This window comes from Heptranchias perlo, chromosome 34 (genome assembly GCF_035084215.1).
Source record: "Heptranchias perlo isolate sHepPer1 chromosome 34, sHepPer1.hap1, whole genome shotgun sequence".
Lineage (NCBI taxonomy): Eukaryota > Metazoa > Chordata > Chondrichthyes > Hexanchiformes > Hexanchidae > Heptranchias > Heptranchias perlo.
In genome coordinates, this window is record NC_090358.1 from 1,304,216 (window position 1) to 1,519,706 (window position 215,491).

At 49.6% G+C, this 215,491-nt stretch overlaps 6 protein-coding genes across 15 annotated transcripts; 2 read left to right on the plus strand and 4 right to left on the minus strand.

Moving 5' to 3' along the window:
• Positions 1 to 26,107: 26,107 nt before the first annotated feature.
• On the minus strand, positions 26,108 to 57,270 carry LOC137301679 (fibronectin type III and SPRY domain-containing protein 2). Of its 3 annotated transcripts, none has more exons than XM_067971241.1 (13): positions 57,061 to 57,270; positions 52,354 to 53,159; positions 51,133 to 51,228; positions 48,888 to 49,121; positions 47,958 to 47,980; positions 45,403 to 45,524; positions 43,526 to 43,687; positions 41,907 to 42,041; positions 34,182 to 34,338; positions 33,461 to 33,594; positions 33,093 to 33,222; positions 28,054 to 28,230; positions 26,108 to 26,372 (listed from the first exon to the last, which is right to left on the minus strand). In XM_067971241.1, exons 2-13 carry the CDS (start codon positions 53,107 to 53,109, stop codon positions 26,120 to 26,122), a joined length of 2,379 nt encoding a protein of 792 aa, XP_067827342.1. In that variant the 5' UTR covers positions 53,110 to 53,159; positions 57,061 to 57,270; the 3' UTR covers positions 26,108 to 26,119. The 3 variants fall into 3 exon arrangements, with proteins under 3 accessions (XP_067827342.1, XP_067827341.1, XP_067827343.1); XM_067971240.1 differs by lacking the exon at positions 57,061 to 57,270 and adding an exon at positions 55,107 to 55,218; XM_067971242.1 differs by lacking the exons at positions 28,054 to 28,230; positions 57,061 to 57,270 and adding an exon at positions 55,107 to 55,218.
• Positions 57,271 to 57,348: 78 nt separating this feature from the next.
• LOC137301677 (WASP homolog-associated protein with actin, membranes and microtubules) lies at positions 57,349 to 74,553 on the plus strand. The gene is made up of 10 exons (XM_067971239.1): positions 57,349 to 57,978; positions 63,684 to 63,857; positions 64,478 to 64,628; positions 65,353 to 65,522; positions 65,607 to 65,769; positions 69,506 to 69,699; positions 71,434 to 71,520; positions 71,607 to 71,702; positions 73,119 to 73,587; positions 73,864 to 74,553. Exons 1-10 carry the CDS (start codon positions 57,406 to 57,408, stop codon positions 74,163 to 74,165), a joined length of 2,379 nt encoding a protein of 792 aa, XP_067827340.1. The 5' UTR covers positions 57,349 to 57,405; the 3' UTR covers positions 74,166 to 74,553.
• A 26,022-nt stretch (positions 74,554 to 100,575) lies between these two features.
• homer2 (homer scaffold protein 2) lies at positions 100,576 to 149,299 on the minus strand. 3 transcript variants are annotated; one of them, XM_067971246.1, is made up of 9 exons: positions 148,962 to 149,299; positions 136,310 to 136,466; positions 123,833 to 123,964; positions 119,934 to 120,026; positions 118,279 to 118,418; positions 111,885 to 112,041; positions 110,746 to 110,856; positions 107,269 to 107,349; positions 100,576 to 100,970 (listed from the first exon to the last, which is right to left on the minus strand). In XM_067971246.1, the coding sequence occupies exons 1-9, from the start codon at positions 148,964 to 148,966 to the stop codon at positions 100,782 to 100,784; spliced, it is 1,065 nt and encodes a 354-aa protein (XP_067827347.1). In that variant the 5' UTR covers positions 148,967 to 149,299; the 3' UTR covers positions 100,576 to 100,781. The 3 variants fall into 3 exon arrangements, with proteins under 3 accessions (XP_067827347.1, XP_067827345.1, XP_067827346.1); XM_067971244.1 differs by lacking the exon at positions 148,962 to 149,299 and adding an exon at positions 140,498 to 140,734; XM_067971245.1 differs by lacking the exons at positions 110,746 to 110,856; positions 148,962 to 149,299 and adding an exon at positions 140,498 to 140,754.
• An 11,006-nt stretch (positions 149,300 to 160,305) lies between these two features.
• LOC137301684 (RNA guanine-N7 methyltransferase activating subunit-like) lies at positions 160,306 to 185,332 on the plus strand. Of its 4 annotated transcripts, none has more exons than XM_067971252.1 (3): positions 160,306 to 160,409; positions 161,974 to 162,129; positions 166,854 to 169,384. In XM_067971252.1, exons 2-3 carry the CDS (start codon positions 161,975 to 161,977, stop codon positions 167,029 to 167,031), a joined length of 333 nt encoding a protein of 110 aa, XP_067827353.1. In that variant the 5' UTR covers positions 160,306 to 160,409; position 161,974; the 3' UTR covers positions 167,032 to 169,384. The 4 variants fall into 4 exon arrangements, with proteins under 4 accessions (XP_067827353.1, XP_067827352.1, XP_067827350.1 ...); XM_067971251.1 differs by lacking the exon at positions 160,306 to 160,409 and adding an exon at positions 160,416 to 160,711; XM_067971249.1 differs by lacking the exon at positions 160,306 to 160,409 and adding an exon at positions 184,443 to 185,332 and having other exon boundaries at positions 166,854 to 167,057.
• On the minus strand, positions 183,174 to 190,835 carry c34h15orf40 (chromosome 34 C15orf40 homolog). Of its 3 annotated transcripts, XR_010958334.1 has the most exons (5): positions 190,503 to 190,833; positions 187,689 to 187,818; positions 187,104 to 187,231; positions 184,761 to 185,040; positions 183,305 to 183,806 (listed from the first exon to the last, which is right to left on the minus strand). XR_010958334.1 is itself a non-coding variant. In XM_067971247.1 (4 exons), exons 1-4 carry the CDS (start codon positions 190,692 to 190,694, stop codon positions 183,252 to 183,254), a joined length of 594 nt encoding a protein of 197 aa, XP_067827348.1. In that variant the 5' UTR covers positions 190,695 to 190,835; the 3' UTR covers positions 183,174 to 183,251. The 3 variants fall into 3 exon arrangements, 2 of the variants coding, with proteins under 2 accessions (XP_067827348.1, XP_067827349.1); XM_067971247.1 differs by lacking the exon at positions 184,761 to 185,040 and having other exon boundaries at positions 183,174 to 183,395; positions 190,503 to 190,835; XM_067971248.1 differs by lacking the exon at positions 183,305 to 183,806 and having other exon boundaries at positions 183,861 to 185,040.
• A 1,032-nt stretch (positions 190,836 to 191,867) lies between these two features.
• Positions 191,868 to 207,551, minus strand: LOC137301680 (BTB/POZ domain-containing protein 1-like). The gene is made up of 8 exons (XM_067971243.1): positions 206,965 to 207,551; positions 201,580 to 201,736; positions 200,946 to 201,051; positions 200,052 to 200,249; positions 198,694 to 198,886; positions 197,505 to 197,592; positions 196,420 to 196,566; positions 191,868 to 195,424 (listed from the first exon to the last, which is right to left on the minus strand). Exons 1-8 carry the CDS (start codon positions 207,495 to 207,497, stop codon positions 195,263 to 195,265), a joined length of 1,584 nt encoding a protein of 527 aa, XP_067827344.1. The 5' UTR covers positions 207,498 to 207,551; the 3' UTR covers positions 191,868 to 195,262.
• Positions 207,552 to 215,491: the final 7,940 nt, after the last annotated feature.

Below are 215,491 nucleotides of genomic sequence, written 5' to 3' on the forward strand. Positions count from 1 at the left end.
ACAGGTAGATTGGTGAGGACGAGGTCAAGTAAGTTTTTCCCTCGTGTTGGTTCATTCACCACCTGCCGCAGGCCTAGTCTGACAGCTATGTGCTTCAGGACTCTGCCAGCTTGGTCAGTAGTGGTGGTACCGAGCCACTCTTGGTGATGGACATTGAAGTCCCCCACCCAGAGTACATTCTGTGCCCTTGCTACCCTCAGTGCTTCCTCCAAGTGGTGTTCAACATGGAGGAGGACTGATTCATCAGCTGAGGGAGGGCGGTAGGTGGTAATCAGCAGGAGGTTTCCTTGCCCATGTTTGACCTGATAACCATGAGATTTCATGAGGTCCAGAGTCAATGTTGAGGACTCCCAGGGCCACTCCCTCCTGACTGTATATCTCAGTGGGACAGGACATACCCAGGGATGTTGATGGAAGAGTCTGGGACATTAGAGGCACCTCACCTGATGCTGTCACTTTAAACCCCTGACACCAGCTTAAGATTTTAACTCTGCTTCCCATAGCCTTGGTCTGAGCCTGGGTCGTTATGTAACCATGGGTTTCTGAAACTCTTGGCTCGTGTCTTTTACTTGTTCAATGAACTTAAAGCTGCTCTAGTGAATTGGCCGTGCATTCAGCTCTCAGATCAACCCTTTTCTGGGGCAGATCTAGAATTATTTCTCTTCCAAGAGAATGTTGTCAGTTTTTTTTTCTACTATTGCATTTTGGAAATCATTGAATTCTTGTGTTTAGACTCTCCACAGCAGTGGGGTTGAAGGTTTATACAACCCACATTTATTTTGATAACTTTCAGATATGCTCACTTCTACACACCATAATACACATTCCACAAACCACAAAGTATTAGCATAATTGGGTGAAGATCGTGCAACTCAAAGCTACAGTGAGCAAAACCAGCTGAAGAGGGAGTGCCAAAGTACATAACTCCCCCTCCAGACACACAGTCCTGATGCCTGTGGAACATAAACCACCCTCTCGAGAGGAGGGTTATACACAGCATATCTCACTGCCCCATTATTGACTGATTGGGTAAGGACTAACATTGGTAACAGTTCCACTGATATCTCGTTCAGCGGTTTCTATCTGGAGCCGACCTGCCGAAATCCAGCTCTATATTTTATCACCTTTATGTTTCTATGGGGCCACTCCCTTGTCTGCAGAACCAGTTTTGCTGGGTCCCTAACCTGGCTGATTAGCAGCAGTTCATAGACAAATCTGGGGTGTGAATTAAATCTTGCTGCACACATTGTGACCCTAATGGATGCCCCTCACCTCACCACAGCTCGGTGCTTTTGAAAAACAAATCATTTTTTGGATGCTGTGATTGCTGGATCAGTAACCTGTATTATCAACTCATCCTAAAATCAATACATTGGTCATCAGATGAAGGGAGTAGAAACTGTTCATCAAAAAGTTAAATGTTTATCTCCTGTTAATGTTGCAACTGCTTCTTGACCAGGTTTGTTTGCTTGTTCTCGTTCTCTTTCTCACACTCGCTCGCTCGCTCGCTCTCTCTCTCTGTTTGCCTGTGTCTTTGTCTGTTTAGAGAGAGTTTTTTATTTTTACTCATCCATTTTGTTTCTTTAGTTGGACCAATGGGAGTATTGTACCAACAAATTGAGCCTGGAAAGGACCGTGTTCTGCCAGTTTCCGTTCAACAGTTGGCCTGTTCCCCATGTCTGGGCCTGAGTGTGGACGGATTCTTGAAGTCCTGAGTCCTGTTCAGTAATCAATCTCATTCTACAAGCCACTTGTTAACCAGCTGATTATTGACTGGAACTGTAAGCACATAAACCCTGGAATGAAAAAAGACTTCCAACATACTGCGTACAATTCGCATTGTGGGCTAAGTTAACCCCTTGACAGCTGCCAGTGCTGGGGGAACACTGGCATCTACCTGACAATGTGGAAAATTGCCCAGGTATGTCCTGTCCACAAAAAGCAGGACAAATCCAATCCGGCCAATTACCGCCCCATCAGCCTACTCTCAATCATCAGCAAAGTGATGGAAGGTGTCGTCGACAGTGCTATCAAGCGGCACTTACTCACCAATAACCTGCTCACCGATGCTCAGTTTGGGTTCCGCCAGGACCACTCAGCTCCAGACCTCATTACAGCCTTGGCTGGAGTCATACCTAGCACAAAGGAAGATGGTAGTGGTTGTTGGAGGCCAATCATCTCAACCCCAGGACATTGCTGCAGGAGTTCCTCAGGGTAGTATCCTAGGCCCAACCATCTTCAGCTGCTTCATCAATGACCTTCCCTCCATCATAAGGTCAGAAATGGGGATGTTCACTGATGATTGCAGTGTGTTCAGTTCCATTCGCAACCCCTCAGATAATGAAGCAGTCCATGCCTGCATGCAGCAAGACCTGGACAACATCCAGGCTTGGGCTGATAAGTGGCAAGTAACATTCGTGCCAGACAAGTGCCAGGCAATGACCATCTCCAACAAGAGAGAGTCTAACCACCTCCCCTTGACATTCAATAGCATTACCATCGCCGAATCCCCCACTATCAACATCCTGGGGGTCGCCATTGACCAGAAACTTAACTAGACCAGCCACATAACTACTGTGGCTACAAGAGCAGGTCAGGGGCTGGGTATTCTGCGGTGAGTGACTCACCTCCTGACTCCCCAAAGCCTTTCCACCTTCTACAGGCACAAGTCAGGAGTGTGATGGAATACTCTCCACTTGCCTGAATAAGTGCAGCTCCAACAACACTCAAGAAGCTCGACACCATCCAGGACAAAGCAGCCCGCTCGATTGGCACCCCATCCACCACCCTAAACATTCACTCTCTTCACCACTGGTGCACAGTGGCTGCAGCGTGTACCATCCACAGGATGCACTGCAGCAACTCGCCAAGGCTTCTTTGACAGCACCTCCCAAACCCACGATCTCTACCACAAAGGGCAGCAGGGACATGGGAACAACACCACCTTCTCAAGGGCAATTAGGGATGGGCAATAAATGCTGGCCTTGCCAGCGACACCCACATCCCATGAACGAATAAAAAAAACACTCTCCCTGGGCTGACCAGTTCCAGGCGTTCAGCCAGAGACTGACACTGAAACCACAGCAATGGTATGGTGGCTAAAACATGAATAGTTTTATGGATATAAAAACCCTAAACTAAAGTACTAACACGTTAACACTTCATCTGTAACCCCTTGTTCCTCTTTCTCTCCTCTCCATTGCGTGTGTGTAAATCATTGCTGTCCCGTCAAACACAGGAGGCTGTTGACAGGGACTCAGTGCAGCCCTGAGATAGCAAACTGTCGCCAGCAGGTGATGTGCACGGCCACGCACGTACAGCGATGTGCACAATGATGTACACCAAGAAAATCGAAATGTTTGACCAGCAAAGTATAGACTTTAAAAACTTTGTAGGAGAGGTGATGACGAGGTCAGCAGGGTTTCGTCCTTCAGATTGAGGTCATGTGCCTGTGTACAGGGACAGCTGTCAGAGGACTGCAGTGTCCAGCTTCTGCTACTTGGTTTAAGAGAAGGTTTGTTGAAGCCTTGGGAGCTCCTCGGCCTCAGGAATGAAGAGTTGACGATGAGCGATCTTCTGCAAACGGGTTAATCAAAGGTTAATGAAGGCCGAGTGTTAACTAGTTTCACTGGCCAGGTTTTCTCCTCTATTCTAACTAGAATTTCAGCAACTCTGAGCAAATGTATAAAAAACATAGAATAAAAAGAACTAAAGGTCACATTTTTTTAAAAGAGGGATATAGTGGTTAGTAAATTAACCTTTGGTTAAAACAGCCAGGAGTCCTGGGGGGATTAGTGACCATTTGAATCTCTCCTGAATTCTGAGCAAAGACACTGCTGTTTGATACTGAAAAACAAACAATCACGGAATAGAATCCCCAAAACACCAGTAAAATGGAATGAGACTGAATCAGTAACCATAAGCCAGTGGTACTGGTTACAGGGAGCAGCAACCCCTTCTTGTCTTAGAGGCAAGTTCACTGGTTTAACATTTTGATGAGGAAATAGATGGAGAATCAGAATGCAACCTCCAAAACCCCAGTAAAAATCTTTGAATCCCATGTCATGAAATTGGAATCAGACTTAATCACTCCCCCAATTATCAGGCATTCAATGGACAGACAGGTCCTAAGGAATGCACATGGCTAGGGATATGAGAACTAACCAGCCTGACACGTGGAACTGAAAGACATACTGACCACTCACAGAGCACAGGCCACACTTGCTGAAATAGCCTCTGCATCACAGTGTTATGAGGAAGGTGGGGCCCAGTTTTATTTGTGGAGCAGATGTTTCAAGGGACGCTGACTGGTGAACTGAACTCTGCAAATCGAGAGCACAAACCCACTGCTTTGATTTCAGACACTTTATTTTACAGGAGCAGATGCAAAGGGAGATTTTCCATTCGGGTGAGTGAGTGTGTAGCCGTCTCCCCGTGTTATATGCAAGAAACTGTACAATAACCAAAAGCAATTTGAGGGGTTGAAGAAATTAGAGAGGTCTGGGTTTATAACCTAGGCAACCACACTGTACCTGCCCTGACCGTGAATGCAAAGATCATCAAATTCTAAAATTCATCCAAAGGTACCAAGAAATTAACCCAGAGATGGGGAAAAGAGGTGGTTCATTACACGAGGGAAAAAATCTGCCCCAGGATAAGGCTTGAGTGTATAGTGTAGGACCTTTCAGTACACTGTGTAACTCCGCAGTAAATGTTTTGAAGTGTAAGGGAGCTATTTACTGGCTTAGTTCAGGTTAAAGAGGACCTGCAGCCTGTGCTCTGGAGAGATTTCTCATTTCCCATCAGAGGTAAAGTCCCTAGGTGTGGTAAGTACAGTACACCTGTTCAGCACCAGTTGATTGTTAGTTTAATGAGGCTATTATTGTTCACTCGAGGGTATCGAATGTGTGGTTTATAGCATTTATTTATCTAACAATTGGTGCCTGTTTCAGATTTCACAAGGCAGGTTATTGGCCCAGGGACGGATTCCAGAGCAGATTTCAGCCAGTCGAGTAGCGATTTCTTCAAATGATAACACCTGTCTTTTTTTCAACAATTACATTTTGATCTGATTGCCACAACAATTTTAGAGAGTGGATTAAAAGATGTAAATTACTCTTTGCCTTCCTCCCTCTTCCCCAGCTCACCACAGTCTGAGCCTAATGAGGCCACTTAATAGTAATTAACCAACCATGAGATCTGTCACTTGCCCAGAACTATTTCACCAATAATGGATGAATGAACTTGGGCCTAGGTGTGCTGTAACAATAGAGGGATGAGGCTGGCAGTGGTTTTGAGAGCAGTCCCAGCTCCATACTGCTGTGGTTTGTTGATTGTAATCCTATAACGAGGCTGCAATCTAACGATTATAACAGCAAAGACCCAGTGGCTCCACCAGATGCTGTGATTTCTCTCTCCACCATTGTAGGATAAGGAGATGTAAACTTCCCCATAGGAAACCTCCATCAGTATCACCATGCACAGCTGAAGTAATATCACATTGCTCTTTGTCTGTACACCTACATACATCTTGTATTTATTTTAAAAAGCTTTGTGCAACCTGAGGCTATGCCAGGTTATCTACACACTCCTGGAACTTGGCAACAATTTAAATGACTGAGATGCAGTGTTGGACCTGGCATTATCAGTAAACACACAAGGACCAATCGACATTCTCCAAATTGGTGTAATACAGATCTCGCATGATGAGTGCCAATAATGTATTTAATAACAGGACATAAACTGTATCTTCCACTGTCAGCCTGGCTATTGGTAACATTCCTCGTAAAGGTTTTGGGCTCAGGAGGCGTGCATATAATCGAGGATAAAGCTAGTCCTTCACTGACAGAATTGCAAATGTTACCCCCTTGTTCAAAAAGGGTCCAAGGATAAACCCAGCAACTACAGGCCGGTCAGTTTAACCTCGGTGGTGGGGAAACTTTTGGAAATGATACTCCGGGACAGAATTAACAGTCACTTGGATGAGTGTGGATTTGATTAGGAAAAGCCAGCACAGCTTTGTTAAAGGCAAATCGTGTTTAACTAACTTGATAGAGTTTTTTGGTGAGGTAACAGAGAGGGTAGATGAGGGCAATGCGGTTGATGTGGTGTATATGGACTTTCAAAAGGTGTTTGATAAAGTGCCGCACGGTAGGCTTATCAAGATTGCGGCCCATGGCTCCATAAAGGGGGCAGTAGCAACATGGATACGGAATTGGCTAAATGACAGGAAACAGAGAGTTGTGGTGAACGGTTGTTTTTCGGACTGGAGGGAGGTGTACAGTGGTGTTCCCCAGGGGTCAGTGCTGGGACCACTGCTTTTTTTGATATATATTAATCAGTTAGACTTGGGTGTACAGGGCACAATCTCCAAATTTGCAGATGACACAAAACTTGGAAGTGTAGTGAACAGTGAGGAGGATAGTGATAGACTTCAAGAGGATATAGACAGGCTGGTGGAATGGGCGGACACGTGGCAGATGAAATTTAACGCAGAAAAATGCAAAGTGATACATTTTGGTAGGAAGAACGAGGCGAGGCAATATAAACTACGGGTACGGTAGCTTAGTGGTTATGTTACTGGACTAGTAATCCAGAGGCCTGGACTAATAATCCAGGGTCATGAGTTCAAATCCCGCCACGGCAGGTGGGGAATTTAAATTCAATTAATTAAATAAAATCTGGAATTAAAATACTAGTATCAGTAATGATGGCCATGAAACTACCGGATTGTCGTAAAAACCCATCTGGTTCACTAATGTCCTTTAGGGAAGGAAACCTGCCGTCCTTACCCGGTCTGGCCTATATGTGACTCCAGACCCACAGCAATGTGGTTGATTCTTAATTGCCCTCTGAAATGGCCGAGCAAGCCACTCAGTTGTAAAATCTCGCTAAAAAAAGTCATAAGAATAAAACCGGACGGACCACCCGGCATCGGACCACTAGGCACCCGACACGACAAAGGCAAACCAAGCCCAGTCGACCCTGCAAAGTCCTCCTCACTAACATCTGGGGACTTGTGCCAAAATTGGGAGAGCTGTCCCACAGACTAGTCAAGCAACAGCCTGACATAGCCATACTCACAGAATCATACCTTTCAGCCAACATCCCAGACTCTTCCATCACCATCCCTGGGTATGTCCTGTCCCACCAGCAGGACAAACCCACCAGAGGTGGCGGAACAGTGATATACGGTCAGGAGGGAGTGGCCCTGGGAGTCCTCAACATTGACTCTGGACCCCATGAAATCTCATGGCATCAGGTTGTTTCTGTCTACTTAAAAGTCACTGGATGTCAAAGTATTAATTCTAAGTGAAGTGCTTTAGCTGTGATGAGGTGCTACACGGGTAAAGTTTTTTATAAAGCGGTCCTGTGAGAGAATAATCCTTCCTGTCCTGATTTTTGTTGGGTCAGGGTATTAAGGGATTATGGAGCTCAGGTGGATAAATGGAGTTCAGATACAGATCAGCAATGATCTAATTGAATGGCAGAATAGGCTCGAGGGGCTGAATGGCCTCCTCCTGTTCTTGTGTCTCAATTTTGTTCTTCACCTTGACTTTTAGAACACCTGTTGGACTTTAGGAAATTGAGAATGAGTCTTGGGAACATAGGAACAGGAGTAGGCCATTCAGCCCCTCGTGCCTGCTCCGCCATTTGATAAGATCATGGCTGATCTGTGATCTAACTCCATATACCTGCCTTTGGCCCATATCCCTTAATACCTTTGGTTGCCAAAAAGCTATCTATCTCAGATTTAAATTTAGCAATTGAGCTAGTATCAATTGCCGTTTGCGGAAGAGAGTTTCAAACTTCTACCACCCTTTGTGTGTAGAAATGTTTTCTAATCTCACTCCTTAAAGGTCTGCCTCTAATTTTTAGACTGTGCCCCCTACTCCTAGAATCCCCAACCAGTGGAAATAGTTTCTCCCTATCCACCCTTCGAAACTCCAGAGAATACAACCCCAGTTTGTGTAATCTTTCCTCGTAACTTAACCCTTGAAGTCCGGGTATCATTCTAGTAAACCTACGCTGCACTCCCTCCAAGGCCAATATGTCCTTCCGAAGGTGCGGTGCCCAGAACTGCTCACAGTACTCCAGGTGCGGTCTAACCAGGGTTTTGTATAGCTGCAGCATAACTTCTGCCCCCTTCTACTCCAGTCCTCTAGATATAAAGGCCAGCATTCCATTAGCCTTATTGATTATTTTCTGCACCTGTTCATGACACTTCAATGATCTATGTACCTGAACCCCTAAGTCCCTTTGGACATCCACTGTTTTTAACTTTTTACCATTTAAAAAGTCTTGAGTGAGTTCCTAGTTTCAGAACCCTAGATCTTATAGCTATCGGCACCATTGGAATCAAACGGAATCTCAGTTACAGATCCGAAATCTTACATATTGATTTTGGAATTAAAGGCTGTTGCTATCTCACCAAATGATCCAATCCATTGCTTCTATTGAATCCAGAACAGGCCTCAGCTGTTGTTAAACTCCTCTGCAGCCGCCGTGGTCTCCTTATCACAGTTACAAGCAGTTGGAGAGGCTTCGCAGCAATACAACCAAGTAAGGCCCCCACTCCCACCTGACAAAGAGTCAGATAATATGGACTCCAGAGGACAAGATAAATTGTACTGCCCACATACAAGGAGTGTTTTGGGCCAGCTTTATCTGCCAATGCACCAGCTGGATAATATAACTTAGCAACTCCAGTCAAATAAGGCCCCACACAAGGCTGCCTGGAAGGACTCCACTCAACAAGATTATTGCAGGAGGTCAGGGAGAGGAGATTTTCACCTTGTAACTTTTAAAAATAATTCACCAGCAGCAGGACTATTTTGCCTCGTGACTGAATTCCAACCCAACTTCAGAATGGTTCGTTTGATGATGAGTGTTTAAGATGATTAAAGGATTTGATAGGGTAGAGAGAGTGAAACTATTTCCTCTGGTGGGGGGAGTCCAGAACAAGGGGGCAGAACCTTAAAATTAGAGCCAGGCCGTTCAGGGGTGATGTCAGGAAGCACTTCTTCACACAAAGGGGAGTGGAAATCTGGAACTCTCTCCCCCAAAAAGCTGTTGAGGCCGGGGGTCAATTGAAAATTTAAAATCTGAAAGTAATAGATTTTTTTTTGGTAAGGATTTTAAGGATTACGGAACCAAGGCGGGTAAATGGAGTTAAGATACAAATCAGCCATGATCTAAGTGAATTGCGGAACAGCCTCGAGGGGCTGAATGGCCTCCTCCTGTTCCTATGATTTGCATGAATTGTGGGCGTGAAGGAGTCACATTCCGACTTTGAAATGATCCTGACGGGTTTTGTGGCCGTTGCTCGCTCCAGCCTTTCGTGTTTTTACAGGTTCCTTTCCCTCAGATTGCACCATCTTTTTCATTCCCAACCCCTCCATCCTTCTCGTCTCTCCAATGTTAGTATCAATTATACTGAATTTTAAGTTATCTAACCGAGAACTGAGGACCAGAAGCAGCCTGACTCCTCGGGCCCAAACCCCTTTCTCTGCAATATCAGTAATCAGAGGGGAAAACAAAATACCCACATCTGGTATATGCCCAGGTGTCAACCATAGGACAGCCGGAGGCCCCCCTCCCGGCCCGGGGACAGCCGGAGGCCCCCCTCCCGGCCCGGGGACAGCCGGAGGCCCCCTCTGACCTGATATTATTCCAGTTTTGCCTCTATATATAAACAACGCATTGCCGAAATATTCTTCCACAGATACTGACTTCCACACCAGCCTGCCAACTGTCTGCTTTGCTCTGGGACTGTTTTCATTGCCTCCTGATTTAGGGCTCCTGTCTGTGGTAACATCAGCTTCATGCAGTTGTAGCATTCGAGGAACACAGTGTTCAGCCAGAGCGGAGGCAAGCTCGTGTCTGTCGGGGTCTCAGTGACATCTCCGAGTGCATTGTTAGTTAAATTCATTACTTATTGCTGAGGTGTTTGCCCTAATGTGAAGAGCCAAGGACATTTTAATGTCCCCCCCCCCGGCCCCCAATCCTGAAGGTGCAGACTCTCTCTGGGGTTCAGTGGCACTGCCTGGAATCGTGCTAATGTCTGTGTGTGAGGTGGACAGCGAGAGTCAGCAACAACAACAACTTGCACTGATATTACACCTTTAACATAGAACAATCCCAAAGTGCTTCACAGAGATGTAACCATGATGAACTCGATTCTTTCCCCTCAGTCTGGTTCAGCAAACACTGAGTCGAATACACGGTTGCGGTTCAACAATAACTTTATTAGAGTCGAACTTGGAACTTGGTCTGCAGCATTGATCTGGACTCCCGATAGAGTCCCACCTATGCTGGCAAAGCAAGACAAAGAACATACAGAAAATACACACGTTTATACAGTTCAATAGGGGTTGGAACATTGTTAGCATGAGGGTCAATACCAATCATAAGCCTGGCATAGGTTGGCCATGAGGGGTTACCTCACTACAGGCCAATCATGGACAATACAGTTAGCTGATCACGCCGCAGTGACAGACATGGATGAATGTCTCTTCATCTCCGAGCTTGGAATGTTTTCCCCCAATCATCCCACATCCTTATCAGCTAACGTGGAATGGTCTCTGGCTTCACTAAGCTCATTATTTCTATTGATCACCCAGCTGCACAGAGACACCGACACCAAACTCCCTACTCCCTAATGGCAACATGTCAATGATGAGCATAAGCAGACCCCAACATCTAACGAGTTACTCATCTCACTATTAGCCTTGAAGGGGCCCATTGTTCTAACCCAGGCAGCTTCTAATTAACCCTTGCTTGTCCTATTACTACTTTTCTACTTTGCCACTTAGACATTCTCATTCTATACTTTGCCACTTAGACATTCTCATTCGTTAGACATTCTCAACCAGGGAATGGACCTGGGAGTCCTCAACACTGACTCCGGACCACATGAAATCTCATGGTCATCAGGTCAAACATGGGCAAGGAAACTTGCTGATTACCACCTACCGTCCTCCCTCAGCTGATGAATCAGTCCTCCTCCATGTTGAGCACCACTTGGAGGAAGCACTGAGGGTAGCAAGGGCACAAAATGTACTCTGGGTGGGGGACTTCAATGACCATCACCAAGAGTGGCTCGGTACCACCACTACTGACCGAGCTGGCCGAGTCCTGAAGAACATAACTGCCAGATTGGGCCTGTGGCAGGTGGTGAGTGAACCAACACCGGGGAAAAACTTACTTGACCTCGTCCTCACCAATCTACCTGTCGCAAATGCATCGGTCCATGACAGTATTGGTAGGAGTGACCACCGCACAGTCCTCGTGGAGACAAAGTCCCGTCTTCGCACTGAGGACACCATCCAACGTGCTGTGTGGCACTATCACCGTGCTAAATGGGATAGATTCAGAACAGATTTAGCAGCTCAAAACTGGGCATCCATGAGGCGCTGTGGGCCATCAGCAGCAGCAGAATTGTATTCCAGCACAATCTGTAACCTCATGGCCCGGCATATTCCTCATTCTACCATTACCAACAAGCCAGGGGATCAACCCTGGTTCAATGAGGAGTGTAGAAGAGCATGCCAGGAGCAGCACCAGGCGTACCTAAAAATGAGGTGCCAACCTGGTAAAGCTACAACTCAGGACTACATGCATGCTAAACAGCGGAAGCAACATGCTATAGACAGAGCTAAGCGATTCCACAACCAACGGATCAGATCAAAGCTCTGCAGTCCTGCCACATCCAGTCGTGAATCGTGGTGGACAATTAAACAACTAACAGGAGGAGGAGGGTCTGCAAACATCCCCATCCTCAATGATGGCAGAATTCAGCATGTGAGTGCAAAAGACAAGGCTGAAGCGTTTGCAACCATCTTCAGCCAGAAGTGCCAAGTGGATGATCCATCTCGGCCTCCTCCCGATATCCCCACCATCACAGAAGCCAGTCTTCAGCCAATTCGATTCACTCCACGTGATATCAAGAAACGGCTGAGTGCACTGGATACAGCAAAGGCTATGGGCCCCTACAACATCCCGACTGTAGTGCTGACGACTTGTGCTCCAGAACTAGCTGCCCCTCTAGCCAAGCTGTTCCAGTACAGCTACAACACTGGCATCTACCCGACAATGTGGAAAATTGCCCAGATTTGTCCTGTCCACAAAAAGCAGGATAAATCCAATCCGGCCAATTACTGCCCCATCAGTCTACTCTCAATCATCAGCAAAGTGATGGAAGGTGTCGTCGACAGTGCTATCAAGCGGCACTTACTCACCAATAACCTGCTCACCGATGCTCAGTTTGGGTTCCGCCAGGACCACTTGGCTCCAGACCTCATTACAGCCTTGGTCCAAACATGGACAAAAGAGCTGAATTCCAGAGGTGAGGTGAGAGTGACTGCCCTTGACATAAGGCAGCATTTGACCGAGTGTGGCACCAAGGCGCCCGAGTAAAATTGAAGTCAATGGGAATCGGGGAAAACTCTCCAGTGGCTGGAATCATACCTAGCACAAAGGAAGATGGTAGTGGTTGTTGGAGGCCAATCATCTCAGCCCCAGGACATTGCTGCAGGAGTTCCTCAGGGCAGTGTCCTAGGCCCAACCATCTTCAGCTGATTCATCAATGACCTTCCCTCCATCATAAGGTCAGAAATGGGGATGTGCGCTGATGATTGAACAGTCTTCAGTTCCATTCACAACCCCCCCGATAATGAAGCAGTCCGAGCCCGCATGCAGCAAGACCTGGACAACATCCAGGCTTGGGCTGATAAGTGGCAAGTAACATTCGCGCCAGACAAGTGCCAGGTAATGACCATCTCCCCTTGACATTCAATGGCATTACCATCACCGAATCCCCCACCATCAACATCCTGGGAGTCACCATTGACCAGAAATTTAACTGGACCAGCCACATAAATACTGTGGCTACAAGAGCAGGTCAGAGGCTGGGTATTCTGCGGCGAGTCACTCACCTCCTGACTCCCCAGAGCCTTTCCACCATCTACAAGGCACAGTTCAGGAGTGTGATGGAATACTCTCCACTTGCCTGGATGAGTGCAGCTCCAACAACACTCAAGAAGCTCAACACCATCCAGGAAAAAGCAGCCTGCTTGATTGGCACCCCATCCACCACCCTAAACATTCACTCCCTTCACCACCGGCGCACCGTGGCTGCAGTGTGTACCATCCACAGGATGCACTGCAGCAACTCGCCAAGGCTTCTTCGACAGCACCTCCCAAACCCGCGACCTCTACCACCTAGAAGGACAAGAGCAGCAGGCGCATGGGAACAACACCACCTGCACGTTCCCCTCCAGGTCACACACCATCCCGACTTGGAAATATATCGCCGTTCCTTCATCGTCGCTGGGTCAAAATCCTGGAACTCCCTTCCTAACAGCACTGTGGGAGAACCTTCACCACACAGACTGCAGCGGTTCAAGAAGGCGGCTCACCACCACCTTCTCAAGGGCAATTAGGGATGGGCAATAAATGCCGGCCTCGCCAGTGACGCCCACATCCCATGAACGAATAAAAAAAAACGTGGACACTGAGCCAAAGGAGGTGACAACGGTTAAAGAGTTGGGTTTTAAGGACCACCTTGAAGAAAAGAGAGGTAGAAAAGGCGAGAGGTTTAGGGATGGAATTCCGGAACGTTGGGTCTCGGCGGCTGAAGGCACGGCCGCCAATGGTGGAGTGAACGGAAGGAATGCACAAAGGCCAGAGTCAGAGGAATGAAGATCACAGATCTGTTCAGATGGTGGAGCTGGAGGGGGTGACAAGGGACAGGGAGCGGGGAGGCCATGGAGCGATTTAAAGGCAAGATGAGAATTTTAAATTTGAGGTGTTGGGGACCAGGTGTTTAATGTTTTGGGAGGAGAGTCTGAGCCCTGAGTGCACAGCGAAGGGGTTTAGTAATTCTGTGTCGCAGGGCCCGTGTGTTGCAGGGCCCGTGTTGATTGGTGTGTAAAATCTCTATACTGATGTTTCCACTCAGCCCAGAAACATTACAAGGCAGGAATCCACTGTTAATGTCATAAACTGCGGGAGTGAAGGTCAAACCAAAGCTGTCGTCTGATTACCAAGGATGCGGTCAATTCTTGTTAAAGCATTTCATGCACTCCCAGACTGTTCATCTTTTATAATCTTAGAACGGGGTATCCAAGTGTTTGTCTCTGGTTGTATAGTCAGTACCCTGGACCCTCTGGGTAGAAAGTTTAATCCCTGCTCCCAATGGTTCCCTGATACTCACAGATCTCGGTCTTCTGATTTAGGCAACATCCCTTACCAATCCTCCGGGTTCAGGAAATTCAAACAAGACAAACCAGCGAGTAAGAAGTTTAAACATAAAAAGCACTAGAATCCTGGGACGCGGGGCCGGGGTATCGGGATATGGGGTTGTTGTCCTAGGGCTTGTGGGGCTGCCTGGAAGGTTCTGTAATGGTCAGATGCTCTGTTCTGCCTGATTACGGCCCAGGAGGTGAAGATGAAAATTTACCATGTGTTGTTCAGAATGGACAAGGTCTCATCCTGAGCACTGACCATTCTCACCCTGATGAACCCAAATCAGGTGATCCCTTCCAGAGAGAGGAAATGTCAAAACAATGACTGACCCACTGAATGTTCGTCACATCCACCGCTTCAGAGAGGAAACACATGTGTTCCTGTTACCTCTTTGAATTTGGATCATTCACAAGGACAGCCGGAGTGGATGATGCTTTGTTTCAGATCTGACCCGTGATATAGCTGACTCTATATCACTCTGTCCCGCTCCTGGCCTAAGACCGGATTCGCTGAAAGACTGGGAACAAATCTCCCTATCGTCACTATCCATCGGGAACGGGACATTACACAAGGAGGCACAAATAATGGACTTTGTGAAAGAAATAGACACTAAGAATATGGATGGATGGCGGAAGGCCGGGTCCTTTGTTGGACTCGCTGAATGGGGGCAGTTTGCTTTCTCCTTTGATACAACACAGCTTAAAATATTCTTTAGACTTCACTTTGACACATACAAGTTGACTGAATACGGTTCCCAGGCCTTACGTGTGAGGAGAGGGGAGAAATGCTCCGACTTTCAATTTATCGTCTTGGCTCCAAGACTGACAGCACCAACAGAGCCAGCTCCCATCACCACTGCCCTGAGAATGATGTGAAATTTCACTCCAGGCTGGGAATTGAGTGTTGCAAAGTTGTACAAGGATGAAGTCATTTACAACAATGTAGTTATTTGTTTGGAGTCCTATCTCTAATAATACTGACCCAGGGACACTTACTGTAGTCACTGCCTACAACTCAATGATCTGACACCTCCCTCTGGAACAGACTCTCTTTATTCCCCAATGTTTTATTGTGAGCTCCTATTTAAACTGTTTCCTTCCCTTCCTTGGCCTGTGCAGGGTGCAGGCACTATTCCCTGGACAAGAGGATGGGCACAGGGAATCTCTCTCTCCCCCCGCATCAGGCCCAGGTCTTGTGCACCCTACCCCCTAAAGTTACCGCACCAATTGTTGTAAGGGGCCCCAGGATGGCACTCAAATGGAGACCTGCGACTTCTACTCTCTCCACTTACCTTAATTCCGCTGCATCTCCGATCAAGGCCTCGGGTCAGAGAGCCACGATTCTCATTGCTAAAAGGGAGAATCTGACACCGAGCCTTTAGTTTTAATTGGAGACCCGACAGCAGCTGGTGAGACCCATGGGAATGTTGGGTTTCATGGCGATTGGACATTATATCAGTGACACTGAATGGCCGTTCCCTGTTGGCATTTGCTCCTTCAGTGTAAAACTGTCTCAAACAAAGTAACATGGGACAAAAATAACACTATTGACAAAGGTGCAATTCACTCCAGCTTACAAATTCAATCTGATTTTGTACAACTAACTAACTAACTCACTCTTCCACTGCAGTTTGTGGTTGTTTCACGTACAACAACAATAACAACAACAACTTGCATTTATATTGCGCCTTTAGTGTAGTAAAACGTCCCAAGGCGCTTCACAGGAGCGATTATCAACCAAAATTTGACACCGAGCCACATAAGGAGATATTAGGTCAGGTGACCAAAAGCTCGGTCAAAGAGGCAGGATTTAAGAAGTATCTTAAAGGAGGAGAGAGAGGCGGAGAGAGAGGGGTCCTGGGGACTAGACCCCCCCTTAATGAGGGGTCCTGGGGACTAGACCCCCCTTAGGGAGGGAATTCCAGAGCTTAGGGCCCAGGCAGCTGAAGGCACGGCCGCCAATGGTGGAGCGATGGAAACCGGGGATGGGCAAGAGGCCAGATTGGAGGAACGCAGAGATCTCGGAGGTTGTAGGGGCTGGAGGAGGTTACAGAGATAGGGAGGAGTGAGGCCATGGAGGGATTTGAAAACAAGGATGAGAGTTTTAAAATCGAGGTGTTCCCGGACCGGGAGCCAATGTAGGTCAGCGAGCACAGGGGGTGATGGGTGAACGGGACTTGGTGCGAGTTAGGATACGGGCAGCTGCCTCACCCTTCCCCCTCCTTTTGTAAGGTGCCAATTTCAGCATAAAATATTTGTGAATAAATTGGGGAAAGGTGTTTTCCAACCGTGTGATGTGATGAGGAACCGTATAGAAAGACCTCACTGACCAAGCGATGGACAGGTCTCGAGCTCTGCTCCTCCTCCCCCCAAAATAACATTGGCTAAATACTTTTCCATGAATGCAGCACCCCTTTAAATTAGAATTTAACCTTTCATAAAGAAATTTTCACCCACAAACTCCTATAAACATGAACTTTGTTCAATGCTCTGCTCCTTTTACAAAAAAATCTTAATTGATCAACTCTAAAGGCAAAATTGCACAAGTTGGCAGTATTAAAGGTCAAAGGGGGGGTCAAAGGTTACATAGGATCAGGGTCCATGCCCCTTCTTAACAAATTCCATTTTAACGACCGACCAGCTCACTCGCTGGGGAAAGCCCAATTCGCTCTGTGTGGCCCGTCTTCATTCTTACATAATTCAGCAAATACTGACCTTTAGATCACCTTTGCTGCGTCAATTTTACAGCAATCACAGATTGTGGACAACAGCAAGAGAAAAATACTGGAACCATTCCACCTACAGTTCATGGCCTGCACAGAGTGACCCGTCTTCTTAGAGCATTCCTGGGGACTAGACCCTCCCCGCCTAAAGAGGGGTCCTGGGGACTAGACCCCCCTTAAAGAGGGATCCTGGGGACTAGACCCCCCTTAAAGAGGGATCCTGGGGACTAGACCCCCCTTAAAGAGGGATCCTGGGGACTAGACCCCCCTTAAAGAGGGATCCTGGGGACTAGACCCCCCTTAAAGAGGGATCCTGGGGACTAGACCCCCCTTAATGAGGGGCCCTGGGGATTAGACCCTCCCTAAAGAGGGGAACTGGGGACCAGACCCTCCCTACAGAGGGGTCCTGGGGACCGGACCCTCCCTAAAGAGGGGTCCTGGGGACCGGACCCTCCCTACAGAGAGGTCCTGGGGACTAGACCCCCCTAAAGAGGGGTCCTGGGGACTAGACCCTCCCTAAAGAGAGGTCCTGGGGACTAGACCCCCCCTAAAGAGGGCTCTGGATGATGATGTTCTTACAGTACATCTGCATATCTGCGGCATGCAGCGTTGTCTGGCCAAGCGGTTCGGCAGGTAAGCTGTTCCAGGCCTGTCCTAGTACCGTGGTCTAACCTGCTGCAAAGAGGTGAGTGAGACTGGGCCTGGTGCATTTTGCCTCCCTCTTTATAGGGTAATGACTCATCTCCACTCATGACAATTGACTGACCATTGTTTGAGGTAACGATGCAGAAAATCTACAGCTCCAGTGTGGGGAAAAGGCCCTCCCTTTTGGGAGAGTCAATTACATTACGTCAAACTCACCTCAGGTTCTTTTAAATGTAACTGCAAGCAGATCACTTACACTCTTGTACCAGTTTTAAATCTCACTCACCTAGCTGTGAACCACATTGTGGACCCAGGCCAGTGGTAATGGTATTCGAAGGGGGACGAGGATCTTGTGTCTGCCCCGGCGGGGAGATGGTAGTGTGGTGACCAATGGAAACAGGTCTGTCTCTCTCCCCGCTCCCTCTCCCACTGTAGTGGAGTCGGTCACGTTGCAGGAGTTCTCTCCAGCAGTGGCCCACCAGCATCAGTGAACCTGATAAAAATGGCACCATTCATCTAATTTAAGAGGGTAATATATGAAAGCCGTTTGTGCTTTTCTAAGTTCTGACCTTTGAGAAATGCACTGTCCCTCTGCTTTTGCCAGTCTGGTCTGTACAAAGAGATCAAGGTGTGCCCATGGCAGAGGAACATCCAGACACAAGATCCTCGTCCCCCTTCGAATACCATTACCACTGGCCTGGGTCCACAATGTGGTTCACAGCTAGGTGAGTGAGGTTTAAAACTGGTACGTGATCTGTGTAAGTGATCTGCTTGCAGTTACATTTAAAAGAACCTGAGGTGAGTTTGACATAATGTAATTGACTCTCCCAAAAGGGAGGGCCTTTTCCCCACACTGGAGCTGTAGATTTTATGTATCGTTACCTCAAACAATATTTTACAGTCCCTGAATTTTATTTGGGCTATAAATTGATACAAAACCTTAAACACTCTGCGTGTGTTTTTGCCAACGTGTTTCTTACAATTGGAACAATTTCCCGAGGAATACAAATCAGACAGCTGTTCAGACTGTTGGAGTGAAGGGATTTAGGTGTCCAGGTACACAAATCACTAAAAGCTCGTGCACAGGTACAAAAAATAATCAAAAAGTCTCATGGAATGTTGGCCTTCATCGTAAGAGGATTGGAATACAAAGAGCAGCAAGTGAAGCTTCATTTATATAAAGCTGTGGTCAGACTCCATCTGGACACTGGGTTCAGTTCTGGGCATTGCCCGTCAGAAAAGGATATATTGGCCTTGGAGGGGGTTCAGTGCAGATCCACCAGAATGATACCGAGGCTAAGAGGGTTAAATCATGAGGAAAGGTTTCATAAACTTGGCTTGTATTCCCTTGAGTTTAGAAGGTTGAGGGGTGATTGAGGAATAATAAAGGGATTCGATAGGGTAGATACAGAGAAACTATTTCCTCTGGTGGGAGAATCTAGAACAAAAGGGCACAATCTTAAAATTAGACTGAGACCATTTAGGAGTGAAATCAGGAAGCACTTCATACAAAGGGTAGTGGAAATCTGGAACTCTCTCCCCCAATAGACTGCGGAGGCCGGGAGTCAATTGAAATTTCCCAGATTAAGATTGATTTTTGTTGGGTAAGGGAATCAAGGGATATGGATCAAAGGCAGGTGAATGGAGTTGAGGTACAGATCAGCCATGATCTAATGGTTTGGGGGAGCTGGATCGAGGGGCTGAATGGCCTCTTCCTGTTCCTCTGGCCCCAATTTTAATTTCCCCCTCTGACGACATGTCTGTCAGGCTTGTTGACCGAGTAGCCTAAAGTCCAAGTCCAGCTGTGACACTGACCGTCTCAATGGTCAGAGGGAGCATTGAACCAGTTAGCAGAATTAGTGAGGGAACCTTTAAAACATCTCTGAACATTCACCTCCATTTTCAATAAACTCGATTCGCCTCATTCCTTGGTTTGCTGATTTATTTTGTATCAAACAGGTTTGTCACAACTCATAAACTTGGCTTCAAAATCTGTGAATTCTCAGTAAATGTGCTGTGTTGGATATCCCACGTCGCCGCCTAGAGAGATAGCACAAATCCCAGCCAGAATGGGTAATTCCCCCGTCAGTCGCACCTGGAGACCGCACTGCTGGAGGGAACTGGGATTTTACCCACATAACTTGTATTATGTAACTTTGTATTATGCGTCGCCAGTTTCCATTTCTCTCCTCTGTCGGCCGCACTGATTGACGCTGAGGTTTGAGTTTTATTGGATTTATTGCCCGGGTTATTGAGCGACACCTCACCCTCAGGCTGCCGTTTATTTGTGAGGCTCGATAATATCAGTAAATTATTCACACATGTCTGGTCCGCCCAACATCTTCACATTGGAGTTTTCCCAGGAGGATTAACCGGCTGGTGATCGGAGCCGGTGAGGCCATTTGTTGCTCCACTGAGACCAGGGACTGAAACTGTGGCATTCTGTCTGTGTGATATTTAAGGTGCTTTACCCACTAACCCAGTGGGGTAATGAGTTGCCTTACTTCGAGCTGGACTGTGGGTGCAAACTGTCATTGAATTTACAACGTGTAAGATGCAAATTGTTCCAAAAACTGGATTTCTCACCTCAAGAGAGAGAGCGTGAGAGGAGCAGCTTGTGTCACAGCGGAGAATTCAGATAAAGAATGTGCCTCAACACCTATGATGCATCACACGGGGCAGTAAACACGTCTGGCTTGTTCGTTTACACTGTGAAACAGCCTGGACTGGTTTCTGATCATTTATTGTCAGTGTCCCATTATTCCAGACAAAGACCAGACATTGTTAAAATGGGCTGACCCCCCATTGCCTGTAGGGAGGGAGACAGGTGCTGGGAGGATCTGCTCAGCACCGTCTTTCACTGGCAGAGAACGGAGGTACCTGATCCTTAAAGGAGCCTCGCCAACGTTTGGGGGAGGAAACGGAGCCGAGACGCGCTCATTGTGATGGCATCCTGGCGGTCTTCAATTGGAACTTTTGTAAACAATTTTACAACACCAAGTTATAGTCCAACAAATTTATTTTAAATTCCACAAGCTTTCGGAGGCTTCCTCCTTCCTCAGGTGAATGGTATGGACCTCCGAAAGCTTGTGGAATTTAAAATAAATTTGTTGGACTATAACTTGGTGTTGTAAAATTGTTTACAATTGTTAACCCCAGTCCATCACCGGCATCTCCACATCATTCAATTGGAATGTTATCCTTTCATCTTCAGTTGATAAAAAGAAAAAAACATTCCTGCCAATTTCACAGGACTGACGAGGTCCCAGTGACATGGAGAGCTGTTATTCTAATTTATCAGCTGTGATCTTTCTCCAATTAATTAGTGAAGTTGATGGTTTTAGCAGCACCTCCTTCTCACACGGCACAGTGCGACCAGGTGTGAAGTTACCCAAACTAAATTTATCCCATGAGGTGTGAGAGTTCACCTCACCTTTACACCCAACACTGTAACTGTGATCAATGGTTCGAGGGCTCTCGTACTGCAGAGTAGACCCCGGGTGTGTGGTCAAGGGACACGGTCAGTCTCCCTGTGAACCACCAGCAAGGGATCAGCATGCCCAGAACATCTGTGAGATTGGCCACTGCGCTGGTGCAGTGTAACCGTGCTCTGTCGTCAGTCTGTTGCATCAAGTGTGCCCATGGTGATGTGGGATAACAACTTGGTGTCAGTGGGGGCGGGGATTAAAATCTGTAGTGAACACTGCCCCCCAGTGTTGTGCTTTACTTGGATCAGTGCAAGTGATAAGACCCAGGAAAGATTGGCTCTCCCAAATCTAACAAGCCGACTGATGAAGATCCAAGTTACGACAGCCAGTGATCAATATAATGGCAGCTGGTATTAGATTATCTAATTGATCGAGCTAATTGGATCAATATACCACCACGATCGGACTGGGGACATTCCTGGCTCCGCCCCTGAGCCATACAGATCAGGAAATTTCCAATTCGTGCCAGGTCAGTGGATGGCTTGTTACCATTGGTCAGTGGATGGCTTCCCTACAGCCCACTCCGCCCCCCCCTCCCCACGGCCCACTCCGCCCCCCCCCTCCCCACGGCCCACTCCGCCCCCCCCCCCCACACGGCCCACTCCGCCCCCCCCCTCCCCACGGCCCACTCCGCCCCCCCCCTCCCCACGGCCCACTCCGCCCCCCCCCCCCACACGGCCCACTCCGCCCCCCCCCTCCCCACGGCCCACTCCGCCCCCCCCCCCCACACGGCCCACTCCGCCCCCCCCCCCCTCCCCACGGCCCACTCCGCCCCCCCCCCCCCACACGGCCCACTCCGCCCCCCCCCTCCCCACGGCCCACTCCGCCCCCCCCCCCCACACGGCCCACTCCGCCCCCCCCCCCCTCCCCACGGCCCACTCCGCCCCCCCCCCCCCCACGGCCCACTCCGCCCCCCCCCCTCCCCACGGCCCACTCCGCCCCCCCCCCCCCCCACGGCCCACTCCGCCCCCCCCCTCCCCACGGCCCACTCCGCCCCCCCCCTCCCCACGGCCCACTCCGCCCCCCCCCTCCCCACGGCCCACTCCGCCCCCCCCCTCCCCACGGCCCACTCCGCCCCCCCCCCCCCCACGGCCCACTCCGCCCCCCCCCCCCCCACGGCCCACTCCGCCCCCCCCTCCCCACGGCCCACTCCGCCCCCCCCTCCCCACGGCCCACTCCGCCCCCCCCTCCCCACGGCCCACTCCGCCCCACCCCCCCCACGGCCCACTCCGCCCCCCCCCCCCCCCACGGCCCACTCCGCCCCCCCCTCCCCACGGCCCACTCCGCCCCCCCCTCCCCACGGCCCACTCCGCCCCACCCCCCCCACACGGCCCACTCCGCCCCCCCCTCCCCACGGCCCACTCCGCCCCCCCCCTCCCCACGGCCCACTCCGCCCCACCCCCCCCACGGCCCACTCCGCCCCACCCCCCCCACGGCCCACTCCGCCCCCCCCCCCCACACGGCCCACTCCGCCCCCCCCCCCACACGGCCCACTCCGCCCCCCCCCCCACACGGCCCACTCCGCCCCCCCCCCCCTACGGCCCACTCCGCCCCCCCCCCCACACGGCCCACTCCGCCCCCCCCCCCACACGGCCCACTCCGCCCCACCCCCCCCACGGCCCACTCCGCCCCACCCCCCCACACGGCCCACTCCGCCCCCCCCCCCCCACACGGCCCACTCCGCCCCCCCCTCCCCACGGCCCACTCCGCCCCCCCCCCCACACGGCCCACTCCGCCCCCCCCCCCACACGGCCCACTCCGCCCCCCCTCCCCACGGCCCACTCCGCCCCACCCCCCCCACGGCCCACTCCGCCCCACCCCCCCCACGGCCCACTCCGCCCCACCCCCCCCACGGCCCACTCCGCCCCACCCCCCCCACGGCCCACTCCGCCCCACCCCCCCCACGGCCCACTCCGCCCCACCCCCCCCTACGGCCCACTCCGCCCCCCCCCCCCACACGGCCCACTCCGCCCCCCCCCCCCACACGGCCCACTCCGCCCCCCCCCCCCACACGGCCCACTCCGCCCCCCCCCCCACACGGCCCACTCCGCCCCACCCCCCCCACGGCCCACTCCGCCCCCCCCCTCCCCACGGCCCACTCCGCCCCCCTCCCCACGGCCCACTCCGCCCCCCCCCCCACACGGCCCACTCCGCCCCCCCCCCCCACACGGCCCACTCCGCCCCCCCCCTCCCCACGGCCCACTCCGCCCCCCCCCTCCCCACGGCCCACTCCGCCCCCCCCCCCCCACACGGCCCACTCCGCCCCCCCCCTCCCCACGGCCCACTCCGCCCCCCCCCCCCCACACGGCCCACTCCGCCCCCCCCCCCTCCCCACGGCCCACTCCGCCCCCCCCCCCCACACGGCCCACTCCGCCCCCCCCCTCCCCACGGCCCACTCCGCCCCCCCCCCCCCACACGGCCCACTCCGCCCCCCCCCCCTCCCCACGGCCCACTCCGCCCCCCCCCCCCCCACGGCCCACTCCGCCCCCCCCCCCCCCCACGGCCCACTCCGCCCCCCCCCCTCCCCACGGCCCACTCCGCCCCCCCCCCTCCCCACGGCCCACTCCGCCCCCCCCCTCCCCACGGCCCACTCCGCCCCCCCCCTCCCCACGGCCCACTCCGCCCCCCCCCCCCCCACGGCCCACTCCGCCCCCCCCCCCCCCCACGGCCCACTCCGCCCCCCCCTCCCCACGGCCCACTCCGCCCCCCCCTCCCCACGGCCCACTCCGCCCCCCCCTCCCCACGGCCCACTCCGCCCCACCCCCCCCACGGCCCACTCCGCCCCCCCCCCCCCCACGGCCCACTCCGCCCCCCCCTCCCCACGGCCCACTCCGCCCCCCCCCTCCCCACGGCCCACTCCGCCCCACCCCCCCCACACGGCCCACTCCGCCCCCCCCCTCCCCACGGCCCACTCCGCCCCCCCCTCCCCACGGCCCACTCCGCCCCACCCCCCCCCACGGCCCACTCCGCCCCACCCCCCCCACGGCCCACTCCGCCCCCCCCCCCCACACGGCCCACTCCGCCCCCCCCCCCCACACGGCCCACTCCGCCCCCCCCCCCCACACGGCCCACTCCGCCCCCCCCCCCTACGGCCCACTCCGCCCCCCCCCCCACACGGCCCACTCCGCCCCCCCCCCCACACGGCCCACTCCGCCCCACCCCCCCCACGGCCCACTCCGCCCCACCCCCCCACACGGCCCACTCCGCCCCCCCCCCCCACACGGCCCACTCCGCCCCCCCCTCCCCACGGCCCACTCCGCCCCCCCCCCCACACGGCCCACTCCGCCCCCCCCCCCCACACGGCCCACTCCGCCCCCCCTCCCCACGGCCCACTCCGCCCCACCCCCCCCACGGCCCACTCCGCCCCACCCCCCCCACGGCCCACTCCGCCCCACCCCCCCCACGGCCCACTCCGCCCCACCCCCCCCACGGCCCACTCCGCCCCACCCCCCCCACGGCCCACTCCGCCCCACCCCCCCCTACGGCCCACTCCTCCCCCCCCCCCACACGGCCCACTCCGCCCCCCCCCCCACACGGCCCACTCCGCCCCCCCCCCCCACACGGCCCACTCCGCCCCCCCCCCCACACGGCCCACTCCGCCCCACCCCCCCCACGGCCCACTCCGCCCCCCCCCTCCCCACGGCCCACTCCGCCCCCCTCCCCACGGCCCACTCCGCCCCCCCCTCCCCACGGCCCACTCCGCCCCCCCCTCCCCACGGCCCACTCCGCCCCCCCCTCCCCACGGCCCACTCCGCCCCACCCCCCCCCACGGCCCACACCCACCTCCTTCTGCTCCGGGGTGAATCAGTGGGTGAAGATTCTCACACGAGGTTTGTGAGATCGGAACCCCAGGAATTTTCATTCACATCATCACTTCACCTCTGGAGGGATTGGCACAGCGTGGCAGCAGGAACTGAGGGCGAGGTGTGGTTAAGAGTTGATGCAGGAAATGAGGGGGGAAATGGGGGTGTTAAAAGGTCTCATTGATCTGATGGGGAGAAGAGGGTAAAGGGAAAGGGGAGTCTCTGTGAAGGGGGAGAGTGACTGCAGACTGTCCCCTGGGGGAGCGATGGTCTGTGAAATATGGATATTACTTCCCTAATTGTTTAGATTAAATTCTGAAGTAAAAAGTGTTTAAATGATCGCTGGATCCCCTAGAACTGTGTGCACCGGGGAGAGGGGCATGTGTACAGACGGTGGATGTGGAAGGGTGTGTGTATGGGGAGGGTATCTGTAGGGATGTGTGGGGGGGAATGTATAAAGGGGGTTTTGTGTGTCTGTGTGTGCGCGCATGGCTGGGTGGGCGAGCGGCCCGGTGGGAGAGCGGCCCGGTGGGCGAGCGGCTCGGTGGGAGAGCGGCCCGGTGGGCGAGCGGCCCGGTGGGAGAGCGGCCCGGTGGGCGAGCGGCCCGGTGGGAGAGCGGCCCGGTGGGCGAGCGGCCCGGTGGGAGAGCGGCCCGGTGGGCGAGCGGCCCGGTGGGCGAGCGGCCCGGTGGGAGAGCGGCCCGGTGGGAGAGCGGCCCGGTGGGCGAGCGGCCCGGTGGGCGAGGGTGTGATCCGAGGGCAGTAGTCGGGAGCACCAAAATTGGCCTCAGCACCCTGGGTGAAAGAGGTGAAAAGCTGCCCCAGTTCCAATGACTCCGGTTGTGTGTGAACGTTTGGCGGGGCCAGGATTGGGATTGGGCATCGACTCCGTCAACATTCAGGAAGGTTCCAGAGGGTGGGGGGAGGTCAGGTGGTCAGGTGGGGAGGTCAGCAGGAGGTCAGCGGGTCAATGACAGGGCTGCAGTACCAGTTTGCGCCACTAGGGACGCCCTAGTCCCGCAGTGCACTGGCGCCCTCTGGTGGTGGCCCCGCGGTACTGCCTCCTGTGGACCCTCTCAAACCATCCGCTCATTTCACACCTCGACCGCCAACCGTGACAAGCAATTTCACATTTGAAGGATGTTTTCCTTTTAACTAAAACCCAAAACCCAATCCCACACAACGTTTGCTGCAGCTAAAACTGAAGGAAAATCTTACTGTAATTTTGCAAACTCAGGGATGGGAATTCTGTGACAGATTTTTAAAATGCCGGATCTTTCTAAAGCAAAACAGGGATTGACAAGATTCTGAAACTGCTGTGAGAAGGTGAAGAGGTGCTGAGGGACGTCAGAATTAAAGAAGGAAAGTTTCCCCATGTCGTAGTCCAGGAGAATTCCAATCCTTTTGGGGGGGATGGTGAACCTCAGGTCTGGGGTGATCCCATTGTGCAGGAATTCAAACTTACTCCTGCAGGTTTAAAACAAGAAAAAAAATGCAAGCAATGAGTGAATGTCTCCACCAGGAGTAGCTCACACTCGCAGCTCACACTCGCAGCCATGCTCACAGCTCACATACATGCTCGCAGTTCACACACATGCTCGCAGTTCACACTCGCAGCTCACATACATGCTCGCAGTTCACACTCACAGCTCACACACACAGCTCACAGCTCACAGCTCACATACATGCTCGCAGTTCACACACATGCTCGCAGTTCACACTCGCAGCTCACATACATGCTCGCAGTTCACACTCACAGCTCACACACACAGCTCACAGCTCACAGTCACATACATGCTCGCAATTCACACTCGCAGCTCACACTCGCAGTTCAGCTCACACACACAGCTCACACTCGCTATTTCATTTCCTAGAATTAGAAAATGTTCCAGTACAGATTTTAGGAGCCTGAAATGCATCAAAGTACCAAACCAGTCCCACCACATTGTTTAAGCTAAAATATAGCTCATTGTTCATGATTTATGGCTTCACCCTCTAGGTCCCAGTAACGTAGGAGTGAGAGGGTGAGGATGGGGGGAGGTGGAGGGTGGCTGAAGTTACTGCTAGAGAAGGGGCCCGCCATTCCCCCCAGTGTGAGGGGAGAGGGTGAGGGGGCCCGCCATTCCCCCCCGTGTGAGGGGAGAGGGTGAGGGGGCCCCGCCATTCCCCCCCAGTGTGAGGGGAGAGGGTGAGGGGGCCCCGCCATTCCCCCCCGTGTGAGGGGAGAGGGTGAGGGGGCCCCGCCATTCCCCCCCGTGTGAGGGGAGAGGGTGAGGGGGCCCCGCCATTCCCCCCCGTGTGAGGGGAGAGGGTGAGGGGGCCCCGCCATTCCCCCCCGTGTGAGGGGAGAGGGTGAGGGGGCCCCGCCATTCCCCCCCGTGTGAGGGGAGAGGGTGAGGGGGCCCCGCCATTCCCCCCCAGTGTGAGGTGAGAGGGTGAGGGGGCCCCGCCATTCCCCCCAGTGTGAGGGGTCCCCCATTTCCCCGCAATGTGTGGGGGAGGGCGAGGGCGAGGGGATGGGGAGGCCCCATTCCCCCCTGTGTGAGAGGCCCCCCCATTCCCTGCAGGGTGCAATTACTGAGAGCCGCGCCCCTGACGTTACGACACTATGTCAATGATCAGCAATGAGGGGTGTGGCACAGTACGACAGGGCCTGAGCACGGAATAGGTTGTAACCGGCCGCAGGGGGAGTAAGTTTAACAGAGAACCCACGGTCAGTTGGTCCCTGAAGATCCACAGCAAAGGAGGAGAAAACAAGATCGAGACACAGGTGGAGGGAGTTGGAAAGGATCTAAGTGGATGCTGTAAAGGGCCTTAATGAAGGAACAATCTGGAATAAAAGAGTTTCTCAAACTTACCTCCTTCAATGTCATTTATTCCTCACAGATACTGTGTGAAGAAGCTAAACTTACAACAGCACAGATTCATTAACCAGGGCTGTCAGGAATCGTTTGGCCGCAACACAATTCCCACAGTCGAGGCTTCATTACTCACTATTTAAACCATTTATATATCAAATAAATCACAGAGAACCAGAGTACAAAAAGGCTGTTAAAGTTCACTGTGATTCTTGTGAAGGATTGGTTGTTGGGGTTTGCTGACAGTGAGTCGAGCCGCAGGAATGGATTTGATTGTGTTCACGACGTACCTGGATGGTGTGAGAGTGCGCTTCATGCACCATGATGTGATGTTTGAGCCGAGGTAACTGTCCCGTGGGGTGTTGCTGGAGGCCACGCCAACCCTGTACTCAGTATCTTCAGCCACTTCCACCTCCCAGTAATGTTTCCCACGGACCGGCACTAACTGGCCCATGACAGCAGCACAGCTGTGAGTGAAAATGTGTCTCAATATTAACGAGTCTCAGTGTTAACGAGTCTCAATATTAACGAGTCTCAATATTAACGAGTCTGTGTTAACGAGTCTCAGTGTTAACGAGTAATAATTGCAAGGATCGGGCGAGTGATCCGTTAGCTGTGGAGAGACTGGTGCATCTGGAACTCAGTGTTGGCCAATTGAAATTGCTGATTAGCCACAGATGTGACTATGGAGAAACCGTTCAGCCTCATGCACTGATTTTAGTAGAAAAAACCTCACAAAATACGAGTAAATCTACTTCACGCAGATATTCACTTAACAAACATTTCCCATCGTTCAGCTCCAAAATTTCCAATCTTTCTCTTTCACCGAAGTTTGGAATTCTGCCATCAGTTTATCAGACTCGGTCCGTCCGAGAGCAGCTTTCAGGTTTCTGTCTAGCAGTTGTGAACAGGACGTACACTCCCTCACACTCGCTCCCTCACTCGCGCTCCCTCACACTCGCTCCCTCACTCGCGCTCCCTCACACTCGCTCCCTCACTCGCAATCTCTCACACTCGCTCCCTCACTCGCGCTCCCTCACACTCGCTCCCTCACTCGCAATCTCTCACACTCGCTCCCTCACTCGCACTCCCTCACACTCGCTCCCGCACTCGCAATCTCTCACACTCGCTCCCTCACTCGCAATCTCTCACACTCGCTCCCTCACTCGCGCTCCCTCACACTCGCTCCCTCACTCGCAATCTCTCACACTCGCTCCCTCACTCGCACTCCCTCACACTCGCTCCCGCACTCGCAATCTCTCACACTCGCTCCCTCACTCGCAATCTCTCACACTCGCTCCCTCACTCGCACTCCCTCACACTCGCTCCCTCACTCGCAATCTCTCACAGGCACTCCCTCACTCGCAATCTCTCACAGGCACTCCCTCACTCGCACTCCCTCACACTCGCAATCTCTCACATGCACTCCCTCACTCGCACTCCCTCACACTCGCTCCCTCACTCGCGCTCCCTCACACTCGCTCCCTCACTCGCACTCCCTCACACTCGCTCCCTCACTCGCAATCTCTCACAGGCACTCCCTCACTCGCACTCCCTCACACTCGCTCCCTCACTCGCAATCTCTCACAGGCACGCCCTCACTCGCACTCCCTCACACTCGCTCCCTCACTCGCGCTCCCTCACACTCGCTCCCTCACACGCGCTCCCTCACTCGGGCTCCCTCACTCGGGCTCCCTCACACGCGCTCCCTCACACGCGCTCCCTCACTCGGTCTCCCTCACACGCGCTCCCTCACACGGGCTCCCTCACTCGGGCTCCCTCACACGCGCTCCCTCACTCGGGCTCCCTCACACGCGCTCCCTCACTCGGGCTCCCTCACTCGGGCTCCCTCACACGTGCTCCCTCACTCGCGCTCCCTCACTCGGGCTCCCTCACACGCGCTCCCTCTCTCGCGCTCCCTCACTCGGGCTCCCTCACTCGCGCTCCCTCACTCGCGCTCCCACACTCGCGCTCCCTCACTCGCACTCCCTCACACTCGCTCCCTCACTCGCAATCTCTCACAGGCACTCCCTCACTCGCACTCCCTCACACTCGCTCCCTCACTCGCGCTCCCTCACACTCGCTCCCTCACACGCGCTCCCTCACTCGCGCTCCCTCACACGCGCTCCCTCACTCGGGCTCCCTCACTCGGGCTCCCTCACACGCGCTCCCTCACTCGCGCTCCCTCACTCGGTCTCCCTCACACGCGCTCCCTCACTCGGGCTCCCTCACTCGGGCTCCCTCACACGCGCTCCCTCACTCGGGCTCCCTCACTCGGGCTCCCTCACTCGGGCTCCCTCACTCGGGCTCCCTCACACGCGCTCCCTCACTCGGGCTCCCTCACTCGCGCTCCCTCACTCGCGCTCCCTCACTCGGGCTCCCTCACACGCGCTCCATCACTCGGGCTCCCTCACTCGCGCTCCCTCACTCGCGCTCCATCACTCGGGCTCCCTCTCTCGCGCTCCCTCACACGCGCTCCATCACTCGGGCTCCCTCACACGCGCTCCCTCACTCGGGCTCCCTCACTCGCGCTCCATCACTCGGGCTCCCTCTCTCGCGCTCCCTCACTCGGGCTCCCTCACACGCGCTCCCTCACTCGGGCTCCCTCACACGCGCTCCCTCACTCGCGCTCCCTCACTCCGGCTCCCTCACTCGCGCTCCCTCACTCGCGCTCCCTCACTCGCGCTCCATCACTCGGGCTCCCTCTCTCGCGCTCCCTCACTCGGGCTCCCTCACACGCGCTCCCTCACTCGGGCTCCCTCACACGCGCTCCCTCACTCGCGCTCCATCACTCGGGCTCCCTCTCTCGCGCTCCCTCACACGCGCTCCCTCACTCGCGCTCCATCACTCGGGCTCCCTCTCTCGCGCTCCCTCACACGCGCTCCCTCTCTCGCGCTCCCTCACTCGCGCTCCCTCACTCGCGCTCCATCACTCGGGCTCCCTCTCTCGCGCTCCCTCACACGCGCTCCATCACTCGGGCTCCCTCACTCGCGCTCCCTCACTCGCGCTCCATCACTCGGGCTCCCTCTCTCGCGCTCCCTCACACGCGCTCCATCACTCGGGCTCCCTCACTCGCGCTCCCTCACTCGCGCTCCATCACTCGGGCTCCCTCTCTCGCGCTCCCTCACTCGCGCTCCATCACTCGGGCTCCCTCTCTCGCGCTCCCTCACACGCGCTCCATCACTCGGGCTCCCTCACTCGCGCTCCCTCACTCGCGCTCCATCACTCGGGCTCCCTCTCTCGCGCTCCCTCACACGCGCTCCCTCACTCGCGCTCCATCACTCGGGCTCCCTCTCTCGCGCTCCCTCACACGCGCTCCATCACTCGGGCTCCCTCACTCGCGCTCCCTCACTCGCGCTCCATCACTCGGGCTCCCTCTCTCGCGCTCCCTCACACGCGCTCCATCACTCGGGCTCCCTCACTCACGCTCCCTCACACGCGCTCCATCACTCGGGCTCCCTCACTCGCGCTCCCTCACTCGCGCTCCATCACTCGGGCTCCCTCACTCACGCTCCCTCACACGCGCTCCATCACTCGGGCTCCCTCACTCGCGCTCCCTCACTCGCGCTCCATCACTCGGGCTCCCTCTCTCGCGCTCCCTCACACGCGCTCCATCACTCGGGCTCCCTCACACGCGCTCCCTCACACGCGCTCCATCACTCGGGCTCCCTCTCTCGCGCTCCCTCACTCGGGCTCCATCACTCGGGCTCCATCACTCGGGCTCCATCACTCGGGCTCCCTCACTCGCGCTCCCTCATTCGCGCTCCCTCACTCGGGTTCCCTCACTCGGGCTCCCTCACTCGGGTTCCCTCACTCGGGCTCCCTCACTCGGGTTCCCTCACTCGGGCTCCCTCACACGCGCTCCATCACTCGGGCTCCCTCTCTCGCGCTCCCTCACTCGGGCTCCATCACTCGGGCTCCATCACTCGGGCTCCATCACTCGGGCTCCCTCACTCGCGCTCCCTCATTCGCGCTCCCTCACTCGGGTTCCCTCACTCGGGCTCCCTCACTCGGGTTCCCTCACTCGGGCTCCCTCACACACGCTCCCTCACTCGGGCTCCCTCACACGCGCTCCCTCACTCAGGCTCCGTCACACACGCTCCCTCACACGCGCTCCTTCACTCGCGCTCCCTCACTCGCGCTCCCTCACTCGCGCTCCCTCACTCGCGCTCCTTCACTCGCGCTCCCTCACTCGCGCTCCCTCACAATCGCTCCCTCACAATCGCTCCCCCACACACGCTCCCTCACTCGGGCTCCCTCACTCGCTCCCTCATTCACACTCCCTCAGAGTGATCGCTGAGAACATTGACTCACACGAGACTCGCCAGATCCGCACCCTCCCCGCTCCCCGTCCAGATTATGGAGGGATGCTGCTGCCCTTTGCCCTGTTGGAGCTGCCCGTTATTGGTTGACTTTGCTTTCTTCTGCTGGCCTGGAGCAATTATTCCGATTGGTTGAGCTGACCGTGATGACGGCTCCACTCTCCGTACAATGTTGCTGGTGTTGCCGTGGTGCTGAGGTTTGGTGTTGCCGTGGTGCTGAGGTTTGGTGTTGCCGTGGTGCTGAGGTTTGGTGTTGCCGTGGTGCTGAGGTTTGGTGTTGCCGTGGTGCTGAGGTTTGGTGTTGCCGTGGTGCTGAGGTTTGGTGTTGCCGTGGAGCTGAGGTTTGGTGTTGCCGTGGTGCTGAGGCCTGGTGTTGCCGTGGTGCTGAGGCCTGGTGTTGCCATGGTCCTGAGGCCTGGTGTTGCCATGGTCCTGAGGCCTGGTGTTGCCATGGTCCTGAGGCCTGGTGTTGCCATGGTCCTGAGGCCTGGTGTTGCCCTGGTGCTGAGGCCTGGTGTTGCCATGGTCCTGAGGCCTGGTGTTGCCATGGTGCTGAGGTCTGGTGTTTTCACCAGTGTTACACACCATTTCAGCAGATCACCAATGACCAGTTGTTGTAAAACACACATGACAAACACACACTCACATCTGCTTTTCATTTCACCATTTTACCAACAAACGCACCAAATAGTTAAAGTTCACGTGCACAGGCCGTGCAAATGAGAATCAAAAACGTAATTAGGCACATCTGGATTCCCAATTAGCCGCGTGTGGCTGGAGGTGAACCTACTGGATCTCACTGATCCCGAGACTGTACCACTCCTCTCCCAGGCTGCTACAACACCCACTGTCAAAGCTTAAACCCAAATCATAGCCACTCAGGCCAAGGTGACACAGCACCTGATACCTGTGAGTCATGACCTGCCCCAGTGACCAATCAATGGCTGCAGCGCAGGAACCTGGAACAACATTGGAGGCAGAAATGTTCTTTATCTTCACTAACTCACCGCGTAAACCTGTCGTCATAGGTCAGAGAATCAGTGAGAGCATCTTCCTCATTAGAAACTATCGTCAGGCCGTCCTCCAGGATGGAGAGTGAATAATGTGCAGTCTGCTCCTTCAGGTAAAGCTGGGTGCCTGTGATGGACAAAGAGCTGGTCAGAGCAGATTCCAAACTCCACCCAAAGGGGACGCAGTTCATCACCGCACATTGCTCACATCAAAGTAATAGAAAAATAACGTGATATTGGAAAAGGCTGCATTTTATATAATGTTGTAGAGCTCCAGCCAGTTATAATTCTCGATGTAATCCTTGGTGTGTGACAACGCTGCCCATCGATGGTCACGGTGAGGCAGGATCTGTCGATTTACTCACCTGTGGTCCGAACAGTTATGGGGTCACTCCTCTCACTGGAACCTCCTTTATTCAGCGCCCTGACGTAGAAGAGATAACTCTCACTTGGCTCCAGCTCTATTAATGTTTTACATGAAGTAATCCCAGTGAGAGACCTAGAAATAAAAACAACTCTTTACTGCTGAGTGTAAAACAACGAGCAGAAATAACACCCGGTGACCCAGGGCCGGACTCAGGGGTCACTCTGACTGACCAGCGATGGGCCGGACTCAAGGTCACTCTGACTGACCAGCGATGGGCTGGACTCGGGGTCACTCTGACTGACCAGCGATGGGCCGGACTCAAGGTCACTCTGACTGACCAGCGATGGGCTGGACTCGGGGGTCACTCTGATTGACCAGCGATGGGCCGGACTCAGGGGTCACTCTGACTGACCAGCGATGGGCCGGACTCAAGGTCACTCTGACTGACCAGCAATGGGCTGGACTCGGGGTCACTCTGACTGACCAGCGATGGGCCGGACTCAAGGTCACTCTGACTGACCAGCGATGGGCTGGACTCGGGGGTCACTCTGACTGACCAGCGATGGGCTGGACTCGGGGTCACTCTGACCAGCGGTGGGTCGGACGTGGGGCCCCCCCGATTCTGCCGGGTGTGAGGGTTGAAAGGTCAGCCCTGTGACGGGCAGTGTTTACTTTACCGAGAGTTTATTTTTATTTATGATTTTTGCCTCACTACTCACTCTGTGAGGGACTCCGTCCAATCACAGCTGCTGCAGACTTGACAGAATTCCAGAGTGTAGGAATCTGCGGGGTTCCGGTTCCCGGATCGCCACTCGATGTAGGCCGCGTCCCTGCCACTCGCCACCGCTCGACTGTTGAAACTTGGCGCTAAAGGGACTGAAACACGGAACCAAGGTCAGCAGCTGATCGACGGAGATCAGTGACGTCTCAGAGCCAAATACAGCAGAGGCAGAACCTGCTGGGTCCACTGCCCTCACTCGCTTCTGGGAGTTTGTGAAGTCTCCTCCCGCCCTTTACAAAGGCCTTTAGCGGGGTGGGAGTGAAGGGTCTTCCCATGCTGAGGGTCCTGGGGGCCAGGTGGGAAGGGGAGCGGGGAGGGAGGGGGATAGGGAAGGGGAGGGGAGGGATGGGAGAGGTGAGGTGAGGGGGTCGAGTACCAAAACCCCACCTGACCTCAGCACCGTGAGGCCTGAGCGATTTTAACTCCTGGGCCTCATCCACACGTTCCCCGTTCAGCTGCTCCCCAAAAACTGGCGGGAGGCGGCTGATAACCAGCAGGTGGGAGCGGAATTTCAAGAAGCCGGAGACCGTGGACCAGGTTGCCGGGTGTCTCCCAGTGAATTTACCTGTTGCCATGTGTCTCCCAGTGAATTTACCTGTTGCCAGGTGTCTCCCAGTGAATTTACCTGTTGCCAGGTGTCTCCCAGTGAATTTACCTGTTGCCAGGTGTCTCCCAGTGAATTTACCTGTTGCCGGGTGTCTCCCAGTGAATTTACCTGTTGCCAGGTGTCTCCCAGTGAATTTACCTGTTGCCAGGTGTCTCCCAGTGAATTTACCTGTTGCCAGGTGTCTCCCAGTGAATTTACCTGTTGCCGGGTGTCTCCCGGTATATTTACCTGTTCCCGGGTGTCTCCCGGTGTATTTACCTGTTGCCAGGTGTCTCCCGGTGTATCTACCTGTTGCCGGGTGTCTCACAGTATATTTACCTGTTGCCGGGTGTCTCCCGGTGTATTTACCTGTTGCCGGGTGTCTCCTGGTGTATCTACCTGTTGCCGGGTGTCTCCCGGTGTATTTACCTGTTGCCGGGTGTCTCCCGGTGTATTTGCCTGTTGCCGGGTGTCTCGCGGTGTATTTACCTGTTGCCGGGTGTCTCGCGGTGAATTTACCTGTCACCGGGTGCCTCCCGGTATATTTAATTGTTGCCATAGAACCATAGAAAAGATACAGCACAGAAGGGGGCCATTCGGCCCATTGTGTCTGCGCCGGCTCGAAGAACAACCAGGTGCCCATTCTAATCCCACCTTCCAGCACCCGGTCCGTAGCCCTGCAGCTTACAGCACTTTAGGTGCAGGTCCAGGTACTTTTTAAAAGAGTTGAGGGTCCCTGCCTCTCCCACCAATTCGGGCAGCGAATTCCATACACCCACCACCCTCTGGGTAAAAAAGTTTTTCCTCATGTCCCCTCTAATTCTTCCGCCAATCAGCTTAAATCTATGTCCTCTAGTTCTTGAACTCTCCGCTAGGGGAAACAGGTACTTCCTGTCTGCTCTATCTGGGCCCCTCATAATTTTGTACACCTCAATCAAGTCTCCCCTCAGCCTCCTCTGCTCCAAGGAAAACAACCCCAGCCTATCCAATCTCTCCTTGTAGCTGCAATTTTCAAGCCCTGGCAACATTCTTGTAAATCTTCTCTGCACTCTCTCCAGAGCAATTACATCCTTCCTGTAATGCGGTGACCAGAACTGCGCACAATACTCCAACTGTGGCCTTACCAGCGTTTTATACAGTTCCATCATTACATCCCTGCTTTTGTATTCTATACCTCGGCTAATAACGGAGAGCATTCCGTATGCCTTCTTCACAACCTTATCTACCTGTACTGCCACCTTCAGGGACCTGTTTACATGCACTCCAAGGTCTCACTTCCTCTACCCCTCTATATATTCCCATTTACTGCGTATTCCCTTTTACTGTTTGCCCTCCCTAAATCCATTACCTCACACTTCTCCGGGTTGAACTCCATTTGCCACTTTTCCACCCACTCCACCAACCCATTGATGTCTTCTTGGAGTCTACAGCTATCCTCTTCACTATCAACTACACGGCCAATTTTTGTGTCGTCTGCAAATTTGCCAATCATGCCCCCTACATTCAAGTCCAAATCATTAATATATACCACAAACAGCAAGGGACCCAACACTGAGCCCTGTGGCACACCACTGGAAACGGATTTCCATTCGCAAAGACATCCATCGACTTTTACTCTTTGTTTCCTGTTACTGAGCCAATTTTGGATCCAATTCGCCACATTTCCCTGCATCCCATGGACTTTTACCTTTCTGACCAGTCTGCCATGTGGGACCTTGTCAAATGCCTTACTAAAATCCATGTAGACAACATCCACTGCACCACCCTCATCAATCCTCCTTGTCACTGCCTCAAAGAATTCAATCAGATTTGTAAGGCATGACCTTCCCTGAACAAATCCGTGCTGACTATCCCAGATTAAACCATGCCCTTCCAAGTGACAGTTTATCCTATCTCTCAGTATTGATTCTAATAGTTTGCCCACCACCGAGGTAAGACTGACCGGCCTATAATTGATTGGCCTTTCCCTCGTACCCTTTTTGCACAATGGTACTACGTTTGCAGTCTTCCAGTCCTCCGGTACCTCCCCCGTATCTAGTGAGGATTGGAAAATGATCCTCGGAGCATCCGCTATTTCCTCCCTGGCTTCCTTCAATAGCCCAGGAAACAATCCATCCGGCCCTGGTGACTTATCAACTTTCAAGGATTCCAGTCCCTCTAATACTTCCTCTCTCGTTATGTTTACCTTATCCAATATTTCACACCTCTCCTCTTTAACTACCACGTCTGGATCATCCCTTTCCTTTGTGAATACGAGACAAAATATTTATTTAAAACCCTACCCACATCCTCTGCTTCTACACACAAGTTAACCTTATCATCCCTGATAGGTCCCACCTTTTCCTTAGCTATCCTCTTGTTCTTAATGATAAAACATCTTTGGGTTTTCTTTAATCTTACTAGCTAATATTTTTTCATGCCCTCTCTTTGCTTTCCTTATTTCCTTTTTTATGTCATCCCTGTACTTTCTATACTCCCCTAGGCTTTCTGCAGTATTTAGTTTTCTGTGACAGTCATAAGCTTTCTTTTTCTGCTTTATCTTGCCCCGTATACTTCTAGACAATCGGGGGGCTCTAAGTTTGGCAGTGCCACCCCTTTTCTTTGAGGGAATGTGTCTGCATTGTACCCGTAGAATTTCACTTTTTAGTGCCTCCCACTGACTTGCCACTGATTTCTCCTCAAGTAGTTGTGTCCAGTCCATTTCTGCCAAATCACCTCTTAGTTCTGCAAAATTTGCCTTCCCCCAATTTAAAACATTTACTCCTGATTTAACTCTGTCCTTTTCCAAAATAATGCTAAAACTAACTGAATTGTGGTCACTATCCCCAATATGGTCACCCACTGTCACTTCACCCACTTGCCCATCTTCATTTCCCAGGACTAAATCTAGAATTGCATCCCCTCTTGTTGGGCTCGTCACGTACTGGCTAAAAAAGTTCTCCTGGACACCGATCAAGAATTTTGCGCCCTCTGTGCCCCTCACACTGTTTGAATCCCAGTTGATGTTAGGGTAGTTGAAGTCCCCTACTATTATTGCCCTCTTATTTTTGCACTCAGAAATTTGCCTACATATTTGTTCTTCTATCTCCCTTTCACTATTCGGGGGTCTATAGTTCACTCCTAGTAGTGTGACTGCCCCTTTTTTATTTCTTAGCTCAACCCATATGGCCTTGATTGATGATCCATTTAGCATATCATCCCTTCTCACAACTGGAATTGATTCTTTAACCAATAATGCTACCCCCCCTCCTTTTTTATCACCCACTCTATCCTGCCTGAAAACTCTATATCCAGGGATACTGAGCTGCCAATTATCCCCCTCTTTAAGCCAGGTTTCCATTATAGCAATGATATCATGCTGCCATGTGTCTATCTGTGCCCTTAGCTCATCTGCTTTGTTTGTAATACTCCTTGCATTGAAGTATATACCCTTTAACCCCATCAAATTCCTGTGCTGAACACTATTTAACCTTTGCTACTTTTGCCTTTCTGAGTTGCTAACTACGTCACTAACTGCTTTTCTACTTCCCGTTTCCTGGTCTGAATTTGTCCTATCTGTACCTGCCCTTTGGTTCCCATCCCCCTGCCATACTAGTTTAAACCCTTCCCAACAGAACTAGCAAATGCCCCCGCGAGGATATTGGTCCCAGTTCTGCTTGGGTGCAGCCCGTCCAGCTTGTACAGGTCCCGCCTTTCCCAGAATCGGTCCCAATGCCTCAGGAATTTAAACCCCTCCCTCCTACACCATCTCTCAAGCCACACATTCATCTGGTCTATTCTCCTATTTCTGCTCTCACTAGCACGTGGCACTGGGAGTAATCCTGAGATTACTCCCTTCGAGGTCCTGCTTTTTAATTTATTTCCTAACTCCCTATATTCTGCTTTCAGGACCTCATCCCTTTTTTTTAACCGATGTCATTGGTACCAATATGGACCATGACCTCTGGCTGTTCACCCTCCCCCTTCAGAATGTCCTGCAGCCGCTCCGTGACATCCTTGACCCTAGCACCAGGGAGGCAACATACCATCCTGGAGTCACGTCTACAGCCGCAGAAACACCTATCTGTTCCCCTTACGATGGAATCCCCTATCACTATTGCTCTCCCATTCTTTTTCCTCCACTCCTGTGCAGCTGAGTCACTCGTGGTGCCACGGTCTTGGCTCTTGCTGCTTTCCCCTGATAAGCCATCTCCCCCAACAATATCCAAAGCGGAATATCTGTTTGAGAGGGAGATGGCCCCATGGGACTCCTGCTCTACCTGCCTAGTCCTTTTACTCTGCCTGGCAGTCACCCATTTCCTTTCTGCCTGCGTAATCTTTACCTGCGGTGTGACCACTTCACTGAACGTGCTATCCATGATAATCTCAGTATTGCGGATTCTCCACAGTGAATCCTCCCGCAGCTCCAGCTCCGAAATGCGGTTAACCAGTAGCTGCAGCTGGACACACTTCCTGCACACATGGTCGCCAGGGACACCTGTAGTGTCCATGACTTCCCACATAGTGCAGGAGGAGCATATCACGGGTGTGAGCTCTGCTGCCATGACTTGCCTTAGATTAAGCTCATTAGTTACTCCCTTTAAGGAGTTTACTCCTTTAAATTACTCTTAATTTAGAGAATGTTAACTACACTAGGGACCTTGATTCACTAAAAAACGCTACTTGCTATAACTAAATTAAGTTTAGTTTTTTTATATGAAAAAAATTTAGTTTTATGCTATAAATTACTGAGCCCACAGTCCTAAGAAAGAAGAAAACAGAAGAGATACTCACCACCAACCACCTACCTGCCTTACCTGTGACGTCACACCGCAGTTTTGTTTTGTTGTTGCTGTGACCCGCTCTCGGTACGCCCCTCTCCGCTCTCGGTGCGCCCCTCTCCGCTCTCGGTGCGCCCCTCTCCGCTCTCGGTGCGCCCCTCTCCGCTCTCGGTGCGCCCCTCTCCGCTCTCGGTGCGCCCCTCTCCGCTCTCGGTGCGCCCCTCTCCGCTCTCGGTGCGCCCCTCTCCGCTCTCGGTGCGCCCCTCTCCGCTCTCGGTGCGCCCCTCTCCGCTCTCGGTGCGCCCCTCTCCGCTCTACTGGCTAAACAAATGCACCTCACCCCTTACTGCACCGAATCCCCTCACTCACCAAATTCCCAATTATAGACTCTATTGAAACCAGACTCCGTCGAAAGCTGCTACCCCGTGCTCCCTCACTCCATGTCTCACTGTGTATTTACCTGTTGCCCGGTGTCTTGCAGTGTATTTACCTGTTGCCGGGTGTCTCGTGGTGTATTTACCTGTTGCCGGGTGTCTCGCGGTGTATTTACCCGTTGCTGGGTGTCTCCTGGTGTATTTACCTGTTGCCGGGTGTCTCACGGTGTATTTACCTGTTGCCGGGTGTCTCACGGTGTATCTACCTGTTGCTGGGTGTCTCCCAGTGTATTTACCTGTTGCCGGGTGTCTCGTGGTGTATTTACCTGTTGCCGGGTGTTTCGCGGTGTATTTACCTGTTGCCGGGTGTCTCGCAGTGTATTTACCTGTTGCCGGGTGTTTCGCGGTGTATTTACCTGTTGCCCGGTGTTTCGCGGTGTATTTACCTGTTGCCGGGTGTTTCGCGGTGTATTTACCTGTCGCCCGGTGTTTCGCGGTGTATTTACCTGTTGCCGGGTGTTTCGCGGTGTATTTACCTGTTGCCGGGTGTTTCGCGGTGTATTTACCTGTTGCCCGGTGTTTCGCGGTGTATTTACCTGTTGCCGGATGTCTCGCGGTGTATTTACCTGTTTCCGGGTGTTTCGCGGTGTATTTACCTGTTGCCCGGTGTTTCGCGGTGTATTTACCTGTTGCCGGGTGTTTCGCGGTGTATTTACCTGTTGCCGGATGTCTCGCGGTGTATTTACCTGTTGCCCGGTGTCTCGCGGTGTATTTACCTGTTGCCGGGTGTCTCGCGGTGTATTTACCTGTTGCTGGGTGTCTCGCGGTGTATTTACCTGTTGTCGGGTGTCTCCTGGTGTATTTACCTGTTGCCGGGTGTGTCTTGGTGTATTTACCTGTTGCTGGGTATCTCCAGGTGTATTTACCTGTTGCCCGGTGTTTCGTGGTGTATTTATCTGTTGCCGGGTGTCTCCTGGTGTATTTACCTGTTGCCCAGTGTTCGCGGTGTATTTACCTGTTGCCCGGTGTTTCACGGTGTATTTACCTGTTGCCCGGTGTCTCGCGGTGTATTTACCTGTTGCCCGGTGTTTCGCGGTGTATTTACCTGTTGCCGGGTGTCTCGCGGTGTATTTACCTGTTGTCGGGTGTCTCCTGGTGTATTTACCTGTTGCTGGGTGTGTCTTGGTGTATTTACCTGTTGCTGGGTATCTCCAGGTGTATTTACCTGTTGCCCGGTGTTTCGTGGTGTATTTATCTGTTGCCGGGTGTCTCGCGGTGTATTTACCTGTTGCCTGGTGTCTCCTGGTGTATTTACCTGTTGCCCAGTGTTCGCGGTGTATTTACCTGTTGCCCGGTGTTTCACGGTGTATTTACCTGTTGCCCGGTGTCTCGCGGTGTATTTACCTGTTGCCCGGTGTTTTGCGGTGTATTTACCTGTTGCCCGGTGTCTCGCGGTGTATTTACCTGTTGCCCGGTGTTTTGCGGTGTATTTACCTGTTGCCCGGTGTTTTGCGGTGTATTTACCTGTTGCCCGGTGTTTTGCGGTGTATTTACCTGTTGCCCGGTGTTTCGCGGTGTATTTACCTGTTGCCCGGTGTTTCGCGGTGTATTTACCTATAGCCCAGTGTTCGCGGTGTATTTACCTGTTGCCCGGTGTCTCGCAGTGTATTTACCTGTTGCCCGGTGTCTCGCGGTGTATTTACCTGTTGCCCGGTGTCTCGCGGTGTATTTATCTGTTGCCCGGTGTCTCGCGGTGTATTTACCTGTTGCCCGGTGTCTCGCGGTGTATTTACCTGTTGCCCGGTGTCTCGCGGTGTATTTACCTGTTGCCCAGTGTCTCGCGGTGTATTTACCTGTTGCCCGGTGTCTCGCGGTGTATTTACCTGTTGCCCGGTGTATCGCGGTGTATTTACCTGTTGCCCGGTGTCTCGCGGTGTATTTACCTGTTGTGTGCTCGGCCCGGTCACTGGCAGGACTTGTCCCGGTGGAGTTCGAGGCCGTGACCCAGAATTGATAGGCCGTGTTTGGCTGCAGGTTCCTGACGGTACAATACATTTCCTTCACCTTCACCGATGAGTCTGCGGAGCAACGAGGCGAATGGGCAGCAATTATTTGGAGGAATCGGTATCAGTGCTGCGGCTGGTACACCAGGGTCACACAGCCCTTCTCATCCTCACCCACACACTGAGATTCAGGGTTATGTGTGAGCTCCGGGCGTCTCCCGGGAGAGGGGAGCGGGAGGGGAGGGGTTTCTAGCATTTGCTGTTTGCTCATATTCACGGGAGCAGCTCCCAGCATCCTCCACATTCTCCTGCATTATTTCCCATGAGGAACGAACCAAATCTCAGCAACGGTGGAGAAACAGATGAATCTTATTGGGGACCAATGCAGATTGTTGCACTGTGAATTAAATATTGTGCATATTAATTACAGAACGATTTTAATTGAATGAGCCGGGGGTAACACTGACTGATTCAGGACATTGCAGTGAGGTGATTTCAGGCTGTGATCTCGAGACAAGTCTGAGGAACTGGACCTGAGCAAAACACTGGTCAGTCCAAACACAGAGACCTGTGTGGAGAACGGAGGAGAGTGTGGGGGTTGACGAGGGCACAGGGAAGAGCAGCAGGAATTACTCCAAGTGATAGAGAGTTGGGCCACGAGGAAAGATTAAACAAGCTCAGTCTCCACAGGAGTATCTGGGCTCATGGTCGCATGGGCGCCTTAACAAGGAACATTATCGGCCCCCCGCACTCACATCTCAAGTTACTGACACCAACAGATCTCGGAGATCTGATTGAGGATTTATCCACCAATGAGGTAACAGCCCTTCCCCAATCTCCAGGCCCAGGAGATTCCGTCAGGACTGCATTGATGGGATTCTCGGGCTGAGTCTCCTGGACTAGAGAATCAACACTCAGTGTGTCAGACAGTAAGTATCTTAGATAAATGCTGAACATCCCTGTAAAATCGCAGGACCTGGAGTCATTAATGTAAAGCAGTGAAACACCGCTGGGAGTAAACAGCCAGGCAGGTGAAGCAGGGTTCGGAGCCCAGGATGGGGACAGTTGGATTATTGCACCAGCTGGAATGTGGGACCAGATGCCAGGATTCCGGTCGGTTTCTCTATCGTCACCAGTTTCCTCTGCCCGTCTCCCCGTGTCAAGTGGGCAGTTCCTGGGCCTCTGCCTCTCACCAATTCCCTCTCACAAGGCCTCATTGGAACTCTCGCCATCTGAGAGCAGGTGTCAGTATCACCGGGCGCCAGATCTCACCCAGAAAAGGCTGGGGGCGGGAGCAGATGTGAGTCGCTCGGCCTTGTAAGGGCGCATCGAGGCAGGGGCTGTCAGCAAGCCCACCCTGCCATTCTGATCACCCCGTCCCCGGGATTTGGCAGAGTGGAACTCCCAGACTCTGGGGGGCGCAGGAGCGTTAGAACACACGAAGGGTCAAAGGCCAGTGATGGGCCTTGAGCTTCCTGTTCTAATTACTCGGGTGTGAGACCTCACTTCACCATCTGAATTCAGTTATCAGATCTCAGATCTACCCCTCAGTCACAAACCTGCTGACTCCTCGTGTTGCTGTGCACTGTCTCCTGGCTGTTGTCTGTAGTACAGCTGATAATGTTCCACAGTATCATCTGCTGAAAGGCTCCAGCGGACCCACACTGAGGTGGCTGTTGCTGTATCACGAGCCTGAGGGCACATCGAAGGGGCAGAAGGTGCTGCACAGAGACCAAATACAGAAAGACAGAGACCCAATTACAGCTCTACACCTTCACAATTAAACTATCGACCCATCAAACGATGGGGAGACTCTTCCTGTAACTCATTAACCTAGTGATGGGGAGACTCTCCCTGTACCTCATTAACCCAGTGATGGGGAGACTCTCCCTGTAACTCATTAACCCAGTGATGGGGGAGACTCTCCCTGTACCTCATTAACCCAGTAATGGGGAGACTCTCCCTGTAACTCATTAACCCGGTGATGGGAGACTCTCCCTGTACCTCATTAACCCAGTAATGGGGAGACTCTCCCTGTAACTCATTAACCCGGTGATGGGGAGACTCTCCCTGTAACTCATTAACCCAGTGATGGGGAGACTCTCCCTGTAACTCATTAACCCGGTGATGGGAGACTCTCCCTGTAACTCATTAACCTAGTGATGGGGAGACTCTCCCTATAACTCATTAACCCAGTAATGGGGAGACTCTCCCTGTAACTCATTAACCCGGTGATGGGAGACTCTCCCTGTAACTCATTAACCTGGTGATGGGGGAGACTCTCCCTGTAACTCATTAACCTGGTGATGGGGGAGACTCTCCCTGTAACTCATTAACCCGGTGATGGGAGACTCTCCCTGTAACTCATTAACCCGGTGATGGGGAGACTCTCCCTGTAACTCATTAACCTAGTGATGGGGGAGACTCTCCCTGTAACTCATTAACCCGGTGATGGGAGACTCTCCCTGTAACTCATTAACCTAGTGATGGGGAGACTCTCCCTATAACTCATTAACCCAGTAATGGGGAGACTCTCCCTGTAACTCATTAACCCGGTGATGGGAGACTCTCCCTGTAACTCATTAACCTGGTGATGGGGGAGACTCTCCCTGTAACTCATTAACCCGGTGATGGGAGACTCTCCCTGTAACTCATTAACCCAGTGATGGGGAGACTCTCCCTGTAACTCATTAACCTGGTGATGGGGGAGACTCTCCCTGTAACTCATTAACCCGGTGATGGGGAGACTCTCCCTGTAACTCATTAACCCAGTGATGGGAGACTCTCCCTGTAACTCATTAACCTGGTGATGGGGGAGACTCTCCCTGTAACTCATTAACCCAGTGATGGGGGAGACTCTCCCTGTAACTCATTAACCCGGTGATGGGAGACTCTCCCTGTAACTCATTAACCTGGTGATGGGGGAGACTCTCCCTGTAACTCATTAACCCGGTGATGGGAGACTCTCCCTGTAACTCATTAACCTAGTGATGGGGGAGACTCTCCCTGTAACTCATTAACGGGTGACATCATCCCATCCTAACTCCGTGGTTGGACGTGGCCGCCACTCAGAGAGCGGAGACTTCTTCAACGCGCCCTGAAACTGATCGGAAATTATACAGAGGCTTCCCCCGGGGAAACCACGTGTCGATTGGCTCGGTCAGAAATTCCTGGCCCCACAAAGGCAAAAATTGTGTGTGTGTGTGAGTGTGTGAGTGAGTGGGTGTGTTTGTGTGTGTGTGTGTGTGTGGGTGAGTGAGTGGGTGTGTTTGTGTGTGTGTGTGTGTGTGGGTGAGTGAGTGGGTGTGTTTGTGTGTGAGTGTGTGAGTGTGTGGGTGTGTTTGTGTGAGTGAGTGGGTGTGTGTGTGTGAGTGAGTGGGTGTGTTTGTGTGAGTGAGTGGGTGTGAGTGTAAATGAGTGAGTGTTGCTCACATACCTGGGATGCTGCTGATCGAGTCTATTAATCGCTGAACCTCGGACATATCTGTTGGGAACTTCTCAAATTCTATTGTTGTTGGAAGCTCTGGGTTGAAGTCCACTCGGAGAAACTCTTCCAGTCTGTTGGTTAATAGAAAGAGCAGAGTGAGTGAAGGTAACGGAGGGTTTACTGGGACTCAGTTTACAGGTGGGCATCCTCAGGTACTTCACTCAGGTGGGCATCAGGTACCTCACTCAGGTGGGCATCAGGTACCTCACTCAGGTTGGGCATTCAGATACTTCACTCAGGTGGGCATCAGGTACTTCACTCAGGTTGGGCATTCAGGTACTTCACTCAGGTAGGCATTCAGGTACTTCACTCAGGTTGGGCATTCAGGTACCTCACTCAGGTTGGGCATTCAGGTACCTCACTCAGGTTGGGCATTCAGGTACCTCACTCAGGTTGGGCATTCAGATACTTCACTCAGGTTGGGCATTCAGGTACCTCACTCAGGTTGGGCATTCAGATACTTCACTCAGGTTGGGCATTCAGGTACCTCACTCAGGTTGGGCATTCAGGTACTTCACTCAGGTTGGGCATTCAGGTACCTCACTCAGGTTGGGCATTCAGATACTTCACTCAGGTTGGGCATTCAGGTACTTCACTCAGGTAGGCATCCTCAGGTACGAATCTAGGCAGCGAGTGCCACCTGAAGAACTGAACGAGAGCCCTAATCCTGTCCCCGACCCACACCAGGTGTAGAAACCCGGCACAGTTTGCTCCGCCCTAACCCAGGGGTATTGGGCCAATCTGTGGTGCCCTCACTGCCGCCCTGACTCAGCAGACACGGGTCAAACATTTGTCCCTCTCCTGAAGGTGCTGCACGTGTTAGGGTGCTGGTCACCAGTCGGTTCCCAGGCCGTGTGCCCATTCTGAATGTGGCTATTGGACCGTGTGTGAATCACAATAATCCCGGTCCTGTCCTCACCCGACAGGAGCGTTTTCCAGAAGGAGTCACTGAACAGCGGTCAGGATCAGGAGCGTTGGCTGATTTTTTCCCCTTTCTAAGCCAGGAACGCTGTGTCCAATGGTAGCTCCTCCCTCCCTCGCTACAATCCCAGCTCAGACCGCAGTATCAACCTGCTGCCCTCTCGATCTGCCCCACACGATGGGCTGTGTTTAACCAGTAAACCAGTAACACGGCTCTTTCCTGACAATTCCTCCAAAATACAGTCCCAAATATTAAATAAATCCCACCTGGACCTACCCTAGTAAAAATAATAGGATAGATATTACAATTGGTGATTATCTCGCTGGCACCAATCTCCCCTCTGTGTTATTTTAATCCAGTTGCGATATTTAATCCATTTCCCATGTTAGCACAGTGAGGGGAGGAACTCGTTAACACTGAACTGCACCCGTCAGAATTTTCACCCTAATGTTACCGTTTGTTCTCATCAAACTGAGGCATTCAGGAATAGAACAGTTTTTACTTTTTTTGCACCCAGTATCAGTATCGATAGTAAATGCAAAATAATGCTCACACTGCACTGCCCATCGAAAGGACTGAAGTCGCCCTTTCAATGGGAGACGGGAGAATTCCTGTTTTGCGTTAACAAAATCGAGCGAACACGTGGCTTTGCAAAAAGCAATTTCTGAGAATGCAATTTCATTAACAGCCCGTTAATTAGGCTCCAAAATAGCCACAACTCCTATTTTTCCTTCAAGGAGCAATTTCAAGCCCAAGACACCTTGACCCCCAGGGTCAGAGCTGCTGCCCCTCCTGTACCAGTGCGGCTTTTCCATTTCCCTCACCAGCCGCCCTGCCACCTCTCTGAGCAAGATCACCCAGTTAGTGCTGGTCTGTGGACAGTTTTGTGATTGGGTTTATGTCCACCAGGACTGGACTAAGTGCAGGAAATTGGGACTAGCTTAGTGGTATAAACTGGGCGACATGGACATGTTGGGCCGAAGGGCCTGTTTCCATGTTGTAACTTCTATGATTCTATGATTCTATGACTATAAGAAGTGGAAATGTGCTCCAATCAGCTCCCCTCAATGGCCACAAAATTATAATTACAAAAATTAAGAGACATCAGGGAAAATGTAGACAGAATCAAACGGTTGGAATGTTCCAGTACGAGTTCAGTAAGCAGAGATCCCGCATGTGAGGAGCCAGCGGCCTCGTCAGACCAAAGAATTAAGTTTTACTCTGAACTTTCACCGGTAAACTGGATAGTTGAGAAACGGATCCCACAGATACAGTGAGCATTCCAGTGTTACCAGGTACAGTCTGGGCCATGCCAATGTTATCAGATACAGTGAGCCATTCCAGTGTTACCAGATACAGTGAGCCATTCCAGTGTTACCAGATACACTCTGGGCCATTCCAGTGTTACCAGATACAGTGAGCCATTCCAGTGTTACCAGATACAGTGAGCCATTCCAGTGTTACCAGGTAGATTCTGGGCCATTCCAGTGTTACCAGATACAGTGAGCCATTCCAGTGTTACCAGGTAGATTCTGGGCCATTCCAGTGTTACGAGTTACACTCTGGGCTATTCCAGTGTTACCTGGCCAGTGTTGTTTGTCCATTCTATAATTACGCAAAAAGAAAGAAGATTCAGAACTCTTCACAAAATGCCTGACTCTTACTGAACAAAAGCAGCTAAATTATCTTCCAAACAGATAATAGGAATTACATCAAGAAATCAACTGGTGCGTGTACTTTATTCTCCTGAACCCTGACAGGGCATAGAAACTTCTGCCAGAGCACCCCTTAACAGGTCCTGAGGAGATCTTTGAGACAGAGTGAGAATCCCAGAGAGAGTGAGAATCCCAGAGAGTGAGTGAATCCCAGAGAGAGTGAGTCCCAGAGAGTGAGAGAATCCTAGAGTGAGTATCCCAGAGTGTGAGAATCCCAGAGTGAGAGAATCCCAGAGAGAGAGTATCCCAGAGAGTGAGAATCCCAGAGAGTGAGAATCCCAGAGAGTGAGTATCCCAGAGAGTGAGAATCCCAGAGAGTGAGAATCCCAGAGAGTGAGAGTGAGAATCCCAGAGTGAGAGTGAGAATCCCAGAGTGAGAGTGAGAATCCCAGAGAGTGAGAATCCCAGAGTGAGTATCCCAGAGTGAGAATCCCAGAGAGAGTGAGAATCCCAGAGTGAGAGTGAATCCCAGAGTGAGAGTGAATCCCAGAGAGTGAGAATCCCAGAGAGTGAGAATCCCAGAGAGAGTGAATCCCAGAGAGTGAGAATCCCAGAGAGTGAGAATCCCAGAGAGAGTGAATCCCAGAGAGTGAGAATCCCAGAGAGTGAGAATCCCAGAGAGTGAGAATCCCAGAGAGAGTGAATCCCAGAGAGTGAGAATCCCAGAGAGAGTGAATCCCAGAGAGTGAGAATCCCAGAGAGTGAGAATCCCAGAGAGTGAGAATCCCAGAGAGTGAGAATCTGCAATCATCTAACAAGAGTTACAGAAACGTCAGACAACATCGATCTGCATTCACCTTCAGAAAGGTTTGCTTGTCCTCAGTCTTGAACAGCTCGTCAGTGGACTCTATCAGTTCTTTATACAGGTCCATGCTCTGCCCACAGCTCACCAGCTCCCCGTACAACCTCTCCAGTTTCAGTTTCTTCTCCGCCTCCAGTCCCTCGCTCCTGTCTTCATAACGCTGCACTAGAAACTGCATCAAATCATCATACTGCAGCTCTAAGTAATGCTCCTGTTTACCGATGTTCTCCTGTTTGTCCAAACATAATTTGGTATTAAAAATGGTGTTTGAGTCTCAGTGTAGAACTGAGAGTACAGAGCCAGACAGTCCCAAGCTTCACCCCATAGCCCTCGCTGTCTGAGGCAGCTATAAAGGGTCAAAGCCTCAGAACTAGGGAGGGGAAAAATCAGCCAGGATTCCTGTGGGAATGTTGCGTGGGACATGATTGGGCTCAGCTGTGACGCCTTCTATAGTCAAATAGCCTGCTGACAGTCATTTTCTCGACTCATTCATGATGAATGGCCACATGGGTGAGGTATTGGAGGGCAATGTGTGCCCATGGAACTGTACCCCAGCGAGAGTCAGTGCCCATGGAACTGTACCCCAGCGAGAGTCAGTGCCCATGGAACTGTACCCCAGCGAGAGTCAGTGCCCATGGAACTGTACCCCAGCGAGAGTCAGTGCCCATGGAACTTTACCCCAGCGAGAGTCAGTGCCCATGGAACTGTACCCCAGCGAGAGTCAATGCCCATAGAACTGTACCCCAATGAGAGTCACTGCCCATGGAACTGTACCCCAGTGAGAGTCAGTGCCCATGGAACTGTACCCCAGCGAGAGTCAATGCCCATAGAACTGTACCCCAATGAGAGTCACTGCCCATGGAACTGTACCCCAATGAGAGTCAGTGCCCATGGAACTGTACCCCAGTGAGAGTCAGTGCCCATGGAACTGTATCCCAGTGAGAGTCAGTGCCCATGGAACTGTACCCCAGTGAGAGTCAGTGCCTATGGAACTGTACCCCAGTGAGAGTCAGTGCCCATGGAACTGTACCCCAGTGAGAGTCAGTGCCCATGGAACTGTACCCCAGTGAGAGTCAGTGCCCATGGAACTGTATCCCAGCGAGAGTCAGCAACTTCTGAACCGGAGCAGTGGGGAGTAAAGGAAAGGAAATTGGATAAACACTTTGTTGTACACTCAAAACCTCAGCCCGGAATGTACCTGATCCAATGGTGGTACTCAGTGCTTGCTGAGAATGGCCATGGGGTTATAGGGACACAGGAACAGGAGGAGGCCATTCAGCCCCTCGAGCCTGTTCCGCCATTCAATTAAATCATGGCCGATCTGTACCTCAACTCCATTTACCCGCCTTGGTTCCGCAACCCTTAGTCCCCTCACCCAACAAAAATCTATTGATCTCAGTCTTGAAAATTTCAATTGACCCCCAGAATCCGCAGCCTTTTGCAGAGACAGTTTCAGATTTTCACTCCCCTTTGTGAAAAGGAGCTTCCTGACTTCACCCCTGAACGGCCTGGCTTTAATTTTAAGATTATGTCCCTTTTTTTGAACTCTCCTGCCAGAGGAAATAGTTTCTCTCTATCTACACTATCGAAACCTTTTATCATTTTAAACACCTCGATTAGATCACCCCTCAATCTTCTAAACTCAAGGGAATATACAAATCTGGTTTATGCAGCCTGTCCCCATAATTTAATCCTCTCAGCCCCGGGGTATCAGACTGGTGACGTCACCCACTTGGTTATTATGATCCGGGTTATTAAAGAATGAAAACCTTGTATTTACACAGTGACTTTCACCACCTCAGGACGGCCCAAAATGTTTTACAGCCAATGAAGTATTTTTAAAAGTGTGGTCACTGTTGTAATGTAGGAAACACGACAGACAATTTGAGCAAAGCAAGATCCCACAAACAGCAATACGATAACGATCAGATAATGTGTTTTTATATTGATGTTGGTTGAGGGGTAAATATTGTCCCAGGACACCGGGGAGAACTCCGCCCCCACCCCGCGCTCTTCTTCAAAATAGGGGCTTTTATGTTCACCTGAGAGGGCAGGTGAGGCCTTGGTTTAACATCTCATCCGAAAGACGGCACCTCCCTACTGCCAGGTGCAAGTGTTAAAGGAGGGGTGTGGGTCACCTCACTATCACAGTGAGGTGACCCACTTCCAGGTGAAGCAGTAGATGAAGTTTATTCACTGAAGACTGAACGAGGCGGGGGATTGTACAACATTAAACTTACTTCGACAGTGACAAAGATTTCTTCCAGATGATTAGCAAATGTCTCCATCTGAATCAGTTGCTGCTCGAGCTTCTTCACTTTGGTCTGACACTCGAGCTGAAAAACGAGAAACAAAATTCTGAAGTGAGTGGAACACGGGCCCGCTACCACGGTAACCTGTCACTCTAGCGGCTTCAACATTTTTCTATTTCCTTTTTCTCCCTCACCTGCCAAATATTTCCCGTTCCCACCTCTGATGCGTTGGCTGCTCACTGGAGTACAGATCCACAGGTGCCTGACACAGTCCCCGTGCATCAGCCTCAAGTGCTGGCACACTATTCAACCGAGGGGGGATCACAGTGGAGCCTGATCCTCGTGTGAGGTCTGTCCGCATTCACTTCACTAGACAGCGATCTGGAGTGGAAAGCTGGGCAGATTTAACCCTCCCCACCCCAGGGGAACTGAAGCTAGCATCAGTGCCTCTATCTCTGTCCCAGCTGAGATTGACTAACTCAGCACAGACCTGGGATCTTTTTGTCTTTATGACTCAGCTACAAACTGGATAAGCAGGTCAGAGGCTGGGTATTCTATGACGAGTGACTCACCTCCTGACTCCCCAAAGCCTTTCCACCATCTACAAGGCACAAGTCAGGAGTGTGATGGAATACTCTCCACTTGCCTGGATGAGTGCAGCTCCAACAACACTCGAAGCTCGAAACCATCCAGGACAAAGCAGTCCATGTGATCAGCACCCCATCCACCACCCTAAACATTCACTCCCTTCACCACCGGCGCACGGTGGCTGCAGTGTGTACCATCCACAGGATGCACTGCAGCAACTCGCCAAGGCTTCTTCGACAGCACCTCCCAAACCCGCGACCTCTACCACCTAGAAGGACAAGAGCAGCAGGCACATGGGAACAACACCACCTGCACGTTCCCCTCCAAGTCACACACCATCCTGACTTGGAAATATATCGCCGTTCCTTCATCGTCGCTGGGTCAAAATCCTGGAACTCCCTTCCTAACAGCACTGTGGGAGAACCGTCACCACACAGACTGCAGCGGTTCAAGAAGGCGGCTCACCACCACCTTCTCAAGGGCAATTAGGGATGGGCAATAAATGCCGGCCTTGCCAGCAATGCCCACATCACAAGAATGATTTTTTAAAAACTTACTGCGTTATTGGTGGCCCTGTTTAGTTGTTCGCAGCAAGGTGTGAGATTGATTTACTGTCCATACCTGAGCAGCCTCTGCGGCCTCTGCCAGCGGGATCACTCGATGGTGAAAGTGGGAACCAAACAACTTTTCAAAAGCAGGAATTGGAATATTACAAGATTGGCAATAAACATCGGGGTTTGCGTCATCGGAACTCCCCTGGCTTTCCATTTCGCATTCAGTCCCTTTTGAACCATCCTTTCTGAGATGTCCGCGAGTCTCTGAGATCTTCCCCCCATATTCCGCTGTCTCACACTCTTCCAATCCACTTCGGTCCGACACTGGGCTAAAGACCCGATCACTGAGCTGACTCGCACTTTCTGAATACTCTACAATTTGCTGGAAGGGATCGAACTGCTCTTCCAGCGGGAGGATATTGGAAAATTCCATTAAATTCCCACCAGTTCCAAACTCTCCCTCTGGAAATTCCAAATAGATATCTTCGTGTCCATAGATATGGAGGCTCGGTGCCTGGGTGGGTAATTGTCTTGGTTCCTGCTGTTCCCAATTCTCCTCAATGCCTCGAGCCTCTGGCCCTGGATTCACATCTACTGAAGGTTTGTCGGCAAAAATCTCCAACCGTTCCCTGGGTTCATAGAGGTCCATGTGATAGAACTGAAATCCTCCCAGTTCCCTACCTGGTGCATTGCAATCGCCCCCTGACCCCTTGGATGTTGAAGTGTCTTCACTTGCGAGTTGCTCGTTGGGACTCTGAGTGTCCTCGGTGCCCTCAGTTGGCTCCCGTTGGGTGGGTGGGCCTCTTTTATCCGGGTTGTCCATCCTCTCTATGTGTGTAATGGAAACCAGCGGCTTCACCGTGAATTCAGAGCCTTAAGGGAGGACAAGAAATAATTACAGCCGAGCATAAGAAATGGTTCCTCAGCCCATCGGTCTCCGGGATCTCAGCTCCCCATTAAAGTATCTGTCTGTATGAAAGGTGTGTGCTCGTGTGTGTGCTCGTGTGTGTGTGTATTTGGGTGTGTTTGTGTGTGAGGGTGTGCGTTCGGGTGTGTGTGAGGGTGTGTATGTGTGAGGGTGTGAGATGGGTGTGCGTGAGGGTGTGTGTGTTTGAGGGTGTGTGTGTGTGTGTGTGTGTGTATGAGGGTGTCTGTGTGAGAGTGTATGTGTATGAAGGTATGTGTGAGGGTGTGTCTGTGAGGGTGTGTGTATAAGGGTGTGTGTGTATGAGGGTGTATATGAGGGTGTGTCTGTGAGGGTGTGTGTGTGAGGGTGTGTGTATGAGGGTGTGTGTATGAGGGTGTGTGTGAAGGTGTGTGAGTGTGTGTATGAGGGTGTGTGTATGAGGGTGTGTGTGAAGGTGTGTGAGTGTGTGTATGAGGGTGTGTGAGGGTGTGTATGAGTGTGTGTGTATGAGGGTGTGTGTGAGGGTGTGTGCGAGAGTGTGTATGAGGGGGTGTGTGTGAGCGTGTATGAGGGTGCGTGTGAGGGTGTGTATGAGGGTGTGTGTGAGCGTGTGCGAGAGTGTGTATGAGGGTGTGTGTGTGAGCGTGTGTGTGAGCGTGTGTGAGGGTGTGTGCGAGAGTGTGTGTGTTCAGAGGTGTTTCACTCTAGCTCACGGTCTTTATCTCTCTCTCTCTCGGGTATCCATGTTTCGGGAGGTGCCTGTGTGATATTTACCTTCTGTTCCTTTTGAATATTAATGTACCAGCAGTTTGTGACAGACGGTGACAGGGCCGCAGTAAACAGCGACACTGTAACTGATCTCATTTCAGCAACAGCCCCTCCTCACAAACACCTCAAAAAGCTTCGCCAATAAACCTGCAGCATCATTTCAAACTTATCTCAGCAGTTCTCAAGTTGATAAACAGAACACAATCTGTAAGAAATAATTTTACAAATTACCGCTCCTGGTTCCGAGCGTTCCCTGATGGTGTGTGGCGAATTTAGGCCCATTCCCGATATAACCTCCCGCTGTGTGAAGCTCATCACACGGGAGAACGAATTCAGAAAATCTACACCAAATGAATCATCATTTCAGCCTCCGATGAAAGATCCTTCTCTCACCTAGAATTACATTGAATTCACAGCACAGACACAGGCCATTCGGACCAACTGGTCTTTGCTGGCGTTAATACGCCCCAAGAGTCTCCTCTCACTCCAATGACCTCTTCCCACCCTGGCCCTGTATCCCTCCATTCCCTTCTCCCTCATGTATGCGTCTAGTCTCCAATCTCTCTCGGTCCCTACTGTTCTGGTCTCTATATGGTCATTGCTCCACATATTCCAGTCCACTTCCTCCTGGTGTTGAAACCATTAAGCCATTGTCCACTCTAGCTCTTCACCAGGATCTCAAAGCTGTGGAAATTCTCAGCTCCTTCAGGCCTCTCCTTCCTCCTGCAAACTACAAGCTTTTAGAACTGAAACGTGGCATCACATAAACCACTTTGTCTCCTCGAGTTATCGCCTCTCCGACACCTGATGTCTCACACTCACAGCCCATGCCCTGAGCTTCCAAACTTAAAATAATTCATGAAAGGAGACTGTGAGCAGCAAGAATGTTCAGTGGTCTCTTTAAACAAATATTTTCCTTACGTATAAAGAGGTAACATTCTGGAAGCACAAGTGGATCCCCAAGGCCTAAAAATAAATGCAAAGGTGTGACTTATATGCTCAACATTACGGTACATATTTAGGATTCATTCGTGTTCAGACTGCAGTTGTTCATTTGAAATGCAGCTCTGTGCAAAGACTGCCTTCCAGTGATTGAAATTCCGTTTCATTCACGCAGAAATAGAGCAAACAAGCAGCATTCATACCTGGTCAGGAATCAGAATTCCGGGATTTTTCTTTGCACTGTGTCTTGAGCCCCTTCACTTTCTCCCTCTATTCCTTGCTCCCTCCCTCTATTCCTCGCTCCCTCCCTCTCTCTCTCTCACCCAGGTTTTGGGAATCTGCCTGGGGTATATTTAGTCTGGCTCCAATTCCCTTTGAACGTTGATGTGCCAGCAGTTAGTGACAAATAGTGACAGAGACTGACCTTCAGCAAAGCCCCTCCTTATAGGCCAACTTGAGAAAGTGCAAACACCACACAGACCAACAAGGAATCAGCTCAGGGCTTTGTTTACGCTGATTATAAGTTTTTTCTTATGATGTAGACATAACAAAGGGTTTCAGCACAGCAAATCAGTGGCGAGTATTGTAGAGAACCAGGGAATCACTCCTTGTAAAAACAGACCTGCAGGAATTACATTGCAGGTCAGTCAGCACCTGAAAGAGAAAAGGTGTTCATACCTAGAATCATAGAATGGTTACAGCACAGAAGGAGGCCATTTGGCCCATCGTAGCTGTGCCAGCTCTTTGAAAGAGCGATCCAATTGGTCCCTCTCCCCCGCACTTTCCCCATAGCCCTGCAAATTGTTTCCCTTCAAGATATGCAAACATAAAAGGGAATCCAAGAGTCTTCTACAGGCACGTAAACAGTAAACGGGTAGTAAGAGGAGGGGTAGGGCCGATAAGGGACCAAAAAGGAGATCTACTCATGGAGACAGCGGGGATGGCCGAGGTACTAAATGAGTATGTTGCATCTGTCTTTACCAAGGAACAAGGTGCTGCCAGAGTCTCAGTAAAGGAAGATGTAGTTGAGATACTGGATGGGCTAAAAATTGATAATGAGGAGGTACTAGAAAGGCTAGCTGTACTTAAAGTAAATAAGTCATCCAGACCGGATGGGATGCATCCCAGGTTGCCGAGGGAAATAAGGGTGGAAATTGTGGAGGTACTGGCCTTAATCTTCCAAACATCCACCGGGGTGGTGCCAGAAGACTGGAGAATTGCAAATGTTACACTCTTGTTCAAAAAAGGGTGTAAGGATAAACCCAGCAACTATAGGCCAGTCAGTTTAACCTCAGTGGTGGGGAAACTTTTAGAAACGATAATCCGGGACAGAATTAGTAGTCACTTGGACAAGTGTGGATTGATTAGGGAAAGTCAGCACAGATTTGTTAAAGGCAAATCATTTTTGATGAGGTAACAGAGAGTGTAGATGAGGGCAATGTGGTTCATGTGGTGTAAATGGACTTTGATAAAGTGCCTCATAATCGGCTTGTCATCAAGATTGCGGCCCATGGAATAAAGGGGGCAGTAGCAACATGGATACAGAATTGGCTAAGTAACAGGAAGCAGAGAGTAGTGGTGAACAGTTGTTTTTCAGACTGGAGGGAGGTGTACAGTGGTGTTCCCCAGGGGGCCAGTGTTGGGACCACTGCTTTTCTTGATATATATTAATGACTTGGACTTGGGTGTACAGGGCACAATTTCCAAATTTGTAGATAACACAAAACTTGGAAATAGTGAACAATGAGGAGGATAGTGATAGACTTCAAGAGGATATAGACAGGCTGGTGGAATGGGTGGACATGTGGCAGATGAAATTTAACACTGAAAAATGCGAAGTGATACATTTCGGTTAGGATCTGGAATGCACTGCCCGAGGGGGTGGTGGAGGCAGATTTAATCATGGCCTTCCAAAGGGAACTGGATAAGTACTTGAAAGGAAAAAATTTGCAGAGCTACGGGGAAAGGGCGGGGGAGTGGGACTAGCTGGATCGCTCTTGCAGAGAGCCGGCAAGGACTCGATGGGCCAAATGGCCTCCTTCCGTGCTGTAACCATTCTATGATTCTAAGTATTTATCCAATTCCCTTCAGAAAGTTACTATTGAATCTGCTTCCACCGCCCTTTCAGGCAGCGGGTTCCAGATCAGAACAACTCACTGCGGGAAAAAGTGTTTCCTCATCTCGCCTCGGGCTCTTTTGCCGATTGCCTTAAATCCGTGTCCTCCGGTTTCCGACCCTCCTGCCCCTGGAATCAGTTTCTCCTTATTTACTCCATCAAATCCCCTCATGATTTTGATCATCTTTATTAAATCTCCCCTCGACCCCCTCCGCTGTGAGGGGAAGGCCCCGATTCTCCCGCCTCGGCCTCTGAGCCCGTTGGAAAGTGACGTCACGGGCGATGTGACGTGATGGGCGGTATGACGTCACCGCCGATGTGACGTCGCGGCGCGGGGCGGGGTGAAGGGTCAGAGTCGGGCGCAGCGGGCTCGGGGCCTCGGGCCGATGGACGTCGAGCGGCCCGACAGCCTGGAGGGCTGGGTCGCCATCAAACGCAGCGTGTTCGAGGAGGCCGAGCGCTTCCGCCTGACTTTCCTGGTGGCCTGGAACGAGGTGGAGGGAAAGTTCGCCGTCACCTGCCATAACCGCACGCTGCAGCGGCGGAGCGCGGCGCCCGGGCCCGGGGAGCCCGAGGCCGAGGCCCAGACCAGCTGGGCCGCCCTCTACTGCCCCCAGGAGCTGCGCGACATCCACCGGCAGCTGGTGGCAAGCTGCGCCGCCCTGGAGCCCTGCTTCCCGGCGCTGCCTGAGCTGAAGCCGCCCGGCCTGTGGGGCCTCCTGTTCCCGGGCCGCTCTCTGGCCGAGGGTTCGGAGCCTGGCGCCGGCCTGGACAGCGTCTGCCGCCAGCTCGAGTGCTACCTCGGCGCCGCCATCGACCTGTGCGGCCGCCGCATCGCCCTGGACTCGCTCTTCCCCTCGGGCGGGGACACGGCGGCCGAATACTTCGAGAATATGACCGAGTTCCGCAGGAAGAGTCTGAAGGAGCAAGTGAGCCGGGCCAAGGAGGCCCTGCGGCAGGTACAGGCCCGGGGGGGGGGGGGGGAGAGAGAGGGACAGGCCCGGGGGGGGGGGGGGGGAGAGAGAGAGGGACAGGGACAGGCCCGGGGGTGGGGGTGGGGGGGGGGCGGAGAGACAGGGACAGGCCCGGGGGGGGGAGAGAGGGACAGGCCCGGGGGGGGAGAGAGAGACAGGGACAGGCCCGGGGGGGGAGAGAGAGACAGGGACAGGCCCGGGGGGGGAGAGAGGGACAGGCCCGGGGGTGGGGGTGGGGGGGGGGGGCGGAGAGACAGGGACAGGCCCGGGGGGGGGGGGGAGAGGAGAAGGGAAACAGACCCGGGGGGTGGGAACACTGAGGGGATGGAGGGAGGGAGTGGCCGGTGATGACTGATGGTGCGTGGGGTGAGAGCCGAGGGGGCACTGGGGGGAGGGGGTCCCAGTCGGACTGGGGAATTGGCTCTGGTTTGAAGGCCGCCCCCGTCTCTCACGATTCAATGGGGTTACAACCTGTCACTTTTGCCAAACCCCTCTGGCGGTGACAGTTCCACCGCTCGTGATTCTCCCGCCTCAACCAAATCATCCAGAAGATGCCTCGCTGGGGCAAGTAAATCGACCAGTGTCTGGTATAAAGCCAACTGTATCCACTCGCCCCCCACCCCAATACCGTGAGCCTATGGAGCATTTTGAAGAGTGTTAAAAATAGTAATTTTGGATGGAGGTGCTTGTGGGTAACTTTGCGGGCGAGGGATCGGCGTGCCGGCGGGCGGGGGATCGGCGTGCCTGCGGGCGAGGGATCGGCGTGCCTGCGGGCGAGGGATTGGCGTGCCGGCGGGCGAGGGATCGGCGTGCCGGCGGGCGAGGGATCATTGTGCCAGTGACTGTTGGCATGAGTACAGACCCATTGCTGCACGAGGCATCGTTGTGATTAACGAGCCTGGTATTCACTTGCCCTTAGGTTCCTTGTTAGTATCAAATCTGTCAGTTTAATGGAAAACTTGAATATGCAAAGAGACCGTTAGATTGGTTGTTAATGGTGGGGCGAAAGGATGGGGGCCAGAGGGGGCTGCACAAGGGACCGGAGTCTGAGGAACAGGGAGTCGTAGGGCTGGAGGAAGTTAGAGATAGGGAGGGCTGAGGCCATAGAGGGATGTAACCACACAGACGAGAATTGTAATGCTGGGGCCATGTAAGTCAGCGAGGATATGTGACGGGTGAGCGTGACTTGGTGTGGGATCGGACGCGGGCGATGGAGTTTTGGATTAATTGATATTTGTCAGCGGTGGGGGGCAGGTGGTCATTTGTAGTGATGCTCTGGCTGCAATCGAAGAGCTAGAAGTGGAAGCAAGTGAGGGCAGTCCCACTGAGCTGGGCAGTGTAGGAGAGGAATTGGTGGCAGATAGTGTGGTCAACTGTGCCAGAAGCTGCAGAGAGGGCAGGGGGGGGATAATTCACCAGGGTCACAGGGAGAAGCGTTTGTGACTTAGGTTTGGGCCGTTTTGGTGGAAGGGACACGAACCTGATTGGAGAGATTCAAATGGGGAGTTGGGCACGGATCTGTGAGACAAAAGCAAGTTCAGGGACATTGGGGTTGGGGCGACAGTGAAATGATTTGTGTACTTTTTGTGAAGTTAGTAACTTCCTGGAATAAAATCACAGCAGTAATGCCCGTCACTAGTTACTGGTGAGTCTTTTAAATATTAAAAGGCAAAGAAGGTTAATTGGAGTCTGTGACTTGTGTCATTATAAACGTCAGCCTGAGTGCTGGAAACAGTGATGGGGAGGGCTCCCAGGGCTCTGTTCTGAATATTTGCTGTCAGATGGAAATATGATCAGCAGAAATAACTTGCCATATTTGAGTCACAAGTCAGCCCGCGAGCCCAGCTGCTTCGGTCAGCCACTTAATATAGGGAGTGTGGAGCACGAGGGTATGTAGAGGGCTTCACTTGATACTGTAAAACATTCTGCATGCACACGGTGCATGAGCAGTCAGTGAGACTGCAGGAGATAGTCATGAGGACAATTAAATGTGTCTGTTTCAAATAATTCTTGTTCATGTGACCATACAAAAGTACAGACATAAATCCCATCCATAGAGCCCTGAGATCTAGTCCCTGGTCTTTAATTCATTATTGGTGCTGTAATTGATTTGCATGGCATGACTGTTAACATCATGTCAGACTGCTCTGTACCGTCAATAGGAACCTCAGTAAAAGCGAGAGGTGGGGGGGAGTGCAGAGAAGAAGGGGTGAGGGTAAGGGAGGGTGCGAGGGGGGGGGGGGAAGAGAGGGAACTTTGACAATTTATGTGCAGATAAATCTGCCATGTGATTTGACAGGAAGGTGGTGGTGGAATTATTTTGTTCAGTTATGCAGGACTGAAGAGCCCAGAGTAATAAAGGAATTCCTGTTATCCAGCGTTCTGTATACACACACACACACACACACACACACACACACACACACGGATTTATCCCCAACAAATGCACACAGCTGCAATCTGACTCCCAAAACTCACTACCTCCTCTCTGTATAAACTGCCCATGCCAGATGTTGACAGTTCTTCGTTCTTTATTCTGTCGCCATGTTGAGTTGTAAAGCGGGTTTCTTTTTGAAGGAATTCTTGTTCAGTTTGAATCATTAAGAATTTTAATTACAATTTCAATTGAAATTAATTTAGGAACTAAAATCAGGGGTACACAATGGCTGCCGATTGAATGCAATTCACTGGAATGTGCAAAAAGGGAGTAAAGTCTTTTACTTCTAAACTGAAGTTACAGTGGAAATCTGTATTCACAAAAATACAGAGGATGAAGGCCTGTAGCCCAGTGTGTATAATGTCTATTTTTGGCAGGGGAGTGAGTTACAGGCTGTGCTCTAATGGAGGGATTCTGATGGTTTATATATAGCTAGTCTGTCAGTCAGTCACTGCCTTATAGGGAGCAATAGAATGTTTAGATTGAGTCTAAGAGGAAATGTTTAATGGTTTATAAAAAATATATCTGCACACCCCTGAGAGCTCATAGATTATTTTCTATAACGCTTGCTATGTATGGAAGTTTAGACTCTTGGAGTGGTGGACGAGTTCGTGCCTGTCCTTCCCTGATGGGGGAGTTCCAGATATCTGCCACACTGGCAGGGGTGGGCTGGGGGCACAGCCCACGATTATTTCTGGTACACCACTTGCTGATATTGGAGGGTCACTGTCGCCATGCTTACTGTCACTAGCGTCTGATTAGAGTGGGACTGGCAGTAGCCTGCGTGCTGTTTGTCTACTACATGTCTCAGAGATCTGAAGAGGACAAAGTATAAAGTACACGCTGTAAAGGCCAGTTTCACTCTCTATATATGGGACTGTCGGGCCAGACCAGGCCACGGCTGGGAGTTGAGTTTCCTTTTGTTAATTGATTGATTTACTGTTGTGGAGCCCACAGGAAAGAAGCTAAACACAGCCAGTGAGCACAGAGCGTGTTCCCCGTGCACTGGGCTTTGCAGCGAGTTCTTAATCTTGGCTGTTCCATTTGTGGTGCTGCAGAGTGGGGCCAGCCACTTTAACCCTCCTTTTCTCTCTTCTCTTTCTCCCCCCCCCCCCCCCCCCCTCAGAATAGGGGGTGTAATGACTAGCCACTCCCCCCACCCCCCAGGGGGAGGGGCTGAAATGGCTGCCCTGTTCTCATGCTCCTAGCAATTGAAGTGATAGAAACTTGAAAATAGATTGTGTTGGTCATGGGCTAATTCTCCACTTCCTCACACCCACCCACACTTGCCTCCGCACCTGCACTCGCACACCCACTCACACTCTCAAAAAAAAAAAAAAATACTGTATTAGAGCAAATAAGACTTTCAGGTTGTTTCAACCATCTATTTAAAATAGAAAGTATTTTCTTTGATTTAACACCTTCAATTTCAGGATGACTGGGTGTGTGCACTGGTGGACTTTTACCATACTCATTTATCCTGTTGCATTGCCAGTGGGTCACCCCCAGTAGCCCGGGCACTCCTCGATCCTCTTTATAGAAGCTGCTCTGTGCTTGGCTGTTTGCCAAATGTTGCTCTGTCTCAGGCTGAACCAGCATGTTTGCAACCTCAGCGTCTTATTTGACCTTGAGCTGAGCTTCCGACCCCATGTCCTCCTCTTCACCAAGACCGCCTAGTTCCATCTCTAACATCGCCCGTCTCCACCCCTGCCTCAGTTCATCTGCTGCTGAAACCATCATCCATTCTTTTGTTACCTCCAGACTCGGCTATTCCAATGCATTCCTGGCCGGCCTCCCATCTTCCACCCTCCAAAACTCTGCTGCCCGTACCCTAACTCGCACCAAGTCCTGTTCGCCCATCACCCCCGTGCTCGCTGACCTACATTGGCTCCCAGTCCGGGAACACCTCGATTTTAAAATTCTCATCTTTGTTTTCAAATCCCTGCATGGCCCTCGCCCCTCCCTATCTCCTACAACCCTCCGAGATCTCTGCTTCTCCAACCCTGGCCTCTTGCGCATCCCCAGTTTCCTTTGCTCCACCATTGGCGGCCATGCCTTCAGTTGTCTAGGTCCGAAGTTCTGGAATTCCCTCCCTAAACCCCTCTGCCTCTCCACCTCTCTCCTCCTTTAAGACCCTTCTTGAAACATCCCTGTTTGACCAAGCTTTTGGTCACCTGTCCTAATGTCGTTGTCTTTGGCTCCGTGTCAGTTGTTTTGTCTGATTACGCTCCTGTGAAGCACCTTGGGGTATTTTACTACATTAAAGGCGCTATATAAATGCAAGTTGTTGTTGTATAGTGAGCAAAATTAGCAATAAAAAATCAGCACTTTTCTGTCATCCTCACATCTGGATTGGTTGGAAGATTTGGTTGGCGATTTCCTATGCAGCTTGTTCCTGGGCCAGTATTGTGAAAAACCCTTTGCCCTGTCCCTTCTAAATGTGTCCATTGGTTTTAGCGGGGTCATGAGGAGGTGTTTAGCAATGTTCAAACCTGATTCCAGTGGTGCAGTGAGACTGACCCTTGATCCCACCACCTGTCTGAGCAGTACTGTACTGTGGTGATTGGGGCAGGATTGGGGGAGGGGGGGGTTTCAGGACAAGGGGAATGGACCTTTTATATGAAGTCTATCTCTGTATTGTGTGTTAGCGCTGCGTACAGCACTGTGAGGAACTGCCTGACCTCATTCAGTGGCTCTTTTTCACCCCCCTACATTCCCCGAGCTAGATAATAGCAAGGCTTGTGTTCAGATTGTGTGGGGGAGTTTATCTGTCAATGCCAGAAACTGAAGGGCAGTTAGTACTTGAAATTAATACCAGACTGAGAGGTTATCACCAGATTCGAACCATTTACTGTGGACACGATGCTTGGTCTATCGCACTTGAAAATACAGGAAATCCCCCCCCCAATCCTTCATCTATCCTCAGCCTCCACCATTTCCCTGTCTGTGAAAATTCCTCCCTGCTCTCCCCAAAGGCTGCTCTCCAACAAATCACCAGGAGGTGCTCCAGAGCCACCTCTATCCTGGCCTCAGGCACAGTCAGGTTGAGATTGAGAAATCGCTGGCGTGGACCTGAGGTACACGTACCCCTCGGGGACCCCACCTCCCCAAGGGTGCTCCTAGTGTAGGATTTTTAAAACCTTTAATATATAAAATGCTCAGTGAAGTCACGGCCCTTTGGTTTGTGCTGGGGAGCAGTGACATGCTGTGAGTGACTCCCTGTTAACAGGAGTGTGTCTCCTATCCCTTCCAGATCCTGCACCAACACAAAACTGCGAAGGATATGGTCGCCCTTAAAACGATTTACCAAGACGAAGATGAGGGGTACCAGGAGCTAGTGACTGTGGCCACACAATTCTACCAGTACTTGCTGCAGCCATTTCGGGACATGCGAGAGTTTGCCTCACTCTGTAAACAGGAGGTCATGGTAATTCAATCCATTCAACTACAGTTTCTTTACCGTTTACAGTGTAGTCTCTTTAATTATGAATGTAGACTGAGTGGAGCAGGGGCTTTAACTCTCCCTTCCCTGTCATCTCGGGGACCTGGATTGAAATCCTCTCCTCTCCGCTGGCTGTGGTGAGCTTGGGCAGTCTTCACCTGTTACTGCGTATCGTGTGCATGCTCCTCCTTCCACCTGAGTTGACGTTAAATTGCGAGTCTCAGAAGCTGCAAAATGGCTGGTGTTGGAGGTGGATTGATGGCACGCTGAGCAGCAGAAGTTGGAGCTAAAGCATTATATACTGTTCGCAGAGAGTCTGATGCTGACATGTGCTCACAGTGACAACGTCTTCCATTCTTTAATGCCAATATCCTTCCCCAAAAATTCATTTATAAGAACAGACTTATTTAGAGCGCTGTTCTTTCAGCTCTGGGTTTTGAATCCAGCCCAGACTAATGGGATAAAACTCCTGCATTTGAAAACAAACTTCACAGCAGCGGATATCTTTCAATGTTTTAATGAAACTAATGATGTGCTGTTAAACGCAGTGTCCTGAGTGTCCAGGACTTAATCCAAAAGGATAACTTACCCTTCCCAAATTGCAGAAATCCTTGGAGTTCGACGAGTTGGGTCCAAAGAGGATTCAAACCTTGCAGAAAGAGGCCGAGGAATGGTCCAGGCGGATGCAGAACGCAGTCTGCTCAATCCAGGACATAACGCTGGATTACTTTAAAGAGACTGTGAAAGCACTGGCAGGTAAATCGGATCGGTGGACAGGCCGGTTGTGAGGTGCAGCCTCTGATTTACAACATTGGAAAATAAAGGGGTTTGGGTTCACGTGATAGTTTTGGAATAAAATTGGAGGGAGATTCATGTTTGTCCCAGTGAGCTGAGGGTACAGGTGAGGAGGTCATTGCTCATGAGAACAGGGGGGTGGGGGGTTGGGTCTAATGTTGTCTGGAAATGTGATGTGTATATGCAAGTGATGTATTGTTGTGTGCATTTACCATAGGGGAAATAATGTAGTGTGTGTGTTTATACAGAAAATAGATTGTGTGTGCACTGTAATCTGATACACAGCCTGTGATTATTTTCAGTTATTTAAGAATATAACTTGTAAAAATTGTGTTGTTTTATGAGCTCTAACAACACAATCATTTGACCCCAGCAAAGAAGACTATAAAACAAGCACATAACCGTTACATGGCAAGAAATAGATATCCCAGACAGAAAGGAGTAGTAACACTTGGCCCTACTTTACACCTGCTTTAGGATCTCATTCTTATGGGTTTGATGCAGTGGGTGAGACTCAGCTTTGTGAGATAACCTATCCGAGTTCACATCTTGCACACTGGAAGCTCCGAGTTCACATCTTGCACACTGGAAGCACCAAGTGCTAGGGGACTTGTGAATGTGTGCATGATAAAACTCTGTCACGCTGATAGTGAACATTTCTCGCATGCTTCTGTGTACCCTAAAGCCATGCAGAAACAGATGGAGGAAGATCGAAATCATTTTGGCAAAGCTACCTGGGCCAGTGCAGCACCCAGACTGGAGAAACTGAAGTTTATGTTTGCAAAGGAAACCTTGCAACACATGAGGTCGAAGGAGCTGTGCTTCAATCGCAGGAAGGCAGAGATTCGGGACAAGGTAACGGTGCTGCATTTCCAGTTATTTATGTCTCTCTCTGCAGGTGTGAAACACTCCCCGCAAAACACACTCTTTTAATTTTAGATGGAACGTCTCAACGCTGAGGAAACGGTGGAGACAGTGGATGAGTTAGAAATGCAGTATTATGAAACGCAGCTGGAGCTGTACAATATTCAGCTGGAAACGTTAAAGTACGAGGAGCTGCTCCTTGTTGCACAGTTGGACACCATTCGGCGACAGGTCAAAGGTGAGTGCCAGTTCAGTATTCTCGTTTAAGGTGCGATGACGCACGTGTAGGCTTATTCCGACTAACCCACTCTCGCCTGTTAATATAAAATTCGGAAATGTCCCTGAGTCTGATGGCTGCTGCTAATGCTGTGAGGAGTGGGAATGATGTGTCAATAATGTGAAACACACCCTGCAGACATCTGTATTAGAACAGAAGCAATACTTGCATTTATATAATGTTTCAACATCTCTCTGAAATGTCTCAAAGTACTTAATATACACTGAATTGGTTTGAGGTACAGTGACTGCTAAGTAGGAAAACCAGCATCTGTTATTTGCACAGCAGTGAGGCTAATGGCCTGTTCTATATTTGGTGTTGCTTGAAGGAAGACTGTCAGCCAGGACAGCAGGAGAGCTCCCTGCTCTTTGAATAGTGCTATCGGATCGTTAAATTCAACGTTATCCACAAAATGGGTTGACAGGGCCTCCATTCAGCGTCTCATCTGAAGGACGGTATCTGAGAGTATTGGCCTAGATTATCTGCTCTGGCCACAAACTCTCAATTCATTCTCATTCAATGATGCTCACTGGGCTAAGTTGAACTGGAAAAGAGGCAGAGAGAGATTTATGTTACACTGGCGCCTACGTGCGAGCACTAACTAGGTCTCAACCAACCTCCCTCGTCAAACACTGTTAGAATCCTCTGATTATAAGAAGCAAATAGATGTGTGTGCGCAGTGGGAACTCCGAGTATAGCTGTGCCTGCATTTTTGCAAAAATTAGCCAATGGCTGAAAAGATACTTTGGGTTCCTTTTGAAAGTTCACTGAGCCCATTGATTGGGTGACAGCTGTAAGCAGTGGTGTAACTCTACAATATAACTGTGTGGTGGGATGCGACCCTCCTGGTTCTAGTACTGGACTAGTGAGCTGAAGGTCGTCAGTTCAAATCCTGCCGTAGCAAGTTGGGAAACCAAATTTTTTCGAAATTCGCAGTACGATTCCCGTGGGGGATGAAAAGGGAAACAAGCTGCATAAGAACCTTTATGTAAAGAGAAGGCTGGCTTTGCTGGTTAGTAGGAAGATTGCAGTGAGTTCCCCTGATTACTCCCCTAATTAGACACCATTTAGCCTTTCTGTCTGCTCGCGTTGATACAAAAGATCCCATGGCACTACTCGAAGGAGCTGGGGAGTTCTCCCAATATTTATCCCTCAACCAACACACCAAAACGCATGAATTGGTCATTTATCTGATTTGCTGATTGTGAGAGCTTGCTGTGTGCAAATATATTGTCTAATTCATCAACTGTGAAGCATTTTGGGACATCCTGAGGACATGAAAGGTGCTCTATAAATGCATGTTCTTTTTCTTTCTTCCTAATTACTGCTGGAATGAAGTGAGTTGTGGAACACAGACTTTCTCCAGATCACCAGTTACCAAACTTGACTGACTTGTATGGCATCCAGCAAAGCAAGGGGTGAAGTGGAAGATAGTCTTTGTGGGGCATAATGAGTAGGGTTGTCTGAATGCAGGAGGCCCTTTTATTTAAATTCTCTGAGGATTGCCAACTCCGAATGGGAATTCAGCGAATAGTGGGAAGTGTATCTGACTGTGCAGTCAGTGTATCCTGGCTGCATTTCTGCTCGTAGCCATAAGTTTTTCAAGAAGCAAACATTTTGAACCAAATGCATCTTTGTCTAATGTTAGCTTAGTAATGGCTCCTTCAATTCAGTCGAGGTACAAAAAAATACCAGCTTCGTTCCAGAAATCATGGTACCCCCTGCCCCTAACTCCGTAGAATGCTTGTCCAACAAGCAACAGTCCATAAGAGATAGGAGCAGGAGTAGGCCATTCAGCCCCTCGAGCCTGCTCTGCCATTTAATGAGATCATGGCTGATCTGACTTTTACCTCAACTCCACTTTCCCGCCTTTTCCCCATATCCTTTGACTCCCTTGCTGATCAAAAATTTGTCTAACTCAGCCTTGAATGTATTCAATGACTCGGCCTCCACAGCTTTTTGGGGTAAAGAATTCCAAAGATTCACAACCCTCTGGGAGAAGAAATTCCTCCTCATTTCTGTCTTAAACGGACGACTCCTTATTCTAAGACTATGCCCCCTAGTTTTAGATTCCCCCATGAGGGGTAACATCCTCTCAAGTCCTCTCAATCTTATGTTTCAATAAGATCTCCTCTCATTCTTCTAAACTCCAATGAGTATAGACCCAACCTGTTCACTCTTTCCTCATAAGACAACCCTTCCATACCCGGAATCAACCTAGTGAACCTTCTCTGAACTGCCTCCAATGCAAGTATATCCTCCCTTAAATAAGGGCACCAGAACTGTACGCAGTACTCCAGGTGTGGTCTCAACCGCACCCTGTACAGTTGTAGCATGACTTCCCTGCTTTTATACTCCATCCCCCTAGAAATAAAGGCCAATATTCCGTTTGCCTTCCGGATTACCTGTTGCACCTGTATGTTGACTTTTTGTGTTTCATGTACGAGGACACTCAGATCCCTCTGTACCGCAGCATTTTGTAGTGTTCCTCCATTCAAATAATATTTTGCTTTTTTATTTTTCCTCCCAAAGTGGATGACTTCACATTTTCCCACATTATATTCCATCTGCCAAATTTTTGCCCATTCGCTTAACCTGTCACTATCCCTTTGCAGACACTTTGTGTCCTCATCGCAACTTGCTTTTCCACCTATCTTTGTATCATCAGCAAGTTTGGCCACAAGACACTCTGTTCCTTCATCCAAGTCATTAATATATATTGTAAATAGTTGAGGCCCCAGCACTGAGCCCTGTGGCACCCCACTAGTTACAGATTGCCATTTTGAAAATGACCCTTTTATCCTGACTTTGTTTTCTGTTAGTTAGCCAATTTCTATCCATGCCAATATATTACCCCCAACACCATGCGCCCTTGTGCAGTAACCTTTTATGTGGCACCTTATCGAATGCCTTTTGGAAATCCAGAAGTCCCTAAGCCGTTTGCCAATTGGCAGGTGCCAAGACACTCCTTTAAAATATAAACACGCTGTGTCAGTCATTCAGGCATGTGTCGGATTGGCAGCTCCTTTTGAATTTAAGACTTATTTACGTTCTCAAAGTTCCGATAACTCTTCCAAGGTATTTATTAACCTGCACTTTTCAAATCAGTGAGTTTTATCCGGAGCCTTTGAAGCTAGTTTGGGACTTCCGAGGAGTATTAGTTAAGGTAGTTAATGCGAACGGGAAAAGATTCACTACCTAACATTGGTTGCATTTTGTAGTTTAACGCAGAGTTGCAGAATATTAATTCTCTGCCACTGAGGAGTTGGGAAAGTTTTGTAACAACTGAAAATTATTAAGTCTCTGTTATCTATTTGCTTGTACATTTTACTGTTCAATAGATTTGTTTGGTGGTTAAAGCCTAAAACAAGATTCAGTGTAGTGTCATTCTGCTGCTTCTCCAAGCCAGAGAGGATCGTGTGGAGGCGCTGGCCAGGAACGGTAGCTAAAGTAATGTAAAGAAAGGTTCTCTGTTATCCTGGGTATGCAATCAAACATACATAGATATCAGGGCAAGTGTAAACACACTGGAGGACGTAGGGAGCCAGGGTCACCTACAAGAGGAGTGTGAGAAACACCAGTTTAAAAATACCCCAAAATATAACAGCAGCCTAAAAATGTACCCACATTTGGAAAGAAATACTCCCATCTACTTTTTATGCACCTAACAGAAGGTCTTCACTTTTCCCAATTATAGAAAAAGAGGAAGAAGTGGTTTATTACGACGCGTGTGAAGACCCTGGAGAGCTTCAGGCCACTGAAGAAATGGGGCTGGGGCTGGTGCACGACACTCGTCCAGGAGACATTAAAAAATTGTGGCACAAGGCTCACCAGTTGGAGACTAAACGAGGTCGTATCGGCATACGACGATCCTATTTGAGAAATAAGCGGGTAATTCATGAAATTCAGTATAACGGTGCAATGCTACCTCGTAATCTGATTGGTTTCCCCTCTTTTCATTTATGCAACTTCCAGTATTGTAATTTCACAAATCTAATAAGGAAGATTGTTTTCTCACACATGACTCTTGTTCAGCCAATCAATCTTGATTCAGTCCTTAGCTCTAACATGAACCTCGTTAAATGTGTTTGTTTAGAATCATAGAATGGGAAGGCTGCGCTGTTGTTAGTTTTGGCTTAAAAGCCTTTCTAGTGGATCAGCTATTTGTGATTTGGCACTGTGGCCAGATCAGTCCGAGGACTCATCTGGGGGTTTCTTCCCCAGTCAGAACTGGAACATCACCTCCACAATGTAGATGCTGACGGAACTGTAAAACGATGGGTCTCTTACACATAGCAAATGAGGCAGTGTCGATAGTTGGTAGTTCTCTGTGCCGCGAGGACCAGTGACTAAGCAGTGCATCGCCAAGTGGATTGTTCAATCCATCCTAATCTGCTACCGCCTTGCAGGGAAGCAGCCTGGGGCACGTTAGGGCTTTTCATGGTCGAGACCAAGCAAGGAAACAATCCAATTCCTATTGACGTTTTTAAGGCTGCACATGGAGTAATTGTCACACGTTTACTAAAGATTACGATCTAGATTCTACAAGATGATATCTTTTCATACATTGGTCATAACAGCTGGTGTTAATGGCTCCTATGCACAGGCTCCCCTCCTGAATTTGCACTACTTTGGTATTCTCTTATGGTGTGTAGAGGATGTGGAATATAGAAGGATAGATCTAGATCCTAGTGAGGTTTATGTTTTCTGATTGAGAAGCCATCCTCTGCACACCACAGTTCCACCATCCATCCCTGCAGGGTATAGTTGTGGGGTTCTTGTGTTAAGCAGTTAGTTTTATAGAATCATCGAAAGGTTACAGCACGGAAGGAGGCCATTCAGCCCATCGAGTCCGTGCCAACTCTATGCAAGAGCAATCCAGCTAGTCCCGCTCTCCTCCCCCCCCCCCCCCCCCCAATCCCCATAGCCCTGCAAATTTTTTCCTTTCAAGTACTTAATCCAGTTCCCTTTTGAAGGCCATGATTGAATCTGCCTCTACCACCCCCTCGGGCAGTGCATTCCAGATCATAACCACTCACTGTTTTTTAAAAAAAAATGTTTTTCCTCATGTCCCCTTTTGGTTCTTTTTCCAATCACCTTAAATCTATGTCTTCTGGTTCTTGACCCTTCCGCCAATGGGAACAGTTTCTCTCTATCCACTCTTCTAGATCCTTGATGATTTTGAATACCTCGATCAAATCTCCTCGCAACCGTCTCTGTTCCAATGAGAACAATCCCAGTTTCTCCAGTCTATCCACGTTACTGAAGTCCCTAGTCCCTGGAATCGTTCTAGTAAATCTCTTCTGCATCCTCTCTAAGGCCTTCACATCCTTCCTAAAGTTTCAGTTTAGCTGTAGGTCAAAATTAACTAGCACAATGGAGCGATTTGTGGAGCCTTGTACAAGACAGGAGTAGAAGACCACTTACAACTCTACCTATGTACAATATCATGGTGACATGTTCACGTACATGCTCCGCGTGTAGTTTCCCAGAACCTATTAATCTAGGCTGCTTGAGAATTCATATTGAAAGAATGAAGAAGACCCCACAAGACAGATAATCTATCGTTATCTAGAAAGGATGCTGCCTTCACCCACAGGACCTAACCGTACTTTCTGTTAATAGGATCAGTGTGAGGAATCTCAAAAAGCAAAGCAGCAGCGAGAGCAAGGAGATGAGACTCGCTTCCGACAACACCACAGTATCCAGATGGTGAGTGATCACAGCGCCTGGCTTCTACGGGATGTAATCAGGAGATCTTTTGTTCAGACTTGCTCTATGAAATTGTGTTTATACAGAAACACGACAAGAAGAAGGAAGAAAACAAAAGAAGGAGGGAGTGGGTAAACCAGGAACGCCAGAAGACTCTGCAGAGGCTGCGTACATTTAAGGAGGTAAAGATTGCTGCCTGTCATTTTGTTTTTTTTATTCTTAATCCTAGTTTTGAATGCTCGGAGATGCTTTGGGTTACTGTTAGGGCAGTGTGTTTGTGCCTCAACATCACAGTCACAAGTTACGGGCTCCATTCCCCAAACGTTAGGTTCTTGATCTTGGGCATGGTTTTTGGAGAAGAGAGATGGATTGGAGACGCATGTCTCCTCCTACATTCCCCACAGAAGAAGAAACACTGATCCCTGGCATTCCAGCTAGTGACTGGCATACAGGTCATCACCTGCCACCTCCTGGCTGGGGAATGGAATGTGGCTTAGGGGATACCCGAGTGGCAAAAGGAAAGGGGTGAGAACTTAACCAAAAGCTAAAGTCATGCTGTTGGTATCATTTAGAATAAATGATCTTTCAAACAAGCATGTCCCTGGGTTGCAAAGCTCCGCAGGTGGTTTTAATCCAGCGGGGGATGTGTATTTCCCCCTTTATCAATGTTCTAAAATCCTTTCTATAAAGAAGTGCCCAAAATTGGACAGGGAACTCCAACTGTGGCCTAACCAATCATCTTGTACAGATCTTTGTCAGCTTTTGTACTCAACGCCCCATGTATAAAACCCAAAATGCTATTTGTACTTTTTGTCTTTTTCCACCTACAGTTCTGCATCCCTAGGTGTGTGTATCTGTACCCCACATCTCTTGCTTTTCTGTTCTATTCAGAAATTTACCAGTGGGATATATATTTCCATTCACTGTTCTCTTGCCCACAATGTACCATGTAACATTCACATTTAAACAACATTTGCTACATATCTGCCCACTCCCATAGGCTGCTTGCATCTCCCTGTAGTTTCCTGCATTCTTGGCAGTTCGCCATGCCGTGCCCTCTGAATTTGATGGTGATGCAAGTGTTTACTTGTTCCAACAGTGCGGGCTGTTCAACTGCAGCAGCACTGGGTCTCTCCTCCAATAGCGTTCCTGGAGTTTGTCATCTATCTGTATGAGAGCCACTGGTTCATCATCTTTTGTAAACCATTTTTTGCTAAGGCCAAGGGTCCCTTCTTTCGAAGTATTATCTCTCCGTTTCTTCACCTCATGTTACGTGCCATCTGCAGCCCGAGGATGGGGGTGATGATCTACTCTCTGAACCCTGGTGACACTCCGCTGTAATTGCCCACCTGGAGTTGTTCTTCCTCTGACATGTTCCCTCCCTCCAGGTGATGAAATTCCCAGCCTCTGGTTGGCACCCTCCGCTGAGCATGGCAGAGTTGGAAGCCCAATTCCTGGCACCCACGTGCAAGTCCCCCTGATTACCAGCTCTCTCTGCACTTTATACAGACTGTAAATAATGCATTTGGGTTCATCATTTAGTAGCACATTTTGTGAGTTTTGCACGTTTATCATTTTAAAAATTTCTTCTATTCCAGAAATCGTCAGCACATATTGTGTTTAAACCTCCTCGCTGCCAAACTCTTGGGGTGCAGAGACAATTCACATCTTCATTTCAGGCTTCCTCCGTATCTGATCAGCCGGTGTCCCTCCTAGACCATCCTGCCAGCAAACCCAGCAAGAAACAATCGGGAACCAGAACCCCAAAAGCACCCAAGAACAATCTTAAAGCTCCCGTCGATATTCCAGTGCAAATCTTCCACCCGGCAGGTGGTCTGGTATCTCCAGAACAGGCAAAGAACCAAGGGATTTCATCAGTGCCTTCTGCAACGCCCCCACCCCCCCCTCCTCCTCCCCCTCCCCCTCCCCCGCTCCCGCCCCCTCCCCCACCCCCACCCCCTATTACTTTCCTGGGCCGCAAGAGCGCTTCAGCAGACGATGACCAGGGTCAACCGCTCGTCTTCTCCGCAGAGAATTCAGCGAAGAAATCCCTGAAGGAAAATATAGGTAAAAAAAAATCACAATATCCAATCTTTTTAGATGAAAAATATCATGGGTGTTTTATTAAAATGGTAAAACAGACATGTACGGTTTAAAACCCATGCTTGAGTTTTCAGGCTATTGCCTTGTTTAGGGGATTAATCGTATGACACTGTAAATCTTGAGCAAAGCTGCTGCACTGTTTGCTGGGTGATATTTAAGCAACTTGCTAATGATCGCAATTATAACTGACTCTGCACCTCTCCCGGCTGTGGGCCTCCTCCCCCCCCCGGCCCTTTATAGGAACGATGGATGATGTGCTGGCTTCCTTGAAACGTGGTGAAGTCTTCCTTAAAAAAGTAGATCGGACGAAGCAGCAGTCACTGGACAAGTTGGAGGATCTGCGAGGCGGCATGTTAGCTGCAATCCGACAAGGCGTCCAACTGCGGAAAGTCACCGTGGACATTAACCTTCCTATGGACAATGACCCAGCCAATGAGCTGGAGCGTAGCATTAAAGCAGCCATGAAACGGATGAAGAAAGTGTCCCCTGATTCGGATGATGAGGAACAAGATGACGGTCAGTCTGGAGAATGGGACAGCTGACCCCACACTCTGTGTCTCCACACTTCCTGTATGATTAATAACCTCTTGAGCAAACTTTTTTATCCTGTCCAAATTAGTTGACAGGAAAACCTTGTAACAAAATAGAATGAAGGTTTGAGTAGTTTAAACACCAACTAGATTCTCTGCTGAGTGATCTCGGACACGATGGCCCGACTGGCTGCCTCCTGAGCCGTAACTTTCTATGATTCTGTGATCTCACCGTTGTGCTGCTCCACTTCACCAAAGAACTTCACTAACTTTTGAACATCAGATGAAAGAATTTATTTTATAATTTTGCAAAATGTCAGAATTCCGTGATGCACTGGAATATGAAGATTATATACATGCACTGGGCCCGCTGGCAATTGTCAGTGGTTGCTCCAACAAATTGAATTATCCAATAATTTGCATTAAGCACCTTTTGAATTAAGAGTAGACTTTACACATGGGGCGCTGGTCTCCTACAGCGCGCATTTTAACAATTTTCAGGAACCAGCAAAGACCGTTGGGCACTTTCCCAGTCCTCCCCCTGCCCCACAGCCTCTGGTTGTCCCTCGATTCCATGTACACTGACTCCTTTAGTTCCTCCTTACTCACTCCCTAGCTCTCTCTCACCCTTTTTACTGACATTTCTTCTTACTCCTAAATTCCTCATTTTTTAATTTGGATTCCTTTACCATGGGACCTGATTAACGTCGCACTGCAAATCATGTACCTTTTTTAAAAAAAAAAGTTGAGATCATGTGATTTAATCACAGTCATGATGCCATTTGCCAATAACAACAATGTTCATTTATTCCAGTCCTTTAATGAAGAAAAGATCCTGAAGTGCTTCAGGATCATGAGGAAAATGGATTCCAAGTCACATCAGGAGACACAGGATGCAGGAAAGAACTTGTATTTTTATAGCACCTTTCACCACCTCAGGACATCCCAAAGCGCTTTACAGCCAATGAAGTACTTTTATTTTAAAGTGTAGTCACTGTTGTATTGTAGGAAACCTGGCAGCCAATTTGTGCACAGTAAGATCAAGAGGCATTTACTCACCAATAACCTGCTCACCGATGCTCAGTTTGGGTTCCGCCAGGACCACTCGGCTCCAGACCTCATTACAGCCTTGGTCCAAACATGGACAAAAGAGCTGAATTCCAGAGGTGAGGTGAGAGTGACTGCCCTTGACATCAAGGCAGCATTTGACCGAATGTGGCACCAAGGAGCCCTAGTAAAATTAAAGTCAATGGGAATCAGGGGGGCAACTCTCCAGTGGCTGGAGTCATACCTAGCACAAAGGAAGATGGTAGTGGTTGTTGGAGGCCAATCATCTCAGCCCCAGGACATTGCTGCAGGAGTTCCTCAGGGCAGTGTCCTAGGCCCAACCATCTTCAGCTGCTGCTTCAATGACCTTCCCTCCATCATAAGGTCAGAAATGGGGATGTTCACTGATGATTGCACAGTGTTCAGTTCCATTCGCAACCCCTCAAATAATGAAGCAGTCCGAGCCTACATGCAGCAAGACCTGGACAACATCCAGGCTTGGGCTGATAAGTGGCAAGTAACATTTGCGCCAGATAAGTGCCAGGCAGTGACCATCTCCAACAAGAGAGAGTCTAACCACCTCCCCTTGACATTCAACGGCATTACCATCGCCGAATCCCCCACCATCAACATCCTGGAGGTCACAATTGACCAGAAACTTAACTGGACCAGCCATATAAATACTGTGGCTACAAGAGCAGGTCAGAGGCTGGGTATTCTGCGGCGAGTGACTCGCCTCCTGACTCCCCAAAGCCTTTCCACCATCTACAAGGCACAAGTCAGGAGTGTGATGGAATACTCTGCACTTGCCTGGATGAGTGCAGCTCCAACAACACTCAAGAAGCTCGACACCATCCAGGACAAAGCAGCCCGCTTGATTGGCACCCCATCCACCACCCTAAACATTCACTCCCTTCACCACCGGCGCACTGTGGCTGCAGTGTGCACCATCCACAGGATGCACTGAAGCAACTCGCTAAGGCTTCTTCAACAGCACCTCCCAAACCCGCGACCTCTACCACCTAGAAGGACAAGGGCAGCAGGCACATGGGAACAACACCACCTGCACGTTCCCCTCCAAGTCACACACCATCCCGACTTGGAAATATATCGCCGTTCCTTCATCGTCGCTGGGTCAAAATCCTGGAACTCCCTTCCTAACAGCACTGTGGGAGAACCTTCACCACACGGACTGCAGCGGTTCAAGAAGGCGGCTCACCACCACCTTCTCAAGGGCAATTAGGGATGGGCAATAAATGCCGGCCTTGCCAGTGACGCCCACATCCCATGAACGAATAAAAAAAATCGCACAAACAGCAAAACGATAATAACCGGATAATCTGTTTGTGATGTTAGTTGAGGGGTAAATATTGGCCAGGACAGCGGGGAGAACTCCCCTGTCCTTTTTTGAAATAGTGGCTGTGGGATCTTTTGTGCCCACCTGAGGGGGCAGATGGGGCCTCCGTTTAATGTCTCATCTGAAAGATGGCACCCCCCGGGAGTGCCGCGCTCCCCCGGCACGCACCCCCCCCCCGGAGTGCCGCGCTCCCCCGGCACGCCCCCCCGCCGGGAGTGCCGCGCTCCCCCGGCACGCCCCCCCCCCCCCCCCGGAGTGCCGCGCTCCCCCGGCACGCCCCCCCCCCCCCCCCCCCCCCCCCCCGGGAGTGCCGCGCTCCCCCGGCACGCCCCCCCCCCCCCCCCCCCCCCCCGGGAGTGCCGCGCTCCCCCGGCACGCCCCCCCCCCCCCGGGAGTGCCGCGCTCCCCCGGCACGCCCCCCCCCCCCCCCCCCCCCCCGGAGTGCCGCGCTCCCCCGGCATGGGCCCCGTCGGCCTAGATTTTCTGCTCTAGTCTCTTGAGTTGAATTTGAGCCCACAATCTTGACTCGGGCGAGAGAGCCACCCACTGAACCATGGACGACCAAAAGTTTGGTCAAAGAGGTGGGTTTCAAGAAGGAGAGGGAGATGAGATTTTAGGGAAGGAATTCAGGAACATGCGGCATAGAGTCCTGAAGACGCAGCCACCATTGTGGACACAGCGTGGGGTGGGGGAGGAGGGTAATTGTGGAGCTGGAGGAGGTTGCAGGGATATGGGGAGGGATGCAGCCATGAAGGGATTTTAACACAGATGAGAATTTAAAATTTGAGGTGTTGGGGGACCAGGAGCCAGTGTAGGTCTGCGAGGCCAGGTGAGCGTGACTTGGAGTGGGATAGGATACAGGCAGCAGAGTTCAGGATGAGCTGAAGTTTATGCCAACAAAAATAAAATGACAACTGAAACAAAATAAATGTGTCTGCTCACAGACTCCACCTGATTAACCATGTGCAGCACCACAGGCGATGTCAGTATTATACAATGGTACTGGCTGCAGGCTGACTCGGATATAATACATCTCGGGACTGAGTGAGGTAATGATTACCTGTTGTTAAGGTTTGGGACAGGTTCCCATTGCCAAGGTATTAAGCTGTGATGTGTTGTCAGACTCTATTACACAGCCGGCTCCCGTCAGTGTTCTCTTACCTTGAATGCAATGCCAGAGCAGCAGTGTCTCTCCCTCCCTCTCCCTCTCCCCCTCCCCCTCCCCCATGTTTTAATGAGAACTCTTCCCTGATGCAGTGAATCTTCCAGGGAGAGACACTCGGAAAGCAGAGCTGACCCTAAACATTCACTGTACGTTCCTTATTAAAGTCTGCCTCCCCCAAGGGGGCACAATCAGCACAGGCTCCTGCTCCTGACCACTGTCCCTGGGCTAGAGAGAGGGATTGGACTCGCCTGTGATGCCCTCCACGGTTGAATAACGTGCTGGCTTTTGCTGTTCAGACTCGCAAGAAAAGTGGCTACTTTGGTGAGGTACAGGGGGACAGCTTGTGGAGCTCTAGCCCAGTAGATGAGAGAATGCTGAGGGAATGTTCATTAATTAACATTGCATTATGCTTTTTAGTGAATCCTGAATTATTTATTTTAGAACACTGGGCACAGGGTGTGTTGGCAAATAAATCATTGAGATTTACTAATAAATAAGGCACAGTCTGTCTTTAAAAAGAGCTTCTGCAAATATATCCTTAATTATAAATTGTACATTTTTTTGCACAGATCTACAATTTAAATTGATGACCATCTATTTTAATAAGAATATTCCTGGTTATCAGTCTCTAGCACTTTAAGGTGTAATTACAGAGCACCCTGAACATGCTGCGTTTTAGAGGCTGCGTTGATGTCGGAAAAGCTTAAATATTGTAAGCAGTTACTGAATGTTTAATTCCTTTGTTTTTGTTTAAAGCTCCATTCACTTGTGGAATTATTTCCTCTTGTGAAGCTACATATAACTGGAGTTTCTGGTATTGCTCTCTGTAGAAATGAGTGATAATAAAATAAATTATTTTTTTAAACCGTTCCATATTTTCAGCGCTTTCATAATGTAAACAACCTCTGTGTTCAAAACCAGCAATGGAGCCGATCTTCACTCTTGTTTTGTTCCTTCCCCTCCTTTTATAACTCAACTGATATACCTGAGATTTAGTTTGAGAAGTGTATTTGTCTTTGAACTTGTAGGGAATAGAATGCGGTATATATTTCAGGCCCAGGGAGGGAATATTTTTTTTAAGTTGCTGCAGCCTGTAAACCTTGTGAAACCCCATTGTTGCAGTGTTTGAACAGGGGAAAGGCGCCTGTGTCAGTAAATTACTAAGAATGTCAAGGCATAAGTTTATTGGCAAAAGAACCAGGGGGGCGATGAGAATGTTTTTTATGCAGCGAGTTGTTATGACCTGGAATTCACTGCCTGAAAGGGCGGTGGAAACAGATTCAATAATAACTTTTAAAAGAGAATTGGATAAATACTTGAAGGGGAAACAATTGCAGGGCTATGGGGAAAGGGCAGGGGAGTAGGACTAATTGGATCGCTCTTTCAGAGAACCAGCAAAGGCACGATGGGCCGAATGGCTGCCTCGTGTGCTGTATGATTTCTGTGATAAGGGTTATGAGTGTTTGTGTTATGGTGCTTTGATTTAATGTCAAACAGCAGTGAGGTCCTTAGAGTTCATTTGTTTGTGTACTTGAATCCCTTTAGTCTGTCTGTGCCTTCTGACTTCCCCTAACTGTTGTACATTACACACTGAGTATAAATGATACCTCTCCCCCTCCCACCAGCTGAGCCTCTGTCCGTGCAGGGCTGAGATACCTCTCCCCCTCCCACCACCTGATCCTCTGTCCGTGCAGGGCTGTGATACCTCTCCCCCTCCCACCACCTGAGCCTCTGTCCGTGCAGGGCTGTGATACCTCTCCCCCTCCCACCACCTGATCCTCTGTCCGTGCAGGGCTGTGATACCTCTCCCCCTCCCACCACCTGAGCCTCTGTCCGTGCAGGGCTGTGATACCTCTCCCCCTCCCACCACCTGAGCCTCTGTCCGTGCAGGGCTGTGATACCTCTCCCCCTCCCACCACCTGAGCCTCTGTCCGTGCAGGGCTGTGATACCTCTCCCCCTCCCACCACCTGAGCCTCTGTCCGTGCAGGGCTGTGATCAGTCCTATATAAATATGTAAAGGGTGGAGCTGGTATTGGAGAGCAGAGACATCTATCTCCTGTGTTCTTTTAAAACTCAAAGCTGTGTATATCTCCTATGCTTATTCTGACTTTTATTTGGTTTGTATTGTATTCGCTTAAAGAACTAAGATCAAAACAGATCCCTCGACCTGTAAGTAGTTTATTGGAGATTCTCCGCCAGGCTTCTGGAACAGGTCAGGTCTCAACAACCTGGTTGAATTTTTTTCAAAGGTTTAATTACGGTCAGTGAAAGTAACCCGGTCAGTGAAAGTAACCCGGTCAGTGAAAGTAACCCGGTCAGTGAAAGTAACCCGGTCAGTGAAAGTAACCTGGTCAACATATTCTTGGCTTTTTTAAAAATGCCAAGGTGTTACACAATAGATTAATTTCTACGGTAGAGTACTGTGGGATTGGACAGCAGGTCCTGGGGTGGATTAGGAGCTGGTTGCATTCTTGTAGGCCGAGGGCTGTTATTAATGGCAGTGGTTGTGTGTGGGGACTGCTTACTGGTGGAGTCCGGCAGCGACCAGTGTTAGGACTGTTACTGTTCATCTAAATGAAGATGTTGGAGGGACTGTCGGCAAGTTCACGGATTACGCAGATTTCTGCCGTTGTCCAAATCTTGGATGAGAAAGAAAGAATGCAATCGGATTTCGATGTGGTGGGGGAGATGGGCAGGTGACATTTGATATTGATAAATGTGTGCTGGTGGATCGGGCTAACGGCGGGCAGGTGTACACCACGCACAGTTCCAAACTAAAGTCTGTTGAGCAGGAAAGAGAGCTTGGTGTTATTGTGTATGAGCCTCTACAGGTTTCACGATCAGGGTGGTGAGTCTATAGTAAAGACTAACAGTATAGTTGGGACAACCCAATTAAAACAAAAAACAAGACCTCTGCTGCGCCTCCTCTAGAATACTGTCCAGTTCTGGTCCTCTCACATGGTGGGTGATAGAGGCCCAGGAAAAGTTTCAGAGGGGGCCACTGGATTAATAGCTAGTTTAAAAGCCCTTGGTTATATCAATAGGCTCAAAGTTAAGAGTTATTAATCTAAAAAAGTGTAGAATTTGGGGAGATTTGATTGAGGTGTTTAAAATAATAAAGAGACTAAACAGTGATTGTGTGAATAGACTATTTGAGTTAGATGGGTTAGGGGGTAGTAGCGTACGATATGTTCGCACAGAACTCGTTCTTTGTCAGGAGGTCCCTTTCACAGGGTCATTGATCTCTGGAACAAGTTGCTGGTTCGTTCAGTGAGTGAGGATTTGCTGTGAATGTTCCAAAGGGAGCTGGAGTCACTGCGTACTAAAGGTCACTGCGATATTGTGATGTCCCTCACACTGATCTCCTGGAACTCAGTTCGAATATCTTCGGGGGAGTTGGAGAGGAATTTGCCAGAATTCTTTCTTGCCCCTGAATTTTCCTAGGGGTTATTTAATGTCTTGTTTTGCCCCTCCAGGAAATTACATGGGTGAGGATATAAGGGGAGGGGGGGGGGTCACAGTGCTTAATTGCAACACAGATTGTGGGACAGGCTCGATGGCCTAGCGGCTCTTTTCCTGTCCTTCGTTTTTGAATGTCCGTAACCTTTTTGAGGAGTGCACCATGATGGGGAATAAGGCAATAGGACAGTCCCTGTAGCATCAACCAAGACCTGTGTCTGTGCTCAACGTCAGACAGCCCAAAGCCCTTCCCATAGGAGCTGATAACTGCAGACGAGCATTCTTCCATTTTATAGATAGGAGTGGAACGTTTAGTTTGCAGACGTACGGGAATAGAATCTAGCTCAAAACATCCGGGTATTCGCACTAAACCAACACTGAACAGTCAATGGCAAGAACAGGTGAGTCAGTCAATCAAAACCCAATTCTCCCCCATCGTCCAGCTGCATTTAGAAAGCCCTGAATGTTTCTCTTTATTCTTATCTGGCAGCTTATTCCAATTATTTCTCACCCTTTGAGCAAAGAAATATTACCTAATACGTGCCTTAAATTTACTTTTCACTATTTTAAACGTCTAGCCTGAACTTACTTTGAAGTAGGAATAATCCGGGCTTCCTGTCCGATATTTATATAATCTCAATGTGTGATCCCTTAGCTTACCACCTCCTGACTGTAGAAACCAACATTTGTTTAAAAAACAATTATCTGGTCTTTATCACATTGCTGTTTGTGGGATCTTGCTGTGCGCAAATTGGCTGCTGCGTTTCCTACATTACAACAGCGACTACACTTCAAAAGTACTTAATTGGCTGTAAAACACTTTGGAATGTCCTGAGGTTGTGAAAGGCACTGTATAAAGATCAGGAAAGACTGAACAGGCTGGGGCTCTTCTCTCTAGAAAAGAGAAGGCTGAGGGGTGACCTGATAGAGGTCTTTAAAATTAGGAAGGGGGTTTGATAGGGTAGGCGTAGAGAAAATGTTTGCAGTTGTGGGGGAGACCAGAACTAGGGGTCATAAATATAAGAAAGTCACTAATAAATCCGATAAGGCATTCAGGAGAAACTTCTTCACCCAGAGAGTGGTGAGAATGTGGAACTCGCTAACACATGGGGCTCTATTTTAGCACCCGCTACCGGGTGGGTTCCTGGCGGGGGGGCTCCGAAAATCGGAGAATCCTGCCGCGGTACCGGAGCCCGCCCCGAACCCGCGCACTTCCGGGTTCCCCGCTGACGCGCCGGCGTGCGCGCGCAGCCCCCGCTGGTGGGAATCCCGCAGGCAATTAAAGCCAGCGGGGTTCCACTTGACAATATTTAGTTTGGTATTTCAGGTCATTAACTGAACTGATTAAGGGACTATGTGGGATTTTAGAACAAAGTGGGACTGTTCCCCACACTGGGGGAAACACTCCCAGGTCAAATGGACGTGTTGCAGCTGTCAGCCTGTGGCAGCTGCAAAGGTCCATTTGACAGGTGGTGGGGGGAGACCCTCACTCATTGCAGGAGGCCACTCTGTCACTTGGGGCAGAGTTTGGCCTCCACCACCCTCCTCCTGACTGTCAAAGTCACCAACCTGCACACTTACCCCGGGGTCCGGAGACATGTACCTACCTTGCGGACACCCTCAGATGTACATCTTGCGGATGGGGGCCGCCGTAGCTGCAGTCATGACCTAGGAGGGCGAACAGCATCACCAGCCTCGCCATCCACGCCGTCCACCTCTGACACGTGGAGCTCCACAACACAGTGCTGTGACACATCCACCTGCACAGCAGGAGGGAGGGCTACTGCAGAGAGATGCGTCGCAGAGGGCACTACCCTCGCCACAGGGTCTACAGACCGAGGCTCAGCTTCCTGGACCTCTCTGAGCAGCAGTGCACACGGAGGCTCAGAGTCACTTGACATGTAGTCGTGGACATCTGCAGCCTCTTTCATGCCGAGCTGCTCCCGGCTGGCCCGAGCATCATCATCTTGCCTGTCGCTGTCAAAGTCACCACTGCCCTCAACAACTTCTCCTCCGCATCCTTCCAGGGTGCAACCGGGGACATCGCCGATGTCTCTGTCATCTGCGCAAAAGAGCCCTGCAAATACACCTACACCCACTCTGCAGTGACACAATGGGTGGCATCAGTGGTGGGTCCTCATAGTGATCCTCAGGAGCGGGTATTATTGCACAAACCGGACAGGATTCACGAAGACATGGCAGTAGTGGTGCCAATATAATATGTAATGTGAGTTGTTCAGAAATTCAATATAAGTAACACCCATGACAAACCCTCAAACACCCTTGTGCATCCCCTTCATGCTCACGACACGTTTGCCTTACGCTGCCTACTGCACATATGTGATGCATGCCCTGTGGCTGCAGCACAGGTAGTGGCAGGTTGAGTGAGGCTGGCCGTGAGAGAGATGCACGAGAGGGTGAGTATGGGATAGAGCCATGAGATTGTATGAGGATTGGGTTGAGTGGTAGTGGCGGGATGAGTACTGGGGAGGTGAGTAAGTGCAGGTAAGATGAGGATGAGGTTTGAGTGGGTGTGAGGGGTGATGTGACAGAGTAGTGTTGGCAGTGCCGAAGGAGATGTGGGGTGGGGGCAGTGATGTGGCAGACGGAGTGTAGGGGAAAAACTACGTGTACTCACTTTGGTTGACCTACTAAGGTCATTGGAGCGCCTCCTGCACTGTATGCAGGTGGGCGATATGTTGGTGGCGCTGGTGACCCCCTCTGCCACCTCGAGCCAGGCCTTCCTGCCCGCCGGGAGGGAGATCTCTGTCCTCCCCCTCCTCCTCACCCCATCTAATGATACCTGGAGTGAGGCATCATTAAACTGGGAGCAGCCTTCCCCTTGGGCTGCTCCATGCTGTAATTTTTGCTGTTTGTGGCAGCATCTGTCAGTGGAGGACTGCCCCTTTAAATAGAACGCCTCCAGCTGACGGATCTTACTACGCATGCGCAGCCCGCCCGACGCACAGATCAGCAGTGGGGAACCCGGAGGAGCAGGTAAGTGGATCCAATTAGTGGTTTGTCTGCTACGATCGCACGGGAAACTGACTAATTTCACCGGGCGCGTTACCCATGCGCCCGATAGCCCCCCCGCCGAGAACCCGCAGCCCTGCTAACATCGGGCCCATGGAGTGGTTGAGGCAAATAGCATAGATACATTTAATGGGAAGCTGGATAAACACATGAGGGAGAAAGGAATAGAAGGATATGCTGATAGGGTGAGATGAAGAGGGGTGGGAGGAGGCTTGTGTGGAGCATAAACACTGGCATGGACCTGTTGGGCCGAATGGCCTGTTTCTGTGCTGTACATTCTATGTGATAAAAGCAAGTCTTTTTCAAGTTTCTGATGCTGGATAATGGGTTCCTGCCACTAGAGGCCCCCAGAGAGCTGTGCAAATGGCAACTCAGTGCAGAGAAAAGTTCTTTTAAATCAGTTTTACAAAGATTGTTTCTGGAGGGTGAGTGAGGGCAGTATGTTGTCATTAATTCAAAGACTCATAGCCCTTCACCTATCAAAATATTCAGTTGCTAACAGCTAGTAGAATTCCAGAAATTTTGAAACTTATTAATTGTGCAATTTTCAAATGTTGTAACAGAATTGTATAATTTTATTGTATTTTTGATGGTGTAAAAACAATACTGAAAACCACAAGAGATGGAAGAAACTGCTCTGAGAGAATCAATAGAATCCAATTCTGGACCCACCAAGTACTTTGAGGCTCGACAGCACAGAAGGAAATATATCACCGTTCCTTCATCGTCACTGGGTCAAAATCCTGGAACTCCCTTCCTAACAGCACTGTGGGAGAACCTTCACCACATGGACTGCAGCGGTTCAAGAAGGTGGCTCACCACCACCTTCTCAAGGGCAATTAGGGATGGGCAATAAATGCCGGCCTCGCCAGCAACGCCCACGTCCCATGGAACAAATTTTTAAAAAAAATTTAGATGCAGTCTGCAGCTACTGAAGCCCAATTATGTTTTAGGGGAAAAAAGTGCCTGTTATGTTCTATATCCTGTCCAATCCAGGAGTGTTGGGTATAATGTTCCCTGTATCACTGCCCAGGACAGAGCCCCTGCTCAGTGCTGCTGAACCCCGGTAACACTGCTGTTAGTGCCATTCGCTCCTGGAAGGTTTAAATTTGGACGTTACCAAAGCCTCAAAGAGGATTAGCACTCCAATCACACTGCCTAATCTTCCCCTATCTCCACCTCCCGCCCACTCCCTCCGTGATATCCCTCAGTGTTTGAGCTGCTTCCAATTGCTGGTTGTATTGAATTTCTGAGCAGAATTAACAGTACATCCAACATTCCTGGTTACAGGGTTTTCAGACGCGATGGAGGGGGGGTGGCAATATTGCTTAAAGAAACAATTCCAGCTGTGAGGAGGGATGATATGTTAGAAGGATCATCAAGTGAGGCCATGGGGTTGAGCTAAAGAACTAAAAAGGGGCAGTCACACTGCTGGGAGTGTACTAGAGACCCCCAAACAGTCAGAGGGAGATAGAAGAGCAAATATGTGGGCAAAAACAATAGGGCAGTAATAGTCGGGGATTTCAACTACCCTGATATTAACTGGGATACAATCAGTGCAAAAGGTATAGAGGGTGCAGAATTCTTAAATTTCATTCAGGAGAACTTTTTTAATGAGTATGTAGCAAGCCCAACAAGAGGGGGGGCAGTTCTGGATTTAGCTTTAGGGAAAGAAGCTGGGCAGGTGGAAGGAGTATCAGTGGGAGAGCATTTTGGTGGTAGTGATCATAATTCAGTTAGATTTAGCATAGCTATGGAAAAGGACAAAGATAGAACAGGAATAAAAGAGGGTCGATGAGGGTAACGCGTTTGATGTAGTCTACATAGATTTTAGCAAAGTTTTTGACAAGGTCCCACATGGCAGACTTGTCAAAAAAGTAAAAGCCCATTGGATCCAAGGGAAAGTGGCAAGTTGGATCCAAAATTGGCTCAGTGGCAGGAAGCAAAGGGTAATGGTCGACGGGAGTTTTTGCGACTGCAAGGCTGTTTCCAGTGGGGTCCCGCAAGGCTCAGTACTAGGTTCCTGGCTTTTTGTGGTATATATTAATGATTTGGAATTAAACGTAGGGGGCATGATCAAGAAGTTTGCAGCTGATACAAAAATAGGCCGTGTGGTTGATAGTGAGGAGGAAAGCTGTAGACTGCAGGAAGATATCAATGGACTGGTCAGGTGGGCAGAAAAGTGGCAAATGGAATTCAATCCGGAGAAGTGTGAGGTAATGCATTTGGGGAGGGCAAACAAGGCAAGGGAATACACAATAAATGGGAGGAAGTGAGGGACCTTGGAGTGCATGTCCACAGATCCCTGAAGGTAGCAGGACAGGTAGATAAGGTGGTTAAAAAGGCATATGGGATACTTTTCTTTATTAGCCGAGGCATAGAATATAAGAGCAGGGAATGTTATTCTGGAACTGTATAAAACACTAGTTAGGCCACAGCTTGAGTACTCGTAAAGTTCTGGTCACCACATTACAGGAAAGATGTGATTGCACTAGAGAGGGTGCAGAGGAGATTTACGAGGATGTTGCCAGGGCTGGAGAATTTTAGCTATGAGGAAAGATTGGATAGGCTGGGGTTGTTTTCTTTGGAACAAAGGAGGCTGAGGGGAGATTTAATTGTGATATATAAAGTTATGATGGGACTAGATAGAGTGGATAGGGAGGACCTATTTCCCTTAGCAGAGGGGTCAGTGACCAGGGGGCATAGATTTAAAGTAATTGGTAGAAGGATTAGAGGGGAGCTGAGGAGAATTTGTTTCACCCAGAGGGTGGTGGGAGTCTGGAACTCACTGCCTGAAAGGGTGGGAGAGGCAGAAACCCTCAACTCATTTTAAAAAGTACCTGGATGTGCACCTGAAGTGCTGTAACCTACAGGGCTACGGACCAAGTGCTGGAAAGTGGGATTAAGCTGGATAGCTCTTTTTTGGACGGCATGGATACGATGGGCTGAAAGGCCTCCTTCTGTGCCGTAACTTTTTATGATTCTATACTGTATGGAACACGACCGTGCCCTGTGCTACTGGGACTGTGCAGATCTCTCCTGTGGACAGTAATGTGCATCTAAACCGAACTCCTCAAATTCTGCTTCATTGACTTTCAGATCAGAAATTTTACAGAAAATTGCCCTCTGGGAGTAAGTGTATTGTGTGGAGTCCATGATAGGAACCTGTTTCATCGCCTTCCATATTTTAATATTCTGTTAAACTGTCTAAATACAGTTGGCCTGATGTGAAATATCACCGAGAACATTTTATTTTTGTTAGGTGAGGGATCATTTTTATCAGGATATTCAACTGCGGGAAGCATCACGGCCCAGCCCGGCCCGGCCATGCCCCCATACTGGCCCAGTCCCTCCAGCAGGGACGTGGGATGGGGATCACCGAGCCCTGACTCCCTCCTTCCAGTCCAGGAGCACCGAGGCCTGGAGTTCTGACCCACTCCCAGCTGTGTCCCAACACAGCCCAGAAACTGAACCTTGGACCTGCTGTGATGTCCCACCACACAGTCCGTTCACCACTCGGGGCCCGGAGCGAGCGCCACAAGTCCAGTCTACAAGTGCTAATCATACCGATAAATTCTTAGTGTTGTGTTCCCTTCTCCCCACCCCCCCACCCCCCCCTCTTCGAAACACTGTTTTTGGGGTACTGCACTGGGGTACAGTACCAGCTGACCAATACCTCGCCCTTTCTGCTCTGACTTTAGGCAGTGGGTGTTCAACTGTGGAGGGCATCGCCCCCAAACCCAATCTTGCAGCAAATGTTGCCATGGGGTTCGGGGGTGGGGAGCGATGGGGGCACTGGGGATCGGTGGGGGGTAGGTTGGGGGAGTACCGGGGGTGCAATTGGGTCGTGGGGGTAGGGGGAGTGCTGGGGTCCGGGGGTGCTGTCGCTGATTCTCAGACCCCCCCCCCACCATTTTTCCAACAGCCATGAGCTAACTTCAGGCCTAGATTCAAAGCTGAAACCCTCTGATTTGTAAAATGATTTTATTTTTGTTTAAATTGAAAAGATGAACAAGTGATTTAATCTGTTCTGATGTCGACATTGGTTAATTGGCTGATGATAAACTCCAGTTTATAGGATCTTGGGATGGAATAGTTGTAACTTTAATGGATTGAGCTGTGGGGAAGAGCCTGGTCTTCACTTCTCAGAAGGCCTGTGATAGAATATAATCCATATCTGATTACATCGAGTATCCACTTAAACTAAATCACATTAAATACAAGGACTTGGCTTCTAAGGATTCAGTGGCTCCCACTAATTATCAGGCACTGGGGGGTCTGTGTATATACGGATTATTCATCATTTTATATTCCTCTTGGCTCACTCTCTCTGCCCTTTGATATAATTCAGTGTTACTGAAAGGAGAACAAAGTAAATATTAATTTAATTTTAAATGAACGCAGATAACACCTGATGGAGACCACTTCAGGTACCCCTCCCCTGCGCTTGGCCTTCAGAATAGAGCCTGGGACCCACACCAGTGGGAAAATGTGGAAAATACACAAATGAAAAGGTTTCTAATCGTATAAACTGATCATCCGCCTGCACTATCGTGACTCTTTTTGTTTTGGCTGGAGGAGGTTGGGAGATGGAGGTCACTCGGTGTCTGCATCAGCACCCTGGAATTCAGAGTACAGCTCCCCCTGCCCTCACCCCGCATTCCCAGGGAACACCCAGTCTCCCTGTGGCCTCGGAGTGCGATTGACAAATTCTGCTGTTGGTTGGTGCTCAGTAGGACCTGAATTGAGGTCCTCAGGATTACGGTAACCTAGTGGTTCTGGTCCTGGACTAACGTTTCAGAGGTTGAGAGTTCAGATCCTACAAAAGCAAATCAGGAAATTAAATTAATTAAATCTGGTGAGTTGTAGGCTGGCATCAGATAAAATGAAAGCTGCTGCTTTGTCACCAAATCACAACTGGTTCACAAACATCCTTCAGGGAAGGAAACTTGTCCTCACCCAGTCTGGGCCTACTTGTGACTCCAGTCCCACACTTAATGGTTGATTCTTAATGCCCTCAGGACAACTATGGACAGGCAATAAACACGGCCTTGCCATCGACGCCCTCATCCTGAGTAAAAACATATCCCCAAACTAATTTCCCAAAAGACCCTGGACCAGACAGAGGAGACTTTCGTCGCAGGCTGGGCTGGATTTTAATCCAGGTCTTTGAGTGAATCTCAACATCAGGCAGAGGTGGTCGAAAAGGTCACCATCAGTGTAAAAGTATAAATACATTCGGTGTCTGAAGGTGATGAACAAGCAACGACTGTGAGTTTTACACTGAGCAACAGACCAGAGAGACCCAGGTCTCTGCTCGGGGAGCTGATAGTTCAACATGCTAGGGCAGATGGAAGGAATCTGGAATGATACAGCACAGAAGGAGGCCATTCGGCCCATTGTGCCTGTGCTGGCTCTTTGAAAGAGCTATCCAAATAGTCCCACTCCCCTGCTCTTTCCTCATAGTCCTGCAAATTTTCCCCCTTCAAGTATTTATCAAATTCCCTTTTGAAAAGGAGACCGAGAATTGCACAGCACACCGGAGAGGGAGTAACCCGGCTACTCGGAATAGTGTGGGAGGGAAAGGCAGAAATCAATGAAGCAAAATTATTCCTCCCTCCCCCAAAAGAAAAATAATTGTGGAACTGACAGAGACTGGCTGAGAATTCCACTGCTGTGGAGATTGGCTCAATAAAGGCCAAAGGCCTGGTGACAGCTCCCACTCACTGCCGTCATGTGATATTTCCAGTCGAGTGGATTCCTGTCACTAACCAGCTCCTAGGCAGAGAAACCTCAGGCCGTTTCCTCCATCTGACAGTGAGGGGGCAAAGTGCCCAGGGGACGGGGTAAGGGGGGTAGTTTGGGGATGGATAGTCACATTGACCCAAAAGGTTATTGACTTGTCAGCTACATAAACATTGTGAAAGATGCCAGTAAAATCACATCAACCTTGTTTGAAGTGAAAGCATCTTTGGCCATGTGATTCACACATGGTATTAATCTCTCCACTGCCAAACTCTCCAGAATTTTCTTAAAATAACTTGAGCTAAGTGACCTGAATAGCAATCACCCGGTCTGGGGTGAGGGGAGGGTCCACGGCGAGTCCCTGGGTCAGCTCAGGTCCGGTCTGGGGCGAGTGTCCGGTCCAGGCCGAGTCTCCGGTCGGGTCAGTTCTGTTCTGGGGCGAGTGTCCGGTCCAGGCCGAGTCTCCGGTCGGGTCAGTTCTGTTCTGGGGCGAGTGTCCGGTCCAGGGCGAGTCCCCGGTCGGGTCCGGTCCAGGGCGAGTCCCCGGTCAAGTCGGGTCCAGTCCAGTTGGGGTGAGCCCTGGTCTGACTGATGGACGAGTGTTTAGTTCCATGGATACGAGCTCCCTCCATTACCTCTGCCAAGTAGCGTGTTGTTGATATGTGAATGTAGATGATGAGAAGCAGTGGGCTATTTGAACATGACAGCCATGCCCAATTGTGCATCCTCACAGGATGGCCACTGCGAGCGGGAACTCTTCTGACCTTTTCCTCTTTCTCTTTCTCCAATCCCACTTCCCTAATCTTGGTGCTGAGATTATTTGCATTGGCCCAGGTTAGGGAAAGGGGGAAATCAGCAGAGTTTCTGCTCCCAATGACTATCTTGTGGGGGTGGGTGAACATACAGATATCATTTGGCCAGGATATGCCTTGCCTGGGATGCCCCCATGTTGTGGCTGCTCACTGTCTCCGCTGCTCGTCCAGGCTGAGATCGGCCAACTTGGCACCGACTGAGGATCAAACCCAGACCTTGAGGGCCTGTGTAACTCTCACATGGGCTGAGCCACCTGCACCAGTTTTTAAAAAACCATTTAAATCCCAGGGAAAGGAGTGGTTGGAGGTGCAGTCGATGCACTTTGGTCTCGACCTTTCATTCTTTAGTTTTTAATCTTTCCGTTTTTCAGGTCGGTATTTACTTGGTTAGTCAGGTGTCTGAGTGCCACAGGAATGGGTCTGACCTTGGGGTAAAATGAGTAAAAATAAAACCCAAGCAACAACATTGCCCCATTGCTTTGGGAGAAGAAAGTCTGTTCTAGAAACATAGAAAATAGGAGCAGGAGTAGGCCATTCGGCCCTTCGAGCCTGCTCCCCCATTCAATATGATCATGGCTGATCCTCTATCTCAATACCATATTCCCGCTCTCTCCACATTGACCGTTTATGGCTGAGGTTTCAGACACAGTACAGTCTGCGGTACAGGATCGGCTGAGAATTCTGCACAAACGTCACCAAGTTATGGCCACAGAGGAATGTTCACCTCCCTGCAGTCACAAATACAGTGTTTCACATCTAACCCCAGTTTTTTTGTACAAACTATAATAAAAAAAATTCGATATACGTCTCCTCTTTGTACAAACCCCTGGCACAGGCCTTTCACTGGCAGCAGTTCGAGAACCTCAGCCACACATCTGTAATTATTGTAAACAGCGATGTTAAAATGGAGCTGGGTTGAAGAATGGCAGTTTGTTTCTGTACAAATCTCACACAACTGTCAGCTTGGCCTGCGCGAGAGGCATCGAAAATGGCTGGGTTAGCAATGGAGGGAGACGATCACAGGGAGTGACTGAAAGGTCAAAGACAGAAGTCGGGATAATTACACTAATGAGACTATTTATAGGTGGCTTGATGCCGCGGGGAGGTGAAGCAGAGACTAAAACCTGTGCCCACACGATAATATAATTACAGTTCATTACATTCTCACAGCGCAATCAATGCTTAAACACGATGAAAAATAATGAGAGAGGACTCTGGATCCTGAACCTCTTTAAAATAAACCCCACTTTGAAAAGGATTAACTCTAGTTGGGATGTGATTCTGTGTCTGCCAGAGACTCTCTGATCCCTTGCTATGATTAATAAACTCGTACCAGACACCTTCTGTGAGAATATATGGTTCCTCTGTGGCTCAGTTCTGAACAATGAGGAACTCACACCCAATACCAAGAAACCCTGCGTCAGGGAACTTACTTTCAATTTAGCATTTTTAAAGAAAGAACTTGCATTTATTTGGTGCCTTTCACTCCCTCAGGACGTCCCAAAGTGCCTCCCAGCCAATTAAGTACTTTTTAAAGTCTCTTCACTGTTGTAATGTCAGGAAAATGCAGCAGCCAGTTTGTGCACAGCAAGATCCCACAGATAGCAATGAGTTAAATGATTGGATAATCTATTTTACTGATGTTGGTTGAGGGACAAATATTGGCCCCAGGACAAGGGAGGAGAACGTTTTAAAAGAAATATTTATTTTTATTTATTTCTATCACTCAGGATCTGAAATTGAATGTCACAGTCCATGGTGGAGGTCGGTGTCTGCACCCCAGGCCCTGTACCCTGTGCCCCATTCCCCAAGCCCCTTGTCCCAAGCCCTGTGCCCCATTCCCCAAGCCCTATGCCACTAGCCCTGCACCCCAGGCCCTGTACCCTGTGCCCCATGCCCTGCGCCCCAGGCCCTGTGCCCCATGCCCTGTGCCCCAGGCCCTGTACCCTGTGCCCTGTGCCCCAGGCCCTGTACCCTGTGCCCTGTGCTCTCTACTACAAACTTGTCCTGGGATTTTTGTGTGTGAGCTGCAAAGGAGGTGAGTCCCAGGGAAACCTTTGAATGCTATTTTATGTTCTTGTTAAATTCCTCCTCCGATTTCCAATGATCCAGCTCTGAATGGTAAAGGAAAAAGAACCAGATCTATCAAAGTTTAAAGCAGGAACTGGGTGGCACCAACTCTGGGACCTGAGTTCAGAAGCAGCCCAGACTGACGGGATGAAAGTCTCCTGCATTCAGTAGGTTCCCAGAGCTCTCCACCACTCAGGGCTTTCCTCGCCTCATGTCTGGGTCTGTTGGAGACTCATTGATCGAGATTGATTGCTCTGATTAATCAACAACTCCATTATCCTTGTATCATGTGATTACCAGGATGGTAGAAGGTGAACTAGACAGACCCTAGTCTTTCTCATCCAGCAATTCCTGTGTTAGGCCCATTGTTGAGCTGGGTGGAGGGAGCAGTGATCTGTATATTGTTGTGGAGGGCTCCAGGCTGCAGAGTCAAAACAGAGTTCACATCATACGGAAATCGGTGTGTCAACCTTTGTATAATCAGCTTTCTCAATTCCTCGCAGCTCAGCGAGCTTTCTTGCTAAAGTTCTCACAAACTGACAGTTACAACTTTCTAAGACATGTTCATGTAGATGAGTCACACCTTTAGAAAGTGGTTCATGTAAACAAATTGGCCTTTGATTGGTGAACACCCCGAGAGATGTTTTTGATGATGGATTAAGGTCTGACTGACACCTAAATGCCAAAAGCTCATGGAGGTTTAGGAGGTTAAACAATCGTTTTCAGGACAAATAGTGCGGCAGTTTCAGAAGGCCGCAGAAAGTTGAGAAAGGGTTTGAGAGTGCAAAGTGTTGATGGTACAAGTTTCTAAGCTAATTGCAGTGTAACAGTCAACAGAGAAAGTTATAGGATGCAGCAAGTCAGCTGAACTAGGACGAAGAACCATGACTGAAGTTAGCAGACTGTAGAGTTGCCACATGCCTGTCCCAGAGGTGACCCCAGTGTGTCCCTGGGAAGGGGACACAGCTCAAGGGCAGTTTATGAGTTTACGGTCATGTCACTGCGGCCCTCCCAGTGAGACACTAACTATAGACTTTGAACTTAAACTCACAAAGACCATTCTCTAATCTTAAATATCAAACATAACTCTGCTGTACTGTTATTAATTGAAAGCCAATTAATACTGAGAGTATATGAAACTTATCATTCCGATACTGTGGTGATTCAGGTGATTTAGATTCTGTCAATTTATATTAAGAATCATCTTATTAGTTAAATTTTGGTGATTAACCTGTGTGAGGGTGCAGACCGCATACCACAGATTGGGTTAAACAAAGTAATATTTCTGATGCACCGAGTCAGCCTCAGTCTGACATCTCCGGCAAGTGAGAGTTAAGTTGCATCTTACTCGGTGCTGCACTGTGGTTACACGATTGACCAATCCAGTCCAATAACTGATATCTTTTAGACTAGGTTACGTAGGGTTGTTTGGAATATGATCATTTAGACATTGTGTGACAATTTCAATCTAATTCTCAGACGTGCATATATCGAGGTGGGGGTGGGATTTGTCTGATATCGGGATTTGTCTGATATCGGGATTTGTCTGATATCCTATCACTATTAGAAGTTACATATTGGGATTGTTCAATACAATATTTCTGATGCACTGGGGCATTGTGCAGAGTTTAACATTTCTTGACCTTGCGTATGGAATAATAAAGCAGTCTCCTGCTAATAGTCATTTATTTGTGCTATAAAAAATGTGAATTATCCAATAATTTGAATTAAGCAAAGTAAATAACACAGTAAATGGGAATTTAGGGCTCGAAAATTTGAATTATCAGATAATTTGATTAAGCATCTTTGAATTAAGAGGAGTGGACTGTGTTATATTTATCAACACACGGAGAGATGTTAGAGTGAGGCCGAGTTTCGTTTCAAGTGATCCCAGTAATGCTTGCACTGGTCTTTTCATAGAATCATAGAAGGTTACAGCACAGAAATAGGCCATTCGGCCCATTGAGTCCGCACTGGCTCTACGCAAGAGCAATCCAGCCAGTCCCACTCCCCCGCCCTATCCTGTAGCCCTGCACATATTTTTGTTTCAAGTACTTATCCAGTTCCCTTTTGAAGACCATGATTGAATCTGCCTCCACCACCCCCTCGGGCAGCGCATTCCAGATCCCAACCACTCGCTGTGTAAAAAAGTTTTTCCTCATGTCACCTTTGGTTCTTTTGCCAATCACCTTAAATCTGTGCCCTCTGGTTCTTGACCCTTCCACCAATGGGAACAGTTTCTCTCTATCTACTCTGTCCAGACCCTTCATGATTTTGAATACCTCGATCAAATCTCCTCGCAACCGTCTCTGTTCCAAGGAGAACAACCCCAGCTTCTCCAGTCTATCCATGTAACTAAAGTCCCTCATCCCTGGAATCATTCTAGTAAATCTCTTCTGCACCCTCTCTAAGGCCTTCACATTTTTCCTAAAGTGCGGTGCTCAGAGTTGGACACAATACTCCAGTTGAGGTCGAACCAGTGTTTTATAAAGGTTCATCATGACTTCCTTGTTTTTGTACTCTGTGCCTCTATTTATAAAGCCCAGGATCCCATATGCTTTTTTAACCACTTTCTCAACCTGCCCTGCCACCTTCAACGATTTGTGCACATATACCCCCAGATCTCTCTGTTCCTTTACCCTTTTTAGAATTGTGCCCTCTAGTTTATATTGCTTCTCCTCGTTCTTCCTACTGAAATGTATCACTTTGCATTTTTCTGCGTTAAATTTCATCTGCCACGTGTCCGCCCATTCCACCAGCCTGTCTATGTCCTCTTGAAGTCTATCACTATCCTCCTCACTGTTCACTACCCTTCCGAGTTTTGTGTCATCCACAAATTTTGAAATTGTGCCCTGTACACCCAAGTCCAAGTCATTAATATATTTTGTGAAACAGTGCGCGGAGGTGAAGCTTTTGGGGAGAGCGATCTTGTAAATCTCTCTCCCCGAGTCTGAGCTTCTGAATGATTTTTAGAGAGTCATTGGGTCACAAGGTGTCTCCTCTCAGGAACGACCCTGCAGGATATTCCCTTGGACAGGGTGAGGAGTTCAGGGGAGGGAACAGCACTGACCATCTGTTCAAACTCCAGTGACTGCCGGGGTCTAGATCTGGGTATCTTAGTCCACAGACTATGGAGAAGGGCAGTGGGACACAGAGAAAAAACAGCACAGATTGTTACTGATGTTCACCCCCCAGTTCCACATCTGGCACAGTGCAGCCCCTCCGAGATCCCAACACCACGGAGTCACGAGGGAGATTCAAGGTCACGGCTTCTCGCCGGGGTCACCAACCGTCCAGGAATTAAAGGTTATCCCCCCGGGCAATCAGGGAGAAAATTCATATATTTTGTTCATTTTCTTTGAATACTTTTGTTTATTAATCATAAAAATATTGGAGATGGGGGAGAAAAAAGGCTGTTTGACTGGACGGGGAGGTTAGAGGCAGGAGGTCATGTGATGAAACCTCCAGGAATATGTCCAACCAGAGTTGGCGACTCCCCCCACAATGAGGTGCAAGTTGTGCTAAAATCGGGGAGAGGGCAGGACCTGGGATGGCGTCAGCTCCTCGTGATGCAGTCAAAATAACCCATCGTTCAAAGGTGAGGGAAGGGAAGAAAATATATTAAAGTGGGGAAGGGAGAACAAAATAACAGAAAAGATTTATAGCAGGAGATTGTAAGATTTCTATCAGTCATTCCAGAAAACTTAGTTTGCATATGCATTCTTGAAAAGGACATTCACCCCTTTGTACTGAATGCAATACAGCCCTGTAGCATTAAGACAGTCCTGGTGTGTGCTGAGTTAGTGTGTCAGTTGGGGGAAGGCGGGAACTGATAATCGGCATCAGTGTCCCTGGGCTCAGGAGGGGAAAAACTGGTCCTGGGTCCTGGTCCATCTCACCGGAGAGTGCCTGGACCTGCACATCAGGTGAGGCTAGGACTGGGATTGGCCGTGATGCCTCTCATTCTCTCATTCCCTACCTGCTTTCTAGCTTCATGAAGAACGGGCCCTTGGGTCAGGGAGCTTAGTTGCTTCTATCAGTGGGACCGGAACCAGGAGAGGAACAAAAAGTAGAGAATAAATCATTTTAAATTAATTCTCGTAATGTGGGCGTCGCTGGCGAGGCCGGCATTTATTGCCCATCCCTAATTGCCCTCGAGAAGGTGGTGGTGAGCCGCCCCCCTGAACCGCTGCAGTCCGTGTGGTGAAGGTTCTCCCACAGAGCTGTTAGGAAGGGAGTTCCAGGATTTTGACCCAGCGACAATGTAACACTGAGATTGTCCATTGGCCTCTCACAACAGGGAGCATTACCGCGGTGTGCCGACGGGCAAGGGGTTTGGGGCGTGCCGACGGGTGAGGGGTCTGCCGACGGGCAAGGGGTTTGGGGCGTGCCGACGAGCGAGGGGTTTGCCGACGGGCGAGGGGTTTGCCGACGGGCGAGAGGTGTGCTGATGGGGGAGGGGTCTGCCGACGGGCGAGGGGTTTGGGGTCTGCCGACGGGCGAGGGGTCTGCCGACGGGCGAGGGGTCTGCCGACGGGCGAGGGGTCTGCCGACGGGCGAGGGGTCTGCCGACGGGCGAGGGGTCTGCCGACGGTGGTTCTGTGTTTCTGCCACTTCAGGCAGTGCCTTTGCAAAGAGAAACTGAGAAATTAATTCATGCAGTGCAGCCGAAACCCCAGAAACTGCCGTTGCTGTAGCAACAGAATCTCTCACCGAGGTAGCTGGAACGTTTCTCCAATACACATAATTATTTTGAACATCTCTCTCCACCCCCATCCACACTCCCACATCAAATACAATTGGTGCCATAACTCTGATCTACAGACACATTCAAACTGCTCCAATTGCCAAGAGATTTACTGTGTGGGTTCCATCGATTGCAAGGGTGTAGGATTGATGGGATAATTCAGCAACACTCCCCATGGGTCTATCCTGCCCCCAGCTCAGCATCAATCCAATAAAAACTCAAAGATTCTCTCATATTTTGGTATTTTTACCTATTTTGGCCCAGAAGAGATGTTGGTTTTTTATGTTAAGATATTTCTATGAACTTAGATTCAACTTACAAAGGGTTAACTCCTAGCGATACACAAACTATTTAGGACATTGTGTACATTGGGTCCCAGGGAGAGAGGCTCCGAGAGAGGCCGACATTATAGTCATCGTAAAGTATTTACTCTTAATTCAAGGTGGGAACTTCGACTGGCAACTTCGAGGACCAATCCTCATCACAGAGCGGTGAGGAAGAGGGGCAGAGGACAGCCCCCCCCCCTCCGCCCCCTCACCCATCATCCGTCCCTCTCCCTGTCCTCCAACCCCTCAGCGTCCTCCGCCCCCATCATCCGTCCCCCTCACCATCCTCGGCCCCCTCTCTCTTCCTCCATCTCCACCCTATCCTGAGATGAGTTTCCGACCCCATATCCGCTCCATCACCAAGACCGCCTATTTCCACCTCCGTATCATCGCCCGTCTCCGCCCCCTGCCTCAGCCCATCTGCTGCTGAAACCCTCATCCGTGCCTTTGTTACCTCCAGACTTGACTATTCCAATGCTCTCCTGGCCGGCCTCCCATCTTCCACCCTCCATAAACTTGAGCTCATTAAAAACTCTGCTGCCCGTACCCTAACTCGCACCAAGTCCCGTTCACCCATCACCCCCTGTGCTCGCTGACCTACACTGGCTCCCGGTCCAGGGACACTTCAATTTTAAAATTCTCATCCTTGTTTTCAAATCCCCCCATGGTCTCGCCCTCTCCCTATCTCTGAGGCCTCCTCCAACCCTACAACCCTCTGAGATCTCTGCGCTCCTCCATTTCTGGCCTCTTGCGCATCCCCGATTTTAATCACTCCACCATTGGTGGCCGTGCCTTCAGCTGCCGAGTCCCTAAGCTCTGGAATTCCCTCCCTAAACCTCTCCGCCTCTCTCTCCTCCTTTAAGACGCTTCTTTGACCTGTCCTAATACCTCCTTATGTGGCTCGGTGTCAATTTTTGTCCGATTTATGCTCCTGCGAAGCACCTTGGGACCTCTTACTAAGTTAGAGGCGCTATATAAATGCAGGACAATCCTGTTGTTGTTGTTGTCTCTGTCGATCCCGTCTGTGCCGTGGGGGAGGGGCGGTTATGATAGTCCAAAGTCATGTGGCAGAAAGACTGGGAAATACCACCCTGCATTTCCTGGAAATTGCCTTTTTTAGGGATAGATCAGATCAGCGTTCCCAACAGTTACTGGGAACGTTGAGTGAACCCTTGTTCTGTGAGTCACTGCAGGGAATCTCATCACATGCCCATTAGGGGAATATAATTTGCAGGTTCCTCGCAGCCCTCTCCCCTTCTCACTAATACAGAAGTTAGGGTTTCTGTGTCCCAATCGTTGCTGTTCTTGTTCGAATGCTTAATCCACCGGAGAGCTCTCTAAACGCAGTCATTAACCGAGTAAAGCCGCGATCCAGAGTGAGTCAGGTGTCTGCGGGGGATCCAGAGCAGTGGGAAATATAATCCCATCATCAGCCGTCCACTGAAAGTCTGGATATCAAACCGGCCCGTCACAAGTCACACCACACACAGCCTGCGACAAAACAGGCCAATTACACTTTTAAAATATAACCTTAACATTTATTCCATGGCAGTAAGAAAAGAACATTAAAAACGCACTAAAAACTGGGGTGCGATTTATCCCTTTCTCCCACCCCCCCCAAATAAACTCTGGTCCTGGTTTCAATGCCGTTTGTAGAATCCGAAAATGAAAGACTTCCCCTTGGGAAACGACTCCACAAACAGGGAGCCTACGGATCACAAACCTTCCTTCTCACCCTCACTTTGGGGTTGCCAACTCTCCAGGATTGTCCTGGAGTCTCCGGGAATTAAAGATTAACCTCCCCGACTCTGCAAAAACCCGGGAGAAAAATCATCGGGGCGTTCAAATAAATCGTGAGTTTTTCCTTCATTTTCTTTAAACGTTTTTGTTCATTAGTTTATAAAAATATTGGAGATGGGATTAAAAAGGCTGTTTGACCGGGCGGGGTGGGAGGTCAAGTGATGCAACCTCCAGGAGTTGGCGACCCCATCACCTCATTTCTCAACCAATCGCTCACTATCCTTATATACAAACACTTCTCTCATTACTTCATTTACTGGTACAGTTTGGATTGGACAGAATAAAGGAAGAGTTTGTGACAAACCAAAGGTTCCAGGAGCTGAATGCAGAGCCTCGCCCTCAATTCCCAGAAAATTCAGCTGTGCCTCGGCCTTCAGCCGGCTCTTCATCCTGATTAAAGTTGCCTGGAGTCGGTGGGTCCGAGGGGCAGAAGGCCGGCCGATCGGCACGTTCCCATGGTGACAAGGAGATCATTCCCAGCCCGGAGAGAGTGCGCAGGAGCTGCAGAGCTCAGTTTAAGCAAGGCCCAAACTCACTGCCCCCTCAACCACCGCCCCCCCCCGACACAACTACCCCCAAACTGGACTCGCCCCCAAACTGGTCCCCCCGCCACCCCCAAACACCGCCCTCCCCCCTCCTCCCACCCCCAAACACCGCCCTCCCCCCCTCCTCCCACCCCCAAACACTGCCCTCCCCCCTCCTCCCACCCCCACACCGCCCTCCCCCCTCCCTCCCACCCCCACCCCCACACCGCCCTCCCCCCTCCTCCCACCCCTCCCCCCTCCTCCCACCCCTCCCCCCTCCTCCCACCCCCAAACACCGCCCTCCCCCCTCCCCCCTCCCCCCTCCTCCCACCCCCACCCCGCTGTGCCAGCAACAGGAATGACAATCCCTGTGAAAAGGCAGGAAGACAGTGAACGATTCACAGACAGACCGACCTCTGAACCTCACGGACAAGGCGACGCAGCAGCCACATATGGAATATTCTGGTAGGTCACGTGTCACAATTTGTCACAACCTAGTTTGAAAGAGAATCCTCCCTCCCCCCACCCTGACTATTGCCCCCTCAGTTGTCCACCCCCAATTTAGCAAGTCCTTGTCGAAATCCATGAAGATCATCAATTTTCCCATCTAGGACTTCCAGAAATGTCTTCAATTCTTTCTTGAGATTCCCCTGCTTATGTTGCCGTTCCTCAATATCAGTCTTTAGTGATTTTGCTTTGTTTTCCAGCTCCTTGTTTGTATTCTCGGCAGTCTGTAATCAGAGGGAATGGTATCAGGGACGGTGCAATCAGAGGGAACGCTATCAGGGACGGTAAAATCAGGGGGAACGCTATCAGGGACGGTAAAATCATGGGGAACGCTATCAGGGACGGTGTAATCAGGGGGAACGCTATCAGGGACGGTGCAATTAGAGGGAACGCTATCAGGGACGGTACAATCAGAGGGAACGCTATCAGGGACGGTGCAATCAGGGGGAACGCTATCAGGGACGGTACAATCAGAGGGAACGCTATCAGGGACGGTGCAATCAGGGGGAACGCTATCAGGGACGGTACAATCAGGGGGAACGCTATCAGGGACGGTACAATCAGGGGGAACGCTATCAGGGACGGTAAAATCAGGGGGAACGCTATCAGGGACGGTGCAATCAGGGAGAACGCTATCAGGGACGGTACAATCAGGGGGAACGCTATCAGGGACGGTGCAATCAGGGGGAACGCTATCAGGGACGGTGCAATCAGGGGGAACGCTATCAGGGACGGTGCAATCGGAGGGAACGCAATCAGGGACGGTGCAATCAGGGAGAACGCTATCAGGGACGGTACAATCAGGGGGAACGCTATCAGGGACGGTGCAATCAGGGGGAACGCTATCAGGGACGGTGCAATCAGGGGGAACGCTATCAGGGACAGTGCAATCAGAGGGAACGCTATCAGGGACGGTGCAATCGGGGGGAACGCTATCAGGGACGGTGCAATCAGGGGGAACGCTATCAGGGACGGTACAATCAGGGGGAACGCTATCAGGGACGGTGCAATCAGGGGGAACGCTATCAGGGACGGTGCAATCAGAGGGAACGCTATCAGGGACGGTGCAATCAGGGGGAACGCTATCAGGGACGGTGCAATCAGGGGGAACGCTATCAGGGACGGTGCAATCAGGGGGAACGCTATCAGGGACGGTGCAATCAGGGGGAACGCTATCAGGGACGGTGCAATCGGGGGGAACGCTATCAGGGACGGTGCAATCGGGGGGAACGCTATCAGGGACGGTGCAATCGGGGGGAACGCTATCAGGGACGGTGCAATCGGGGGGAACGCACAGCAGCAAGTTTACAACGAGTGTGAACATTAACTGGAACCTGATACCAAGAGTCTGGTTTTTTATGAATGGCGAGGCCGGCATTTCTTGCCCGTCCCTGGTTGCCCCACAGAGGTGATGGTCGGCCATCTTGAACCACTGCTAGTGATTCGATATAACTGAGCATCTTCTGGGCCACTTCAGAGGGCAACTAAATTGTTGAGGGGACTGGAGTCACATTTAGGCCCGGACCGGGTAAGGACGGCAGGTTTCCTTCCCCAAAGGGACATCAGTGAACCAGTTGGGTTTTTACGACAATCCGACAGCTTCACGGTCACTTATCTCTGATGGTCTTATATTTTTGATCAGCGAGGGAGTCAAAGGATATGGGGAAAAGGCGGGAAAGTGGAGTTGAGGTAAAAATCAGATCAGCCATGATCTCAATGAATGGCGGAGCAGGCTCGAGGGGCCGAATGGCCTACTCCTGCTCCTATCTCTTACGGTCACTTTTACTGAGACCAGATTTTTATTTCCAGATTTTTAAACTGAATGTAAATCCTCAAACTGCTCTGGTGGGATTTGAAACCATGTTTTCTGGATTACTGGTCCAGTAACAGAACCACTACACACTGTACCTGTAATTAGGGATATTCTTGTGAATTCTGTGATGTGGAGGCATTCAGATTTTTTTAATGAAGTTTCAACATCAGTGAAGCAGACACGAGGGGGTAGATTTCATGGTCCCAGTGTGGAGTTTGGACCCTGCAGCATGGGGTGGGAATCTGAGAATCTCAGAGTGTTCCACCTGATTTACTGTTTATTAAATCCAATGGATGGGGAATTGTGGGGAAGCTGCTGATTGTCCAACACCTTGTGCACAAAGCTGTGCTGGGACTTCCTAAAACCAGCTCTCAATGGTCAGGATCTCACGGACCTGTCCTGCTCCATCTCCAGATCTGCAGCACAGCGTGGCCTTGCTAGACTGGGCAACGGACAGACAGAGCGGCCGGTCACTGAGAGAGACTGTTAATCCCATGGGTTATTGCTCTTTGAATGTTTTGAAATGGTTCCGTTTTAAGCTCCTGCGCTTCCCCCCCCCCCCGTGGCTTGGTGGGAAAATGACCATATATGGGCAGGATTGGACTCGGGTCTGATCCTTTCCACCAATAGCCGGCCAGCATTGGCCCTCGCTCACTGGTGTGAAGACCTGCAGTGAGAAGATGTTGTCCTTCAGTTACATTCTGATAAATGCTTCACTCGTTTGCCAAGAAATTATTCCAAAGAATAAGATAAAAATAGCCGACCACAGAATCTGTGCCCACGGTTCATCTGATCATTCATTCAGAAAACCAGTGTGAGCGGAGCAGGAGGCACTGGAGATGGATTTTATAATTAGTGAGCTGACTTTGAATTTATGTTATTGGCTCGAAGGGAAATGTGGCAATCAGTTGGAAAATATTTAATTCATCAACCCTTACAATTTGGGTAATGAGAAAACCCATATATTTGGGCCAATAATTCTACACAGCAGTGAATGGGAAGGAGTTTGATCCACTTAATTCGATGCAATAGAGTGGATTGGGGAGGGGAACAGTCTAGTGAATAGCAGAGAATGGGGAAGTATCGGGTTATTGGGATTCAGTGAAGGGGGAGGGGATTTCATCCATCAGATTCTACTTTCATATCCCTCTCCGTCCCGTGGACCCCCTCCCTAACCCTAACTCTTCGTGGCACAGCACCCTGGGCAGGTATCTGGGTTGTGTACACAGCGCTGTGTCTATCCTGGTATCTGGGTTGGGTACACTGCGCTGTGTCTATCCTGGTATCTGGGTTGTGTACACAGGGCTGTGTCTATCCTGGTATCTGGGTTGTGTACACAGGGCTGTGTCTATCCTGGTATCTGGGTTGTGTACACAGGGCTGTGTCTATCCTGGTATCTGGGTTGGGTACACTGCGCTGTGTCTATCCTGGTATCTGGGTTGTGTACACAGGGCTGTGTCTATCCTGGTATCTGGGTTGGGTACACTGCGCTGTGTCTATCCTGGTATCTGGGTTGGGTACACTGCGCTGTGTCTATCCTGGTATCTGGGTTGTGTACACAGCGTTGTCTAATTCTGCAGATGTAAAGAATCTTACAACACCAGGTTATAGTCCAACAATTTTATTTGAAAATCACAAGCTTTCGGAGATTATCTCCTTCGTCAGGTGAATGTGGGACTCCTCGAACGTTTCGCATTTATAGTCAGAGAACAATACCTGGTGATTACAGATAATCTCTCCAACTGCCCATTGTCAAGGCAATCAAAATGTTCAGACAGAGAGGTGTTACCTACAGGACCACCGAATATACAAACGGCCAGAACACAAGACAGAGAGAGAGAGGGAGAAACATCCGAAAGGAAGTTACGGATGTTCTGACAGGCCCTGCGAATACACAGGATCTGCTCAGACGAGGAGGAACGCGATGGACACCTACAGACGCTGAAAGACGCCCTCGTAAGAACGGGATATGATGCTCTACTCGTCGATCGGCAGTTCCGACGGGCCACAGCGAAAAATCGCATAGACCTCCTCAGAAGACTAACACGGGACGCAACCAAGAGAGTACCCTTCGTCGTCCAGTACTTCCCCAGAGCGGAGAAACTACGCCATGTTCTCCGCAGCCTTCAACATGTCATCGATGACGACGAACACCTCGCTATGGCCATCCCCACACCTCCACTACTCGCCTTCAAACAGCCACCCAACCTCAAACAGACCATCGTTCACAGCAAATTACCCAGTTTTCAGGAGAACAGCGTCCACGACACCACACAACCCTGCCACGGTAACCTCTGCAAGACATGCCAGATCATCGACACAGATACCACCATCACACGAGAGGACACCACCCACCAGGTACGTGGTTCATACTCCTGTGACTCGGCCAACATTGTCTACCTCATACGTTGCAGGAAAGGATGCCCCGGAGCATGGTACATTGGCGAGACCATGCAGACGCTGCGACAACGGATGAACGGACACCGCGCAACAATCGCCAGACAGGAGGATTCCCTCCCAGTCGGGGAACACTTCAGCAGTCAAGGACATTCAGCCACCGATCTTCGGGTAAGCGTTCTCCAAAGCGGCCTTCGAGACACACGACAACGCAAAATCGTCGAGCAGAAATTGATAGCCAAGTTCCGCACCCATGAGGACGGCCTCAACCGGGATCTTGGGTTCATGTCACACTACATGTAACCCCACCAGCGAATAAAAGTTATCTGTTTTTAATACAACGGGTCATTCTCTGTCTTTCTCTTCCTTTCAGATGTTTCTCCCTCTCTCTCTCTGTCTTGTATTCTGGCCGTTTGTATATTCGGTGGTCCTGTAGGTAACACCTCTCTGTCTGAACATTTTGATTGCCTTGACAATGGGCAGTTGGAAAGATTATCTGTAATCACCAGGTATTGTTCTCTGACTATAAATGTGAAACGTTCGAGGAGTCCCACATTCACCTGACGAAGGAGATAATCTCCGAAAGCATGTGATTTTCAAATAAAATTGTTGGACAATAACCTGGTGTTGTAAGATTCTTTACATTTGTCCACCCCAGTCCATCACCGGCATCTCCACATCATAATTCTGCAGAGTCCTGAATCCTGCTTTTCTATGGGGGACAGGTGTTGTGAGAAAGATCTCAGATTACAGTCTTGATATAACTGACAAACCATCTGAGATTACCAGAGGGGAATTTAAAACAGGAACTGCAACAAAATCACCGATAATACTTGTTTGCTTTCTAGGTCAGTTGTGTCACATGTGTAATTCGAATTGCAAATAAGTGTTGTGATCACTATTATCCCCACGACACAATAACCCAACGAGGAACCACATCCACCAGAGGCCAGGACTGAAATCTCAATCCCTGGGTCTACTGTAATAGGCAACCTAATCCGTGTGAGTGTCACAAATTTGATAGCTGGTCCCGAGCTCTCGGTTTGCTGAAATTTACAGAATCCACTCCCCTGGAGCAGTGGAGGGAGAGAGAGAGAGAGAGAGAGAGAGAATGCCAGGAGAGAGAGAGAGAGAGAGAGCGCCAGGAGAGAGAGAAAGAGCTGGGAGAGAGAGAGCCAGAAGAGGGGGCGGGGGGGAAGAGAGAGAGAGAGGGAGAGAGTCAGGAGCAAGAGACAGGAGGGAGAGACGAGAGAGAAAGAGAGAGAGAGCTGGAGTGGGGGTGGTGGAAGAGAGGGAGCGAGGGGGGAGAGGGAGAGGGAGCCGGGTTGGGGGGTGGGGGGTGGGGGGAGAGGGAGCTCGGTTGGGGGGGGGGTGGGGGGAGAGGGAGGGCCGGGTTGGGGGGGGTGGGGGGAGAGGGGGAGCCGGGTTGGGGGGTGGGGGGTGGGGGGAGAGGGAGCCGGGTTGGGGGGAGAGGGAGCCGGGTTGGGGGGGGGGTGGGGGGAGAGGGAGAGCCGGGTTGGGGGGGGTGGGAGGAGAGGGAGGGCCGGGTTGGGGGGGGTGGGGGGAGAGGGAGGGCCGGGTTGGGGGGGGTGGGAGGAGAGGGAGGGCCGGGTTGGGGGGGGGTGGGGGGAGATGGGGAGCTCGGTTGGGGAGAGGGGGCCATGGCTGACACTATGAAGATGAACTTCAGAAACTGGGCCCACGTGTCTGCTCCTGATGATATTCCTTAAATATCACGGCTCCCGTTGCTCCCATTCTCACTGTTCCGATCAGCTTGTCCTCCCGATGCTCCTCACCCCACTGGACGTGTGCGGTGAACACTGATGGAGGGAGACAAGATTCCTGCCCGCCCCCCACAACATTAACCAGATGGGTCGTGGATCAAACCTTCACTGAACAATGGGGGTAAGAAATTAGCAGGTGGGCTGGTAATGGAAAGGCTGTTCCCTCCCTCCACCCCCTCCCCTTCACTACCCTCCCCTCCCCCTCTCACCTCCTCCTGAAGTTTGGCAGTGACGGTGATGGAGGGCGAGGGGGATGGAGGGTCAGGAGGACGGAGGGCCGGGGGAGAGGGGGGGGAAAGGAGGGCCGGGGGGAGAAGAGGGCCGGGGGGAGAGGAGGGCCGGGGGGAGAGGAGGGCCGGGGGGAGGGGGGGGCCGGGGGGAGAGGAGGGCCGGGGGAGGTGGGGTCCTGACCATTACCCACGGGCAGGAAGACCACCGTTAGCTGGTGACACCACAACTGTTTCCTGGCACTGCTCCAGTCAGCAACGTTCAGTGTTCTCGCTCCACATAAACCCACTCCTCCCGTACCTGTAAACTTTCCCGTAAAGTCTCGCACTCCTCCGTGAGTTGGGGTATGACCTCGGCCTCTTCCCTCAATCTCTCCAACTCCTGTGCAAAATAAACACAAACGATTAGAAATGGGTTTTGCAAACTCCACCTCACGAAGGTCACGGGCCCAGTCCCTGGGATTAAAGGGACGCCCAGTTTCTCAGAGTGGAAATTTCTAGAATGTAAAGTGGGCGGAATGGGGTTGAGATTGTTCTGTGACATCATCATAATCATCATAGAAACTTTGAGCCAATCAAAAGCACTCTTACATTTGTTAGAAGACATTAGTGTAAAGCTGTTAATTATATTGTGTGATTTATACCAGTTAATGTTCATTGTATCCCGGGGGGGGGTCGGGGACTCTCCGGTCCATGTGAGCGATGGAGGGTGGGGGTTATGTGGAGTTCTGGGAATAAAGGTTTACAAACAACTGAAGACGAAGCTCAGTCTCTCCTTCACCACTTGGATATCCAATTTAGAACAAAAACCGCCTCCAACACATCCCGTTCCCAGGGCAACACAATCCAGCTTCCTCATTCAACTTCCTCATTCAACTTCCTCATTCAACTAACATCTGGCAGCATTTTGTTTGAATGAAATGATTTTTAAACAGTCACATGTGGAGCGAGGCCGCCTGCCAATCACATCAGCCCATTAGGCCCCGCCCCTACGGCCCAAGGGTCCCAACACTCTGGGAACGGGCGGGATGATCCCGGGAACGGGCGGGATGATCCCGGGAACGGGCGGGATGATCCCGGGAACGGGCGGGAGTTTCTGGGAACGGGCGGGATGATCCCGGGAACGGGCGGGAGTTTCCGGGAATGGGCGGGATGATCCCGGGAACGGGCGGGAGTTTCCGGGAACGGGCGGGATGTTCCCGGGAACGGGCGGGAGTTTCTGGGAACGGGCGGGAGGTTCCCGGGAACGGGCGGGATGATCCCGGGAACGGGCGGGAGGTTCCCGGGAACGGGCGGGATGATCCCGGGAACGGGCGGGATGATCCCGGGAACGGGTGGGGGTTTCTGGGAACGGGGGGGAGGTTCCCGGGAACGGGCGGGAGGTTCCCGGGAACGGGTGGGATGATCCCGGGAACGGGCGGGAGTTTCTGGGAACGGGCGGGAGTTTCCCGGGAACGGGCGGGATGATCCCGGGAACGGGTGGGGGTTTCTGGGAACGGGCGGGAGTTTCCCGGGAACGGGCGGGATGTTCCCGGGAACGGGCGGGATGTTCCCGGGAACGGGCGGGAGTTTCTGGGAACGGGCGGGAGTTTCCCGGGAACGGGCGGGATGATCCCGGGAACGGGTGGGGGTTTCTGGGAACGGGCGGGAGGTTCCCGGGAACGGGCGGGATGATCCCGGGAACGGGTGGGGGTTTCTGGGAACGGGCGGGAGGTTCCCGGGAACGGGCGGGAGGTTCCCGGGAACGGGCGGGATGATCCCGGGAACGGGTGGGGGTTTCCGGGAACGGGCGGGATGTTCCCGGGAACGGGCGGGGGTTTCTGGGAACGGGCGGGAGTTCCCGGGAACGGGCGGGAGGTTCCCGGGAGCTGCAGTTGGCGACCCGGGAGAAACGGCCCTGGTCGGCGCAGTTCGCTCCTGTGCAGCTCCCCGGCTGTTCGTGGCCCGCAGCCAAACCGTGTTGTCTCTGCCCGGCCGGTCTCCCGGCTACTCGCAAACTCACCGCTTCCTTAATGGTTATGAGGATAATCCCATCGGGGCCAATGGAAATCGGCAGGAAACTCAGTGAGTCCCGATTACAGAGAGAGAGAGAGAAATCCCAAACACAGGGTGGGTGGGCAGCAGGAGTTCATGTCGGCCTGTGATCTGAACCCTTTTACGATATTTAATTCCGGGACTCAGGCAGCATTGGTGCTGCTCACAGACCGAGCCTCAGCTCCCCAACGCTAGGCTTCGGCTCCGGGAGAAATTTATTTATTATTTTTATAACTTGCTGTGTATTGTAAAAAGTCATAAAATTGTACGAAAGCTTTAGATAGAAGTTACTTCTATCGGTGATGTTTTGTTGAATCTCTGCGATTTACTTGATGTTTCTCATTGTGGTCGATACAGTAGAAACATCACAGAAGTAGTTTTTAATTTAAATGTTACCTATCCTTAAATCTTTCTATTCTTTTGTGTTCTTTCTTTGTTTTATTAATTATGATATTCATCTCACTATAAAACAAAGAGTCAAATATTTTATTTGGGGTTTGGAGATTGAGACACTGAAACTGAAGTGAATAAATTCCACCTCACGCCCTGAACTAACGCCCTCAAATATTGAAATATTGTCCCAGCTCCACAACTCAAACTACCGGAATAATCCACAATAAATCCGAGTGTTCCCCTCCGCCCAGCAGTGGATTAGACCCAAAGTATCGGCAGTCGGTTCCTGTAAATGCTAATAGTTCAAATACACTCTGATGTAGAATCTCGTCTTGTCCATTTCTAAAATTGTTTGTCAATTTTTTAATTACGTCCTGGAGGGAGACACTAGAACGAGTGAGGCTCTCATCAACTCCTCAAATCACAACAGTTTGATATACTTCACTCAAATTAAAGTCAATGTGGTTTCAATATCCCCCCGGAATTCACAAAGCAATATTTTTCCTTAAGAATATCCAGCAGGCTCATTTAATTTTGGTCCCTTGTCGCTGGAGTTTCTTCCCACGGCTGCTGAAAGTAAACGGATTTCTTCCACAGGCAAGTTCCACACATTCCAGTCACGGCTCCCGATTCCCGGGTGTTGGAGCCGGGAATCTTAGATCGGACAGTGTCAGTGCAACACACTCCCCCAAATCAGTTAGTATCTGCAGAGTAAAGCTCCCTCTAACCTCGCCCCAGCATCGTATCCGTGTCCCAAAGATGGAAGAGTTTACACTTTACAGTTTCCACCACCATTCTGCACAACACACAACCAATCTGTGAAATTGCCAATTTAGGGGCAGTTTTGTACGGTGGGCCCAATCCCTAGTGGAGTGAAGCTCGTCACACAGACTCTTACAGACCAGAGACAGGGGACACCGTCCCATCAGTCTGGGCTCCATCTGAATTCAGGTTCTAACAGGAGCGAGACCAACATCTAACCCACTGCCCCCACAGACTGGATTCTTTACCTTGAACTCATTTCATTGTTTCCTGATGCAAGTTTGCACTTTCTCCTCCAACCTCGGAGAATGAGCGAGGAGGCACTGACTGGACCCAGAGACCGATCATTGAAATACCTCACCCCCATCTTCAACAGCCTAAACACTGTGTTACTGGGACTAGGGCCTGGGGCTGGGGTCGGGGCCTGGGGCCCGGTGAGGCCTGGGGCCCGGTGAGGCCTGGGGCCTGGGGCCCGGTGAGGCCTGGGGCCTGGGGCCAGGGTCAGGTTGGGGGAGGGGGGATTAATGCCCTTTGATGAAACCATTTCCATCTCAATGCGCTTTTCCGTTAAGATGAGAAATCCACAAACCTGTTCCTTTTCATTAATTTCAGCCTCGAGCTCCTTCACGGTCAGGCTGAGTCGCACATTCCTTTCCTTCTCCTGATTAAAGTCAGTACATTGTGCCTCGAGAGCTTTAATCTGAGGCAGAGATAGAAAACTCAGTGATCCACTTGTTCTGTCTCCTCATTCAGCCCATTGAAATCAAAGCTTTAACTGAGGGTGAGTTTGAGCCGTGAACCATCGTGTGTTAGAGCAGCAGGTGAGGCATCTCTGGCCCCTCATTCATCTAATCATGGTCACCTGCCATCCAATAATCCCAGGAATGGATTATCGGGTCACCAACCGACCCAACATTGTCTGGGAATTAAAGATTAACCTCCAGGACTCTGCTGTGAGCAACTCAAGAAAAATCATCGGGCTTTTTCCATTTTCTTGAAAGACTCTTGTTTATTGGTTATAAAAATATTGGACGTGGGAAAAAAGGCTGTTTGATTGACAGTGAGAATCATCCAATTGAGTAACAAAGAGTCTGAGCACTTTCCGATTGGCCGTGGGAAGGTGGGGGGGGGCGTGACGGGCGACCAATGGCGGGAGTGTGGAGGTGGGAGGTCATGTGATGAAACCTCCAGGAATACGTCCAGCCAGAGTTGGCAACTCCGATATAGTATCGGGCGAGTGTGGGACAGGAGGAATATCCTCTCGGTCTCAGGCTGTGACGCTGATCAAACCACTGGTGTCAGCTCTCCGTCACCCTCCACATTGCCCCTCAGTTTGGGAACGTCGGCCCCTCCTCCGGATCTTATCTCCACACTCGCGGCATAAAATAAAGCCGCGGAAGGTTCTGGAACAGTGGGAATGGCGGCTGTGTGAGTGTGGGGGTCTCGGGCCGTGCTCCCCCTCCCCCACGGCCAGGCTGAGGTTTGGGGATTTCCGAGTGTAAACCTGCCTCTTCCTGTTCGAGACCCAACTTTGTGCTTTATTTCCAAGTGGGAAGGTTTTGTTAATTTTGCCCCAGGAGCGGCTCAAAGCCCAGAGAGTCCAAGAACCTTCCTCCAGTCTCATTGTCCAGAGGTTCAAACTTCTTTCAAAGATTAACTCAACGAAATATAATCACGTCTACAAATTTTAGGCACAGTGACAGAGCCTGTCCCTCGGTAATCACTTACCTGCTCCCGCAGTCTATCTCCCTCTTCCTTGCACTCCAACAGCTGTTTTTTCCAGTGATCTATGTTGTTTGTTGATTCCTGTAACGCAGCACTCAGGCGATTGTTGCTGTCCCTCAGGGTCTGAAGTTCCTGCTCCCACTTCTTCACAGGGATAGGACTAGGAGGGGAAAAAATCGTCACAGCCTCGCACCCTCCAGCTCACATTTGCTCACTTTCTGTGACCTCACATTTCTTTTCTCTGCACCCGTTTCTCAATAACTCCATAAAATTGCTGTTCTTGAGATCACCCTGTGGGGTACGGAGGTGTCTGAAATAACCGACAAAGGACAGTCCAATGTGTTAAGCTTTTGCCATCGTTACCCCAAGGCTTCATTTCACCTCCTCCGTGTCCGTCTCTCCTTTCAAAACATTCTCCTCAAGGATTCTCTATCCATCTCCCTGAACAGTACTTTAGATAGAAAGAACAACAGCTCACAGATAAAGGAGGAACTCTGTGTAAAGATTGTCGGCCCACAGTTTAAATTCTTCATTCTGTACTAGTTCCCTTAGCATAATAAACCAGCTGATCCCCATGGAAACCACTTGAAGGGTTGGCAGACTAGCAACCAAGGCCCACCCTCCTGCTCGAGACACCACCCCACGAGGGGGGAGAAAGTCCCGAATGCTCACGAGTGACCAATCTGGGCCTGGTACCTACAATGGTCAGGAGTCGGACACTCGATGCGAGGCCTGGTACCTACAATGGTCAGGAGTCGGACACTCGATGTGAGGCCTGGTACCTACAATGGTCAGGAGTCGGACACTCGATGTGAGGCCTGGTACCTACAATGGTCAGGAGTCGGACACTCGATGCGAGGCCTGGTACCTACAATGGTCAGGAGTCGGACACTCGATGCGAGGCCTGGTACCTACAATGGTCAGGAGTCGGACACTCGATGCGAGGCCTGGTACCTACAATGGTCAGAAGTCGGACACTCGATGCGAGGCCTGGTACCTACAAGTGCTCGAGTGCTGGCTGCCCAAGGAGGAAATCCAAATGGTGCAGTCGGCAGTGGCAACACTACAGCATCAGACACTCAGTAAGCCAATTGGAATAGCTTCATGCTAAAGTATGAGATTTTGAAAGAGAAAGTTGATTGGGTGATTGGGTAACTTTAATTATAAAGTGTTGGATTCTCAATTAGGACAGACTGAGAAGGACAGACTGAGTGAGTAGGACAGACTGAGTAGGACAGACTGAGTAGACACAATGCTGGAGCAGCAATCTATCGACCAGAAGTTGTGTGTTTAAATCCTAGTCTCAAGTGACATTCAACCAAACCAACTGTAGAAGGGATGGAAAACTGGATCAGGCAACAGAGTGCAGGCAGCGTCCCAACAACACTAGTGAGGCTGGGAAATGAAGAGAAAGAAGATAATGAAAATCTTCCAAAACAAAGAGCAACATGCTGATGATTATGGGACACAGTATTTTGCGCAAGGTCTGGATATGAGGATCGGGCGGGAAAGTGGAGTTGAGGTAAAAGATCAGCCATGACCTTACTGAATGGCGGAGCAGGCTCGAGGGGCCGAATGGCCTACTCCTGCTCCGATGTCTTATGTTCTTAAGGAAAGAGACGGCATGGAAAAATATTGGCAAGTAAAATCAAGGAAAACCCAAAGATATTTTATAAATACATTAAGAGCAAGAGAGTAACTAGGAAAGAGTAGGACCTATTAGAGATCAAAAAGGTAACCTGTGTGTGCAGGCGGAAGATGTGGGGATGGTTCTTAATGAATACTTTGTGTCTGTCTTCACAAAGGAGAGGATGATGCAGGGATTGAAGTTAAGGAAGAGGAGTGTGAAATATTGGATGGGATAAACATAGTGAGAGAGGAAATATTAAGAGGATTAGCATCTTTGAAAGTAGATAAATCACCAGGCCCGGATGAAATGTATCCCAGGCTGTTAAGAGAAGCCAGGGAGGAAATAGCGGAGGCTCTGACCATCATTTTCCAATCCTCCCTGGATACAGGCGTGGTGCCGGAGAAGACAGAGGGTGGTTGTAGAGGGTTGTTTTTCAAACTGGAGGCCTGTGACCAGCGGTGTGCCTCAGGGATCGGTGCTGGGTCCGCTGTTATTTGTTATTTATATTAATGATTTGGATGAGAATTTAGGAGGCATGGTTAGTAAGTTTGCAGATGACACCAAGATTGGTGGCATTGTGGACAGTGAAGAAGGTTATCTAGGATTGCAACGGGATCTTGATAAATTGGGCCAGTGGGCCGATGAATGGCAGATGGAGTTTAATTTAGATAAATGTGAGGTGATGCATTTTGGTAGATCGAATCGGGCCAGGACCTACTCCGTTAATGGTAGGGCGTTGGGGAGAGTTATAGAACAAAGAGATCTAGGAGTACAGGTTCATAGCTCCTTGAAAGTGGAGTCACAGGTGGATAGGGTGGTGAAGAAGGCATTCGGCATGCTTGGTTTCATTGGTCAGAACATTGAATACAGGAGTTGGGATGTCTTGTTGAAGTTGTACAAGACATTAATAAGGCCACACTTGGAATACTGTGTACAGTTCTGGTCACCCTATTATAGAAAGGATATTATTAAACTAGAAAGAGTGCAGAAAAGATTTACTAGGATGCTACCGGGACTTGATGGTTTGACTTATAGGGAGAGGTTGGATAGACTGAGACTTTTTTCCCTGGAGAGTAGGAGGTTAAGGGGTGATCTTATAGAGGTCTATAAAATAATGAGGGGCATAGATAAGGTAGATAGTCAAAATCTTTTCCCAAAGGTAGGGGAGTCTATAACGAGGGGGCATAGATTTAAGGTGAGAGGGGAGAGATACAAAAGGGTCCAGAGGGGCAATTTTTTCACTCAAAGGGTGGTGAGTGTCTGGAACGAGCTGCCAGAGGCAGTAGTAGAGGCGGGTACAATTTTGTCTTTTAAAAAGCATTTGGACAGTTACATGGGTAAGATGGGTATAGAGGGATATGGGCCAAGTGCAGGCAATTGGGACTAGCTTAGTGGTATAAACTGGGCGACATGGACATGTTGGGCCGAAGGGCCTGTTTCCATGTTGTAAACTTCTATGATTCTATGATTCTATGATTCTATGATTGGAGGACTGCTAACATTGTACCATTGTTTAAAAAGGAAATGAGTAATTACAGGCCAGTCAGTCTAACCTCGGTGATGGGCAAATTATTGGAATCAATTCTGAGGAACAGGATAAACCGTCACTTAGAAAGGCACAGAGTAATCAAGGACAGTCAGCACGGATTTGTTAAGGGAAGATCGTGTCTGACTAACTTGGTGGAATTTTTTGAGGCAGTAACAAGGAGGGTCGATGATGGCAATGCATTTGATGTAGTGTACATGGATTTTAGCAAGGCTTTTGACAACGTCCCACATGGCAGACTGGTCAAAAAAGTACAAGTCCATGGGATCCAAAGGAAAGTGGTTCACTGCAGGAAGATATCAATGGACTGGTCAGATGGGCAGAAAAGTGGCAAATGGAATTCAATCCAGAGAAGTGTGAGGTAATGCATGTGGGGAGAGCAAACAAGGCAAGGGAGTACACAATAAATGGGAGGATACTGAGAGGTGTAGAGGAAGTGAAGGACCTTGGAGTGCATGTCCACAGATCCCTGAAGGTAGCAGGACAGGTCGATAAGGTGGTTAAAAAGGCATATGTGGTACTTTCCTTTATTAGCCGACGCATAGAATATAAGAGCAGGGAGGTTATGCTAGAACTGTATAAAACACTGGCTAGCCCACAGCTTGAGTACTGTGTACAGTTCTGGTCACCACATTACAGGAAAGACGTGATTTCACTAGAGAGGGTACAGAGGAGATTGACGAGGATGTTGCCAGGGCTGGAGAATTTTAGCTATGAGGAAAGTTTCGATAGGCTGGGGTTGTTTTCTTTGGAACAGAGGAGGCTGAGGGGAGATTTAATTGAGGTATACAAAATTATGAGGGGCCTAGATAGAGCGGATAGGGAGGACCTATTTCACTTAGCGGAGTGGTCAGTGACCAGGGGGCATAAATTTAAAGTAATTGGTAGAAGGATTAGAGGGGAGCTGAGGAGAAATGTTTTCACCCAGAGGGTGGTGCGGGTCTGGAACTCACTGCCTGAAAGTGTGGGAGAGGCAGAAACCCTCAAGTCATTTAAAAAGTACTTGGATGTGCACTTGAAGTGCCGAAACCTACAGGGCTACGGACAAAGTGCTGGAAAGTGGGATTAGGCTGGATAGCTCTTTTTTGGCCAGCACGGACACGATGGGCCCAATGGCCTCTTCTGGGCCGTAAATTTTCTATGATTCTATGATTCTGTAAGAACCAGCTGGTTTTCCACAAGCACAAACTATCTGCGGTGAGTGAACCACACACAACAATAATGGTGAAAAACTAATGATGGGTTTATCAACAAACTCTGCTGTTCACTGGTGGCCCTGAGGGTCACACACTGAGAGTCACACACGGAGGGTCACACACCGAGGGTCACACACCGAGGGTCACACACCGAGGGTCACACACCGAGGGTCACACACCGAGGGTCACACACCGAGAGTCACACACCGAGGGTCACACACTGAGAGTCACACACCGAGAGTCACACACCGAGAGTCACACACCGAGGGTCACACACCGAGAGTCACACACCGAGGGTCACACACCGAGAGTCACACACCGAGAGTCACACACCGAGGGTCATACACTGAGAGTCACACACCGAGAGTCACACACCGAGAGTCACACACCGAGAGTCACACACCGAGGGTCACACACCGAGAGTCACACACCGAGAGTCACACACCGAGGGTCACACACCGAGGGTCACACACTGAGAGTCACACACCGAGAGTCACACACCGAGAGTCACACACCGAGGGTCACACACCGAGGGTCACACACCGAGAGTCACACACCGAGGGTCACACACCGAGGGTCACACACCGAGGGTCACACACCGAGAGTCACACACCGAGGGTCACACACCGAGAGTCACACACCGAGAGTCACACACTGAGGGTCACACACTGAGAGTCACACACCGAGGGTCACACACCGAGGGTCACACACCGAGAGTCACACACCGAGAGTCACACACCGAGGGTCACACACTGAGAGTCACACACTGAGAGTCACACACCGAGAGTCACACACCGAGGGTCACACACCGAGAGTCACACACCGAGGGTCACACACCGAGGGTCACACACCGAGGGTCACACACCGAGGGTCACACACCGAGAGTCACACACTGAGGGTCACACACTGAGAGTCACACACGGTGGGTCACACACCGAGAGTCACACACTGAGAGTCACACACTGAGAGTCACACATGGTGGGTCACACACCGAGAGTCACACACTGAGAGTCACACACTGAGAGTCACACACGGTGGGTCACACACGGTGGGTCACACACCGAGAGTCACACACCGAGAGTCACACACCGAGGGTCACACACCGAGAGTCACACACTGAGGGTCACACACTGAGGGTCACACACTGAGAGTCACACACCGAGAGTCACACACGGAGGGTCACACACTGAGGGTCACACACTGAGAGTCACACACTGAGAGTCACACACTGAGAGTCACACACGGTGGGTCACACACGGTGGGTCACACACCGAGAGTCACACACCGAGAGTCACACACCGAGGGTCACACACCGAGAGTCACACACTGAGGGTCACACACTGAGGGTCACACACTGAGAGTCACACACCGAGAGTCACACACCGAGAGTCACACACCGAGAGTCACACACCGAGAGTCACACACGGAGGGTCACACACCGAGAGTCACACACCGAGGGTCACACACCGAGGGTCACACACCGAGAGTCACACACCGAGGGTCACACACCGAGAGTCACACACTGAGGGTCACACACTGAGGGTCACACACTGAGGGTCACACACCGAGAGTCACACACTGAGGGTCACACACTGAGGGTCACACACTGAGGGTCACACACCGAGAGTCACACACTGAGGGTCACACACTGAGGGTCACACACCGAGAGTCACACACTGAGAGTCACACATTGAGGCACCTCCACAATAACCAGGATAAATTGGCAACATTCGCCTCTGAAATCAGTGTGTGAACAGACAACAGATCGCTGAAGGGGATTCGGGGAATGGAGCAGAGATCCAATGGATCACAGACCTACCCAGAATAGACCATCCAGAGTTACACTATCGTGGACAACTAAACCTCTTCAGGTGTAATTACTCTATCAATGACCTCATTAACGCCAGAGTCCATGTACAATTCCTCTAAACCCCCAGCACCGTGTCTCCCGCCCCCTTGGCCCTGCCAGGCTGTCACATCTCTCAGAGTCTCCTGGTCCCCGGTTTATAGAGGAATTATTCTCACCCTTGGGCTGGGCCCATCTTGATCCGGTTGTTGTTATTCTTCAGGAGGGTTTCAATGGAGGGCGGGTGAGTTGCTTTCTCATCATCTGTTCCATTGACACTTGACGCTTGAGTAGAGGGAGGAGTTTCATGGCTGGACTCCTGAAGCAAAAGTTGGAGTGAGGAATTCAGAAAACAAATGTAATCGTTAAACTTCAAGGCTTGGACGAAACTGATACCGTGGGGCTGAGGCACCGAGTGCTGACGTTGGGAACCTCTTTATGGAGAGTGGGGTAGAGGTTGTGTTGCACCCAGTGTGCGGGGAAACCTTCCCCGTGGTCTCGTTATTTGGGCAAAGTGGGGATGTCGGAGGCTGAAATTCCAAGGAGAAGTGACATCGAATGTTTGCCCCCAATTCTGAGGCTCTGAGACCCCACGTAACAGGCCGAGGGTCCTGGGGGGCGCGGAGGGGGGGGGCTGAGCAGGGGGCAGGGAATCTCCTCACAGGGGGGAAGGGGGGCTGAGCGAGGGGAGGAGGGGGGCTGAGCGGGAGAGGGGAAGGGGCTGAGTGGGGGGAAGGGGCTGAGCGGGGTGCAGGGAACCTCCTCACAGGGGGGAAGGGGGGGCTGAGCGAGGGGAGGAGGGGGGCTGAGCAGGGGGAGGGGAAGGGGCTGAGCAGGGGGCAGGGAACCTCCTCACAGGGGGGAGGGGGGCTGAGCAGGGGGGAAGGGGCTGAGTGGGGGGAAGGGGCTGAGCGGGGTGCAGGGAACCTCCTCACAGTGGGGAGGGGGGCTGAGCGAGGGGAGGAGGAGAAAGGAAAGGTAAACATTGGAGGGTCGTTCACTGTGAGACTCTCTGCCGCCTGGTTCTGTCGGATCTGTGCGGAGACCCCTCTGTGTATCCTCCACCCTGAGCTTACTCTGCAGCAGGAGAGGAGAATGGGAGAAAGATATTTTTCTCTCTCTCTCTATAAGCTTCTCTCTGCCATTCTCACCTAAAGGCAGTGACGGTGTGAGCTCAGTCAGTTCCACAGTCTACACCTAGTGTCATGAGACCAGATGTGAACGGCTCGATCTTTAATTAAAGGTCCTGTGTGTAAACCATCACATCTGTTCTTAGCGCAAAATAAATCAGCTCAAGTAACCAATGGAATTCACTGAGATTTATTTGAAGAACAGGTTTACACACAGGACGTTTAATTAGAGGTCTGGACAGATAAGAAGGACAAACTAATGATGTTACTGAACTAATAATCCAGTGAACGTGAAACTGTCGGATTGTCGTAAAAACCCATCTGGTTCACTAATGTCCTTCAGGGAAGGAAACCTGCCGCCCTTACCCGGTCTGGGCCTATAGGTGACTCCAGTCCCACACCAACAAGGTTGACTCTGAACTGCCCTCTGAAGTGGCCGAGCAAACCACACAAGGGCAACTAGGGACCGGCAATGAATGCCGGCATTGCCAGCGATGCCCACATCCCCAGAATGAATTTTAAAAATTGCTTTCTCAACCTTCCCATAAATCACATTTATAACAGAATAAATACATATAATAATTCTTACCAGTTTGTTTCTCCTTTAACCCTTAGACATTCACCAACTCTACTCTCCCCAGGCCTCTCCTTCCTCAGCAGCCTCAGTCTGGCCTCATGCCTCACTCTTTCACACATTCACTTACGTGAGAATGATTGCTGGAGGTCTCGGTTTTCTCCTGCGAGCGGTCTCTGGCCAGTTTCGCTGCCTCCTTTACCTCCTGGAACTTCTCCGCAAACTGCAATATATTAACAGTAGAATTATGGGCTGTTTGGGACCGAGCAATGTTTAGGATAATAGACGCTGTCAGTGGGTTAATGGCCACTAAATCCGGCAAAGGCTTCAGATTACCTCACGAGGATTCTAGGCCCAACAAGCCTGTCTCTGTTGGACTGACCTTCTCCTCACATCCCTCTATTTATTCTCTCTGCGGAAATGCCGTTTGATCCCAATTATACGGTTTATCTGACTGTCCCTGGCAAACTTATTCCATAACTCAATAATCCTCTGGCATAATCTGCTCCACAATCTTGAAAACTTCAATTACATCACCTGCAACTTCCTATATTGTAAAAAAAAAGCCCAACTTTATTTAATAATAACTTAACCTCCCGTCCCCTCTGGATCTTTTTAAAGGTAATAATAGTTCCCCTGTGATTCGATGACCAGAATTGCCCAACATTTTACCCAGCACCAACTTCCCTCTTCTGATTTCCACTCTCTGCTAATACAGCCCAGGCCCAGGAGAAAGGCGTCTGCATCGGCAGGTCTCTGGCGTCTACGTCACGCGGCATCGTGTGAGGACGACACTGCCAGACTCGTCCAACTTACAACACAATGTCAAGCTCAGGGTCACTGCACACTCCACAAATGGGTTTTAACTCCCAGCTTGGAAAGTTCCCGACTGACTGTGTTTCCCATTTCCAGGTCCAGCTGCTTCTTAAGGCCTTCATGAGGATGGTACTTCGGTGCTAAATTATGGGATGGTTTGTGCCATGGATATTTGCCCATTAAGAACAGTCTTCAGACTGTCTCGTCTGGTTCAATGTAGGATGAACACAGCTGACAGAGACAAGGTCTTCATCCTAGGAATGAGGCCGGGTTTGAAGTCAGCTCTGAGAATGAAGGGAGTGAAGGGAGTGAAGAGAATGAAGGGAGTGAAGGGAGTGAAGAGAATGAAGGGAGTGAAGGGAGTGAAGAGAATGAAGGGAGTGAAGGGAGTGAAGAGAATGAAGGGAGTGAAGAGAATGAAGGGAGTGAAGGGAGTGAAGAGAATGAAGGGAGTGAAGGGAGTGAAGAGAGTGAAGGGAGTGAAGAGAATGAAGGGAGTGAAGAGAATGAAGGGAGTGAAGGGAGTGAAGAGAATGAAGGGAGTGAAGGGAATGAAGGGAGTGAAGAGAATGAAGGGAGTTAAGGGAGTGAAGGGAGTGAAGAGAATGAAGGGAGTGAAGGGAGTGAAGAGAATGAAGGGAGTGAAGGGAGTGAAGGGAGTGAAGAGAATGAAGGGAGTGAAGGGAGTGAAGAGAATGAAGGGAGTGAAGGGAATGAAGGGAGTAAAGGGAGTAAAGGGAGTGAAGGGAGTGACGGGAATGAAGGGAGTGACGGGAATGAAGGGAATGAAGGGAGTGAAGGGAATGAAGGGAGTGAAGGGAATGAAGAGAATGAAGGGAGTGAAGGGAATGAAGGGAGTGAAGAGAATGAAGGGAGTGAAGAGAATGAAGGGAGTGAAGAGAATGAAGGGAGTGAAGGGAATGAAGGGAGTTAAGGGAGTGAAGGGAGTGAAGGGAGTAAAGGGAGTGAAGAGAATGAAGGGAATGAAGGGAGTGAAGAGAATGAAGGGAATGAAGGGAGTGAAGAGAATGAAGGGAGTAAAGGGAATGAAGGGAGTGAAGGGAATGAAGGGAGTAAAGGGAATTTTTTTTTTATTCGTTCACGGGAGTGAAGAGAATGAAGGGAGTGAAGAGAGTGAAGGGAGTGAAGGGAGTGAAGAGAATGAAGGGAGTGAAGGGAATGAAGGGAGTGAAGGGAGTGAAGGGAGTGAAGAGAATGAAGGGAATGAAGGGAGTGAAGAGAATGAAGGGAGTGAAGGGAGTGAAGAGAATGAAGGGAATGAAGGGAGTGAAGAGAATGAAGGGAATGAAGGGAGTGAAGAGAATGAAGGGAGTGAAGGGAGTGAAGAGAATGAAGGGAATGAAGGGAGTGAAGAGAATGAAGGGAGTGAAGGGAGTGAAGAGAATGAAGGGAATGAAGGGAGTGAAGGGATTGAAGGGAATGAAGGGAGTGAAGAGAATGAAGGGAGTGATGGGAGTGAAGAGAATGAAGGGAGTGAAGGGAGTGAAGAGAATGAAGGGAGTGAAGGGAGTGAAGAGAATGAAGGGAGTGAAGGGAGTGAAGAGAATGAAGGGAGTGAAGGGAATGAAGGGAGTGAAGAGAATGAAGGGAGTTAAGGGAGTGAAGGGAGTGAAGAGAATGAAGGGAGTGAAGGGAGTGAAGAGAATGAAGGTAGTGAAGGGAATGAAGGGAATGAAGGGAATGAAGGGAGTGAAGGGAGTGAAGAGAATGAAGGGAGTGAAGGGAATGAAGGGAGTGAAGGGAGTGACGGGAATGAAGGGAGTGAAGGGAATGAAGGGAGTGACGGGAATGAAGGGAATGAAGGGAGTGAAGGGAGTGAAGGGAGTGACGGGAATGAAGAGAGAGCCGACAGCACCTTATTCACCCGGGTCCCCTCTCCCTCTCTCACTCCCTCACTCTCTCCATCACACTCACAGTCTCACTCTCTCTCTCACTCTCTCTCATTCTCTCCATCACACTCACACTCTCACTCTCTCTCTCTCACTCTCTCTCACTCTCTCCATCACACTCACACTCTCACTCTCTCTCTCACTCTCTCTCACTCTCTCCATCACACTCACACTCTCACTCGCTCTCTCACTCTCTCTCACTCTCTCCATCACACTCACACTCTCACTCTCACTCTCTCTCTCACTCTCTCACTCTCTCCATCACACTCACACTCTCACTCTCTCTCTCTCACTCTCTCTCACTCTCTCCCTCACACTCTCATTCTCTCCATCACACTCACACTCTCACTCTCTCTCTCTCACTCTCTCCATCACACTCACACTCTCACTCTCTCTCTCTCACTCTCTCTCACTCTCTCCCTCACACTCTCATTCTCTCCATCACACTCACACTCTCACTCACTCTCTCTCTCTCACTCTCTCTCACTCTCTCCCTCACACTCTCATTCTCTCCATCACACTCACACTCTCACTCTCTCTCTCTCACTCTCTCCATCACACTCACACTCTCACTCTCTCTCTCTCACTCTCTCTCACTCTCTCCCTCACACTCTCATTCTCTCCATCACACTCACACTCTCACTCACTCTCTCTCACTCTCTCCCTCACACTTTCATTCTCTCCGTCACACTCACACTCTCTCTCACTCTCACTCTCACTCCCTCACTCTCACTCCCTCACTCTCACTCTCTCTCCCTCACTCTCACTCCCTCACTCACTCTCACTCTCTCACTCTCACTCTCACTCACTCACTCTCACTCTCTCACTCTCACTCTCATGTCACGCTACACGTAACCCCACCAGCAAAAAGGGGGGAAAAATTATATGTTTTTTAAAATTCTCTCTCTCTCTCTCTCTGCCATTTTGAGTTTCTTTCTGCCTGCCTGTGTAATAGACACAATGTATATCGAGTGTACTGGGACGTGCTGTTCTCCGTGACTGGCCTGTTTGAATAACAACGACACCTTTTGATTGGTGTGATGCTGTCCCAACATAGTATAAGATATGCGATTTGAGAACCTTTTCATTCATTCATCTGACGAAGGAGATAATCTCCGAAAGCTTGTGATTTTAAAATAAATTTGTTGGACTATAACCTGGTGTTGTAAGATTCCTTACATTTGTCCACCCCAGTCCATCACCGGCATCTCCACATCTCACTCTCACTCTCTCTCACTCTCACTCTCTCTCTCTCACTCTCACTCTCTCTCACTCTCACTCTCTCTCTCTCACTGTGTCCTACCTTGGTTAACAGTTGCTCTGAGGAGAAGCCCAGACCAAAGACTGTGTTGGCTCGACTGTCTGCCCATTGTCCGAATTTCTGCGAGGTCTTTGTGAAGGCCATGTTTGGGGTGATGGTGCTGTTTATAATCACCTGGGAAACGGGAACGGAGAAATTCCATCAGGTTTGCAAATCTTCATTTAATTTAAACAAAAAAAAAGAATTGTGGGTAGAGAGAGGCTTTCTCAAACGGTTTCTCCTTTTCCCACTGGTTCACGTTGCATTTCTCACCTGTGACTGTCTCCAGCCTTTCACCCGACCTGCACCACTCTCGCTCGGAGTTACAGCCCTCACTCCCTGTCACAATCACCCACTCTTTGTTTAGCATCTTCCACACAGAGATCTCTGTGTGAGACTCATGGACTCAGACCACTGTCCCATTGGGCCAAACTGTGGCATGTGACACTGCTTTGGGCGTCACATTAATTTTAATTTTGAAATCGATGAAGTTTCTGAGCTCCAATGATTTTATTCATCAAGTATTGGGGGGAATGAGTTCCACAGTCTAGACTCAACACTCTCTCAGTGCCCCCCCTCCTCATTTACTAACTTCAGATGCAGTGAATGGACATTCACGGAAACAAAAACAATTTGTTCAGATGCAGCAACAAGTTAGTGAACAATTCGCAGCACAGCAAGGGTTAAATTGAAGATTCATAGACTGAGACATTTCCAAAGGAGGTTAGCATCTCTTGTTCATTCATGTCTTCATCTGTACTCTGTTCAGAATATCACATCATTACATCAATAACAGAATATTCCCCATTGCTAACTGTACAGCTCAAGGGGAGAAGGACAAGTGAGATACAGCTGGGGACCTGAGAGAATGAGAGAGACAGAGAGAGAGACAGAGGGAGTGAGAGAGAGAGAGAGAGAGAGAGAGAGTGAGAGAGAGACACACAGAGACAGAGAGAGAGAGACAGAGGGAGTGAGAGAGAGACAGAGAGACAGAGGGAGTGAGAGAGAGAGACAGAGGGTGTGAGAGACAGAGGAAGTGAGAGAGACAGAGAGAGAGACAGAAAGTGAGAGACAGAGTGAGAGACAGAGAGAGAGACAGAGAGTGAGAGACAGAGAGAGAGAGACAGAGAGTGAGAGACAGAGAGTGAGAGACAGAGAGAGAGAGACAGAGAGACAGAGAGTGAGAGACAGAGAGAGAGAGACAGAGATAGAAAGAGAGAGAAACAGAGAGAGAGAGACATAGGGAGTGAGAGACAGAGGGAGTGAGAGAGAGACACACAGAGAGACAGAGAGAGAGACAGAGGGAGTGAGAGACAGAGGGAGTGAGAGAGAGAGACAGAGAGACAGAGACAGAGAGATAGAGACAGAGAGACAGAGAGTGAGAGACAGAGGGAGTGAGAGAGAGACACACAGAGAGACAGAGAGAGAGACAGAGGGAGTGAGAGACAGAGGGAGTGAGAGAGAGAGACAGAGAGACAGAGACAGAGAGATAGAGACAGAGAGACAGAGAGTGAGAGACAGAGGGAGTGAGAGACAGAGGGAGTGAGAGAGAGACACACAGAGAGACAGAGAGAGAGACAGAGGGAGTGAGAGACAGAGGGAGTGAGAGAGAGAGACAGAGAGACAGAGACAGAAAGATAGAGACAGAGAGACAGAGAGTGAGAGACAGAGAGTAGGAGACAGAGATAGAAAGAGAGAGAGACAGAGAGAGAGAAGAGAGAGAAGAAAGAAATAACTTGCATTTATATAGCGCCTTTCACAACCTCAGGACGTCCCAAAGTGCTTCACTGTCAATGAAATGCTTTTTGAGGTGTGGTCACTGTTGTAATGGAGGAAATGCAGCAGCAAATTTGCACAACAGGATCCCACAAACAGCAATGTGATAAAGACCAGGTCATCTGTTTTAGGTGTTGATTGAGGGATAAATATTGGCCAGGACACCGGGTGGCTGAGGCACCTTTTGGTGTTGGACAATCTTTAAGTTACTGCTTTGGTCCAATAAATAACGGAATAGTTTTCAGCTGTTCTCTTTCCTGTGCACAGAGCTCCGTGTGATGGGAGGAGACGTAACGATTTGCTCACACCTGGACTGACCTGTGCAGTGAGAAACTGCAGCTTCGACTCCAATAAACCTCAGATCTAAAAGCCCATTAAAACTGGAGATGGTGTTGGAGTCCGGACTGAGCTATTTATTGCTACTGACTCCCACACTGCTCTGGGAATAATGTTACCAAACGAGTGGTCCTCCATACCCAGTGTTGCTAGAAATAGGGATGATTCTAACTGGACACTGCACTCCTCATCTTAAAACAAGCCCCAACTATAGACTCCCTCACTCCAAGAGCTCACAGCACTCTCCCCTCCCCCACCCAGAGTAATCCAGTCACTCCCCTCTCCCACCCAGAGTAATCCAGTCACTCCCCTCCCCACCCAGAGTAATCCAGTCACTCCCCTCTCCCACCCAGAGTAATCCAGTCACTCCCCTCCCCACCCAGAGTAGTCCAGTCACTCCCCTCTCCCACCCAGAGTAATCCAGTCACTCCCCTCCCCACTGAGTAATGCAGTCACTCCCCTCTCCCACCCAGAGTAATGCAGTCACTCCCCTCCCTCACCCAAAGTAATCCAATCACTCCCCTCCCTCGCCCAGAGTAATCCAGTCACTCCCCTCTCCTACCCAGAGTAATCCAATCACTCCCCTCTCCCACCCAGAGTAATCCAGTCACTCCCCTCTCCCACCCAGAGCAATCCAGTCTCCTCATTCGCCCCTTTCCTCCTTGATGACTCCCAAACCAATCCCTCGGGTGCTGAACAAAAGTACTTTATTGGCTGTGAAGCACTTTGGGACATCCTGAGGATGTGAAAGGCGCTATATAAATGCTCGTTGTTTCCTCCTCATCAGCAGAGCCTTATATAAAGATGGGAATGTAAACATTTTGTACCTGAGTATTAGTGACCATTAACAGCCCATAAATACACACTCTGTGTCTTTAAACACACTCAACCCTCTCTGTGCACCATCAGCATCTCCCCTTGTTGCCCGGGACGTGTGGGTGAATAATGACAATGTTTGCAGTTTGCCCTCAAAAGGCAGCATTTTCCTGAAGGTCCCGGGAATTAACTTCACGTAGAGTGGCCCTGAGACAAACAGCAGAAACCCAGCTCGAGACAAGGAGCAAGGGCCATAGCAAAACAATTATAGTTTGTGCTGCAGGATTAGACACACGGGACGTGTTAACCTAAAGTGAGATAAAGTAAACTTCACGAGAGAGTGGGCGTGGAACACACAATTAAATTGGACAATTATCACTCGGATCAGACTCTCCAGGAATCAATAAAGAGCTGAGACAAAATGAGAAAGGGGGAAATCGCCTGAGAAACGCTGTTCAACTCTTTACTGCCCAGCGAGAAACTCGGTTTCAAACCACTACCGCAGCCATTCAAGAAGAAGGCCCATCACCACCTTCTCAGAGTGAAGGGACGGGCAATAAATGCCGGCCTTGCGACGCCCACATCCCCAGAATGAATTTTTTAAAAAAGGGAGGGAAAGAAAAAGAGGGAGAGACTCAAAGCTCTGCCTCGGGGCAGCTCACAGGTGTTGGAGGATGTGTTATTTCATAATCACCGGAGTGTTAAATCGGACAGTGAACAATGTATTATTCTGCTGCAAACACCACAATGTCTAACTCCTGTAATTAGGCACATCCTGAGGACTCGAGCGATAAAAGGAGGAGAGAGAGAGGAGAGAGAGAGAGAGAGAGTGGAGCGCGGGATCAACGATAAAAGGAGTGAGAGAGGAGAGAGAGAGAGAGAGAGTGGAGCGCGGGATCAACGATAAAAGGAGGAGAGAGAGAGGAGAGAGAGAGAGAGAGCGGAGCGCGGGATCAACGATAAAAGGAGGAGAGAGAGAGAGAGAGAGAGAGCGGAGCACAGGATCAACGATAAAAGGAGTGAGAGAGAGAGGAGAAAGAGAGAGAGAGAGAGCGAAGCGCGGGATCAACGATAAAAGGAGTGAGAGAGGAGAGAGAGAGAGAGAGAGTGGAGCACGGGATCAACGATAAAAGGAGGAGAGAGAGGTGAAAAAACCCTAAAGTGACGTCGGCACAAGGGAAGGAGCTGATTGGTGAGTGGCTGGTGAGTGTTTTATTTTAAGTCTTTAAGTTTATTTAATAATCTAATAAATCGAGGCATGGCAGGGCACCTCACTCCCGTCCAATGCCCATCCTGTGCCATGTGGGAACTCCAGGACGCTGCCCGTGTCCTGGACAATCGCAGGTGCAGGAAGTGTCGTCGGCTGGAGGAGCTCGAGCTCCGGGTTTCGGAGTTTGAGCAGCGGCTGGAGTCACTGCAGAGCATCCGCGAGGCTGAGAGCTACGTGGACAGCACGTTTCAGGAGGTGGTCACCCCGTAGCTTAAGAGAGTGCAGGCAGAGAGGGACTGGGTGACCGCCAGACAGACAAGGAGGAACAGGCAAGTAGTGCAGGAGTCCCCTGAGGGATCTCACTCTCTAACCAGCATTCAGTTCTGGGTACTGGTGAGGGAGAGGGTTCCTCTGGGGAGTGCAGCCAGAGCCAAGACCACAGCACCATGGGTGGCTCAGCTGTACAGGGGGGAGGAGGAAGGTCAGGAGAGAAATAGTGATGGGGGAGGGTATAGTTAGGGGAGCAGACAGGCATTTCTGCAGTTGCAGACGTGATTCCAGGGTGGTGTGTTGCCTCCCTGGTGCCAGGGTCAAGGATGTCACTGACCGGCTGCAGAATATTCTGGTGGGGGAGGGTGAGCAGCCAGAGGTCGTGGTCCATATCGGTACCAACGACATTGGTAGAAAGAGGGATGAGGTCCTGCAGGCAGATTTTAAGGAGTTACGAAAGAGATTAATAAGCTGGACCTCAAGGGTAGTAATCTCCGGATTACTCCCGGTGCCTCGCGCTGGCAAGTATAGAAATAGGAGGATAGAGCAGATGAATGCGTGGCTGGAGAGATGGTGCAGGAGGGAGGGCTTTAGATTCCTGGGGCATTGGGACTGGTTCTGGGGGAGGTGGGACCTGTACAGGCCCGGACGGGTTGCACCTCAACAGAGCCAGGACCAATATCCTCACGGGGAGGTTCGCTGGTGCTGTGGTGGGAGGGGGGCTAAACTAATTTGGCAGGGGGATGGGCACCAGGATGTAGCATTGGAAAGGAGAAACAAGATGCACGAAGGATACAAAGGATTGGGAGACACAGATAGCACTAGAGTAAGTAATAGTACAGTAATAGGTGGGATCAGACTAGGAGAGAATACAAGAAAGTCTAAGATAGGTATACAGTGCATGTGTGTAAACACACGAGGTGTGGTAAACAAGGTCGGTGAGCTCCAGACGCAAATAGCCACATGGGAATATGATGTCATGGCGATAACAGAGACCTGGCTCAAAAAAGGGCAGGATTGGGTACTAAATATTCCTGGATACAAGGTGTTCAGGAAAGATAGGGAAGGAAAGAAAGGAGTGGGTGGCAGTATTGATTAAGGAGAATATTACAGTGTTGGAGAGAGAGGATGTCCTGGAGGGGTCAAGGACAGAATCTATTTTGTTAGTGTTAAAAAACAATGGAGGTGCCATTACACTACTGGGTGTATTCTATAGGCCACCAACTAGTGGGAAGGATATGGAGAAGCAAATTTGCAGGAAAATTACAGAGAGGTGCAAGAGCCATAGAGTAGTGATAATGGGGGACTTCCACTATCTTAATATAGACTGGGATAGTAATAATATAAGGGGCAAAGAGGGGGAGGAATTTTTGAAGTGTGTTGAGGAGCTCTTTCTTGACCAGTATGTTTCCGGCCCAGCGAGGAAGGAGGCATTGCTGGACCTGGTTCTGGGGAATGAGGCGGGCCAAGTGGAGCAAGTGTCAGTGTGGGAACATTTAGGGAGCAGTGATCATAGTATCATAAGGTTTAGAATAGCCATCGAAAAGGACACGGACCACTCTAAAGTAAAAATACTCAATTGGGGGAGGGCCAATTTCAATGGGATGAGAACAGATCTGGCCCGGGTAAATTGGAATCAAAGATTGGCAGGCAAAACTGTAATTGAACAATGGGCGGCCTTTAAGGAGGAGATGGTTCGGGTACAGTCTAGGCACATTCCCACGAGGGGTAAAGGTAGGGCAACTAAAGCCAGAGCTCCCTGGATCACAAAAGAGATAGAGAGTAAGATGAAGCAGAAAAAAGGGGCGTATGACAGATGTCGGGTTGATAACACAAGTGAGAACCAGGCTGAATATAGAAAGTTCAGAGGGGAAGTGAAAAAGGAAATAAGAGGGACAAAGAGAGAGTGTGAGAATAGACAGGCAGAAAATATAAAAGGGAATCCAAAAGTCTTCTACAGGCAAGTAAACAGTAAACGGGTAGTAAGAGGAGGGGTGGGGCCGATTAGGGACCAAAAAGGAGATCTACTCATAAAGGCAGAGGGGATGGCCGAGGTACTAAATGAGTACTTTGCATCTGTCTTTACCAAGGAAGAAGATGCTGCCAGAGTCTCAGTAAAGGAAGATGTAGTTGAGATACTGGATGGACTAAAAATTGATAAAGAAGAGGTACTAGAAAGGTTGGCTATACTTAAAGTAGATAAGTCATCCGGACCGGATGGGATGCATCCTAGGTTGCTGAGGGAAGTAAGGGTGGAAATTGCGGAGGTACTGGCCATAATCTTCCAAACATCCGTAGTTACGGGGGTGGTGCCAGAAGACCGGAGAATTGCAAATGTTACACCCTTGTTCAAAAAAGGGTGTAAGGATAAACCCAGCAACTACAGGCCAGTCAGTTTAACCTCAGTGGTGGGGAAACTTTTAGAAACAAAAATCCGGGACAGAATTAGTAGTCACGAGTGTGGATTGATTAGGGAAAGTCAGCATGGATTTGTTAAAAGCAAATCGTGTTTAACTAACTTGATTGAGTTTTTTGATGAGCTAACAGAGAGGGTAGATGAGGGCAATATCGTTGATGTGGTGTATATGGACTTTCAAAAGGCGTTTGATAAAGTGCCGCATAATAGGTTTGTCATCAAGATTGAAGCCCATGGAATAAAGGGGGCAGTAGCAACATGGATACAGAATTGGCTAAGTAACAGGAAGCAGAGAGTAATGGTGAACGGTTGTTTTTCGGACTGGAGGGAGGTGTACAGTGGTGTTCCCCAGGGGTCGGTGCTGGGACCACTGCTTTTCTTGATATATATTAATGACTTGGACTTGGGTGTACAGGGCACAATTTCAAAATCTGGAGATGACACAAAATTTGGAAGTGTAGTGAACGGAAAGGAGGATAGTGATAGACTTCAAGAGGATAGAGACAGACTGGTGGAATGGGTGGACATGTGGCAGATGAAATTCAATGCAGAAAAATGTGAAGTGATACATTTCGGTAGGAAGAATGAGGAGAGGCAATATATAAACTAGAGGGCACAATTCTAAAAGGGGTACAGGAACAGAGAGATCTGGGGATATATGTGCACAAATCGTTGAAGGTGGCAGGGCAGGTTGAGAAAGTGGTTAAAAAAGCATACGGGATCCTGGGCTTTATAAATAGAGGCATAGAGTACAAAAACAAGGAAGTCATGATGAACATTTATAAAACACTGATTCGATCACAACTGGAGTATTGTGTCCAATTCTGGGCACCGCACTTTAGGAAAGATGTGAAGGCCTTAGAGAGGGTGCAGAAAAGATTTACTAGAATGATTCCAGGGATGAGGGACTTTAGTTACATGGATAGACTGGAGATGCTGGGGTTGTTCTCCTTGGAATAGAGACGGTTGCGAGGAGATTTGATCGAGGTGTTCAAAATCATGAAGGGTCTGGACAGAGTAGATAGAGAGAAACTGTTCCCATTGGCGGAAGGGTCAAGAACCAGAGGAGATAGATTTAAGGTGATTGGCAAAAGAACCAAAGGTGACATGAGGAAAAACATTTTTACACAGCGAGCGGTTAGGATCTAGAATACACTGCCCGAGGGGGTGGTGGAGGCAGATTCAATCATGGTCTTCAAAAGGGAACTGGATATGTACTTGAAAAGAAAAGATTTGCAGGACTACGGGGAAAGGGCGGGCGGGTGGGACTAGCTGGATTGCTCTTGCATAGAGCCAGCATGGACTCGATGGGGCGAATGGCCTCCTTCCGTGCTGTAACCTTTCTATGATTCTATGACAATCAGAGGCTAACGATAGTTTGCAGATTACAAGATGGATGTGGATGGAAAAGGTCTTTCAATTCGTCCCAACTCATCCATCCAGAAACTCCCACAGGTTCCCGTCCAACTGTTTCTTCAATGGTTCCAGAGTTTCGACTGAATTCCACGACTGACATTCCGTGCCATGTGTTGGTCACTGTTTATGAAGAATTTCCTGACATTTGTCCTGAATTTGCCTTTCCCTAGTTTTACCTTTGCTCCGTTATCTCCAGTCATGGTTTTAATCTGCGTTAATGTTCCACATCAACCTTTCCCATAACACGAGCTGTCTTATATCCCTCTAGAAAGTTCCATCTAGAAAGGTCCCTTTCAGTCATCGTCTTTCAAGGCTGAAAACACCAGATTGATGGCTACTTGGGAACACGTAAGGGATTAAAATAAAATAATAATAAATAACACCCTACGAATTATTAACTAGCATATGAAATGCAAACATGTCCATAGAGTTATGTGCAAAGGATTATCACAGACAGGACGATCAGAGCCAAAGGTTTTCACAGCAGCTGAAGAGAGAGACTGCGTCACTCAGAATGTGTTAATGTGTTATTCTCAGAAGGGAAGGACAGACTGAGCGTCACCTCCGACAGACACCGCCCAGTGAGGGCTCTGCCAGCGATCTGCACCGACACAATCCCCATCAGACCATTTGAACGGCATTATCTACACAACTAGGGATCAGTGAGCCAGCCTGATGATTATGTGTTATTGCACTATTGCACTATTGCACTAGTGTGCTGCGTCAGTGCCCGGCATGAGCGGGAATTTGTCACCTGACAGACGGGGAGAACTCGATGGTCCTTTTCTCTTCCCAATGACGTGTTTGTGTGATTGAAACTTCCTGATCATCTTCACCCAGAACTGACTGAATTGGCAACCCCTTCACCCCAAGAGGGTTCGATTGCTAGTTAGGAACGGGGGGAGTATAACGTTTAAAATTAAACCCATTAGGTGGTGGGTGAGTTACCCCAGTCCGCACTCACCCAGAGGGGCTGGTCTATACCCCACCTGCCAATCAGTGGGAAATCTACAGAAATCAAAAGTAAATCATTAATAAAGATGCTGAAACGATTAATCTAGCTGCATGTCACAGGGAATGTTTTCTGTACTGACCTGGTTCCCCGCTGATAGTTAATTAATGCTCCACTGATATAAAACACAGTCTGGTCAGGCAATGCCCCAATTGGGCAAATGACACGAGATCCTCTCAGTGACCGACCAGTCCCGTCACCCTGAACACAAACCGATCTCTCTCTCCGTAACAAGTCCCACAGACACCTGGGCATGGGGGAGGGGGAGGTTGGGGTACAGTGGGGGAGGGGGAGGTTGGGGTACAGTGGGGGAGGGGGAGGTTGGGGTACAGAGGGGGGATGGACCTGATGTTGGGGTACTGTGGGGGGTTGGGCCTGATGTTGGGGTACTGTGGGGGGTTGGGCCTGATGTTGGGGTACTGTGGGGGGAGGTTGCAGTACAGTGGGAGAAGGAGGGAGACTTTCCTCTATAGGGGCAGTCGCTAATCACCAGACTCCCCTGATATCAGGAGGGAGCCTCACGGGCACAGGAGCAGTCAGCAGTATAACCCCAGTCCGACGTGTTTCTACACAGATTACACCTTGTCATTCGTTAACACTCAACTCGAGACGATTCCTCGGCTTAAAGACTTTTTTTAGCTTAAAGATATCGCACTCCAGTGTTCGCATGTGGCGTGTAATTTAATGTAACCATGACAACACAGCAGGAATTAAATTATTTCCAGGCATCCAGTTTTGGCTGTGAGGTTCCAGCAGGTAAAATCCTCTGTTCTGGTGCATTTCACACTGGTGTTCGAGACGCAGGAACTGACTGTCACTTGACCACATCGCCCAGTTTTACACAAACTTTCTGAGTATTTCTCAATATAAAACTGGAGCAAAAGGCAAATTATTCTTCACTTCTGTGTCAGGGCTCACACTCACACTCACACTCACCATCCAGGCTCACTCTCGCCCTATGACTCACATTTACACTCACCATCCAGGCTCACACTCACACTTGCCTTACGGGTTTACACTCGTCCTACAGGCTCACACTCACACTACGGGCTCACACTCACACTCGTCCTACGGGCTCACACTCACATTCACGCTTGTCCTACGGGCTCACACTCACCATCCAGGCTCACACTCACGCTCGTCCTACAGGCTCACACTCACCATCCAGGCTCACACTCACGCTCGTCCTACAGGCTCACACTCACCATCCAGGCTCACACTCATGCTTGTCCTACAGGCTCACACTCACACTCTTCCTACGGGCTCACACTCACACTATGGGCTCACACTCATGCTCGGCCTATGAGCTCACACTCACACTATGGGCTCACACTCACACTCTTCCTACGGGCTCACACTCACACTATGGGCTCACACTCATGCTCGTCCTACGGGCTCACACTCACACTCTTCCTACGGGCTCACACTCACACTATGGGCTCACACTCACGCTCGTCCTACGGGCTCACACTCACTCTCGTCCTATGGGCTCACACTCACACTCTTCCTACGGGCTCACACTCACACTATGGGCTCACACTCACACTCTTCCTACGGGCTCACACTCACTCTCGTCCTATGGGCTCACACTCACACTATGGGCTCACACTCACACTCTTCCTACGGGCTCACACTCACACTATGGGCTCACACTCACGCTCGTCCTACGGGCTCACACTCACACTCTTCCTACGGGCTCACACTCACACTATGGGCTCACACTCACACTCTTCCTACGGGCTCACACTCACTCTCGTCCTATGGGCTCACACTCACACTATGGGCTCACACTCACACTCTTCCTACGGGCTCACACTCACACTATGGGCTCACACTCACGCTCGTCCTACGGGCTCACACTCACACTCTTCCTACGGGCTCACACTCACACTATGGGCTCACACTCACACTCTTCCTACTGGCTCACTACCCGGCTCTGCCCACTGGCCCGAGAGGAAGGAAACAGCCTCCGTATCGCTGTGACAACCGTATCATCAATTTAACAATCAGATTTAGGACCAGTGCCCGTTACACTCCCACACCGGCCCACGGTCCCTCTGTAAGAAACAACACAAAATCCTTGCACTGTTTGCCCCCTCTCCATTTTCCTCGTGATATCTCGGTGAGTGTAACCCAGAGCTGATTCACTCTCAGCCCAACACCACCTCACTCAGCTTCAGACGGTTTCTCAATTACCAGTCATTTTTTAAAGAGCTGCACCAATTTCTTTTGAAGCTATTGGTCACTTTTTGATAGTTCTCTGGTTTCCGTTCTGTGCAAACAGAGGCTGAGCTCCAAACTCCCCCGAAACCGGTCACCGGGCCCAACTGAGACTGAATAGAATACTGCAATTTCCAAAAATATATTCAATCAGACCGAACGATCACTGGACCGGAGTCACCGTCTAGAGTCTGAGGCAAAAATCCAACCTCTCCTGATGGACTTGGAGCAGTCGGTCTCTCAATCCCTGCCCCCGGCCCCCTGCCCCCATGTCTAAGAACCCAGGCAGAGCTGCGAGCCCACAGCTGGCACACTGTGGGTCCTGGGTACCTCTTGCCCCACACCCACCTGTACCCCAGTTTATTCACACCCCCTCCTCCATAACATGAATCAGGTCAGGGCCCACAGGCTGCCATTCTGACTGAGGCAGGAGGCCCAGGGGAGCACAGACCTCAATCATCTGCTGGTGAAAGGTTGAGATGGACTTTCCCATTTGCTCCCATTCGATGCTCCTTCATTGGGGTGGGGGGGGGAGTGGGGGGGCATTGCCTGCTCTTCACTGGGGGGGGGGGGTGGGGGGCAGGAGGGGCAGTGCCACCCCTTCATTGGGGGGGCGGAGGACATTGCCTGCTCTTCACTGGGGGGGGGGGGGGGGGGTAGGGGGTGGTATCAGCCCTTCATTGGGGGGGTGAGGGCGGGAGGGGCGGGAGGCACCAGCCATTCACCCCTTCGCTGGGTGTGGGCGGGGGGCGGTGCCCCTTCACCCCGTCACCGGGGGGGGGGGGGTGGTGGGTGGATGGGGGGGACAGTGCCAGCTCTTCACTGTGGGGGGCAGGAGGACGGTGCCAGCCCTTCATTGGGGTGGGGGCGGGCAGTGCCCCTTTACCCCTTCACCGGGGGGTGGGTGGACGGAGGGTAGTGCCAGCTCTTCACTCGGTGGGGGTGGGGGGCAGTGCCAGCTCTTCACTGGGGGCAGTGCCCCTTCACCCCTTCACCACGGCTTCTTACCTTGGCTCCGTCCACACTGATGATGCGGTAACTGTTCCTTGTACCATCGTAGAAGTAGGAGACGGTGACAGCCTGTTTGCTCGATGGGACCCAGTTCTTCTTGGTATCTGGGTCGATCTGGAAGACGTGTGCTCTGCTGGTGAAGATGGGCTGTTCCCTGGAACGAAGGAGTGGCAGAGAAGCAGCCATGAGTTGACAATGGTGGAGATGTTGCAGAATGGAGGTGATTATCAGGCATTCTTCACATAACTAGCCCGCCTCCCCGGCAATTGTGGTCAGTTAGCTCTGGGGTCCTGTCGCTACAAAATGCCTGGACTAGACTTGCTGTCTGACTCAGCACTTCAGCATTTAGCTGCAATCTTGGACTATTCCTGTCTGTAGCACGTGACCCAGGACTGCCCCTCAGTTGCGATTTCTGGTCCCAGAAGTGCCCTCATTGCCCATCGTTGCTGCAGCAACTTGACACCATTTCCACCCTCTGAAAGTGGCCCAGAGATCGACAGAGTCTAACAGGATGCCCTCTGGGAATCCCCAATTACCTGACTAATCTCTCACACAAACACTTTCTGCATCCCCTGCTGTTTATCTGATGCTCCTGTTCAAATAAGTGAATAATTCAGATAAGTGATCAGATTATTTTCTGTACTGTTTTAAATATTAATTTCAGCAGGAATCTGATACACACAGAGCGAGAATGATTCTAGATATCGGGTGCACTGGGAGCTGGTGTCTGAGTAACCGCTCCTAGCTGTAAGAGTCTCTCAGAGCACCTGCGTTCCTTGTGGTTACCAACTAAAAGCATCTTACTGTGTCTGGGCAGGGGGCAAAGGGCGAGGACACAGACCATTAATGGGATACTCCCCCCACTGCATGATTCAGCAATTCCCCAACCAGGAAGGAGAAACTTCTTCACACAGAAAGTTGTGGAATTCACTTCCAGGGTTAGTGGTTGAGACAGAAACTCTGTCAACGTTTGAGATTCGATTGGAGAGGTGGAGAAATGAAAAGGGGTTGAAGGGAGATGGGAACAGGGGGGATAAACGTGATTAGAACCATTTGCTCACATGGAAGTAAACGCTGACTCAGACTGGGAACGGGGGGGAGGGGGACAGGGTACGGAGGGGAAGGGGGCACGGAGGGGGTGCGGGGGCGTGGGAGGATGGGAGCATTGGGGGGGGGGGAGGGAGCAAGAAAATTGAGAACAAGAAAAACCTCAGAGTGAGGGAGGGACAAAATGCTCGTCCCAGGATCAGAGTGGCTCCATTTTAATTGGCTCCAAGCTTAACTCAAATTTCACAACAGATGAGCAACACCCATCAATAATCCATTTAATTACATTTAATTTCAGGCCAGGGAGAAGCTCATTCCTGCAGCAGTTGCTACACTAGCTGATTAGACCAGGAAAGGCACAAAAAAATACACTGAAATGTCTTGTACCAATCCCCAGGGCCGATGATTCTCCATGTGCAGCTCTCCCACAGTCGACACCACTGGTGAGCAGAAATTTTCCAGCCCCAGCACCGCCTCATACCAGAACCTGGACCTTCTTTCTCAATGTGCTGAGCCAGTTTCAGCGTGTCAGTTATGTCATGTAACAAACATGCCAACAACATGGGACCATCAGGGCGGTGGCCATCACGCGTGTGCACAGCAAGGAATCCTGGGGCCTCCGTGTGACAGACATGGGCTCCGTCCCTGTGTCATGTTCTAAAATCATTCAATAATATTTATATCTTTTCTAGCCCAAATTTGACAAATTCAGACTGGTTTCTGTTAACTGCTTTCTGCGAGGGTCAGTGTGTCCGTCTGTATGTTGTAAACAATTTTACAACACCAAGTTATAGTCCAACAATTTTTATTTGAAATCTACAAGCTTTCGGAGGCTTCCTCCTTCCTCAGGTAAATGTCGTCTGTATGTGAGGGAACAAATACACAATGTTTCCTGAAACAAACCAAATTATAGATCCTCAAAAGGACAATGTAATGTTCTTTTTTGCAGTTTCCAATCAAACAGATGTAAAGAATACAAAATCACAGATTAGTTGTTGCTTCTAACAGCAAAATCAGACACAATCTTGGCCAGACACAGGGGCTCAATTTTGAAATGGTGGCGGGTTGGCAGCGGGGGGGAGGGGGAGGGGAGGGGGGAGGGGGAGGGGGGAGGGGAGGGGGAGGGGAGGGGAGGGGGAGGGGAAGGGGGAGGGGAGGGGAGGGGGAGGGGAGGGGGAGGGGAGGGGTTAAGGTCCACGTGGCAAACCCGAATTTAAAAAATTATTTTCTCCGACGCAATCGCGATGTAATTGATGGTGATTAAAGTTTTTTCTGAGTTTCGCGCCTGGCAGCCCCTGATTGACAGGCCGACAGGAGCTGCAACACGGAGAGGAAGGAGAGAAAGAGAGAGAGCAAGATGTCATCCAGCTCTGGAAACGAAGATCAGGGGTGGGGGGAGAGGGGAAGATCAGGGGGAGAGGGGAAGATCAGGGGGAGGGGGGAAATCAGGGGGAGAGGGGAAGATTGGGGGAGAGGGGAAGATCAGGGGCGAGAGGGGAAGATTGGGGGAGAGGGGAAGATCAGGGGCGAGAGGGGAAGATCAGGGGGAGGGGGGAAATCAGGGGGAGAGGGGAAGATTGGGGGAGAGGGGAAGATCAGGGGCGAGAGGGGAAGATTGGGGGAGAGGGGAAGATCAGGGGCGAGAGGGGAAGATCAGGGGCGAGAGGGGAAGATCAGGGGGAGGGGGGAAGATCAGGGGGAGGGGGAAGATCAGGGGGAGGGGGAAGATTGGGGAGATATCGGAAGCTGAGAGGGACATCAGAAAGGGACATCGGGGGAAGGAGGGAGATCAGAGAGGGAGACATCGGACACGGTGGAAAGGTAGGTTGATTTTGTGTTTTAACTTTGTGCAATGGTTTTTTATTTAATTTATTTTGTTTATTTTTGCCTGATCCGGCCCTTCACACCTGGTTTCATCCCCAACGTCCCCCCGACCTCCCCCTGGTTTTACCAGGTGTGAATCAGAAGCTGTGGGAAAGCCGCCCAGGTAAGTTAAAAATTGTTCTAACTACCTAATATGTTACAAGTTAAGCACCTCAATGAGGTACATTTGGTTCTTTAACTATCATCCTGCCGGCTTTAATTGCCGGCGGGACTTCTGGATTCGGGCCCCCCGCTGCACACAGAGGCGTCTGTGGGGAACTCCTTAGTTGATGGGTTGGAGCAACTTCTGAACCCACTCTGCATTTTTGCAATTAGGGGCACCCAGGGGTACAGGGCATTAGGGGTACAGGGGCATTAGGGGCAACCAGGGGTACAGGGCATTAGGGGTACAGGGGCATTAGGGGCACCCAGGGGTACAGGGCATTAGGGGTACAGGGGCATTAGGGGCAACCAGGGGTACAGGGCATTAGGGGTACAGGGGCATTAGGGGCACCCAGGGGTACGGGGCATTAGGGGTACAGGGGCATTAGGGGCATTAGGGGAACAGGGACATTAGGGGCACCCAGGGGGCACTGACGCTGTTAACAGTGGAAGGAGTTTAAGGGAATGAATGACGAGGATCACAGGACGTGTGTGGCCCGCCCGGGGGTCCATGGATTGGCGGGTATTCGCTCTGATCCCCGTAGCCCCAGTGTTAAAACTGAGTCACTTCAGTGTTTCACAGGATCTAAGCTCACTAACTGTTCGATTAGACACTTGGTCAGTGTCCCAGGCCAGGGCCGAGAGAAATGGTCAGTTTGCTGGTCCAGCCATGGATTCTGGGAGATGGAGACCCCCCCCCCAATTAGTTGATGCCCCTCTCGGGTAACTTGCGACAGATTTTAAAAATATCTCAGCGCACAAGAGCTGCGAGTGTCACAGCTCCTTATCCAGGAGGTCACTCGGTGTTGGCCCCTGTGCAGGATCCGAGCTGCTGGGTGGGGCAGTTTGGGGGCAGTGAGGTCCCGCTCAGCGAGTCCGCACCCCTCACCGAACAGCTGGAGAGTTTCAAATTGCGATCCCACCGAGAATGATTTGAGTTGGTGCTTTGTCCAGAGGGGGTGGAGAGAGGCCACTGGACAGTGGGACTGGTGACTGGGTTTAACAATCCGTACAAGGGACAGTGTCACCGCACAGCTTGAAATGCTGTCTATAAAGAATTGTTTCCTTTCTCCCGGAATGTTTGGGTGTAAACAGCAAGTTACAAACACTGACCAGCACAACAGTCGAGATGAACGTGCAGAATCTGCGAGCTCGATGTTCCTGACTGGGGAGAGTTGGAGCCTCGGGGATTTTGCTGGGAGCTGTTTTCTGACACAGTCCGGGGGCTGAAAGCGTTTCCATTCTGAATCAGTAATCGGCAGGAGCAGCATCTCTGCCAAGAAAGCCCGAGGCACAGAATCGCTCAGTGGCGCCCACAGACCGAGCTAACTGAGTCTAGGACTGGTTTGTTTGGTTAAAGTGGAGATTCACCATCCGCACTGTTCAAACGAACTGTAACCGACTGCTGTTTCAAACTATTTCTCTTGATTTGATGCATATTTAGTGCAAAATCCGAGTGAGAATGAAAATTGGACTTTCCATCTTTATGGGACCGCGATCACATTCAACTGATTTTTTCTTGGACTTACAACAATGGTCATTTACATTTAGATTTTTCAGTTGCAAACTTACTAAAAGTGTTGGAAGATTAGTTATGATGTGAGCGATCTGAGGAGTATTTCCCTCGGGGAGACCGGCACCGACACATCCCGTATTTAAACTGCAAATCCTGAGATAACTGAGCCCGAGAGTGCTGGGGGAGAGGAACACAGTGAGCGCACTCACACTCACACTCACACTTACACACAGTGAGCACACTCACACTCACACTTACACACAGTGAGCGCACTCACACTCACACTTACACACAGTGAGCGCACTCACACTCACACTTACACACAGTGAGCGCACTCACACTCACACTTACACACAGTGAGCGCACTCACACACACTCACACTTACACACAGTGAGCGCACTCACACTTACACACAGTGAGCGCACTCACACACACACACTTACACACAGTGAGCGCACTCACACACACACTTACACACACACTTACACACAGTGAGCGCACTCACACACACACTCACACTTACACACAGTGAGCGCACTCACACACACACTCACACTTACACACACAGTGAGTGCACTCACACACACACTTACACACACACACACACAGTGAGCGCACTCACACTTACACACACAGTAAGCGCACTCCACACACACACACACACACACAGTGAGCGCACTCACACTTACACACACAGTAAGCGCACTCCACACACACACACACACACACAGTGAGCGCACTCACACTCACACTTACACACACACAGTGAGCGCACTCACACTCACACTTACACACACACAGTGAGCGCACTCACACATATATATATACACACACTTACACACATACACACACACATACATATATATTCACACATATACATACACACACACACTTACACACGCACACGTTTGCACACACATGTATATACAAGCACTTAAAATGAACAGATGCCTGAAGCACATGCAATGGTTTTACTGAGTGCTATATTTAGCACACTCGCTAATGTACTTTTATAAAATGCAGGTAAATGATTTTGTTTAGAGAAATGTTACACTAACCGGTTAACCACTACATTAAAAATAGAACTGAGCCAAGTTTCACCTCTTCCCCCGGGGTTTAATAAGGACCTCAGAGGATTCTCAGTTTTTCTGGGACATTCCCACAATACCCTCAGTGTCTGTGACAGCCACTATTTAAATTAAAATGTTCCCAGGGGCAGTGAGTGGTTTCACAGACTGTCCTGGTAGAAGTGAACAGCTTCTCAGGTCCGTCCAGTCCCAGCGAGGCCGAATCTCCAGCAGATTCTGCAAACAATAATTGACGCTCTGGGTCTGGGACGGTCCCGGGTCTGGGACAGTAAATTCCTTCTGTTTATTATTTCTACCAGATTGTGAATATGTCCCTTTAGATAATTTCACTAAAAATAAAAATATATTTTGAGCACTGGGAATCTCGACATTCGATTGGGGGCGGGGAAAGGAAAATGAAACCATTAAACAGAAATATGATCAACTTTGGAATTCTTTTGAAGTTCCTCTCTGTCTAAACAGTGCGAGTAACAATTCGAGGAAGAGGCAGGAGTTCCTGAGCTGCCCGGACAATGGGGCTGAACTAAGATGAGCTCAGATAAAAGCTCTTAACCATTAACTAGTTGTTAATCTGGAGTCTGGTTACTGCCGCCAGTGACATCAACACAAGTCGATTCAATAAATGATTTTTTAAAACAAAACTAACAACAAGATCCGCTTCTTAAATCAATTTGAAAATGTATCATAATTCCTGAATGAATTATAAATTATATGGTCAGTCCCACGAGATGTTCTGGCGGCCCAGCAACCGGACACACCCAATAAAGGGTTAAACCCTCCAGCTGCCCACACAGGGTTCCTGGGCTCAGTCACTGTGATGGTCGGGAGGGGCCGGAGGGAGGGCTGGAGACAGGAGAACAATTCCCCACAGGGAGGGGGGAATTGGACAAAGAAATCAATCCAAGGGCTGGACTCGTGCCATTCCCAGTGCCCACACACGGGCAGCGACACACCCCTCACCTCACTCCCTCACCCACTCCCTCCCCTCACTCCCTCACCCACTCCCTCCCCTCACTCCCTCACCTCACTCCCTCCCCTCACTCCCTCACCCACTCCCTCACCTCACTCCCTCACCCACTCCCTCACCTCACTCCCTCACCCACTCCCTCAACTCACTCCCACACCCACTCCCTCACCTCACTCCCTCCCCTCACTCCCTCACCTCACTCACCCACTCCCTCACCCACTCCCTCACCTCACTCACCCACTCCCTCACCCACTCCCTCACCTCACTCCCTCACCTCACTCCCTCACCCACTCCCTCACCTCACCCCCTCACCTCACTCCCTCACCCACTCCCTCACCTCACTCACCCACTCCCTCACCTCACTCACCCACTCCCTCACCCACTCCCTCACCTCACTCACCCACTCCCTCACCCCACTCCCTCACCTCACTCCCTCACCCCACTCCCTCCCCTCACTCCCTCACCCCACTCCCTCACCTCACTCCCTCACCTCACTCCCTCACCCCACTCACCCCAGTCCCTCACCCCAGTCCCTCACCTCACTCCCTCACCCCACTCCCTCACTCACCCACTCCCCCACCTCACTCCCTCACCCCACTCCCTCACCTCACTCACCCACTCCCTCACCTCTCTCCCTCACCTCACTCCCTCACCTCACCCACTCCCTCACCTCTCTCCCTCACCTCACCTCACTCACCTCACCCACTCCCTCACCTCACTCCCTCACCTCACTCACCCCACCTCACTCCCTCACCTCACCCCCTCAGCCCACTCCCTCACCCCACTCCCTCATCTCACTCACCCACTCCCTCACCTCACTCACCCACTCCTTCACCCCACTCCCTCACCCCACTCCCTCACCCCAATCACCCCAGTCCCTCACCCCAATCACCCCACTCCCTCACCTCACTCCCTCACCTCACTCACCCACTCGCTCACCTCACTTACCCCACTCGCTCACCTCACTTACCCCACTCACTCACCCCACTCCCTCACCTCTCTCCCTCACCCCACTCCCTCACCTCACTCACCTCACTCCGTTACCTCACCCCCTCACCCCACTCCCTCACTCACCCACTCCCTCACCTCACTCACCCAGTCCCTCACTTCACCCCCTCACCCCACTCCACTCCCTCACCTCACTCACCCACTCCCTCACCCCAGTCCCTCACCTCACTCCCTCACCCCACTCCCTCACCTCACTCACCCACTCCCTCACCTCACTCACCCACTCCCTCACCTCAACCCCTCACCCCACTCCCGCACCTCACTCCCTCACCCCACTCACCTCACTCCCTCACTCCCTCACCTCACCCCCTCCCTCACCTCACTCACCCACTCACTCACCCCACTCCCTCACCTCACCCCACTCCCTCACCTCACTCACCCACTCCCTCACCTCACCCTCTCACCCCACTCCCTCACCTCACTCACCCACTCCCACACCTCACTCACCCACTCCCTCACCCCAGTCCCTCACCTCACTCCCTCACCTCACCTCACTCACCCACCCACTCCCTCACCCCACTCCCACACCTATCTCCCTCACCCACTCCCCCACCTCACACACCCCACTCCCTCACCTCTCTCCCTCACCCACTCCCTCACCTCTCTCCCTCACCCACTCCCTCACCTCACCCCACTCCCTCACCCCTCTCCCTCACCTCACTCCCTCACCTCACTCCCTCACCCCACTCCCTCACCCCTCTCCCTCACCTCTCTCCCTCACCCCACTCCCTCACCTCACTCACCCACTCCCTCACCTCACTCCCTCACCCCACTCCTTCACCCACTCCCTCACCCCAGTCCCTCACCCCAGTCCCTCACCTCACTCCCTCACCTCACTCCATCATTCCCTTGCCTCACTCCCTCATCCCACTCCCTCACCTCACTCCTTCACTCCCTCACCTCACTCCCTCACCCACTCCCAACCAGCCTACATCTAAAATGAGAGTGAGAAATATTTTTAAAACCCTGACACGGAAAAAAAGAGGATTTTGTTTATGTAATAATAATATGAATAGAGGAATTTGTTTGAAATCTATTAGTCACTATTCTGTAACCTTCGCAGTGTAGCTTAAGATGAGATTTTAAAATTCAGCCTGTTCAATGTGAAGTGTTAGTTACCCTACAACAGAGAGAATTCCCCATCATCCCACCCTGGGACAGTGCGAGGGGAGGAGGTAATCGTGTTGGACCCTTCGCTCCCGGTGCGTGTGGGGTTGAACTATTTAAGCCACGGTTTTGCTCACTGCCCGGGTCCAGGGTGGTGATCAGACAGGGTCCAAACTGTCCCGACTTTCTCGGACTGTCTGTTGGTCCTGCCCCGGATTCACTTCCTGATCTCCGGGAGGAGACTCACACCGAAAAGCAGGAATGAAAGTGTCAGTTCGGGGATCAGGTGTGAGGTCGGGCTGCTGTCAGTTCCTCTGCTGATACTGAAATATTTATTTATTTCCAGCAAAACTACTTTAAAAAAATATAATTTCAGGGGATGAGTTTCAATCTTTCACAAACCGCGGACTGGAATTCTCCACTTTCATAATTCTGGTCTGGAAATTACAGCAAACAAAAAAAAATGGAGACAAATCCTGATCAGAGCCTTGTGGATTTTGCAATTTATTTGTGACTTGTTTCCTCCGTCTCATTCTGAAAATTGTAAACTTGTCTGAAAGAAGCTTCAGCCCTGACTTCAAAATAACCTTCATTAAAGTAAAGAGCTGGGGCGGCGGGGGGATATTGGTCAGAGTGGAACCCAACTGGGGGAGGGAGTGAGGAAAAGACAGAACATCTTAAAATGGGAAATGCACAAGACACCAGCGAATAATCTGTGATATGCAAAGTGTAAAAGTCTGTAAATATTAGAAGGAATTGCATTTCTATCGCGCCTTTAACAACCTCGGGTCATTCCAAGGCGTTTTTCAGCCAATGGAGCACTTTTGAAGTGTTTTAATGTCGGAATGGAGGCTTCCAATTTGTGCCCAGCAAGATCCCACAAACAGCAATGTGATAAATGACCTGATAATCTGTTTTAGTGATGTTAGTTGAGGGATAAATATTGGCCCCAGGACACCAGAGAGAACTCCCCTGCTCTTCTTTGAAATAGTGTAATGGGATCTTTTACATCCACCCTCAGTGGGGCAGATAGGGCCTTGGTTTAATATTTCATCCGAAAGACAGCACCTCCGACAGTGCAGCACTCCCTCAGTACTGACCCTCCGACAGTGCAGCGCTCCCTCAGTACTGCCCCTCCGACAGTGCGGCGCTCCCTCAGTACTGACCCTCCGACAGTGCGGCGCTCCCTCAGTACTGACCCTCCGACAGTGCGGCGCTCCCTCAGTACTGACCCTCCGACAGTGCGGCGCTCCCCCAGTACTGACCCTCCGACAGTGCGGCGCTCCCTCAGTACTGACCCTCCGACAGTGCGGCGCTCCCTCAGTACTGACCCTCCGACAGTGCGGCGCTCCCTCAGTACTGACCCTCCGACAGTGCGGCGCTCCCTCAGTACTGACCCTCCGACAGTGCGGCGCTCCCTCAGTACTGACCCTCCGACAGTGCGGCGCTCCCTCAGTATTGCACTGGAGTGTCGGCCTGGATTTTGAGCTCAGATCTCTGAAGTGGGACCTGAACCTACAATCCTCTGACTCAGAGGCAAGACTGCTGCCCACTGAGTCACAGCTGACGCCTTGGACATGTTACAGAGTCTGTATCTTGGTCTGTTACAGTCTGTGTTTGCGTTTTACAGTCTGTGTCAGTCTGTTACAGTCTTTGTCTGTCTATTAGAGTCTGAAACAGTCTATTACAGTCTGTTAAAGTGTATGTTGGTCTAATACAGTTTTTGTCAATCTATTACAGTCTGTGTCAGTCTGTTACAGTCTGTTACAGTCTGTGTCAGTCTATTACAGTTTGTGTGTGTCTGTTACAGTCTGTCTTGGTCTGTTTCAGTTTGTGTCGGTCTGTTACAGTCTGTTACAGTTTGTGTTGGTCTGTTACAGTCTGTCTTGGTCTGTTACAGTCTGTATCGGTCTGTTACAGTCTGTGTCCGTCTATTACAGTCTGTGTCAGTCTGTTACAGTCTGTGTCGGTTTGTTACAGCCTGTGTCGGTCTGTTACAGCCTGTGTCGGTCTGTTACAGTCTGTCTTGGTCTGCTACAGTCTGTCTTGGTCTGTTACAGTTTGTGTCCGTCTATTACAGTCTGTGTCGGTTTGTTACAGCCTGTGTCGGTCTGTTACAGCCTGTGTCGGTCTGTTACAGTCTGTCTTGGTCTGTTACAGTCTGTATCGGTCTGTTACAGTCTGTGTCAGTCTGTTACAGTCTGTGTCGGTTTGTTACAGCCTGTGTCGGTCTGTTACAGCCTGTGTCGGTCTGTTACAGTCTGTGTCGGTCTGTGTCAGTCTGTTACAGTCTGTCTTTGGTCTGTTACAGTCTGTGTCGGTCTGTTACAGTCTGTCTTGGTCTGCTACAGTCTGTCTTGGTCTGTTACAGTTTGTGTCCGTCTATTACAGTCTGTGTCGGTTTGTTACAGCCTGTGTCGGTCTGTTACAGCCTGTGTCGGTCTGTTACAGTCTGTCTTGGTCTGTTACAGTCTGTGTCAGTCTGTTACAGTCTGTGTCGGTTTGTTACAGCCTGTGTCGGTCTGTTACAGCCTGTGTCGGTCTGTGTCAGTCTGTTACAGTCTGTCTTTGGTCTGTTACAGTCTGTGTCGGTCTGTTACAGTTCGTGTCCATCTGTTATAGTCTGTCTTGGTCTGTTACAGTCTGTGTCAGTCTGTTACAGTCTGTCTTGGTCTGTTACAGTCTGTGTCAGTCTGTTACAGTCTGTCTTGGTCTGTTACAGTCTGTGTCCGTCTATTACAGTCTGTCTTGGTCTGTTACAGTCTGTGTCAGTCTGTTACAGTTTGTGTCCGTCTATTACAGTCTGTCTTGGTCTGTTACAGTCTGTGTCGGTCTGTGTCAGTCTGTTACAGTCTATGTCAGTCTGTTACAGTCTGTCTTGGTCTGTTACAGTCTGTGTCAGTCTGTTACAGTTTGTGTCCGTCTATTACAGTCTGTCTTGGTCTGTTACAGTCTGTGTCGGTTTGTTACAGTCTATGTCAGTCTGTTACAGTCTGTCTTGGTCTGTTACAGTCTATGTCGGTCTGTTACAGTCTATGTCAGTCTGTTACAGTCTATGTCAGTCTGTTACAGTCTGTCTTGGTCTGTTACAGTCTGTGTCAGTCTGTTACAGTTTGTGTCCGTCTATTACAGTCTGTCTTGGTCTGTTACAGTCTGTGTCGGTTTGTTACAGTCTATGTCAGTCTGTTACAGTCTGTCTTGGTCTGTTACAGCCTGTGTCGGTCTGTTACAGTCTGTGTCAGTCTGTCTTGGTCTGTTACAGTCTATGTCGGTCTGTTACAGTCTATGTCAGTCTGTTACAGTCTGTCTTGGTCTGTTACAGTCTGTGTCCGTCTATTACAGTCTGTCTTGGTCTGTTACAGTCTGTGTCAGTCTGTTACAGTTTGTGTCCGTCTATTACAGTCTGTCTTGGTCTGTTACAGTCTGTGTCGGTCTGTGTCAGTCTGTTACAGTCTATGTCAGTCTGTTACAGTCTGTCTTGGTCTGTTACAGTCTGTGTCAGTCTGTTACAGTTTGTGTCCGTCTATTACAGTCTGTCTTGGTCTGTTACAGTCTGTGTCGGTTTGTTACAGTCTATGTCAGTCTGTTACAGTCTGTCTTGGTCTGTTACAGTCTATGTCGGTCTGTTACAGTCTATGTCAGTCTGTTACAGTCTATGTCAGTCTGTTACAGTCTGTCTTGGTCTGTTACAGTCTGTGTCAGTCTGTTACAGTTTGTGTCAGTCTGTTACAGTCTGTCTTGGTCTGTTACAGTCTGTGTCGGTTTGTTACAGTCTATGTCAGTCTGTTACAGTCTGTCTTGGTCTGTTACAGCCTGTGTCGGTCTGTTACAGTCTGTGTCAGTCTGTCTTGGTCTGTTACAGTCTGTTACCCGGTGACCCCGGTACTCACCCCATTTCCGAGCGGTCTCCGGTTCTCCTCTTTGGAAGTTGTTCTGATCGGTTGTTTTTTGCCGGGTCCTCAGTTGTTCCGGTCCATCCCGAGCCCGAGTGCCGGGACTGAGTGAGCTGACGGCGGGCAGGGAGCTGCTTCTCCCGGCGGCTCCCTCTCCCCGGCGGAGGACAGCTCCCGCCGGTTGCTCTCACTCCATGCACCGGCCCGGCTCGGGCTGTGGGTGCGGACAGCTTGCGGTGGCGATGCCGCTGTTCGGAGTCTCAGTCCCGGCTGCAGCCGCCGCGTCTCTCGGTCTCTCGCGGACTGGGCTCCGGCAGCAGGCGGTGATTGACAGGAGCGGCACGGCGCCCTCGGGTGGCAGCTCAACTAACCAATACAACCCAACTAACTAACACTGCACCTCACTAACTGATAGAACACAACTAACTAACACTGAACCTCACTGATACAACCCAACTAACTAACACTGCACCTCACTAACCAATACAACCCAACTAACTAACACTGTACCTCACTAACTGATACAACCCAACTAACTAACACTGCACCTCACTAACTGATACAACACAATTAACTAAGACTGCACCTCACTGATACAACCCAACTAACTAACACTGCACCTCACTAACTGATACAACCCAACTAACACTGCACCTCACTAACTGATACAACCCAACTAACTAACACTGCACCTCACTAACTGATACAACCCAACTAACACTGCACCTCACTGACTGAATCAACCCAACTAACTAACACTGCACCTCACTAACTGATACAACACAACTAACTAACACTGAACCTCACTGATACAACCCAACTAACTAACACTGCACCTCACTAACTGATACAACCCAACTAACTAACACTGCACCTCACTAACTGATACAACCCAACTAACTAACACTGCACCTAACTGATACAACCCAACTAACTAACACTGTACCTAACTGATACAACCCAACTAACTAACACTGCATCTCACTAACTGATACAACCCAACTAACTAACACTGCACCTCACTAACTGATACAACCCAACTAACTAACACTGCACCTCACTAACTGATACAACCCAACTAACACTGTACCTCACTAACTGATACAACCCAACTAACTAACACTGCACCTCACTAACTGATACAACACAACTAACTAACACTGCACCTCACTGATACAACCCAACTAACTAACACTGCACCTAACTGATACAACCCAACTAACTAACACTGCACCTCACTAACTGATACAACACAACTAACTAACACTGCACCTAACTGATACAACCCAACTAACTAACACTGCACCTAACTGATACAACCCAACTAACTAACACTGCATCTCACTAACTGATACAACCCAACTAACTAACACTGCACCTCACTAACTGATACAACCCAACTAACTAACACTGCACCTCACTAACTGATACAACCCAACTAACTAACACTGCACCTCACTAACTGATTCAACACAACTAACTAACACTGAACCTCACTAACTGATACAACGCAACTAACTAACACTGCACCTCACTAATTAATACAACCTAGCTTATTGAAGTCAACACTGCACCTCACTAACTAGTAAAACTGTCTCACCAGCTAACTAATGCTGCATCTCATTAACTAATGAAACTCAGCCAGCTAACTAATACTGCACCGCACTAACTAATGAAATTCAGCCATCAGCCAGGCAACTAATGCTGCACCTCATTAACTAATGACGTTTAGTCAATTAACTCCACCCAGTTGGACACCTGCTCTCCCGGAATACACCCGCTCCACGTTGTGCACCATCCTGATTTGGGGATTTGTCGCCGTTCCGTCATCGGCACTGGGTCAAAATCACGGAATTCCCTCCCTGAACGGGAGCACCTTCATCATCATCATCATCATCATCATGGTCGGGACTCCAACAGCCCGTCCCCACCCTCTGAGGACAAGTAAGGACGGGCAGTATTTGCAACCGAGCTGCATCACACCCGTCCCCACAACAAATAAAAACAATCCAGTATTAACCCATCGGGCTCTCCCACAGTTTCGTGGTGTGATTCAGGGAGCTGCTTCCATCGGATGCTCTCGGTGTCGGCCGTGGCTCGGTGGGCAGCTCGCTCACCGCTCAGTCAGAAGGCCATGGGTTCAAGTCTCACTCCTGAGGCTAGAGCACATAATCCAGGCTAACACTCCTTTGCCAGTACTGAGGGAGCGCCGCACTGTCGGAGGGTCAGTACTGAGGGAGCGCCGCACTGTCGGAGGGTCAGTACTGAGGGAGCGCCGCACTGTCGGAGGGTCAATACTGAGGGAGCGCCGCACTGTTGGAGGGTCAGTACTGAGGGAGTGCTGCACTGTCGGAGGGTCAGTACTGAGGGAGCGCCGCACTGTCGGAGGGTCAATACTGAGGGAGCGCCGCACTGTTGGAGGGTCAGTACTGAGGGAGTGCTGCACTGTCGGAGGGTCAGTACTGAGGGAGTGCTGCACTGTCGGAGGGTCAGTACTGAGGGAGCGCCGCACTGTCGGAGGGTCAGTACTGAGGGAGCGCCGCACTGTCGGAGGGTCAGTACTGAGGGAGCGCTGCACTGTCGGAGGGTCAGTACTGAGGGAGCGCTGCACTGTCGGAGGGTCAGTACTGAGGGAGCGCTGCACTGTCGGAGGGTCAGTACTGAGGGAGCGCCGCACTGTCGGAGGGTCAGTACTGAGGGAGCGCCGCACTGTCGGAGGGTCAGTACTGAGGGAGCGCCGCACTGTCGGAGGGTCAGTACCGAGGGAGCGCCGCACTGTCGGAGGGTCAGTACTGAGGGAGCGCCGCACTGTCGGAGGGTCAGTACTGAGGGAGCGCCGCACTGTCGGAGGGTCAGTACTGAGGGAGCGCCGCACTGTCGGAGGGTCAGTACTGAGGGAGCGCCGCACTGTCGGAGGGTCAGTACTGAGGGAGCGCCGCACTGTCGGAGGGTCAGTACCGAGGGAGCGCCGCACTGTCGGAGGGTCAGTACCGAGGGAGCGCCGCACTGTCGGAGGGTCAGTACTGAGGGAGCGCCGCACTGTCGGAGGGTCAGTACTGAGGGAGCGCCGCACTGTCGGAGGGTCAGTACTGAGGGAGCGCTGCACTGTCGGAGGGTCAGTACTGAGGGAGCGCTGCACTGTCGGAGGTGCCAACTTTTGGGTGTGATGTTAAACCGAGGCTCTATCTGCCCTCTCAGGTGGATGTAAAAGATCCCTTGGTCACTATTCAAAGTAGAGCAGGGGAGTTCTCCCCAGTGTCTAGGGGCCAATATTTAACCTTCAACCAACATCACTAAACAGATTATCTGGTCATTATCACATTACTGTTTGTGGGATCTTGCTGTGTGCAAATTGGCTGCAGCGTTTCCTACATTACAACAGTGACTACACTGACTGTGAGGTACTTTGGAACGTTGTGAAAGGCGCTATATAAACGCAAGTCTTTCTTTACACATTGAGGCTTTGATTTCAGTTGGCCCACATTACAGACAATACAGAACGATGAATAATTGTTAATCAGAGATTGAATTGGAAGTTCGACAGCCTATTGGTGCTTAATATTTTTGCAAAATTCTAAGCAGCTGCTTCAAGAGGAATTTTGGCACTGCCCTGGTCGGGAACAGGTCAACTCTCAGCCCCACTGAGGTGGGAATGGTGTGAGGATGAGAACATAAAGAGACGGGAACAAGCAAATTTACAAAATCAATGGTCAAATGCACAGCAAAATCCCACTGATTCTTGTGAACAAAAAAAACTTATTGATTGAGGTTAATAACAAAGGGTTAACATTATCCCAGTCGGCCTCTGCATCCCCTTCCCCCAACACACACTCCCCTGATCACCCACAGCAGCAGACTTACTCATTTAGATCACCCACAGTCCACCCACCCACAGCCCACCCACTGCCCGCCCACCCACCCACAGCCCACCCACCCACTGCCCACCCACTGCCCACCCACCCACTCACCCACCTACAGCCTGCCCACCCACTGCCAGCCCACCCACAGCCCACCCACCCACTGTTCACCCACCCACAGCCCACCTACTGCCCATCCACTCACTCACTGCCCACCCACCCACAGCCCACCCACCCACTGCCCACCCACCCACTCACCCACCTAAAGCCCACCCACCCACTGCCCACTCACCCACTCACCCACCCACAGCCCACCCACTCACTCACTGCCCACCCACCCACAGCCCACTCACTGCCCACCCACTCACTCACTGCCCACCCACCCATTGCCCACCCAATGCCCACCCACCCAGGCAGGGTCTCACTCTTTCTTTCTCTTGCAAACACAAAGCAACAAACATTCTAACCTTTATAAAGAGCAACTCAGCCAAAATGATACAAAATCCTGTGTTTTTTTTAGCTCATGTATAACTAACAATAAATACACTCTTCTTCAATGGGATTCCCACCACTCAAAAATTTGCATCTTCAGTCCCTAAGACATTCTCCCACCCACTCACAAAATCTTTGCTTATGATTCCAATCCCTCGCCCACACGGAGCTCCAGTAACTGCCGTTGGTGCAGTGCAAGATCCCTTTACATTGCTGAGATCTGTATTCAGATCAGGCACACAGCAGAGGTGAGTAGCTCTCTGTTGCAATATGTCTTCTTTAAAGTCCTCACTGCTTTTTAATCTCTGTCTTTTCAGCCCATCTCTCCAGAAACATTGAACAGAAAGATTGAGGGGCTGAATTAATTGCTTTCCCCAAACTATGCAACCACTCTAAATCCTTGAGCTACTGGGTAACATTTCCTCTTTAAAACTGTTCTGAGATAAACTCACCCCAAATCTCTTTGGGTTATTATTAAGTGTGCAGCACTTTTCATTAGTACATTACTCGACCTCCCTTGGCATTGCACATGGTGAGTAATTTTTATTATTTTACCTCTGCCTTAGCTCATCTGCTGCTGAAACCCTCATCCATGCCTTTGTTACCTCCAGACTTGACTATTCCAATGCTCTCCTGGCCGGCCTCTCATCTTCCAGCCTCCATAAATTTGAGCTCATCCAAAACTCTGCTGCCCGTATCCTAACTCACACCAAGTCCCGTTCACCCATCACCCCCTGTGCTCACTGACCAACATTGGCTCCCGGTCTAGCAACACCTCAATTTTAAAATTCTCATCCTTGATTTCAAATCGCTCCATGGCCTCTTCCCCCTCTATCACTGTAACCTCCTCCAGCCCTACAACCTTCCAGTTCTGGCCTCTTGCACATCCCCAATTTTCATCACTCCACCATTGGCGGCCGTGCCTTCAGCTGCCTGGGCCCTAAGCTCTGGAATTCCCTCCCTAAATCTCTCCGCCTCTCCACCTCTCTCTCCTCCTCTAAGACGCGCCTTAAAACCTGCCTCTTTGACCAAGCTTTTGGTCACCTGTCCTAATATCTCCTTATGTCAGCACCTCCCAAACCCGCAACCTCTACCACCTAGAAGGACAAGGGTCACCTAGAAGGACAAGGGTAGCAGGCACATGGGAACAACACCACCTGCACGTTCCCCTCCAAGTCACACACCATCCCGACTCGGAAATATATCGCCGTTCCTTCATCGTCACTGGGTCAAAATCCTGGAACTCCCTTCCTAACAGCACTGTGGGAGAACCTTCACCACACGGACTGCAGCGATTCAAGAAGGCGGCTCACCACCACCTTCTCAAGGGCAATTAGGGATGGGCAATAAATGCCGGCCTTGCCAGCGACGCCCACATCCCATGAACGAATAAAAAAAATGTAGATCAGTGTCAAATTTTGTTTGATAATTGCCTTGGGAAGTTTTACTATCTTAAAAGTGCTTATAAATGCAAGCTGTTGTTGTCGTTCTCAAAGTGATATCATCTGAACCCTCTCAGTGAAATTATTACCAAGTATTTATTGGGTATTGGTTGGGTATCTGTATATAAACCATTTCTGCCTAGTTATCGCTACTGGAATTGCTCATGGATGGTGCATTTCATGACCTCTGGACGTCCCAAAGTGCTTTACAGTCAATGAAATGCTTTTTGAAGTGTAGTCACTGTTGTAATGTAGGAAACGCGGCAGCCAATTTACGCACAGCAAGATCCCACAAACAGCAATGTGATAATGATCTGATAATCTGCTTTTAGTGATGTTGGTTGAGGGATAAATATTGGCCAGGACACCAAGGGAAAAACTCCCCTGCTCTTCTTCAAAATAATGGCATGGGATCATTTACGTCCACCTGAGAGGGCAGACGGGGCCTCGGTTTAATGCCTCACCCAAAAGACGGTACCTCCGACAGTGCAGCACTCCCTCAGTACTGCACTGGGAGTGTCAGCTTAGATTTTGTGCTCAAGTCTCTGGAGTGGGGTTTGAACCCACGACCTTCTGACTCAGAGGTGAGAGTGCTCCCACAGAGCCAAGGCTAGAAAGAAGCATTGAGGAAATTAGAGAAACAAAGATCATGTGGCTATCTAAGGCAACGGGAAACAACCCAAGGAAGAGACAAGAATAGAAACCATTCTTCCCTGAGTTCCCAAAATGGATTAACTCATTTTCCTCCTTCAGATGCCGACACACCTGCGCTTTCGGCAATTTTATCTCTAACACCCTCACTTAGCCAATCAGCAACATTCCCACCAGCGACTTTTCGAATTTTGTTTCCATTGTACAGGAATTATTACAGATTATGTTCATCTGTCCTGCAGTGATTATACAAAGTGCTCTGACACACCCTGAGTTCTCATACTGTGCAGCTGCAGTTCCGCAATCTTTCCGAGTTAATTACAGGCACCTTATTTAATGCAGCAAATGATGGCAGAACACAAGAATGAACAGCAATCTGTGCTGAGCCTCTCAATGACTGAATTGCCAGGACCTGTGGATAGAGTTCGGCAGCTGCTGATTGGTGGACAATCTGCCCTGAATTTAGCGATTAAATCTGGGAATGTTCAGTCGTTGAGTATATTCAAGACTGAGATTGATGGATATTTGGACAATAAGGGAATCAAAGGATATGGGGATCGGGCGGGAAAGTGGAGTTGAGGTAGAAGATCAGCCATGATCTGATTGAATGGCGGAGCAGGCTCGAGGGGCCGAATGGCCTACTCCTGCTCCTATTTCTTATGTTCTTATATTCTTATGTTATATTCATTTTGTCACAGATTTTGGCAGCCTGTGCATACATTTTGTGACAATACATTAGTTCTGAATTTGCTGCTCCTCCCATTGTGAAGATTAAATTACCGAGAGCTGTAATACGTGGGTTGGAAATGCAACAAACTGCTGATTAAAATAGACAATATGAAAATCTTTGTATCACAGTCCATCTATTCATCCAGCAAAACAACATAAACAATAACAGACAATACTGGAACAAGTATTTGTCTAGAAGCAATTAGATCCTGAAACATGCTGTCATGGGTTGAATTTAGCAGTGTGTTTGATGTCTTAAGGACATAGAATTTTAAAACTGGTGAACATTCTGTCTTTGTGTCAGAGGACGTTATCTTTGATCGAGCGGATGTCTGAAGACTGTCACTATGCTTAAGAGTCTCCAAACTAGGCTACTGAGAAAGCTACTCAGGTGGCATCTCTATCCAATAAGGAGTCGCACTCTCTCCCCGTAGAAACACACCATCTTACCTAAGTTGAAATAACTTAGGGGCAGATTGGCTAAGGTTTTAGGGACCTGACAATGTGCCCATGGGATCTGCTGAAGATTAACCAGCTAAAATGGTGCAGCCGACCAGCACTAAAGCCTGGTGAGCTTCCCACTGCCTGTTCATTCAGTTAAAGCAGGGGGAATAAGACTAACTGGCTTGCTCTTACAAAGAGCCAGTACGGGCTCGATTGGCCGAATGGCTGTAACCACGCTATTTTTTTCTTATTCGTCCATGGGATGTGGGCGTCGCTGGCGAGGCCGGCATTTATTGCCCATCCCTAAGTGCCCTTGAGAAGGTGGTGGTGAGCCGCCTTCTTGAACCGCTGCAGTCCGTGTGGTGAAGGTTCTCCCACAGTGCTGTTAGGAAGGGAGTTCCAGGATTTTGACCCAGCGACGATGAAGGAACGGCGATATATTTCCAAGTCGGGATGGTGTGTGACTTGGAGGGGAACGTGCAGGTGGTGTTGTTCCCATGTACCTGCTGCTCTTGTCCTTCTGGGTGGTACAGGTTTGGGAGATTCTGTCGAAGAAGTCTTGGTGAGTTGCTGCAGTGCATCCTGTGGATGGTACACACTGCAGCCACAGTGCATCGGTGGTGAAGAGAGTGAATGTTTAGGGTGGTGGATGGGGTGCCAATCAAGCGGGCTGCTTTGTCCTGGATGGTGTCGAGCTTCTTGAGTGTTATTGGAGCTGCACTCATCCAGGCAAGTGGAGAGTATTCCATCACATTCCTGACTTGTGCCTTGTAGATGGTGGAAAGGCTTTGGGGAGTCGGGAGGTGAGTCACTCGCCACAGAATACCCAGCCTCTGACCTGCTCTTGTAGCCGCAGTGTTTATATGGCTGGTCCAGTTAAGTTTCTGGTTAATGGCTAGAGGCGCAGCTAGTTCTGGAGCACAAGTCTTCAGCACTACAGCCAGGATGTTGTCGGGGCCCGTAGGCTTTGCTGTATCCAGTGCACTCAGCCGTTTCTTGATATCACGTGGAGTGAATCGAATTGGCTGAAGACTGGCTTCCGTGATGGTGGGGATATCAGGAGGAGGCTGAGATGGATCATCCACTCGGCACTTCTGGCTGAAGATGGTTGCAAATGCTTCAGCCTTGTCTTTTGCACTCACGTGCTGGACTCTGCCATCATTGAGGATGGGGATGTTTACAGAGCCCCTTCCTCCCGTTAGTTGTTTAATTGTCGACCACCATTCACGACTGGATGTGGCAGGACTGCAGAGCTTTGATCTGATCCGTTGGTTGTGGAATCGCTTAGCTCTGTCTGTAGCATGTTGCTTCCGCTGTTTAGCATGCATGTAGTCCTGTGTTGTAGCTTCACCAGGTTGGCACCTCATTTTTAGGTATGCCTGGTGCTGCTTCTGGCATGCTCTTCTACACTCCTCATTGAACGAGGGTTGATCCCCTGGCTTGTTGGTAATGGTAGAGTGAGGAATATGCCGGGCCATGAGGTTACAGATTGTGCTGGAATACAATTCTGCTGCTGCTGATGGCCCACAGCGCCTCATGGATACCCAGTTTTGAGCTGCTAGATCTGTTCTGAATCTATCCCATTTAGCACGGTGGTAGTGCCACACAACACGTTGGATGGTGTCCTCAGTGTGAAGACGGGACTTCGTCTCCACGAGGACTGTGCGGTGGTCACTCCTACCAATACGGTCATGGACAGGTGCATTTGCGACAGGTAGATTGGTGAGGACAAGGTCAAGTAGGTTTTTCCCTCGTGTTGGTTCGCTCACCACCTGCCGCAGGCCCAGTCTGACAGCTATGTCCTTCAGGACTCGGCCAGCTTGGTCAGTAGTGGTGCTACCGAGCCACTCTTGGTGATGGACATTGAAGTCCCCCACCCAGAGTACATTCTGTGCCCTTGCTACCCTCGGTGCTTCCTCCAAGTGGTGTTCAACATGGAGGAGGACTGATTCAGCAGCTGAGGGAGGGCAGTAGGTGGTAATCAGCAGGAGGTTTCCTTGCCCATGTTTGACCTGATGCCATGAGATTTCATAGGGTCCAGAGACAATGTTGAGGGCCACTCCCTCCTGACTGTATATCACTGTACCACCACCTCTGGTGAGTCTGTCCTGCCGGTGGGACAGGACATACCCAGGGATGGTGATGGAAGAGTCTGGGACGTTGGCTGAAAGATATGATTCTGTGAGTATGGCTATGTCAGGCTGTTGCTTGACTAGTCTGTGGGACAGCTCTCCCAATTTTGGCACAGGTCCCCAGATGTTAGTGAGGAGGACCTTGCAGGGTCGACTGGGCTTGGTTTGCCTTTGTCGTGTCCGATGCCTAGTGGTCCGATGCCGGGTGGTCCGTCCGGTTTTATTCTTATTATGACTTTTTGTAGCGAGATTGTACAACTGAGTGTCTTGCTGGGCCATTTCAGAGGGCAATTAAGAATCAACCACATTGCTGTGGGTCTGGAGTCACATGTAGGCCAGAGTGGAGCCAAGTGGGAAGAACTTTTAGCCCAGTGACTGTTCTATTCCTCCAGCTTCCACTAATGAGCCAGGCTGACTTTTTACTGTTTGTCCCTGGGATGTGGGCAATGCTGGCAGCATTTTATTGCCCATCCCTAGTTGCCCCGAGGGCATTAGGAGTCAACCAGGTAGTCGATCATCAGCATTAACTCTGTTTCTCTCTCCACAGACGCTGCCTGACCTGCTGAGTCTTTCCAGCATTTTCTGGTTTTAGATCATCAGAAGTGCTCTGGGGAAACCGGCCTGGTTCACTGATTGCAATAGATTTTCCCACAGGGGGTTGACTCGTTTCCGCATTTGCATCATTTTTTTTTTTCTTTTTTTTTCCTTTTTTCCAAATTAGGCCCCCCTTTTATAAGAAGGGGGGGGGGGTGTGGGGTGTGCTTAAATACTAAAAACCAAATAAACCAAAACCAAGTGTTCAAATTAAAATTTTATTCTCCTCGTCCAGGATGCCCTCCAGCCCCTGCGGTGCCCACCGGTCGCGGAAAGCCTCGAGCGTACCGGCAGACACCGCGTGCTCCATCTCCAGGGCCACCCGGGCGCGGAGCATTCCGCGGAAGAGAGGCAGACAGGCCGAGCGACCGCCCCCACGGACCACGATCATCCTAGACCTGTGGATGGCCACCTTGGACAGGCCCAGGAGCAGGCCCACGCATTTGCATCATTGGCGGCCAATTTACAGGTGGACAGGCTGATAAAAGCAGCGAGGCCTCAATTCACCCGGGTTCTTGTGGGGAATGGGAGACTTGATGTGATGTCTATCTCAGGCCTACTCCTGTTCCTAGATTACCACCGCTTGCTAAATCCAACAGCAAGCAGCACAGGGGCAGAGGAGAGGATGTGAATCTTGAGCATTTAATCTAGGCTGAGACTCCAGTGACAGCACTGAGGGAGCGCCGCACTGTCGGAGGGTCGGTACCGAGGGAGCGCCGCACTGTCGGAGGGTCAGTACCGAGGGAGCGCCGCACTGTCGGAGGGTCAGTACTGAGGGAGCGCCGCACTGTCGGAGGGTCAGTACTGAGGGAGCGCCGCACTGTCGGAGGGTCAGTACTGAGGGAGCGCCGCACTGTCGGAGGGTCAGTACTGAGGGAGCGCCGCACTGTCGGAGGGTCGGTACCGAGGGAGCGCCGCACTGTCGGAGGGTCGGTACCGAGGGAGCGCCGCACTGTCGGAGGGTCGGCGGGGAATCGGTTTCTTTATTTTAATGTGAGGAGCAGACGGAACCCTCGCGCGCGGGGGGACCGGATGTTCCGGTGTTCGATGTTCGGGGGACGGATTGGAAGCTGCACCGGAACTCGGGCGCTGGAGGAGACGCAGGTGAGGCCTCGGGCCGGGCGGAGCGGGACCTCGGCCTCCCCCGGTGACCGGTACCGAGCCGGGCGGAGCGGGGCCTCGGCCTCCCCCGGTGACCGGTACCGAGCCGGGCGGGGCCTCGGCCTCCCCCGGTGACCGGTACCGAGCCGGGCGGAGCGGGGCCTCGGCCTCCCCCGGTTGCCGCTCCGGGGGTGCGCGGGTTTGGGGTTTAAGCATCGGCCGATCGGTGAAGTGATTGGCGGGAGATTTCTCTTTAAAGGACCACGAATTAGATTGTAAAATGGCACAGCAAGATCCCACAGACAGTAATTTGATAAAGTGACCTGATCTGTTCAGTGATGTTGGTTGAGGGATAAATATCGGCCCCAGGACCCCGGGGAGACCCCCCCCCCCCGCCCCCCGCTCTTCCAATAGTGGCCGTGGGATCTTTTACACCCACCTGAGAGGGGCAGACGGGGCCTCAGTTTAATGTCTCATCCGAAAGACGGCACCTCCGCCGGCGCGGCGCTCCCTGGGCGCGGACCCTCCGCCGGCGCGGCGCTCCCTGGGCGCGGACCCTCCGCCGGCGCGGCGCTCCCTGGGCGCGGACCCTCCGCCGGCGCGGCGCTCCCTGGGCGCGGACCCTCCGCCGGCGCGGCGCTCCCTGGGCGCGGACCCTCCGCCGGCGCGGCGCTCCCTGGGCGCGGACCCTCCGCCGGCGCGGCGCTCCCTGGGCGCGGACCCTCCGCCGGCGCGGCGCTCCCTGGGCGCGGACCCTCCGCCGGCGCGGCGCTCCCTGGGCGCGGACCCTCCGCCGGCGCGGCGCTCCCTGGGCGCGGACCCTCCGCCGGCGGGGCGCTCCCTCGGCGCGGACCCTCCGCCGGCGGGGCGCTCCCTCGGCGCGGACCCTCCGCCGGCGCGGCGCTCCCTCGGCGCGGACCCTCCGCCGGCGCGGCGCTCCCTCGGCGCGGACCCTCCGCCGGCGCGGCGCTCCCTCGGCGCGGACCCTCCGCCGGCGCGGCGCTCCCTCGGCGCGGACCCTCCCTCAGCGCGGCGCTGGAGTGTCGGCCTGGATTGTGTGCTCCAGTCCCAGGATTGAGACGTGAACCCATGACCTTTGGACTCAGTCGCGAGTGCTGCCCACTGAGCCACGACCAACGCCTTAAACAATAGTTTTATGGTCTCCTCGGATTGGTTTGGATGTGAAGACCCTTCAGTCACTCCGTTCCTTCCACAATTCACTTTCGAAGCGCCAATGTTTTTTTTAATGAGTTTTTTAGTCTGGTCTCCATTAGCATCCAGCTGTTGATCCCCCCCCTCTATGTTCACATGCGCTGTCTATCCGCAGTCCCTGGGCTGTGATCAGGACTGGGAGCCCTCGCTGCTTCGCCCTGCCCATGCCCACAAGATCTGGAACTAATTGTCGTGCTCCCAACTGCCTGAGCTATGAGGGAACCCAGGACGTCTGCTCTCTGTGGCTGAGTATTACACGAGAGGCCTTCACAGCCTTCGAGGGAGCAGGGTCTTGTTTTATATGCTGAAGAAATCCTGCCTCTTGTAAAGTTTTTTGTGCTCTCTTGTTCCCCAGAATGTCCAGTGAAGCAGAAACCGCTCCAAACTACGAGGAAATGTTCGCTCATCGTTTCACGTCGGCCGATATGGAATATCAGGAGATCGTGAAGTGTCCGGCTGATCCTCCACCGATTGTAGAGGATTGGAGGATCCAAGCTGGTGGGAACCGCAGGTACGTAGACTCCGGCCTCTCAGCCTCAGCAGCAAAAACAAAGAGAAAGTTTTGCGATGTTCAAAGTGTGGGAAATAGTTGTGGAATTAGAAGCTGTTGTTTCACAAGAAGATACGGATTGAACAGCATTAACAGAAGCATGTCTTCAAACAGAGCAGGAGTGGGAACTAAACATCTCGGGTGCTAATATTTTTAGGAGGAACAGAATAGGTAGGAGAGGAGGAGGGTGGTGATATTGGTGAAGGAGGGGATACCTGCTGGAGAGATGGACTGGGATACAAAAAAGGGTTCAGCCAGCATCAGTATGGTGAGAGATGAGAACAGGATTGTTCCATTAGTGGGGGGTGTACTACAGACTCCCTAATCATGAGAGGGAAATGGAAGAGGGGAAATATTTAGACAGATCAGGGAGATGAGTAGGAATAACAGAATTATTGTTCCAGGAGATTTTTATCAGCCACCTCTGATTGGGACAGGGAGGGAATAAACGGAGAAAGGGAAATGGAATTCCTAAAATGTGTGCAGGTCCCTCCTCGAGCATTGTGTTCGTATAGCTACAAGAGGCATTACTAGATCTAGAGTAAGGAGATAGATCATGAGGTGAGTTAAATGTGGGAGTAGGCCATTCAGCCCCTCGTGCCTGCTCCGCCATTTGATAAGATCATGGCTGACCTGTGATCTAACTCCATATACAGGTAGATAAGGTGGTAAAGAAGGCATATGGGATACTTGCCTTTATTAGCCGAGGCACAGAATATAAGAGCAAGGAGGTTATGATGGAGCTGTATAAAACACTGGTTAGGCCACAGCTGGAGTACTGTGTGCAGTTCTGGTCGCCACACTACAGGAAGGATGTGATCGCTTTGGAGAGGGTGCAGAGGAGATTCACCAGGATGTTACCAGGGCTGGAGCGCTTCAGCTATGAAGAGAGACTGGGAAGATTGGGTTTGTTTTCCTTGGAGCAGAGGAGGCTGAGGGGGGACATGATTGAGGTGTACAAAATTATGAGGGGCACAGATAGGATGGATACTAAGGAGCTTTTTCCCTTCGTTGAGGGTTCTATAACAAGGGGACATAGATTCAAGGTAAAAGGCGGGAGGTTTAGAGGGGATTTGAGAAAGAACTTTTTCACCCAGAGGGTGGTTGGAGTCTGGAACTCACTGCCTGAAAGGGTTGTGGAGGCAGGAACCCTCACAACATTCAAGAAGCATTTGGATGAGCACTTGAAATGCCATAGCATACAAGGCTACGGACCAAATGCTGGAATATGGGATTAGAGTAGTCAGGGCTGATGGCCGGCGCGGACACGATGGGCCGAAGGGCCTCTATCCGTGCTGTATAACTCTATGACTCTATGACCTGCCTTTGGCCCATATCCCTTAGCTTTTTGGCAACCAAAGGTATTATCTATCTCAGATTTAAATTTAGTAATTGAGCTAGTATCAATGCCATTTGCGGAAGAGAGTTCCAAACTTCTACCACCCTTTGTGTGTAGAAATGTTTTCTAATCTCACTCCTGAAAGGTCTGGCTCTAATTTTTAGACTGTGCTCCCTACTCCTAGAATCCCCAACCAGCGGAAATAGTTTCTCTCTATCCACCCTATCTGTTCCCCTTAATATCTTATAAACTTCGATCAGATCACCCCTTAACCTTCTAAACTCTAGAGAATACAACCCCAATTTGTGTAATCTCTCCTTGTAACTTAACCCTTGAAGTCCAGATATCATTCTAGTAAACCTACGCTGCACTCCCTCCAAAGCCAATATGTCCTTCCGAAGGTGCGGTGCCCAGAACTGCTCACAGTACTCCAGGTGCGGTCTGACCAGGGTTTTGTATAGCTGCAGCATAACTTCTGCCCCCTTGTACTCTAGTCCTCTAGATATAAAGGCCAGCATTCCATTAGCCTTATTGATTATTTTCTGCACCTGTTCATGACACTTCAATGATCTATGTACCTGAACCCCTAAATCCCTTTGGACATCCACTGTTTTTAACTTTTTACCATTTAGAAAGTACCCTGTTCTATCCTTTTTTGATCCAAAGTCGATGACCTCACATTGTCCTACATTGAATTCCATTTGCCACAGTTTTGCCCATTCACCTAATCTATCAATATCTCTTTGTAATTTTATGTTTTCATCTACACTGCTTACAATACCACCAATCTTTGTGTCATCGGCAAACTTAGGTATGCGACTTTCTATGCCTTCATCTAAGTCGTTAATAAATATTGTGAATAATTGAGGCCCCAAGACAGATCCCTGCGAGACTCCACTAGTCACATCCTGCCAATGTGAGTACCTACCCATTATCCCTACTCTCTGTCGCCTTTCGCTCAACCAACTTCCTAACCAAGTCCGTACTTTTCCCTCGATTCCATGGGCTTCTATCTTAGCTAACAGTCTCTTATGTGGGACCTTATCAAATGCCTTCTGGAAGTCCACATAAATAACATCCATTGACATTCCCCTGTCCACTACTTTAGTCACCTCTTCAAAAAATTCAATCAGGTTTGTTAGGCACGACCTACCTTTCACAAATCCATGCTGGCTCTCTCTGATTAACTGAAAATTCTCGGTGTTCAGTCACCCTATCCTTAATTATAGACTCCAGCATGTTCCCCACAACAGATGTTAGGCTAACTGGTCTATAATTCCCTGGTTTCCCTCTCTCTCCTTTCTTGAAAAGCGGAGTGACATGTGCAATTTTCCAATCTAGAGGGACAGTTCCTGAATCTAGAGAACTTTGAAAGATTATAGTTAGGGCATCTGCAATGTGCTCACCTACTTCCTTTAAAACCCTGGGATGGAAACCATCTGGTCCTGGGGATTTGTCACTCTTTAGTGCTATTATTTTCTTCATTACTGTTGTTTTACTTATGTTAATTTTATCGAGTCCCTGTCCCCGATTCAGTATTAGTTTTCTTGGGATTTCCGGCATGCTATCCTCTTTTTCTACTGTAAATACTGACGCAAAGTAATTGTTCAACATGTCCGCAATTTCCCCATTGTCAATGACAATATCCCCACTTTCAGTTTTTAAGGGGCCAACACTGCTCCTGACCACCCTCTTTTTCCTAATATAACTATAAAAGTTCTTGTATTGGTTGATATCCCTTGCAAGTTTCTTTTCATACTCTCTTTTTGTAGCTCTTACTATTTGTTTTGAGACCCTTTGTTGATCTTTGTATCTTTCCCATTCACCAGGATCTGTGCCATTTTTTGCCTTTTTGTATGCCTTTTCCTTATATCTTATACTGTCCCTTACCTCTTCAGTTGTCCATGGCTGTTTTTTATGGCAAGTTGAGTTCTTGCTCCTCAGTGGTATAAACCGGTTCTGTATCACGTTAAATGTTTCTTTAAACGTTTCCCACTGATCATCAGTCGTTTTACCCATTAACAGATTTGCCCAGTTTACCGTGGACAGTCTCTGTCTCATCCCATTGAAGTCGGCCTTGCCCAAGTCTAGAATCTTAGCAGCTGATTCACTTTTTTTTCCCCCTTTCAAACACTACATTGAACTCGATCATGTTATGATCGCTATTGGATAGATGTTCGCGTACAGTTAAGCCGTTAACTAAATCTGGTTCGTTACTCATTACTAAATCTAGTATGGCTTGCCCCCTTGTTGCCTCTAGGACATACTGCTGTAGAAAACTATCCCGGACACACTCAAGAAATTCACTACCTTTCTGACAGTTGCTAGTCTGCTTTTCCCAATCTATGTGAAGGTTAAAATCCCCCATTAACATCACTATGCCTTTGTTACACGCTTGTCTAATCTCTGCATTTATACAATCTAGCACTTCAGAGCTGCTGCCAGGGCTCCTATACACAATTCCCACTATAGTCTTAGATCCTTTCCTATTTCTCAATTCAACCCATAAGGTCTCTGTTGGCTGCTTACCTCTCGTTATATCCTCCTTTATCATTGAAGTGATTTCATCTCTAATCACTAAGGCTACTCCTCCCCCTCTTCCATTTTCCCTGTCTCTCCTGTAGACCTTATAACCTGGTATATTTAGTTCCCAATCCTGACCATCCTGCAGCCATGTCTCAGTAATAGCTATCATGTCATACCCTCCAATTTGAATTTGAACCTGTAGTTCATTTAATTATACTCTGTGCATTTGTATATAGAACTCATAGTTGGGCCACACACCCTAGCCTGACCTTCAGCTTTGATGCCGGGTTAATCGCCTTACGCCATCTAGTTTTCACTTTATCTGTAGTGCCTAAAGTACACTTTCTTTCTGCTGCTCTACGCTTTTCCCTTTCACTTGTTCTTGAACAACTGTTTGTACTATTTGTATTGTAAATTACCCCTGGGTCTTCCCCTCTTTTGTTGCTCTCAACTTTACTCCCTTCTGACTCCCCGCTCAGGTTCCCATCCCCATGCCGCTCTAGTTTAAACCTTCCCCAACAGCACTAGCAAACACCCCAGCGAGGACATTGGTCCCGGTCCTGCTCGGGTGTAACCCGTCCTGCTTGTACAGGTCCCACCTTCCCAGTAGCGGTCCCAATGTCCCAGGTCCCAATGTACCTTTGAGTCAGTGACTAATATGTAAGGTTTCAGGTCCAAATAGAAAGGGGTAAAGTTAATACAACAGGTGCAGTTTTGGAAATGATCATCCACAATGGTGAATGATTCCGCAGTATAGACTTCCTGGTGAGTAAAGTCAGATTGAACGTGTGTTTTTGAGATTTTTACCTTTTATTTTTAGGTCGCAAGATTACAGACCATACAGAGGACGGGATGATAATCGGAACTGGCCAAATAACCGACAGTGGCACGGGCGAGATCGTAGCTACAGCCGATCACCGGCTCAGTACCGTGAGCCTTACGACTTGTACAGTCAAAGCCCTAATTCACAGTGCCAGTCCAACAACCAGCGCTACTGATTCTCATCCACGATTGCATTGCTCAGGTGTGTGCGAAACACCACAGTAACTAAAGCCAGATGGAGAAACGGTTTCTAACGGTCTCACTTTAAAGAGGGCCTCTCGTCATCAGTGTTATTACCATTAGTTAGGTTGTGGGGGGGGTTATAGTTTGAATGTGTGGCAGCAGTGGGTGACTCTCATCCAGTGTTGTGTATGGGGAACTTGTGCATACTGTCTCTGGGTTAACCAGCCCTCCTACGTTGGTCAAAGTATGCCGGCATGGAATGGTGCGACATGTGTTCCCAATCTTAGAATTCTGTTGTCAGGAGATGCTGATCACAGGCTAGGCCCCTCACCCCCCCCCCCCCCTCCCCAAAAATCATAGAGGGAGGTATCTGCTTTTGCCCCGTCTGAGGGGAAACAGAGAGGGTTGGCAGCAGTTTGCTTGTCTGCCCTTCTTGGCTGGAGAATGGTGCGAGGCAAAAAGAAAATCAAATGTCCTGTGAGAATTAACTTGGCCTGTTTAACAGGTCAGTGTTGTGGGACTGGCTCGGCCCACCCTGATACTGAATTAAATCAGTGGAGATCTCATCGGGCAGGATACTGTGATTGAACAGGATCACTGCATCCTTCCTGAGTCAATCTCCATCACCCCATCTCCCTCACACCACTGGAGCTGGTTACTACAAACACAGACCATCTGCTCCCTGTGAATTTTAGACAGACAGTGACCTGCTTATTCACTACACTGTACTGTTACTGGTCCTTATATTTCTGGGAATGAGTGGGTGAGAGGAAGATTCCTAGTTCTTTGTAGCTATTTAAAAGTCTCTAGTGGTGAGACTCCCTCTTTAGTTTGACTGTGGCCTGTGATACTTGTGTTGAAAGTTTAGTAATGATAGTTTGCTGAGTCTGTTTGACTTTGGCGTTTGACAGAAATATTTAAGCTTGTTGGAACTCCTGCCCATCTGATTTTCTGCCATCTGATTTTCTGGATATTTAGTTGATACAAATTACAGAAGTTTTCAATGAGAACAATTTGCACCAGGACTCTGGGCACTCGCTCCAAGTCTCACAGTGTGAAGGGATGTTACATGTGAAGCCGTGTCCTCTAATTGACAAATCCACCATCACCCTGGTATAATGTGACACCTGTTACCACCTCAAACCACAGCTTCTTGCTCCCTCCCTGCGGTTACAATTTTCCTTACTTGTAGATGAAAGCCGAAGTGTCTAATTTAATTAAAAACAGTTTCTACCTGTTGTGAAATGTTTGGAGCACGGGTTCATTTTAGCAAAGTGTGGTGTGTGTGTGTGTTTGCAGTGCTCTGTGTGTAGGTGGCTGTGTGATTGGTAGGAGTGGGTCACTCCTTGTGAGTACACAAACTGACTCACTGAAATTGATCTCTGTTGAGAATTGAAATATCTCGATGGGATGCACTGGGGTCAACAGGGTGACTCCTGTCTCCACCTGAATGTTGGCAGTTTAATATGGAGCAAGTGGCTTGAAGTGTTAACCAGCCCTGTAATTGTGAGGGCAGTAAGATCTCCGGTCTCCACTGTTAGGAGTTCAGGATCTCTTCCTTTGTTGGCCTGGTGTGTTGTTTTGAAGTTTGTGTTTGAATACAGGATAATTTCTAGTTGGATTTACTGCCCACTTTGCTAGGAGCAGCATGTGATGGAAGGCAGCTGCTATGATGAGTCTCTCCGCGTAACAGGAGTTCCACATGTTTTTTTTTTAAGTGTCTTTTTTTTAAAGTTATCTTTGAGGCAGGAATGTGTTTTTCTTGAATGTAATTTCTTTCCCTTTGTTACCTGGAAATGCAGCTCTGTAATCAACTGAAATGTCGTTGCAAGTCAATCCTCTGCTGGACTGGGTGGGTTGAAAGGGCAGCAGTCACCATCCCTGCAAGTTCTGTGCTAATAATAGAGTATTTTTAAAAAGTTGTTGCTTTGGTGTCGCCAGGGTTACCAGACCATCCCATCATGCCGTGACACAGGTACTTCACCTCACCCCGGTGATCCGTTTTAAGATGGGACTTCAGGCAATTCTACCTGGGCAGTCTCACAATCCTTGCTCGATCTCCACCCGTGTGCGTTTCCAGCCAGGGTAGCGACCAGGAATGGGAAGCCTGGCTGATTTTTGTTCCCCACCTTGGGTACGAGGGCAATTATGCCCCAACTGTTACTGGACCTATTCCAGGCTGAGTGACTCACCAACTGGTGCACTGATCCTCCAGGACATGACCAGACATGGGACCAGTGGTTTACACCAAATGTTCCAGGTTTATGTCTGTATTTTTATGCACACAAATCTTTCAAATATGATAAAAGAAATACAAATAAAAAGAAATCCTGAGTACACGTCTAACACCTGATTCTATTTAATATATTTATAGACCAGCTGTAAAAGTTTAGTGTCAGTCAGAATTTGATATTGTCATAACTGGGCTTCAGAATAACACAAGGCCGACACAGTTAAAGAGATAAATCAGTAAATAGTGACCAGGTGACGCGAGCCTGAAGACTGAGGGAGGCAAGGAGTTCCACAGGTCGAGCAATTCATGGTGTCCCTTCTCAGGCCACAAACTTCCGTGTTTCTCCTGAATTCTGACTTTATGACTGGCATGAACTGAAGGACTAAGTGGAGGGAGCTAAAGAATAATGTTACTGATGGATTAAAAGGCAAAGGTCGGAATATCCTGCTGAACCTCGATCTTCGCGCTGGGAGTGGAAATTCCTAACATTTACCCTTCTGTAATTTGCTGCCATTCTCCTGCTTAGCTTCTGTACAGATTATCTGGTCCAATGAAAGAAAGTCTTGCATTTATATAGTGCCTTTCATGATCTCAGGACAGCCCAAAGTGCTTTACAGCCAATGAAGTACTTTTTGAAGTGTAGTCACTGTTGTAATATAGGAAACGTGGTAGCTAATTTGTGCACAGCAAGATCCCACAATCAACAATGTAATAGTGACTGGATAATTTTTTTTAGGTGTTGATTGAGGGATAAATGTTGGCCAGGACATCGGGGAGAACTCCCCTGCTCTTCGAATAATGCTGTGGGATCTTTAACTGCCACCTGAACAGAGAGGTGGGACCTCAGTTTAACTTCTCATCCAAAATAGAGATTCTGACAATGTAGCTCTCCCTCAGTATTGCATTGAAATGTCAGTCCAGATTATACGCTTAAGTCTGTAATGGGGCTTGAACTGATTTAGAGGTGAAATTGTAGCAACTGAGCCAAGCAGACAGAAAATATTTTAAACAAACCATTGCATTTAATCCCTAACCACCATCATGTTTTTAGTTTAGTTTCTCCAAGGTTCCTTTCAGAGGGAACGATACCTTCAACGTGAAACAGACAGTCACTTTGCCAAAGGTGGAGAGCTGGCATTAATATCCTTAATTCAGATAATCCATCTGAAATAGTGAAAGGAATCAACAAACTGCAGCTGTGGGGAAAGAGCAGGGGAGAGGGACTAATTGCATAGCTCTTTCCAAGAGCCAGCACAGACATGATGAGTCGAATGGCCTCTTTCTGTGTTGTGAGATCTATGCAAAAATAAAGTGTTTTTTTGATAGTATACAAATCACAAGGAGTCTAAGTGAACACAGCAGGGCCGAATTGAGCTGAAGTTTGGTGTCCAGTATTGTCTTTGGCTGTGGTCCTGACCTCTGGTACTTGTGGAATGGAATAAGTTAACACTGAACCGTTTAAAGCCACTGCCACTGACTCCACCCATGTGTAATCAAGTGTGAGACGTGGAGAGGAAGCGGTGGGATGGATGTAGTTCATTAGCAGCAGCCAGAGTTTATATATACTCAGCCCAGCTGTTTGTTAACTCTCATTATTAATGCTGATTTCATGCACATGATTTGCATCCGCTGTGGGATATTCAGCTGCAGAAGCCCTGCTATTAAAACACCCTTTCCCTTTCCTTTTCCTCCCCTCTCCAGTTTTCTCTGGTTTCTGGAAGGCCCACTGGTGCAGTCCCACATGGCAAGGCATCATTTACCTCTTATCCAAGTGGCCATTCTTCATATGTGAACTTAGATGGTGCTAATCAACCAAGGCGGGGGGCACCACAGCTGAGTCCAACCTTGTCTTTACCCATCGCTCACACACAGGTCCTCAGGATCAGCTCTGTATCGTACGTCAGCACAGGAAAGCAGGCAAATGTTGGAGGGGGAAGAAAAAGGGGGAAGTCTTATTGGCGAGAATCCTCTTTAAAACTGCGCCTGCCGGAAATAAAGGATTGGGCTCAGCTGAGATGGCCCCTGCAGTCGACTAGCCCACCAACACTCACTGTCCAGTCTCGCACATGAGAAACAGCCACTTTAGGCAGAAATGGTACCCCAGTATAAGTCGTTGTCTTCTGACGGAGGGGGAGCAGGAAAATAGTGAAAATCGGAACGAGGAAAGAATGGAAATTGATGGTGGGAGTTTATGGTGAAGGAGAGAAGCTCCTGATCTTGTGACTCGACTCGAGAACCAAAACCTGCCTGAAAACTTCCGGCCACATTCACGTGGCTAATCGCGGGTCCAAAACACAAATATGGCATGGTGACTTTTTAAAGTTTAAGCCGTAGTAAGAAGGAAACAGAATTCCTTTCCATATAATCACTGTTATAACATTCGAAAAATACCAAACATCACTTTGGCAGGTCCGATTGGAAAGGATACGAGGGCTCGTTATGAAAAAGGAAAATGCTGATCACGAGAGATGAGGGAGGCCGTTGGTCTAAAGTCATCCAGAAAGATCAAAATTAATTCCAGGATTTTGGCTTCACTGCTCTCTCTGGACGTCTAAAGGGCTAAAATTAAACCTTTTTTTAAAGAAAAAAGCATTTCCTTCCTCCCTTAAATTCTCACTGTGTGGAATCTGGTCTAATACGGAGAGACGATTAGCGGCACCAGGACTGGTGGATGGGCACCATCCCGTGCACCGATCCTTACACCTCTTGGGAGGTCAAATACAAATGGTCCAGTCTGTCTTATTTGCAATAAATGTAGTAATTTCAGTTCCCCGCTGCGCTCCAGACCATTCTCCTACCTGTGCTGCAGGCCTCTCAATGGCCTATTCCCCGGCCTCTGTCAATGGCCGCAGGAGATGGTTGGATTACTCTCACTGGCTGATTTCGCTCCCGGTGCCTCCTTTTAATGGGACTGAAATCAGGAACACTCTGAGAACTGTGGTAATAAAGTGAGTCTGTTGAGTCCACGACACACTGAGTTTTAATAAAAGGTATTTTTAACAGTCTGACCTTGACAATACTGAGCTGGGTTCAGCCTCCTGAGTGAGCAGTGTGGGAATCTGAAACTCTTTAACTAAAAAGGAAGCTACTGTTTAATTAATTCACTCAGTTTTGCACTTCAGGACTTGTTATATCAAGGACTATTGGGATGATTAATGAAGACAATTACTCAGATAAGATATATTGATAAAGGTATTGGAATTATTTACCAATGGAAACTTCAGTCCCAGTCTGGGGCAAGGACACACACTCCAGGCAGACGTCAGTTCAATCCCTGGTCTGTGCTGAGTTATCTGATCCCAGTCACATTATTACACTGGCCCCAGTGTTCTGGACCAGGGAGAGGGTCGGCCAGGGTTGGTGCTCCCGATGGTTATTGAGTGACTGTTTCTGGCAGTGCGAGTGTGGGGATGTGGGACGAGGAGAAGATTGTGTCAAGTAGCCTGTCACCCGTGGCCTATTGTCATACACATGGCCACGGTATCGGTACTTGTGGAACTGGACCCCACAATGGAGAGGAAGAGAGGAAATTTGAGAGGCAAAAAAATGCAGGAACTAAACTCTACCAAACTTTGAATCATCACTGTCTATAAAAAGGATTTATATCTGTGTGTGGCTTTGTTTAACCTTGGCAAATGATTAAAACAGCTCTTAGACATAACGAGTATATTAACGTCAGTTAAACAATCAGTAACTTCGTCACTCAATGTTCTTTCAATGTATAAGCTGCCTGTTTAACACTTGCCAAGGCACGATCCCTTTTTAAATTGGCAGGAAGCTATTCCAATCTTTAGATTCTAATTACTGTACAATTAAGTATTGAATTAACACAATCACTGCACATAAATGAATCCTGCAGTGCTCAGAAGGCTTTAACAGGGCATTAGTATTTAACTGACCTGGATATTTAAATAGAAAGAAAATATATTTTTATACATATGTGTAATACTTCCTTGTTTTTCAGAGACTAAAACGGATGTTATTGTTTGTGACCCGACAAGAAAAACTGTGTTTTAATAAAGTTTCACAGTTGATTTAATCTGTAAGATTTATAAGACAGTCTCTTGAGCACAATAATAGTCAGAGGCGGTGTTTCTCACCTCTTGCTTCAGGATCCCTCCGAGTGCTCTGAGCTTCTGATTCTTCCACCTCACTGAATGAGGACGAATTAAAGTTCAGGCAATCGGCCCGATTACCAACATCCAGCTCTCCCTCACGATTATACCCGGGAGGAGCTGCTTGAAGTTACTGAAGGTCTTCTTTGGCTTTTTGTAGAGGGATTTGGATCCTGGGGAAAGGGGGAGATGAACTAAAAGCAGAATGAGGTTGAGTTTGTTTATAACGTGCACTCTGATCACTCGTACGTACATCCCCTCCCTGTGTTTTACACCATCTTTGAAGTTAATCTTTCCCCCTCTTTCCTCATTATGAAGTCCCCCGCCCCCCCCCACACACACCTGGGTTCTTTTAGTTGAAGAAAATAGAAGTCAGTTAAAAGTTTTGCATTTTGTCACTAAATTAAAATTAGAACTAACATTTCTGATGATAAAACTAAAACAAACCTACAGTTTGAGATAAAGAGATGAAACGAGAACTGAAAGTTAATTCTGGAAGTAAACCAGCACCAGGTGGGTTCATAGTTGTTGGAATTTGAAAGGATGAATAAAACCTCAATATTTAAACCTCAGTTCATTGCTTCTTGGGAATTATGTGAAAAACAGGAGAATTAGGATGTTTTTTGAAACTTACATTTTGGGGAAAAAAAACAAATGGAAACTACAATAAAAATACAAAACGAAAAAAACTCAAGTCCTGATTGAAATTGTTTCCAAGGATAAGGTTAAAATATGACTAAAATTTCAGAACCTGCAATATGGTTTAATCTGCTGTACCTCACTCGAGCTTATTCTTCATGTATCTGCCGACAAGCAATTCTACCATAGTGGCAACGCAGCGAAGCCCCATCTTTTCATCAGGGATCATCAGATAATGAATGGGAAAATGGCAGATTTCCCTTTTGATGGTCCAGAGTTACTGAGTGCCGAAAACACTGTCCCAGCTCAGATCAAATAACTCAGCACAGACCCTGGATTCCACCTATGATCTTCCTGTTCTGTAGAGCTCAGTCTCACACTGAGTAGCGCATTCACCAATTGAACCGTTAGCCCAGCCAGGCATGAACTTTTTTCAAATCTGTTCCAATGAGGCAGCTGTGCTTATGGATTACCAGAGCACATGTTACCATTTGTGTTTCTCCACAAGGAGAGTTCCTACTTTGGTCAGGTTATCTGGGACTATGAAAAGAATTAAAGAAAGACTGACATTTCTAAAGCACCTTTCAGTTGGCAGCACTCAAGCCTTGCCTCAAGACTTGAGCACACAATCTAGGCTGACACTCCAGTGTAGTACTAAGAGGATGCTGCATTGTTGGAGGAGCCCTCTTCCAGATAAGACACTAAGCCAAGGCCCCTTCACCTGTTCTGGCAGTGCACCTGGATGTTAAGTATCCCACGCTCTATCTGAAGAAGAACAGGGAGTTCCCACGATGCCCTGCCCAAAATTCCTCTTTCAACCAACCAACAAAAACAGATGAACTGGTCATTTATCTCATTACTGTCTGTGGGCTCTTCCTGTGCGCAATATTGGTTGCTGCATTTGCCTGCATAACAGTCATGGTATTTAAAATAACTCATTGTACATGAAGCTTTGAGATGTTTCTGAGACACGTTAAGGTGCTGTATTAATGCAGGTATTTTTTTTAAACACGCAGTGCCATCACTGGGCTGAATAATGTTTAAGAAACCCAGTACCAGATGGTGCTGTGATAATGTGTGGTAGGTTTAAGTCCCAGATTGTATAAATGGCAGCTTCTTTCTTAAATTATTAGACTTCAGAAGATGTAATAGTGCAATCTTCGTCTAGAAGAAATCAAAGTTTTAATAAAATGAAAGCTCCTAGTTTGGAGAATGATTCATGAAAAGCTGTGATAGTCAGATTGTCACACGCAGGGTCACACTGAGCACTGAGTGTGTGCAGATTGTCACACTCGGAATCACACTGAGTGTGTGCAGATTGTCATACTCTGAGTCACACTGAGTGCGTGACGCCACATCCTTGATGACTGCTGAGAGGGTGCTGAGTTGTAACCTATAATTAGTGCTACGATGAGGCTGCGAGAGATGTACGACAAAGAGGACAAAGAGCAGCAAAAACAACTCTCAACCTTTAAATATTTGAAAGGTTTATTTTTGGCTTTTGATTACCAACTCTCTTCAGGCCTTTTGTAATCCAGCTTTCTGAAATATATGCACAATTTCTCACTTACGACAAAAAAATCTGTAAGATTCCAGATTGCACTGTTGAATCCAAACGCATCACTAGTTTGTCAAGAAATGTTACACTTGGATCATTGTTTCTATAAACTGTAGATAAAAATAACCAATTGCTAACCTCACTTAGTCATTCACTCAGATACTCAACTGAAAGATAAACAGAAAACATTTCAAATGTTTCACACAAACGTGATTAGATTTCTGAAGAGCTCTGGGTCAGGTTCAGCAGGGCAAATTGCGATGTGGTTTGTGAGGACATGAATGGGGGCAGGATGGGCAGATGGGGTAAGTTGGACAGATGGGGTAAGTTGGACAGATGGGGGCAGGATTCAAAAAGTCGATCTTGAGGTGACAAACGTGTGGTTAATGGATTCAGCAGCAGAGATGAGGTGGAGTAGAGACGGGAATGTTGCAGGGGTGGAAGTGTCGGGTCTTAGTGATGGAGACGATGTGGGATTTGTAGCTCAGCCCCGTGTGGAATGCCTCGTTCAACCTGAGGCAGCAGCCAAGAGGAGGATGGAGTCAGGAGAAAGGGCATGGAGTTGGATAGGATTAGACTTGGGTGTGATATCCCCCCAAGATCAATAGAGCCCAACTCTAGACAACAACCATCTCGCATGAGTAACATCCATTTGAGTGAAGTACCCAGTATCCTGGCAAGGAGTCAATGTCTTCAGGACAGGGGAAGGAGGAAAGAAAACTGGGGTGAAAAAGTCAGAACAATAAAAGCTATGAATTTTTACAAAAAATATTGTATTACTTAAGGTGTCAGCATTCCTCTGAGTCAAAGGTCGTGAGTTCAAGTCCCACTCCAGAGGCTTGAACACAAAATCTAGGCTGACACTCCAGTGCAATACTGAGGGAGTGCTGCACTGTCGAAGGTGCCGTCTTTCGGATAAGACGTTAAACTGAGGCCCCATCAGCCCTCTCAGGTGGACGTAAAAGATCCCACGGCCACTATTTTGTAGACGAGCAGGGGAATTACCTACAGACTAAGTGAGGGGTTTGTGACAATCTAAAAGCAGACTTACATGAGCCAAAAGAAACCATTAAATCCCCAGCACGTTTGGCTGCTCCTCACACCATTGGTCCTTGGCTGAATCTTCACGTTTATGGTGTGATCAGAATACATTCCCATCTGTGAAACATTTCACCACACAATCCAAGTCAGTTAATTACAAATGAGAGCTTTTTTGTGAAGGTGGGGCTTAATTTCAACTGTTACACGCAATAGATTCAAGAAGAATGTGGGAGGAACTATTCTCAAGGAGTTAAAGCTCACAGAGTGAAAACACAGCAAATGTTTGTCATGATTCTCAGTGTTCAGAAGCTCATTAGCCTTTAAAACACCCTCAGAAACAAATAATCTGATTGCAAGTTTCTTGCGGGGAGGATCAATATTGCTTGATATTGGCTGCCATTTCCCAATATTAAATCTGTTGAGTGCTTTCTTTCCCTCCACTGGTTCTACAATTATTAGAAACTCTAGATCTGGTGTATAATCAGATACAAATTACACAGGAACAGGAGGAGGCCATTCAGCCCCTTGAGGCTGCTTCCTCATTCAATTAGATCATGGCTGATCTGCACCTCAATTCCATTTGCCTGCCGTTGCTCCATATCCCTTGTTACCGTGACCTAACAAAAATCTATCGTAGCCCAATCTTGAACATTTCAATTGACCCCCAGCATCCACAGCCTTTTGGGCGAGACAGTTTCAGAAAAAGTGCTTCCTGATTTCATTCCTAATGGCCTGGGCTCCAATTTTAAGATTGTGCCCCCTTGTTCTGGTTTCCCCCACCAGAGGAAATAGAGTATCTACACAATTGAATCCCTTTATCGTTTTAAATACCTCAACTAGATCACCCCGCAGTCTTCTATCAGGAGACGTTAACACTATCCATGAAATGACAGTAAGGCCAGAAGAGGCTAAAGTTAGAGTCCGACCTTGACATTTCTATAAGTTAACTGTTCCAACATGGCAACATCCCAAGTATTGACAAGTTGTGATCGCCAGGGCAACAGATGAGACCCGCGGGCCAACCTGTGACAGCGACCTCTGAAACACCAATGTAACTTTGGCACATGGCTCCCTGGGAGTAAAATTTTTCATCTGCAGCCAGATTCCAGGGAACTAATCAGGGAGCATTAATCGCGTAGAATGGCCTCTTTCCCAAGGCCTTTGTCCTTTAGTGAGGTTAGATATTGCCATTTCTACGTCAGCCTTGAAACAAAGATTGTGCAACTATGTGTTTACACCAAAAGATTCACAAATGATTAACCCGATGTGACCTAACAAAAATCTATCGTAGCCCAATCTTGAACATTTGTTTGGTTTTCCCACGAGTTTCGAAGGAGCAGTAAAAGCAGCCACTTTACCGAGATCCAGTCGGGTTAATAAGTGAAGCAGGTGGTTGGCTGCCTTCCTTCTGGAGTTGCTTCCCCTCATCCTATTACACCTCACCCTGGGACACAACAGGCTTCTGAGAGACAGTCAGCTGGCTGAACATTTAATTTGCTAAGATTGCTTTGAAATGATTGTATTTTATATTATAAGTGAATACTCCAATGTATCACAAAACTATCAATTTTCTGTCTGATAACAGGACATCTTTTACACTCTCATCACATTTGTAACAGATTTGATAAAATAAGGCTGTAATTGGCTCTGTGGGGGCAGTGTGAGACACCCTTTATAAACGGGTAGGTTTCGAATACAGCTTCAGGCATCGCGCCAGAGAAAGAGTCGCAGTGAGAGACTTCAGGTCACTCCTGGTGTTGGTCAGTGAAAGATTCCACGTCTGGCCCTGTGTTGGTCAGTGAGACTCCAGGTCAGACCTGGTGTTGGTCAGTGAGACTCCAGGTCAGACCTGGTGTTGGTCAGTGTGAGACTCCAGGTCACTCCTGGTATTGGTCAGTGTGAGACTCCAGGTCTGGCCTGGTGTTGGTCAGTGTGAGACTCTAGGTCACTCCTGGTGTTGGTCAGTGTGAGACTCCAGGTCAGACCTGGTGTTGGTCAGTGTGAGACTCCAGGTCACACCTGGTATTGGTCAGTGTGAGACACCAGGTCAGACCTGGTGTTGGTCAGTGTGAGACTCCAGGTCACTCCTGGTGTTGGTCAGTGTGAGACTCCAGGTCAGACCTGGTGTTGGTCAGTGTGAGACTCCAGGTCACTCCTGGTGTTGGTCAGTGAGAGACTCCAGGTCAGACCCAGTGTTGGTCAGCGTGAGACTCCAGGTCTGATCTGGTGTTGGTCAGTGTGAGACTTCAGTCTGGCCCGGTATTGGTCAGTGTGAGACTCCAGGTTTGGCCCAGTGTTGGTCAGTGTGAGACTCCAGGTCTGGCCCGGTATTGGTCAGTGTGAGACTCCAGGTCAGACCCGGTGTTGGTCAGTGAGAGACTCCAGGTCTGGCCCGGTATTGGTCAGTGTGAGACTCCAGGTCAGACCCGGTGTTGGTCAGTGAGAGACTCCAGGTTTGACCCAGTGTTGGTCAGTGTGAGACTCCAGGTTTGACCCAGTGTTGGTCAGTGTGAGACTCCAGGTCTGGCCCGGTATTGGTCAGTGTGAGACTCCAGGTCTGGCTTGGTGTTGGTCAGTGTGAGACTCCAGGTCTGGCCTGGTGTTGGTTAGTGAGAGACTCCAGGTCAGACCCGGTGTTGGTCAGTGTGAGACTCCAGGTCTGGCCCGGTATTGGTCAGTGTGCGACTCCAGGTCAGACCCGGTGTTGGTCATTGTGAGACTCCAGGTCTGGCCCGGTATTGGTCAGTGTGAGACTCCAGGTCAGACCCGGTGTTGGTCATTGTGAGACTCCAGGTTTGGCCCAGTGTTGGTCAGTGTGAGACTCCAGGTTTGGCCCGGTATTGGTCAGTGTGAGACTCCAGGTCAGACCCGGTGTTGGTCAGTGTGAGACTCCAGGTCTGGCCCGGTATTGGTCAGTGTGAGACTCCAGGTCAGACCCGGTGTTGGTCAGTGTGAGACTCCAGGTCTGGCCCGGTGTTGGTCAGTGTGAGACTCCAGGTTAGACCCGGTGTTGGTCAGTGTGAGACTCCAGATCTGGCCCGGTGTTGGTCAGTGTGAGACTCCAGGTTTGGCCCGGTATTGGTCAGTGTGAGACTCCAGGTTTGGCCCGGTATTGGTCAGTGTGAGACTCCAGGTCTGGCCCGGTGTTGGTCAGTGTGAGACTCCAGGTCTGGCCCGGTGTTGGTCAGTGTGAGACTCCAGGTCAGACCCGGTGTTGGTCAGTGTGAGACTCCAGGTCTGGCCCGGTGTTGGTCAGTGTGAGACTCCAGGTTAGACCCGGTGTTGGTCAGTGTGAGACTCCAGGTCTGGCCCGGTGTTGGTCAGTGTGAGACTCCAGGTCTGGCCCGGTGTTGGTCAGTGTGAGACTCCAGGTCTGGCCCGGTGTTGGTCAGTGTGAGACTCCAGGTCTGGCCCGGTGTTGGTCAGTGTGAGACTCCAGGTCTGGCCCGGTATTGGTCAGTGTGAGACTCCAGGTCAGACCCGGTGTTGGTCAGTGTGAGACTCCAGGTCTGGCCCGGTATTGGTCAGTGTGAGACTCCAGGTCAGACCCGGTGTTGGTCAGTGTGAGACTCCAGGTCTGGCCCGGTATTGGTCAGTGTGAGACTCCAGGTCAGACCCGGTGTTGGTCAGTGTGAGACTCCAGGTCTGGCCCGGTGTTGGTCAGTGTGAGACTCCAGGTTAGACCCGGTGTTGGTCAGTGTGAGACTCCAGGTCTGGCCCGGTGTTGGTCAGTGTGAGACTCCAGGTCTGGCCCGGTGTTGGTCAGTGTGAGACTCCAGGTCTGGCCCGGTGTTGGTCAGTGTGAGACTCCAGGTCTGGCCCGGTGTTGGTCAGTGTGAGACTCCAGGTCTGGCCCGGTGTTGGTCAGTGAGAGACTCCAGGTCTGGCCCGGTATTGGTCAGTGTGAGACTCCAGGTCTGGCCCGGTGTTGGTCAGTGTGAGACTCCAGGTCTGGCCCGGTGTTGGTCAGTGTGAGACTCCAGGTCTGGCCCGGTGTTGGTCAGTGTGAGACTCCAGGTCAGACCCGGTGTTGGTCAGTGTGAGACTCCAGGTCTGGCCCGGTGTTGGTCAGTGTGAGACTCCAGGTCTGGCCCGATATTGGTCAGTTTAATGAACGTGAGGTTTTGAAGCAACCCCATGGATTTCAGAGAATAGAATCGTTTAAGTTTTATCAACAAGTTGTATCACTGAACAATTTTCCAAAAGTTGACACTGGTGAGATCACAATTGCTTTCCTCTGCATTAATGCCCTGGATTGGAGTCAGGAAGAATGACTGACGGAGTCCATCTGAGCACAGGGCACAGAACAGAAAAGCTGAAAACACGAGTTGCATTTATCCTAACCTGGAGGTCACACTGCTCGCTGCAAAGGTCACTTTTTAAGGTCAGTTGATGACAGAAAGAAAATGCCACAGATTAAATCGCACTCAAGACTTGGCAGATCTCATGTACAAGAGACACCTTCCGGTGAGCAGTGTCCACATTTCACTAACTGCCCTCTCCTGGCCAACCCCATGACTCCCACAGTCTTTAACCTCATCTACAGAGATTTATTTTTAAAATGGGAATTGAACAGAAAGATTTAAAAAGTCACAAAGGAATGGTAAAGAAATTATTAACTCAGTCTAATGTCAGTGGTGGGAAAACTACTAGAGACCATTGTCAAGGACAAAATTAACTCTCACTTGGAGAAGCATGGGTTAATAAGGGCCAGCCAGCACGGATTTGTTAAAAGCAAATCGTGTCTGACTAACCTGATTGAGTTCTTTGATGAAGTAACAGAGAGGGTTGATGAGGGTAGTGCAGTAGATGTTGTATATATGGACTTTCAAAAGGTATTTGATAAAGTTCCACGTAACAGACTTATTCAGAAAATAGAAGCAGATGGTAATAAAGGGACGGTGGTAACTTGGGTACGTAGTTGTCTGAGGGACAGGAGGCAGAGAGTAATGGTGAAGGAATGTTTTTCTGAGTGGACAGAAGTATGCAGTGGGGTCACCCAGGGGTCGGTATTAGGACCATTGCTTTTCTTGTTATATATAAATGACCTGGACTTGGGTATAGGGAGTATAATTTCAAAGTTTGAAGATGATACAAAACTTGGCAATGTAGTAAACAGGGAGGAGGACAGAGACAGACTGGTGAAATGGGCGGACACTTGGCAGATGCAATTTAATGTGGATAAGTGTGACGTGATGCACTTTGGAAGGAACAACATGGAGAGGCAGTATAATCTAAATGGTACTATTTTGAGGGGGATGCAAGAGTAGAGGGGCCTGGTGGTACAGTCATAAATTGATGGTGCCAGGGCAAGTTGATAAGGCAGTTAAGGAAGTGTATGGGGTACTTGGCTTTGTAAATAGGGGCACGAATACAAAAACAAGAAGTCACCTTTACAAATCCCTGGTTAGGCCTCAGCTGGAGAATTGCGTACAATTCTGGGCACTACACTTTAGGAAGGATGTCAAGGCCTGGGAGAGGATACAGGGATGAGGGACTTCAAATTTGTGGAGATTGGAGGAGCTGAGATTGTTCTCCCTGGAGCAGAGAAGGTTAAGGGGAGAACTAATAGAGGTATTCAAAATAATGAGGGGTTTTGATAGAGCAAATAGGGAGAAACGGTTTCCTCTGGCAAGTGAGTTGATAACCAGAGGTCATAGATTTAAAATAATTGGCAAAGGAACTAGAGGAGAAATGAGAATTTTTTTCACACAGAGGGTTGTTATGATCTGGAAAGCACTGCCTGAAAGGGTGGTGGAAGCAGATTCCATAGGAACTTTCAAAAGACAATTGGACACGTACTTGAAGAGGACCAATTTGCAGGATTATGGGGGAAAGCTGGGGTGTGGGACTAAATTGGACAGCTCTTTCAAAGTGCCAGCACAGGCACAGCGGGCCGAATGGCCTCCTTCTGTGCTGTGAGATTCTATAATTCTTTGACTCTGACTCTCGGGTAAAGGAGGTCCCAGTTCTTGTTGACTGGTTGATTTTTCCATGGTGCTACATCACAGGAGTGCAGGAGACAGAGAGAGTTCAAACACACAGGTCTACCAGGCACCTGCAGCATTGCAGGCCCAGACAAATGGGAGTCCGGAAACCTATCGTCAGGTTAAGGCCACCAGTTCCTATGAGAACTTGCATTTCTACAGTGCCTTTCACAACCTCAGGCTGTCCCAAAGCACTTTACAGCCAATGAGGTACTTCTGAAGTGTAGTCACTGCAGCTAATTTGCACCGAGCAATGAGATGAAAGATCAGCTAATGTGTGTTTTGTTGGTGGTGTTGGTTGAGGGATGAGTGATGGCCCAGGACACCGGCAGAACCTCCTGCTCCTCCTCAAACAGGGTCATGGGATCGCTTACATGGAGCTGAGCTGCAGACTGTAAAGGAGCGATTAAGCAATCGAATCCCTGCATTAACAGCAGACCCCAGCGTGACTGTACAGCTTGAAAAGGTAAAGGGGGAATTGAGGTGCCCAGAGAAAGCCCGGCCTGCAAAGGAACGCCAGGCTAGGCCGTGCAAGAGGTGAAGAGACACTTACCCGACAGAATAAAGTTCAAATGAGTCATTTATTTCCATTCTGTTACACATTACAGTGAGATTAACCGGCTCATTTGTTGTCTTTATATCACTGACCCGAGGGTGGCCTTGCCTGCAGCTGTTCAGAGACATTTGTAGTCTGTGTGTTGCTTTGTGTTGTCGCTGCTCTCCGATCCCTCTGCTCTGTGCTCTTCAGTGTGGCTCTGGCCCCCTCTACAGCTGCTGCCAGGAACTGCAGGAAATCAGGCCACATCACAGATCTTACCAGCTCAAACACAGACAGTATTATACCTTTTGTTGCTGATATTGATTCTTCTGATGAGCAGCCCATAAACCCCTCCCGCCATATCGGACTAGCCCCATCGGCTGGTTATAAAGATGGTTACGACCATGGAAGGAGTGTTCACATCGCGGCCTGTCAGAATGTTAATCAGTCTGCGAATCCTTCCATTGCTTCACAATGTTCTCACAGGGAAGAGCGCGGAGATACAAAAAATGACCACGTATCTTTAAATTCCATGATGATGAAGTTAAAGTCTGCACAAATAATGACTGACTCTCAAACCTCAGTGATTGTTCACACCATCACACTGCAGAGTGGCTGGAGTCTCCCAGACACCACTGTCCAAACTGAACGCACGTTCTGTAGCATTTAAAAACACAACACTGTAATGACAGACTCAGAACAGACAAAAGCTGCTTTATAAAATATTTAATGAAAGCTGGCAATTCCTATTGTACAGAGTAAAAGGTTAATCATATTCACCAGATTATGATAAGATTAAGAGAATTCCAACTGCCCTAAGATAATCCTGCAATTTGATCCGGTTTCTAATTGGGCAGACTCTTGTGATCCATTCTGCTCACGCTGCTGCCTGGGGCTGAGGACTGTACAATCCAGTCAATGATTCCTTTTAACATCTTCCAGTTCTGACGAAAGATCTTCGACCTGAAATGTTAACTCTGTTTCTTTCTCCACAGATGCTGCCTCACTTGCTGAGCTTTTCCAGCATTTCCTGTTTTTATAATGATTCCTAGAGATTTCTCCTCTAATCAGCTGGCCCAATCTCAATTCCCCAACACATCAATGATTATAGAGGAAATACTTACTTATGTAATGCGTTATCACATTTAAATGCCTCAAAGCACGTCACGCAACAGATTACTTGAAGTGCAGTAACTGTTGTGACGGAGGCAGAAACCACAGCCACTTCGCATTAACAGTATCCCACAAACAGCAATCAGATCGTCACCCTGTTAATCTGGGTTTTTTTGGCAGAATTGGTTGAGGGTGGACTATCGGCCAGAACTCCCTGCTCTGCTTATACTGCCGTGGGATCTTTAACATACTCGTGTAACCACTGGATCAGGCAGATGGGACCACAGGATAACATCTCACTCCAAGGAGGGACTATCCAAACCCATCGTTGAACTTACTACAGATGTTTTTTTTAAATTATGCAATGCAGGTAGAATTGAGGTCTGTCTAGATGAGATTTCACAGAGTAACCCGTAGCAATGCAAGAATTGATGTACAGTCAGAAGAAGTTCCCAATCCCTGTAGTTCCAAATATATAAACTAATAAATCTGCTGTACCTGCAGTTTTACACTTGAATTTGATGGTCAGTGTGGCGGCTATCCAAGGTCCTTTGAATGCAATGACCAATGAGCTACATTGTTCACAGTGATCTCCTGGACACTTTCTTTAAGTACTGAAGTTTTCATTTAATATTCTGAAGTACTCAAGCCATCGCCAAGGTGGCTCCCCGTGCTTCTCGCACTAGCTGGTGGCAGCTTCTGATTTCAGTCTTTCGTGCACCTCTTCTGGGGTCAATGAGGCCAAAATCTTCACCACCTTCTCACGCGACCTGCAACCCTTCAAAGGTCAGGAGTTCGGGAATAGCATGTGCAGGAGGAAAGTCAAGAAACCACTGTCATCATGGAACATAAAACTACCAGCTACTTAAACAAATAGTACAGTGAAAATAAAAAGACTAGAAATCACAACAAGTATCAATCTTGACTTCTGGGGAAATGTTAAATAAATCAAATGTAAAGTCAAATTAGGCCACTCTCCTTCAAATTGATTTGAGTGGATTAAGCAGATTCCTTCCTGAAAGGCACCTGACAACTTTCAATAAAATCTCACTCATTAGCAGCGATGCACATTCGTTTTTGGTTTAAAATTATAACCTCCATTGGTGCCTGCCTCTCAAACTAACCACAGCTTCCCTGGTTTTGTGATCCAGGTGAGGGGTGGAGGAGTGGAGGGGGATGGGTGGGAGTGGAGTATGGGATGGGGTGTTGGAGGAGGGGTGAGGGGGGGGGTTTCCCCAGACAAGCGTTGAGCATCACTGAGCCTTCGCATGCCCCATTTTAAATCATCCGATCACCTGACTCGCGGCGAGCAATGCCACGGGAGAATGGACGGATGGAATGAAGAGATAAGCTGTCACGTGACTGAATGTTCCCAGGCACTGTGGCATCCACTGAGAAACGTTCGACTGAAACAATACAGCTGTTTTGATATACCTTTAATATAAGCAAAGCAACTCCTCTTTTAATGATTTTCTCTTCTGAACTTGTCCTACGCAACACAGCTACCCCAGCCAGCGGACCTGCTCCCACACCTGACAACGCAGCTCTGTACAAGGCTATGCAATGCACTAGTGGCCTGGGATGTCTTGCCCTCAGATTTTTCCAGCTTTCCTACAGAGAAGCACGTCACATCTCTGGACCCCATCACTCATGAGGTACCAAGTGAGGAATTCAGGGGATCAAATGCACTCTGTGTCTTTGTTTCAATGTGCAGCGTTACTGCAATATCACTAGGAGATGGTTCCAATGACGGCATTCAGTGACCTTGTTCTCAGTGATACCGGGCAGAAGCAAATCAAAGTGAAATACTTCAGAGTAAACAAGAACCACATCAACAAACAGTTGGCAGTGATTTGTAATTTCACCACTTGGCAGATCCCAGTGGCACTAACTGTTCACCAGCCACACAATCCTTGGCTTGAGATATAATTACAAACAGAATATGTCTAAACTCCCATTAGCTTAAGGCTTATTAAAGAAGATATAGAAATAGCCCGAAGAAATGCTGCTGCTGTCCTCAGTTAGTGTTGGGGCTGCAGGAGTTGACAGAAAATCAGCAGCCATTTTGAAGCAGTGACAAAAATAAAACGTGTGAATGTTGGAAATACAGAGTGGGCCTGTCAGCACCTGAAACCACAGACACCATTCGTCAGGGCAGTAAGGTCACAGTGTGAGTGAGCGGGTGTTAAAGATCTGATGTAACGTGCCATGGGTAAGGATGCGAGGTCCCATCCAGCCTTCCTCTCAGTGCCCAATGTCAGTCTGTGCCGTTAGAGGTCAGGAATTTTGGTGCAAGAAGGAACAAATCAGAGGCTAAGTCCGTCTAGTTGCTGACAACAACCTGTCTTCTCTCTTTTCAGAAGTTGAAGAACCTGCTGTGTATTTCCAACAGTTTCTATTTTTACCTACAGTGGGATATTGGTGAAAATCACGGACTAGTTCACCTCTAGCCTCCTGTTCAGAGTGAGTTTGTGACGCAGGGAGGCCGTTAGAGTGTGTGTGGGGGGAGGAAACTCTCACCTACAGCTTTATAAAGTAAGAAGCACGCAATCCATCTCTCACAATATATCCGGTTAAATTTACTGTGCGAGAGACAGCAGGTAGGAGATTCAACACAAGGGACCACATACTGTAATGACATGGCTTCCTGATCACCATTCATCACACAGGGAGCTCCCCAATCTCACTCAGTGAGGTATCAAAGGGGGATGGGTGCTTCTCCATGTGCAGGGGGCCAAACACAGGTCAAATCAACACAGGCGTTTTCTAGCAGTTGGTTACAGAGCATCATCAGCAGAGCTTGGAAGCAGATCGTCTGACAGTAAAGAGCTGACAACATACCTTGTCCAGAACCACTTCACTTTTCTTTAATTCCAGCACCTTGGCCAGGTAGCGAACTAGTTCTGCATTTGCCTCTCCTTCAGACGGAGGGGCTGCGATGGCCACGCCCACTGCTTCTTCTGACACATCTACAGAACATGAGGTGTACACGAGTCACCATCACTGGTACCCACCCACTGCTCGTCAGCAGACAGGGATCCGTGCGGCAAAACGCTACAGGTTATAAAATATAATCGATAGCTTCTGACGAGGTCGCAAACCACAACGTAACTCAAATGAGCTTCAAAGACCAACTGAACCTTAGATTGTGATACAGACCATAAAATGGAAAGAGCAGAGTTCAGCTTGACTCTAACTTCATAGAATACAAAATGGGTGGGTTACTTTTGCACTTATATGTGATTAGGGTGCTGTAAAACCGGCCTTCTGGTGATAGTTGTTTGATAATGTAAAGAGGTACAACACTTAGGGAAGATCCCTCTGCTACATCCTGCCTGTGACAGTAACGACCCAGTGATACAGGATCTTTTCTACAGCTGTGTAATGTGAATATTAGAAGCAAGTGATTTCTTCCATACTGCTTACCTGTTATGGCATTTTGTTTGGCTCCAGGCTTAGCATGAATGGCAACCAAAACAGAACCACTCTTGTCAACCTTCACAGGTCCCCGAGGTGCCGGTGCTGGCTTTGCAGTGTCCTTAGATTTCCCCTTATTCTGAGACAAAATAAAGTTTAATTATCATTACAGCTGTTACAAAGTGTGACTCTGCCTGGTGGAATCAGTTACGACATGGGACACCCAAACTGATGGGATTAGTCCCACTTTGCAAATTATGCATGTTCTAATTGAAATTACACATATTACATTTTGAAATAGTGACTGCTGTACGTGGGCAAACAATCTACATACGAATTAAGAGCAGGAGTAGGCCATTTGGCTCCTCGAGCCTGCTGTGCCATTTGATAAGATCATGGCTGATCTGATTGTGACCTCGACCCTACTTTCCCATCCACCTACTATAACCTTTGATTCCCTTGTTACTCATGAATCTATCTAACTCAGCCTTAAAAATATTCGTAAACAATTTTACAACACCAAGTTATAGTCCAGCAATTTTATTTTAAATTTTAAAATAAAATTGCTGGACTATAACTTGGTGTTGTAAAATTGTTTACAATTGTCAACCCCAGTCCATCACCGGCATCTCCACATCATTAAAAATATTCAATGACCCTGCCTCCACTGCTCTCTGGGGAAGGGAGTTCCACAGACTCACGACCTTCTGAGAGAAAAAATTTCTCATCTCCGTCTTAAATGGGAGACCCCTTATTTTTAATCTGTGGCCCCCTAGTTCTAGTCTCTCCCACAAGGGGAAACATCCTCTCAGCATCTACCCCTTCAAGTCCCCTCAGGATCTTATATGTTTCAATAAGATCACCACTCATTCTTCTAAACTCCGGTGTATACAGGCCCAACTTGTCCAACCTTGCCTCATAAGATAACCCCCTCATCCCAGGAATCAGTCGAGTGAACCTTCTCTGAACCGCCTCTCTAAAGCAATTATGTCCTTTCTTAAATAAGGAGACCAAAACTGCACACAGTATTCTAGATGTGGTCTCACCAATGCCCTGTACAACTGTAGAAAACATCTCTACTTTTATATTCCATTCCCCTTGCAATAAATGACAACATTCCATTTGCCTTCCTAATCACTTGCTGTACCTGCATACTACCTTTTTGTGATTCATGTACTAGGACACCCAGATCCCTCTGTACCTCAGAGTTCTGCAATCTCTCTCCATTTAAATAATATACTGCTTTTCTATTCCTCCTGCCAAAGTGGACAAGTTCACATTTTCCCACATTGGGCAAAAATTCGGCAGATGGAGTACATTCACTTAACCTATCTATATTCCTTTGCAGACTCCTTATGTCCTTTTCACAACTTACTTTCCTACCTACCTTTGTGTCATCAGCAAATCTACAGTAAAGTATAACTAGGTTGCCACCTTATGCCAAGTCTTAGACCAAGGGCACAGCCCTAGGAAAAAAATGTCTAAAATTGTGATATGCAAATTATTTCAACTATTGTGCACTCAACATCCAGCTGGTGCAGGGGGTACTTTTCTTTCTGTTCTCCCTGTCTGTGTTCCAGATTTTCCCATTTGTTAACTCCTGGTTTAGATGTTGCACCAATAATTCCATGGACCAGTTCTTCCAGGTGACATGCAACATGAGGATAGCCATAACCAGGGCCATTATTCTACAGTAAATAAAGATAAATCTGTTTCTTTGCATGGGGTTTTTACTGGTGTTTGAGGAATCACATTCCACAATTCTATTTAAAATTAAGCTGATTATTTTATGAAATAAGTTAAACTCTGTTTTTATATTACTAGTCAATCTCCTGCAGTCAACAATTGGAAGTCCAGACCAAGTGTAATCTTCAGGTGTAGCAGACTTAGAGGGCTAGGGATAATTGGACATGGGAACACATACAACAATTTGCATTTATATAGTACCTTTAACGTAGTAAAACATCCTGAGGCGCTTCACAGGAGTGTAATCAGACAAAATTGGCACTGAGTCACATAAGCAGATATTAGGACAAGTGACCAAAAGCTTGGTCAAAGAGGTAGGTTTCAAGGAGCATCTTAAAAGGAGAGGTGGAGAGGTTTAGGGAGGGAATTCTAGAGTTTAAGACCTGGATGACTGAAGGCACGACTGCCAATGGTGGGGCGTAGGGAGTGGGGGATGTGCAAGAGGCCAGAATTGGAGGAGCACAGAGATCTCGGAGGGTTGTAGAGCTAGAGGAGGTTACAGAGATAGGGAGGGGCGAGGCCATAGAGGGATTTGAAAACAAGGATGAGAATTTTAAAATTAAGGTGTTGCCGGACTGGGAACCCAATGTAGGTCAGTGAGCACAGGGGTGATGGGTGAACGGAATTAGTTCTGCATTTAAGATTTAACAGATGTACTAGAATCTATGAGGTCTCCGCCAGCACATACTATACTTGTCACGTTTTCACTTATTTAAAAACATAAATTCCTCCCTCACTTTCAGGTTAGCGCACTCAATTACTTTGCAGAAAAGGTAACCAGCCATTCTGTTCTTATTTTTATTTGTCCATGATAAATTCTTACCTCCACATTTCAGATAGAAACTGCCTATGTAAACAGGTCACGCTGCAGCAACACTACTGGTGGGAGGGTGGAATTACAGTGTGACATGTTTACATAGGCAGTGCCCATTATAAATGGGAACAAGGGTTGACCTGAATATCAGATTGTTAATAAACCAGAGATTGATGGTTTTACAGAATTCTGTCCGTCTCTCTGTGGAAACTCACAGCCCCGGAGCCCTCCCCACACCCAGTACCCCTCTCCCCGCTCCTTACCATGCGGGGTTCTCCTGAATTCTTCGGCATGTTTCGCACCCTATGGACCGGCGTTGCCCCCAGGCCCAAACAAAGCCGCGGCCAACCAGCAGCAAAGAGCCGCTGGAAACCTGGGCCTACCAGGAAGGGGAGAGCCGCGGCGCCCGGAACAGTAAGGATGAGCGGAATGCACCGAAGCGACGCTCTGCTCATAATAAGGACCAAGCCGGCCGGTGAGCGCCCAGAACCCGGGGCCTAGTTGCCGGGCGGGAGTCGCGGGGCCTCCCAGGCCCGGTCACCAGGCAACAAGTCTACAGCATTCAACTCCCAGACTACACTGCGCGCAGCCCCTCTCACACATGCGCACTTCAAAGCCCAGAAGCCCCGCCCACTCGTGTCCCAGGCCCCGCCCCCAGCTGTCACTCACTGGGTTTGCCACGTGGGGAACAATATTGAACCCCCTTCATTTAATGAACTTCCATTAATTCTGGTCAAGTGATCCCTGCACTTGGCCATAAATTCTTTATCAATAAACATTTAGTCTATAAATCCTAATTAGAGTATGGGGTGTCTCCATAATTAGCAGAGGCAGCGTTTGGTATTTGCTTGTTCCAGTTTAAGAGAATTTGTGATTAAGTTAACTTGCGTGCTGATATTCTAGCTTTATCTTAGTCCAAGGGATTATTAAAAGGAAACACCTCATCTGTATAGATATTAATTATAGTCTCTGGTTATGATTCCTAAATCAGTGCGTAGCAATCTCGCCGAGTCAGAAGGTCGTTGATTCAAATCTCACTCCAGAGATTCGAGCACATAATCCAGGCTGACACTCTGGTGCAGTTCTGAGGGAGTGCTGCACTGTCGGAGATGTCGTCTTTCAGATGAAGGATTCCCTCTATTCACCGAGAAAAAGCACAGTAAGCAGACAGGGAATTAGAGGGGGTTATTATGGGAAGGGACACAGCACTGAGAGCAGGTAACAGATTATGGGAGATGATGTAAGACTATCAGTGGGGATTTGTATACAGGCTATGTGACCAGGAGTGAGGAATGTAAAAGGGGATTATTCATAATATGTAAGCAGTAATGGCAGGCGACCGGGAAAGGAGGTAGAGTTGATGAGTGGGTCCTCGGCCCCAGTCAACACGAGCAACATGGAGGCGACTGAACGACTGGTGCTCTGAATTTACCAGCTCTGCCTTATCCTGAATAATCAGGTCTGGGGATCGGTGATCACAAACTGTCGTGTTCAGTTCACCCTTGTGGATTTGTCCTCACTCCCTACAGCCGGAAGCGTGTAGTGAGCCCAGGGCTCTGGTTCCATCACATGCTCTCATATAACCTCCCGCAACTTCAGTTGGTGATGGAATAAACACTCCTCTAGGCTGGGGTTTCGGCTATAACATGCCAAACAGATTTATTAAACAGTAAATGGATAAACAAGAGTAGCAATGACACACTATAAATTTACAGTAGTTACAAGCTGAAGTATACTCCTGCAATAAAGAATAACAAACCACTGAGCCGGCTGAGGCAGACTTCAATGTGAACTACAAATGTTTCCAGGTCCCTAACTATGTGGAGCTTGCTGCTGCTCCTTGTGCTGTTCTCTGGCTGTGAACTCCCTCTCCCACCAACAGACAGAAAATTGGAGCAAGGCAGGCTGAGATATACTTTCAAAATTTCACTGGGCCAAAAATTTTTTTAAAAGGAATCTCAGACACAAATAGAGCAGCCACTCAGATATTCAGACACCCACAGGATGCTTGTAGTTGAATTGAATGGCTTGATCTTGCCATCCAATACCTTTTGCAAACACAGGGTCTGCTCCAGGACCACTGTGTTTCAAAACAACCTGGGTTACTTCCTGCGAATGACCTTGGTTTTTTTTAACCTTATGTACTGTGACACAAGCAGCCAATAACATGATGCATCATTGACAAAAATTCTCATCATTATTTACATCACTCCTCCCATCACCCAGATCACTCCGGGATCAGTTTGTGTTTATTTATCGTATTCCACAAGTGGCAGTGGGATCTCCTCTAGTGTTGCTTGCAGGTCCTTGGGCCTCCTCTGTCCCTGCTCCGCACTGTTTCTCTGCTCCAGCCCCCGGAGTACTTGGAGGGAGGGTTGGGAGTGCACCTTCCCAGAAGCAGAACTGGAGAGCTAGAGGTGGGTCTGCCAGGGTGGGAAAAAGGGAGACTTGCACCTGAAGTTGCTGCTGGGAGGGAGTAATTGGTGACTGGGCAGAGAGCACAGGAAGGGCCTAGTTCCTGCTTTTTACAGCTCCCAGTCGATAGCTGGAGTCTGGGCTAGAGTGGGGAGGCCATAGAGGATCAAGAGTGGGGCCCGGGGGCGAGAGCGGGAGCAAGAGCTGGGCCTGGGGTGGGCAGGAGAAAAAAAGAGGGGGACCCCAGGGGGGAAAATAGAGTGGTGGCCCCCGGGGTGGTGGGGGGGAAATAAAATAGAGAGCGAGGGCCCCTGGGGTGGGGAGTAAATCGAGAGTGGGGGCCCCCGGGGGGAGAGTTCTACGATTCCGCCTGTCCTGGTTCGAGCCCCTCCCACCCGCTCTCTTCTAATCCTACTTCTCTGCTCTTTCGGATCATAAATCTCACCCCTGCCGTTCTTTCCTCAGTGACGACAGCCCTGAGGGAACGACCATCAAGGATCTCCGCTCAGTTTCATGAATTTGGTTTCAGTGTCTACTCATCGTGATTGTCCTCAGTCCTACGCCCTTCGTGTTTCTGAAGAGTTTCTGTGCCAAACGCAAGGTGCACATTTAACCAGAGCCAATATTCCCGTCGTTAACGGAACAGGTATTTCTTCTGAAACACGATCTTCAAATGGACCTGCAGGGACCCTGTGGGAAATTAGCTCAGAAACAATAACACACTCGTCCTTAAACTGGTCATTGGTTCCTCTATTGTGGCAGAGAGGAAGTTCAGACAAAACGCATTAAGCTCTCACCTAATGACTGCCCACTGCCCAATGCCTGTGTTAGTTGATTATTTTATTCAAACACCCTTCACAGACGACAGTTTCACATCACTCATGGAAGCTGTTCAAGTCTGGACAGAAAGCAATTCATTCAAAAAAAATACAAATCAGCGGCCACACCAAAAATAACTGCAGACAGCAGAAGAACAGGAGGAGGCTATTCAGCCCCTCGAGCCTGCTACACAGGAACAGGAGGAGGCCATTCAGCCCCTCGAGCCTGCTACACAGGAACAGGAGGAGGCCCATTCAGCCCCTCCAGCCTGTTCAACCAGTCAATTAAATCACAGCTGATCTGTACCTCAACTCGCCTTTGATCCGTAATCCACTGACACCCTTACCTAACAAAAATCTATCGATCTGAGTCTTGAAAATTTCAACTGACCCCCAGCATCTACAACCTTTTGGGGGAAGAGAGTTCCAGATTTCCACTACCCTTTGTGTGAAAAAGTGCTTCCTGATTTCACTCCTGAACGGCCTAGCTCTAATTTTAAGATTATGTCTCTTTATTCTGGATTCCCACCACCAGAAGAAATAGTTTCTCTATCTACCTATTGAATCTTTTTAACATTTTAACAGACAGCAATGTCCAAAATCCCACCAGAGAAGGACAGCATGTTCTATTTTTATTTCAGAGAATGTTGTTTGAATAAAGTGGGCAGCATGTCTGAAATAAGAAACAGAAAGGTCGTCTGTTATAATTGTTAGGAATAAATGGATGGAGCAGATTTGCCCCCACAGCACAGAATCTGTCTTCACTGATTGACAATTAAAGTGTGAGGTTCTCCCTCAGGTGGCCTTCAATTTCCCAGCTCTCTGTTAACTTTGAAAAATAAGCTTTAAGCAGTCTGGTTATATGTGGGTCGCTGCCCCTCATCACTGCACTGTCAGACCTGGTCACACGAGGACCAGGACTTGGGATATCATCAATAACTCCTGGCACACAGCAAATCCCTGATGTGAGTCATTGAAGGGCGGTTAAGGCACTTCCACAGCAGGGGCAGTAAAAAGGGGGCAAGTCAGCTGACGCTGCTCTCCGCTCCGCCCCCCCCCCCCCCCCCACCAAATGAGCCTCTTTCTTTAGCAGCAGGCTGGCAGTGCTGGGAGACAGATTCACAATTGAGATTCTCCAAGGGGCGAGCTCCCAACTTCAGCCTCCCTCACTCAGGCTTGGAGTTGAGTCGAGCACTTCCCTCGGGGAGTAACCACAAAGGATGAGGTGCCCGGGGGCCACTCCCCGACACCTCAAGAGGCTGGTTAAAATGGCACTTCTCAGAAAGGTCAGAAATGCTGCAAGGGATCAGAAAAAAAAAATCACTGTACAAACTATTGTATGATCCCAACAGTGGCAGTTCTAGAATAAAAATAGGAAGCCCTGTAACCCAACATAGAAAGTTCAACTCCTACAGAAGGTCTCATCCATTCAGAAGTTCTCCTACGTACGTTATGTCCTGGTGGTGACTTTACTTATAATGGTTATGTTAGTTATCCTGTGTAGTTTGGAATTGGTGCTGTTTATCAGACCATCGTGGCTCGTCCTGTCCCGCTAAACGTTCTCTGCCAAACCTCGCGGGCGCACATCCTTTCCCTGTCTTACGCTGAAGATCTCAGGAGAAGGCTCAACTCGCATCAAATTATCTCTGGCTTTGATCCCACTGCTCTTCCACTGTGTCAGGCATCGCCTCTTAAGGGAGAAAAAAAACAGTGAAACAGAAAGCGGCCAAGCGAGGCGTTAAACATCTGGTTTCCTCATCGGATGAGGTGAAGTCTGGCTTTAAGCCGAGCTACGTGTGGAAGATGATCTCTGGAATCTGCCCGTCTTCCACTGAAGTCCCGTTGTTGTTCCCCGGCACGTTGAAAAAGACGAAGTAGGTGTTGATCCCGGTCGTGGGGGACTCGTGAATGATCTTCCGCAATCCCTTGGTGCCGTAATGAGAATCGGGGCCCTATAGGGAGGCAGGAAAAGGGAAAAATTGACAACGTGCTCAAAGCAGTTCCAGTGGGAGTAGTGACAGAGAGACCAGAGTGAGAATCACAGCCTCGGAAAGATTGAAATGTACAATGTACATGGGAATAATCTATATGTTAATATAATTCCTGTCAACTTTTCCCATTATAAATTCCTAAGTCCACATTTATAATGGGAACTGCCTGTGTAAACTTAGCACAGCGTCACCACTGGGGGGAGGGAGTAATTACAGTGTGACAAGTTTACATAAGCAGTTTCCATTATCAAAGTTGACATAGCAATTTATAATAGAAATACAAAAATAAGGACAGAATGTATGACTTTAAAATGAGGACAGAATTAATTCTGTGCCCCCGGTCCAATTACCCCTGCCCTCTTCACCGAGGGCCTCGACTCCCCACGTGTAACACCATGGGAAATCAACTAGTAAATTAAATAAAGCTTAACTTGTTAATTAGCAGTACTTTTACTCACAAAATAAAAGACTGTAATTTAGCTACCCACGGATCAGAACAGTCCCAGATATGAACTCTGGCCTTTGACCCCTGCTGCAAGACCACATGTGCCGGCGTTAGGTAAGGACAGGGTCAAGCTGAGCTGCCATGCTCCCCCAACGGTCAAACACATTGAGACACTCACGGTCTGGGCGCAATCTCAAAGAATGGCCTGGGTCTGTGGTCCTAGGGGGAGGGGGAGGGGGAGGGGGTGCTGAGTCTGTGGTCCTGGGTGGTGGGGGGGAGCCCCGGGTCCGTGGTCGTTGGGGGGGGGGGCGGGGTCTGTGGAACCCGCCCTCAGTGAGGAGCAGCTTCAGGAGACCGGTGAACGGAAACAGCGCACTGTACTCCTCACTTGTAGAACTTGTTTGGAGGAGCGATGGCAGCAAAGGCTCCGGTGAGAATGGCTCAGCGTGGGGCCAATTTGGAACCAGAGTGCCCACGAAAACGGCATGGTCTGAAGGGAGAGAAACAATACCTTCAGGGTGGCACAGGCTGTGTAGCTAACATTTGGCAATATCTCAACGGGCTCCTTGAACATGACCCTAAATGTATTCGCTGATCCATCGCAGCAAAACCCAGTGTCATTTTGTCCAATCGTTGTGTTTTTGTCATTTTCAATGATCTGGAAAGGAGAGGATAAATCATCAATTATTTCAAACGATCGCAACCACCTTCCCAAACTTCCTCTTGGCTCATTACCGTATCCAGGATACCACTCGCCTGGTGTGATGCGCTGCTGTGACGTCACATGGAAGAGTGACAGTGGACAGTGAGAGGGGCAATGCTGGTAAATTATATCCACAAAAACAGTGGAGTTTTGAGACAGCTAGAAACAGACGTCGTTCCAGAGTGAGAGGCTTTAAAGGGGAGATTTTCCACTTCAGCATGGAACAGATGTGTGCGCTGGGAACAGATGTGTGCGCTGGGAACAGATGTGAGAAAATTGCTGTTCACCTCACATCATGGACCAATCAGCTCACTCAGCCGCACGTCAACAAACTCAATTTTTAAAATTTTATACATCTAGTTGCTCGGAAAGATTCACTGAGCCCGAGCGTGTGAAGGAGTTGAATTATCAGCTGGGACGGTCACTAACTGAGGCTGTTTTAATCAGCAGGTTATTCCAGCATTTCCAAAAGGCACTTGAATATAGAGAGTAGGGCAGTGGGGTAGAACGGTGCCCCCTCATCCCCTGCCCATCAAAAACACACCAACTGCCCGTTCATTCACGTGCCGTTTGTGGGAGCTTGCTGTGTGCAAATTGGCTGCCGGGTTTGCTACATTACAAGTGTGACTGCACTTCATAGGACGTCCTGAGTACAGAATGAGCTGTGCAAATGCAAGGCCTTTCGACCCTTAGTGTGAGCGACCCACCTCTTCACTGCCCATCAAAGGAAATTACAACCTCTCATTTTGTAAAATATTAAATATTTTTGCTTAAGTTTTGCTTTTTTCAAAAAGGGGCTTCTTTTTGCATTGATTTAAACAAACTTTTGTTATAAGACAAGTGGTTGGTGAGTGTAGCCAGCAGTTAATAGGTGAGGAGGGAAGATCACACACCTGTATGTTGACCTGGTAATCTGTTGGGCCGTGTATAGATCCATAGAGTCCAAAGCCCACGACAGACACCCGTCTGGTCACTGAAAACCTTCACACACAAGGAAAGGGAACAGTTAACCTCCAGGCACCATCGAAATACATCGGAATTTAATCTATCCTTATTTAAAGATTATACGAGTCAAAATAATTCACATTACAGAACATTTTATTTAAACATGCGTTACTCGGGAAGTTGCAGTTTTTGAGCTCCAGCTTCCCTCAGTCACGGCCCAGGACGCTCCGATTGAGCACAGACACCGGCCGTTCACCAGTGGGCTGGGAGTGACTCAGAGTCTCCCTCTTGTATTCAGTAACTGTGAGGTATTAGTGAGTGGGACTGACTCCAGGAAAGGGTTCTCAAATGTGGACACAAATTACTCCGACTTGAACAGGCTTAGAAAACCTGATTATGGGGAATGTTAATGAGGGGTTGCTACAGTAACCAAATGTGCTTTGCTTACTTTTTTTTCCAACCCTATTACAACTCTAAGAGGAAATTTATTTCACAAACCGGGTCAGACAGTCCCTGCTTTATATATTCAGTGACGGGAATCACGCTAGAGTGACGACCAGCTCTTGCACAGAGACTCCGACTCATATTCCTTAAAAAGGAATATTAACAACTCCGTGCAGCAGAGGTAAAGGCAATCTAATCTAATCCCTCCCTGTCACAGATTCTGTTTGTTCTGCTTAAGCACCAGTTAAGATCACAGCCCCGGCAGACGATCAGAGGCTTCTCCAGATCTGCTGCACCCATCAGCAAATTAAATCCAGTTTTTAAAAAAAATAGTACTGGAGATCTCAGTCCAGCAGCCTTGATGCTCAGCAACTAGTAAAGGGGGGGGGGGGGGGGGGGGAAGGAGGAAGAGGAGGTCACTACAACCGATCTCAGCAACCTTGGGTTAGCCACGGGTTCTACTCCTGATCGCAGCTCAATGCCCCGGCTGGATGAGAGTATGGACGTGTGGTGAGAACAGGATTGGGCCTTGGCTACGATGACCCCCTCCCCCCATGGTTGAATAGCTTGCCTTACACATAAACAATGGCCATTCGAGGAAGGCATGGTGGGGCATTTAATGGCCAATAAACAGTACCCAGGAAAGAGTGAACATGTAGAGAAGGAGATAGTGGGTGAGAATGAGGTGGTGACCTGATCCTGTCACTGGTGCCACTGTAGCCCCAGCGACTCTCCACCTGCTGGAAACGGTTGATGATGCACTCCTTCCCCCTCAGGCAGCATCGCGGCTGGTCGATGTACTCCACCCGCGGCTTCGGGTTCAAAGTGAAGTGTAAAAACAGATTAACAATCTCTCGGTCGGAGAGTATCCCAGATTGAGCAGGTCCTGAAAGGGGAGAAAAAACACACAGTTCAGAATTACCTTTGGACCCGTGTCCCACAGGAGAGAGAAAAATACATGATATAAACGGGAAATGCTGGGAACACTCTGCACCTCAGACAGCATCTGTGGAGAGAGAGAGAAACAGAGTTAACGTTTCAGGTCGATGAGTTCTGATGAAAGGTCATCAATCTGAAACGTTAACTCTGTTTCTCTCTCCACAGACGCTGCCTGATCTGCCGAGTGTTCCCAGCATTTCCTGTTTGTATTTCAGATTTCCAGCATCTGCAGTATTTTGCTTTTGTGAGAGATAAATACATTTCTGGTGTAATTTTATTCCCTCATTTCAGTCCTCTGGCTTTCTCACTCACTAGTTAAGGAGTCAAACCTGATTGTTCCCTGACCCTAACCTACTGCTCCATCACAGGGCATTGGAGCAACAACCTGAACCCCACAGTTTAAATCCAGGGCTTCAGACACCAACATAATTTACAACAATTCACAACAGGTGGTTTTTAGGCATCATCCAAACTGCTCATTTAAACAACTGTCTATCATTTCCTTACTTTGGTCTGTGTGTCTTACAGCACAGAAACAGGCCATTCGGCCCAACTGGTCTATGCCAGTGTTTATGCTCCACACGAGCCTCCTCCCTCCCAATTTGATCTCACCCTATCAGCATATCCTTCTGCTCCTTTCTCCCTCACGTGTTTATCGAGCTTCCCCTTAAATGCATCAATGCTATTCACCTCAACTAGTCCTTGTGGGAGCGAGTTCCACATTCTCACCACTCTCTGGGTAAAGAAGTTTCTCCTGAATTCCCTATTGGATTTGTTCTTCTATGAACATAGAGCTTGTTTTAAAACCTGAAACTCCACTCTAGGCTTCTGCCCAATGAACCTCCGGTCTTACAAACAGAAATCATCTGGATCGACCACAAAGAGTGCCCCAACAGCTTGTGTCCAACGCGACTGCACCTCAGTTCCATTCTGGCCCAAAATCACACTCCCATCATCCTATATATAAACCAGCTGAACTCCCTGATTGGATCACCTCATTGGCGGTGTTACCTAATTGGTTGTAACACTGCCATTCTCCACATTTCTTTGCCATTTAACGGTTATTAAACTTTCTCTCAATCGTTCGGTTTAACTCACTGAGTTCTGGTTACCTGCAGCAAACTCCTCGATGGTCATCAGCGGGAATCGGACGAGAGTAACAGCCTTGCCTAACACCTTCTGTTTGCTCGCGGGGGTGACTGGCAGCTGCCGCCTCTGGCACTCTGCTTCCGCCCACCGGACCACCCCTGTGAACAGCCGAATCTCTCGGATGCTGAGGGTGTCTCGTTCCAGCACCGCACACAGTGTATCTGTGGGCAGAGGGAAAGAAAACAGTTTAAGGCTTGCAAGCCATTTATGATTGTTGAGCAAGTGATGTCAAAGGAAAGAAAGAACTTGTATTTATACAGCGCCTTTCATGACCTCGGGACGTCCCAAAACACTTTACAGCCAATGAAGTACTTTTGAATTGTAGGCACTGTTGTAATGTATGAAAATGCCAATTTGTGCACAGCAAGATCCCATAAACAGCAATGAAATAAATGACCAAGTAATCTGCTTTTAGTAATGTTGGTTGATGGATAAATATTGTCCAGGACACCGGGAAGAACGCCCCTGCTCTTCTTCCAGTAGTGCTGAGGGATCTTTTATGTCCACTGAGAGGGCAGACGGGGCCTCGGTTTAACGTCTCATCTGACAGCGCAGCAAGGGGAGGGGGATGGGGGAAGGAAACGCTCACCAGCCGAATCACAGCTGAAGATTTTCACCTGACGGCCTGACTTGCCCACTAGCATGTTCTCTGCTATCTCCTGATTACCAGAACAGATGCCCTCACAACCCTCACCCATTCTGTCCAGCCCTTTACAAGGTCAGCACTTTTTAAACACACGGAATTACTTGCCCCAATTATCGTTTAAAGCGCAGCACCGTCCCTGAACACATCGAACAACAATGAACCCAAATAAAATCTTTGAAAGAAATATCCCAGCGCCAGTTCAGATGCTCACCCAGGTCGACGTCAGTGAAGCCCTCGGCACTGATCGCATCCATAGTGCTCTTGTCGATGGTGTCCAGGCAGAGACTGGCGAGCTGGGGCTCGTCAAACAAACGCGCCTAAAACATTCCAAAGTGTGCAAAACGAGGAGAAAGAAAACAGATTTAATATCAACCATAAGGCAGCAACAAACCAAAACTAACGACATCTTCCAATCCTACATCAGAATACAGCGACTGAAATTAAACTTGTAGCATTTCAGGAACCAATTCTTATTCTCAAAAATATCCTAAACTCCTAGAAACTCGGGGCTCACTCACTATTGGCAGAAGGGGTCAAACCCACCGGAGAAGGGGGAACAGTGTCCTGGGGGCTGGAGACCCTTCAGTGGCCATGATTCAGCGTGGTTAAGCCTTCACCATGAGCGTCAGCAGGCTGTTCGACTGTGGAAACATCACGGGTGAGCCCAGTCCTCATGCACAGACTCCCAGCAGCGGATGGGGAGCAGGCAGCAGGAACCCTGGCTGTATTTCCCCTCTCTAGCCCTGGGGTCCAAGGCCAAAAGGGACAGCACCCTTATCTCTCTTGTTTGTACGGATCTACACCTGTGTTGCTCTCAGCCATCTCTGTAGATATTCATCAGTCACCTGTGTAAGTAACATAAAGGCGTTATCAGCACGCAGGTGTTTGGTAAGAAACTCCACACAATGTGCCTCCAGGGCAGGGACTGCGTATTTCTTGGCTGTGTACAGAGTTGTCATCACCGTCTCAGGGCCGATTTGCACCTCATCCGAGTACAGAAATCTGCAGCCAAAATAAAGACAATAACATTTCAGAGAAAAGCAGCACTGAAATTTAACTGGTGCTTGTTCTTAAATAGAGAATAACACAAGATTAACCTCATTGACACATCCTCAGCTATCCTAAAATACTAAAATTATGTTTCCGCCCTCTGATCTACGCTACAATATAGGTACACACCTAGAATCCATACCACACCATAGGTACACGCATATATACCATAGAATCCATACGACAACATGGGTACACGTATATATACCATAGAATCCATACAACAACATGGGTACGCGTATATATACCATAGAACCCATATGACAACATATACAACTATACACTAAAATCCACACACAATAACAAAGCACACATGCATAGAAAGACCTTGCATTTATATAGCGCCTTTCACCACCTCAAGACGTCCCAAAACACTTCACAGCCAATTAAGTAGTTCTGAAGTGTATTCACTGTTACAATGTAGGAAACGCAGCAGCCAATTTGAACGCAGCAAGATCTCACAAACAGCAATGAGATAAATGCTAATCTGTTTTAGGTGTTGGTTGAGAGATAAATATTGGCCAGTGTCAGCCTAGATTATGGGCTGAAATCTCTGGAGTGGGGCTTGAACCCACGACCTTCTGACTCAGAGGCCAGAGTGCGACTTACACTGTAAACCCATGCCGGAAATAGCTGCTTTATATAATAGCTTGTATTTATATGGCGCCTTTAACGGAGTAAAACGTCCCAACTCATTTCACAGGAGCAAACATCAAACAAAATTTGACACCGAGCCACATAAGGATGTATTAGGACAGGTGATCAAAAGCTTGGTCAAAGAGGGAGGTTTTAAGGAGTGTCTTAAAAGGAGGAGAAAGAGGTAGAGAGGTTTAGAAAGGGAAGGCCAGAGCTTAGGGTCTAGGCAGCTGAACACACACAAACAGCACAGCAGCCCTTGAACATCCACCACATTCCTTTTTAACCACTTGTGTTAACACCTGCCAACGGTACCACGATGCCTCTCTCCTCCCGCTTACTGTCTCACCTGACTACAATCACCTATTTTGCACAGGTATTTTGTGCTGTACCACTGGCAGAGGTGGAGCAGGATTACTGACGAGGGGTCCCTCAATCACCAGACTATTTTTCACCAAGACTTATTCGAGTTGGTGAGAGGACGAAATGTCTCATTCACATCAAACTGGCTCACTTTAAATAAATATCTATCCCACTCCATACGCAATCTGTCTCAGAATCATCAACCTCAAGATGTTTGTACAATTCATGTTCTGCGAAGATGATAAACTGAAAATCTATCTGAATACACGCAGCTGTAGTCATTTGTTTCAAAACAGAGGTAAGCAGCAACACAGGTGACATTTTCAAACCCATTCACCTTGCTCCATCTGTCCCCATTTTCAGAAGCCTCCTCTAACCCTTGGGTTGCCAACTCTGGTTGGACCTATTCCTGGATATATGGTCAACCGCCCTGCTCCCGCCATTGGTCGCCCAACATGGCCATCCTCGCGGTGCCCCGCCCCCATGCTCCCGCCATTGGTCGCCCGACACGCCCGTTCTCAGTGCCCCGCCCCCATGTTCCCGCCATTGGTCCCCCGACACACCCATCCTCACAGTGCCCCACCTTTCCCAGCCAATGGGAAAGTGAACGGACTCTTCCTTACCCAACTGGATGATTCTTGACTGTCAGTCAAACAGCTCCAATATTTTGTAACTAATAAATGAAAATTTTCAAAGTAAATGGGAAAAAAACATTATTTTTAATGCCCCTTTGATTTTATCCCCCAGGTTAGCTGGAAGCAGTGGCCTGGAGATTAATCTTTAATTCTTGGAGACTCCAGGACTGTCCAGGAGGGTTGGCAAACCCTGTCTAAACCTGTTTCTTTGACTCTCAGTCATGTCTCCCTGTGGAGCCGAAGGAGGTTTTGCGACTTTAAAAGGTGCTTTATAAACACAAGTTGTTGTGGAACGAGTCACTCCTAAAATACCGACTCTGGCCCCGGCCTGAATGTAAATAAACAAAAGTTTCTGCATCGCAATGGACCTTCAATCTTTCACCGTAAATAACCTCAGGCATAAAGATGTTGGATGATTTTGCAAACTCTTTATAGAGTAACACCAAAACGTGACCTTGGGACCCAGGCATTCTGTAACTTAAGATCTTTTTAATAAAACCACCCTCTCCCTCGAAAAAAAATCCTAACAAGTTGGTGCAACTTCAACAACTGAACACCTCAGCGTTCACCGTAACCGTCAGCGCTCCCGGCATCGACCGTCAGCGCTCCCGGCATCGACCGTCAGCGCTCCCGGCATCGACCGCAACAAAAAGATCCCCATTAAACACATCCAACCGTGCACCGTGCGTGCGACCCGGGGCTAATCCTGCCGGATACATTTCACTTAGAATCATAGAATCGTTAGAGCACAGGAGGAGGCCATTCGGCCCATCGAGCCCGTGCCGGCTCTCTGCAAAAGCAACCAGCTGGTCCCACTCCCCTGCCCTTTCCCCGCAGCCCTGCAAATTTTTTTCCTTCAAGTATTTATCCAATTCCTTTTTGAAAGCCATGATTGAATCTGACCCCATATCCTGTCACACAGCGCATTTCAGATCACAACCACTCGCTGCGTAAAAAAGATTTTCCTCATGTCACCTTTGGTTCTTTTGCGAATTACCTTAAATCTGTGTCCTCTGGTTCTCGACTCTTCTGTCAATAGGAACAGTTTCTCTTTACTTACTTTATCTAAACCCTTCATGATTTTGAACACTTCTATCAAATCTCCTCTTAACCTTCTCTGCTCTAAGGAGAACAACCCCAGCTTCTCCAGTCTATCCACATAACTCAAGTCCCTCATCCCTGGAATCATTTTAGTAAATCTCTTCTAAACCCTCTCTAAGGCTTTAACATCCTTCCTAAATTGGACACAATACTCCAGTTGTGGCCGAACCAGTGTTTTACAAAGGTTCATCATGCCTTCCTTGCTTTTGTACTCTATGCCTCTATTTATAAAGCCAGCATCCTGTATGCTTTTTTAACCACTTTCTCAACCTGCCCTGCCACCTTCAGCGATTTGTCACATATACCCCCAGATCACTCCGATCCTGCACCCTCTTTAGAGTTGTGCCCTCTAGTTTATATTGCCTCTCCTCGTTCTTCCTACCGAAATGTATCACTTCACACTTCTCTGCGTTAAATTTAATCTGTCACGTGTCCGCCCATTCCCCAGCCTATATCCTCTTGAAATCTATCACTATCCTCCTCACTTCCAAGTTTTGTGTCATCTGCAAATTTTGAAATTGTGCCCTGTACATCCAAGTCCAAGTCATGAATATATATATCAAGAAAAGCAGTGGTCCTAGTACCGACCCCTGGGGAACACAACTGAACACCTCCCGCCAGTCCGAAAAACAATCGTTCACCACTCCTCTCTGCTTCCTATCACTTAGCCAATTCTGTATCCATGCTGCTACTGCCCCCTTTATTCCATGGGCTTCAATATTATTGATAAGCCTATTATGCGGCACTTTATCAAATCCCTTTTGAAAGTCACCACATCAACCGCATTGCCCTCATCCACCCTCTCTGTTACCTCATCAAAAAACTCTATCAGGTTAGTTAAACACGATTTGCCTTTAACAAATCCGTGCTGGCTTTCCCTAATCAATCCACACTCGTCCAAGTGACTGTTAATTCTGTCCCGGAGAATTGTTTCTAAAAGTTTCCTCACCACTGAGGTTAAACTGACTGGCCTGTAATTGCTGGGTTTTTTTGAACAAGGGTGTAACATTTGCAATTCTCCAGTCCTCTGGATGTTTGGAAGATTATGGCCAGTACCTCCTCAATTTCCACCCTTACTTCCCTCAGCAACCTAGGATGCATCCCATCCGGTCAGGGTGACTTATCTACTTTAAGTACAGCTAGCCTTTCTAGTACCACCTCGATCAATTTTTAGCCCATCCAGTATCTCAACTACATCTTCCTTTACTGTGACTTGCAATAATAAATAGACCAAATTTAGCCAATTAATACATAAACAACTCAACGCTGGACGATACCGCAGCTCTGAAGAGGTTATTCTGGTTGCATTTGACTTGCACCGACACAGATTGGTTGCATTATTTGATTAATATTCAATAATTATTAGTAAATAGACCAAACATCGCCAACTGCTAATTCAGCTCGCGGCACTGCATCAGGAACGCCGATAGACTCCTTGCATTGCTGTTTCTTTTTGCACCGTTTATTTAATATTAAAGAATTAACAGAAAGACATCAAGCACCAGCCCTGGGCTGAGGCTGTTACCGGTCTGTGATCCGCACCGCACAGGATCGGTGCAGCACCGAGATTAAATCAAATAAACAGACCAAACACGAGCTCGAGCAATGCTGAGTGACATTGCGATCGCAAAGCAAGTTGTTCGTCATGCGACGTTTGCACCGAGTCAGTCTCGATGCATTTTTGACATTTCTACCATTTAATAATAAGTTCTATCGATTTAACTAAATACGAGCGCCAGCAATGCTGTGGTATTGCAATAGCAAGGGAATTCCTAGCATGGTGAATATTAGTTGCATCGAAACAGGCTCGTTGCATTAGTGACAGTTCTACCATTTATTAATAATAATGAATTCTATTAATAAACCAACACAAGCAGCGGTCTTGCTGGGTGACGTTATAATAGCGGGGAAGCCTCTAACGTTGCAATTGGTCTTTGCACCGAAACAGACTCGTTGCATTAGTGACATTTCCACCGTTTATTATTATTAATAATAATAAATTATATAATAAACAAACGAAGCACAAGCAGCGGCCTTGCTGGGTGGCATTGCAATACCAGAGAAGCTACAAACATTGCGATTGCTCTTTGCACCGAAACACATTCGTTGCATTAGTGACATTTTCACCTTTTATTATTATTAATAATAATTTAACTCTATTAATAAACAGACCAACACTAGGAGCGGCCTTGCTGGGTGACATTGCAATGGCGGGGAAGCTGCTAACATGGCGATTGTTCTTTGCACCGAAACAGACTCGTTGCATTAGTGAATTAATTAATAAATAATAATATATTCTGCTAATGAACAGCCGGGCCTGGAGCCCGGAGCCTGTCCCGCTGCAGCGACCGGGAGCGGCTCGCGCTGGCCGGCCGGCTGGATGATTGACGTCGTCCCCCCCCCCCCCCAGGGCCTAGGCCTCAGGCCTCGGGCTCGGGTTCTTACTTGAGCAGCGCCAGGAAGGCGGCGGGCTCCACGTCGGGCAGCTCGATCTCGGCCGAGCTGGTGGCCATGCCCCCGTTGAACATGGCGTCGAAGACGGCGCTGCCGACGGCCAGCACGAAGCGGTGAGCGGGGAGGCGCTGGGCCCCGCGGCCTTTCCCCACCGCGAAGTGGACGTCGCTCAGCAGCTCGTTGTTGAACATGAAGGAGAAGCGCTCCCGCACCGAGCGCTGGGCCGCCTGCCAGTTGTAGAGCGGCGGGGCGGGCACCCGGGGCCCGAGGCCTGGGCCTGGGCCTCGGGCTCGGCTCCCAGCCGCCGGGGATCCACCGTCTCCCGGCTCCGCGCTCGCACCGGCCCCGCTTCTCGTCGCAGCCGCTGCTCCGGCCGCCGCCTCCTCCGCCATCTTCGCAGCGCTGACCTGGGGGGGGGGGGGGGGGGGAAGAGAGAGGAGGGGCGGGTTAGAGGCACCGGCACTGGGCCCGGCTCCGGCTCCGGGGGTGGGGTAGCGGGGCTCGGCCTCGGCCTCCTCCCTCATTGCCCCCGGGGCCCAGGGCGGCGGCGGCCTCCTCCCCCAGGGTGGGGGTTACCAACCCTCCCGGATTGCCCTGGAGTCTCCAGGAATTAAACTCCTCCACACATCTGCAAACTGGGGAAAAACATCATTGGGGCAGTAAACAAATTCTGTTTTTTAGTTATAAAAATATTGGGGTTGGAAAAAAGGCTGTTTGACGGGGAGGGAGGACGTATGATTAAACCTCCAGGAATATGTCCAATCAGAGTTGGCAACCCCACCTACCCTTCATTGGCTTCCCCTTGCCCCAACCTTCAAAAGTCCATTAACTTCATCCCTCAGTCACTCACTATTCCCTCTCGCGCTCGTTTTGTTGGGTGAGGGTATCGAGGGATATGGAGCAAAGGCGGGTAAACGGGGTTAAGGTACAGATCAGCCATGAGCTAACTGAATGGCGGAACAGGCTCGACGGACTGAATGGCCTCCTCCTGTTCCTACGAACGTGCTGCCAGAAAATGAGCCGAGGAACGAGAGAGAGAGAGAACAAGCACGCACAAGTAATCAGCAAAAAGACCGCCAAATGAAGGCAGCGACAATGTGAAGAAGAGCAAGCAGCCTCTGCTAACAATAAATGCTGACAGCACCTGACATTCCCAGGCAGTCTCCCAAACACGTACTGACCAGGCCTGACTCTGCTTAGAGTCCAAGATCGGGCGTTTTCAGGCTGGTGTGGCCGTAGGCAGCAGCCCACTGGCTCGCTCTTTGCTTAAAGGCTTGCAGTCCTGTCCCTCATTCTTTTTCCTAGTTTATATTTCTTTTGTTTCCCTTTTCCCCACTTTACTCTTGTTGCTCAGCCTCCCACACACACAAACTACAAGCCCTACTTATGCTTCACATCCCTCCACCATTGACCTGGAGTCTCCACCAATTAAACAAACATTCATCTCCTCCACACTCTCCGCTGTCTTTCTCCCTTACCACCATACTTGGGATGCTTCACACCATCTCCAACCTGTTCTCCGCTCCGGCTCCAAACTCTTTTGCCTCTTCCTGTGCTCTTTTCTCCTTCTGTTTCTTTCTCCTTCCGTTCTCTGGCGGTGTTCTCTGCCTGCTCTGCTCCACTCCGTCTTCCTGCTCCTTCTCCATCCTCCTCGTCCTTCAAGGGGCTTCCTTCTGCACGCTCGCAGCGGTTGGGGACTTTGTGACACCCACCACAGCACTCTGCTCTACAGCTCCGAGCGATGGTAGCATAGTGGTTATGTTACTGGACTAAAATCCAGAGTCATGAGTTCAAATCCCGCCACGGCAGCTGGCGAATTTAAATTAAATTAACTAATTAAATTCAATTAATTAAATAAAAATCTGGAATTAAAACACTAGTATCAGTAATGGTGGCCATGAAATTACCGGATTGTCGTAAAAACCCATCTGGTTCACTAATGTCCTTTAGGGAAGGAAGCCTGCCGTCCTTACCCGGTCTGGCCTATATGTGACTCCAGACCCACAGCAATGTGGTTGATTCTTAATTGCCCTCTGAAATGGCCCAGCAAGCCACTCAGTTGTAAAATCTCGCTACGAAAAGTCATAATAAGAATAAAACCGGACGGACCACCCGGCATCGGACCACTAGGCACCGGACACGACAACGGCAAAACACCAAGCCCAGTCGACCCTGCAAGGTCCTCCTTACTAACATCTGGGGACTTGTGCCAAAATTGGGAGAGCTGTCCCACAGACTAGTCAAGCAACAGCCTGACATAACCATACTCACAGAATCATATCTTTCAGCCAACGTCCCAGACTCTTCCATCACCATCCCTGGGTATGTCCTGTCCCACCGGCAGGACAGACCCACCAGAGGTGGCGGTACAGTGATATACAGTCAGGAGGGAGTGGCCCTGGGAGTCCTCAACATTGACTCTGGACCCCATGAAATCTCATGGCATCAGGTCAAACATGGGCAAGGAAACCTCCTGCTGATTACCACCTACCGTCCTCCCTCAGCTGATGAATCAGTCCTCCTCCATGTTGAACACCACTTGGAGGAAGCACTGAGGGTAGCAAGGGCACAAAATGTACTCTGGGTGGGGGACTTCAATGTCCATCACCAAGAGTGGCTCGGTAGCACCACGACTGACCGAGCTGGCCGAGTCCTGAAGGACATAGCTGCTAGACTGGGCCTGCGGCAGGTGCTGAGCGAACCAACACGAGGGAAAAACTTACTTGACCTCGTCCTCACCAATCTACCTGTCGCAAATGCATCTGTCCATGACAGTATTGGTAGGAGTGACCACCGCACAGTCCTCGTGGAGATGAAATCCCGTCTTCGCACTGAGGACACCATCCAACGTGTTGTGTGGCACTACCACCGTGCTAAATGGGATAGATTCAGAACAGATCTAGCAGCTCAAAACTGGGCATCCATGAGGCGCTGTGGGCCATCAGCAGCAGCAGAATTGTATTCCAGCACAATCTGTAACCTCATGGCCCGGCATATTCCTCACTCTACCATTACCAACAAGCCAGGGGATCAACCCTGGTTCAATGAGGAGTGTAGAAGAGCATGCCAGGAGCAGCACCAGGCGTACCTAAAAATGAGGTGCCAACCTGGTGAAGCGACAACTCAGGACTACATGCATGCTAAACAGCGGAAGCAACATGCTATAGACAGAGCTAAGCGATTCCACAACCAACGGATCAGATCAAAGCTCTGCAGTCCTGCCACATCCAGTCATGAATGGTGGTGGACAATTAAACAACTAACGGGAGGAGGAGGCTCTGCAAACATCCCCATTCTCAACGATGGCAGAGTCCAGCACGTGAGTGCAAAAGACAAGGCTGAAGCGTTTGCAACCATCTTCAGCCAGAAGTGCCGAGTGGATAATCCATCTCAGCCTCCTCCCGATATCCCCACCATCACGGAAGCCAGTCTTCGGCCAATTCGATTCACTCCACGTGATATCAAGAAACGGCTGAGTGCACTGGATACAGCAAAGGCTATGGGCCCCGACAACATCCCAGCTGTAGTGCTGAAGACTTGTGCTCCAGAACTAGCTGCGCCTCTAGCCAAGCTGTTCCAGTACAGCTACAACACTGGCATCCACCCGACAATGTGGAAAATTGCCCAGGTATGTCCTGTCCACAAAAAGCAGGACAAATCCAATCCGGCCAATTACCGCCCCATCAGTCTACTCTCAATCATCAGCAAAGTGATGGAAGGTGTCGTCGACAGTGCTATCAAGCGGCACTTACTCACCAATAACCTGCTCCCCGATGCTCAGTTTGGGTTCCGCCAGGACCACTCGGCTCCAGACCTCATTACAGCCTTGGTCCAAACATGGACAAAAGAGCTGAATTCCAGAGGTGAGGTGAGAGTGACTGCCCTTGACATCAAGGCAGCATTTGACCGAGTGTGGCACCAAGGAGCCCTAGTAAAATTGAAGTCAATGGGAATCAGGGGGAAAACTCTCCAGTGGCTGGAGTCATACCTAACACAAAGGAAGATGGTAGTGGTTGTTGGAGGCCAATCATCTCAGCCCCAGGGCATTGCTGCAGGAGTTCCTCAGGGCAGTGTCCTAGGCCCAACCATCTTCAGCTGCTTCATCAATGACCTTCCCTCCATCATAAGGTCAGAAATGGGGATGTTCGCTGATGACTGCACAGTGTTCAGTTCCATTCGCAACCCCTCAGATAATGAAGCAGTCCGAGCCTGCATGCAGCAAGACCTGGACAACATCCAGGCTTGGGCTCATAAGTGGCAAGTAACATTCGCGCCAGATAAGTGCCAGGCAATGACCATCTCCAACAAGAGAGTCTAACCACCTCCCCTTGACATTCAACGGCATTACCATCGCCGAATCCCCCACCATCAACATCCTGGGGGTCACCATTGACCAGAAACTTAACTGGACCAGCCATATAAATACTGTGGCTACGAGAGCAGGTCAGAGGCTGGGTATTCTGCAGCGAGTGACTCACCTCCTGACTCCCCAAAGCCTTTCCACCATCTACAAGGCACAAGTCAGGAGTGTGATGGAATACTCTCCACTTGCCTGGATGAGTGCAGCTCCAACAACACTCAAGAAGCTCGACACCATCCAAGATAAAGCAGCCCGCTTGATTGGCACCCCATCCACCACCCTAAACATTCACTCCCTTCACCACCGACGCACTGTGGCTGCAGTGTGTACCATCCACAGGATGCACTGCAGCAACTCGCCAAGGCTTCTTCGACAGCACCTCCCAAACCCGCGACCTCTACCACCTAGAAGGACAAGAGCAGCAGGCACATGGGAACAACACCACCACCTGCACGTTCCCCTCCAAGTCACACACCATCCCGACTTGGAAATATATCGCCGTTCCTTCATCGTCGCTGGGTCAAAATCCTGGAACTCCCTTCCTAACAGCACTGTGGGAGAACCGTCACCACACGGACTGCAGCGGTTCAAGAAAGCGGCTCACCACCACCTTCTCAAGGGCAATTAGGGATGGGCAATAAATGCTGGCCTCGCCAGCGACGCCCACATCGTGTGAACGAATAAATAAAAAAAAACTCAGCTCCGAGTGATGTGTCCCGACTCTCTGCAGTTAAAACAGAACAGGTCTGGACAGTTTTATAAAAGGTGGTCACGTCCAGGACAATGGTAGGAAACCTTAACCTGGTAATTGTACTGCACTTCCTCCATCATCTCAAACTTCATTCTGTAAGGTAGAGGCCTTACCCCCTCTGGGAACCGCACCTTCACATAACGGGTTCCACTACTCCCCTTCCTGGGTAATGTCTGCTACTTCCAGCACCACAGATTTTAATGTCCCACTGCTCCAGATTTTTTAATTAGGACTTCGTCCTTGATATAAAAATTTAAAAATGAGACCACCATCTCCTCAGAGAACAGTAGAGACACCTCCAGGATCTTACCTCCAACCTTAAACTCTCTAAAAGTCTTTCCAGCTTCCTTCCCAGTAGTCCTCATGCATGGCCTGGATAATATCCCAGGCTCTTATCCCCTTATCGTCACTGTGGTCCATCACCACATTCTCCGTCCCAAACCCTTGTGCCTCTTCTCCCTTCCCCCAACAATTTCTTCCCTGGTTAAATTCATCCCGGGAACATCGTCCTCTGAGGGTCCCTACACTCCGACCCCTGCCCCCACCCCAGGGACACTTCGAGCCCACCCCGGCTGCTGTTTATAGAACAAAGACCCGCCAAAAAACAAATCAAAACTCACCACCAACTTTTTCCAACCTGATCTAACTCAAACCGCCCCCAGCTATCAAACACCAAACAGCACCCTCTCTCTCCACCCTCTCTCAGACTAGTGTGACCGTGGGACTCAGCCCACTGGCTTTCTCTTTACTTAAAAGCTTGCAGTCTTGTCTCTCATTTTTTTGCTAACTTACATTTATGTATTGTAGCTGGTGTGTGTGGGAGGCTGAGCAGCAAGAGAGTAAGGGAAACAAACAAAATATAAAGTAGGAAAAAGAATGAGGGACAGGACTGTAAGGCTTTAAGCAAAGAGCAAGCCAGTGGGCTGCTGCCTATGGCCACAGTTTGAAAACACCCGATCTTGTCTGCTCTCGTGAAGCTAAGCAGGGTCAGGCCTGGTTAGTACTTGTTTGGGAGACTACCTGGGAACACCAGGTGCCGTAAGCTTTTGCTGCCGGCAGAGGCTGCTCTCTGCTCTACACTTGCACGCTCCCGTTAATCAATCACCAAGCTTTTTGCTGCCAGCTCCTGCACGGTCTCCTTTCTGTATCTCTCACTTTCCTTGGCTCATTTCCTTGCAGCCATTTATAGGGACATAGGAACAGGAGGAAGCCATTCAGCCCCTCCAGCCTGTTCCGCCATTCAATTAGATCATGGCTGATCTGTACCTTAATTTCATTTACTCGCCTTTGTTCCATATCCCTTTACACCCTTACCCAACGAAAATCTCTCAATCATAGTTTTGAATTTTTCAATTGATCCCCAGCTTTTTTGGGGGGAAAGAGTTCCAGATTTCCACTACCCTTGAGTGAAGAAGTGCTTCCTGATATCACCCCTGAACGGCCTAGCTGTAATTTTAAGATTATGCCCCCTTGTTCTGGACACCCCCCATCAGAGGAAATAGCTTCTCTCTATCTGCCTTATCAAATCCTTTAATCACCCATAAATACCTCACCGGAGAGTGAGCAGGAACATGAGCTGAATTTTTACTTCCCTACTTCAGAAATGCCAAAGCCAATTGTAGCCCCTTATCTCATCTGAGACAAGCTACCTTAGTCCAGATTGGGAATATGAACCTGGGTCTTTCTGACCTAGTAAGGCTTAGCTACACCAGCCAATGCCTTTACTCACTGACCCATCAACAAATCTGCTTCCAAAGTGGCCATCTACAGGTGCAGGCTAGATGCGGCCAGTAGAGACGGTCGCTCCGGTTGTCTGCCTCTCTTCCGCTGCATTCATCACGCCCGGGTGGCCCTGGAGAGGGAGCACGTAGTGTCCGCCAGTACGCTTGTGGCATTCCGCGGCTGGTGGGCACTGCAGGGACTGGAGTGCATCCTTGATTAATATAATAAAATTATTATTTGACTTTGCACTTTGTTTTTTATTTTGATTTGGTTTCTTAAAAATAAAGCACACCCTTAACTCCCCTTCTTATAAAAGAAAAAAGAAAAGAAAATGAATCTGCTTCAAGGCAACATTGGTGAAAGTTGCCATTTATAATGGGCTGCAGCACATTTCGGACACCATATACAGCGAAGGGACAAAATATTTTCCTTGAAGGTTTCATGTTTTAGCTTTGTTCCTGACAAAGGGAAGGAGGGATGAAGATAATGGACTTTTGAAGGTTAAGACGAGGGTGGGTAGGATTGCTATCTGTGGTTGGATGTATTCGTGGAGGTATAATCCGATGACCTCCCACCTCCACTCCCGGCCAAACAGCCTTTTTTCCCATCTCCAAAATTTTTATAACCAATAAACAAAAATGTTCAAAAAGGAATGAAAATTAAACAAACAATTTTGTTCACTGCCCCAATTATGTTTCTCCCAGGTTTGCTGGCAGCAATGCCCAGGAAATTACTCTTTAATAAGTCCTGGAGACTCCAGGCAGCATTTGATCGAGTGTGGCACCAAGGAGCCCTAGTAAAATTGAAGTCAATGGGAATCAGGGGGAAAACTCTCCAGTGGCTGGAGTCATACCTAGCACAAAGGAAGATGGTACTGGTTATTGGAGGCCAATCATCTCAGCCCCAGAACATTGCTGCAGGAGTTCCTCAGGGCAGTGTCCGAGGCCCAACCATCTTCAGCTGTTTCATCAATGACCTTCCCTCCATCATAAGGTCAGAAATGGGGATGTTCGCTGATGACTGCACAGTGTTCAGTTCCATTCGCAACCTCTCAGATAATGAAGCAGTCCGAGCCCGCATGCAGCAAGACCTGGACAACATCCAGGCTTGGGCTGATAAGTGGCAAGTAACATTCGTGCCAGACAATGACCATCTCCAACAAGAGAGAGTCCAACCACCTCCCCTTGACATTCAACGGCATTACCATCGCCGAATCCCCCACCATCAACATCCTGGGGGGTGTCATCATTGACCAGAAACTTAACTGGACCAGCTACATAAATACTGTGGCTACAAGAGCAGGTCAGAGGCTGGGTATTCTGTGGCGAGTGACTCACCTCCTGACTCCCCAAAGCCTTTCCACCATCTACAAGGCACAAGTCAGGAGTGTGATGGAATACTCTCCACTTGCCTGGATGAGTGCAGCTCCAACAACACTCAAGAAGCTCAACACCATCCAGGAAAAAGCAGCCCGCTTGATTGGCACCCCATCCACCACCCTAAACATTCACTCCCTTCACCACCGGCGCACAGTGGCTGCAGTGTGCACCATCCACAGGATGCACTGCAGCAACTCGCCAAGGCTTCTTCAACAGCACCTCCCAAACCCGCGACCTCTACCACCTAGAAGGACAAGAGCAGCAGGCGCATGGGAACAACACCACCTGCACGTTCCCCTCCAAGTC

Excerpts from the sequence above, each read along its gene's own strand:
- c34h15orf40 (XM_067971247.1), bottom strand. The coding sequence starts at position 190,694 with ATGAGCAGAGCGTCGCTTCGGTGCATTCCGCTCATCCTTACTGTTCCG. Across the intron at positions 187,232-187,688 it reads CAAACAAAATGCCATAACAG|ATGTGTCAGAAGAAGCAGTG; the intron begins GTAAGCAGTATG and ends CATGTTCTGTAG. Across the intron at positions 183,396-187,103 it reads GTGAAGTGGTTCTGGACAAG|TTCCTGGCAGCAGCTGTAGA; the intron begins GTATGTTGTCAG and ends GATTTCCTGCAG.
- LOC137301680 (XM_067971243.1), bottom strand. The coding sequence starts at position 207,497 with ATGAGGGAGGAGGCCGAGGCCGAGCCCCGCTACCCCACCCCCGGAGCC. Across the intron at positions 201,052-201,579 it reads CCTTTATGTTACTTACACAG|GCGCGTTTGTTTGACGAGCC; the intron begins GTGACTGATGAA and ends GGAATGTTTTAG. Across the intron at positions 196,567-197,504 it reads ATTACCAGGTCAACATACAG|ATCATTGAAAATGACAAAAA; the intron begins GTGTGTGATCTT and ends TCTCCTTTCCAG.
- LOC137301677 (XM_067971239.1), top strand. The coding sequence starts at position 57,406 with ATGGACGTCGAGCGGCCCGACAGCCTGGAGGGCTGGGTCGCCATCAAA. Across the intron at positions 64,629-65,352 it reads GACTGTGAAAGCACTGGCAG|CCATGCAGAAACAGATGGAG; the intron begins GTAAATCGGATC and ends TGTACCCTAAAG. Across the intron at positions 69,700-71,433 it reads CCTATTTGAGAAATAAGCGG|GATCAGTGTGAGGAATCTCA; the intron begins GTAATTCATGAA and ends TTCTGTTAATAG.
- LOC137301679 (XM_067971241.1), bottom strand. The coding sequence starts at position 53,109 with ATGGACAACCCGGATAAAAGAGGCCCACCCACCCAACGGGAGCCAACT. Across the intron at positions 45,525-47,957 it reads GGACAAACAACACTGGCCAG|ACTGGAAGAGTTTCTCCGAG; the intron begins GTAACACTGGAA and ends ATTAACCAACAG. Across the intron at positions 26,373-28,053 it reads CGCACTCTCACACCATCCAG|GAGTAAGTTTGAATTCCTGC; the intron begins GTACGTCGTGAA and ends TTAAACCTGCAG.
- homer2 (XM_067971244.1), bottom strand. The coding sequence starts at position 140,655 with ATGCTGCTCCTGCCGATTACTGATTCAGAATGGAAACGCTTTCAGCCC. Across the intron at positions 112,042-118,278 it reads AAGATGGGCCCAGCCCAAGG|TCCTATCCCTGTGAAGAAGT; the intron begins GTGAGAATAATT and ends TTCCCCTCCTAG. Across the intron at positions 107,350-110,745 it reads AAATTAATGAAAAGGAACAG|GAGTTGGAGAGATTGAGGGA; the intron begins GTTTGTGGATTT and ends TATTTTGCACAG.
- LOC137301684 (XM_067971252.1), top strand. The coding sequence starts at position 161,975 with ATGTCCAGTGAAGCAGAAACCGCTCCAAACTACGAGGAAATGTTCGCT. Across the intron at positions 162,130-166,853 it reads CAAGCTGGTGGGAACCGCAG|GTCGCAAGATTACAGACCAT; the intron begins GTACGTAGACTC and ends TTTTATTTTTAG.